Source organism: Chiloscyllium plagiosum, unplaced genomic scaffold, assembly GCF_037043375.1.
Source record: "Chiloscyllium plagiosum isolate Xiang-an unplaced genomic scaffold, Cpla_swu_hap1 HiC_scaffold_47, whole genome shotgun sequence".
Classification (NCBI taxonomy): Eukaryota; Metazoa; Chordata; class Chondrichthyes; order Orectolobiformes; family Hemiscylliidae; genus Chiloscyllium; species Chiloscyllium plagiosum.
This window is the reverse complement of record NW_028270185.1, coordinates 24,248,300-24,536,657: the sequence shown is the minus strand read 5'-3', so window position 1 is coordinate 24,536,657 and position 288,358 is coordinate 24,248,300. Positions and strand designations below refer to the sequence as shown.

General features: G+C 43.2%; 3 protein-coding genes across 8 annotated transcripts; 1 reads left to right on the top strand and 2 right to left on the bottom strand.

The window, feature by feature from the left end:
* Nucleotides 1-51,878: 51,878 nt before the first annotated feature.
* On the bottom strand, nucleotides 51,879-140,863 carry LOC122545856 (NACHT, LRR and PYD domains-containing protein 3-like). Of its 6 annotated transcripts, none has more exons than XM_087984095.1 (12): nucleotides 140,752-140,863; nucleotides 137,903-137,989; nucleotides 132,903-133,069; nucleotides 130,780-130,951; nucleotides 130,611-130,676; nucleotides 127,371-129,108; nucleotides 124,957-125,043; nucleotides 118,098-118,265; nucleotides 115,072-115,158; nucleotides 101,281-101,448; nucleotides 101,050-101,133; nucleotides 51,879-52,016 (listed from the first exon to the last, which is right to left on the bottom strand). In XM_087984095.1, the coding sequence occupies exons 2-12, from the start codon at nucleotides 137,910-137,912 to the stop codon at nucleotides 51,938-51,940; spliced, it is 2,826 nt and encodes a 941-aa protein (XP_087840221.1). In that variant the 5' UTR covers nucleotides 137,913-137,989; nucleotides 140,752-140,863; the 3' UTR covers nucleotides 51,879-51,937. The 6 variants fall into 6 exon arrangements, with proteins under 6 accessions (XP_087840221.1, XP_087840222.1, XP_087840226.1 ...); XM_087984096.1 differs by lacking the exon at nucleotides 140,752-140,863 and adding an exon at nucleotides 140,201-140,234; XM_087984097.1 differs by lacking the exon at nucleotides 51,879-52,016 and adding an exon at nucleotides 71,881-72,108.
* A 401-nt stretch (nucleotides 140,864-141,264) lies between these two features.
* On the top strand, nucleotides 141,265-203,460 carry LOC148136016 (uncharacterized). Its single transcript, XM_087984101.1, has 3 exons — nucleotides 141,265-141,588; nucleotides 196,937-196,989; nucleotides 202,790-203,460. Exons 1-3 carry the CDS (start codon nucleotides 141,265-141,267, stop codon nucleotides 202,866-202,868), a joined length of 456 nt encoding a protein of 151 aa, XP_087840227.1. The 3' UTR covers nucleotides 202,869-203,460.
* Nucleotides 203,461-276,305: 72,845 nt separating this feature from the next.
* Nucleotides 276,306-279,387, bottom strand: LOC148136015 (putative G protein-coupled receptor 139). The gene is made up of 2 exons (XM_087984132.1): nucleotides 279,321-279,387; nucleotides 276,306-277,207 (listed from the first exon to the last, which is right to left on the bottom strand). The coding sequence occupies exons 1-2, from the start codon at nucleotides 279,385-279,387 to the stop codon at nucleotides 276,306-276,308; spliced, it is 969 nt and encodes a 322-aa protein (XP_087840258.1).
* Nucleotides 279,388-288,358: the final 8,971 nt, after the last annotated feature.

Here is a 288,358-nt window from a genome sequence, read left to right as displayed (position 1 = left end):
TTTTTAACTTTGTCCATCCCAGTCCAACACCAGCTCCTCCACATAAACAAATCAACCTCTTCCCTGACAATATACTACAGGACATTGTGTTTTTTTGTATCTATCTGTGTGCATGTCTGTGTGTGTGTGCGTGTTCATGTCTCAGTGTGTGTCTCTATGTTTGTATGTCCCTCATGTCTGAGTCTCTGTGCAATGGCTCTCTGTTGCTTTGGAGGCTGTATCCATTGAAATGGGGTTAAACTCTGCTCTTAATCTCTGTCTATTCTTCTTGTGATTAAAGTGTTATAATGCTGATATGTGTGTGTGTGTGTGAGAGAGAGAGTGTGTTTTTTTTAGATTAGATTTGATTACTTACAGTGTGGAAACAGGCCCTTTGGCCCAACAAGTCCACACCAACCCGCCGAAGCGCAACCCACCCATACCCACTCCCCTACATTTACCCCTTCACCTAACACTACGGGCAATTTAGCATGGCCAATTCACCTGACCTGCACATCTTTGGACTGTGGGAGGAAACCGGAGCACCTGGAGGAAACCCATGCAGACACAGGGAGAATGTGCAAACTCCACACAGTCAGTCGCCTGAAGCGGGAATAGAACCCGGGTCTCTGGCGCAGTGAGGCAGCAGTGCTAACCACTGTACCACCTATTAGGTGTGTGAGCACCTCTGCCTGCAATGGAACACAGTTTGTTCTGGAGGGAAGTTTGAATGAATGAATGAGTTAAAAAGTCTTAAGTTAAAAATCATACAACACTAGGTTATAGTCCAACAGGTTTAATTGGAAGTACACTAGCTTTCGGAGTGCCGCTCCTTCATCAGGTGGTTGTGGACAAGGGATGAGTGATAAATGTGGGAGCAGGGCTGGGGGAAGGTAGCTGAGAATGTGGTAGTTAGATAAAGGTGGGGGGGATGGTGATAGGTTAGAGAGTAAGGGGGAGCAGACAGATGGGAAGGGAGATGGACAGGTAGGACTGGTTATGAGGGTGGTGCTGAGTTGGATGGTTGGAACTAGGACAAGGTGGAGAGAGGGGGCAAGAGCAAACTGGTGAAATTCTCATTGATACCGTATGATTGGAAGGTCCCAAGGTGGAAATGAGGCCTTCTTCCTCCAGGCGTCAGGTGGCTAGGATTTAGCTGTGGACAAGGCCCAGGACTTGCATGTTCTTGGCGGAGTGGGAAATGTGTCTCTGGTGGTGGGGTCTATTTGTAGGAGGTGGAAATAGCAGAGGATAGTACGATGTATCCGGAGATTAATGGGGTGGAAGGTGAGGACCTGGGGCCTCTATCCTAATTGTGGTTGAAGGGGTTGGGTTCAAGGTTAGATGTATGGGGAAGTGGAGGAGATGCACTTGAGCCCCCCACCTGATGGAGCTGAACTGACAAGTAGGAAGCAGGAATAGGAAAGAGATGACTTGGCCCACGGCTGTGAGGTGAGGCAGAGCTACTCCCTGTGGAGGCAAGGAGGAGGAATCAGCAGGCACCACCTCAATGAATGAAACGTTTTTTTCAAAAAGAGAAATGTCCCACTGGATCCTCTATTGTCTTTCATCATCCCGTGACAAGGTAACACGCAGACCCTGAAATGCCAGCATGAATTACTTCAATGCTATAATAGAGAAAATGTCTAAGTATTAGGAACCACAAAAGGATGAAAAAATTTTACATGATTGCCCATAGTGTCCAAAGATGTGCAGGCTAGGTGGGTTAGCAATGGGAAATGCAGGGTTACAGGGATAGGCTACGGGCTTGACCTACACAGGACACTGTTCGGAGGGATGGTGCAAATCTGATGGACCAAATGGCCTGGCCTGTATCTGAATTACAGAGATTCTATGATGTCAGTTAGCTGGATGGCTGCTTTGTGATGCAGAGCGATACTAGCAACGGCGGTTAAATTACCCATACCATCTGAGGTCACCCTAACGATCTCGCTTCTCAACCTTGTGGTGGTCTGCAATAACAGAATGATCCTCCAGGACAATGGTGACTTTACTCTCACAACATTTAGAGGTATTTGGACAAGCACTTAAAATGTGAGTGCAAATGGCTATGAATGAAATGCAGGCAAATGGAGAGAGTACATTCTGGTGTTTGTTGAGCTGAAGGACATATTTCTATGTTGTATGTGTCAGTGACTCTGTGACTCAAGGAGCAAGTTGCTGTGGCACCTATAATCTGAAATCAGCCCTGTGAGCCATCCCAACAAAAGATTCTGCTTGAAATATTGATGCTTGTTTCTGCCCTCCAGTGCAGCTGTTAGACATGATGAATATTTCCAGGATTGCTGCTTTAGGCTTCAGTGTAAAACAGTCATTAGATCATTGTTAAGGCCCAATGCGCATCTCTGGTCACAACTTTCCTACTCTCTTTCCTATTAGGTGTGATCTTTTCTTCCTTGTGTTATCTAAGCAGCAGGTGTATCCTTTCCAAGCTATTTCACACTGGTGACTTCTATCCCAGAGTCTCTTGGTTATTCTCTCCACCTGGATGAAAGATAAAAAGAGACACATTTGATTTGATTTATTATTGCCACATGTTCCGAGATACAGTGAAAAAAGTATTATTTTGTGTGTGCTATACATGCAAATCATACCTTACATAAGTACATCACGGTAATAGGTCATAAAGCAAAATATACTGTTACACGCAGAAAGTGCAGAGAAATTTTCGCTTGTACTTCACTCATTTTTTATACCTGCCTTTGAAAACATTGAATGGATGGTTAAGCCTGAGATCTCTTATTTATTTCACTTTGGTTATGAGCGTCTGGTGAAGCTTTTACTCTGTATCTGTGGAATTTTGGAAGTGAGAGGATGACCACAAGGCAACTGCTAAGATAGGAACGGAACACGATGCTTTCAGAAAGATATATTCTTTTTACATTGCTGAGCGGTGGAAGGGAGGAAGGAGGAGTTGGAACACAATATAAACATGTAATAGCTGGCTAATGCTATTTCCACAGTAGAAAGAGGGAACATTTATAACGATTGTTGGTGGAGCTCTGTGGCCAGAAGTTAAAGTAAATTCGTTTTTCCTGAATTAGTTAAAAAGGTTGCCAACCTGTTGTTATCAGTAGTTTAGATTAGATTACTTACAGTGTGGAAACAGGCCCTTCGGCCCAACAAGTCCACACCGACCCGCCGAAGCGTAACCCACCCAGACCCATTCTCCTACATTTACCCCTTTACCTAACACTACGGGCAATTTAGCATGGCCAATTCACCTAACCCCTGCACATTTTTGGATTGTGGGAGGAAACCGGAGCACCCAGAGGAAACCCACGCAGACACGGGGAGAATGTGCAAACTCCACACAGAGAGTCGCCTGAGGCGGGAATTGAACCCGGGTCTCTGGCGCTGTGAAGCAGCAGTGCTAACCACTGTGCTACCGTGCCGCCCATAGTTGTCCCATTTGATGCGTAGATTTCCTCACCAGGTAGGAGGGGTCAGTGACTAGTGTTCTCTCAGTTCTCTAATCTTGTTGGGAAGTGGTTGCTGCTGAATAGTGGGCAGGTGGCTGTTGCTTACATTGATTTGTCCGGCTTCAACACCGATATGCAACGTTTTTTACCTTTATTGTTTTAATTTAATATCTTCTGCAACATGCTAACAATCTGTACATTGTTTCTCATGGTCTCTCTAAATTATTGTTTTCATACTTGAAATATGTGAAGGAACTGAAAAAGCACAAAGCTATATTTCAACATTTCATTGATAAAATAATATCTGCAAACCTGAATGTACATCATGATTCATCCTGTTACACAGAATAACAAAATAATTTTTTAATCTGTCTCTGCAGAATATAGTTAAAAATCACACAACACCGGGTTATAGTGCAACAGGTTTATTTGCAAGCACTAGTTTTTGAAGTGCTGCTTCTTCACCAGAGCTTCGAAAGCTAGTGCTTCCAAATAAATCTATTAGACAATAACCTGTTGTTGTGCAAATTTTAACTTGTCTGCCCCAGTTCAACATTGGCACCTTCAAATCATGTCTGCAGAATATGTTTTCTTTACATTCCTAATTTTTGGTATTCCCATTTTGATTGTGTGTATGTGCACATACCCATGTGTGCGTGTCTCTGTGTGTGTGCCCATATGTGTGCATGTGCACAGTAGGACTGCTCTGCTGTGTCCCAAGTGGGAGCTGAAGGATAAAACTCCAGCCATAGGTTTTAAATACTGGGGCATGCATTGCCGCCTATTCTCTGTTAGTTTCTTTATGAAATAGTTGATTAAATTGATATAAATGGAAATTTCACTTAGTTTTTGATCTGCTCTCTGATCTTGGACTGAGTTAGTGCATAAGTCAAGGTGCAGTAACATAAATTGAGCATTTATCCAACTCAGTGAAATATATAGACAATATTCATGTATCCGCTTCCACCAATGTTATAACATAAGAAATCTTTAACATACACTAACCACAGGAGTATGAAGCTGCCTGATAAAGTGAAATGTAAGATTATCAATTTCCTTCTACTCTCTATCTCTAGGACACTGTGATTCTCTCCTTAGCTCTGACACCTGAGTCCTTGATGAACTTGACTAGCCACAAAAATGTATCTCACTCTCAGAGCATTCAGCAACAGAATTAAACAAATGGGAGCAATGGATGTAAAACCTTACTAAACCTCTCCAATCCCACCCATTCCAGCTCAGTGTAATAGTTTGCCTTGATATAACAATCCCATGGTACATTGTCATTATCTTTCCGAGGTTCATAAATACAGTAGAAAGAGACACTTTTTAAACAGAGCAGAGAACAGATTGTTACCAGTACTACAGATACAGATCTCAGTACAATATTTTATTTTCAATTTCTGGCAACAAATGGTCACAAATCAATGAAAGGAGAAAGTAACAATGAGCCAAATGGAACAGTTTCTAACTGAACAAATCATGACAACGTTGATGCTATACACAGGAGTGATGTTAGGAAAGATTGTGGGAAATAATAAAACACAATTTGGTTCAGTATGACATCCCTGATAAGGACTAGTAGATCTGATATAGTCGTGGCCAAAAGATAGCAAGTAGTGCAGGTGGAAAGGCCACATTTTCCCTGGTACAAAATTACAATTGTCACCAGACTAACTACAAGGAAAAGAAGGGTTTATTTTGAAAAAAGAAAGGAAATTAGAGAATAAAATATTTTTCACCCACGAATTAAACATGAAGAGCACTATTCTCATTTCAACTTTGTGTTCAGCAGAGTTTAAGGAATGTCCATTTTGTCTTTAAATTAGCTGCAACATGTATAGATCATACAACTGCTCCCAGGAAACCAGTGGAGAATTCAAACACTTTAGTGAGATTGGAAATCTATGAATCAGTCCATTTTAAGATTAAACTGTGTCATTAGGATTTCCTTATTCAACCCTAAAGAAAACATCCAGGAACATCCCTGATTACCAGTTAATGCATCCCTCCCAATTCAGCAGAGAATCATTTGTAGTTGGACAGTACAATAACTGTTTGACACAAGTTTTTCCAAAGTGTTAGTTTGGAAACATCAGTGTGGTGACAAAATATAGGAAGAGTAAAAGTATTGCATTAACTGTAAATTAATATTCATTACAACATCACCAAATGACTGATTGGTACACTTAAATGTGTAAATAATCAGGATCAAAAATCAGGTAGAACAATTTCTATGGTATTCAATCACATAATGGATAGAAAAATCTCGAAGAACAGAAAATAATAGCATGCAATTAACCAATATTGTGAAGGCTAGATAATTCCTGACCAGACTTATTTCATTCTTTGAATACGTGTTGGTGAGATTAGTATGATCCATGAAAAACACTTATCTCCCAAATTTCTATGTTCAATTACAATGAAGACTGATAGATAAATCCAAACTAAGTGTAATTAATAGACAAACAGCAGCTAGGATGTCAAGTTAGCATCAAAAACAGAACACCAGCAACTGAGGTGACAGAGACTGCAGATGCTGTAAATCTGAAAAAAAACACAGGGCTTGGTGAATGTCTGGCAGCATCTGTGAGGAGAGAATTAAGTCCAGTCTGACTGTTCTTGGGGAACTGATGGGAATCTGCTCAGATTGGCAGAAGATGGGTAGTGATATTCCATAAGGATAAAGATTTGTTTTGCTGGTCCTTCAGCACTGAGAAAAGCACTTGGTATCTGGAAGCTGAAGGAATATTTCAAAATGAGCTAGAAGTTCAAAAGGAAGAACAACTTTAAGAGGAAGAAGGGAACAATAAAATTCACAAAGTCATTAATGACAAGAATGAAAACAATGAGGAAAGATTGAGCAGTAGGCTGTTCAATGAAGAATTAATTTGATGGTGGCTACTTGTAAGTTGTGATATTTTACCTAGAGCAAGCTTTTCCCATGTGTTCCTTGAAAAACATTCATCTAAATTGTTAATGGAGTAAAGGGGAGACAATCACAAATCATTTGCAGTGAACTTGCTTTTTTAGTGGCAAACAGTTCATCTTAGCTCTCCTGCATGGTGTGTTTCCTGTATTATGAACATACATTGTACCTGCTCCACAATTATGAGTCTTTCTCCTCAAAGTGACAGCCTTTGATGATATCAAAATTGGAGAGTGACAGAACTTGGTTTGAAAATGGCTCATGTGGAACAGTGTGGATGATAAAACTCAGCATTTGTACTTCAAAGAACCTTAGCAACATTTTTGTATCAACATCAAAGCTAACAGCTTATTCAATATAACTGTACTCAATGTAAAAACATAATACATCATTGTCGTGAAGAATTCACGTTTGTCATAGTCGTCTTAGTTTGTTTAAATGTTGGACTGAGTTGGTATCTGTTTCCATTTGCTCACTTCAAGATCAGAGAGAGGTTGAGATGTTTTGCTTTATCCAAACAAACACCTTTCCTTGAAGATAAATTTCTTACTGTTGACAATCTACTCGATTGCTAAAACACAATCGAATAGAGACAGATTTCAGCAAAACTTGAATGATTTCAGAACAGAAGCAACTGCAGACCATGGTTTACTCAGTTCACTTTGTTATGGACCAGGCCAGACCAGACCCCCTCCAAACATTTCAAGAAGGTAGCCCAGACATTAACATTTCAGTTGTTCTAAGCAGGTGTAGGGTGGATATTCCAGAGTGATGCAGCTGGCCCAACCACTCAGTTTTAAACAAAGCAGTTTATTTAGACATGAACAAAAGAAAATTGAATTTATAATAACATATAACCAATTGTTCAGGGCGAAAGTGGGTACTGCAGATACTGGAGATTAGAGTCAATATTAGAGTAGTGCTGGAAAAGCACAGCAGGTCAGGCAGCATCTGAGGTACAGGAATGCGGATGAAGCCTTTGCCCAAAACATCGAATTTCCTGCTCCTCGGATCTGCCTGACCTGTTGTGCTGTTCCAGCACTACTCTAATCTTAACTACTTGAACACCCAAATGACTGTATCGCAACTTAATGATGCTGTTCCAAATAATTGCAATATCCCCATAAACATCCCATTGGTTAAACATAAGGTAAAATCAAACATTGGTTCTTAGAGCAAAGATGTCAGAGAGAGAGAGAATCAGCACGGAACTATTTCTTTGGGTCCCCAGCAGCTTCTCTGGATTCCCAGCTAAACATTGACAAGCAGAAACAGACAAAACAGTTTGCTAAAACAGTTTGCTAAAACCAAACCAAACCCTGAACTGGGAGAACTGGCCACTTCCCTTTCATTGTGCAAGTGTTTGACAAAACCGTTAAAGATTTTTTTCAAGTAGATGTTTCCAGACATATTGGAACCTCTGGCTTTACAATCCCTCTGAAAAAAAAACCAAGGACAAGCAAAACGTACAAAAGGAGCTGCATCGTCACTCCTCCCCCATTTAAAAATGAACTAAAATATCCAAACATGGCATCATTTCAAAACCCTTTAATCTCCCAAATGTTATGCTGCCTTCCAGGTGCATGGGTCAGGGATGTCTCAGATCAGCTGAGAACATTCTGAAGGGGTAGGGTGAAGAGCCAGTTGTCATGGTTCATATCGGCACCAACAATATAGGTAAAACAAAAGTGGGATGAGGTCCTAAAAGCAAAGGTTAGGGAGTTAGGCAAGTTAAAAAGTTAAACCTCAGAGGTACTAATCACAGGATTGTTACCAGTGCTATGTGGTAGTCAGAGAAGACCTGAAAGAATAGACAGGATAAATGTGTGGCTTGAGAGATGGTGCTGGAGGGAGGGTTTCAGATTTTTGGGACACTGGGACTGGTTCTGGGGGAGGCGTGACTAATATTAAAATTGGGCGGTCTACACCTGGGCTGGACTGGAACAGATGTCCTTGAGTGTGCATTTGGTAATGCTGTTGAGGAGGGCTTAAACAATATAGCAGGAGATGGGAAACAAGTGAGGAGGTTAGTGGACAGTAAGAATGTAGTAACTAAAGCCTGTAAGGAACTATTAATGAAATCAGCGTGACCAAGAGGAAAAGTAGACAGGGAGCAGATGATGAATTCAAAGGGACTGGTGGTCTGAGATGCATTTGTTTTAATATGAGAAGAGTAGTAGGTAAGGCAGATGAAGTTAGGACTTGGCTTTGTACCTGGGAGTACGATGTTATTGCTATTACTGACACTCGGTCAAGAGAAGGGTATGATTGGCAACTAAATATCCCAGGATTTCAATGCTTCTGGTGGCATAGAGAGGGAGGTAAAAGGGGTGGAAGAGTTGCATTCCTGGTCGAAACAGATACCATAGCTGAAGGAGGGCACTATGGAGGACTCGAGCAGTGAGGCAATATGGACAGAGCTCAGAATGAGCCCAGCAGGTGGTTGAAGTTTCAATAAGGCATTATTTTGAGAACAGTGATTACAATTTCATAAGCTTTATAACACTCATGGATAAAGACAAGAGTGGTCTTAAAGGAAGAGTGCTAAAGTGGGGGAAAGCCAACTCCTGTATACCAACATTTGGCAGGAGCTGGGGAATGTAGATTGGGAGCAGCTGTTTGCAGGTAAATCCACGTTTGATTTGTGAGAGGCTTTGAATGAGAGTTGATTAGAGTGCAGGAGAGTTATGTTTCTGTGAAAACGAGGGATATGAATGGCAAGATTAGGGAATCATGGATGATAGGTGAAATTGTGAGACCGGCTAAGTGGAAGAAAGGATGCATACATAAGGTCTGGGCGACTGAATACAGACAAGGGATTGGATATATTCCCATTTGGAAGCAAATTGGCTTATCCGTGATAGGCAACATGGTTTTGTGCAGGAAAGGTCATGTCTTACCAATTTAATAGGATTCTTTGAGAAAGTGACAAAGTTGATCGATGTCATTTGCAGGGACTTCAGTAATGCATTTGATAGGGTTCCCCATGGTGGGTTGATGGAGAAAGTTGGCATCCAGGGTGTACTAGATAGATGGATAGAGAACTGACAGGTAAACAGGAGAGAGAGAGGAGTAGAGGAAGGCAGTTTCTCGAAATGGAGAACTGTGACCAGTTTTGTTCCATGGGGATCCGTGTTGGGACCACTGTTGGTTGTGATATAAATAAATGACTTGGAGGAAGGTATCAGTTGCTTGATTAGCAAGTTTGCAGATGACACTAAGAGTAGTAGATACTGAAGGGGATTGTCAGAGAATACAGGATAATATAGATAGTTGAGATTAGCATAGGACTGGAAAAGCACAGCAGGTCAGGGAGCATCGAAGGAGCAGGAAAATTGACATTTCAGGCCAAAGCCCCTTCATCAGGAATGAGTCTCGGAACCTCAGGGGTGGAAAGATAAATGGGAGGGGGGTGTGGCTGGGGAGACGTTAGCTGAGATTACAATAGATGGATGGAGGTGGGATGAAGGTGATAGGTTGGAGAGAAGGGTGGAGGGGATAAGTGGGAAGGTAGATTGGCAGGTAGGACAGGTCATGAGGATGATGTTGAGCTGGAAGGTTGGAACTGGGGGTAAGGTCGGGGTAGGGGAAATGAGGAAACTGGTGAGGTCCTCATTGATGCCCTGGGCTTGAATGATTTCCAGGCAGAAGATGAGGCATTCTTCCTCTAAGTGTCGAGTGGTAAGGGATTGGCGATGGAGGAGGCCCAGGATCTGCATGTCCTTGGCAGAGTGGGAGTAGGAGTTGAAATGTTCGGCCACAGGGCGGTGGGGTTGATTGGTGTGTGTGTTCTGGAGATGTTTTCTGAAGCTCTGTGATTAGGCGATCTCACCAGTGTAGAGGTGACCACATCAGGAGTAACGGATACAGTAAATGATGTGTGGAAGTCTAGGCGGAGCTTTGCTGGATGTGGAAGGCTCCTTTGGATGGAGATGAAGGGTGAGGTGTGGGCACAGGTTTTGCAATTTCTGTGGTGACAGGGGAAGGTGCTGAGAGGGGACGGTGGGTTGTTGGGGGCGTGCACCTGACCAGATAGTTGCGGACAGAACGGTCTTTACAGAAAGTGAATAGGGGTAGGGAGGGAAATATATCCCTGGTGGTGGGGTCCGTTTGTAGGTGGCAGAAATGTAGGCAGATGATGTGATTTATGTGGAGGATGGTGGGTAGAAGGTGAGGACCAGGGGGTCTGTTCTTATTGCGGTTGGATGGGTGGGGCTCGAGGGCAGAGATGCGGGACATGGATGAGATGCATTGGAAGGCATCTTAAACCACGTGGGTGGGGAAATTGTGGTCTTTAAAGAAGGAGGCCATATGGTGTGTTCTGTGGTGGAACTGGGCCTCCTGGGGACTGATGCAGAGGAGGTGGAGGAGTTGGGAATGGGGATTACATTTTTGCAGGAGGCAGGGTGGGAGGAGGTGTAATCCAGGTAGCTGTAGGAGTTGGTGGGTTTGTAGAAAATGTCATTGTTGATTCGGTCACTGTTAATGGAGATGGAGAGGTCCAGGAATGGGAGAGAGGTGTCAAAGATGGCCCAGGTGAATTTGAGGTTGGGGTGGAATGTATTGGTGAAGTTGATGAATTGTTCAACCTCTTTGTGGGAGCACGAGGTGGCATCAATGCAGTCAGCAAATTAGCGGAGGAAAAGGTGGGGAGTGGTGCCGGTGTAATTGCGGAAGATGGACTGTTCCACGTAGCCAACAAAAAGACAGGCAAAGCTGGGGCCCATGTGGGTCCCCATGGTTACCCCTTTTGTCTGGAGGAAGTGGGACAATTGGAAGGAGAAATTGTTGAGGGTGAGGACCAGTTCAGCCAAACGAATAAGAGTGCTGGTGGGGACAACGGGAGAGGAAAAAATGGAGGGCTTGGAGGCCCTGGTCATGGTGGATGGAAGTGTAGAGGGACTGGATGCCCATGGTGAAGATGAGGCATTGGGAGCCAGGGAAACTGAAATCATGGAGGAGGTGGAGGGCTTGCGAGGTGTTCCGAACATATGTGGGGAGTTCCTGAACTGGGGTGGTAGGACAGTATTGAGGTAGGTGGAGGTGAGTTCGGTGGGGCAGGAGCATGCTGAGATGATGAGTCTGTTGGAGTAGTCAGGCTTATGGAACATGGGTAGGATGTAGAATTGCGTGATGCGCGGTTTCCGAACCATGAGGTTGGAAGCTGTGGGTGGGTGTTCCCCTGAGGTATTTTCCATGTGGGATCAGTTGGTCCCATAGACAGGCACTGATCAGAGAATTGGGCAGAGAAATAGCAGGTGGAGTTCAATTCGAGCAAATGCGAGGTAATGCCTTTTGGAAGATCCAATTCAAGAGCGAACTATACAGTAAATGGAAAAATCCTAAGGAAAATTGATTGGGTGTTCAGGGCCATTGTTTCCTGAAGGTGGCAATGCATGTCAATAGAGTGGTCAACAAGACAGATGGCATCGGACTGGGTATTGAATACATGAGTTTGCAGGCAGGTTATGTTACTGTTATATAAGACACATTTGGAAAACTGTGAACAGTTCTGGTCGTCACATTGACAAAATGATGTGGCTGCTTTGGAGAGGTGCAAATGAGGTTCACCAGAATATTGCCTGGTATGGAGGGTACTAGCTTTGAAGAGAGCTTGAGTACATTAAGATTATGTTCATTAGAAAGACAGAGGTTGAGGAGGGCCCTGATTGAGGTCTACAAAATCATGGGAGGTATAGACAGGGTGAATAGAAAGAGGCTTTTTTCCCAGAGATGGGGGTCTTAATTACTAATGGTCAAAAGTTCAAAGTGAGAATCATAGAGTCATAGAGACGTACAGTACCGAAATGGACTGTTTGGTCCAACCTGTCCATGCCGACCAGATATCCCCACCCAATCCACTCCCACCTGCCAGCACCTGGCCCAGATCCCTCCAAACACTTCTTATTCATATACCCATCCAGATGCCTTTTATATGTTGCAATTGTACTCGCCTCTACCACTTCCTCTGGCAGCTCATTCCATACACATATCACCCTCTGCATGAAAACGTTGTCCCTTAGGGCTCTTTTATATCTTTCCCCTCTCACCCTAAACCTATGCCCTCTAGTTTTACACTCCCCCACCCCAGGGAAAAAGCTTTGTCTATTTATCCTATCCATGCCTCTCATGATTTTGTAAACCTCTATAAGGTCACCTCTCAGCCTCCGACACTCCAGCCCCAGTCTGCTCACCTCTCCCTATCGCTTAAATCCTCCAACCCTGGCAACATTCTTGTAAATCTTTTCTGAACCCTTTCATGTTTCGCAACATCATTCCAAATTATTACACAGTTGAGTACAAGTTTATTACCAATATTACAACAAGTTTTGCACATTTGAACACAAGTGTTGGTTAAAGTAAACTAGTAAAGTTAGCACGTTTACTTAAATGAGTCTGAGATCTTCACAAATGAAGATAAATCTATTATCCAATTGCACATGTTGAGTTACAATTTAACACAAACTTATTTCACAAATAAATATAAATCGATGATACAAAAGAAGATGAATTTATTAAAAATTGCACAGAAGTTTGTTACATATTTGAATGTAAGATTATTAAACGAATAGACTTAATTGCTATTGGTATGATGGAATATCACAATGCTGTTACATTCTTTCATAATTAGTTCACCTGTCAATGCTGGGAAGGAGCTGATGATTTGTTTGAGAGAAGCTCTTAGACATCAGCTTTCAGCTAATACCTGCAGTCATTATTTTCCATTTGGAAATGAAACTGAATAAAATGGCTCAATATTAATTCCATTTCTCTTTTTGTCAATCTGGAATATCAGAAAAAATCAAATGACTTGTCTGTGTTTATTTTGTTAAATTATTATAATTAATGTTAGTGATTATTTCATCTGATTGACTCCCTGGTGGTTTGACTCATAGAACATAGAAGAATACAGCGCAGTACAGGCCCTTCGGCCCTCGATGTTGCGCCGATCCAAGCCCACCTAACCTACACTAGCCCACTATCCTCCATATGCCTCTCCAATGCCCGCTTAAATGCCCATAATGAGGGAGAGTCCACCACTGCTACTGGCAGGGCATTCCATGAACTCACGACTCGCTGAGTACAGAACCTACCCCTAATATCTGTCCTATATCTACCCCCCCCTTAATTTAAAGCTATGCCCCCTCGTTTATAAATATAGATTCTTATCCATTGCACGGTTCAGAGCCAGTCAGAATCTTTCATCTATGACAGAACTCATTCGCTCTCCCAGAAAATGGGGAAAGCAGTCATTCATTCTGCTGGTGAAAGAGATTTATTACCCGATCCTCGCGGCTATTGCTCTTCCTGGTGAGTCATTGTTATCTGTTTGTTTTCAGTCCACATTAACTCCTGTTGATACATCACTTTGGATTTGTAAACTGTTCCCCTGAAGTCAGTATCCCATTATGAATAGTTATCAAAACTATCTCCTGTATACTGGTTCCTCTGGGTTTATCGATAATTTCACTTGAATACTTTTAACAGCTGTTACCAGATATCTCCAAAACTGTTTCAGACAGACACTGGGTGTTATCTTTTTTAAGTTTGCTCATTGATATGGTTTGTTTTTTTATTATTCATTCATAGTATAACAATGTCGCTGGCTAGGCCAGCATTTATCACTCATCCCGAACAGTTAGGAGTCCACCACATTGCTGTGGGTCGGGAGTCAAATGTAGGCCAGCCCAGGTAAGGACGGCGGTTTCCTTCCCTGAAGGACATTTGTGAACCAGATGGGCTTTTCCAACAATCAACAATGGATTCATTTTTATTATTAGACTCTTAATTCCAGATTTTTGTTGAATTCAAATTCCACCATCCGCCGTAGTGGGATTCGAATCCGGGTCCCTGGAACATAATCTGGGTCTCTGGATTAACAGTCCAGTAATAATATCACTAGACCATCACCTCCCCTGTCAGTGGCTGGGCCAGCATTTTATTAAATGTTCCTCGTTTGTCCTGTAGAAGGTGGTAAGGAGCTGCCTTCTTGAACCGTTGTAGATAGACCCAAAATGCTACAAGGGTGGGCATTCTGGGATTTTGATCCAACAACAGTGAAATATTTCCAAATCAGGATGGTGACTGGCTTGGAGGGGAACTTGCAGGTGATAGTATTCTCATGTACCTGCTGGTCTTGTCTTCTTGATATAAGTGGTTGTGGGGAATATTCCATCACACTCCTAACTTGTGTCTTTATAGACAGGTTTAAGACATTCGGGAGCTGAGTTACTCATTGTAGTATTCTTAGCCTCAGACGTTCTCTTCTCCCCATTGTAGTTATATGTTGAGTCCAGTTCAGTTTCTGGTCAATGTTAATCCCCAGTGATTGATAGTGGAGAATTCAGTGCTGGCAATTCTATTGAATATCAAGGGACAATAGTTAAATTGTCTCTGATTGCAGATGATCATTGCCTGGCATTTGTGTGGTGCATACTTTACTTGCGACTTTTCAGGCAATTCTGAAACTTCTGAAACCTCTTTCTCTCCCTCTTACAGCAAACCTGATGACCATTGTCATTCTCTTCCGAAGAAAATGTGACCTTTCCAAGTGTATCTCTGTTTATGTGGTGGCCATGGCAACAACAGACCTACTGGTCATTATTGACAACATAATTGTGTATTGGATTTTCTCTTATCACTTTCCATTTTCATTCCTGTCCCTCACTCCTGTGTGTAAGGTGATCATATATATGTACGCTGTAGCTTTTGATTTGTCTGTTTGGTGCGTGGTCTTCCTCACATTTGACCGATTTGTAGTGATCTGTTGCCAGAATTTTAAAACAAAGTACTGTACTGAAAAAACAGCAATCACAGTTATAACAACGCTCACCGTCTTAATCTTGCCAAAGGAAATACCAATTTTGTTTTCACATGAGCCTCAGCAAATAATTAACCAAGTGCAGTGGGGCTGCCGGTCAAGTGCTGCTTTCTTTTCTTCATCACCAGGTATTGCATTTGTCTGGTTTTACAGTGCCTGGGTCTTTTGGCTTCCTATTACATTGATTGTCTTGTTTAATTCTCTAACCATCAGACGCATTTTCGTGTCCAATAGAATCCGCAGTGAACTTCGCCATCACGGGACTGAGAATGAGAGAGATTCAGAGGTGGAGAATCGAAGGAAATCCATTGTTCTGTTGTTCTCTGTATCATTCAGTTTTATATTGCTTTGGTTTACACATTCTGTGAATTTAGGAGTTACCAGATTGACAGAGACTAATTATTATCATGGTGACAGGACAAGTCCTGCATATATTGCCTCTGAAATTGGATATTTCCTGATATTTTTGAGTTGTGTTCAAAACCCATGTATTTATGCAGTGACCCAGAGAAAATTCAGAGAAGACATGAAAGAACATATAACATAGAACAATACAGCACAGAACAGGCCCTTCGGCCCACGATGTTGTGCCGAACATTTGTCCTAGCTTAAGCACCTATCCATGTATCTATCCAATTGCCGCTTAAAGGCCACCAAAGATTCTGACTCTACCACTCCCACAGGCAGCACATTCCATGCCCCCACCACTCTCTGGGTAAAGAACCCACCCCTGACATCTCCCCTATACCTTCCACCCTTCACCTTAAATTTATGTCCCCTTGTAACACTCTGTTGTACACGGGAAAAAGTTTCTGACTGTCTACTCTATCTATTCCTCTGATCATCTTATAAACCTCTATCAAGTCACCCCTCATCCTTCGCCGTTCCAATGAGAAAAGGCCTAGCACTCTCAACCTATCCTCGTACAACCTATTCTCCATTCCAGGCAACATCCTGGTAAATCTTCTCTGCACCCTCTCCAAAGCTTCCACATCTTTCCTAAAGTGAGGCGACCAGAACTGCACACAATACTCCAAATGTGGCCTAACCAAAGTCCTGTACAGTTGCAACATCACTTCACGACTCTTGAATTCAATCCCTCTGCTAATGAACGCTAATACACCATAGGCCTTCTTACAAGCTCTATCCACCTGAGTGGCAACTTTCAAAGACCTATGAACATAGACCCCAAGATCCCTCTGTTCCTCCACCTCACTAAGAACCCTACCGTTAACCCTGTATTCCGCATTTTTATTTGTCTTTCCAAAATGGACAACCTCACACTTGGCAGGGTTGAACTCCATCTGCCACTCCTCAGCCCAGCTCTGCATCATATCCAAGTCCCTTTGCAGCCGACAAGAGCCCTCCTCACTATCCACAACTCCACCAATCTTCGTATCATCTGCAAATTTACTGACCCACCCTTCGACTCCCTCATCCAAGTCATTAATAAAAATTATGAACAGCAGAGGACCCAGAACTGATCCCTGCGGAACTCCACCTGTAACTGGGCTCCAGGCTGAATATTTACCATCTACCACCACTCTCTGACTTCGACCGGTTAGCCAGTTTTCTATCCAATTGGCCAAATTTCCCTCTATCCCATGCCTCCTGACTTTCCGCATAAGCCTACCATGGGGAACCTTATCAAATGCCTTACTAAAATCCATGTATACTACATCCACTGCTCTACCCTCATCCACATGCTTGGTCACCTCCTTAAAGAATTCAGTAAGACTTGTAAGGCAAGACCTACCCTTCACAAATCCGTGCTGGCTGTCCCTAATCAAGCAGTGCCTTTCCAGATACTCATAAATCGTATCCCTCAGTACCCTTTCCATTACTTTACCTACCACCGAAGTAAGACTAACTGGCCTGTAATTCCTGGGGTTATCCCTATTCCTTTTTTGAACAGGGGCACAACATTCGCCACTCTCCAGTCCCCTGGTACCACCCCCGTTGACAGTGAAGATGAAAAGATCATTGCCAACGGTACTGCAATTTCCTCTCTTGCTTCCCACATAATCCTAGGATATATCCCATCAGGCCCGGGGGACTTGTCTATCCTCAAGTTGTTCAAAATGTCCAACACATCTTCCTTCCTAACATGTATCTCCTCTAGCTTACCAGTCCGTTTCACACTCTCCTCTTCAACAATACGGTTCCTCTCATTCGTAAATACTGAAGAAAAGTACTCATTCAAGACCTCTCCTATCTCTTCCGACTCAATACACAGTCTCCCACTACTGTCCTTGATTGGACCTACCCTCGTTCCCGTTATTCTCATGTTTCTCACATACGCATAAAATGCCTTTGGGTTATCCTTGATCCTATCCGCCAGAGATTTTTCATGCCCTCCCTTGGCTCTCCTAATCCCTTTCTTCAGGTCCCTTCTGGCTATCCTGTATCCCTCCACTGCTCTGTCTGAACCCTGTTTCCTCAACCTTATGTAAGCCTCCTTCTTCCTCTTTACAAGTCATTCAAACTCCCTCGTCAACCAAGGTTCCCTCACACGACCATTTCTTTCCTGCCTGACCGGTACATACATATCAAGGACACGTCGTATCTGTTCCTTGAAAAAGTTCCACATTTCCACGACATCCTTCCCCGACAGCCTATGCTCCCAACTTATGCTCCTCAGATCCTGTCTTACAGCATCGTAATTACCCTTCCCCCAATTGTAAAACCTACCCTGTTGCACGCACCTATCTCTCTCCATAACCAAGGTGAAAGTCACAGAATTGTGGTCACCATCACCAAAATGTTCACCCACTAACAAGCCCATCACCTGTCCCGGTTGATTACCGAGTACCAAATCCAAAATGGCCTCCCCTCTGGTCAGACAATCTACATACTGTGTTAGAAAAGCTTCCTGGACACATTGCACAAACACCGCCCCATCCAATCTACTTGATCTAAAGAGCTTCCAATCAATATTTGGGAAATTGAAATCGCCCATGACTACTACCCTGTGGCTTCTGCACCTTTCTAAAATCTGTTTCCCAATCTGTTTCTCCACATCTCTGCTGCTATTGGGGGGCCTATAGTAAACACCCAACAAGGTGACTGCACCTTTCCTATTTCTGACTTCAGCCCATACTACCTCTAAGGGCAGATCCCCCTCGAACTGCCTTTCTGCAGCTGTTATTACCATTTCTAATTAGCAACGCCATCCCCCCTCCTTTTTTACCACCCTCCCTAATCCTACTGAAACATCTGTAACCAGGAACCTCCAACAACCATTCCTGTCCCTCTTCTATCCACGTTTCCGTGATGGCCACAACATCGTAGTCCCAGGTACCTATCCACGCCTTAAGTTCACCGACCTTATTTCTGATACTCCTTGCGTTGAAGTATACGCACTTGAACCCATCTCTGTTTCCGCAAGTATTCCCTGTCAGTGCTACCTTCTTCACAGCCTCCCCACACACTTGGACATCCTGACAATCAGCTAGCCTACTTGCTGGACTACAAGTCCGGATCCCATCCCCCTGCCAAATTAGTTTAAACGCCCCCGAAGATAGCTAGCAAACCTACCCCCCAGGATATTGGTGCCCTTCTGGTTCAGGTGCAACCCGTCCTGCTTGTACAGGTCCCACATTCCCCAGAATGCAGTCCAATTGTCCAAATACCTGAAGCCCTCCCTCCTACACCATCCTTGCAGCCACGTGTTCAACTGCACTCTCTCCCTATTTCTTGCCTCACTGTCACGTGGCACTGGCAACAACCCAGAGATGACGACTCTGTCTGTCCTAGCTTTCAGCTTCCAGCCTAATTCCCTGAGCTCTTGAATGACCTCCCCACCTCTCTTCCTACCTATGTCGTTGGTGCCAACGTGCACCACGACTTCTGGCTGCACACCCTCCCCCTTAAGGATTCTGAAGACACGGTCCGAGACGTCACGGACCCTGGCACCCGGGAGGCAACAAACCATCCGAGAGTCTCGCCCATGCCCACAGAATCGCCTGTCCGTCCCTCTAACTAGAGAGTCTCCTATAACTAGCGCTCTCCTCCACTCCCCCTTTCCCTTCTGAGTCTCAGAGCCAGACCTCACGCCACAGACCCGGTCACTGCAACTTACCCCTGCTAGGCTGTCCCCCCCACCAGTATCCAAAGCGGTATACCTATTGTTTAGGGGAATGTCTACAGGGGATCCCTGCACTGCCTGCTTCCTCCCCTTCTCACCTCTAACTGTTACCCAGCTACCTCTGTTCTCTGGTGTAACTATGTCCCTGTAGCTTCTATCTATCACCTTCTCAGCCTCTCGAATAATCCTCAGTTCATCCAACTCCAGTTCCAGCTCCCTAACTCCGTTCTGTGAGGAGCAGAATCTGACTGCATTTCCTGCACATTCTATTTCCAGGCTCCTTGCCTGTCCAAGTCCTTCTGTAGCACTCCCGCTTCTTCAACACTACCTTTGCTAGCAAACTAGTAACAGTTCCCTCAGTTCCTTCATCCAGGTTGAATAAATAATTGGGACAATGCCCCCTTCGTCTGAACTGATATCCTAAGTGGGACGGATTCTGGAGTTGAAACTTCATTATGTGGAATCCTTTGTGAGATTTTTATCCTTTTATTCCAACTGAGCTTCGAAGCAGCCTCCATGGAGATTTTAACATATATTTTCTCACCAGCTTTTTTCTCAGCAGAGAGCGGCGCGAGCTGGGCAGAAGTGAGGTTGGAGTGGAGAGCTGGTCGGGAAGGTAAGTGATTGATATTTGAGTGGGTGTGCTCTGGTCAGACTACATTTGGAATATTGTGAGCAGTTTTGGACGTTATGTTGAAGGAAGTATGTGGAGGAGGCTTCACTTTTGGAGGGAGGAGGAGAACCTCTTCAAGGAAGTATGTGCTGGTCATGGAGGGAGTCCAGAGATGGTTGACAAGTAGGATCCTGGGATGAAGAGTTTGTCATATAGGGAGTGGTTGAAGACTCTGAGTCTGCACTCGATGGAGTTTATAAAGATGAGGTGTAGTTTAATTGAAACTTGCAGAACACTGAGAGGTCTGGATAAAGTGAAAATGGAGAAGATGTTTCCACTAGCTGGGGTGACTAGGAGCTGATGGCACAGCATCAAAGTGAAGGTAAAAAATGTTTTAAAATTGAGAGAAGGAGGAATTCCATCAACCAGAGGGTGGCGAATCTGTGGAAACCATTGCCTCAGAGGGCTGTGGAGGCCAGGTCATTGAGTGTATGGAAGACAGAGTTAGACAAGTTCATGATTAGTAAGTGGTTCAAGGGTTACAGAGACAAGGCAAGAGAATAAGATTGAGACACTTAGCAACCTTGATCAAACAGCAGAGCAGGCATTGGGTTGAATAGCCCAATTCAGCTCAAATATCTTATGGTCTATCCCCAAACCATGAACAATTAAAATTACCTCACTGATATGAAGAATCTGCATAAACTTACATATTGTCCCAAAGATAAAAAGATGATTGGACAAGGATTGGAAGTGAAATCGATTTTCATCACTTGGAAAAATGTGTTTCCATTGGTCAAAAAAGGAAACATCGGAGAACAGAATTATAATCCTTTAATTGATAAAGAAGTTCAAAGTGAAACAGATTTTATTATGAATATCATTGGTAAGAATGAATAGAAAAACAAGGAAATAGGTTTATAATACTCGATAATTAATAAAGGATCTTGAAAGAACTTGCTTTTTGTTTTTAATGTTAGTTGTTATGAGCTGGACAGACCTATCTGGAAAGGAAAGGTTGATGATTTTATGTCGCATGTATATTCTGATGAGTGGTCTGTGGGTCATTGATTAGGAAAGGTATTTGGGAATGACCAGGATTTATTTAAACTGACTGTTTGTTCATTAATTAGGGCTAGGGGTTTATCAATTTAAAATTTAAAACATATTAGGAATGGCCCAGTTTGTTAAAAGGTACAATTGATTTATTATTGAAGGGCCTGAGAAGCTATCCATTTTGAAAACCATTGGGAATGGCCAGGGTTTATTTTGATGGATCTTGTTTTATTGATGAGGACCCGCCTTTTTTTAGTTTAAAAAGGACATGAGGGGCAACTTTTTTTTTTACACACAGAGTGGTTCATGTATGGAATGAACTTCCAGAGGAAGTTTTGTATACAGGTACAATTACACAGTTTAAGAAACATTTGGTTCAGTTCATGAATAGGAAAGCTTTGGAGGAATATGTGCCAACAGCAGGTGGAGGGCTAGTTTACTTTGGGACCATGGTAGGCATGGATGAAGGGTCGGTTTCCAGGCTGTATGACTCTATGATTCTAAAATTTTGGAAATTGCCCTGCTGTCCTACTCCCACCATCCCCTTCCCCATCTCACATCCTCACATTCCCCAACCCCATCCACGACTTGCCTCCATCCTCCTTTACAAAGTGAAACTGCAAACCTACCATCCATTTCTGGAGAGGATTCTGCTTCCAGAGCTACTGCCGGGAGTTTCCGTTCCCCACAAATACTGCAGCATCTGCTCAATCTATCCAACAGTTCCTCTTTATAACTGTTTTCTTTAGCTCTTTTTCTATTGTAGGCTTCAAGTTTTCTTTCTGTGAAACATCCAGGGTTGCCCTCAGATTTTCTTGCTGTTAGTGTTATTGCTTTTATTCAAACAATGAGAAATGAGACAGAAATGCTGTGTTCAGCCTATTAAAAGGCAACGCGGGCAAGGTAGTCTTTTACTACATCTCAATTTTCCTTTTACTACATCTCAATTTTCCTGTTCCGCTGCAAAGTTTCCAACAATGGAACAACAGAAAATATAATCAAGAACTATTGCTTGAACTGCACATCAGCTTGTTTCTATACGCGATCAGTATGGAGCGAAGGTGGTACAGTGGTGACCATAGCGGTCTTCCAAGCAGTTGACCTGGGTTTGATTCTAGACCATTGGAAACTGCTATTTTAAAATCAGTAAACCATAAAAAAGCAAACAATAAATAAAGACTTGCGTTTCCACAGCATCTTTCATGAGCACAGAAAGCGTCAGCCTGGAAAATGTGTTCAAAACTCTGGAGTCAAACCAAGATCTTCAAGATGACAATGTGCCCACAAAGATTAATGTGTCAGATCTACGCAAGGTTCCAATAAACTGGAGTCACGACATTTTTCATTTAATTTCAAACTAAATGTTTCCATATTTCATTCATTTCTGGAGAGGATTCTGCTCCCAGAGCTACTGCCGGGAATTTCCGTTCCCCACAAATACTGCAGCATCTGCTCAATCTATCCAACAGTTCCTCTTTATAACTGTTTTCTTCAGCTCTTTTTCTATTGTAGGCTTCAAGTTTAGTTTTTTTGTGAAATACCCCAAAGTAACAAGTAAAATATAAATGGGAAGTTCATAAGTATCCAAGCACTTATTTTTCAATCTAAATGTGTTCCAAATGTGGAGATGGCAGACAGAATCTTATTCATGAATCCTGACAGACTCTGAGCGTTCCTGTGGGTTGGTTGCAGTTCCCACGTGGAGCCAGGAGGAATCACTAACCTGCGGAACAGCGAATGTCTGGATCAGAAAGATGGGGACAACAGGCAACAATTACTCCCTCGTGTTGGACAGTGTGGGGGTGAAATAATAAGGGTGGACCAGCTGCTATTACATTTCCAGGGGTGGGAAAATGACTGGATAAAACTCTGAGAGACAATAGAAATGACTACATAGAGAGCGAAAGTTTAATCCACGATAGTCAGTATAGATTTATTCAGGGAAGATTATGTCTGATGAACTTCTGAATTTCTTTGAAGGAACACGAATGGTTGATGGAGGCAATGTTTCTGATGATGATCAAATTGATTATAGGAAGAATGCAGCCTATGCTCAGCTGAAATAATTCAGTACCTCAAGGTTCAGAAATAAAACAGAAATGGCTAGAGATTCTTAGCAGTCTGGCACCATTTGTGGGGAGAGCAGATTTAACATTTCAGGTTCCCTGAGTTTACACCTGACGAAGTTCCGCAGTCCTTTGATTTATCCTCAGGCTTCAGTATTGGTCACCCACTTTCCCTGCTATACATCACTGATCTGGAGTTGGATGTAGGATATTGAATTTATAGATGACAAAACATTAGTCGTTGGTAGTGGGAAAGTTATCTTTACACGGCATGGACATCAAAATCAGCTAGTCAGCTGAACAAAACAGCTACCAAATTCAATCCAAGTGGGAGAAAGTTGAGATTGTGCAAGTGATCAGTGGTTTCAGGTCTATGATTCTTACTATGGACTGGATAACATGTCGCCACAGAAAGATCTTAGCTGATCTTCATCTTAGAGCATTAAGCGCCATGATTTAGTGAGCTGTCTAAACTTCTGTACTCTCTCCCTAAACCGCTTCAATTATCCAAATTCCTGCCTGATTTCAGAAGCTTCTACACATCTGCCTTTATGGCTGAGTTAATCTCACCTGACCTGATATCGCCTTCTTTGGGTTAACGTTCGCTCTATTTGAAACAAAGAACTGTCAATGCTGGAGATCTGAAAGAAAATCATAATTACCGGCGAAACTCAGCTGGTCTGGCAGCATCTGTGGGGTGAAAGCAGAGTGAACGTTTTGAATCCAGTGACTCTTCTTCCAAACTGAGGAGTCCTATTGCTGATGCTGCCAGACCTGCTGAGCTCCACCAATAATTTCCGTTTACTTGTTGTTTATTTCAGCCCTATTCAATTGGTCATGATTAGAGATGGGTCTTTTTTGGAAATCACAAACAGATGTCAGGCCGAGCGCTGGCCGTAGAATGGTGAGCATAGCTGCCTTCCAAACCGTTGACCCAGGTTCCATTCCCAGCCAGCGCAATGCTGCTATTGTTAAACTGATTCTTAAGTGACAAAACCTCCAAGTTGAAATTAATCAGATCCATCTCTCGAGGTTTTCCAATCGTTTCCAAATTAAAGGGGTAGAGTAGCCGAAAGCGAGGACTGCAGATGCTGACAATTAGAGGAGAATGTGGTGTTGGAAAAGCACAACAGATCGGGCAGTATCGGAGGAGCAGGAAAATCGACGTTTCGGGCAAAAGCCCTTCATTAGGAATGGGTAGGGTGGGGATAGCTGCTTATTACATTTTCAGAGCTGGGTAAAATTTATGAGATCCAGTAAATGGTTATTTCAAGTCTGATTGATCAATCCAGCAGAGTCAATGTGGATTTGGAAGTGAAGATCGCATCTGATTAACCTGGCAGTTTTCCTTTGAAGGAGTCAGATTGACCGATGGGGGGAGACTTTGTGACGAAGATCGGGTGGATGATAGGAATAGTGCTGCATATGCTTGTCTGGAAAACTCAGATGGGAGAGCATTAGACTGAAGGGGTCACCTGCCTTCTTGGTGGAGTAGGCAGTGCGTCAGTCTCACAATCTGAAGGTGTCAAATGGTATGGCTTCTTACCATTTTGTAATCTGTCTCCAATTCCCTGCCCCTATCTGCCCCAAAGGGAAGTGACAGGTTAGTCTCATCATGAGGCAAACTGAAAGGTCCTGAGGGACTCGTCTTTGCGTGGTTGGAAATATGGTTTCAAAAAGTTTGCTTGAAAAATATATTAAAAAAGCAAAAATTGGTGAAGAAGCTCAGCACGTCTGGCACCATTTGTGGGGAGAAATCAGAGTTAATGTTTCGAGTTCAGTGTTGGAGGATCTGAGCTACAGGGAGAGCTGAACAGGCTGGTGCTGTTTTCCCTGGAGCATTGGAGGCTGAGAGGTGACCTTATAGAGGTTTACAAAATTATGAGGGGCATGGATAGGATAAATAGACAAAGTCTTTTCCCTGGGGTCAAAGAGTGCAGAACTAGAGGGCATAGGTTTAGGGTGAGAGGGGAAAGATATAAAAGAGACCTAAGGGGCAACTTTTTCACACAGAGGGTGTTACGTGCATGGAATGAGCTGCCAGAGGAAGTGGTGGAGGCTGGTACAATTGCAACATTTAAGAGGTATTTAGATGGGTATATGAAAAGGAAGAGTTTGGAGGGATATGGGCCGGGTGCTGGCAGATAGGACTAGATTGGGTAGGGATATCTGGTCGGCATGGACGTGTTGGACCGAAGGGTCTGTTTCCATGCTATACATCTCTATGACTCTATGACTCTAACTGAAGAGTTCTGATGCTGATGTTTTTGTCCTGCTCTACCTTGGCAACAGTTGTTGTTTCTCTTTCAGGTCCTTTGAATGTGTCATGGAATTGACCTAGTTAGATTCGTTGGGGATTGCACAGGGTGTTTTGCTGAGCAATTGTGGTATAGCGGTGAGTATAGCTGCCTTCCAATACTTGGTCCGGTCTGATTCCTGACCATTGTAAGCTTTCAATTTTAAATCGATCACCAGAAATAAAATCAAGAGGATATGAGGCTGATCTCAAGAGGGCTCATTCTACAAAAAAATCATTCAAATTGTTCCTTAACTTCCACAATGATGCTGATCTGAAAATTCCCGTGTGAAACCGATTAAGTAATCCTCAGATTTTCTGAATTCCTGAAATCTTCCCCTCTGTTACTGACCATTTTGTATTTGAACATTGATTCCTGCGCAGAGATCCTGATCACACTAGGAATCTCCAATAATCACAGCAGCTGCTGCAAATGCTCAGCAAGTCCGGCAGCTTCTGTAGATATGAGGAGGAGGATTAACATCTCAGCTCTATAAAAAGTAAGTATAAACCAAGTCTCCAAACGCTCAAGAGCTCTTGGCTTCCCATTCTGACATAACTTTGCTATATTTCATCCCTTTCAAACTCGCTCTCGTTTTTTTGTGGTGAAATACTGCTCAATTTCGAATAACTGGACATGTCCACAAATTGCGAGCAATGCTCTTTACCACATAAAATCGTTTGTTTTATTATTCAATTGACAGGTCTACCAATCTGTGTGTGGAGAATACGGGCAGAATCTGTTTATTCATATGATGTGCTTCAGTAACACTGACAGACTCCGAACATTTTTGCAGAATACAAACCGAAAGAATTGCGAATGCTGTAAATCAGAAATTGCTGTAAAAGCTGAGCAGGTCTGACAGCATCTGTTGAGAGTAATCGGAGTTAACACCTGGAGGCGAGTGACCCTCCCTCAGAATGTATGTCTGTGAGGATTTCTTCGGGTTGGTTGCAGTTCCCAATTGAGGACAGTAATCTGCCGAACAATGGATCATGATGTGAAGGTGCCGGTGTTGGACTGGAGTGTACACAGTTAAAAATCTCACAACACCAGGGTATAGACCAACAGGTGTATTTGGAGGTACAAGCTTTTGGAGCGCTGCTACTGCTACCTGAGGAAGGATCAGTGCTCTGAAAGCTTGTACCTCCAAATAAATCTGTTGGACTATTGAATTGAATTTGAATTGAATGTGTTGTCACGTGTACCGAGGCTCTGTCTTGCGAGCAATACAGTCAGATTACATAGGTAAATAGGATAGATAAATAATAGGTAAACAGTGATAAAAAACCAAAGCACAGGTACAGGTGAATGCTAAGAGTCCATTCAGTATTCTAACAACAGTAGAGTAAAAACTGTTTTGAAACCGGCTGGTGCATGTGTTCAGGCTTCTGTACCTTCTCCCTGATGGTAGAGGCTGTAGAAAAACATTGCCAGGGTAGGATGAATCATTGAGAATGCTGGCGGCCTATCCTTGACAGCGGGCCTGGTAGATGGATTCTACAGATAGGAAGCAAGCTTTTGCGATTGCCCAGGCTGAGTTCACCACTCTCTGTAACCGTCTCCGATCTTCAGTGGTACAGTTGTCATACTAGGTAGTGATACATCCAGACAGAATGCTCTTGATGGCACACCTATAAAAGTTAGCAAGGATATTCACCATCATGCCAAACTTTCTCAGCTGCCTGAGGAAGGAGAGACGTTGTTGGTCCTTTGTAACCGGTGCCTCCACATGAACACTGCAAGAAAGCTTTGTGTTGATGACCACTCCCAGGAACTTGACACTCTCCAAACGTTCCACCTCTGTGCTGTTAATGTGTAGGGAAGCATGAGCAACATCTCACAGAAAACCAATAATGAGTTCCTTGGTTTTGCTGGCATTGAGAGCTGGGTTGTTCTCAGTGCACCATTTTTCCAGGTCTTCTACTTCCCGTCTGTAGTCTGTTTCATTGCCATCTGCGATTCAACTGACTATAGTGGTGTCATTAGTGAAATTGTAAATGGCATTATTCTGGTATTTGGTGACGCAAACGCGATTGGTGTTGTGCGATTTTTAATGTTGGCCCTGGATCAGGGATTCAGTGACAGTAGACGATAATTGTACCCCTCGTGTTGGATGGTGTGATGGAGAAATAATACGGGTGAGGACCGACTGCTATTACATTTCCACAGGACATTTTAAATGATCATTTCGAGGGTTACTGATTAATTCAGGAGAGTCAACGCGGATTTCTAAGTGAAGGTTGTGTCTGCTCAACTTGACAGATTTTTTTTGAAGGTACAATATTGATCGACAGAGGGAGAATATGGGATGTAGATCAAATAGATGATAGGAATAGTGCTGCATATGCTTGTCTGGAGAAATATTCAGTTGGGAAATCATTTTGGCAAAGTGTTCATTGAGCTTTACTGACACAAATAGCAAACAATGTATAGCTTCTTTTTCTGCTGTAATCGGTCTCCAATTCTCTGGCTAAACTTTTAAAGAAGTCATGTGGATGGCGTCAGGCAGGGAGCTACTACCATGAGCTTCTCAACATGTGAATACAGTGCCATATACCAGACTCAATCAGCAGTAATTGCAAACTGAGAAATACACAGCCCCATCCCAGTGGTTCCAACAGAGTGAGCCCTGCCTTGGTACACATTATCCATCCTTATTAACTCATCACCGACAGTTTTTACTGAAGAGGTCTGGTAAATTTGTATCACGTTTCACAGGAACAGCAGGAGGCCATTCAGCCCCTTCAGCCTGTTCCACCCCCTTAATGAGATCACGGCTGATCTGTGGCCTCACTCCATTTGTCCGACTTGACCCCATTACTCCGAAACCCCTAGATTAATAAAAAAAAAGCCTATGCCAGATAAAAATTTAACAATTCAATTGGTACAGGCTGCCGTTTGAGGAACAGAATCCCAAACCCTACCAACTCTTCCCGTCTCCAAGTTCTCTTTCTTTCCTCAGTCCCCGGGCATCCTCGTGCATTTGGAGCATGTCCCTGCGACAAAATAAAACGGTGTGGTCCTCGCTGTCGCGGTGGTCAGCCATCCCTCTTCCTTCGCCAGCAGCAGCTCCCCGCCATCACACAATATCCTCCAGTGTAAATAAAAACCTTTGGAGCTAAGTGGGGGTTGGGGGGGTGTATAAAATAAAATCGGTAACGGTCACCCAGCCTCCCCTTACTGGCAAGATGTCTCACTTGGGCGAAGGGGAGAGGCGCAAGCTCTATCTCTGAAATGAACTTCCCCATTCCATCAATCACCTGAGGATATTACACCAGAGCTCCATTCCCTGTAAACCAGTTTAAGATACGCTGAAGTATCTGGAATCCTGTGGAAAACTTTCATCCTTAGACTGAAAGTAAACGACGCCTGCTTGTATCTCTCAACATCTATTACTCTTTCCCATTTACTCCATTGCCAATCTTTGCATCATCTGCAACATCAGGTGATGTGTCTTGCATAATGGAGTTAGACACAGAGTATAGTTCTCACTACAGTATTCGCATTAATGCCTCGTGGGACAGCTACAGCACGGGGAGCTCTCTAGATGATGTCAAAATCAAATATGTAAAGTCAGGCATCATTCAAGCAGAGATGCAGAGTTACACTCAGCCTTACTGTCTCCATCACACACACCCCCAAACACAGATACATACGTACACAAACAAAGACACAGTCCTGAACTCTCGACTGTGGTATAACAGTCACTTCTGTTGTGGGCAAAGTCTTAGAGAGAATTGTAAGGGATAGGATTTATGCACATCTGGATAGGAATAATGTGATCAAGGATAGTCAGCATGGTTTTGTGAAGGGCAGGTCGTGCCTCACAAACCTTATTGAATTCTTTGAAAAGGTGACGAAGGAGGTTGATGAGGGGAAAGCGGTAGATGTGGTATATATGGATTTTAGTAAGGCGTTTGATAAGGTTCCCCATGGTAGGCTACTGCAGAAAATACGGAGATATGGCATTGAGGGTGAGTTGGAGGTTTGGATTAGGAATTGGCTGGATGGAAGAAGACAGAGGGTAGTAGTTGATGGCAAAGTTTCTTCATGGAGTGCCGTCACTAGCGGTGTTCCACAAGGATCTGTTTTGTGACCATTGCTGTTTGTGATTTTTATAAATGACCTGGAAGAGGGGTTAGAAGGTTGGGTGAGCAAGTTTGCGGATGATACGAAAGTCGGAGGAGTTGTTGACAGTGAGGAAGGATGTGGCAGGTTACAGCAGGATATAGAGAAGCTGCAGAGCTGGGCAGAAAGGTGGCAAATGGAATTCAATGTAGCTAAGTGTGAGGTGATTCACTTTGGGAAGAATAACAAAAAGATGGGGTACTGGGCTAATGGTCGGATACTTGGTAGTGTGGATGAGCAGAGGGATCTTGGTGTCCATGTTCACAGATCTCTGAAAGTTGCCACCCAGGTAAATAGTGCGGTGAGGAAGGCATATGGCGTACTGGCTTTTATTGGTAGAGGAATTGAGTTCCGGAGTCCTGAGGTCATGATGCAGTTGTATAAGACTCTGGTGCGGCCGCATCTGGAATATTGTGTGCAGTTTTGGTCGCCATACTATAGGAAGGATGTGGAGGCACTGGAACGGGTGCAGAGGTGGTTTACCAGGATGTTGCCTGGTATGGAAGGAAGATCGTATGAGGAAAGACTGAGACACTTGGGGCTGTTTTCATTAGAGAAAAGAAGGTTTAGGGGTGACTTGATTGAGGTGTACAAGATGATTAGGGGGTTAGATAAGGTTGACAGTGTGAACCTTTTCCCGCGTATGGAGTCGGGTATTACAAGGGGGCATAGCTTTAAATTAAGGGGGGGTAGATATAGGACTGAAGTTAGGGGTAGGTTCTTCACTCAGCGAGTTGTAAGTTCATGGAATGCCCTGCCAGTAGCAGTGGTGGACTCTCCCTCTTTATGGGCATTTAAGCGGGCATTGGATAGGTATATGGAGGATAGTGGGTTAGTATAGGTTAGGTGGGCTTGGATCGGCGCAACATCGAGGGCCAAAGGGCCTGTACTGCGCTGTATTGTTCTATGTTCTATGTTCATCAAATTTAGGCAATGCTTGAATATATTCAAACACATACCCATCACCCCTTTGTCTACCATGGGTTTGCTAATCCTCACTCTCTTCCTCCGTAAGTTTACTTTCAGCCTTCATCTCCACCCTTTTAAACTGACTTTTGCATCTGAGTGCCAATTTATAATGTTCAAACTCCCTCTCTGTCTTCCTTCCCTCTCTCCTTTTTTCTCTCTTCTCTCCCTTCCTCTATCTTTTCCTTTTTGTTCTGAGAGGTCCTTACGTTCCTTTTCTGTGTCATCTGCTTTTGAACGTATTTCAAACAGTTCTTTATTCTTGGTTTTTTTAGCCTCTATCTGAAGCTGCAAGATTTTCAATTATATTTTAACCATCTCCAAAGATTCTGATAACTCCAGCTTGCCTGCCAATTCCAGCAGCTTTTCCTTGTTCACCTTTTGTAAAGTCCCTAAAGTCACTTTCCCCAGCCCCAGAAAACTCTTAGTGACCCAAAGACTCGTAACTTCACCAAGCATTGTTTAAACCAACCAAACTCAATACCTGAAACAAAAAACACCAACACTGCCACTCGCTGCTTTTTAGTCCAGCAACCCGAATCTCAAATTGGAACGAGAGAATAAACCCCACAAAGAGCCCCAATCTGTGATGGACCATGCCAGACCCCCTCAAATCATTTCAAGAATGCAGAATGGACACTAACTTTTCTCGTTGTTTTAATCAGGTGTAAAGTAGATGCTCCAGGGGTGCTGCAGCTACCCCAACCACTCAGGTTTAAACAGAACAGAATTTATTTACAGGCTACTCAATTGACCAGGAAGGAAGGAGAACAAAGTTTAGAATAAATTAACCTATCTGAAAACCCAGTTGACTCTATCTAAACTTATGATGCTGTTTCCAAATATTTGGAACATTCCCATAGACACTTCCTTGGCAAACAAAGGCAAAATTAAACACAGGTTCTTACAGGAGAGAGATTGTAGGGTGAGACAGAATAAGCACGGAGCTGTTTCTTTGACAAGCACTTTCAAACAGACTACTTGTTCAGAGCAAAGCAAACCAAAACCCTGAACTGGAGGAACTGGCCACTCCCCTTCATTGTACAACTGTTTAAAAAAACACTTCGAAGCTTTACCCAGGTAGATATTTCCAGACATATTGGAATCCCTGCCTTTACAAACTCTCTGAAAAAAAAATGACAGAATAACCTTGTTAAAGGAGTAGCATTGTCACAGTGGGGATGGAGTGCAGATCGTTTAACATACAGAAAAATGAAAGTTGGGATTAAAGGCTCTTTCTCAGGTTAAAAGACATATCTCCTGGAGTACAACAAATATCAGTCCTATGGCATCAGTTATTCACAAACTTTACTGATGGCTTGAAGGAGGAAATTATGTGCAGTAAATATCCGAGTTTCTGGATGACACAAAGATAAGTGGAAGAGCATGCTGAAATAAGGATATAAGTAATCTGAAAGGGGATTTTGGTGAGGTCAGTAAGTGGGTAAATAATCGGCATCTGAGTTCAGTTCAAGAAAGTTTGAGGTCATGCTCTTTGGAACTGAGAACCAATGATATGTAATTGTTTATATAGAGAACATGCTGGTGCAGCAAGACATTAGTTGGTTCGTTAGGCTGATTCCTGGGGTGAAAGTGTTGACATATGAGTTTTAAAAATGGTTAGGCATTTATTCATGTCAGTTGACATGAATGAGGGGTGATATTACTGAAACTTACAAGATACGGAGTGGGGCTTGACAAAGTGTTTGTTGAGTATGTGGCTCCGCTCCTGGGCAGAACCTCAAACTAAGGGACATAGATATAGAATAAGGAATGTTGATTTAAAACTGAGATCCAAAGATATTTCTTGTCTCAGAAGGCAGTGATTGTCTGGAATTCGCTAACCCAGAGGGCTATGGAGGTTAGATCGCTGAAAGTATTTACAGATGAGATGGATGGTTTTTTGACGTATCAGTGAGTTGAGGAATACAAGGAGTTGGCAGGTAAGTGGGACTGAGTCCTGGAGCAGACCAGCCATGTTCTTATTAAATCAAGAACATAAGACTGACGGTCACGAGTGGTACATTCGATACTTTGCCTCTACGCCACAAGATAATAAGATCGTGGCTCACTTTATTGTGATCTCAGCTGCAATTCTCTGTCAGTTCGCCATTTATCCCGATTCACCTGTCTGTCGAAAATCATACTGAGTCAGCCTCGATAGAATTTAAAGATCCCGCCATCATAATCTTCTCAGCTAGTGATTTCCCACTTGAATAAACTCCCACTTTGTGAATTTCTCCTCATCCTTTTTTCTGACCGAGGTTTGAGGAGTCATTGTTTCCTTTTCTAGTTCCACTCCTCTTCTGGTCACAACAAACATTAAATGTAACCAGGTTGGTGAGATGGCCAACGATATAGGTCTCAGACTGGGTGAGGTTCAGTGTTTGAAATAAGTCAGGCAGATTTCTTCAGTCAGCTATGAATAACTGGCAAATCAGCATGGTGGCCCAATGGTTCTCACAGCATCAAGTTCAATTCCAGCCTCGGGCAACTGTCTGTGTGGAGTTTGCACGTTCTCCCCGTGTCTGTTTGGGTTTCCTCCTAGTGCTGTAGTTGCTTCCCACAGTCCAAAGGTTTGCAGGGAAAGGGTGTATTAGCCATACCAAACTGCCTAAAGTATCTAAGTGCATTATCCACTGGAAATGCAGGGTTACAGGAACAGCTCAGTGTGGATTCGATGGCCAAATTCATGTTTAAACACTGTGGGAATTCTATGAGAGTGACAACAAGTTTAAACTAAACAAACACAAAACAAGCATCAACCTGATTCACTCTCCTCAATATCACCTCTCATCCCAAGGGTAACCTGTTAAACACCAATAATATAAGATTTTTATCCCAACAACAAGTGAAGTGAAACATCTGTGAACTGTTTCCAACGCAATCGCATCCTTTCTCAGGTAAGGGTAGAAAACAAATCACACACAGATGAGTTATTTTCTTTTATCAGAGTGTTGTGAGACTTTGGAACTCTCTCCCTTCGGGAGCATTTTAGACAGAGACATTGAATATTTTTGAGGCAGGACGGTTAGATTCATGAATGAGAAACAGAATCAAGGATTACCGGGGAGTGGGCAGGTATGTGCAGTGTTGGGGAGATTTTAAAACTGATACAAAATGACATGGCAGATATCTAGAACCACCAGATATGCAATGCAAATTGAAATGCAATGTTGATAAAACTTTGAAATTCTAACAGTGATAGAATAGAGTTTCAAAGGACAATGGGGCTGCTCTTTCATTAGAGAGAGACCACTCATGGTGGTTCAAAAAGAGGCTCAACACGCCTTTAGCGAGGGGTGAGGTAAAGAAATCGGGCTCTTCATGCGAATCTCTGTCAGTGTGGGGAACTGAACCTGCACTATTGGCCTCCCGCTGCATTACAAACCAGCCGTTCAGCCAACTGAGTGGGAAACTCTGTAGCCTGTATCGATAAGAATAGTCAAAGACACAGGACAATAGAAACTTTGATAACGAGGAAGAAGCTCCAAGTCAGATAACGGTCACGAGTACAGCTGAGGACAAGAAAATTCTCTGCTAGAAATCGTATTTTATAATGAGATAAGTGTTTAGATGTCTTTCGCTGAACACAGTAAGGTGAGACAACTGAAATAATCAGAATTACTAATTGTGATTGGATATTGACAACTGTAAAATATGTATATATTTTTGATTGGTCTGTGTAAACTGTGCTTACAATTACATAAAAGTATCAATCTGATAGAATATCCTGGGGTTTTCTACACAATATTTAGACAGGCCAAGAAGGGGCAAGGCCACATTGGATTTGATACTGGGCAATGAAACGGGCCACGTGTTGGTTTTGAAGGTGGTGGTTGATAGTGACCACAATTCGGTTATGTTTACTTTAGTGATAGAAAGTGATAGTGGAGGAAAGACAATTATGGTGCGATTAGAAAAAAATTAGGATGCATATGATGGGGAAGAACACTGCAGGGGGTGTGCACAATTGACACAGCTACTGCGTGTCCTTGATAAGTATGTACCTATCAGGCAGGGAGGGAGTGGGAGCTGTGGTTTACTAAGGAAGTTCAATCTCTTGTCACGAGGAAGAAGAAGGTTCATGTTAGAATGAGATGTGATGCGTCAGTAAGGGCGCTGAAGAGTTATAAGTCAGCCAGGAAAGACCAAATGTGAGAGCTAAGGATAGCCAGGAGGGTACATGAGAAGTTGTTGGCAGATCGGATCAAGGAAAACCCGAAGGCTTTCTATTGGTATATCAGGAATAAAAGACAGACTAGAGTAAGATTAGGGCCAATCAAGGATAGTAGTGGGAAGTTGTGCGTTGAGTCAGAGGAGATAGGGGAAATGTAAATGAATACTTTTTGTCAGTATTCACGCTAGAAAAAGACAATGTTGTGGAAGAGACTACTGAGACACAGACTACTAAACTAGACGGGATTGTGGTTCACAAGAAGGAGGTGTTAGCAATTCTGGAAAGTGTAAAAATATATATAATCCCTGGGCTGGATAGGAGGCGATTTAGCAGTTTGGATCAGAAATTGGTGAGCTGAAAGATGAAAAAAGGTGGTGGTTGATAGGAAATATTCATACCTGGAGTTCAGTTACTAGTGGTGTACCACAAAGATCTGTTTTGGGTCCACTGTTGATTTGTCATTTTTATAAATGACCTGAATGAGGGCATAGAAGGTTGAGTTAGTAAATTTGCGAATGCCACTAAGGTCAGTAGAGTTGTGGATAGGGAGGAAGGATGTTGCAGGTTACAGAGGGACATAGATAAGTTTCAGAGCTGGGCTGAGAGGTGGCAAATGGAGTTTAATGCGGAAAAGTGTGAGGCGATTCACATTGGAAAGAGTAACAGGAATGCAGAGTACCGGGCTAATGGTAAGACTCTTGGTAGTGTAGATGAGCAGAGAGATCTTGGTGTCTACGTGCATAGATCCCTGACAGTTGCCACCTAGGTTGATCGGGTTGTTAAGAAGGCATATGGTGTGTTAGCTTTTATTGGTAGATGGATTGAGTTTCGGAACCATGAGGTGATGCTGCAGCTGTACAAAACACTGGTGTGGCGGCACTTGGAGTATTGCATACAGTTCCAGTCATTGCATTACCAGAAGGATGTGGAAGCCTTGGAAAGGGTTCAGAGGAGATTTACCAGGATGATGCCTGGTATGGAGGGAAGGTCTTATGAGGAAAGGCTGAGGGACTTGAAGAAGGTTGAGAGGTGACTTAATTAAGACATATAAGAGGGTTAGATAGGGTGGACAGTAAGAGCCCTTTTCCTTGGATGGCGATGGCTATCACAAGGGAACATAGCTTTAAATTGAGGGCTGAATGACTGAAAGTTTCTGTAACATGTAGTGCAGGACACCATCAGATCAGCCCCAAATTAATGAATGCTGGAGCAGGTTTTAAGGGCTTCATGAAGGATTAGAATCATGAGTTATTTGTGAAGAAAACAACCTTTCGCTTTCCCCTTATGTGTTACACACTGGGTGACTGACATTTTCCTGAACCTGGGAATTGCTTGGCACATTGACTGGAACATTGATCTCATCCAGAAAATTCTAGAAGTGGCATTCTCCAGAACATTCTGTAACTGTGTGGGGGCATTGCAAGACAAGACGGAAAGAGACAGAGAGAGAGAGAGAGAAGGAAGATGCTGCATGCAGTAGCAAGAGTGGTGGAGCATGAGCCTTGTTTAGGGGCAGATCCTAGAACAGAGTGTGAGGGAGCAGAGAGAATACGGTGACACTTATTCTGCAGAGCGGGGATGGTTATTGGTGCTTGCCCTCTAGTGCTGGGCTTTTCTTCTGATTGCAGATACTGCACTGAGCTGGATGATGAGCTCAGACAATGCTCAGTGGGTCTGGTGGAGTGGTCTCCTCTGGGAAAAGAATGGTCCTCCTCTGTACTAGCCCATGCACCAGGATCTTCATGCTCCTGTTGACAAACTGTGATACAAATGCCCCATCTGTCATGCCTGGCGTGAACCATGCAGGACAGCTCCAAACTGTGCAAGCTCAACCTTGTGCCTATCGGCTTTTTAAAGATGGTACCAACGCCAAGAATCTTGGAATATGCAGGGACATCCAGGTGATGGCGTGCACCTTCAGTCATGATGAATGGAAGAAGTAGTTAATGCGGTGAGTTCGGTATGAAAGCACCAGAGAGTTAGCTCAACCTCATGCAGATGATCCATCTGTCACCCTCAATGATGCTGAGACAAATTATTGTTAGATTCAGCCAAATATGTTGAAGACTCTGCTAACCCCATTCCTAGTTTCAAAGCTGCAGAATAAATGTTCATTGAAAACGCTAGATCATCTAGATTTACCCAAAAATCCCATTCACCCATCATGCCTGGAAATACTGGCTCATGTTGCAAGATGCTATTCAACTGATTTCATTTCAGCATTCTGAACCCTGTAAACCCTGGCTCTCAATCTCTTTCCCTCCGTCTGTATCCCAAACCCTTCCCGTTTGTGGGTTGTCAAACTGATCCCCCAACATCTCTCTATGGTAGTGATTTTCCCACCCACAACACCCCTTGTCATGGCAAAATAGAGATGTGGAGCTGTCAATGGATGGGAGCTGCACATCTTGTCACTTCCAGCATGGTCTGCAAGTTGGCCCACGCTGGGCAGAGGTCTGATATAGTGTTACCGAGCAATGCACTGGGATGGTGTACACAACTCTACATGCTGAGAAGATAACTGTTTCAGGTTTACAGATCAGTTCACTGCTGTTCCCTGCACAGTTCCACATGCTGGACAGACATGTCACCCAGGTTTACAGATCAATACGTTGCAGTGGTCCGCACAGATCCCCATGCCGGATAGATACATTGTCTGTGTTTATAGAAAAATGCAATTTTGGGCTCTGGACAGATTGCTGGGTTTTATTGAGCAGTGGCCTAACCTGTTCTTCAATGTGTTTCCGTGTTGAATAGATATTGCATTGGGTGTAGAGATGGCCTAATGGTACTATCACTGGGCTATTCATCTAAATGTCCAGGGAATGCTCTGGGGACCTGAGCATATACAATCCTGCAGTGATCTGGCACTATTCTCACATATAACAAAGAAAGAATAAGATGACTGAAAGATTTATGGTCCATCCGCCACCAACTGGAAGAATTCCACCTGGACCAAGTAAATGTTCCCTTTTATTGTGATTTGAAAAGTGTTGTAAGAAATGGTTTAACTGAATCTGTTTATTCAGTGATTGTGATTAATATCAGCCTCCATGGATTCTAATTCTCCAAGGGGAGAATTTCTATGTTTTATTGATAGCTGGGCTCCGTTCAATGTGTAATCCCATAAAATGAGAAGGAGCATCACCTACAGCACTAAGAGGGATCAGCAGCACCTAAGAGAGGGGAAGGAGAGGTCAGAATCTGAGAACATTTGACTTGAATGTTCCAATAATGGATCAGAATCTGAGAACATTATACTAGAATGTTCCAACGACGGATCAGAATCTGAGAGCATTCGACTGGAATGTTCCAACAATGCATCAGAATCTGAGAACAAGAGACTGGACTGTTCAAACATTGGATCAGAATCTGAGAACATTAGAATGGAATGCTACAACAATGGGTAGGGGTTTATCATTGTATGTTTGGTATCTTTTTACAGCAGATTCATTGTCATTACCATCGCGAGTCTATTATGCACTTCTGATTATTCAATATTTTTATTACCTGATCCTGGCTATCATTGGGGTCCCTGGTAAGTGTCACTATCCAGTTACTATTTCTGTAAACCATATATGACTGTATTACCATTCGTTTAATTTACTTTACACCCACTGCCGCTGTTATTGTTCCTGCTGAAACTCTGTTTCTAGATATTAACTGTACAAACTACTACTAACAGTAGCAGAGCGATCCTTCATTCACTCTCTCTGTCTTTGCTTGTGGCAGTGTCACTTATGTTGACCTACCCAGTTTCAGCCGTGAACTAAGATTCATTGCATCTCTGGCCGAAATATTTAGATATTGGGAGTATGGAGGTCATTGTCTCCTGTTGTGGTTTCAAACTCCATTTCCTTCCTCTGCCTCCATGCCATCCTTGAACAATATTTGATACTGGAACAGTCTAATCATACCTGTCATGATACCTTTGGCCATGTGCTGATTCCTAACTCCATACCTTGAATATTCTTAATTTTAACCAGTGACACCTTCAGAATACAGCGCACTGGCTCATCCCATCAGCTATTCGAATCTTGAGCTATGAAACAGAATCTCAATGATGCCAGTAATTTGCTGCTGACGCTGCCAGCTTCAAATCTGAAATAAAATCTTGGTTGAGCCTCCACAGCTCGCACTGAACTCACATCAATATCCCATCTGTTCACCATTCCTGTGTTCTCTGAACTACATCGTTTCTGTGCCTGCTAATGCCTTTATTTTAATATTTTCAAGCAAGTCATCACTTCTGTTCATGAAGTGTCACTCAGTCTCTCTCTGTCGATGACTAAATTCCTGCCAGTTGTTCATATTTAAACTAATTTACTTATTTCCTCCCGGCATGTTCCAGGACAACCAATGATTTGTACATGTACCATCAACCCCCAAACCCCAACCCCCACCACACACACAACACAAAACCCCTTGCCTGTAATGGTGATAAATTTGTGTAAAGACAAATACAAATTGTGGGAGCCCACAGCATGGGCTGCAAACTTCCCTGCACTAGCAGTGATCTGGTGCAAGTATAGTGCCAATACACTGGCAAAGGTTCGCAATGCTACCCATGGTTGGCAGATAGGCCAGTTTACTGAACAATACATAAACATGGTCTGCAGAGCTCTCCATGCTGGGCTGTAATCTTGTCCTAGTCTGGGCTGATTCTGTGTAGCACATTAAGAATTGGATGAAACTATCCATGCCAGCTGATCTATCAATGTCTTTATACAGTGTTCTAATTCTTGTGATTTGTTCCCTCCAAGCTTTCAGTCCTCCAGTCAGCCCATCTCCCCTATATTTTTCTCCATGTTCCAAAGCATGTTGCCAGCTAATTAAGCAACTGTTTCTATCTTTAATGTGATTCTTGCTGTCCTTGTGTTTGCTTTGGTTTTTAGTTCCCTAATGTATCAAGTGCTGGCAATATGAAGCTCAGAAACAATGAAGTGGTGTGCGTCGGGTTGTTCATTTCCTGGTATTTCCATGGGATGTTTCATGTTTGACAAGGAGTTTTAGCAGCTTTGAGACATGTTTTTGGAGCTTGGACTGTGTGCGTCCTCTGAACGCCTGTGTTTGTCCCTCTTAACTGCTCATGCAAAGAGTAACATGAGGAATCCCTTCGAGTATTGTAGTAAAGACTAGGCAAATAATTTGCAGTTGAGGGGCTTCTGACTGACTCCTTTATTGAAATGTTAGTGGAGGTGCTGGGGATGGTTTGCTGGCAGTGGTGCTGTGAAGTGCCTCAGACATTCAGGGACACCTGAGGATCTGCTGACCCAACTCTGGATGGAGCATGGAGACTGCAATTACAGCATTTGGGCCTGCAACATGAACAATGAAAGGACCAGAGGCTGCAGAGAGGGGAAACTCTGAAACCACGGAGTGTGTGTGTGTGGGGAGAGAGATCTATTTTATCCACCCTGGGTTTTCCAAGAACTGTTTCCCAAGCTGCACTTAACCCAGGAGCAGAGTGTGAGGGGAACCTGATTGAACAAGGAGCTGCTCACAGAGCAGTGTCACCTCCTTCAACATGACCTGCAGCTTCACACAAGGGGGAGGACGGTGCTGTCAGTGGCCGTTTGGATCACAGTTTCATTCAGCTTCTCTGATCTAGATCTTTTCAGGCAGGGATGGGTGACACATCCATCATATCCCCTTATGTCAACATCAATGTCACCATTTGGCGATGGAGGTGGTGGTGGATGAAATGAATGCTTCTTCCCTCAGCTAGGAGCTACCAGCTGTATCATTGTTTTCTCAGGATAGCGGGATTTCCAATCGCATAGATAGATCATGGTTAACTATAATACAATACAATTCAATTCAGTTCAAATCAGTACAATTCCGATTCTGCTGCTGATATGGTCTACGGCATCACATCAATGTCAGGAATTCTCTAATCCAGAAAGTTTGGACAGTTGGATCATTGAAAGTATTTGAAGAAGATTTTTGACTTGGAAATGAATTGAGGGCGACAAATAATTGGTTATGGAAGAGGGGTGAGAGTTAAAGTCTTAGAGTCATAACGTGTGGAAACAGATCCTTCACCCCATGCCAAACAAATTTCTTAAAATGAACTTGTCCGATGTGCCCACATTTAATCCATATCCCTCTAACCTCTTCCGATTCACGTACTTGTCCAAATGTCTTTAAAATTTGTAATTGTACTCACTTCTACTATTTCCTTTGACAGTTTGTTCCATTTACACAACACACTCTGTGTGAAAGAGCGGCCCCTCAAGTCGTTTTGAAATCTTTCCCCTCTCACCTTAATCCCCTGGACTCTCGTGTTGGACTCATGTAGCCTGGGGAAAAGAGCTTGGCTATCCGTCTCATCCATGTCCCTCATGATTTTATAAACCTCTATAAAGTCACCCATTAGCCCATATTGCAACAGGGAAAGATGTCCTGACCTATTCTTATAATTCAAGGCCTTAAGTCTCATTCAGTAACATCAAGGGACAAAAAGTTGAACCCCTTTGATAGTTAAATGAAAACACCTACCCCAGTCTGCTATGGTGGTTACAATAACTGAATCAGAAAACCCAGAAACTCCCCCTTATAATCTGTTGAAAATGTGGTTAAATGAAATGAATCCTTGGTACTCACTGTACAAGTAACAAGTAACAATGTATTTATTTAACTTTAACAGTGAACAAATTAACAGGTTTCCGAATAAACCGACCAATTCCTCCTAACTACTAACTAATCCCTTACAGAACTAAATTCTCCTAGTATCCTGCTTCAATAAATACAAGTCAGACTTATATAAATCCAAGCAATAAGAAAATAAATTGAAACTTAGTTTCTAAAAGACCACACATAACCTATCTTTTTTTCCCATCTCTTATGAACACCTCTTTCTGCCGACTTCAGGTGTCAGGAATATTATCTAAGTTTGCTTTGTGCCTTTGTGAACAGATGGTGTTTTTATTCCCCTCGAGCATGGAGATTTCTGTGAGAGCTAGACATTTTTCCTTAGATGGCGGGTGTGCTCTCTCTGCAGATGGCAGTTAGCTCTCTCCCAATTTTCAAAATGCCCACCTCCTTTTTATCCTTAATGATCTATTCTCGATAGTTAGCACTGCTGCCTCACAGTGTCAGGGACCCTGGTTCAATTCCAGCCTCGGGCGACTGTCTGTGTGGAGTTTGCACACTCTTCCTGAGTCTGTGTGTTTCCTTCAGGTGCTCCGGTTTCCACCCACAGTCCGAAGATGTGCAGGTCAGGTGAATTGGCCATGCTAAATTTCCCATAGTGTTAGGTGCATTAGTCAAAGGGAAATGGGTCTGAGTATGTTACTCTTTAGACGGTCGGTACGGACTTGTTGGGCCAAATGGTCTGTTTCTACTCTGTAGGGAATCTAATCTAATCTAATCTAATCCAATCTAATCAGATTGGTTCCAGGTAGAAAAAACTATCCGGTTTAAATGTGACAAAATATACAGTACCTCACAGCTTGGTTTAAATTAATTGGCTAAAACAAGCTAGTTGCCAAAACAACAAAACAAGCCAAAGGTTTTCCAGTTACACAGCCAATTGGTACATTTCCAGTTTAGAACTGGCTGCATATCTGCAACTGCTGGCAGACGCATAATTATTTTACACATCTCCAAGCTTTGAAAATCGCATAATCTTTTAAGGTAACCACACACTCTTCCCACATGTCATTTTTTTATGAGCAAATCATATCTTCCTGCTTTATACTTCATAAGTACTCTATGCAATTTAGTGACAATTTTCAATATTTTTGCACCATTTCCAGCTTAATAACATCCTTCCCAAAGTGGGGCAACCAGAATTGTACACAGTAGTACAAATGTCACATTAACGTTGTCTTGTATAACCATAACACGATGACTCAATGCCACTACTCAATGCTCTGGCCGATAAAGGGAAGCATGCCAAATATCTTCTTCACTTCCCTGCCTACTTGCCACTCTACTTTCAGGGAACTATGGACCTGTAATTCTGGATCTTACTGTTTGACAACAATCTCCAGTTCCCCATCAATAACGGTGTAAATCCTGCCCTGATTTGCCTAACAAAATGCAACACCTCACTTTATCTGTATTAAAGTCCATCTGCCATTCCTTGGCCCAATGGCACAGTTGGTCAAGATCTCTTTGCACTCTCTGGTAACCTTCTTCACTGTCAGTTATTTAACTAATTTTGGTGTCATCTGACTATCCATATTTTCCATATTCTCATCCAAATCAGTGATATGAATAGCAAGCAACAGTGGCCCGAACACTGGTCCTTGTGGCACACCACTGGTCACAGGCCTCCAGTTGGAACAACTACCGTCTCCCATCACCCTCTGTCTCACACCATCAAGGCAATTTTGTATCCAATTGATTCGATCTTCCTGATCCCACGTGATCGACCCTCACTAACCAGTGTACCAGCAAAACCTTTTTGAAGGCCTGCTAAAGTCCATGAAGAGTGGTTGATGTTGTCTCCCTTTACTAACAAACCTTGCCCCTCAATCAACCTGTGCTTAATACCATCAAATTTGGCCTTGTCACAATTTAAAACTTTAAAATGTGGATCGGACCTAACCTTTTCCATAACTATTTCAGAACTAACAGCATTATGGTCACTGGTCCCAAAGTGCTCGTCCACTAACACCTCAGTCACTTGCCCTGCCTTATTTCCCAAGTGGACACAAAGTTGAGGCCAAGATCAGATCAGCAGTGAAGTGCAAGGCAGGCTTGAGGGTCCAAATGACTCCTCTTTTGTCTTATGTTCCCATGCTATTTTTTTCTTCTGGGGAGTTGTGTGATTGAATGCTGCAGTCCGAGAGACCAGAGAATTTTGTGAGCCATCTCTGGCGTAGTATGGGCCCAGTAGTCACATTGAATCTGGGTCTGTAACATGATCAACAAATGAAACAGAAGTTTGTAAAGAGAGACAAGAAGGCTATTCCATAGCCTGGATTTCCACAAACATTTTCCAATATTATTATTATTATTATTCCTCATTTTGACCAGTCAGGAAACAGTCTGATATCATTATATATCTTATTCTTGGAACTAGATTTAGTCTCCCATGCAGCAGGAAACATCTATCATGCATGCTCCAAATATAGTCTCCTCAAAATCTTATGTGGTTTAATCAGAGCATCTCTCATTCTCAGACAAAATCTATTAATCCTTCATAATCCTTTATGTTAGGAACAAGTAATGTGAAAGTCTCAAAAAAAATTGTATCTTTCATTTTTCAATAGAGGGGATCAAAACTGTACACCATATATCAGGTGTGGTCTCAGTAGTACCCTATATAGATGTAGCGAAATGTTCCTATGCCTGATAACTCTGCAAAACAAAACACCATTCCACACACTGTCCTAATGACTTGCTGCAGATTCAGACTAATGTTACGTGAACACTGTGTCAGGACACCTAAATCCCTTCTGAACCAGAGTTCTGCAATCTCTTTCCATGTTACTTTATCATTCTGTCAAAGCAAAACTTTGCAGATCCCACATTATACTGTTTCTGATGGTGGTTTGCTCACTAACCTTCCCTGAATTTATCCCATTGACAACTTAGTGAATGACTATCTTGGTGGATGAGCTAAATGAGCTCCAATCAATTCGGTCCTGTCTTCCAAAGCATTGACATAGACTTTAGTCATTAATAACATTACATTGATCCTAGAGGCGCTCCACTGCTTACAGCTTTACAACCCATAAATAAATATCAAACTCTACTCTGTATTTCCTGTTAGCTAATCAGGGCTCCCTTGTTTCTGTGCGGCAATTTAAAATAGTTGGAGGGTCTCGTCCTATGCTGTATAATTATACAAAATGCAGAATGACTTAATTCTATTCTTATGTAATTCCTTAGATGCGCAAAATGGTTTCCTCACATCTCATTGTATTAATGCTGAAGGGCTAAATTGGGTCTTCCTCTACTCCTGTGATAGCACTGAGGGGTTGAGTGAGAGAACAACACATGGGTTGCGAGCATCAGTTGGCCATTTGGCCCTCAAATCTTCTGCACCAAACAGAATGATCATTGTTGATTTGATTGTGGTTTTCCTCTTTGTTCTAAATAATCATTGAGTCCGTTGGTCATCAAAGATCAATCGAGCTCAGCCTTGAATACCTTTAGTAACCCAGCCATCACTATTCACTGGGCATGCAGACACTACAGATAGTACATCCTGAAGGAGAAAGGGACATCCTTTTCTCAGTGCGAGAGCCCTTTATTTTTAAAGTACGTTAAACTGACACTAAATCCAGGTCTCATCTGAGACACAAGTACATGCCAATTAGGAAGAGATATAGCCCATTCAGCCCCTCAAACCTGTCCCATGTTACCATTGTTCCTCCAATGAAAGTTTCGGCAAACTTACACTACACTTGATTCCCAGACATATTTCAAGATACATTAGCACCATAAGAACGTAAAGCAATTGGATCAGAATTTGGCTATCAGGACCACCAAATCTGCTCTACTGTTCAATCATGGCTGATGTTTCTCAATATCAATCTCCTGCCTTCTCCCCCTAACATTTGATCCCCTTACAAATCAACAACTTCTGAAACTCTGTCCTAAAGATACTACTGTCTCTGTGTACTGGCTGTATATATGTGTGTGCTGGTATCCATGTGTTTATGGCTGCGTGTGTGTGTATCTATGTTGGTCTGGGTATTTGTTTGTGTGGCTCTGTGTGTATGCATTTATGGTTGTATGTGTGTCTGTAACTGAGTTTGCTTTGTGTTTCCCTGTGTTTGTCTCTGTGTGTCTCTGTGTGCATGTGCATTTATCTCTCTGCGTGTTATATGTTTTAGTGCATCAATGTGTGGATCTCTGTTTCTGCATCACCGTGCAATTAGGTATCTGTTGTTTTGGACTGAATCCATTGAAATGGGGATCAATTTGTCTGTCCCTTTTGCATTTGAAGTAATGCAATGCAACACTCTGCTGGCCACCCAACATCACTGGAAAAGCAGCAGAATTTACTTATATCAAAGTCAGAAGTGACAACCTCTTCACTTGATGAAGGAACAGAACTCTGAAAGCTTGTGAATTCAAATAAACCTGTTGGAATATAATTCGGTGTCCTGTGACTTCTGAATTTGCCCATCTCGGTCCGCTTCAGGTTTGTTTTATGAGAAGACATCAAAGACCATGAATCTCTCACATTTCACAAATGTTTCATTATTCAAAGAATGGCTTTGGATACTTAGAGCAGTTTTCTCTGATTTCTTGCAATGTTGTCCCTGATATATTCGCAGAAGGACATGAACATGTCCATTGCTCATCTGCATACCGCCACTGAGTTTGATTCAGATATTTTGAATCCATTCTTAGTATGATTTGGAAGAGTACATAAAAAATTCTAACTCAGAGAAAGTACAACTAAATTCATCGCAAACTCTTCCAAAATGCTTCACCAGAAAACTAGCTCAGCCTCATTCAGATGATCCCTCTGTCACATTCAATGAAAATACCACTGAGACAAATTATTGTTAGATTCAGTTCAATGAATCGAACATTGTACCGATCCTACTCCCAATTACAAAGCTGTAGAACAAATGCTCATTCAAAAAAACTCCATTACCTGAACTCATCTTATTTACTCATCATTCTTGGAAATACCAGCCCATGTTGCAGGATGCTATTGAAATGTCTTAATTTCAGCATTCTGAAATCTATTAATGCATTCTTCCAAGACATTGTTTCTCTATTTTCCCAGACCCTCCTATTTGTTAGTATTAATTCCCCCAATATCTCCCTTTGGCAGTGATTTTCACACCCACAGCACCCCTTGTCATGTCACAATGAAGATACAAAGGTATAAATGGATGGGAGCCGCACATCCTGTCACTTACAGAATGGTCTGCATGTTTCCTCACGCTGGGTAGTCTAACACAAGTGTTAGCGAACAATGCACTGGGGTGGTGGACATAGCACTACATCTTGGACAAATACTGAGTCCATATTTTTAGATCGATGCACAATATTCCACTCTAGACAGATTGCGCAGTATACTAACCTGGTCTGCACAGTGCTCCATGCTGAATAGATACCGCAACTGGGTTTGTGATATTGGGCTGGTTCTGTGAGGTGAATTGAGAACGTGATATAATTGACCATTTCAACTGATCTGGCAATGCAGTTATTTTATGTCCTCATTTTTTGTGATTGGATCTTCAAACTCTCACTCCATGAATGCAGCTTGTGACCATGCACAGTGCATCAAGTTGGTGAATGCCCACTGTCCTGGCAGCAGCCACACCCTTCAGAAGCACTCAGCCATTACGATTGTCTCCAGGTCTCCACGAGAAAGAAAGAATTACATCACAGATAAACACCCTCCCTCTCACCACTCCCCACTGCCAACCAAACACACCAAAATATGCAATATGTACTGAGAGCAATGGGACCACTGGGAACATCGGTGAGCAGACCATCAGGGAGATGGAGCAATACTTCCGATGTCCGAACGGGTCAGAGTGAACCCTCCAATACACACTGTGTCACTAAGTCCCGTAACCTCGCTCCATTTATGTAAAACACAGCCTTTTATTCTTCCTGAAAAATTCACAGGGTTCAGTTACCCACATTATATTCTGTCTGATAAACTGTTGTCCATTGCTTATCAATTGATAGATTCTCTAAATCCTCTTGATAACTTCATTTCCTGCCTATCTTAGCATTATTGACAAATTTAGTTTGTTCCATTCATCTCCATCATGAAGTTTGCAAGTAGTTGAGGACGCAGCACCTGTCACTGCAGTCGTTATTTTCTGTTAAACTGATAAAGGCTAATTTATCCCTAATGTATTCCTGCTTCCGGCTCAATAGCAAGTGCTCTCCATGATTCTTCCGCCGCCTTCGCCTCCGTGCCTTCTTTTTCAATCAAGACCCTCACCCACCCTCTGACGACCCCTTCTCCCACCTCCAACACACCCCGTCCACCTGGACACCCCGTGCTGGCCTCCTACCTGCCCTCGACCTCTTTATTGCAAACTGCCGCCGCGATATTAACCGCTACCTGAACTCCCACACCCCTCCCACCCACTCCAACCTCTCACCCTCGGAACGCACAGCCCTCCACTCCCTCCGTTCCAACCCCAACCTCACCATCAAACCAGCTGACAAGGGAGGCGCAGTAGTAGTTTGGCGCACCGACCTCTACACCGCTGAGGCCAAACGCCAGCTCGCAGATACCTCCTCCTACTGCCCCCTTGACCATGACCCCACCCCCCACCACCAAACCATCATCTCCCAGACCATCCATAACCTCATCACCTCAGGGGACCTCCCATCCACCGCCTCCAACCTCATAGTACCACAACCCCGAACCGCCCGTTTCTACCTCCTGCCCAAAATCCACAAACCTGACTGCCCCGGACGACCCATCGTCTCAGCCTGCTCCTGCCCCACCGAACTCGTCTCCGCATACCTTGACTCCGTCCTGTCCCCATTAGTCCAAGAACTCCCCACCTACGTCCGTGACACCACCCACGCCCTCCACCTCCTCCAGGATTTCCGCTTCCCCGGTCCCCAACGCCTCATCTTCACCATGGACATCCAGTCCCTGTACACCTCCATCCCCCATCACGAAGGACTCAAAGCACTCCGCTTCTTCCTTTCCCGCCGTACCACCCAGTACCCTTCCACCGACACCCTCCTTCGACTGACTGAACTGGTCCTCACCCTGAACAACTTTTCTTTCCAATCCTCCCACTTTCTCCAAACAAAAGGAGTAGCCATGGGCACCCGCATGGGCCCCAGCTATGCCTGCCTCTTCGTAGGGTATGTGGAACAATCCATCTTCCGCAACTACACTGGCCCCACCCCCCATCTTTTCCTCCGCTACATTGATGACTGTATCGGCGCTACCTCGTGCTCCCACGAGGAGGTTGAACAGTTCATCCACTACACTAACACCTTCCACCCCGACCTCAAATTCACCTGGACAGTCTCGGACTCCTCCCTCCCCTTCCTAGACCTTTCTGTTTCTATCTCAGACGACCGAATCAACACGGACATCTACTACAAACCGACCGACTCCCACAGCTACCTGGACTACACCTCCTCCCACCCCGCCCCCTGTAAAAACGCCATCCCATTCTCCCAATTCCTTCGTCTCCGCCGCATCTGCTCCCAGGAGGACCAGTTCAAAATACGCACAACACAGACGGCCTCCTTCTTCAAGGACCGCAATTTCCCCCCCGACGTGATCGACGATGCCCTCCACCGCATCTCCTCCACTTCCCGCTCCTCCGCCCTTGAGCCCCGCCCCTCCAACCGCCACCAGGACAGAACCCCACTGGTCCTCACCTACCACCCCACCAATCTCCATGTACAGCGCATCATCCGCCGTCACTTCCGTCACCTCCAAACGGACCCCACCACCAAGGATATATTTCCCTCCCCTCCTCTATCAGCTTTCCGTAGAGACCACTCCCTCCGCGACTCCCTTGTCAGATCCATACCCCCCACCAACCCAACCTCCACTCCCGGCACCTTCCCTTGCAACCGCAGGAGGTGCAACACTTGCGCCCACACCTCCCCCCTCACTTCTCTCCAAGGCCCCAAAGGAAACTTCCATATCCGCCACAGATTCACCTGCACCTCCACCCACATTATCTACTGCATCCGCTGCAGCCGGTGTCGCCTCCTCTATATTGGGGAGACAGGCCGCCTACTTGCGGAGCGATTCAGAGAGCACCTCTGGGCCACCCGGACGAACCAACCCAATCACCCTGTAGCACAGCATTTCAACTCCCCCTCCCACTCCACCGAGGATATGCAGGTCATTGGACTCATCCACTGACAAACCACAACAACGCGACGGTCGGAGGAGGAGCGTCTTATCTTCCGACTGGGAACCCTCCAACCACAGGGGATGAACTTGGACTTCACCAGTTTCTTCATCCCCCCTCCCCCCACCTTGTCTCAGCCGAATCCCTCCAGCCCGGCACCGCCTTCCTGACCTGCAGTCTTCTTCTTGACCTCTCCGCCTCCACCCTACTCCGACCTATCACCTTCACCTTGACCTCTTTCCACCTATCACATTTCCAACGCCCCTCCTCCAAGTCCCTCCTCCCTACCTTTTATCTTCTCCTGCTGAACACTCTCTGCTCATTCCTGAAGAAGGGCATGTGCCCGAAACGTCGAATTTTCTGTTCCCTAGATGCTGCCTGACCTGCTGTACTGTTCCAGCAATAAAGTTTCAACTTTGATCTCCAGCGTCTGCAGACCTCACTTTCTCCTCTCCATGTAGCAGCTTTGCAAGGCTGAATGTTCCCTTCTATTTCCTGTGTAACAGACATGAGAGCTTAAAAGATCTGCTCCAAATGCTGAGTAACTGCTCGAATGGCTGAATGGCCTCATACTGTTCCTGTTTTAAAATTCTTGATGAGCTGAATAGTCTGCTTCAATACAGGTGCAGTTTCGAATGGTGCTGAACATTCTGGAATCATCAGTGAACAGCCCCGTTTTGACTTTATGATGGAGGGAAGGCTATTGATGCAGCAGCTTCTGATAGTTGCAGCATCAATAGCCTCATGGATTCCCAGTTTCCATTTACTCTGTCCTTTAGAAGTATGTTCTACTTCACAGGATGTAGTTCCACTTAACGCAGGGGATGGTATCTTCAATATGAGGCTGAGACTATCTCCACCAGGACTGTGTGCTGGGTACTCCTACAGATACTGTTCGGGACAGATATATTTGTGACAAGTAGTTTGGCGAGAACGTTGTCCTCTTGTTGGTTCACTCATCACTTCCCACAGTCTGGCTTCTGTGTATTTGATGTCTCGCCCTGCTCAGTCAGTGATGGACCTGTGGAGACCCACTTGGTGATGGACATTGAAGTATCACACCCAGAGTATGTTCTGTGTCCTCATCACCCTCAGAGCTTCCTCTGATTTGTTTTCAACATCGAGGGGAATTGAGCTACCACTGGGAGGTGGTGTGAAGGGCAGTAATGTTTATCATCAGGTGATTTCCTTGTCAATATTTCTTGGTTTCCAGGGTAACTCCTTTCCTGACTGTATTCCCTGGTGGGTCTGTCCTGCTGGTGGGACAGGATATACCCAGGGATTGTGATGGGGCTTCCTGAAATATCATCCATCAGGTCTGCTTCTGTGAGTGTAACGATGTCAGACTGTTTCCTGACCAGTCACAATACAGATTAACAGTAACAATGGAGTAGGGAATAATGGTTCGAAAAGCTGAATGAAAGGCAGTCTATCTGAATGGGTGTTATATTCTCAAAAAAGATTGAGGAACTCATTGCATACTTTGAGGGAAATGGATACCATTAAATGGCATTAGAGAACTAGCTACTGGGTGACCGATACTGCAAACCGAACATCCAGGACATTTCATGTTTAGGAATGTTAAGCAAAACTGAAAAGTATATGGGGGGGGGGGGGGGGGGAATCTCTAACTATGGGAGTGCATCTGTATGATCGTAAAAGTGGACCTTACATCAAATGATCAAGGTATTGCCTTGTTCATTTTGTTTGTAAGGTGCTGGGTGAGTCAAGTTTAGGGAGAGATTTTCACCATGAGGCTGAGTGGGTCTCACCAAGCTTAATGAACAGAAGGGTCTTTGTAATGTTGTTCTTAATGAGTCTGTCACATTCTATAATCAACATTTTCTGAAACACTCTTCAACTGATATAATTTGTGCACAGCCGGCTATCAGTTAATTGAACAAAAGATAAGATCTCAAGGGAAGAAGTCCTGTACCAGGGAGAAGGAGATAATGTTTCAAACTCCCCTCAGAGAATTAAAGGTGTAATACATTTTCCCTGCGTTTACATTTCTTCATGACAGAGAACGGGCCACAGTTTAACGAAAAGACAGAAATTTCCAACCTCTGTTCGTCTTCAAGGAACTGAGTGAGATTCCTTCAGCACGCTACGCTTTTACCTTCCATATTGGGAACTGTAAAATGACATGTGTCTGCTCTCTAGTGATGGAGTGTGTGGGAATGTTCAGGAAACCATGTTCTTATGGATGTGTGTCTGTGTGTTTGGGCAGGGAATCTTTCTTGTATTTTATGTCACATTTTTGTAAGTAATTCAGAATTTACCAATTATTTCAATAAATTTCTGAATACGGTGACTCACTTGAATCAAACTGGTAAATTTGCCTCCAGGCTGATGTTTAATTTGTTTGTTTTCCTTCTTCGCAGTTAACGTTGTGACAATTTTCATTCTGCTTTATAAAGATTGTGGATTGTCTCCGTGTGTCAAATGTTACCTGGGAGCCATGGCAGTGGCTGATCTACTGGTCATCATCCTCGATCTGATATTGAGAGACATTCCCATTGTTTATCAAGAACAGTTTTATTTCCTGCAGTTCATCCCCCTGTGTAATATCCATGCCGTCCTGCTTTATGCATCCACTGACTGTTCTGTCTGGTTCACCGTCACTTTCACCTTTGATCGATTTGTAGCCATTTGTTGCCAGAAGCTGAAAAGTAAATATTGCAGTGAGAAAACGACAGCTGTGGTTCTGGGAACAGTGACTGTGCTGAGCTGTTTAAAGAACATTTTCTGGTATTTTATGCTCACACCTTGGTACCAGCTCGGGTATGACCCCTGGTTTTGTATTGGAACGGACGGCGTTTATTACTCTCATGTCTGGGTCTCAATCGAGTTCCTCCACTACATTCTAAACCCGGCTCTCCCATTTCTCCTGATTGTGCTGCTCAATGTTTTCACCGTCAGACGCATTTTAGTGACCAGCAGAGCCCGCAGGAGACTCCGGGCTCACACCAATCGGGATGTTCAGTGTGACACAGAAATGAGAAATCGAAAAAAATCCATAATTTTACTGTTTGTGATCTCGGCCAATTTCATCGTGTTATGGTCAACGCTAATGGTGTATTTTACCTGGTATCGGATGGCCTGGATTGGGTATCAATTTGTGTATCTACATTATTTTGTGATGGAATTGGGCTTCATGCTGCAGCTCCTCAGTTGCTGCACAAACAACGCGATTTATGCTGTGACTCAGACTAAGTTCAGACAGCAGCTGAAGAATGTGCTGAAATACCCCATTACCCGAATTCATCAATCAATCAAATTCATTTATTAATCAATCCTTCCAGGATTTTCTCATTTCAGTTCAATGTTTCAGCAATGAAGCACCATGTTGCTATGGTAACAGATCGAGGATAGTGCTAGTTTATTCAAACTTACCGTACAAGGGGTTACAGGGAGATTTTTCAAAGGTTCTCTCAACTCAGAGGACAGTGAGAATAGGCACTATTCCACTGACTGTATCTATAACTTCAATTTGTAAATAATAAACATTTATATTAAACAGTCCTAAGCAGCGGAGTGAACTACATTGTTGTGTGTCTTTGCGTTGAAGAAGTTGAGCTGCAGAAAAACAAACTCGGCCCCCAAAACCTGGTCCTTAACGGGGGAAGGGATTGGGGCTGAGCTCAAGTGTTGGGTTTCAGATGCTCTGTTCTTACTTTCAGCTCTGGGTGACCCATTCCGACCTGACTTCAGTAGAATTCATCTCTCTTCCTTGTTCCCTTTCCCTCCACATCGCCATCCCACACTCGCACTCACAAACCATTGTTAAGGAATAGTGTGGGGATAGGTTCACGGATCATTACTAGGGGAACAAAATGGGGATGGGTTCAGGATCCATTGCTAGGGGAACAGAGTCATGAGGGGTTCCCAGGCTATTGCTAAGTGAACAGAGTGGGGATCGGCTCATAGGCTCTTGCTAGGGGAGCAGACAGGTGATGGGTTAACAGGCTTTTGCTCAGAGATAAGAATATGGTTGAATTCGCAGGCCATTGCTAGGGGAACAAAGAGGGCATCCGTTCACAGGCCATTGTGAAGGCACCTGTGTAGTGATGAGTACACAGGTCATTTCTAGGGGAATAGTGTGAGAGTGGGTTCACAGGCTGCATCTAGAACAACAGAATATGGATGGGTTCTCATACTGTTGTAAATGGGGACGAATTCAGAGGCCACTGCTACAAGAACAGAGTGGGGATGGGTTCACAGGCGGTTGCTAGGTGAACAAAATGAGGATGGAATAACAGTCCGTTGCTGGGATAATAGATTCCTTAGCCTTTGTTGCTGGGGTACAGAGTTGGCTTGGGTTCATAGGCCATTGCTAAGAGTAAAAAAGGGATATGGGATCACAGGCTGTTCCTAGAAAAACAAAATGGGGATGGGTTCACAGGTCATTGCTAGGGGTACAGTCAAGGTGGTCTCACAGGCTATTGCTGCGAGTACAAAATGGGGATGGGTTCACAGGGAATTCCTACAGAAGCAGATTCAGGACAAGTTCAGAGGCTGTTGCTATGGGAACAGAGTGAAGATAGGTTCATGGGCTCTTGCAAGGGGAATAGAGTAGAAATGGGTTCAATACTCATCATATACTTAATGCTGTGTTCAAAAAAGGAAAGCATACCAAACACCTTCTTCACTATCCTATCTACTTTTAAGGAGCTATGAACCTGCACTCCAAGGTCTGTTTGCTCAGCAACACTCCCTAGGACCTTACCATTAAGTGTATAAGTCCTGCTCTGATTTGCCTTTCCAAAGTTCAGCACCTCACATAGATCTAAATTAAACTCCATCTGCCACTCCTCACTCATTGGCCTATCTGACCAAGATCTCATTGCTGTCTGAGGTAACCTTCTTCGCTGTCCAGTACATCTTCAATTTTGGTTTCATCTGCAACTTATTAACTATACCTCTTATGCACACATACAAATAATTTATATAAATGAAGAAAAATAGTGGACCCAGCACCCACACATGTTCACAGGCATCCAGTTTGAAAACTAATGCTCCACCACCCTTTGTTTTCTACCTTTGAACCAGTTCTGTATCCAAATGGCAAGTTCTCCCTGTATTCCATGAGATCTAACCTTGCTAACCAGTCTACCATGAGGAACCTTGTCAAATGCCTTACTGAAGTCCATAGAGGTCATGTGCACTGCACTGCCCTCATCAATCCTCTTTGTTACTTTTTCAAAAAAATCCAATCAAGTTGGTGAGACATGATTTCCCATGCACTAAGCCATGTTAACTATCCCTAATGAGTCCTTGCCCTTCCAAATCCATGTACATCCCGTCCCTCAGGATTCCCTCCAACTTGTCAATCACTGATGCAAGGGTCCATAGATCCCTGGCTTTTCTTTACCACCTTTCTTAAAAAGTGGCACCACAGCAGCCAACCTCCAATATTTTGGAACCTCATCTGTGACTTTCAATAATACAAATATCTCAGCAAGGTGTCCAGCAATCACTTCCCTCACTTCCCACAGAGTTCTATTGTACACCTGATCAGGCCCTGGGGATTTACCCACTTTTATGCGTTTTAACATATCCAGCACCTCCACTTCTGTAATATGGGCATTTTTCAAGATGTCACCACCTATTTCCCCATATCCTATATCTTCCATTTCTTACTCTACAGTAAACACTGATGTTAAATATTCATTTATTATCTCCCCAATCTCCTGCAGTTCCACACATAGGCTGCTTTGCTGGTCTTTAAAGGGTCCTTTCTCTCCCGAGTTATCCTTTTGTCCTTAATGTATTTATAAAATCCCTTTCAATTCTCCTTAACCCTATTTGCCAAAGATATCCCAGGTCCCCTTTTTTGCTCTCTTGATTTCCCTCTTAAGTGTACTCCTATTGCCTTTATACTCTTGTAAGGACTAACTCGATCTCTGCTGTCTCTACGTATTTTCGTCTTTTTCTGAACCAAAACCGCAACTTCAGCACGCTCAAGAAAATCCTCATGATCAATAGCCCAGGCTGAGGACAGAATTGCAATACTAGGTGGATATGCTGGCACTGAAGTGAAAATTGATTAAAATTTTCATCGAGATAATGACAGAATTATGTGTGATATTTCATCGATAGCCACTTAGGCAACTGTGGACTGAAGGTAACAGGCCCACTCTGGACCTGTTCAAGCTCTGTGTCCTGGGCTCACTCTCTTCCGCCCTGGGCCTGTTGAAGCTCTGTGGCTTGGGCCCACTCTCCTCCGCCCTGGGTCTGATCGAATTCTGCGCCCTGGGCCCACTCTCCTCCACCCTGGGCCCACACGAGGTCTGTATGCTGGACTTTCACCATTGCCGATGACATTCAAGGTCAGGACAAGGTAAGTGAGCTAAAAGAAAGAGAGTAAAGAAAGAAAAAGAGAATCTGTCAGAGCAGATGAGCTCCAGCCCAGGAGCCCTTTTCCAACATGATCTTAGATTGGAAAGCAGAGACAGCAGGATGGTGAGGTGTGTGTGCGAATTCTCCTTGTCCCTGCGTCGAATCTGTTTTGCAAAACGAAATTGATTGGATTAAAGTGAACTCATGTTGAACAGGGAGTGAGATGTGACTGTTTCTCGGAAGGTATTATAGATATGCTCACGGGACACCCCTGCGTAGAAACCTTGTGTCTGTGCACAACGAACTTTATTGTGCCTCAGCCAAGTACATCGAGGATTGGAAACTGACATGTTAAGTTTTACTTGGGATGTCGGGCGAATATTTTACTGATGCTTTTTCATGTCAACAAAATGTTTCAATGAAAAGAAAAGGAAGTATTTGTTTTGTATGGCCCATTTCATAAGTTGAGGGTAATGCAAAAACACGTCTGAAATATGGCAACATCGTTACCAAATGGTTGAAGCTTGTTTCCCTTTGATCAATGCAAGCAGATTGTAACCATGATAAATGTGAGGTGATGCACTTTGGAAGGAGGAAAAAGACAAGGGAGTTCTCAATGAATGATAGGAGACCAGTAATCTCAGAGGAACAGAGGGATTTTGGAGTGTTTGTCCACAGATCCCGGAAGGTGGCAGGACAGGTTAATGGCGTGACATAAGAAAGTGTACAGGGCTCTTGCTTTTATCAGTCGAGGTATAGATTATAAGAACAGGAAGGTCTGTTGGAGGGAGTGCAGAGGAGATTCACCAAGAAGTAGCCTGGAATGGAGCATTTCAGCAATGAAGATAGGCTGGATAAACTTGAGCTGTTTGCTTTGAACAGAGAAGGACCTGAAGGAGGTGTATAAGATTATGAAGCCCATGGGCAGGGTGGGTACAAAATGGGTCCTAGTCGAAGTGTCAATTATGAAGAGGGTATCATTTTAAAGTGAAAATTGGGTGATTTAGAGGGGAGTTGAGGAGAAGCTTTTTCACCCAGAGAGTTCTGGGGTCTGGAATGCATTGTCTGGGAAGAGAGTTCCAGGCAAGATGGCAGGTTTGGGGGGGGGGGGGGGGGGGGGGGGTTGGCGGGGAGCCCGAGGCTCGTCCACTCCATCTTCTTTTCGGAGACTGCTTTGATACAGTGGGCCCAGGGTAGAGTTTGAGTCTAGTGCCCGATTTGGGACTTTGCAGACCTGGTGGAGGATGATCTCATATACCTCATATCTACCTTCCTGCCCTTACCCTTTAATGCTTGATTCCCCAACTGACCAAGAATATATATCAGCCTTAAATGTACACAAGGACTCTGTCCCACTGCTCTCTGTGACAAGGAGTACTAAAGACTCACAACCCTTTGAGAGAGGAAATTCCTCCTCATCTCTGTCATACATTGGTTCCCCTTCTAAGATTATGCCCTCTTGTCCAAGACTCTCCAATGAAGGGAAACGTTCTCTCAAAATAGCCCAGACTGCCTGATTATTCTAATTGAGTCATAACAAACTTGTGCTTAATATATTTACTGAGAAGTCCCTTTAAAGATGTTATGCTCTATTGTTGTTGATGTGTTGTCTGTAATTATTTCTTCATTTGTTTATTAATGTGTAATGGACCAGGCCAGACCCCTAAAAACATTTCACAAAAGTAGCTCAGACCCTAACTTTGCGCATTGTTTTAAGCAGGTGTATAGTGGATATTCCAGGAGTGATGCAGCTGGTCAAACCACTTAGTTTTAACAAAACAGAATTTATTTGCAAGATTACCGAATGAAACACAAACTAAAGAGTTCAGAATACAGAATAACTTTATGTATCTGAAACCCTATAGATTAACCCAATTTATTTTGCAGTTCCAAATACTTGCACAAATCCCCATAAATACGCCTTGGCAGAAAAGGTAAAATCCAATACAGGGTCTTTCAGGAGGGATGTCAGAGAGAGGGAGAATCAGCATGGACCTGCTTCGTTGGATTCAGCAGCTTCATAACTGACTGCCTGCTCAAGCCAAATTAAACCAGAGGAAAGCTGAGCTGGGAGAACTGGCCACTCCCCTCTCATTGTACAAGTGTTTTCTTTAAACCTGAATGCCTTTTGCCTGAGGCAGTATCTGTTAGCTGTAATCAAATTTGCCCTAAAACCCACCCAAGCCAGACCTTTCTGAATTGCTGCTTTTACGACGTCTCTGAAAAAGAAGCCAAGGAAAACATTACATTGTTAAAGGAGCAACATCATCACACCTTCCCCCTTAAAAAAAGAACCAGCAATATTTAAAGATGGCTTCATTTTAAAACCCCTTAATCTTAAATTGTTAGTACACTACAACCCACATATACATTACGTTGGTAATAATCATGCAATCATACACTACTGCATTCTATTTCAGTCTGTTTTACTCCCACTACCGAACGCCTCCATTTCTCATTCAAGTCTTGATAATATGTCGGCAATCACATTTTCTCGTTTTGCCACCTGCACAATTTTCAAATTGAATTGTGACAACAAACTCCGTCTAAACAGTTTGGCATTTTTGACCTTAAATTTCTTCGTAAATTTCAATGGGTGCATGTGATTGTCTCAGATACCTTACTAGCAACATAAACATTGAAATGTTGCAATGCCAACACCAAGCTCAAACTCTCCTTCGCAACTGTCTAATCTTTCTGCTGATGAATGCTCAATTTCCTGGAGAAATACCCAATGGGTGTTTCAATCCTTTTGTCCTCTTGCTGTAATAGCACAATCCCAACACAAAGATAACTTGCATCGATAGTCACCTTGGATGGCTTTACGTAATCAGGTGTGGCTACTACTGAGCCAGTGTCTCGTACAGCTTTCACGCTGTCAAATGCCTTTCAACAATCCACTGTCCAATGAAACTTCTTGCCTTTCTTTAGCAATTCAGCGAGTGAAGTAGCCACACTGCTAAAATGTGGTACGAGTTTTCAATGAAATACACTCAATCCCAGGAATCGTAGTACAGGTCTCATCATCATTGGTATGGGAAACTCCCCAATTACCTTTGTTTTTGCATTCCACGGGACCATTTGTCCATGTCCAATAACATGGCTCAGACAGTTGTCTTGGGCTTTGACAAATTCACTCTTAGCCAAGTTTATCACCAAGCCTACCGAAGCCGATCAAACAAGTCTGATAAATGTTGCAAATACTCCTTCCACGTGTGACTAAAAATCACCAGGTCTTCTATATATATGAGACAATTGGGTAATCCGGGATAGAACCTTATTGGTTAATCTTTGAAATGAGCTGGTGTTTTTTTTTATTCCAAACAGCATGATTTTAAGCTGATACAGTCCATTCAGCATTACAGATGCTGAAATTGTCTTCTGTCTTTCAGACAATGGTACCTACCAGTATCCTCTGAGCATGTCCAACTGAGAAATATAAGTTGCTTTGACCCACCATTTCAACACAGCCTTCCAAATGCAGAATCAGATATGCATCTGCCTTTGTAACTGCACTGACCTTGTGACAGTCCACACATAACCACTGGGTAACATCTGGTTTTGGCACCATTACTACGGGTGAGATCCAGCCACTGTAACTCGCTTTTATTCTGCTGTCTTAGAGCAGGCGTTCAATCTTTTTTTTTGTATCTGTACCAACTTTACAGGGTTATGCCTAGAAGGATGTTGCTTAATCGGAACAGAATCTCAAAGATCTACATCATAAATAATTAGATTAGTACTTCCCAGCTCAATCCCACTTATGTCCTCATGTCACAGTAATATCTCTTTCAGTTCATTTTGATTTTCCTCTGGAAGGTAACTGAGTAATTTATCCCAATTTTTAACTACTCCCCCACTGTCCAATTTAATTTGAAGTATGTCCAATTCAGAATCTCTGAACTTTGTTCTTCACTTTGTGTTGTAACCAATAATACAGTCGCCTTTGGCTTTCCTTCACTGTCAAAATAACTTTTGAGCATATTCACATGATACACTCTGTGAAATTTCTTTCTGTCTGGAGTCTTTGGAGAAAATGAGGACTGCAGATGCTGGAGACCAGAGTCAAAAATTGTGGTGCTGGAAAAGCACAGCCGGTCAGGCAGCATCTGAGGAGCAGGAGAGTCAACGTTTTGAGCATAAGCTTTTCGTCAGGAAAAAGGTTATGCTCAAAATTTCAGCTGCCCTACTTCTCGGATGCTGACTAGCTGTGCTTTTCTAGCACCACACTTTTTGACACTGTCTGGAGTCCTTACCAAATAGTTCGACTAACTCAATTCTCTTTAGACGTGATAAGATCCACTAAACTTTACTTTTAAAGATGCATCTATCACCATATCCCCGATAGCAAAATTGTGAGTTTTTGATTTCATGTCTGTTTCTGTTTCATTGAATACTATGATACATTTAATGTTGTCTAGCCAAATCCTGGCTCTCTTTATTCATTGCTAAAAATCTGACACATAGTCAAAATATGTAGTCTCTGAATTATGACTTACCATTTCTTCCTTAATAAATGTTAGCAGTCATCTCACTTCATGCTCGAAAAATAATTTTGATGGTTGATTCATTTAATGCATCTCCAATGGCAAAAGGTACAAACAGAATTCCCTTATCCTAATCATTTGGATAGTGGCTTTTCAACCACAGTAGGCAGCACTCCTACCTGTGAACCAGCTATATTGTTAGCAAGGACACATTGTGTTCCTGGAGCTGAGAGTTTGTCCAGGAGACCTACCACGACTTCTCCTCTCTTCACTGGACACTCTAACCTCACTCTACGTAATTGAGTGCTTCCTGTCTCACTGTGAATTCCTGTTACTAGTACATTTTCTGACAATAGTCCTTCAGAAGCACATATCTCCTCATCTTTCAACATCAAAGATTGAGAGGGTCCTATATCTCAATATCGTAACCTATTTACCTGCTACTCCTTGCGTATACAAAATAAACTTTACCTTTGCAGATATATGATTTAAGATGATCTAGAACTTCCTCCTTAACCAATCTCAAATCAACTTGTACAGTCTGATGCAGTTTTCGAGCCTTCACTTCGTTTTCCATCATCACTCCAACAAAATTCACTGGCGTATCCAATTTCCCTACCTCTGGCATCTCAGTGCTTTTTCTATCCCACCATCACTGTGACTTCATATGGTCTACTTTATTGAAATGCAAGCACCAGAGCTATTTAACTCCTCTTTCCCCATCAAGGGTTTCCTTTTTAAAATGTAGTAAGTTATCCTTATGATCTTCACGCAGATGTACCTTTCTCTGATCATGTGAGGATTTCTCATTTCCCCAATTTCTATCCCTCACGGATTGAAACCGATTTTGGAAGCCAAAAGTTGATTTCTGGACTGACCCACAATCATTAGCCATTTCAGCTGCTAATCTTGCCGTTTTAACTCTTTGCTATTCCACATGAATTCTCACTCCTTCAGGCAGTGAATTTTTGAACCCATCCAAAATAATCGTTTCTCTAAGAGTGTCACAGGTTTGCACTTTTTGAAATGCCCTTATCTATCTATCAAAATTGCTTCATTTGATCCTATCAAACGGTGGTACAGTGGTTAGCACTGCTGCCTCACAGCATCAGTAGACCCAGGTTCAATTCCCGCCTCAGGCAACTGTCTGTGTGGAGTTTGCACGTTCTCCCTGTGTCTGTGTGGGTTTGCTCTGGTTTCCTCCCACAATCCAAAAATGTGTAGGTTAGGTGAATTGGCCATGCTAAATTGTCTGTAGTGTTAGGTGTAGGGGAATGGGTCTGGGTCAGTGTGGACTTGTTGGGCTGGAGGGCCTGTTTCCACACTGTAAGTAATTTAATCTAATGTAGGTTTGACCAGGGTCCTTCCTTAGGTTTCCTGAAACATTTTCAGAAGGCTTCTGGCACCAGCTCGTATGCATTTAAGATAGCTTTCTTCACCTCCTCTGATAATGAGGTGAATAACTCACTATCTGTACTGACAAGTGTTTTTTTTGGATCAACAAAACCCACATGGTCACCGGCCACCACATTTGTTTCGCCACCTTTCCAAATGAGATGGAATCATTTCTCATCAAATTTAGGCAGTCTTGAATATATAGTCTCACTGTCATTTGGCTACCATAGGTTTGCTCATCCTCACTCTCTCCCTCATTTACCTTCACTTCAGCCTTCATCTATATCCTTTTAGGGTGACTTTCCTGTCTATGTACCAATCTCTGGAGTTCAAACTCTTTGTTTTTCTTCCTTTCCTCTCTCTTCTTTTCTTTCTTTCCTCTCTCTTTTTCTCTTTTTTGCACCTGTCTTTATTCTGTTCTGAATCATAATTCAAACCGTTTCATTTCTGTTGCCCTTTCCTTGTCTTTTGCCACTAACTCAAGCTGCTTCATTTTCAATTGTACTTTCGTCATCTCTAAAGATTCTGATGGCGTTCCCAGCAAATTTAAATGTTGGGCTATTGTTGTAATTATCTCTCTCATTCTCACAGAAGGAGGCAGTTCCAACCCCAGCTTGTCTGCTAATTCCAGCAGCTTTTCCTTATTCAGCTTTTCCAAGGCCCTCAAAATCACTTCTTCCACCCCCATAAAACTCTTAGTGACTGAAAGAGTCATTGCTATCCCAACCACTGTTTAAACCAACCGAATTCAACATCCAGATCAAAAGATACTAACACCTACCACTCGCTGCTTTCGAGTCCAGCAACCCTAATCTTAATTTGGAACAATAGAACAAATCCTGCATGGACCCCTGTTATGGACCCCTCAAAACATTCAAGAAAGTATCCCGAACTCTAACTTTGCTTGTTGTTTTAAACAGATGTAGAGGGGATATTCCAGGAGGAATGCAGCTGGCCCAACCATTCAGTCTTAAACGAGACAGAATTTATTTGCAGGATTACTAAATAAAACACAAACAAGAGAGAAGAGAATACAGAATAATTTAACCTGTCTGAAAACCCAACCGATTATCCCAAATTAATGATGCTGTTCCAAATAATTGCAACAATTCCCATGAACACACTTTGGCATAAAAGGAAAAAACAAACACTGGTTCTTACAAAAATGATGTCAGAGAGAGGGAGGACCTGCTTATTTGAGTCCAGCAACTTCACAATTCTGCTTGCTGAAACCAAGCAATAGAAAAGCCGAGCTTGAAGAACTGGCCATTCCCCTTTCATTGTACGAGAGTTTTGTTTTAAACTTGAAAGCCTTTTGCCTGAGGCAGCATGTGTTAGTTATAATTAAAGCCCATCCAAGCCAGAACTTTCAAATTAGAATTGTACAGTGTGGAAACAGGCCATTTGGCCCAACACATCCATACCGACACTCCAAACAGGATCTCACCCAAACCCATTCCCCTACATTTCCACACACTACTGCATCTAACCTACACATTCCTGAACGCTACGGGCAATTTAGCATGGCCAATTCACCTAACCTGTACATCTTTGAGTTGTGGGAGGAAACCAGAGCACCCAGATTAAACCCATGCAGACACGTTGAGAATGTGCAAATGTCACACAGTCACCCAAGGATGGAATCAAACCCGGGTCCCTGACGCTGTGAGGCAGCAGTGCTAACCATTGAGCTACCGTGCTACCCTGTAGTTGCTGTTTATATGGCTTCTCTAAGAGGAAAAAAGGCCAGGACAGCATAACCTTGTTAAAGGAGCAGTATTGTGACAATGTTAATCTGAAGCGATGGAGCATTTCCAAACAAGATGGAATCCATGCTTTTTTTTTTACATGGTTGCTGCATTGTGCTGATCTTCATATTAACGTATGGTATATGCACATTTTCAAATCTTGAAACCGACACTCAAGTCTTGGTTCAGAGATTGGGATAGTCAACGTTTTTCATGGATGGGCCTTGCTGGAGCAGAATAGCTTGTTATTTAATATTCTGCTGTGTAGGTGTCATATGTGACTCAGTCAGGGAAATTTTCCCCGAGGAATTAGCAACATCCCAAAAAGTCCAGCCAATAATCTGTGACCTCTTATGATGCAGTGGTAGTGTCCCTGCCTCTGAGTCAGGAAGCTTGGTTTCAAGTCCCACCTGTGCCAGAGTTATATCATAGAGTCATAGAGATGTACAGCATGGAAACAGACCCTTTGGTCCAACCCATCCATGCCGAACAGATATCCCAACCCAATCTAGTCCCACCTGCCAGCACCTCTCCCATATCCCTCCAAACCCTTCCTATTCATATACCCATCCAAATGCCTCTTAAATGTTGCAATTGTACCAGCCTCCACCACATCCTCTAGCAGCTCATTCCATACACGTGCCACCCTCTGCGTGAAAAAGTTGCTCCTTAGGTCTCTATTATATCTTTCTCCACTCACCCTAAACCTATGCCCTCTAGTTCTGGACTCCCCGACCCCAGGGAAAAGACTTTGTCTATTTATCCTATCCATGCCCCTCATAATTTTGTAAACCTCTATAAGGTCACGCCTCAGCCTCTGACGCTCCAGGAAAAACATCCCCAGCCTGTTCAGCCTCTCCCTGTAGCTCAGATCCTCCAACCCTGACAACATCCTTGTAAATCTTTTCTGAATCCTTTCAAGTTTCACAGCATCTTTCCGATAGAAAGAAGACCAGAATTGCATGCAATATTCCAACAGTGGCCTAACCAATGTCCTGTACAGCCGCAACATGACCTCCCAACTCCTTTACTCAATACTCTGACCAATAAATGAAAGCAAACCAAACGCATTCTTCTCTATCCTATCTACCTGCGATGAGCTATGGACCTAGTCTCTGTGTTCAGCAACACTCCCTGGGACCTTACCATTAAGTGTATAAATCCTGCTAAGATATGCTTATCCAAAATGCAGCACCTCGCATTTATCTTTTTAAATTCCATCTGTAACTTCTCAGCCCATTGGTCCATCTGGTCCAGATCCTGTTGTAATCTGGGGTAACCCTCTTCGCTGTCCACTACACCTCCAATTTTGGTGTCATCTGCAAACTTACTAACTATACCTCTTATGCTCGCATCCAAATCATTTATGTAAATGAAAAAAAAGTAGAGGGCCCAGCACCAATCCTTGTGGCACTGCACTGGTCACAGGCCTCCAGTCTGAAAAACAACCCTCCACCACCACCCTCTGTCTTCTACCTTTGAGCCAGTTCTGAATCCAAATGGCTAGTTCTCCCTGTATTCCATGAGATCTAACCTTGCTAATCAGTCTCCCATAGGGGACCTTATCGAATGCCTTACTGAAGTCCATATAGATCGCATCTACTGCTCTGCCCTCATCAATCGTCTTTGTTACTTCTTCAAAAAACTCAGTCAAGTTTCTGAGACATGATTTCCCATGCACAAAGCCATGTTCACTATCCCGAATCAGTCCTTGCCTTTCCAAATACATGTGCATCCCTCAGGATTCCCTCCAACAACTTGCCCATCATCAAGGTCAGGCTCACCGGTCTATAGTTCCCTGGCTTGTCTTTACCGCCCTTCTTAAACAGTGGCACCACGTTTGCCAACCTCCAGTCTTCCAGCACTTCACCTGTGACTATCGATGATACAAATCAGCAAGCAGCCCAGCAATCACTTCTCTAGCTTCCCACAGAGTTCTCGGCTACACCTGATCAGGTCCTGGGGATTTATCCACCTTTAACCGTTTCAAGACATCCAGCACTTCCTCGTCTGTAATCTGGACATTTTGCAAGATGTCACCATCTATTTCTTCCATACAGTCTATATCTTCCATATCCTTTTCCATAGTAAATACTGATGCAAAATATTCATTTAGTCTCTCCCCCATTTTCTGTGGCTCCACACAAAGGCTGCCTTGCTGATCTTTGAGGCGTCCTATTCTCTCCCTAGTTACCCTTTTGTCCTTAATATATTTGTAAAACCCCTTTGGATTCTCCTTAATTCTATTTGCCAAAGCTATCTCATGTCCCCGTTTTGCCCTCCTGATTTCCCTCTTAAGTATACTCCTACTTTCTTTATACTCTTCTAAGGATTTACTCGATCTATCCTGTCTGTACCTGACATATGCTTCCTTCTTTTTCTTAACCAAACCCTCAATTTCTTTAGTCATCCAGCATTCCCTATACCTACCAGCCTTCCCTTTCACCCTGACAGGAATATGCTTTCTCTGGATTCTTGTTATCTCATTTCTGAAGGCTTCCCATTTTCCAGCCGTCCCTTTACCTGCAAACATCTGCCTCCAATCAGCTTTTTAAAGTTCTTGCCTAATACCGTCAAAAGTGGCCTTTCTCCAATTTAGAACTTTAACTTTTAGATCTGGTCTATCCTTTTCCATCACTATTTTAAAACTAATAGAATTATGGTCGCTGGCCCCAAAGTGTTCCCCACTGACACTTCAGTCACCTGCCCTGCCTTATTTCCCAAGAGTAGGTCAAGTTTTGCACCTTCTCTAGTAGGTACATCCACATACTGAATCAGAAAATTGTCTTGTACACACTTAAGAAATTCCTCTCCATCTAAACCTTTTCCACTATGGCAGTCCCAGTCGATGTTTGGAAAGTTAAAAATCCCCTACCATAACTACCCTATTATTCTCACAGATAGATGAGATCTCCTGACAAGTCTGTTTCTCAATTTCCCTCTGACTATTGAGGGGTCTATAATACAATCTCAATAAGGTGATCATCCCTTTCTTATTTCTCAGTTCCACCCAAATAACTTCCCTGGATGTATTTCCGGGAATATCCTACTTGGGACGGCTGTAATGCTATCCCTTATCAAAAATGCCACTCCCCCTCCTGTTTTGCCTCCCTTTCTATCCTTCCTGTAGCATTTACATCCTGGAACATTCAGCTGCCAGTCCTGCCCTTCCCTGAGCCATGTTTCTGTAATTGCTATGATATCCCAGTCCCATGTTCCAAACAATGCCCTGAGTTCATCTGCCTTCCCTGTTAGGCCCCTTGCATTGAAATAAATGCAATTTAATTTATTTGTCCTACCTTGTCCCTGCCTGCCCTGACTGTTTGACTCACTTCTGTTCTCAGCTGTACACGTCTCAAATCGATCTCTTTCCTCACTATCTTCCTGGGTCACACCCCTCCCCCTCACCCCCCCCCACCACCTTACTAGTTTAAATCCTCCCAAGCAGTTCTAGCAAATTTCCCTGCCAGTATATTAGTCCCCTTCCAATTTAGGTGCAATCCGTCCTTCTTGTGTAGGTCACTTCTACCCCAAAAGAGGGTCCAAAAGACCCCAAATTGATCCAAAAATGTGAATCCTTCGCCCATACATCAGCTACTGAGCCATGCATTCATCTGCTCTATTCTCCTATTCCTGCCCTCACTAGCTCGTAATGGCTGATTAGATAATATCTATAATACACACCTAGCCTTTGCAAGAGCAATAGAAATATGTTCTCATTTAGTATGTGAGGTAGATACACAAGATTCCATGGGATTGTACGATGAACTAGTGCATTTGGTAATTGGGTCATTGTTTATTCCTCAGCCAGTACTGTGAAAACTAACAAGCTTGTTGTTTACTTTATTGTTCCTTGTTTGGGTTCTTTCCTTTCATTGTTTGGAGAAATCATGTATGTTGGATCATTCTCAAGGGCAATGAGGGATAAGCAATCATTGCTCGACACCAACATTCCATTTATTCTGAATTATCACTGCAGTTGTCAATGAGTCATTTGGTTTTATTGGCTCAGAAAGTAAAGTTTAGCAGCAGAAAGTGGGATAAATAAACAATGGATTTGTTTGGTGCACACTTAAAACATGAGAATTACACTGCTTTAAGAGATTAATAGCTTAAAATGTACGATCATGAACCTACATGTGGGTTTGCTCAGCTTCAATGCTGCCTGTATGACCTACAGAGAATTGCATTCTGGGAAGATATGTGGTTTGGATTTTAGAATTATCATAAAATCCTTCAGTGAATTCCTATTTACTTGATGAAATTGGAGAAGTTTTAAGCGAGGTTAATTAGAATTAGAATTAGATTTTATTGTCACGTGTACTTAAGTACCGAAATACATGAGGCCACTGAAAAGTGTACTACATCGCCATTCCCGGAGCCATCTTAAGTGCAAAGTTACCCAGCCATAAAATCTTAGGTATACGTATAAAAATAAAGAAAAAATGTAAACGTTAAATAGCACAGTCCCTCTTAGCAGAAAGTAGAATGATAAAGAAATACAGCTAGAAGTTCAACAGTCGTTGTTAAGCGCTGACCAATCTGTTAAAGGCTAGCTTGTCATGCTGATGGATGGAGCTTTAAACTAATTTCTGGTTTAATTTGATCGGAGGGTTTGCAGGGTGAGATTGGTTGCAGCTTGGAGCTAACCGTTACAGAAGCTAAAGAACAGGTTTCAGCCAATACAAGTCACCTCCTTAGAGACTTCAGGACTCAGGGCAGGATCAGTCCCTGAAAGGAAGTTAAGTGCAACTGAGAGTGGACGGGGGGAGGGGGAGGAAAATCCCTGACCAGAATTTGTTTGGTGCAGCTGTAAAGTATGGAGCGTAGAGAAAATCAGGAGCATCTCTCTGATCTGACTATGATAAAACATGGCAGTAATGAGATGTCTCGGGACAGTGTCAAGGGTCTGTCAGAACTTGGTCTTGGAAGACAAGATTGAACTTCCCAGGATGAATCCGAGAGGAGCTTTGAATGATTTTTCAACGATAGATCTTCAAAGTGAAGGACTGGGCTATTTTGCCATGTAGCCGTCTGACTTCATCTTGGATAGTTGAAATGCTCTACTATCAGTATTGTAACGACCAATTCTCAGATTTGCCACATATTTCCAATTCTGTCTCCTTCGTGAATGTTTGATGGCCTGCAGTGCACTCCCATTGTATGATGGACACTATTTTGTTCTGTTTTTCAGCCCATATGTCCTGATTTGATGATAATTTTCCCAGAGTCTCCTCTCAGTTATTTCCAGAGTCAATTTTGCAAATTAATATTGTGCAACTGCTTTGCTGTCTATTTTCAAGCCTTGGATTACTTTGCCTTCCAAGCATGCTTGCAAATTTTCTGCCTTCCACTTCCAGCTTTTATTCTCTCCCTTCTGAACCTACCATTAGTTTTCCATCTCTCTCTGATGAACATAGAGTCATAGAGATGTACAGCATGGAAACAGACCCTTTGGTCCAACCTGTTCATGCTGACCAGATATCCCAACGCAATCTAGTCCCACCTGCCAGCACCCCGTCCATATCCCTCTAAACCTTCCTATTCATATACCCATCCAAATGCCTCTTAAATGTTGCAATTGTACCAGTCTCCACCACATCCTCTGGCAGCTCATTCCATACACGTGCCACCCTCTGTGTGAAAACGTTACCCCTTAGGTCTCTTTTATATCTTTCCCCTCTCACCCTAAACCTATGCCCTCTCGTTCTGGACTCCCCGTTCCCAGGGAAAAGACTTTGTCTATTTATCCTATCCATACCCCTCATAATTTTGTAAACCTCAGCCTCCGATGATCCAGGGAAAACAGCCCCAAGCTGTTCAGCCTCTCCCTGTAGCTCAAATCCTCCAACCCTGGCAACATGCTTGTAAATCTTTTCTGAACTCTTTCACGTTTCACAGCATCTTTCCGATAGGAAGGAGACCAGAAGTGCACGCAATATTCCAACAGTGGCCTAACCAATGCCCTGTACAGCCGCAACATGACCTCCCAACTCCTGTACTCAATACTCTGACCAATAAAGGAAAGCATACCAAACGCCTTCTTCACTGTCCTATCTACCTGCGACTCCACCTTCAAGGAGTTATGAACCTGCACTCCAAGGTCTCTTTGTTCAGCACACTCCCTACGGCTACAAGAGCAGATCATAGGCTAGGAATACTACATTGTGTAACTCTCTTCCTAACTCCCCCTACCCCCCCCCCCCCCCCACCCAAATGTCTATCCACCATCTACAAGGCACAAGTTAAGAGTGTGATGGAATACTCCCTACTTGTCTGGATGAGTGCAGCCCCAACAACACTGAAGAAGCTTGACATTATCCAGGACAAAGCAAACTGCTGGATTCGCACCACACCCACAGGAATCTATTCCCTCCACCACTGACGCTTACTGGCAGCAGTGTATACAATCTACAAGATGCACTGCAGAAATTAAGCCGGATTCTTAGACAGCACTTCCTAAATCCGCAACCACTCCATCTGGAAGGACAAAGGGACACATGGGAACCCCACCACATTCAAATTCCCTTCTAAGCCACTCAACATCCTGAGTTGGATAAATGTTACCGTTCCTTCACTGTTGGTGGGTCAAAATCCTGGAATTTCTGAGCTAATGAAATTGTGGGTCAACCCACAGCAGGTGAACTGCAGCAGTTCAAGAAGGCAGCTCACCATCACCTTCTCAAGGGCAACTTGGGACAGACAACAAATGCTGGCCAGCCAGCGACATCCACATCCCACAAATGATGTTATTTTATGAAGTTGGTTCAATCCCTTCACAGTATCACTCATAACATCCCCAGTGAGGATTTTACTCCCACCACTCTTCAGATGCAATCGTTTGATTTGTACAGGCATCACCACATTGCCTCAGAAATCTAAAGTTGTCTCTCCTATACCAATTCGCTGGCCATATAATTATCAGCTCGATCTTCTTATTTCTGTACTCACCAGCATATGGCTCCAAACGTAATTTGAATATTACTACTTTTTGAGGTTCTAGTTTTCAGTTTCTCTTCCCGAATCTAAACCCTGCCTTCAAAATGACCTCAATTTTTCTAGTTTGTACCAAAGATTTTGCACCTTGATACCTTTGTTTCTAAGATGGTGCCAGGAATGATTTCTTTGTAATACATATGATAATAAAATCTCATTCATTAATTTAAATTATTTTTAGTGAAAGACAATGTTGGTTTCAGTTGAGTGAAATCTACCTTGCCTGTTTGAACATTGGCATTTATTGATGGAATAGAGCATAAAAGTATTTCCGTAACCATACAAGGTTTTAATGAGAGTCCATCTGGAGTATTAAGTATAGTTTTGGCATCCTTACTTTAGGAAGGATTCAGTGTTTTGGTTGCCATTCAGACAACCTTGTCAAGATTGATTACAGGGACTTGTCTAACGAAGAGAGATTGAGCAGTTTAGGCTAATACCCTCTGGTCTTTGAAAGAAGGAGAGGAGATCTAATTGAGGTCTTCAAAGGGGTTTGTCAAAATAGACATGGAAAGGATATTTCCTCATGTAGGACAATCTAGAAGAATTCATAATTTTAAGATAAGGGGCAGCAGATTCAAAACAGAGAGGTGGGTAAATTTGAAACACAAACTGAAATTGTTGGGAAAGCTCAGAAGGTCTGGCAGCATCTGAACTCTGAGGATGAGTCACCTGACCAGAAATCTTAACTCTGATATCTCTTCATAAATGCTGCCAGATATGCTGTTCCTTGACAGAAATTTCTATTTCCGTTTCTGATTTACAGCATCTACTGTTCTTTTGTATTTTATTTAAGAGGAAAAATTCATTCTCTCAAAGGGGGTGAATCTGTGGAACTTTCAAACCCAGCGTGTTTTTCTTTCATTTTCATGCAGAGGGTGAGGCTGAGGGTGTCACTAACTAGGCAGCATTTGTTGCCCATTCCAATTGCACAAAGGGCAGTTAAGAATCAACTACATTGCTGTGGGTCTGAGGTCACATGTCAGCCACATCAAGTGGGGATGGCAGTTTCCTTCCCTAAAGGATATTAGTGAATCAGATAGGTTTTCAAAACAATCAACAATAGATTCATGGTCATCATCAGACAAATTTGTACTCTTAGAGTGTCCAAAACTGAAACTGATAACATTTGTAATTCATGGGACACGTGGTTAGTAAGATATGTGCACTGCGAACTTAGACATGATCTCATTGAATCAATACATCATGTAGCCAAACCTCGATTTCATTTTTTTTATCCTCTTTGAACGTTACACACCATGATATCATAGTGTAAATAGACAGTCAGGCAATACTATGTATCACCACATTTATTGCAGGAGGTCATGGAGACAATTGCACAAATTCTCGAGAAGCTGACAGAAAAGGAGATGAAATGGTTTTGGCAGTTATTGGCAGAACATCACATACCAACTGGCAAACTCAAGAATGCCAATGCTTTGAGACTGGTGCAGCTGCTTAGAAATTCTTTGAAGACAAAATGAAAGCTTGAAATGTGGTTTTGAATAGTCTGAAAACCATTCCTTGAATGGATCTAGTGAAAATGCTGAAACTGAAAGAGATCACTTCTATTTTCCTTCTTTGCAAATTCAATTGGCGTTTTCATTGCACTCAGAAGATTTGAGTGCTTTGAGCCAAATATTTGCTTTGGAATTGGAGACCGTACAGGATAATAGGTTGTTGTGTGCCAAGTTAACACAGCAGAATATTGTGAACTCTTGTTTCTTGTTGTCACGATGGTGCGTGAGTCAACTCCACCTTTTACAGGTTTTCCATTTTTTCACATTCTCTGCGAACATAGAAACACTCTGAGCTGACCCTTAAACCTAACATTTCCACCTGTTTTCTGGAGGAGACAAGTCAATCTTTTCAGCGACAAAAGTTTTCTGAATTCCAGTCCTACATAGATGAGCAATTCTTTCTGTGGAATTTCTACAGTCAGGGGGTGGTAAATCTGTGAAACGGATTGAAGCAGAAGACTGTGGAGGCCATGTCATTGAGTATCTTTAAGGCAGAGATAGATAGTAAGGTTATGGTGAAAAAGAATGGGATTGAGAAGCATATCAGCCATGATCGAATGGTGGGTCAAATGCCTAATTCTATTCTTGTGTCTTATGGTCTTACAATCTTGAATCCTTTGATCTATACTCCTTAGTAACTGAAAAGGAATTCTATACAGTCAAACCACTTGAAATTTCATGGAAATCTAGTGAATAAACAATGTCCAGGAAAGAGGTCACTTATTTACTACAAGAAGCAAAAACCCTTAGTGACTGAAATCAGTTTGATGAAGCAGGTTAACATTGCCTCGGAATTAAATTTCTCCTTCCAGTAAAGCAAACGAGAAAAGCATGACAAATATAAAGACAAGTTGATCCTTCTTAAACGTGATCTATCATTCGGTATGGTCAAGACTGAAGTTGTCTGACAACTTGACATAGATTCTAATTTCCCAAAGTACCAGAAATTTGTTGGTAATAGATAAAATTAAATAGCATCAAGACAATCTGACATGCACAAATCCAAAGCTGCACAATGCACAGAGTGAAGTAATGTTTCCTCATCATGGTCATAAATGATTCAATGTTTATCCTACAGTTTAAACTCCCCACTATCCCACCAACCTTTATTAGATTCTAAAATTAGAGGAAACAACTATTCTATGCTTACCCTGTCAAGCCCTTTCCAAATTTTTCCATGTCAATAAAGTCGGCTGTCATTTTCAAAGGTTCAGAATGTCAGTGGAACAGCACTCACCGTTGGACAGCCACTTCAGTTTGATTTCCTACCAGCTCTGCTCTGTTCCAAACTTTACAGCAGATTTTCTGAGCCCCACCTTGTTATGAATGTGAAGTAAAGTGTCCATTGGAAGTGTTGGAAGGACTAGAGTACAACATGAGGAAGACAAGTCATGCCATTTTTACTCATGGAAGTAGCCGTCATAGATTGAGTTTCTAATGTCTTTGAATGGGTCAGTGGGTGTGTGGAAGAATGAGCTGATGGTGGCAGTGTGGGGAGGTAGGTAATGTAAGTGGGTGACGATGCAGACTGAGTGAACTGAAGAGTATCAGGCAGGTGTGGGGAATCAGCTGGAAGGTGGGTGGTGGGAATGGTAATTCAGAGGCAGGCTCAGGGATGCGGTGGTTAGCTCAGTTGGCTGGATGGCTAGTTTGTTACTCACAGTGATGTTAATAGCCAAGGTTCAGTTCCTGCACTGGCTGAGGTCACAGTGAAGGTCCATCCTTCTGAACCCCTCAGCCCCACCTGAAGTATGGAGACGCTCATGTTAAACTACCGGCAGTCAAAGAACATTGCAATACAGGCCCACATGTTTCCACTGACCATGAAGCCATTCTAAACTAATCCCATCTGCCTGCATGTGGTCCATATCACTCCCCATTCATGTATCTGTGCAAGTGGTCTTAAAATTTGCTAACATCTCTGTTTCTGCTACCTCCTCTGACAATGTGCTCCAGGACCTACCACCCTCAGCATAAAGACCTTTCCCCCTCTCATCTTAAACTATGTCCTCTAGTATTGGACATTTCCACCATGGGAAAAATACTGACTATCTATGCCTTTTGTAATTCGGTTTGGTCATCGAACTCGTTTGTCCAACTTTTTTTTAGATTAGATTACTTACAGTGTGGAAACAGGCCCTTCAGCCCAACAAGTCCACACCGACCCGCCAAAGCGTATACCACCCAGACCGATACTCCTACATTTACCCTTTCACCTAATACTACGGAAAATTTAGCATAGCCAATTCACCTAACCTGCACATTTTGGGATTGTGGGAGGAAACCAGAGCACCTGGAGGAAACCCACGCAGACACGGGGAGAATGTGCAAACTCCACACAGTCAGTCGCCTGAGTCGGGAATTGAACCCGGGTCTCTGGTGCTGTGAGGCAGCAGTGCTAACCACTGTGCCACCGTGCCGCCCTTCTCCTTATAGCTAAAACATTTCAATCCAGGCTACATCCTAATTAAGTTCTTTGCATCCTCTCCAAATGATTTGGAGATCAGAACTGCACCCAAAACTACAAATGTTGCCAAATGTGGTTATTCATATAGGTTGATAAAAGTTGAGGTCACAGCACTGATGCCCTGTGGCAAGCCTTCAGTACACCTTGCTAACCAGAAAATGACCAGTTTATGACTGCTCTATATTTCCTGATCAATTTTATTTCCAAAATGCTACCTCTTACCCATGATTATTTTTCTCAATTATCAATTTATTGACACCTTCATTAAATGTCTTCTTATTATCTAAGTACAGAACTTCTACGAGGTCCACTTTATCCACTACATGTGTTGATTTCTCAATGAACCTCAATAAATTCATCCCACGTGATTTCTCCTGCACAAATCCATGTTGAGTTGTTTAATTTTCCTTATTTTTGAATGTCGTATTATAATTTGCTGAATAATTCTTTCTACCCTTTGGTGATATCACCCCTGTGGTGACTAGAAAAAATGTTGCTGCATCTTTTTGTCCCCAGTTTGAAAATTCCTCACTACTGTTGGAGCAAGATGACTAAATAAATCGCTCGACACCAGGAGTCCACTTCCACCATCAAAGAGTTTATTGATGTCGCACTGCTGGTTTGAAATCTCGGGAGCATCTTCAATGGACAAATGAAAACGGTGGCACAGTTGTTCAGGCATTAGCGCTACTGCCTCACAGAACCAGAGACCTAGGTTTGATTCCACCCTCAGGCTGTTATCAGTCTGATATTTGCACGTTCTCCCTGTGTCTGCGTGGGATTCCTCCGAATGCTCTGGCTTCTTCCCACAGTCCAAAAATGTTTAAGTGAGGTGGATTGGCCATGCTAAATTGCACATAGTACCCAGAGATGTTTTGTTAGGTGGATTCGCCATGGGAAATGCAAGATTACTCTTAATTATTTCCAATGGAATTGTCCATTGTGATCTTTGAGGCATTCTTCTCTTCATTATTAGCTACATCTTCATTTTTCTGGATCTTCTGCAAAACGCTTGATCTTACCCCTTAAATTCATATCCAAATTATTCATTGATAACATCAAAGTAAGGAACCTAGAACCAATCATCAAATCTCCATTCAAACTCCATAAACATTCAACCATATTAGTCAAACAAGATCTTGCCTTATGAAATCTGTTTGTTCTGTCTCTTCCATACCTCAGAGATTTGTGTTTCGAACTCTTTGCCTGTTTGGAGGATCAATTAAAAAAAAATCTTCCAGTATGTGAGTGTTTCACTGGCAAAGGCTTATCCCTAATTGCTCTGGAGAACGTGGAGATGTTCTATCTTTTTTCACTGCTGCCGTTCATGTGGTGGATTTGCACCCAGAATGCTATTACAGAGTTTCAGTAATACCTGTACCTCTGCAGGGCATTTGATGGAAATGGGAAACAATTGGTGGACTGGGCCAATACTGAAGAATGAGTAACGCTCCATGTGGACTTTGCTTATGAATATGATCCAGAATTATTATAACCAAACAATGAAGGAAACTTAAATGCGAACGTCACTAAACTCAAGTAAGTAAGAAATAATGTGTTGATTGATGGACAGCAACTTAATGTTTGAAGGAAGTGACTGCAGAACTAAAACATGCATTGGCTGTACTTTTCAAAGTTCAGAAAAATGCTCAGCACTTTAGAAAACCAGAAATATATCTCCTTGTGACAAGAAATGAGGGAGATTGGATAGACCATGAAAGGAGCCCAATAAAGCTCCAAAGAGATTCTAATGCAATGACTATGAGATGATTGTCTGAGAGTTGAGCCTTCTGATTGTTAGATTACTCTACATCTGAAACCATTAAAACAAAGGTTGGAGTCTGAGAGTTTTGGTGGATTCAGAAAAAAATACTTGCAGAGTAATCCAGGAAACGTTAGAGTATGCAAGTGTGCCAAACATCCTCAACCAATATTCAAAACCTGGTCTTCCCCATCCGTCCTTGTCCTTCTCCTTCCCCTCCTCTTCCATCCTCACCCCTTCCCTTCCTTCCCCCTCCCTTTCCCCCTTCCCTTCCCATCTACCCTCCAACTCTCCCCATTCCCACCTCAACCCTTCCCCTCTACCCTCCAACTCTCCCCATCCTCTCCTCATCCCTTCTCCTCTACCCTCCAAATCTCTTCCAATCACCGCTTCATCCCTTCCCCTCTACCCTCCAACTCTCCCAATCCCCTACTCATCCCTTCCCCATTACCCACCAACTCTCCCCATCCCTTCCTCATCCCTTCCTCTCTACCCTCCAACTCTCCCCATCCTCTACTCATCCCTTCCCCTCTACCCTCCAACTCTCCCCATCCCCTACTCATCTCTTCCCCTCTACCCTCCAACTCTCCCCACCCCTTCCTCATCCCTTCACCTACCCTCCAACTCTCCCCTTCCCCTTTCTCAACCCTTTCCCTGTATTCTCCACCTCTTCCACTCAACACTTGTCCATTCTCCCTCTCTTTCTATCTCCCCTTCCTACCTACTCCTCCCATCCATTCTCCCCTCTTCCTCCTCTTACACTCCGCCCATCCCTCTGCCACCTCAAGAACAACTCAGGAACACCCTGCCACCTCACCCAGTTGACAAGGTTTTCTCTCACTCACCCACCTGCCATGCTCCCCTGTTACCTTCTCTAACTGCTTACACACCTAACTTACACACTTACCTTCACTCAGTGGCCTGTCAATGAGGCTTTGTCTCCTTTGAACAGTGTTTACTCACTGTCACATGGGAGCGAATGCCGTATAAATGCTGACTGTCTTCGACAGAGATGCTTCCTTCAAGGATTGCTGTACATCAACTTTGAAGAAGGGTTAATTTTACTGCTCCTCAAATACTGCCTGAACTGCCGGGCTTTTCCAGAACCACTCTAATCGATTTTACTGCTCCTTGGATGCTACCTGAACTGCTGTGCTTTTCCAGCACCACTCTAATTTAGACTCCTTCATTAAAAGTCAGCCCATGAAATGGAATGAATGTAAGTCATCATTGACAGTGTAGATCATGGGCATTTCCTCCCCATGGCAGATGGCTCTCAGAGTGTATTAGTTTAAGCTCAGACAGAACTGGTTTAGAGGGGATCTAAGGATTTGTTTCAGCCAGAAGATGGCAGAAATATGGAATATGGTGCCTGAGAGGATGGTGGAGGAAGATACTCTCGCAACCTTGAAGAAGCATCACAACAGATGTCAGGGCAGAAAAGGTTATAGACCAAGTGCCGGAAAATGTTTGGTGTTTAGCATCGACATGGTGGGCCGAAGAGCCTCTTTCGATGTTGTATGGTCCTACGACTGTAAGCAACCTCTTGTCTGATCTGGGTGGGACTTTAAGCAAAATGGGACGACAAGCATCAATTACTTTAATCCTTACACACTCCCGAGGCTTTGAATAAAAATGCATGGACCACTGCCCCACTTTCTGAGGATGAAAAGTTTTTCTTCAGTGAAAATAAATCCAAAGGCTACAGTCATGATGGAAAGGTACGATATCCTCCTGTGAGTATCCCAAAAGATGGATTTAAAAATCCTATTGTTACTCAATGACTGTTTAATGATAAATTTTGATTAACATAGATTGAGGCAATGGTACAAATTCAGAATGTTTGCACGGTCGAAAAAATATGTGACATGACAGTTGAAAGCTGTTTTGAAGTGTCTACAATTTCTGAACCTTTTTGGATCAAGCTTTCTGCCACTGTCCCAAACTCATTCAAATCCATCTGTTGGAGTATCTCTGTTTGACATCGTCCTGAAGTTGTTTGCTGCATATTGGAATTTATTTCTTTTCATTACTTTTTTTTCAAAACATCTATTTCACATGGAAGCGGTTCTAAAGTTTAGAAAATCTCATTTTCCTTGATCTGAGTATTTAATAAGATTTAATAAGTAGAAATTGGAAATCTTGGGCCCGTAGGAATTCCATTCCCTGCATGAGCTCTATGCTGCCCAACAATTCAACTCTTAAACAAAGTCACCACAGACCCAGAGGAGTGTTCACTCATTAAACCGAAACAACTCATGGCGATTTAAACAGGTCATCATGTCTCAGGTGAGGGCTGAGATTGAGAAAGTGCAACTTTCATGATGAGCAGGCTTCCAATTTGAACCCATACTGTTCAGTCTTCATCAAAAACGAGCCAGCCAGTTGAGCTAACCAGCTGCTTACCTTGCCTAATAGATTGTTCAAATAGAACATAGAACATAGAAGAATACAGCGCAGTACAGGCCCTTCGGCCCTTGATGTTGCGCCGATCCAAGCCCACCTAACCTACACTAGCCCACTATCCTCCATATGCCTATCCAATGCCCGCTTAAATGCCCATAATGAGGGAGAGTCCACCACTGCTACTGGCAGGGCATTCCATGAACTCACGACTCGCTGAGTAAAGAACCTACCCCTAACATCTGTCCTATACCTACCCCCCCCTTAATTTAAAGCTATGCCCCCTTGTAATAGCTGACTCCATACGTGGAAAAAGATTCTCACTGTCGACCCTATCTAAACCCCTAGTCATCTTGTACACCTCTATCAAGTCACCCCTAAACCTTCTTTTCTCCAATGAAAACAACCCCAAGTGCCTCAGCCTTTCCTCATACGATCTTCCTACCATACCAGGCAACATCCTGGTAAACCTCCTCTGCACCCGTTCCAGTGCATCCACATCCTTCCTATAGTATGGCGACCAAAACTGCACACAATACTCCAGATGCGTCCGCACCAGAGACTTATACAACTGCAACATGACCTCACTACTCCGAAACTCAATTCCTCTACCAATAAAAGCCAGTACGCCATATGCCTTCTTCACCGCACTATTTACCTGGGTGGCAACTTTCAAAGATCTGTGTACATGGACACCAAGATCCCTCTGCTCATCCACACTACCAAGTATCCGACCATTAGCCCAGTACCCCATCTTTTTATTACTCTTACCAAAGTGAATCACCTCACACTTAGCTACATTGAACTCCATTTGCCACCTTTCTGCCCAGTTCTGCAGCTTATCTATATCCCGTTGTAACCTGCCACATCCTTCCTCACTGTCTACAACTCCTCCGACTTTCGTATCATCCGCAAACTTGCTCACCCAACCTTTTAACCCCTCCTCCAGGTCATTTATAAAAATGACAAACAGCAATGGTCCCAAAACAGATCCTTGCGGAACACCGCTAGTGACGGCACTCCAAGATGAACCTTTGCCATCAACTACTACCCTCTGTCTTCTTCCAGCCAGCCAACTCCAAATCCAAACCTCCAAATCACCCTCAATGCCATACCTCCGTATTTTTTGCAGTAGTCTACCATGGGGAACCTTATCAAATGCCTTACTAAAATCCATATACACCACATCTACCGCTTTCCCCTCGTCCACCTCCTTAGTCACCTTCTCAAAGAATTCAACAATGTTTGTGAGGCACAACCTGCCCTTCACAAAACCATGCTGACTATCCTTGATCACATTATTCCTATCCAGATGTTCATAAATCCTATCCCTTACAATTCTCTCTAAGATTTTGCCCACAACAGAAGTGAGACTCACCGGCCTATAGTTACTAGGGTTATCCCTACTCCCCTTCTTGAACAAGGGAGCCTCCAATCTTCTGGCACTACTCCTGTAAACAACGAGGACATAAAAATCAAGGCCAATGGCTCTGCAATCTCCTCCCTTGCTTCCCAGAGAATCCTAGGATAAATGCCATCAGGCCCAGGGGACTTATCTATTTTCACCCTTTCCAGAATTTCCAACACCTCTTCTCTACATACTCAAAGCCATCCATTCTACTTAATTTTGACTCAGTATTCACATTGACAACAATGTCCTGTTCCTGATTGAATACTGACGAAAAGTATTCATTCAGTATCTCCCCAATCTCTTCAGCCTCCACACACAACTTCCCACTACTATCGTCGACTGGACCTATTCCTACCCTAGTCATTCTTTTATTCCTGACATACCCATAGAAAGCCTTAGGATTTTCCCTAATCCTACCAACTAAGGACGTTTCATGTCCCCTCCTTGCTGCTCTTGGCTCTCTCTTCAGGTCCTTCCTGGCTACCTTATAACTCTTAATCGCCCCAATTGGACCTTCACGCCTCATCTTTACATAGGCTGCCCTCTTCCATTTAACAAGGGATTCCAATTCCTTATTAAACCACGACTCCCTCACACGACCCTTTCCTCCCTGCCTGACGGGTACATACTTATCAAGGACACACAATAGTTGCTCCTTGAACAAGCTCCACATATAAATTACGCCCTTGCCTTGAAGCTTACTTTTCCAAGCCACACATCCTAAGTCATGCCTCACCACATCATAATTTTCCTGCCCCCAGCTATAACTCTTGCCCTGACGTGCACACTTATCCCTCTCCATCACTAGAGTAAAAGTCACCGAATTGTGGTCACTGTCCCCAAAGTGCTCACCTACCTCTAATTCTAACACCTGACCTGGTTCGTTACCCAGAACCAAATCCAGTATGGCCTCACCTCTTGTTGGCCTATCTACATATTGTGTCAGGAAACCCTCCTCCACACATTGGTAAAACACTGACCCATCTAACGAACTTGAGCTATAGCTTTCCCAATCAATATCAGGAAAGTTAAAGTCCCCCATAACAACCACCCTATTACTTTCACTCTTCTCTTGAATCATCCTCGCAATCCTTTCTTCTACATTTCTAGGACTATTAGGAGGCCTGTAAAAAACTCCTAACAGGGTGAACTCACCTTTCCTATTTCTAACCTCAGCCCAAACTACCTCAGATGGCGAGTCTTCATCCATCGTCCTTTCCACCGCTGTAATACTATCTTTGACAAGCAATGCCACACCTCCCCCTCTTTTACCCCCACCTCTGACCCTACTAAAACATTTAAACCCTGGTACCTGCAACAGCCAATCCTGTCCCTGTTCTACCCATGTCTCCGTAATAGCCACAACATCGAAGTCCCAGGTACCAACCCACGCTGCCACGCTGAACTCCATCTGCCATCTCTCAGCCCATCTCTGCATCCTGTCAATGTCCCTCTGCAGCCTACAACAGCCCTCTATACTGTCAACGACATCTCCAACCTTTGTATCATCTGCAAACTTGCTGACCCATCCTTCAATCCCCTCATCCAAGTCATTAATGAAAATTGCAAACAGTAGAGGCCCAAGGACAGAGCCCTGTGGAACACCACTCACCACAGACTTCCAGGCAGAATATTTTCCTTCTACTACCTCTCGCTGTCTTCTGTTGGCCAGCCAATTCTGTATCCAGACAGCTAAGTTCCCCTGTATCCCAGTCCTCCTGACCTTCTGAATCAAATGCCTTGCTGAAGTCCATATATACCACATCCACAGCTCAACCCTCAACTTTTCTAGTCACATCCTCAAATAACTCAATAAGGTTTGTGAGGCATGACCTGCCCCTCACAAAGCCGTATTGATTGCATTTAATCAAGCCATGCTTTTCCAGATGGTCATAAATCCTATCCCTCAGAATCCTTTCTAACACCTTGCAGACGACAGACGTGAGACTTACTGTTCTGTAATTGCCGGGGATTTCCCTATTTCCTTTCTTAAAGAGAGGAATTACATTTGCCTCTCTCCAGTCCTCAGGTACGACTCCAGTGGAGAGCGAGGATGCAAAGATCATTGCAAGTGGCGAAGCAATTGCATTTCTCGGTTCCCAAAGCAGCCGAGGACAAATCTGGTCCGGATCTGGTGACTTGTCAATCTTAATGTTTGACAATATTTTCAGCACATCAGCTTCCTCTATCTCTATCCATTCCAGCATGCACACCTACTCTTCAAAGGTTTCATTCACTACAAAGTTCGTTTCTTACGTAAAGACAGAAGAAAAAAACTCATTTAGGGCTTCCCCTACCTCCTCAGACTCCACACACAAATTCCCTATGCTATCCCTGATCGGCCCTACTCTTTCTTTGACCATTCTCTTATTCCTCACATAAGTGTAAACTGCCTTTGTGTTCTCCCTAATCCGTTCTGCCAAGCCTTTGTCATGCCCCCTCTGGCTCTCCTCAGACCATTTTAAGCTCCTTCCTCGCCTGCCTGTAATCCTGTAATCCTGTAAAGCTGAGCTTGACCCTAGCTTCCTCCACCTTATGTAAGCTACCTTTTTCCTTTTGATGAGAAGCTGCAACGCTCTCGTCATCCAAGGTTCCTTTAGCTTACCACTTCTTGCCTGTCTCAGAGGGGCATATTTATTCATCACTTGCAACAACAGTTCCTTAAACAGTCTCCACATGTCTATAGTGCCTTTACCATGGAACAATTGCTCCCAATCCATGCTTCCTAACTCATGTCTAATCGCATCATAGTTTCCTCTTCCCCCAATTAAATATCCTCCCATTTTGCCTAATCCTCTCCTTCTCCATAGTTATGTAGAATGTGAGGCAGTTGTGGTCACTATCACCAAAATGTTCTCCCACCACAAGATCTGATACCTGTCCCGGCTCGTTTCCGAGCACCAAGTCTAGAATGGCCTCTCCCCTCGTCGGCCTGTCAACGTACTGAGTTAGGAAACCCTCCTCAACACACCTTACAAAAACAGCTCCATTCAAATCTTCTGCTCGAAGGAGATTCCAATCAATATTGGGAAAGTTAAAGTCACCCATTACAACAACCCTACGACATCCACACTTTTCCAAAATCTGCCGACCTATGCTTTTTTCCATTTCCCTGCTGCTATTGGGGGGCCTGTAGTAAACCCCTAACGAGGTGACTGCTCCCTTGCTGTTCCTAATTTCCACCCATACTGACTCGGTAGGCAGATCTTCCTCGACAATGGAAGCTTCTGTAGCTGTGATACACTCTCTGATTAGTAGTGCTACACCCCCTCCTCTTTTCCCCCCTTCCCGATCCTTTTTAAATGCTTCAATCCCTGGAACATCCAGCAACCATTCCTGCCCCGAGAAACCCATGTCTCTGTTATGGCCACAACATCATAGCACCAGGAACTGATCCATGCTAAGTTGATCACTTTTATTCCTGACACTCCTTGCGTTAAAGCAAACACACTTTAACTGATCCCTTGGTTTCTTCCAAGGAAAATTCTTCCCACTAGCTGGTCTACCTCTTGATATTGCCTCATCAGCATCAACTCTCACCTCCGGTATACAGCTCAGGTTCCCATCCCCCGCCATACTATTTTAAACCCTCTCGAACTACTCAAGCAAACCTTCCACCTAGGACATTGGTCCCCTTCCAGTTCAGATGCAACCCGTCCTTCTTGTACAGGTCCTACCTTCCCCAGAAGGCATCCCAATTATCTACATGTCTGAAGCCCTCCCTCCTACACCAGCTGCACAGCCACGTGTTAAGTTATGTCCACTCCCTGTTCCTCACCTCGCTATCTCGTGGCACCGGTAGTAAACTAGAGAACACTACTCTGTTCGTCCTGCTTTGCAGCTTCCATCCAACTCCCTGAAATCACTTTTTATATCCTCGATCCTTTTCCTGGCTATATCATTAGCGCCAATATGTAACACGATTTCTGACTGTTCGCACTCCCCTTTTAGAACCTTATACACCCGATCGGACCCTGGCAACAGGCAGGCAACATACCTTCCAGGAATCCCGATCATGACCACAAAATCTCCTGTTGATTCCCCTAACTATCGAGTCCCCTACCACGAGTACTTTTCTATTCTGCCCCCTTCCCTTCTTTGCCAGAGTGTCAGGCTCAGTGCCAGAGAACTGACTGTTATGGCTTTCCTCTTGTAGGTCATTCCCCCCAGCAGTATCCAAGACTAGCTTAAATTAAGACTACAATACAATTGAAGGGTTTCAGTGTGGTTTACTTGTAGAATTACCGATACTGGAATTGAAAACAGATATCCAGTTGTTTTGGTGGTTTTAATATAGAACGACAGATATCCGGGGTGGTAGGTGCGGGTGGGGTGGTGTGAGGGGTGTTTGGGAGATGAGTTACAGACAGGAATCTAATCATGAGGAGCGGATGATTTATATATCAAACAAGCAGATAGGACAGGGAAGATAACGGGGAGAGAAAATAACTACCATAGACCAACTCAGAAATAACCATTTATGTGGAGGTTTCCAAGTGCTCTGAAAGATGGGGCAGAACCAGGTCAACACACAGTGACCAACAGTCAGGAAGGGGCTGAAAGATATTTGGATTTCTAAATGGCATCAGATGAAGACAGTCTTAGATTTTAAACACTGAATCAGCAGAGATAGATTGGAAAGTAAATTGGAATGAGCACAATTTACAGGAAATTAACCTGCTCATTCAACCAACATTTAGGACAAATGATGCGTTAGCAGACCTTACTAGGAATTGGAATTGGTTAGTAAGGGAAAGGTTGAGGAGAAAGTGAGGTCTGCAGATGTTGGAGATCAGAGCTGGAAATGTGTTGCTGGAAAAGCGCAGCAGGTCAGGCAGCATCCAGGGAACAGGAGAATCGATGTTTCGGGCATAAGCCCTTCTTCAGGAAAGTTTGTCCAGCAGGCTAAGATAAAAGGTAGGGAGGAGGGACTTGGGGAAGGGGCGTCGGAAATGTGATAGGTGGAAAGAGGTCAAGGTGAGGGTGATAGGTCAGACTGGGGTGGGGGCGGAGAGATCGGGAAGAAGATTGCAGGTTAGGAAGGCGGTGCTGAATTCGATGGATTTGACTGAGACAGGGTGGGGGGAGGGGAAATGAGGAAACTGGTGAAATCCGAGTTCATCCCTTGTGGTTGGAGGGTTCCTAGGTGGAAGATGAGGCGTTCTTCCTCCAACCGTCGTTTTGTTGTGGTCTGACGATGGAGGAGTCCAAAGACCTGCATATCCTTGGTGGAGTGCGAGGGGGAATTGAAATGTTGAGCTACAGGGTGGTTGGGTTGGTTGGTCCGGGTGTCCCAGAGGTGTTCTCTGAAATGCTCCGCAAGTAGCCGGCCTGTCTCCCCAATATAGAGGAGGCCACATCGGGTGCAGAGGATGCAATAGATGATGTGTGTGGAGGTGCAGGTGAATCTGTGGTGGATATGGAAGTTTCCTTTGGGGCCTTGGAGGGAGGTGAGGGGGGAGGTGTGGGCGCAAGTCTTGCACCTCCTGCGGTTGCAGGGGAAGGTGCCGGGAGTGGAGGTTGGGTTGGTGGGGGGTGTGGATCTGACGAGGGAGTCACGGAGGGAGTGGTCTTTACGGAATGCTGATAGGGGAGGGGAGGGAAATATATCCTTGGTGGTGGGGTCCGTTTGGAGGTAGCGGAAATGATGGCGGATGATGCGCTGTACATGGAGATTGGTGGGGTGGTAGGTGAGGACCAGTGGGGTTCTGTCCTGGTGGCGGTTGGAGGGGCGGGGCTCAAGGGCGGAGGAGCGGGAAGTGGAAGAGATATGGTGGAGGGCATCGTCGACCACGTTGGGGGGGAAATTGCGGTCCTTGAAGAAGGAGGCCATCTGGGTTGTGCGTTTTTGGAACTGGTTCTCCTGGGAGCAGATGCAGCGGAGTCAAAGGAATTGGGAGAATGGGATGGTGTTTTTACAGGGGGCAGGATGGGAGGAGGTGTAGTCCAGGTAGCTGTGGGAGTCGGTCGGTTTGTAGTAGATGTCCGTGTTGATTCGGTCGCCTGAGATAGAAATAGAAAGGTCGAGGAAGGGGAGGGAGGAATCTGAGACTGTCCAGGTGAATTTGAGGTCGGGGTGGAAGGTGTTGGTGAAGTGGATGAACTGTTCAACCTCCTCGTGGGAGCACGAGGCGGCGCCGATACAGTCATCGATGTAGCGGAGGAAAAGGTGGGGGGTGGGGCCAGTGTAGTTGCGGAAGATGGATTGTTCCACATATCCTACGAAGAGGCAGGCATAGCTGGGGCCCATGCGGGTGCCCATGGCTACTCCTTTTGTTTGGAGGAAGTGGGAGGATTGGAAAGAGAAGTTGTTCAGGGTGAGGACAAGTTCAGTCAGTCGAAGGAGGGTGTCAGTGGAAGGGTACTGGTCGGTACGGCGGGAAAGAAAGAAGCGGAGGGCTTTGAGTCCTTCGTGATGGGGGATGGAGGTGTACAGGGACTGGATGTCCATGGTGAAAATAAGGCGTTGGGGACCGGGGAAGCGAAAATCATGGAGCAGGTGGAGGGCATGGGTGGTGTCCCGAACGTAGGTGGGGAGTTCTTGGACTAAGGGGGACAGGACGGTGTCAAGGTATGCGGAGATGAGTTTGGTGGGGCAGGAGCAGGCGGAGACAATGGGTCGGCCGGGGCAGTCAGGTTTGTGGATTTTGGGCAGGAGATAGGAGCAGGAGGTGCGGGGTTGTGGGACTATGAGGTTGGAGGCGGTGGATGGGAGATCCCCCGAGGTGATGAGGATGGTCTGGGAGATGATGGTTTGGTGGTGGCGGGTGGGGTCATGGTCAAGGGGGCAGTAGGCGGAGGTATCTGCGAGCTGGCGTTTGGCCTCAGCGGTGTAGAGGTCGGTGCGCCAGTAAGGGAAAGGTGTCAGATTATTGTAGGGCTGCACTGAAAAATTAAAATTGGCCTGGAACCAATTGCCTCTTGCTGAAAATAATCCCAAATTGGAATGATCCTTTACATGTTGAAGACATTAACTACACTACCTGAGTCACTTCTCACACTTGCCTACATTGAACTATACCCCCCTCTATTTTTTCCCATTCTTTTTACAATTTCACTACCATACTGGTTACAATGCTGCCTATCTGCCAACAGACACATAAAGTTCTATTCAAGAGCTTTGTTTATTTGCAGATGCATTAAATTATTTTAATTTTAGACCACACAGTGAACATGTCAGTGTGGGATTTGATAAACACATGATCTTGGGATAATGCACACATGAGTCAAAATCTGCGACAAATTCTGGACAAGGCTACAAAGCTTCAGTGGCCGAGCTGAAATTTCAGTTTCTGTGTATTTGAATCATTCATTGTCTCAGGCATTTCCTTAGGTTCTGAAACAGGTTCTGGAATTTGCACTTAAATCACTTGCAGAGAGTTGTCTCCATTTCAACCTCTGCAAAGAGAATTCACATTTCTTTGGACGCATTAATGTCAGACTGAAAACATGCTGCTGACATTGACAGTGTTGCAGCCTCAAACTGAAACTTGGCAATGTGTAAGGGTGCAAAGATTAACCAGCAGCTTTCTGTGTTCCTACTCCCAATTTAACATTTGACTATTTCGTTTATCTTGCTCTCAGTCTAACATCCAACAAGCGTCACTTCACATCTCACATTATTTCAGCTCTCTTGCCTATTCACCAAACTCCCATATCTAAATTGTCACAATGTAAAACTTCAGGCCAGGTATAGAATGGAGTCAAATGCAGAATGAAAGCTTTCCTCTACACTGCGGCTTTTCAAATTCCCACGCCACGTTCAGTGTGGGGTTACATATAATTCGAACATCGCCTCTGTACCCGTCAAACATGTTCAGGGTAAATACATCACTGGACTAGATGCAAAGTATATACTTTCTCAATCCAAGAGTCTTGGAGTACAGATCTGTCTACATTAACCCAATTGAACATTCCTGGGACAGGTAGAGCACAGGTTATGCAGTATTGTAGATGATATAAATAATAACATAAAATGACAACAGGATATTGGTAGACTGGGGTAAATGAGAAAAACTGCGTCAAATGGAGCTGAGTACAAGCAAGTGTGTGGTTATCAAGTTGGACGACAAAGAGGGAGGAGAAAGTAGGTTTACAAGAATGACACCTGGATTTCAGGAATTACTCAATTAAGGTCTGCTTTCTTGAAAATTTAGATGGTTAAGGGGTGACCTGATTGAAGTCTTCAAGATGTTAGCAGGAAAAGACAGGATTTTTAAAGATAAATCATTTCCACTGGCTGGAAATTCTCAAACAAGAGGGATAAGGGTGTGAGAATTAGGGCCAGACAATTCTGGAGAAACATTAGGAAGCACTTTGGCACACAAAGAATGGAAGAGGCATGGAACTCTCCTGCACACATGGAGACAGATGCTGGATCAGTTATTCAGTTTAAATCTGAGACAGATACATTTTTGTTCAGCAAAGGTATTAAGGGATATGAGCCAAAGGAAGGAACGTGTAGTTAGGCCACAGATCAGCCATGATCCCATTGATGGATTGAACAGATTGGAGGGGCTGAATGTCCTGTTCCCGTTCCTATGTTCCAAGGTAAAGCTTTCTCTAAAATGTCCCCATCATGCATTCCCAGGACAGAGACAGCACAGGGTAAGATGCAGAGTAAAGCACCTTCTGTATTGTCCCCATCAGGACAGGGACAGCACAGGGTAAGATGCAGAGCAAGCTCCTTCTGCACTGTCCCCATCATATACTCCCAGGAGAGGTACAGCGCTGCGTATGATACAGAGTAAATCCCCATCGATGATGTACCAATCAAACATTTGAAGGACAAGTGTATTCGGAGAAGAGATGCAGATTTAAATTCATTCTCAACTGTCCCAATCTGACACCACACCCACCAAGATAAACAAACATAGAAAGACAAGTCCCTGGACTCTTAACTCTGACAGCACAGGGTCAAAATATCACCAGTTCAACATTCTCAACAGGAAGTGAACTATTCCACAAACTTATGTTCTTTGTTTGACTCTCTCTGTTCTGTTCTGATTCCTGATTAGATTCCTGCTACTTAACAGTCACATGAACAGGCGTCCTAATCCCATAGTGTAATGTCCTGCTCCCAATCAAAGCAATTGATTCCAATATGGAGTGTCTCTCAGTGTCAGAGAGAGCTGAGTCTTGAGTCTGAGTTGTGTGTTTGTTCTGTGTTAATCTGACATCCAAGGATTGTTTAATGCAGATTTAATATTAGCAAATCCCACTATTCTTTTGTCACTCCATGTCACTGAGTGACTGTTTGCGTGTACATCATTGAGTGATGTACGTGTGTGCGGCTACATCTCTGAGTGATGTGTGTATGTGTGTACACGTGCGCGCACCACCTGGGCCCTTTATCATTGCAGCAACTGCTCCTTTATTCTAGTACTTATTTATTTATTATAAAATATTGTCCAGCTCCTTGTACACAAATCACAGAAAACAAATGTGATAGTGTCACCAAATATTAGGTGGACACCTGACGGGCTGCCAGTTATTACCAGAGGATGGCACAAGGGAATTGAGGAAGTCTTACTGTGATTATACAGGAAACATGGACACCATGAAATAACTTAAAATGGCTAATGGATGAATATGGCAATTTACAGATATTTTGGGAGAGGAAAGAGAAGGGACAGAGAGCGACAGAAGGATATTTGGGTTTCTAACAGGCATCAGGTCAGGTCAGATTTGATTTGAAATTGAAACTTTTCTTGGAAAAATGGGTTGGGAGGTAAATTGTGAAGAGGATGTAAGGGGTATTCAAATTGAATAACATAGGGATGGCAAATGAGTGGGTAAAATTTTGTCTGATACAGTATAAAGTGGAGAGTGTGATGTTTGTCTGGAAGAATCGATAAAGAGCCTTTAATTTAACTGGGGAGATGTTATAGGACTCTGAAGTACAGAGGGATCTAAGTGTCTTGGAACAAGACTCACATTGATTTAGACCACATGGCAGCAAGTGATAAGGAAGGCAAAGGGATTTTTACTTTCATTCATTCACAGGATGTGAGCATTACTGACTGGGCAAGTATTTACCCCCATTCCTATCAGCCCTTGAAGCTGATTGTTTTGAGCTGCCTTATCAAACCACTGCACTCCATACAACTATTTTTTTTGGAGAAACAGAATGTAGCAGAAATTAAACTACAGTTTTCTCAGTTCCCATTCTCAATTTAATATTCAATCAGTTAGTTTATACTGAGTTAGAGATTTGAATCTTATTGTTGTTCTCAGCGAGTTTATACACAGCATAACACAATGGGGAGTGAGTTACAGAGTACAATCTAATCGAGGGGATGAATTTGTAGAACAGGTGGAGGATGGGTTTAGATACAGAATGAAGCTCACTCTACACTGCAGCTTTTCAAACCCTCAGGCAATATTCAGTGTGAAGCTAGATGTTGACTAAATCACTCCCTCACCCATACTGTCCCTATCAAACACACACAGGACAGTTACATCACTGGGCTAGATGCAGAGTACGTGTCCCTCTGCACATTCTCCACCTCAAACTTCCAGGACCGGGGAAAAATGGGGCTAGAAACAAAATAAAGATCTATCCATATCAAGCACTCCAAGGCCAGGGGGCAGTTCTGGGTTAGATTAAAGAGTAAAGTTCCATCTACAATCTCTCATATGGACACACATGCACTGCTATGCACTCACTTTCAGTCATGCACACAGGCACACTTCTAGAGAATTACAAACTCACCATCTCACAGAAAAGTGCAATCTTACACATGTCTATCACAAATTTGAGCACAATCTCTCATTCAAACAAACTCAACCACAACCTCTCACTCCCTCAAAGTCACATTTACTCCTTCACTCATAAATATTCACAAACCCACGTATCTAAGGATTCAGGAGATTTGTTTAATTGCAAATTAATTTAAAAAAATTAGATATCACAAAATTAGAAGCCAAATACATCAGTATGGCACTTGGTGAATTCCTGTTTTCTGGATAAAACATGCCTGACTCCAGGTTAAAACTCTGCGACAGATTCTGAATGAGGTCTCACACCTACAATTCAGTTAAAAATCACACAACACCAGGTTATAGTCCAACAGGTTTATTTGGAAGTACGAGCTGTCAGAGTGCTGGTTCTTCATCCTATTCTCCACAACCACCTGATGAAGTAGCAGCACTCTGAAAGCTAGTGCTTCCAATTAAATCTGTTGGACTATAACTTGGTATTGTGTGATTTTTAACTTTTTATATCCCAGTCCAACACCTGCATCTCCAAATCATGGGTACAATTGAGTAGCAGACCTAACATTACCTCTTGTATATTCCTATGATATTTTCCTGCTTTAAGTTTGGAAAAATAGACATTGCTTATACTTTTAATTATCTCGGAGCACTGACTTTAAACAGATTCAGGAAATTTCATCTTCTTCAATTAAAATGTGTGTATTCTTTGTAACAGATTTTTCCACTGCCTGCTTCTGCAAAACAAATTAACATTTTACAATGCAGCAATGTACAAATGGAAAAAGCTTTTGACACATTTGCCTCTCTCCTGTGCTGACTGAATTCAAGACCCAAACTTCTCTGTTCCTGTACCCAGTTTAATGCTGTACCATTTAGTTTATGTTGTCCCTCCTCAGTCAAACATCTAAAAAGCAATGTCTCACTTCTCGCTGTATTTCACCTGGAGGACATTGAGAGATGATAACATATACACCGTGAGGTGTGTTTTAATCTGCAAAGCTGGAACATTGCTTCTGAAAGTGTCAGCTTGCCAGCCGTTTTAAATTTGTTCATGGCAGCCATTTCATGTTAGCACAGCAATGACATTGACTTTATAAATACGGAAAGGTAAGAAAAAGTGGGGACTTAGGCATTCATGTGTAAGTAAGTGCAACACAAATTCACAGACTGATAGATGGCCAGTAAGGGTTCAATGGCAAAGGAGTGAAATTACACAAACCAGGGTCTTATCCTTAGAATTTAGGAAGATCGGGGAGATGAAAGTTTGTGGGTCAAAGTCAGCAACTGCTGGGTTAGGCAGAAAATATTCTTGTTGCTTCTGGAGTCTAGAACAGTAGACTGGAATCCTTTTGAAACTCTCGAGCCAGGGTAAGATATTGATTGAATCACCCCTGACACTGTCCCCATCAACCCTTCGCAGACGAGGAACAGCATGGGGTTAGATACAGAGTTAAGATCCGCCTTCATGGTGCCTATCAGTAGGGCAGGGATAATATGGCGTCAGATACAAAACAAAGCTTCCTCTATACGACCAGAAAATGACTGTCTTCCATCTGCTGTTGTATTGCCTTATTTGTGTCACAGAGTGATGTCTGAAACATCACCAGGACAGACTCATCCTGTATATATGTTACTGGCTCTGTATCTCTCTGTTTCTGAAATTGCTTCCCCATTCCCTTAAGTTATAAAAAAAGTACTGAATAAATGTCCATCCTTCAGTTTCAATTAGGACATTATATGGTCTATGACACTTTCAGAAGCAATGTTCCAGCTTTGCAGATTAAAACACACCTCACAGTGTATACGTTATCATCTCTCAATGTCCTCCAGGTGAAATACAGCGAGAAGTGAGACATTGCTTTTTGGATGTTAGACTGAGGAGGGACAACATAAACTAAATGGTACAGCATATGGTCCTTTCTACATTTATATGGTCCATAAATCACACAGAACGTTAACATCCTGGAACCACAAACAATGGGGAAGCCCCATGAAGTATCAACCTGTTTTGCAAGCGATTTACGATCATGGGTAAAATATTTGCTGTGAGTACTTTACTGAGACAACATCAGGAATCCTGTAGATCATTTTCATCCTCAGACCGGCTATTACCAGTTTCTGCAAAGAAAAATCACATTTTCAAAATGCAGGAATAACTGAATGTAAACAACTATTGATGGATAAATGCTGGGTATTGCATTTTCATACAACAAATAAAAGTGGGACTTTTACAAAAAACGGTAGGGCCCTGGGTAGTGAAATCTAGCGCATCATCCTGCTCCATTTTAGCCATCTACAGTCAGACCCCACCAAAAAAAATCCCTTCCCACATCTTTCTACATTATGCAGTCAGCATTCCCTCTGTGAGTCCCTGGTTAGGTCCAAACTCCCCACCAACCCCCTCTCCATACCTGACACATTCCCCTTCTGTAAGAGGTACAAGACCTGTGTCCACTCCTCCCCCCTCACCTCCCCCCTCACCTCCGTCCAAAGATCCCAAAGCATCATTCCATATCTGTCAGACATTTATTGGCATCCGTTTTTCTTGATGTGGTCTCCTCTACATCAGAAAGACTGAGTGCAACCTTGCAGAATGGTTCTGTGAACATCTCTAGTTCATACGTACCAACAACACCTGAAAGTGGCCATCCATTTCAACTCCCCTTCCATTCCCCCGATGAACATATCCATTCTTGGCCTTCTCCACTGCTTACACAATGCCACCCACAAATTGGAGGAGGAACACCTCATCTTCTGTGTCGGGAGCCTAAAACCATATGGCCTCAACATTGAATTCACCAGTTTCACAATCTCCCCACCCTCAACCCCAGATCCAACCATCCAACTCAGCACTGCCCTCTTGACTTGACCTATCTTTCCATTGTCAATCCCACATCTCCACACTTCCCACTGACATATCACAATCATCTCCTACATTCTTCTACCTATCGCCATCCCACCAACCTTTCCTTAGCCCTACATCCACCCACCATTTATTCCTTAGCCCCCTTTCCCCGTCTGAAACATTAAATCGTTTGCTCCTCAGATGCTGCCTGACCTGCTGTGCCTTTTCCAGTTGCACACTTTATCGACTCTGACTCTCCAGCATCTGCAGTCCACGCTATCTCCCCAGGTAAGTGTTATAGAACAGAGGGATCTAGGATTGCAGGTATATAATTCTTGGAAGTTTGTGTCACATATTGGCTCACTTTCATTATTTAATTGTTCGAGTATTGGGGTTTGGAACTCAAGTTGAGGTTGTACAGGATGTTAGTGAGAGAGTGAAAGAGAGAGAATGAGAGAGAGAGTGAGAGAGAAAGAGTGAGTGAGAAACAGAGATGGAGAGAGAGAAGGAAAGATTTTAAAAAGCACTGAGAGGCTTTTTTTGTTTTTACAGACGCTGGTTCACGTGTGGAATGAACTTCCTGCGGAAGTGGTGGATGCAGGTGTAATTACAATATTTAAAAGACATCTGAATAGATATATGAATAGGAAAGGATTGGAGGAATATGGGCCAGGAGAAGGCAGGTGGGACTAATATAGTTTGGGATTACATTCAGCATGGACTTGTTGAAGCAAAGGGTCTGTTTCTATGCTGTACGACTTATGTGCTTCCCCAGTAAATTCACGGATACTTTTCAGGATGAAATTTTCAGGAGAATACTAAACTAACAGAAACATGGAAACCGGCAGCAGAAATAGGCCATTCAGCCCTTCCAGCCTGCTCCCCCATTCAGTATGATCATGGCTGAACCTTCATTTTGCATCATATTCCCACTTTCTCTCATTAATCTGTGATGTTTTTAACTTCTGAAAGCATTATCAATCTTTTTCCTGAATATATTGACTGATTTGACCTCCACAACCTTCTGTGAGAAAAACTTCCACAGCTTGATCACTCTAAGTGAAGAAATCTCTTTTCATCTCCATTCGAAGTTGTCTAGCCCATATCTTGAGACTGTGATGTTTGGTTGGACACTCTCTCACCAGGGAAAACATCCTCCCTGCATCTAGTCTGTCCAGCTGTTGGAATTGGATAGGTTTTGATCAGGTCTCCCCCTCTCATTCTTCTGACTACTGGCCCAGGCAAAACAACATCTCTGCATGGGACAGAGTGTGGTGTATGCATGGAATGAGCTGCCAGAGGAAGTGGTGGAAGCTAGTACAATTACAACATTTAAAAATGCACCTAGATGGATATATAAATAGGAACGGCTTAGAAGGATATGTAGGTAAAAACAATGACTGCAGATGCTGGAAACCAGATTCTGGATTAGTGGTGCTGGAAGAGCACAGCAGTTCAGGCAGCATCCGAGGAGCAGTAAAATCAACGTTTCGGGCAAAAGCCCTTCATCAGGAATACAGGCAGAGAGCCTGGAGGGTGGAGAGATAAGTGAGAGGGGGATGGAGGTGGGGAGAAAGTAGCATAGAGTACAATAGGTGAGTGGGGGAGGGGATGAAGGTGATAGGTCGGGGGGAAGGGGATGGAGTGGATAGGTGGAAAAGAAGATAGGCAGGTAGGACAAGTCAGGACAAGTCATGGGGACAGAGCTGAGCTGGAAGTTTGGAACTGGGGTGAGGTGGGGGTAGGGGAAATGAGGAAACTGTTGAAGTCCACATTGATGCCCTGGGGTTGAAGTGTTCCGAGGCGGAAGATGAGGCGTTCTTCCTCCAGGCGTCTGGTGGTGAGGGAGCGGCGGTGAAGGAGGTCCAGGACCTCCATGTCCTCGGCAGAGTGGGAGGGAGAATTGAAATGTTGGCCACAGGGCGCTGTGGTTGATTGGTGCGGGTGTCCCGGAGATGTTCCCTAAAGAGCTCTGCCAGGAGGCGTCCAGTCTCCCCAGTGTAGAGGAGACCGCATCGGGAGCAACAGCTACAATAAATGATATTGGTGGATGTGCAGGTAAAACTTTGATGGATGTGGAAGGCTCCGTTAGGGTCTTGGATGAAGGTGAGGGAGGAGGTGTGGGCGCAATTTTTGCAATTCCTGCTGTGGCAGGGGAAGGTGCCAGTATGGAAGGGTGTGTTGAAGGGGGGACGTGGACCTGACCAGGTAGTCATGGAGGGAACGGTCTTTGCAGAAGGCAGAAAGGGATGGGGAGGGAAATATATACCTGGTGGTGGGGTAAGTTTGGAGGTGGCGGAAATGTCAGCGGATGATTTGGCTTATGAGAAGGTTGGTGGAGTGGAAGGTAAGCACCAGGGCGTTCTGTCCTTGTTACGGTTGGAGAGGTGGGGTTTGAGTGCGGAGGTGCGGGATGTGGACGAGATGCATTGGAGGGTATCTTTAACCACTTGGGAATGGAAATTGCGATCTCTAAAGAAGGAAGTGTGTTCTGTGGTGTAACTGGTCCTCGGAGGCGGAGGAATTGGGAATACGGGATGGCATTTTTGCAGGAGGTAGGGTGGGAAGAGGTGTAATCCACGTAGCTTTGGGAGTCGGTGGGTTTGTAAAAAATGTCGGTATCAAGTTGGTCGTCATTAATGGAGATGGAGAGGTCCAGGAAGGGGAGGGAGGTGTCAGAGATGGTCCAGGTAAATTTAAGGTCAGTTATGGCATGTGTTGGTGGAGTTGATGAATTGCTCAACCTCCTCGTGACATTACAAGAAGGCGCCAATGCAGTCATCAATGTAGCGGAGGAAGAGGTGGGGAGTGGTGCCGGTGTAATTACGGAAGATCGACTGTTCTACGTAGCCAACAAAGAGACAGGCATAGCTGGGGCCCATACGGGTGCCCATGGCTACCCCTTTGGTCTGGAGGAAGTGGGAGAATTCGAAGGAGAAATTGTTAAGGGTAAGGACCAGTTCGGCCAAACGAATGAGAGTGTCGGTGGAAGGGTACTGTTGGGGACGTCGGGAGAAATAGAGGGCTTGGAGGTCCTGGTCATGGCGGATGGAGGTATAGAGGGATTGGATATCCATGGTGAAGATGAGGCATTGGGGGCCGAGGAAACAGAAGTCTTGGAGGAGGTGGAGGGCGTGGGTGGTGTTTCGAACGTATGTGGGGAGTTCCTGGACTAGGGGGGATAGGACAGTGTCAAGGTAGGTAGAAATGAGTTCAGTGGGGCAGGGGCATGATGAGACAATGGGTCGGCCAGGGTGGTCAGGCTTGTGGATCTTGGGAAGGAGGTAGAACCGGGCAGTGCGGGGTTCCCGGACTATGAGGTTGGAAGCTGTGGGTGGGAGATCTCCTGAGCTCATGAGGTTCTGTGTGGTCTGGGAGATGATGGTTTGGTGATGGGGGTTGGGTCATGGCCAAGGGGGTGGTTGGAAGAGGTGTCCTCAAGTTGGCGTTTGGCTTCAGCGGTGTAGAGGTCAGTGCGCCAGACTACCACTGAGCCCCCTTTATCTGCTGGCTTGATGGTGAGGTCAGGATTGGAGCAGAGGATTGGAGGGCTGCGCGTTGTGAGGGTGGGAGGTTGGAGTGGAGGAGGGAGGTAGACAGGTTGAGGCGGTTAATGTCCTGGCGGCAGTTGGAAATGAAGAGGTCGAGGGCGGGTAATAGGCCAGCGTGGTGCCCAGGTGGATGGAGTGTGTTGGAGGTGGGCGAAGGGGTCCTTGGAAAGTGTCCTGATTGTGAAAGTAAGCTCGGAGGCGGAGGCGGCGGAAGAATTGTTTGATGTCACGGCATGTATTAAATTTATTGATGCGTGGACGGAGGGGGATGAAGGTGCGTCCTTTGCTGAGGACTGATCATTTCTCCCCAGTGAGGGGAAGGTCGGGAGGGACGGTGAAAACTCGGCAGGGCTGGGAGCTGGGATCTGGTGTGGGTGTGGAGCTGGAAGTGGGTCGGAGCCTGTAACAGGAGTGGGTGTGATGATGGGGGGGAATGGGGGTGGAGTCATGAGCAGGGGTAGTTTTCCCCTCAGGGTTCTGGGGGGCGGAGATGGTGACAGTGGGATCTGTGGAGGGCCATGTCAGCAGAATGCAGGTGAGTGGCGTTGGTGTGGGCAGAAGTGGTGGCAAACAGGGCAGTGGCGGGGGCAGAAGTCACTGAGCGTGTGACATCAGCAATGATGTGAGGGGCAGAAGTGATGTCAAGTGTGGTGCATGAGGAATTGTGAGGGGCGGAAGTGGCTGTGGGAGTGGCCTCAAGTGCTGGCAAATGAATCTAGATTAATTTAGGATATTTGGTTGGCTTGACAGAGTTGGGTTAAAGAGTCGATTTCTGTGCTATACAGGTCTATGGCTATGAATGTATGGCTTGCACACAAACATACTTAGTCATGGACCCTCAATTTGTCAGTCACTGACAGTCTCACATAACTACACAACTAGTCAGAAAGCATCCGAGGAGCAGGAGAATGACGTTTTGAGTATACACTCTTCCAGAGTTTCTGATGAAGAGCTTATGCTTGAAACGTCGACTTTCCTGTTACTCAGATGCTGGCTCTCCGGCTGTGCTTTTCCAACACCCAAATGTTTGGACTGATCTCCAGCACCTGCAATCTTCTCTTTCTCGCTGATGTTACAACACCCCCACACATGTGGAACCATACATACTCATCAGCAGACTGTAAATCGTACACACACCTTAAGAGCACTCTTTAACTCAAATATACTCAATAACATACTCACTTACACTGAGACACACACACACACATCTGTAGAGTGGATTGTTTAGTTGTACATTTTGTTATTTTCACAAAATCTGAATTTATGATGGGACAATGTGTGGTATTCGATAAACTCCCACCCTCTGCATGAAAATAGTCAGATTACAAATTAAAAATCTAAGATTCTGAGGAAGGCCTCACATTTTCTAAATGCCCATCCCTGAGTTACTTTGTGGGTTTTCAGTGTCAGGGTGTGATCTTGGTAAAATAAAGGCTAGGCCTCTCCTCCCAAGGGCATTGGGTGACGATTTTGCTCAGTATGACAAACAGAAAGCTCTCATCTCTCCATGTCTAATTCACTAGAATTCTGTGCTTCATATTAATCGTCCATTATATGTAGGAAGTCTTGCTGTGAATGTTTTAATGAGACAAACTCTGGAATTCCGTGGACCACTTTCATCCTCAGACCAATTGGAAACAGCTTCTGCCTGTATCCTACTAAAGTTTGGAACAATTCTCTTCCCTGTTAACTCCATTGTCAATTTGTATATCATCTTCAAATTCTGAATATATGTCCCGCTAAATGGAGTCTGATAGAGAGTAAAGCTTCGTCCAGTGCCCGCACCAAAGACTCCCAGGACAGTGACCAAACAGGGACCTCTCTTGGTGATGTCAGAAACCAGGTCATCACTAATAGAATGCAAGGTGGAGAGTCAGAAACTGAATAACTAACCCACTGCTCTGTCCACTGACTCTTCAGCTCTCAGTGAGAGCACAGCAGGTCAGGCAGCATCCATGACCTGCTGCGCTTTTCCAGCAACACATTTTCAGCTCTGATCTCCAGCATCTGCAGTCCTCACTTTCTCCTAGCTCTCAGTGAGATCCAAGTAATGATCCAGTTCACTCTTGAATGCTTCAATTGTACCCACCTCTACTACAACTCCAAGCAAAGCATTCCACATACAAACCAAGCATTGTTTAAAAAAAAATCTCGACATGTCTGTTACTTTTGCAAATCATTTTTTGCTGATGTTTCCTCATTCCTGATCCTTATTTTCAGGGAACAGTTTCTCCCCGCTACCCACCACCACCCCCCCCCCCCCCCCCCACCCACCCCCCCACCAACCCACCTCCCCAAAATCAGTTCAATTCAGAGCTCTCATGGTTTTGAAATGTTCCATCAGATCTCCAACACAAACAAATCTCAATCTAGCAAATCCATGCTCATAATTTAAGGCTCTGATCCCTGACACAAATGCACGCAATATTCCAAGAAACTGGAGTGATTCAGGATGTGAGCTCACTACCATCTTCACAGGGGCAATAAGAGACAGCCCAGCCAGTGAACCCCACATCCATGAATGATTAAAACTGGGTGCTATCTGACAACTGTCTTGTCAGCTCAGCCTAACTCTCTTCTTTTTGTATTCTATGGCGTATGCTTTAATGAAACTGATGTTGCTGTTGGGCTGTCTCCTTGAATCTTTTATTTAAGTGTTTTCTTATTTATTCGTTTTGTGTGATGTGGGTGTTGCTGGCTGGCCAGCGTTTATTGCTGTCCCTAGTTGCTCTTGGCAACTCTTTTCCCATTTTGTGATTATTGAAATCTGCCAATTACAATGAAACTTGGTCCCTTGTTATACAAGACTGAGGACAGAATGGTCAAACCACATAGCATCGGAGTGTAAAAGAAAGCAGGGAACAACAATGTATTCTAGATCCATCAGGGTCTGAAAGCCCCCCGTTATTTACAGATGTGTGTCGAGTCCACGATTTGAATAGCCAGCAGTCCAGCTGGAGCCTGACAGCTGCTGTGAAAGTAAGCATGTTAGTGTGGGGGTCAGGTGGCAGTTTATTCAGGAGTTAGAGGGCCATAAAAATGGTTGACTGTTTATGGGAGGCTCAAGTTGACTGGTGCTAGGGCTGTGAGGCTGGTGGATGGGGTTTTCGTGCCAGTGGTAGGCTTTCAAAAAAATTGTTATGGTTGGCAGAGAGGGGTATTGGGCATGGATCAAGCCTGGCAGGCGCAGCATTATGTCAGGGCAAGCAGTTGCCAAAAAGACTATATAAATGGTATTAGGTTGGAGTCCTCACTGTCTAACATTTCTTGAGTAACTAATAACAATTCAGAGTGGAACCTTCCATGTTTTCCAGCTTTAGTGGATTCTTTAGGATGGTCCAAATAATGGGTTTTCAATTTCCCAGTCAATTGCCATACAGTCTGTTTTATATCCTGGTTTTCACAAGGTCCTGACATGAAACTCCAGCCTGTGTTGTTCCAACCCAAATCATGGGCCACTGGAATTGCTCCTTTCTGACTGAGGTAATGCAGAAAAGTATTTAGAATTTCAGTGTAATTCACTGGTTGTACAATCCACTGGATTGTGCTGCAACAAAATATTCTCCCTAAGGTTCTCTTTGAGGTAGATATTTGACCCTTTTGAATGATAGAATCTATCCCAGCTGAAGCGATCCTATCCTAAACATATGCAAGTTCACTTCCCAAGCAGAGTTACTGGGCACAGATATCATATAGGAACCCATTGGACTTCACCTCCAAGCCCTGAGTATACATGTCAGTACCCCTGTGCAGCCCAGTGAGCCCCATAATGGCTTCTTTCTGATTGCGTATTTCTTATTGGGGCAACATTGAGATCTGGATATCCTACAGAAGTTGCACTGTGGGGCTGGATCCCTGACTCTCCTGACCCTGTGGCTGGGCCTCTAACCTCAGAATGGGAGATGACCCTCTCTCAGCTTGAGGCTGGAGACCCGGCAACAGCCAATAGGATTTCAACCTTAAGCATGGTCACTTAAAGAGGAGGGGGAAGGAAATTAGATCACATTTGTTCAAACGGTGAGAGCAGTGATGAGAGAAATTGGAATGCTCACATGTATACAAACAGGTTGGGTCTCAGTGACCGTAGCGATTCCAGCTGTCTTGCCCCATTTGAACTGAACTGATTGCGCCATAATCTGAAATATGAAAATTAAATGAGGAGGAAAAGTTAGTGTAAATAACGAGGAAACTGGAGTTTATCTTGCAATAATACAAATCTATAAATATTAATCCCAACATTTAATGAATCCTATTCATTATATTAAAAATCAACAAATACTCACGCAATCTCCTGTAGGCGCTTACAGCTCTGTGTGAGGCGGATGAGAGTGGGCACGGATATGTCCGTGAGGAAGTTTGATGTCAGATCCAAATGTGTCAATGATTGGTTTGTACTGAGAGCAGAGGCAAGATCCTCGGTACAAGAGTCAGTGATACCATTATTCTGCAGTCTTGGGGAGGTGGGTGAGGGAATCAGAGGAAAAAGAGGAATGAGGGTAAATACACAACATTCTTCAGGACAATAATAATGTACAATGTGAAGTTCAAGACTTCACTGAGAAGAAAAGTTGTTTGATCCTGTAAAATTAAATGTCCAAGTGCTGCATGCTTTCATCAGAACTGGAAAAAGTAGCAAATGAAAGGGTTTTATAGCAAAGTAAGTGGAGGGGAATGGGAGGGAATCAAAGAACAAAATATAGTGCAGGAGTAATTAAATAAAAGGATAGGGGTGCAAAACAGAACCTCTGCATCCTCACATTCTTCTCCCAACTTGTTAGGAAGGATAATGGGATAAGTGCAGTGAAGCAGGAGTGGTGTTGGTGCTGATGTTGAAGATAAGGGTCATGATATTACTGGAAGCTATGAAATCCTGGGAACAGGACTGGAATCAGGAGGTGTGGCCATATGGATAGGGCAGGCAGACACATGAATGCAATATTATCAGAGACGGACATTTAACAGCTGACAGGCAGGGGAGAGTCATCCATTCAGTGTGAGCAGAGGACCCCCCAGTTCAGGCAATGATGGGGCCATTTTTTAAAGGCAGTCAGCAGCACTTTCAAACAGCAGTCCTGGAGGGAGCAGCCAGTGATCACTGGTTACTAGCAAAGAGCTGAAATGGCAACAGCTAGATCTGGGTGACTTTCAGATTCATTGAAGCTCCTCCAGGCTGCAACAGTCCCTATTGTATCAAGACTGGAGGAGAAGATCAACAAGTCAATGCAGGCAGGTTCAGACAGATTGCTGAGAAGGTGAGCAAGCATGGGGCATTTGGTTGCAGTAACAAAAAAGATCAATAACCGGATGTCTTCTGGAAAGGCTACAAGGTTAAACTGTAGGCTTATCATGTGACCAAGGGCAAAAGTGAAAGTAGTAGAAAGAGAGATCCCCATCCAGTTGTTGGCCAAGCCTCCACAGCAGCATTGCAATTCCATAAGCTTGGAGACCTCAGGAGGAGTGATTAAGGAGGGTCTAACGTGCATTGACAGGGTATAGCAGCAGCTGCTGGCAGCATCTGGGAGGAGTTGGGGGGCGGTGGTTTCCTACAGGCACTCCCAGTGAGCCAGCCGATTCTCATCTCCTGAATATGACACCAGTATCCATGTCGAAGGCTGTCCTGTGGTCAGCATCCTCCAGGCTTCAGGCAACTAGAGGAGAGTCACATTATCAAACTTCATGGAGGAAAGCGATCAGCACCTTGCTGATCACTTCAACTGACAGCGCTGAGGCACAACCTTTAAAAGTTCACCTTGAAACCCTTAGATTTAACAGAAAAGCATAGTCATGTGAAATGTCACCTTGCTGCATTAGGCATTTTCAATTAATTCTGAGAGAAGTTAGGTGACAACAAAACCCTTTCATTTTCCATACCTCTGGATCACTGGCTCCTATATACCGTGAGCTGAGAAGAAAAGCACCAAACAATAATCAAAGCATTTCTAAGTTACTGTGTTTCATACAGTGATGGGTCCAAGAGATAGTCAAGACATTCAAACAGTATCAGGGCTAGCAAAAGGTGGAAAACATTATATTGAAGGGATGAGAGAGTCAGCCTCAGTTCACTGTGCCTCAGTTGAAATTACTGAATCTCGAGTCTTCCTCGCACACATCATGGTGGCTCGGTGGTTAGCACTGCTGCCTCACAACGCCAGGGACCAGGTTCAATGCAAACCTCAGGGGATTATGTGTGGAATTTGTACACTGCCTTTGTGGGTTTCCTCTAGGTGCTTCAGTTTCCTCCGAAGAAGTGCAGATTAGTTGAATTGGCCATGCTAAATTGACCATAGGTGTTCAGGGATGTGAAGGTTCGGTACATTACTCAGGTAAATATAAGGTAGCTAAATAGGTGTACGTCGGTTACTTTTCAGAGGGTCAGTGTGGACTTGTTGGGCCGAAGGGCCTGTTTCCACACTAGGCGTTCTATAATTTGGCATCGCCTTGTCTGTGATTCCTGGGACTCTTCATTGCATAGTGGCTCTGGCTCTGGATTGTTCAAGGTGTCAGAACTGAGGGATTTCCTCATTGTTCAAAGCCTTCTGCCACTGGAGCTTCTGCTCACACAGAACACAGCACACCACCAAGACACAAGAATTTTGGTGGGTGTCTCTCTCATCTGCTTGTGTTCGACATAGAGGCATTGGCCCGAGTATACTTCAGTCAGTACAGGTGGCTTTTGTTTATGCTTGTGTGTCTCGAGCAAAGCCAGCCTTTGTTATCCAGCCTCAAGGTCCTGGAGAATGTATTTGTGAGATACATTTGACTTGCTGCTGACCATCTAGTGTAAGTGCATCCACAATACTGATCTGAAGGTCATGCTAGGATGTTGATCCAGTGTCCGCAAAAGGGACAATGATATGATTCCATGTCAGGATGGTGTGGAGCTTGGAGGGAATTTGCAGGTGATGCCACCTTTACATATGTTTGCTGACTTTGTTCTTCCAGGGTGGAAAGGTTTTTCCAGATATCAATGCCCCAAGTGGAAGAAAAGGAAAAGTGTTCATAAGCTACAGTAGTTCATCTTATGTACAGGTCACACAGCTAATACAGTGCATTGGTGATGGTGTGAGTGGATTCCCTTGTTCCTTTGTTGATGTGGAGCTGCATGTGTTATTGGAACAGCACTGATTCAATCAAGTGGGTAGCATTCCAACATCCTCCTGTCTTCAGACCTGTAAATGAGATACATGCTTTGGACTACTAATTCAGTGGCAATGCTACTAAACTGTTGTTATGTCCTGTCATCCAGTACCAAGCCTTGATGCCAAAGTGACAGCCTGAAAAGGTCAAGCACACAGGATTGCCACAATATGTAGGTATCGTGGGAGCTTGCAGTCATGAGGGATTTGTTTGTAGCAGTCACAAATCTGTTCCTATTTGAGAATGACAGTCCTTCTTGATGTAATCTGCTGTATGCTGCGTGGAAGCTTTGTTGGATGAATACATACATGCAGTCAACGACTGACAGCAAAGTCCACAGGTCCTGATAACATGTAGACAACAGGAATGAAAACTTCGGCTCCAAAACTTGCCACATCCTCATCAAGCTCTTCCAGTGCAGCTACAACATTGGCCTTTACCCCACCTGTGGAAAACTGCCGAGGCATGTCCTGTATGTAAAAAACAACACAGGCCCAAGTCAGTGAATTATCATCATATCAGTCAAATCTCAATCAGTAAAGTGATGGAAGGTGTCATCACTAGTACTGGCACCTTCTTAGTAATACCCAGTTTCAGTTCCACCAGAAACGCTCAGCTCCTCACCTCATAAGAGCCTTAGGTCAAACATGGAGAGAAGAGCTCAATTCCAGAGGTGAGGAGAGAGTGAAAGCCTTCACCATCAAGGCCACATTTGACTGAGTGGCATCGAGGACCCCGAACGATACTGAAATCATTGGCAAGCTCTGCTGATTGGAGTCATATCAAACACACAAGATGGTTGCAGTTTCTGGAGGTCAGTCGTCTCAGCTCTAGGACATCTCTGCAAGGCTCCCTCAGCACAGGATCTGTGGTCCAATCATCTTCAGCTGCTTCATCATTGACCTTCCCTCCATCACAAGATCATTCACTGAAAATTGCACAATGTTCAACACCATTCAGTACTCCTCATATACTGTAGTGGTCCAAGTCCAAGTGCAGCAAAGCCTGGACAATAACCAGGATTGGCCTAACGAAAGGCAAGTAATATTCACACCAGACAGATAAAGTCCAAGCAATGACCATCCCCCATAAAAAACTAAATAACCATTCCCCCCTGATATTCTATGGTGTCACCCTCTATCACATCCTGGGCGTTGCTTTGACTAGAAATTCAAGAGGGCTCACCATGTAAATACAGAGGTTATAAGAGCGAGTAACACTACTTCAAGAAACTCACCTCTTTGACCCAAAGATTTCCCACCATCCACAATGTAGAAGTAGAGAGTGTGGTGGAATACTCTCCACTTGCCTGGATAGGTGAGCTTCAATAAAAGAAAATCAACACCATCAAGGAAAAAGTAACCCACTTGAATAGCATGACATCCACAAACACGCACTCCCTCAACTACAAATGGGAACACTGTGTACTATTGACAAAATATACTGCAGAAATTTGCCAGTGATACTTAGACAGTGCCATCCAAATCCATGACCACTTCCACCAGCAGGACTAGGGCAGCAGATACTTGGGAACACCATTCCCTGCAAGTTCCTCTCCAAGCCACTCACCATCCTGACTTGGAAATATATCAGTATTCCTGCAGTGTCGCTGAGTCGATATCCTGGAATTCCCTCCCTCACAGCATTGTGGGTCTACCTATTGCAGTGGTTCAAGGCAACAGCTCTCCATCTCCTTCAAGGGCAACAAGGGACTGGCAGTAAATGTGGTCCAGCCAGCAACACCCACATCCCACACAAGGAAAAAAAAAACCTGTGGTAATCTAATGAAGGCCATGAGGCCTGCAGTGTAACTGACTGTATTGGTGCCGAAGCACACGTATTGGCCGGTAGTCTTAAAGATCCACAGGCTGCACCATACTACAGACATCTCCAGAAGATGCTTGGATTTAACTAGAGGTTCAGAGTTTCAGTGCCAGTGACTGAACATTTGTGTTGAAAGGCAATTAGGTTAGCAACCCAGCAGTAGTTTTAAAAATAAAGCCAACAGGCTTTGAATTTAGTCAACCATTTTAAATCAGGTTCTTAGGTACGAAAAACCTTTTATGCTTTGGAACTAGCTAAATGGATATTGAAGCAGAATAGTTCAAAGCAGGGGGATAGGGACGGGCAGTCTACCAATGTGGGTTGGGCAGGGTAGGTACCTCATAACGACAGGAATGGAGCACAGGATAGTATCAACCTAACTAGAGCCCAAAAGCCTCCCTTTGTTACTCTGACTAACATTTTAGGAATAGGTAAGCCCACCAGTATGATTTTGCTTAGAATGGATCCTACAGGGCTGAAAATGGGAATTGCAAACTGTATTCAGACATACAATGACATCCTCCTCTTCTCATCAATTCAGCAATGGAACCTATTGACCCTTGGAAACCACACGAGTGAAGGAATGTTCCATAAATGGTGGTGCCCTGTCTTGATCACCCAATGTACCCCGTACAACAGCACCTAACATTATGTGCAGACACAGCATCTACTGATGGCTATGACCCTTGGGATATAGATTATCCAGGGATTAATCATTTTAATTGTTATTTTGTGCCTGTGATATCTCATCTTCTGTCTCCTGACATGTACTGCCACCACACTACTGAAGATGATGACTGTGGAGGAGCTATGGACCAAGGAGGTGGCCCTTCTACACACCGACTAGGGAAAAGACAATTAGTGGAACGATGAAAGGAAAGGATCATGGATGCAATGTCGTGGAAAGATGACCACCTTTAGACTTTGGTTTAGATTCATGGACTCCCTAAGCAGCTGCATTAACATGGATAACCTAGTTGGGACAATTCCAATGTATTGAAGCTGGGATCAATCACTCACTCAGGCATCTTCTCATCAAAACTGTCTGGGATAGCTGCTGCTCAAGGCTCTCTTTTTACTGGATTTGGAGTAGCTCTGTTCAAAAATACCATTGTGTCCTACTTAAAGGCTAGAACAACTGTCATGTTTATCTCCTTTTCAGCCATGTTGTGTTAAAACAAGCTGTTTAATTCACTTTTCCCTTGTGACCATTTTGAGTAAGCAGACATGGGCCATTTTGGTATATGCAAGTTCGGGCCATCCTTCCAAATCCCTCCTGTGGCCTAGGGCCATTATTAATAAACAGGCCAAATCAAACAGCTTGTTTTAACACAACATGGCTGAAAAGGAGATAAACATGACAGTTGTTCTAGCCTTTAAGTAGGACACAATGGTATTTTTGAACAGAGCTACTCCAAATCCAGTAAAAAGAGAGCCTTGAGCAGCAGCTATCCCAGACAGTTTTGATGAGAAGATGCCTGAGTGAGTGATTGATCCCAGCTTCAATACATTGGTAATTGTCCCAACTAGGTTATCCATGTTAATGCAGCTGCTTAGGGAGTTAAAGTTCATAGATTCATCATCATAGGCCATTTGGCCTAACAAGTCCACATCGACTGTCCAAACAGTATCCAAGCCAGACTCGCCCTCCTACCCTCTCCCTGGAATCCTGCATTTCCCATGGCTAACCCATCTAACCTACATATCCCTGGACACTATGGGAAATTTAGCATGGCCAAACCACCTAATTTGCACATCCTTGGATTGTGGGAGGAAACCGGAGCACCTGATGGAAACTTGTGCAGACACAGGGAGAACGTGCAAACTCCACACAGACAGTTGCCCGGACTGGAATTGAACTTGGGACCCTAGCACTGTGAAGCAGCAGTGCTAACTACTGCTCTACCAGACTGCCCATAAGTTATTTTATCGTAAATATTTGTTTCTTTGAAATTAGTTTCTTGCAATATTAAGCAATAGATTCTCATTAAAGAGTCTGAGAATCATAGAGGTACTTTTTAACATAAAAATAGATATAACCAAAGCATAACACAAAGATGAGGGAAAAGGCATTTTTGCTTTATGTGGAAGTTAATTAGCTTTAGGAAACACCTTCTCTTACACCGTAAACAAAATAGATTGTTCACAGCACAGTAATCACAAAGTGCAAACAGTAGAATCAACCGTATAAATTTACAATTTAAATTCATAGCACAAATAATATTAAAAATTTTATAGCAAATAGTTAAAATTAAATACCTTTTATATTTTTACATATAGTTAGGACAGCGTAAAATATAAGAAGACTAATTGAACAGAGTATAATAAATAACATAATTCAACCTGTCCTTAGAGGTAAGTATGCCTGAGATAGACACAAAGGAGTACAGCAAGTAACTTTGGAATGTGAATGTATAGGATGCATAGGAAGATCCCAATGCTTAGAGATTATAGTGTTGAGCAAACACTAATCTATGAGATCATGGGAATCTGGGGCTGTCCAAAGGAATATCCATTATTGATTGGGTGTCTCATAGGATTGGGTATAAGAACTAAGAAGGAAGGACCGAGTGACCACGTTGTAGGTGATCATTGCAACACAATTGTATACAAATACTGCTTTTTACTGTTAAATTACCATGTGTCATTAATATCTTTTGATCTGAGCCAATGATTAACGGAAAAAGTGCCTTCTCATGTCGAAACCAGATTTGGAGAAGGTTTTTTGGCCCTCTTCCTGCTTGAAGCAATGTCTTCCATTTGCCTGAATCCTGGATGTTTCCTGAGTCTTTGTCTCTAGTCAGGGCTTACATTCCTACACATCCAGAGTACTCTGTATGGTTTTCTATCTTGTATTTAAGAAAGGAAATGTCAGTATGCAGGCAGTTCATGAGAGGTTCACAGGGCCTACTTGTGCGATGAAGGTGTTGACTTATCAAGAATGATGCAACTGATTGGGCTTTTGTTTTATTTTAAAAGAATGGTGAAGGTCTTATTGAAATATACAAGATTTTGGGGGTGGGGATGGAGCTTGACAAAGCAGATATTGAGATATTGGGGGCATCTCAATCTGGGGGACATTTAAAGCTGAAATTGAAAAGGGAGTTTTTTTTTCCCCAAGACAATAGTGAATGTTTAAAATTCTCCACCCGAGAAACTTATGGAGGCTAAATCGCTAAAAGTATTTAAAGAGGAAGTAGGTAGACTTTTGAAATATTGGGCAGTTAAGGGCTATGTGGAACATGCACAAAAGAGGTCTCGAGTCCTGGGAAAAAACAGCCCTAAGGTTATGGATGGCGGGACAGTCGAGGGGCAAAGTGCACTACTTCTGTTCTATTTAAGTTTCATAAATATTGTAAGTTGCTGGGAATCAAACAAAGGTTTCATAGCATCAGCCACCTGCAGATCTAAGTGACACTAATGTGAATGAATAGGACATTACAAAGAGCACTAACTAAAGCCAAACACAAGACACAGCTTTGCTGCCACAATACTCCGAGCAAATTGATCAACTTCATATGAAGTTATGACAGTAGGGCGAAGAGATTTCTGGGGATGTTGTCGCAAAAAGCAAAGAACAAGGATCCACAAGACAAGGAGTTAAGTGATTTTTGACAATGCTGTGCAATTAGCTGCACAGATAGAGACATGAGGTTCAGGATGAGCCATTATAAGTGCCAAATCAGGGAGGACACTCAAAGCGCCTCCATTATGACAGAGAATTTGTCTTTATGCCAAACTGTTACTGCCGTATGCAGCCAGTGTCACCAAATCGGTTACCTGTCACAATAGCTGCTAATTGCAAGAGTGACCTTGTACTTGGATTCTATTATCAGTTGTGTACTTGCATGCTAAGACCATAAGACAATAGGAGCAGAACTCAGGCCATTCAGCCCATTGAGTCTGTTCCTTTTTTTTCCCTGAAATGAGGAACAGACAGATATTATAAGTCATGGATGACCAAGCCATTGCTTTTTTGGTGTCGGTGTGAAGGTGTCCCAAACAAGTGAACAAGCAGCACAGAAGGCATGTTGGGACAATGAGCTCATTCATTGGGGTGGGTGAGAGCGAGTATGGGAAGATGCAGGCGGTTGTGAGAATGGTTGAGCATGAGCCTTAGTGGGACGTGGATACAGTAGCAGAGGCAGAGAGTGAGATATCGCAGAGAAAATAGTTGGACTCACAGATGGAGAAGAGATTTATTTCCTAAGGTATTCTATGCTCTCAGATAAGTGAGACTGCTTCAAACTGGGTGGCAATTTCACTCCCAGGTCAGTAAAGCTGGGAAATGTTCTGGCAAAAGTGGACTGGTTGCAGCTTCTTAAAAGAATGTCTGTGACAAATCAGAGGCAAGATAGACATGTCCCCACAAAGTAAAAAGTTGTGCTGCTAAGTCTAGAGACTGGTGGTAATCCAGAGGCAAACAGGGTCAAATTAGGAAGAAAATTAAAGTTTATGATAATCTCAAAAAAGACAAATACCTTAGGAAGCTTCAAGGAGCATGGAAATGTAATGATTAGAACCAAGTGGATCTTATCAATAATGAGATCTTTTATTGGGATGGGTAACCTGCATCAGCCTCCTACACCAGTAGGAGGCTGAGAAGTTTGTTAATTGAGACATATAAGATAATCAAAGGGTTAGATAGGATGGACAGCGAGAGTCTTTTTCCTCGGATGGTGATGGCTAGCACGAGGGGGAGTAACTTCAAATTGAGGGGTGATAGATATAAGACAGATGTCAGAAGTAGTTTCTTTACTCTAAGTAGTAGAGGCATGGAACACACTGACTGCAACAGTTGTGGACTCACCAACTTTACAGGCATTTAAATAGTCATTGGATAAGCATATGGATGAGAATGGAATAGTGTAGGATAGATCGGCTTCAGATTGCACCACCCTGTGAAACCTACATCAAGGGCTGAAGGGCCTGTACTGAGCTGTTATGTCCTATGTTCTGTGTGTTTCTCAACCCCATTCTCCCAAAAACCCTTGATTCCCCCCTTACAATCAAGAACTCATTGCCATCATAAACATACTCAGTGACCTGGCCTTCACAGCCTTCCGTGGCAGTGAATTCCATAGATTCACCACTCTCTGGTTGAAGAAGTGTCTCCTATCTTTGTTTGAAAGTAAAGTCATCCCTTTACTCTCAAGTTCTGCCCAGTCTCTCCTACCAATGGAAACATCTTCCCAATATCCACTCTGTCCAGGCCAATTAAATCACCCCCCCCCCCCCCCCCCATCCTACTAAACTTCATTGAGGATAGATCCAGAGTCCTCAAAAGTTCCTCATATGTTAGGTTATTCATGCCTGAGATCATTCGCGTGAAACTCTTCTGAACACGTTCCAGGGCCAATATATCCTTCCTGAGATATGGGGCTAAAACTGCAAATAATACACCAGAGCCTTACAGACCCTCAGAAGTATATTCAAGTTCTCTTAAAATAAAACACTGTAACGCATGTGTTTTCCTAACTGTCTCAACCTGCAGGTTTATCTTGAGAGAATTCTGGACTAGAACTCCCAAGTCTCATTGCACTTAGGCTTCTGAATTTTCTCTCCATTTAGAAAGTACTCTATGTTTCTATTCTTCCTTCCAAAGTGCATGACCTCGCACTTTCCCACTTTGCACTCCATCTGCAACTTCTTTGCCCAAACTCCTAGCCTGTCCAAATCCTTCAGCATCCTCCCCACATGCTCAATGCTACCTCCCTTCCACCTATCTTTGTATCATCTGCAAACATAGCCAGAATACCCCCAGTTCCTTCATCTAGATCATTAAATGAACAAAGTGAAAATTTGTGGTCCCCACAATGAGTGTTGTGGAACACTACTTCTCACCTTGACTAGGATGTTTTCTTCCCCCATGTTCTGCTTTCTATGAGATAGCCAAGCTTCCACTCATGTTAGCAACTTGTTTCAAACACCATGGGTTCTTTTCTTACTCTATTGCCTCCTGTGCAGCACCTTCTGGACGTCCAGTTATATAACATCCATTAGTTATCCTTAATCTAACCTGTTCGTTACTTCCTCAAAGTATTCGAGCAGCTTTGCCAGGCATAACCTCTTTGATTATACCATGCTGACTCCACCCTATTTTACCATACATTTCCAAGTATAGAGAAATCTCATCCTTCACAATGGACGCCGGGATCTTACATACGGTCGAGGTTAGACTAATTAGTCAGTAATGTTCCATCTTACCTTAAGCATTTACCTGCTTCATCTCATTGACCCTTTGCCAATTAGCTCGTGACTCAGGTAGTAGTCCAGACATCATCAGCTTTTCAGTTTAGCTCCTAGTTAGTCATACTCCATTAGCAGAACCTTTGCCCAAGTTTTATCTATGTCATTGGTACCTGCATGGACCACAACCACTGGATCCTACCCCTTCCACTCCAAGTTCCCTTGTAGCCCAGATGTGAGATCCCAAACCCAAGCACCAGGGAAACACCACAACTTTTGGCATTCTTGATCCTGTTCACAGAGAACAGTCTCTATTTCTCTAACTATGCAATCCCAATTACAACAACGTTTGTCTACTCTCCCTGCGTTCCTCTCCCACATTGCTTACACAACATATGGACTCATCCTCAAGCCTTCTGGTATTTTATCCCCTTTTTGTTTTGCGTCATCTGGATTTTGTTATGTCACCTTCCTTCCCTTCTATTATTCACATTTCACTTTGCTTTGCCCTTCCTCTCCACACTCATTGTCAAAGTATACTTTCATTTATTTATTCATGGGACTGGGTGTTGTCGCTGGCCAGCATTTATTGCTTATTCCTAATTGCCTTTGAGAAGGTGGTGGAGAGCTGCTTTCTTGAACCACTGCAGTCCACGTGCCGTAGGTTGTTTGAGATAATATGCACTGCTGCCATGGAGTGTTTGTGGTGGTGGGAGTGGATAGTTGTGGATGATTTGACAATTAAACAGGCTGTTTTGTCTTGGATGCTGTGAAGCCTGAGTGTTGCTGGTGTCACACCCATCCAGGAAAGTGTATTTCACTGCATTCCTGACTTGTGCCTTGTAGATGGTGGACAGGCTTTGGGGAGGCAGGTGGTGAGTTACTCTCCATATGATTCCTCCCCTCTGGCCTGTTCTTGTAGACATTGTGCTTATGTGGCAAATCCAGTTGAGTGTCTGGCCAACTGGTAACCCTAAGAGTATTGACAGTGGGGCATCCAGTGATGGTAACTCATTGAATATCACAGGTTAGTGGTTAGATTGTCTCTTATTGAAGATAGTCATTGTCTTGCATTTGTGTAGTGCAATTGTTAAATGCTTAAAATCGGTTACATATTCGAGCATTTACCAGTTCTGAATAAAGGTCACTGCACAAAAACAGAATCTTAAAGAGCCCTGAAAAATGTGGACCACAGCAAAAAACCTGGAAGAGTCACATAAGAACGTTAGCCAGGCCTATTTTAACATTTGCTTAGTGGAACTTCCTCAGTGTCGAGAAGAGATTCTCACTAAGGAGTGATAAAATGCTGAATACGTAAAGGAGATTATTCCTTGTTGTCAGCCTCATTAAGTGTATCAATGTGACACAGCTGTGATCCATTCACAATCTGCTTGTTCACTTTAAAGCTGCATCTCAGGTACACCAGAGATTATCACTGCAATCCTGCCACAAAGAGGCTTTGTGCTCAGTGATAGGCACCAGGCTGATAGATTGGACTAGATTACCTCTTAGGCTCAAACTCATTACGTGCTATTCAGCTGCTCAGTGCATCCCTGCTTAGCCTTGCCCAGCCAAATATACCAAGCTTACACTCTTGCTTATTGCTCCGTTGTATAGCAAATAAATTTATGCTAGCAGTGCACAGTCAAGGGAGAATCCAGGACAGCTTCTGATACCAATCCAGGAGCTGGGACACGATCAGTCAGCCGCTTGGGGTGGTCAGAGTTCAGATCCGATCCACTTAAGGGGTGAGGAGCTGAATATCAGGCAGCCTTGAGTCTGTCTGTCTTATTCTGGGTGATTTTCTGCTGAAATTAGAGAAGGAACTGGAATGGGTGGCACAGTTATTGGGGGAAAATGTGGTGTGGCCTGCTGAGTAGACAGCACAGAGGCCATGCAAGGTTAATGATGTGGGGGATTGGCTGAGGAAAAGTGAGTGATGGAGGATGGTGCATGCAATAGTGAGTTTCAGAATGGGTGTGAGGTACATGCAGGAGCAGAGACAGAGTGAGTAAGAGTTAACAGAGAGTTGTTATTGACTGTGGTGGATCAGAGAAAATTATTGTTCTTCCTCCTACAGTGAAGGGATTTCCTCCAGATGACTGAGACCACGCTGGTCCAGGTGGCTTCCTCAGACCAGGCTGGCAGGGTCTGGTATTGTGGCCAACTGTCAGTTGTAGAGGATGGCTGCTCTTCTGCACAACCCCATTCAGCAGATCTTCAGTCACCTAAGTTTAAAACAGGGTGCCAAATTCCCCTATAGCTGCTATGTTTGGGGAAATGTCATATTTACAAAGGGTAGTTCTGGACTGACATTTCTTGTCTGGCTACGCATTTCCCTTTTAAAGGTGAACCAGAGACGTTGGGCTATTCTACGATAAGCCGGCTGTTGCAGGTGATGAAATTGAGCGAGCAACAGACGAGAGGGGAACTCTCTGGGCAGGCTGGGTAGTTAACGAGGCAAGATTGGAAATGACAGCACACGAAAACATCACAATGTCTCTTAGACAGAAACCCTATATGAAACATGACAAAATTGACACTGAACCAAAGTTTGAAAGATTTGGCCTGTTAACTCTTTTCACAGTTGATCATTAATCAAAAATTAAAACGCCAGGTTTTACAAAAAAAAGGCCATAAAGTAATTCATTTCAGCTTTCCCTTGTCAGCAACTGTAATTTGATGCAGCTGTATTAACATATTGCATCATTAGATCTCAATATGAGATGTCCATACAATAAATGTAATATTGTCTTTTTTGCATCCTGGCCCATGTCCGTTTTCACAACCAATACTTGATATTAATATTATTACAGATACCTATAATCTGTAATATTATAGATAACACTTCCTGATGGTGATGATGATAATAAACAATGTCAGCCATCCAGTTAGTGTGAACAGTCTCTCACTCTGGTACTTACCCCAGTCTCTCTATTTTACAGTCTGGATTCATCAGAGTCTCACACAGAAATCTCACTCCGGAATCTCCCAGATAATTATCATTCAGGCTAAACAGAATGAAAAACTGTATTAATATGGACTGAACTTCCACCAGCAGGCAGAAAAACTGAGCTGGTTTTGATTTTCTGTTCATATGCAATTATTTTTTTTTGTTTTTTCTGTAGTTTTTGATTACTGACTGAAATTGGAAAAGGACAGTGTTAAAATTAAAAATTGTAAAGAGATTGCAGCATTAAAAAGCAAGTGACCATTGTAACTGGCATTTCTACGGCTGCTTTGTGCAATCAGTGAGGAAGACAGGCTGGCAGCACAGGATGTATACAAAATGAGATTTGGCCTGCAACAGGTAGCTGCTTGGTTTGTGCAGTTGTGACCAGCTGTGGATGATAAAGGTCACCTGTCAGCCAACAAATGTGTGAATGGCTCCTGGGGAACTGAACAGCTTGTGGATGTGAACGATACAGCCAGAAATGATCAACCATCTTGAAGAGGCGGTGGTAGTAGACAATATTTGAAGCTTGAGAAAAGCCAGCTTATTCTTTGTCACCATTTGCTGTAATGTGTTACTTTTAAATCAATAACTCAGAGATTTTGTAATTTGTCAATTAGTCATTCAGTGCCTTCTGTAAGGAAGTGGAACCTCGAGAAGAGTGATGGAAGAACAGCAAGTCCTGGCAGTAAGAACGTGATCTCCATGATCTCAGTGACCTCAATGGAAAGGGGCTATTTTATGGTGTTCCTAATGTTTTTTTCTTCCCTCTATCCATAACCCCACTTTTTAAAATTTGGTTTGTATGTACATATGTTTGTGTGTATAGTCAGAGTTTCATCACACTGTTAGCGTTTTAATTAATAAAGTTATGCATCAACTGTTCATTGTTACTCAAAAGTTGTATTTCGTGTGAGAATCATCTATATCGCTTGCAAAGTAAACTCATACCCCACAAAGCACCTTCAACTCTAATCCTCTAGCAGAGATGCTATTAGCTTACTGCAAACATTCTGAGGAAGGGTCACCAGACTGATTTCTCTTCACAGATGCTGCCAGACCTGCTGAGCTCTTTAGCAACTTCTGTTTTGTTACTGCAAGAATTCATTGGCCATTGAATGACTGGACTCAAATTCAAATTAATCAATACTAATATCTTACATTTTTAAAGTAATTCATTATTTTAACTTATTTTTTCCTCTTTTTCTCTTCCTGCTTCCTTGTGTTGCATATGCATCTGTTGTGATTTATTGCGCAGCCCCACCCCCTTCCCATTTATCTCTCCACCCCAGAGGCTCCCAGCCTCATTCCTGATGAAAGGCTCCGGTCCAAAATGTCGAATTTCCTGCTCCTCGGATGCTGCCTGACCTGCTGTGCTTTTCCAGCAATTCCCTCTCAACTCTGATCCCCAGCATCTGCAGACCTCACTGACTCCTTCTATTCCCCAGTCACCTACTTGTATACAGTCACCTCCAGCTTTCTGTGCTGGAGCAAGCTACTGCGGATGTTGGAATCTGCACTGAAAACAAACATGTTGGCGATCACAGTGGGTCAGGCAGCATCCATGGAGAAAAAGCACGGTAACGGTTTGAGTCTAGATGACTCTTCATCAGAGCTATTTGTATTAATCTGAGAGTTTTTCAGTGTCGTTTAAAAAGTGAGCATCATGAACATAGATTTTGGGGAAGACAGGCTTATATAAAAAAGGAAAATAAACTAAAACTGTCTTTGTTACAGACAGAATAGAACAGCAAAATTAATTTAACTCTCTCTTTCTGTTCATATTACTAACAATTTTCAATGATCAGATTTAATCTCCAGAAGCTCACGACTGACCCTGCCAAGTTTTGGAATGTTCCTATATCTGGAAATATATGAGACTGGCACCATTTTCCATGAATTAAATGATAAAGTGGCAATTCATTGTACTTTATAATTGCATGTCATTTCAATCTTCATATTATTTCAGGGTGAGTATCATAATGAAATCATATTAATTGCTGTTATAAAATTCATTCCTCTGAATTTTATAACAGCAAGAAATGTTATTTTCTGTCATTACATTGTTGAAATATTGTTGTTCTCTTGGTTTGCAGGGAAGGGGAGTTTCCCATTTCATTCACCATTCAACAGGTGCATTCAACACCATTTACTGCTGGTGCAGTTTTTGATATATTTCAAGAGAATTTCTAGGAGTCCCCCAACTCCCAACAAATGCTTACATATGGGAGTGGATTGTTAGAAAATCCTGTTGCTCAACAGTGAGAATTTTATCAGAGTATTAGCAAGATCCTATCAATGTGCTGGACAATTAGCGATTTGGAGTTTTTACAGCAGTAAGTTGATTTTAACTAAATTGTGATCCATATAAATAATAAGAAAAAAAAATCAACTTATGTAATTGTCTAATTTAAAATGCTTCCCTTTCGTTGTAAGGAACCAGTGTTTTATTTCTCATGATACTTCAATCGTCTTTCCTTGTGATCTGCGCAGTTTAAAGTTGATTAGATTACTTACAGTGTGGAAACAGGCCCTTCGGCCCAACACGTCCACACCGACCCTCCGAAGAGCAACCCACTCAGACCCATTCCCCTACATCTAACACTATGGGCAATTTAGCATGGCCAATTCACCTAACCAGCACATTTTTGGACTGTTCGAGGAAACCGGAGCAAACGAGGAGAATGTTTAAACTCCATACAGACAGTTGCCTGAGGTAGGAATTGACCCGGGTCTCTGGCACTGTGAGGCAGCAATGCTAACCACTATGCCACCGTGCCACCCACAACTGATGTTATAATTGCTAGTATTATTAAGATAATTTTTCACCGCATTGGTGTTTAAAATACTAGGAATATCTATATTCAAGTCTTGCAAATAAATACATATTTTTCTTTTCATCTAACTGGAGTTAATATTTCAATAATACTTATTTAAAATGTAATGAATCCCATTCATACTTTATTTTTTCTATTAAAAATTATTGTAAATACTCACTCGATCTCCTGTAGACTCTTACAGGTCCGAATGAGATGGAGGAGAGATGAGACAGATCGGTCTGTGAAGGAGTTTCCCCCCAGATTTAAATGCATCAATGACTGGTTTGTACTGACAGTAGAGGCTAGTTCCTTGGCACAGGAATCTGTGAGTTTGTTAAGAGCCAATCTAGGGATTATTGACAGTAAAATAAGAAATGTGGGTAAATATACAGCGCTCTTGATGACAACAATAATGTACAGTATGAAGTCCTCAAAATTTAATTCAGATCAAAAGTTATATTGATCCTGTGAAATTAATGTTTGAGTGCTGTGTACTTTCATTAGAACTGGAAAAAGCTGCAAATGAAAGGGTTTCATAACAAAGACAGGGGAGGGAAATGGGAGGGAATGAAAGAACAAAATGCAGTGCAGAAATAATTAAATAAAATGATAGGGGTGCAAAGCAGAACCTCTGCATCATTATGTTCTTATTAGGAAGGATAATGAGTTAAGACCAGTGGAGCAGGAGTGGCATTAGTGCTGGTGTTGAAGATAAGGGTCATGATATAACTGGAAGCTGTGAAATTTGTCTGGAATGAGGAAGTGTGGCCGTGTGTGTAGGGTAGGAATAGAGTCATGAATACAATATTATCAGAGTTGGACAATTAACAGCTGGCAGGCAGGGGAGAGTCATCCATTCAGTATGAGCAAAGAATGTCCTGGTTCAGGCAATCATGGGGCCATTTTTAAAGGCAGTCAGCAGTACTTTAAAACAACAGTTCTCGAAGGAGCCTCCGGGGATCACGAGTTACTAACAAAGAGCTCAAATGGCAACAGCGAGATCCGGGTGGCTCCTGGATTCATTCATACTCCCTCAGGCTGCAGCAGTCCCTGTTCTATCAAAACTGGAGGAGAAAATCAAGGCAATCAAGGCAGGTTCAGATAGAGACTGTTGAGAAGGTGAGAAAGCATAGGGCATCCAGTTGCAATGACAAAAAAAATCACTGAACTGATGTCGTCAGGAAAAGGTTACAAGGAGAAACTGAAGGTCTGGCATGCGACCAATGACAAAAGTAAAATTGGTAGAAAAAACATCTCTGTCCAGTCATTAGCAATACCTCAGCAGCAGCATTGCACCTCCATCAGCTCAGAGTCCTCAGCATGGGTAGGGAGGGTCCAGTTTACCCTGACTGGGTATAACAGCAGCTGCCTACAGCATCTGGGTGGGGGTGCGTCACACAGGCACTTCTAATGAGCCAGCAGGTTCCGTGTGGAAGCCACTCAGATTGTAGGTATCCTCCAGGCTATAGGCAGCTGGAGGAGAGGCAGATTTATCAAAATCTATGGAGGAAAGATATGCGCATTTTGTCACCACCTCAGCTGATATTGCAGAGGTAGAATATCAGTGTACATGCAAGCATTTGTTTAAAATCTTCCTCCTGAAGCCCTTAGATTTCATCTGACTGTACATTGTTATTGGATGTCATCTTCCTCTGTAGATATTTTCAATTAATTCTGAGAGAGTACATGACAAAAAAAACTTTCAATTTTCCACATCTCTGTGTCTTTAAGAGTTCACTGGCTCTTGTAAACAGTGAAATGAGAAGGAAAGCACTAAATGATACCAAAACATTTCTAGTTTCTGTGCTTCATATCACGAGAGGTCCAAGAGATAGTAAAGACATTGAAAGAACAGCACCATTGCTAACAAAGATGGACAATATATTGCATTGATGTGAGAGTCACCTTCAGTTGAAATTACTGAATCTTGTGTCTCCCTTGCACACATCTGACATTGTGGTCCATGAGACTCTTCATTGTGTAGTCTCTGGTTAAGATTGATTCCGGCTCCTGACTGTTTAAGAAGCAATAGAACTCATTGTTCAAAACTTTTCCCACTGTAGCTTCAGGTTACACAGAGCATAGCACAACAACAGGAAATAGGATGTCTGGGTGTCTCTCTCCTCTGCACGTGTTCCACATAGATGCACATTGGCCCAAGTGTCCTTCAGTCAGTACAAATTGCTTTTATTTATTTGTTTTTGCGTATCTGGCAAAGACAGTATTGGTTGCCCATCCACTTGTCTTTGTACACGAATTTGTGATCTATTCTTGGCTTGCTGCTGTCCATCTGGTGTAGATACATCACCAAAGCAGTTCAGTAGGTGGTGCTAGGATGCTGATACAGTGACAGCAAAGAGATAGAGATGTTGTTCGAAGTCAGGATGGTGTCTTGGAGGGAACTTACAGACAGTGCTGACTTCACACGTTTGCTGTCTTTGTTCTTGTACAAAGTTAAAAATCACACAACACCAGGTTATAGTCCAACAGGTTTAATTGGAAGCACACTAGCTTTCGGAGCGACGCTCCTTCATCAGGTGATTCAGAGCGTCGCTCCGAAAGCTAGTGTGCTTCCAATTAAACCTGTTGGACTATAACCTGGTGTTGTGTGATTTTTAACTTTGTACACCCCAGTCCAACACCGGCATCTCCGAATTATATTTGTTCTTGTAGCGTGTAAAGACTTTGTGATATCGATGTCCCAATTGTAAGAAGTGTTCATGAGTTACAACAGTGCATCTTCCATACAGTTTATACAGCTAGGACAGTGCATTGGTGATGGAGTGAGTGGATTCCTTTCATCCCTGGATGATGTCAAGCTGCAAGTGTTGTTGGACCAGCACTGATCCAGACAAGTGAGCAGCATTCTGTCATCCACCGGTCTTAAGCATTGTAAATTATGGTCATGCTTTGGACTACTAGTTCAGTGACAGTTCTGTTAAACTATCATCTCCTGTCATCCAGTACTGAGCCTGATGGCAAAGAGATAGCCTGAATAACTCAAGCACCCAGGATTGCCACAATGTGTAGGTTTTGTGGGGGCTTCCATCGTCATGAGGGAGTCTTGTGGCAGCCACAGATCTGTTGGATTTTGAGAGTGAAAGTCCTTCCTGCAGATGAGGCTGCTGTATGTTCTGTTGAAGCTTTGTCACATGGATACATGCAGGCAGCCAATGACAGACAGCAAAGGCTATGGGCCCTGACAACATGACGACAACAGTACTGAAGGCTTATACTCCAGAAACACCATCACCAAGCTCTTCCAGTGCAGCCACAGCATTAGCCACCCATCCCCACTTCCATGTGGAAAACTGTCCAAGCATGTCCTGTATATTAAAGGTAGGACAAGTCCAACTCGGTGAATTATCATCCCATCAATCTACTCTCAATCAGTAGTATAGTGATGGAAGGTGTCATCAAGTGAGAGTACGGACCTACTCAGTGACACCCACTCAGTGCACAATGTTCAGCACCATTTGTAACTCGTCAAATACTGAAGCAGACATTGTCCAAAATGCAGCAAGATAGACAGGCAGGAGGCTGGAAGAACACAGGAAGTCAGGCAGCATCAGGAAGTGGAGAAGTGAATGTTTCATGAATAGAGCAGACAATATCCAGGATTGGACTAACAAATGGCAAGTAACATTCACATCAGACAAATACCAGGCAATGTCTATCCCCAATAAAAGACAAAATAACCACTCCTCCTTGACATTCAATGGTGTCATCCTCATTCAACAACCTGGGGATTGCCATTGACCAAAAAATTAACAGGTTCAACATTTAAATATAGTGGCTACAACAACAGGTTACAGGCTAGGTTGTATGACTGCAAGTAACTTACCTCCTAACTCCCAAAGTCTTTCCATCATCTACAAGAAATAAGTCAAGCTGGCATGCTTCCCAATTGCCTGGATGGGTGCAGCTGCAACTACACATGAAACTTAACCTCCAAGCAGCCTGTTTGAATGGGATCACATCCACAAACATGTACTCCCTCACTCACTAACGCATCATAACAGCAGTGGGTACTATTGACAGCATATACTGCAGAAATTTGCGAAAGATATTTAGACAGAGCCTTCAGAATCCATGACCATTTCCATCTAGAAGGATAGGGAAGCAGGTACTTTGGAACACCACAACCTCCAAATTCTTCTCCAAGACATTCATTATCCTAACTTGGAAAAGTATCACCATTCCTGCAGTGTCACTGGGTCAAAGTCCTGGAACTCCCTCATGAAGGGCATTGTGGATCTACCAACAGGATGGACTGCAGCAGTTCAAGGCAGCAGCTCAACAACACCTTCTCAAGGGCAACTAGGCATGGCCAATAAACTGTGGACATAAAAAACCTTCACAACAAGTTAGAATATTGGGTACAGATTATTACTCTAGATATGCTGTCATACTCAACAGGCTAGCAGACAGTAGCTATACCTCTGGTTTTCTACATGACTGTATGATAGTGTGGAGTTGAGGGAACGGGTGGACATAAGAGACAGACAGATCTAGAGCATGAGACAGCAATTAGAAAATTCGAAATAAACTGCTAGAGGACTACTCGAGGCTATGGCAATAATGATTAAAGCATATCGGAAGGGAACAGATTTCATCCAGTTCTGCAACTGACAGGCAGATGTGACACAAAGCAACAGTTCGAACAGGCCGTAAGCAACAAGAGTCAGTAGCATCAATTGAGTTTGAGGAAGCGGAAACTGTAAATTTAGAGTAGGATATTCTTTATTTACGCGGGAATGTGGAAGAGAGGGAAGGATTAAAAACAATGGCAACAACAAGGAATTGCAAAAATGCACAGATGTGTCTGATGAAGAGAGGAAAGGTGGCAGCACCATGTTGCATTCAGCTTAACATCCTCATACCACAGAAATATACTGGATGGGAGGGAAGCCATGTTGAGGAGGAAGGACAGATTCTTGTAGTGGCACGGAATAGGAAGAGATATAGCAAAACACTATTGATCCATTTTCTGTGCGCAGTATGACCTGGGAACACCAATCAAGGACCCCATGTTGTACCAGCTCTGATCAACAGAGACATGGGAGCATGGGAGCTATCCAGATATATTTCTCAGGAGGCCCCCGTTGAGCCAGGTAAATATTTATTGTTTGGGCATTACTGACCTATTTGCAATGTGGATGAAGCCTCTTTCTCACAAAACTGTTTACTCACAACTATCGCTCAGGTAATGGTTGAAGAGTTAATCCCCTCGATGGGGAATATGATTACAGATGAAGTGAGATCACGATGAAGTTTTGAGGATTAAGGAGTGATTAAAAGGTTACAAGTAATGAAGAACACCCACAGAACTTTGATCTTTATTGCTGGGGAGAGGGAGTTTAAATTAGGGAAGTTTTACAACAACTATGTAGGATGTTGGTGAGGTTGCAGCCAGAGTACTGTGTACAGTTTTGTATCCTATATTTAGGAAAATAGATATCAGAATTGGATGCAGTTCAAAAGAGTTCATTCGGTAGACTTGTGGAATATTGGTACGCAGAAGTGAGAACTGCAGATGCTGAAAACCAGAGCTTAGATCAGAGTGGTGCTGGAAAAGCACATCAGGTCAGGCAGCATCAGAGGAGCAGGAAAATCAATGTTTCGGGGTCCTCAGATGCTGCCTGATCTGCGGTGCTTGGGGGAATCTCAGACTAGGAAATTTATTTAAAACTGAAATACAAGGAACTTATTCTCCCAGAGAAATATCGGGGAATTAAGCGCTATGAGGAACGAACACAAAAGATGCCTTGAATCCTCATTTCCCGTCCACCTACCCTACCCCAGTTCCAACCTTCCAGCTCAGCACTGCCCTCATGACCTGTCCCACCAGTCAATGTTCCTTTCCATCTATCCACTCCACCCTCCTCTCTGGCCGATCACCTTTACCCCAACCGCTATCCAGCTATTGCACTCTCAGCTATCTTCTCCCCAGCCCCACCCTCCTCTAATTTATCGTTCTAGTCCTGAGGCTCCCAGCCTCACTCCTGATGAAGGGCTCTGGCCCGAAATGTCAATTTTCCTGCTCCTCAGGTACTACTTGACCTGCTGTGCTTTTCCAGCAACACAGATTCTGGATTAGAGTGGTGCTGGAAAAGCACAGCAGTGCAGGCAGTATTCGAGGAGCAGGAAAATCGACGTTTTGGGCAAAAGCCCTTAATCAGGAATAGATTTTCCTGCTCCTCGGATACTGCCTGAACTGTTGTGCTTTTCCAGCACCACTTTAATCCAGAATCTGGTTTCCAGCATCTGCAGTCATTGTTTTTACCTTTTTCCAGCAACAAACGCAACCCTCATTTGCACAACCCCATTCAGCAGATCTTCCATCACCTATCTATAAAGGCGGGAGCCAAATTCCCCTTAGGTGCTCTGTCTGGGACAAACGTCAGGATTTGCAAAGGGCAGATCTGAACTGACACTGCTTGTCTGGCTGCGCAATTACATTTTAAAGATGCACCAGGGATGCTAGTCCATTCTATGATATGTGGGCAGTGGCAGCGGGTGAAATCAGACTGGCAACAGGCAAGATGAGCATTTAGGGCAGACTAAATAATTAATGAGGCAAGACTGGAATGACAGCACAAGAAAACGCACAAGGTCTCAGAGACAGCAACCAGTTATGACACATGTTCAAACTGATACTGAGGCAGAAGGAAGTAAGATTCAACCTGTTGACTCTCTTCACAGTTGATCATTAACCAAAAATTAAAAAGTCAGCTTTTATAGACAAGCCATAAAATAATTTAATTCAGCATTTCCTTTGCTTTCAACTGTAATTTCATGCACATGCAGATGCAATGATATATTACAGCAATAGATCTCAATATCAGTGTTCCCATTACCACCAACAAATGCAATATTGTCTTTTTTGCATCCTGGCTCATGCCCATTTTAATACTATTACAAATACATATGGTATGTAACATTATAGGTAATACTGTTCCTGATGATGGTGATGATGATAATAAACAATGTCAGCCATCCAGTTAGTGTGACAAATCTCTCACTCTGGTACTTACTCCAGTCTCTCTATTTTACAGTCCCGATTCTTCAGAGCCTCATACAATAATCTCACTCCAGAATCTCCCAGATTATTATCACCCAGTCTAAATATAGAGATAGTGAAAATGCGTTAATAGAAATGAATTTTCATCAAGAAGCTGAAAAACAGGAGTGAGTGTTCGTTTTCTGTTAAGCATACAAGTATTATCTTTTGCTTTTTCTGTATTTTTGATTATGGACTGACATAGAAAACAATTACAAGAAAAAGTTGTGGAAGAGATTGTAGCACCAAAAGTAAGTCACTACTACTCACTGAAAGTGGCATTCACACTGCTGCTTTGTTCAATCAGTGAGGAAGACTGGCTGGCACCACAGAAAGTGTACAAAATGCAGTTCAGCCTGCAACAAGTTGCTGATTGGTTTGTGGAGTTGTGACCAGCTGTGGATGACAACGGCCAGCTGTGGGCCCGCAAATGTGCAAATGGCTCCTGGAGAGCTGAACAGTTTGTGGACGTAAGCAACCCTGCAGAAGTTTTCAAAACTCTTGAAGAGGATGTAATGTGTCTCTGTAGTAGAAAATACTTAACGCCTGAGAAGTAGCAGTTTATTTTTCATCAACATGTGCTGCAAGGTATCAATTTTAAACAATAACTCAGAGACCTTACAATTTGTGCATCAATCATTTAGTGCCTCCTTCATAGAAAGTGAACCTAGAGAAGAATGACTGAAGAATAGCAAGTCTTGGCAAAAGATCATCTCAGTGACCTCAATAGACAGGAATGATTGTACTACATGGCTTTTCCCTCCATCCATAACTCCTTTGTTTAATTATTCTGTCTGTGTTTTTGTGTAAAGGGGGAGTTTTATAACAATGTTAGAGTTTCAATTAGTAACGTTATACGTCAACTGCTCATAATTTTTCAAAAGTTTTATTTCTAGTGAGAAGCCTTTATATCACCTGAAAAGTAAACTAGTACCCAACATAAAATAATTTTATTGCTGCACCTTCAACTGTAATCCACCAGCAGAATTGCTACTAGCTAACTGCAGACATTTATTGGACATCAAATTATTGGGCTCGAATTCACATGAATTAATGCCAATACCTTATTTCCTCAAGTAACTCATATTTTTAACTGTTTTGCCTCCATTTCTCTTCCTGTTTTCTTATGCCTGTATACAAGTGTGTGTGTGCTTACAAATGCATTTGTTGTGCTCTACCACCAGTTGCCAGCTTGTATAAAGTCAGTTTTTTATCTTAATTCTTGAGCACTTTTGAGAGTCGTTTAAGAATTAAAATTCACAAACATGGAGTTTGGGGGAAATAGCCCAGCTAATTACAAAAGAAAAATGCATAAGAAAATATACTAAAACCCCCTTTATTAAAGACAGAAGAGAACAGCAAAAATAATTCAACTCTCTCTTTTTGTTCACGTTAGTATCATTCCTCAATAATAATTAATCTCCAGAAGCTCAGTGACTGGCCCTGCCAAGTTTTGGAAAATTCCTCTCATTTTGGATGTTCCTTGGAAGTCTTGGAATTTATGACAATCTCACAATTTTCCACGAATTAAATACGGCTGGTACGATATAACTGCACATCATTTTGAACTTCGAACTGCTTTGTCATGAGTAATATCATGAAACCATATTAAATGCTGCTAAAAATCCATTCCACTTATGCAAGCAAGAAATTTTATTTCCTGTTACTGCATTGTTGAAATATTGCTATTCTCTTGGTTCATAGAGATGGAGTGATTTCCTAATTTATTCCCCATTCAGCAGGCTGCATATTTACTGCAGGTGCCGCTATTGTTATATTTCAAGGGAATTTCTAGGAGTCTCCAAGTCCCAGCAGATGCTCACGTATGGGAGTGGGTTGTTACACAATCCTGTTGTTTAACATTGAGAATTTTATCAGAGCCTTCCTAATCTGTAAGATCCTATCAATGTCCTATCTTAGACAATGAATAATTTGGAATCATTAAAACAGCAAGTTTCTTATTTTACTGAACTGTAATCACCATGAATAATTAACTTCAAAAAGCCATCTTATATAATTATCACAATTTAAAATACTTTCCCCTGCTTGTAAAGAACCAGAGTATTATTTCTGATGACACTTTGAGTGTCTTCCCTTGTGATCTGAGCAGCTTAAAACTGATGTTCTAATTTATTAGCATTGATTTTAGAACTTACTTTTCATAGCATTGGTGTTTAAAATCCTGAGAATATCTAATTCAATTTTGTAACTAAATAAATACTACATTTGTCCTTTTCATTTTTATTTTTCACCTCAGCCTTTTACTCTCATCTTCAAGTTTTTTCTGACTCTGCCTCTTTTGTTTGGACTGAAAAATGTGCTTTCTTTGTTTACTTTGTAACATAATAAGTGGTTTATCAACAATGAAAGTACTAAACAAACAGTTACCTCAAGATGTGGCATTTGTGCAGAAGGGGTACTAGCCGCTGGAGTCCTTCGCACTGAATATAGCATTTCCGTAGTGTGAGCGCTTTTATTGAATCACAGAACCCAATAACATGCGAGAGGACTGCACAGTCAATAGGGGTGAGTCGTAATTCATCAAAGTTAAGTATTTTCACAGATCCCATTATGGCCTGTGCCAGTGCGTTGTTCTGAGACTCAAATAGACAATGCAACATCATCAAAAGGCTTCTTTTCCCAACGTGAGCCATTCCACTTCCAGTCAATCTGACAAGAGTTTTCTTCATCCACTCAATCACTTCGCAGGTTGTTTGATGATGCAATGGACCCAGAATATTCTCCAGGGGACGAGCTGACTGTGGGGAGGAGAGACCAGCAACAAAACGGAGAAATATTTCAAATCTCCCATCATTGTTGCTGTATACTTCACGGAGGAGGTTTTGGATGCTCTTGGGATTTGTGATCAGGAATTGTGCGAGTGCAGCTACAAACTCTTGGATGGTGAGATGGGAGAATGTGTAAAACACATTGCGGACAGAATCATCTCTCTCCAAAAGTTCCATCATGAATCCAGACAGGAACTGGGAGGGTTTCAGATTGTACTGGATCAAGTCTCCAATCCGAAACACAATCTTCTTCTCAGAGACTCCTGTGAAGGCCATTTCACCAAACTTCAGTAACACATCACGCGGATCTTCAATCTCTCGGCCATGGTTTTTCAGAATGTTGTAAATATAGTAGGAATAGAGTTGGGTAATGGTCTTGGGCACTTGCTGCTGTTTCTTATCTTTTGTTGTGAAAAAGGGACCAAGTGACATACCAAGGATCCAGCAGTACGAAGGGTTGTAGCACATGGTGTACAGGATCTCATTCTTCTCCACGTGTTTTAAAACAGCTGCTGCCACCATCTGATCCTCAAAAAACCTGCTGAAATATTCCTTCCGCTCATCACCAACAAATCCCAGGATTTCAGCCCAGACACTGATCTCAGCCTTTTCCAATAAATGCAATGCAGTGGGGCGGCTGGTCACTAACACTGAACATCCTGGGAGCAATTTGTGCTGGATTAATCCATATACAATGTCAGATACTTCACAACAGCATTCAGGATCCATGCACATCAGCGGAGGTTCTGTATTTCTCTGACTTTCAGAAAAATCAATACTGTCCTTGAATTCATCTAAACCATCAAGTATAAATAGCAAACCCTCGGGGTTTGTCCAGACCTCTCCAAGAACACTCCCAAAGTAAGGATACTGATCCATTATCAGTTTCCTCAGACTTATTCTACAGTTAATAGCGTTCAAATCCCGGAATTTAAAACTGAAAACAAATTGAAATTCTGGGTATATTTTCTCAGTGGCCCAGTCATAAACAATCTTTTGTACCATTGTTGTTTTTCCAATCCCTGGGACTCCGCTCATTACTGCTGAACTCCCAGATTTAGATTTTCTGTGAGAAAAGCTGCTATAGAACAATTGATCTGTTCGGATCTTTTCCAGTTCATGACGGAGATGTTTCTCTCTCCACTCCTCATGGTCTCGGCCTCTTGCTAGCAGTTCGTGTTCAACAAATGTCCATTCTCGAACAGTAGAAATGACTGTTAGCTCAGCATATCGATCAATCAGTTGGAAAATCTTTTCCTTCTCCTTTATTAGAATAGTGCTCACTTTCAGTGTCTTCGTCTGGACACAGAGTGTCTCCTTGTGTTTCTGCTGAATAACTTCAATTCGAACAGATGGAAAGTGCTTCTCAGTGTCAGTTATATTCACATTGAAAGAAAAACAAAAAGGTCTCAATTTGTTTTCACTAGACAGTGAAATGTTGCATTTAGTGCACAGATTCAATCGTGACTTGTGTAAAAATTAAGCCTCAGTTCATGAAAACGTCACTTGAAAATGAAGGATGGTTGAGAAAAAATTCCAATTCTTTTTGTTTTGATAATTACTGAACAGAGAGGTTACTAAAAAGTCATCGCTTTCTTCTCATTATTAGATTTAAAAAGAATTACGCCACACTACAGTAATGCTTTAGTGTCCACATTACAAACATGAAAGCGATATGGTTCAAAACTTTTTAACAGAAGTGATATGTTATTTTTTATCAAGGAAGATTGAATATGACAGAAGAGGTAAGAGCAAGGTTAACATAATACAGGTATTTCAAACCATAAATAATATTGAATGATGGAATTGATGGAGAATAGAGGTAAGTGGAGAAATTTATTTGGAAATGAAGGCGGTCACGAATCAACCCAGGTCATCATACAGGTGAAACATCTTTACCCCAGAGAGATTTAAAATGTGGACGTTACCATGAAAGGTATTGGTCAGATGAATACATAGAAGAACGCTAGCTAAAAAAGCAGAAGGGTTACAGGAATACATGTGAGAGAGGGTATACGAAGAACATTTGAGCCAAATGGCCAACTTCCATGATATAAACCTAATGGTATTATCGCTAGACTATAAATGCATAAACTCAGCTAATATTCTGGGATGAAAGTGGGTATTGCACATGCTGGAGATTAGAGTCAAGATCCGAGGAGCTGCCTGACCTGCTATGATTTTCCAGCACTACTCTAATATTCTGGGGCACTGGGTTCAAATCCCATTACGGCAGATGGTGGAATTTGAATTCAATAAATAACCTGGAATTAAGAAACTAATGACCACCATGAACCCACTATCAATTGTTGAAAAGAAAAGTAATCTAGTTCACTAATATTCTTAGGGGAAGGAAATTGGTCATTTTTAAACTTGTCTGGTCTGCATGTAACTGCAGACAGATAGAAAAGTGGTTGTCTCTTAACTACCCTCTGGACAAACAGGGATGGGGAATAGAGGCTTTCCTGGCTACAGATACCCATATCCCGTAAGTGAATTAAAACAAGTTGTTATTTATAAATCCTACCAGTTGTGTGCATGGTATCGGGATCCTCTGTCTAAAGGTCATACATAACATTTATTAGCAGGTTCATTAGATGAAATAATGTAAGTCCCACACATTCACAGCATATAGGAGAAACTGTATGAATCCTAACTTGAATCTATGTAAATCAATTGAGATTTGAAGGATGATCCAACAAACTAGAATTGTGTTTCCCAGCTTTTGAACTTTAGATGATCAGATTATGAAACTCCAAATAAATGGCAAAGGTCAAACATTCTGTATTACATTCTGAACTGAAATAAAATGGTTTAAGATTTTCATATTGTCAAATACCTTTCAGGTGATTGGGCATTTCAGATAAACTTCCGACCTTATCCATGTAATGAATTGGATCAGAACCTGTTCAGATTATTTAGATATCATTAGTTCACGTCTGTGCAATACCACAGTAAAATATGAAATGCTCCCGTCTGAAATTAAACAACGCAAAAGTTTACTATACCATTTTTCTGCACCTCTTTCAGTATTTTATCCAACTTTGGTAATCCATGGCGCATTTTTACAAAGGATTCCCACATCACCCTTTGGGCCTGAGAGCCTTTTTCCATCACCAGCTTTAGGAGAAGTTTGGAACTATCTGCCCGGTTTCTCTTCTTTGCGAGCTCAGTGATTTCCTGTAAAGAATACTCATTAATAGATTGAGTTGTGGAGTGAAAGAGAATGAGAAGGAAAGGATCTCCTCGGTAAAGGAGTTGTTTTGAGGCTGGAAAGCAGTCACTGCACCATATCCCGGTCCACCATGAATATGGATGAGTATTCTGTAAACGTCCTCCGGAAAGATGGAATCCGGAATAGGACATTTCACCCTCAAGCACAGTCTATTAATCAATTATGTTTTCAGGACAGCATGCAAATACTGTGCCAGCTACTGATCCATTCTGGTCAGAAGCGAATCAGTGAAGAACAGAAATGGCCCATTCAGCCCCTTGAGCCTAATCTGTTCATCATTCAAAATTATGGTTCTGGATCAGTGGTGCTGGAAGAGCACAGCAATTCAGGCAGCATCCGAGGAGCTTCGAAATCGACGTTTCGGGCAAATTACCTCATTCAAAATTATGGCTCAGGTCAATGACCTTCTTTTCTAGAAAACACTTCACTTGTTGGCCTCATACCTTGCGTAAAGGCACATGATCGTTATTTAGGAGGACCATTATTTCAGCTCCAGACCATCACTGTAACAGTTTCTCAGCTCTGTGTCTTGTGACCAACTGTGTTCAATGATGTGCAGCAAGCCGTGAATGACAGCCAGGATTGGGTTGACCAGTAGGAAGTAATGATCAAGGCACAGAATCGTCAAATGATCACTTTCTGCAATAATGGACAACGTTACCACCTTCCTTTCTCATTCAATAGCGTGACCATCTCAGATTTACCTGAGCCTGATTCAAACTCAGCCACCACTCATCAGGTGAGCATATGGAGATAAAAGGAAGTGCACAGACTCAGAGGAACAGTGATTTCTAGTGGTACCAGATTTTAAAATTGCTAAGATGATGTCTATCCGAATCTGTATATTCTTGTGCTCTCATTTGTAGAACCCAATGTCATTCTCCCTTTGCCATCTGACTCATGATGAAAGTGAAGATTTGTGGCTGGTCCTATCTCTGCATATGTACACCCTTGTGGGAAATAAGATGAATTTGATTGTTCAGTCAGTTCAGATGTAAAAACTGAATTGAGCCTGTTTCTTTATTTTAAACTGTGAGCAATGCCTTTATAAAACAGTTACTTTGAAAAATCACTGATTATCTTGAAAGAGATAAGATTAAGCCATGCAGCCTTAAGGAAGTCTGACAGAAATTCAACTGAAACTTTTGAAACCAATTAATTTAAACTATATAGCATGAATCAGTAAAGTTTGGTTAAAATAAACAAAGAAATCAGTATAGGCAGAAGAATTAGATACAAACAATAAATATGGGCAGATCTGTGGGTGGCATGGTTAGCACTGCTGCCTCACAGGACCTGAGTTCGATTCCAGCCTCGGGCGACTGTCTGTGTGGAGTTTGCACATTCTCCCCATGTCTGTGTGGGTTTCCACCAGGTGTTGCTGTTTCCTCCCACAATCCAAAGATGTGCAGGTGAATTGTCCATGCTAAATTGCCCATAGTGTTCAGGGACGTGTGGGTTAGATGTGTTAGTTAGGGATGAATATAAAAAAAAGGATAGGGGAATGGGTCTGTGTGGGTTAATCTTTGGAGAGTCAATGTGGACTTGTTGGACCAAAGGGCCTATTTGCACATTGTAGGTATTCTAATTCTATCCTATTTCTGTTGTAAAATGTTGAAGAGTGTTTTATAACTGTGAAAACTAACTTTCCTTATCTTATGTGTAACAGACTTAGGAGAATCAAGTGACTTCTTATCTGAGGTTCTGGAAGCACTGAACTGTTGGTGTTTTTTCTCATTCCGTGTCTGGATTTGTTGTTGATGAACTGATGACTGTGATTCATTAATAATGCCAATACTACTGCAACATGAGGCTATCAGCATTTCCTTTGCTGTATTTCTGTAAATCTTGAGATTTACATATATTTGGGACCCAGTCTTTGTCCCTTCCACTTACTAAATGTTCTTTTCCACTGAAAATCTTCTTGTATGTTAATAATGAGCTGACACCATCCGCCCCTTCTTCAATCGCCTGTTCAAGTCTGTCCTGGTAGAACTTTGTCAACCGGAATAACTGGTAACGTTTACACTCTGTCAAGAACTCAATGATTGTGGAGTCTGGATCTGTGAGCACAAATATAAATAAAATACATTATAATCTTTCTGATCAGTTGGCTTTAATTCCTCTTATACTGAGTATACGTGTAACCACATTATTGAGCACAGTCTTCAAACCTGTACAATCTGCCTTTCCCTATTCTTCAAAATTGACTATATCTGTCAAACGTGACTTACCTTCATCTTACCTATGATAGCCACCTCTGATCACCCCACCCATTATTAAATGACCTTGAAATATACATTCCAGAGTTTACTTACAAAGAATCCTCTTTGACCAACTCAGTCATCCTTCAAAACCCATCAAGAAATGGGTCTCCTTGTATCGAGTCCACACAACTTAAACAAAAAACCTCCCATTTCATTCAGAAAGATTGACTTTGTTAAAATATCTATCATAGATCACATGATTTACAACCTGAACACAAGTTCCAACGGCATGGAGACATACCCAGACAGGTCACCCTTATGGAATTTCTCCCCTGTCATTGTATGGAGTCAGTGAAAGTGTTGAAGCAAAAAAGGGCAGATTTCTGGTCATGAGACTAACTCAGTAGCAGCCAAATATCTCAAAATGCATTATGCTTATAGAGATGGTGAAAGCAACTTTCCATTTCCAAGTATATGGTCAATGGATTTGACCAGATGGGGCAGAAACTCCTTCGCTGACAAGAAGAGCTTACAATGCAAACACCACCACTCTGTCTCCAACCTACACACTCCACACCCCACCCCAAACCATTATCTTGGTCGCTGTTAAAGCGATAGGTGGATGCAGGCGGAGGATCATAGTGATAGGTTGTTGGGGAAGGTGGAGCCGATAGGTGAGAAGGGAGACAAACAGGTCAAAAGGGCAGTACTGAGTTGGAGGGTTGGATCTGGGATGAGGTGGGGTCAGGGGTAATTTGGAAGCTAGTGAAGTCGATGTTGTGCTGTGTGGTTGGAAGGCCCTAAGTGGAAGATGTGGTGTTCTTCCTCCAGTTGTCAGGTTACTTTGATTTGGCGGTGCAGGAGGCCCAGGACTTGCATGCCCTTGGGAGAGTGGGAGGGGGAGTTGAAGTGTTCGGCCACGGGGTGTCAGAGTTGTTTGGTACGTGTGTCACAGAGATATTCTGTGAAATAGTCCATGAGTTGGCGTCCTGTCGCCCAGATGTAGAGGAGACTACATCGAGAGCAATGGGCACAGTAGATGTGATGTGTAGATATGGAGGAAAATCTCTGACTTGAATGGAGCTGAGGAGGGAGGTGTGGGCAAACATTTTACACCTCTTGCGGTAGCAAGGGAAGGTGGACAGTGGGTTGGTGGGAGGGTGGCATGGATCTAACAAGGGAGTCACAGAGGGAATGATCTCTCCTGAATGCAGATGGGGTCGGTAGGGAAATATATCTCTGACAGTGGGGGAATGGTTGCAGGTGGTGGAATTGGTAGAGAATAATGCGCTGTTTCCAGAGATTAGTGGGGTTGAAGGTGAGGAGCAGGAGCGTTCTATCCTTGTTGCATTTGGGAGGGCGGGTTTAAAGGGTAGAGGTGTGGGAAGTGGAGAAGATGTGCTAGCGGGCATTGTTGATGACGTGGGAGGGAAGATTGTGTTCCTGGAAATAGGAGGCCATATATGATGTCCGGGAGTGAAATTGCTCGTCCTGGAAGTAGAAAAAGTGCAGTAAGAGGAATTGGGAACAAAGGATAGCATTTTTACAGGAGTGGGGGTTGGTGTGGGGTTTGGGAGGATGTGTAGTCAAGGTCGATGTGAGTGTTGGTGGATTTTAAATAGATGTCCGTGTTAAATTGGTTGCGGGAGGTAGAGATGGAGAGGTCAACTAAGGGAAATGAGGTGTCACACATAGTCCTTGTGAAATTAAGCTCAGGGTGGAGGGTGTTTGTGAAGTTGATGAACTGTTCAACCTCCTCGTGGGAACAAACATGAGGTTGTGCTGATGCTGTCATCAATGTAGCGGAGGAACAGATGAGGGGTGGTGCCAGAGTAACAGCAGAAGTAACACATGCTTGATGAAGAGGCAGGCATAGCGGGTGCCCGTGGCTGTTTTTTTGGTCTGAAGCAAATGGGAAGATTCGAAGGAGAAATTGTTGAGGGTGAGGACCATTTCCACCAATCAAATGAGTATGTTGTTAGAGGGATGCTGGTTGTGTCAGTAGGAAAGGAAGAAACAGAGAGCTTGGAGGCCTTAGCCATGGTGGATGGACATGTAAAGGGATTGGATGCCCATGGTGAGTCATGGAGGAGATGGAGATGCTGTCCCGAACATAGGCAGGGAGCTCCTGGACAAAGGGGGACAGGATGGTGTTCAGATGTGAGGAGATAGGTTTGGTGGGGCAGGAGCAGGCAGAGGCAATGGGCTGACTGGGGCAGTCAGGTTTGTAGATTTTGGGTACGAGGTAGAACCATGAGTTTAGGGGTTCTGGACGGGAGATTTCAGGAGGTTGTGGAAAGCCTGGGAGATGATCGTTTACTGATGGGAGGTGAGGTCGTGGTCGAGGGGAGAGTAGGAGGAGGTGTCCATGAATTGGCTTCGGAGATCAGAGGGCAATTAGAGATGGGCAATAAATGCCAATGATGCCAACACCCCATGAAAGATTTTTTTAAAATCACAGGCTTCCTTTTCCTTCTCTCTGAACCTATTTCAATTACCCAAGAACATGAACACTTTCCTCCTGTTCAAGGCCTTAACCACAGCTGCCTCACATTCGTCTCCTCAAACAGACCAGTGCAAAATGATGCAGAAATCAGAAACACTGAAGCCTTGTCTAATAATTCTTGTGTTTAATTAGAACATTCCTTCTATAAGCACAATGTTCTTCCCTTTGGTACTAGACAGGTGATTTACCCTTCATGACCTTTTCACAACTCATGTCCTTCGAAGAGTTCTTCTAATCTCCTGGTTATGGAATTGCCAATGATTATCTTTTCCCGAAAAATTTGTCCCCACACAGAGGACAAATCTTACTGATTCTTACTGATTCCCCACACGGAGTAGCCTCCTTGGTGTGTCATTGTTGTTCAGGAAGACCCTGCTCTGAGTCACTACCTCTATCCACCTGCCAGTCTCAATACCAAATTGGACAGTTTCAGCACTCAGGAATTCCCTCCACCTGTGACTGTAACAGGTCTCAACATATCACTATCACAGTGTTATACAGTGCAGAAAAGATGAATTGAGTCAACACCGACATAACAGCCATTAAAGTTGCCCTGATCCCAACTTCTCGCACCTGCCACATATCCTTGAATTTTATAATATTTCAAGCGGTCATGCAAATATTTTTTAAGCTTGTAAGGTTTCCGGCATCTACTGCCTTCCCAGGAAGTGCATTCCAAATTCCCATCACCTCTAAGTGAAAAGGTTTCTTCACCAAAGCTCCTCTGAATCTCTTGCCTCTTAACCTAAAACCTTGTCACTTGAACCCTCAACCAAGGAAAGCAGTTACTCTCTATTCACTCTCTCTATACCCCTCACAATCTTATACACTTCGATCATGTTCCTCCTCAGTCTTCGCTGCTGTAAGGAAAACAAGCCAATCTTATCTAGCTTAATTGCTCCATCTCAGGCAACATCATGGGGGTGAATCTCACTGCAATGCCATCACATCCTTCCTCTCCTCCATCTATAGCCTAACCAACATTCTGTACAGCAGCATCGTTACCTCCTTGCTCTTACATTCTCTGCTACAGCTGATGAAAGTTAGTGTCCCATCATCCTTTTTAACTATCCTGTTCAAATGCCTGTTTTCAAGGATCTGTAAATAATTATTCCAAGATCGCTCTGTTCCTCTAAGCTACCCAGGGTCCTGCCATTGATTGAACACTCCCTCATCCTTTCTTCTAAACAGCATCACCTCACACTTACCAGTTTAAATACCATCTGTCACTGCTCTGCCCATCTGACCAATCTGTCTGTATCTTCTTGTAACCTACAACCATCTTCTTCACAATTAACCACCCTACCAATCTTGGTATTGTCTGCAAATTTGCTTAACATTTCCCAACATTTTTATCTCAATCATTTATGTAAATAATAAACAATAAGTATCCCAGTACTGATCATTGTGGTACACTACAGGGCACTGGCCCCCAATCACTCAAACAGCCTTCTACCATTACCCTTTCTGTCCTGTTACTAAGCTGGTTTCTGATCCATCTCACTAAGTTTCCCTCAATTTCATGCGCTTTAACCTTCTCACTCTCCCATGTAGGACAGTGTAATAAGCTTTGCTGAAATCCATATAAATTACATCAACCAAAGTTCCCTCATCCACACACTTGATCACATTTTCCAACAAAATCAAAGAAATTTGTTGACCTCCTTCTGGCAAAACCAAGCTGACTGCCAAATTAATGTAGCCCCTTCCAAGTGGATATTAATTCTCTCCAATAACTTGCTGCCAGTGACATGAGTCTCAACGGTCTGTCATCTCTTGGTTCATCTCTTCCACCCTTCGTGAAAAGTGAACCCACATTAGCTGTCCTCCAGTTTTCTGGCACTTCCCCCATAGCCAGAGATGAATAAAGAATTTGTGTCAGAGCCTGCCTCATGTCTCACAGCAACTCATCCAGGCAAGGAGATTTGTCTGTTTTTAACCCAACAGAGCCTCTAATACCTCGCCATTTCCTATATCAATCTGTGCAAATTCCTCACAGTCCCTTCTGAACTCCATCCACATGTTCTCCTCTTCCAGAGTGAAGAACAAAGGGATTTACTCAGTTCTTTCTTTCTACACAATCTATCTTATTCCCCCATTCTATGTGAGCTGCAGGTTCTTGCGTGGGTCCAGGGGCTCATTTCAAGACAAAAATGATGTGTCACAGCACCTTGTGAACCTACCTGTGTCCATTCTAATACTTGGTGAGATGTTAGATCTTCTTCCCTGTTTAATTCTTCAGCAATGCTGGTGACAGGTATTCCCAGATTCTATAATAGATATATATTAATAAGAGCGGTAAACAGACAGTATTGCATTGTCTTGTTAAACAGGATAGCATTCCCTCCTTTCCCCTATCAGTAAATCATTGAAACTCATGATGAATTCTCCAGATCAGATTTTGTTCTGTTTTAATTCACAGGATGTGGGCATCATTGACTAGATGTAGATTTGCTCGCTGAGCTGGGAAGTTCATTTTCAGACATTTCATCACCCTACTAGGTACCATCTTCAGTGGGTCTCAGGCGAAGTAGTATGCATGATTCCTGCTTTCTAATTATATGGTTGGGTGCCTTTGGGTTGGTGATGTTATTTCCTGTGGTGATGTTTTTTTCCTGTGGTGATGTCATTTCCTGTTCTTTTTCTCAGGATGTGGTAGTTGGGGTCTACCATCCCTTGAGAAAAAGAACAGGAAATGACATCACCACAGGAAATAACATTACCACAGGAAATGACATCACCAAACCAAAGAAACCCAAACATATAAATAGAAAGCAGGAATCATATACACTGCTTCACCTGAGGCCCACTGATGATGTTACCTGGCAGGGTGATGAAATGTCTGGAAATGAACCTCCCAACTCAGCCAGCAAACCTACATCCAGAACATCAACCTGAGCTACAAATCTTCTCAAAACTCGCTAATTGTTGACTAGACCAGCAATTATTGTCCATCCTTAATTACTCACAAGGCAGTTAAGAGTCAACCACTGTGGGTCTAGAGTTATGTGTAGACCAGACCAGGTAAAGATGATAGCTCCCTTCCCGAAAGGACATCAGTGTAGCAGGTAGGTCTTTCTGATAAATGATAATGTCTCATGGTCACCATGAGATTCTTAATTTCAGATTTTTCTTGAATTCAAATACCATGATCTGCAATTGTGGAATTCAAACCCAGATACCCAGAACTTTATCTGGCATCTCTGGCTTAAGAGTCTAGTGATAATGCACTTGGCCATCTGCCATATTGACAGCTGCCTCGTGAAATCCTGTCAGTCCCACTGATCTCCACAACCCAGTTCTAGATGAGCTCCCGTCAACCTGGTCTCAATACTGCGACCCTTCATTGGCATATAGTGCAAAGTAAAACCAGACTTATTCCTGACACAGAATATTCTGCAGGAAATTGCAGAGGCATTGAAATATGGGGGATTGCTAACTGGTTCAGAAGTGGCTGAACGCATTGTTCAGTTACATGAAATAATTATTACAGAGTAATTAAAAACAAAAATTAGACAGATCACCAGACATCAACCTGGGCACTGGAAATGACAATGACAATGAGCCTCCCTGTCAACCCTGCACAATCCTCTTCAATCAAATCTAGGAACCGGCAAGTTGAGACAAAACCCTGTCTTCACTCTGGGAACAGCCGTCATCGTGCTGTGTGGCTCTACTACCATGCTAAGTAGGTTGGACACAAAACAGATTCAGCAAATGAAACCTGACAACCAAAAAGTCTGATGGCCGTGAGCATAGAAGAACTGCACTGAGCTATAATCTATAATGTCATGAAGTGGCAGATCTCTCAGCGCTCAGCTATGAGACCAACACTCATGCAATTAAAAGATCAGAAGAGCAGGTCAGGAGAAAACAAGGTGCAGTAAACTCTTTCTCAAGGCTACCCTTGCCAATTTGATTAACAAGCCCCCACTTTGTCCTGGGTATTATTATATTATAACCGATTATTACTACATTTTTCTTCCCATCCATACAGGGAGCAAGGACCTCAAACCTGTTACACAAGCTCAAGGGCTGGGACTGTTTCAGCAGGACCTGCTGGATTGCTCTACCTGCCTCATTCGTAGTCATGCCCCCTCATCCTTGACCACTGACAGAATTCCAGGTAGTTAATCTAAGGGCTATGACTGAGAACACAGCAGCCAGGTAACTCTACCCCTTCCTGACGTGTTGCAGTATCTGAAGCTCAGGGTCCAGCTCAGCAACTCTGAGCCAGAGCTCCTCAAGCATCCAACACTTGCTGCAGATGTAGTCATTTCGAACCACAATGGGGTCCACCAGTTACCACATCATGCAGATACAACACATCCCCTAGTTCTGCATCTTTATTTTATTGAAGTGGTTTTCAATATTTTTAAATTGTTACTGGTTTTTAGTTTTATTATCTGTAAACTATTTCTTCTATTTACATTAAATCTGAAAGTAACTTAGAGTAGATTTTCAATATAGAAACTACTTACCAACCAATGAATATATGGTTTTCCAGTGATGGCACATTTCTTTCTTGTGAGCTCTTCTCCAGACTGTCCCCTCCCCCTGCTCCAGTGTGTGAACTTGCTGGGTCTCCTTCTCTATACTGTTAATGTTGCTTGCTAACTCTTCTAATTTCTTAATCGTAAAGGTAAAGGTCGTTCTGATATAAGGTGTGTTTTGTCAATGCAAATTCGCTGCATTACAATTGATGAATTCTGAACGATGTTGAGATACAGCAAACTTTCTACTGAACAGGTGTAGTGATTTTTTATAACACGGGGATGCAGAGGAACGCAACTGTTGCCTTATAGAAGAAAGACCCGTACTGCCAATAGCTTAACTTCAGTCTCCTCTTATTCACTGACTTTTACTTCTCCCTCAATAAATCCCTCAATAATTTGTCAGCTCTTGGGCCTTGGCCCGATTTGGGAAAGTTGTTCAGAAAATAAGACAGCAGAGTGAAAACAAAACTCCCTCCCACACTTACCAAACTGCACTCTGTTGGATTCACAGAAGTCCCTTTCTAAATATTACCTACCTCAGTTGTTTTGGAAGCCATCTTTTTTAAATTCACTCATGAGACCTGAGCTTCGCTGGCTGGGCCAGCACTTAATGCCCATCCTATTCGCCCTTGAGAAGGTGGTGGTGAGCTGCCTTCTAAACCGCTGCAGTTCGGTTTTAAACAGATTAAATCTTAGCCCCAATTAACTGACTGTTCAAGCTTCAGCAGCCCCACCCACCACAAAGGTTGTTTATACTTTCCTCAGCCTTTCAACAGTCTTAACTGCCTACTGTTTACAAGTAAACCCTGCTAAACAGTTGATATTAGGGAAGAACATGCAGCAATTAATTCTTGAATCAAAGGAAAGAGATAAACTCAAAATGCCGCACTTATCAATCTGTCACTCTCCACTCTGCTGGCTGTACTCATTATCACTGTTACCTGCAATCCCTGTTATCAGGACGTCATTAATTAGAATATGCCTTTGCAAAGGAAGTCTGGAGAAAGAAGCAGTGGTTTATATTGATTTTCGTCCCAAGCAGCTCCGTTATGCAGGAGTCTGTGCTCTGCTCTCTGTTTACTGAGGTGCACACCGAGAGGAATATTGACTGTGTCTGGATGACCATCAATGCAGTGAACAACACTCTTTGGTCTGCCCGAACCTTGTTGGTCTTCCAGAGCAAGGAGTTGACCCTGACCGAGTATTGCAGACTGGAACATTCCAAGTTCCAGGAATACGTGCGGAGGGATGCATTGAAGCTCTGGCCAACTACTGCCAAGGTGTCGTGGGGAGATCTTCCTTCCAAAGTTCAATGCTGCTCTGTTCAGTTAATGGACCCTCCCAGTCTCTCAAATACTTGTAGATTTAGTCGGGTAAGAAATGCCTTTGGTTTGTTTGTTGGATAAAGTCAAACTCCAATGTTTGTTTGATTCTTTTTAAAGATATTTTTAAGATATTAAAATATATTTTACGTTATTTTTGTGAATTTAGTATAATTTTGAAATTTAAAAAGTCATGTCTGGCAGCACATTAGTAAATCTGGTCAGTCTGCTTTCTGGCAAGCATAAACAAAAAAAGCCAGGAAATACATTGAACTCTCCTTCCAAATGACACCACCCTATAGTGTATTCATGGTTAGAGATCTATAAACCTTTCATACAAATGAATTTATACCGTTGTTATTTCTCGACTTTACTCAACCTGATTCGATATCTTGATCCTTGGCGTGAAACACCTCATTCTCTTCTACAAATGTGATCTAGCTTTGTGGACATATCTGTGTCTATTCACTCTCCAAAGTAAGCTATGCTGTTGTAAACTCTGGCTGCATGCACACACAGAGGATAGTTCGGTTTATTGATTTATTTCACAACCTCCAGACTTACCTGTTGCTACACCCTCTAGTTCAAAGTCTTTGTACCTTTCCTGATGATCAGGCCTCTCGATGCTGCCCTGCCCCATCTGGCTTTATTCAATCATTCAATTCCTCAGGGCGACGAGGGAGATTAAAGACCATTAACACAATGAAATAACTTATATTAAAAGCCGATTTGAAGCACATAATATTTTCGTTCACAAGTGAGGTGGGGGCTCAGCAGACAGGATTGAGGCGGGGTATTTCGATGCGAAGGACAGAAGTGTGTGGTGGGGGTGTGTGGGTGATAAGAGCTGAAGCGTGCAGTGGAGGGTGTGTTGGAGGTAGAATGGGCAGAAATGTGCAGTGGGAGGGTGTGGGGTGGGAACGGCAGAAGTGTGCATTGGGGGTGTGGGTGCGAAGAGCAGAAGCGTGCAGTGGGAAGGTGTGGGGGTGGGAAGGTAGAAGCATGCAGTGGGGTGGTATGGGAGTGGGTAGGGCTGAAGTATGTAGTTGGGGGTGGGAAGGGCAGAAGCGTGCAGTGGAGGGGTGTGGGGATGGGAAGCGCAGAAGTGCAATGGGGGAGGGTGTTTGTGGGAAGGGCAGAAACGTGCAGTGGGGGTGGGAAGGGCAGGACCATGAGGTGGGGTTGTGTGGGGTTGGGAAAGGCAGAAGTGGGCAGTGAGGGTGCGTGTGGGTAGAAGGGCAGAAGTGCGTGGTGGGAGTATGGGGGTGGGAAGGGCATGAAGGTGAGGTGGGGGTGTGTGCGGGTGAGAAGGGCAGGAGCATGCGGGGGGGGGGTGTGGGGTTGGTAAGGACAGAAGCGTACAGTGGGAAGTGTGGGTGAGAAGGGCAGAAGTTTGCAGTTGGGGAGTGTGGGGGTGGGAAGACAGAAGCGTGCAGTGGGGGTGGGAAGGGCAGAAGTGTGCAGTTGGGGAGTATGGGGGTGAGAAGGGTAGAATGTGCAGTGGGGGTATGTGTGGGGGTGGGAAGGACAGAAGCGTGCATTGGGGGATGTGTAGGTGGGAAGGGCAAAATCATGCAGTGGGAGGGTGTGGGTGGGAAGTGCAGAAGCGTGTATTGCGGGAGTGTCGGGGTGAGAAGGGCAGGAGCGTGCAGTGGGGGAGTGTGTGGGTGGGAAAGGCTGAAGCGTGTGGTGGGGGTGTGTAGGTTGGAAGGGCAGGAGCATGCAGTGGGGCTCTGAGGGGTGGGAAGGGCAGGAGCATGCAGTGGGGGAGTGTGGGGGTGGGATTGGCAGGCGCATGCTGTGTGGGTGTGTTGGGTAAAGCGAGGAGGAAATGCACTTGTAGCGGGTGTCAGCACTCCATTTCATGCTCTCGTATCAAATCTAGTCTTCTCTTTTTTTCACCTGGATCTCGAATTCACTCACACTGGGGCCACTGCTAGCCTAAGATTTTTTTTAACTTGGAGGTCATTAATTAATCATGTCACTTACTCAACACCCAATTTAAGCCATTTGCTCATCAAATTTAAATAGATAAAAATCTGAAAGGAAGATGGAAAGTGCCAGAAAAAGACTACAGGTCTGGCAGCATCTGTGGAGAGACAGAAGCAGAGTGTATGCTTTAACTCTTCAGAACTGACAGGTGATGGAAATTGTTATTTATACTTTTGTCAAAGGCAGATGAGGGGCAAGGAGAATAGATGGTGTGGACGCCCGGTCTGAAAGAGAAAGGGGTTGCTAATTTCGGAGAAAGAAAACAGAGATGTAAAATACGGAGTAAATTAAGGCAATGAAGGATGAAAATGACACCTCACACCTGAGGATTTCCTTACTGGTTGATTACAAATGACAAAACAGTGCAGATGGAGGCCATTGACTGATTGATTGATTATTGCTAGATCCACTGAAGGGGTGGCGATGGCCTAGTGGTGTTATTGCTAGACTGTTAATCCAGCAAACCAAAAAATGTTCTGTGGGCCTTGGTTCAAATCCCACCACAACAGGTGGTGTAATTTGAACTCTGCAAAATCTGGGATTAAGTGTTGTATCATAACCATAAATCCATTGCAGATTGTTTGGGGAAAAAAAAAACATTTGGTTCACTTATGTCCTTTGGAGAAGGAAACTGCCATAAATACCTGGTCTGGCCCATATGTGACTCCAGACCCACAGCTGTGTGGTTGACTCTTAACTGCCCTTTGGACAATTAGGGATGGGCAATAAATGCTGGTCCGGCCAGTGCTATCCTTAGCTCATAAATGAATTTAAGAAAAGGATGATGAAAAGCTTTGTTTACGAGCAGTACAGGCAGATGATTGCAAGCAAGGATGTACAGATCAGAAAGATTAAGTCAAATTGGATATTCTGTGTGCCCCTCCATAGTCCATGTTCAAGTACAACTTCCAGAATTTGAAAGCACACAGCCTCAGAGAGGCTGCTCATCCGAGAGCAGCGTGCAGCTCACAGGGAACAATAAGACCAAGCCCACTGGTGCCTCCCCTTTCTGCTGTATATTTTCGACATCCTGATGCCTTCTGGACAAATGCCATTCTTGATTAACAATGCCTCCCTTCCACTTTGCCACAAATCCGTCAACATCCAGGATCCAAACTTCACCAACCTGCTTTCAGGTCCCCATCATGGTTTTCAGAACATGTTCATTTACCTCGATGTCTGCTGCCAATTCGGTTAATTTGTTAGCACACTGCTATATATATTCAAATATAAAGCCTTTACTTTTGCCTTTTTGTTATTATGATCACAATTAATCTTCAGTGTTTATTTCTGTATCCCTTCCAATGTCTGACCCTAATTTTCCATATTACTATTTTTCTCGGTAAAAAGCGAAAGAACTGCAGATGCTGTAACCAGAAGCAGAAACAGAAATTTCTGTTTTTATTATTTTTCTTTCATCTTCTTTCTCAAACATTTTCCACATCTGAATCCTTTCTCCACGGTATTTAACAGAAACTCTCTCTACTTCCCAAGTGATATTGTTCACAAGAACATTGGCCCCAGTGTGGCTCAGATGTACCACATACTATGCCAAGTTTCCAGTGTCTCCGGTGCCAGTGCCCACAAACTTTTCCCAACCAGGCAAAAAACCATGTGTCATCTCTATTGTTTATATACCCTGTACCAATTTATATGTAGCTCATGTTAACAAGAGTCAATCCAGAGTCCCCTCTCACCCAATATTCAGATGTGCACTCAGTGTCCTGACTTCTACGAATCTACATGGTTGTATTAAAAAAAGCTGAAATGGACATGGAGGAACAAGATTCAACCAGTTAGCAAATTAGTTACTTGGCTGTCACAGCAGAGTGTGTTCACCGCAGTGTCTAGGATGGAAGAAAAAAAATACAAACTGAATCTATTTATGCAGAACTTTCCAGTTGCTGCTAATCACAGACTGCATTAGGTTTTAAGGACAAAAATTAATAATAAAAGTAACACTATCTCATAAGCAAGTTTTTCCAATACATATTGCATTAACTTAACAATGTGGAAAGTTCCTGATTCCTCTTTCCTGATGAAGGGCTTTTGCCCGAAATGTCGACTTTCCTGTTCCTCAGATGCTGCCTGACCTGCTGTGCTTTTCCAGCACCACTCCAATCCTGATTTTAATCTCCAGCATCTGCAGTACCCACTTTCGCCTTGTCAATGTGGAAAATTGCCAGCTACGTCCAGTCCACAAAAGCAGCACAAATCCAACTTGGCCAAATGCAATAAATCCTCGGTTTCTGCAAAATCAAAAATTGCTATCTGCGCCAAAGTATAAATAACAACAAAAAACACAATTTCAGTCAAAAATTGCATAGCCATGATAATTTTAATCATTTCAACCTATTTTTAAGAGCTTTGCAATTGCAAAATTAATCATTCACAGGGATTCTTAGGAATAATACCCTCACAGATATGGAGAAATGACTGTACTGCAATATTTATCAATTCTCAACCATCAGTAAAACAAGGAAATGTATTATCAACAGTGCTATCAGCAGCACTTGCTGAACAACAACATTCTCTCAGTTTGGCTCTCAGTTTGTCACAACTCAACTCCTGCCTCATTATAGGCTTTGTTCATTTAGGAACAAAAGAGCTGAACTCCATAGGTGAGCTGAGATGGAATGCACCTGATATCTGAGTGTGGTATCAGAAGCCCCAACAAAATTAGAGTTCACGGAAATTGGTGTCTCGGGTGGATGAGTGAGGGTTACTGCCTACTGTTTGGTGTCTTTTTTGGAAGTCAGTGTGCTCTGCTCAGACATAACTGTGCAGGAAGTCCTCTGGCTAGCACCCTAGAGTTGATCATATCCAGCTACTTCATCAATGACCTTCCCTCTGTCAGAAGGGCAGAGGTAGACATGTTTGTTTATAGCTGAACATGGTTCAGCGCCATTCACAATTTCTCACATACCGAAGCAATGCTTGTCCAAATATAACAAATCCGGGTTACACTCTCGAATGGCAAGAAATATTTGAGCCACACAAGTGCCAGGAAATGACCCGCTGCAACAGGACGAGAGGTGAATGTTTCAATGGCATTGCCATCACTGAATCACCCACGATCCACGTCATGGAGTTTACCATTGACCTGAAACTAAACAGGACCAACCATACAAACACTGGCTACAAGGTCGGCTTAGAGGCAAGGAACCTTACCTTGAGTAACTCATCTCCTGACTCCTAATTTGTCCTCTATCCACAAACCACACATTACAACAGTGAAAGAATATTTCTCATTTTCTTGGATGAGTACAGATCCAACAATAACCAAGAGTCTTGACTCTATCTTCGACTTACTTGACTGGCACCAAATCCACAAACTTTCATCCCTCACTCTACTTGATTTCAACGCATTTACCATCCTTCAACCAGAAACATTCAAAAAATGCACCATTTTGTTCTTTCATTCAAGTTCCATTTCTAAACCAAACCAAAAGTCTGCCACATGTTGCAGACAGTTTTGGCAATTATATTTTATGTGGAACCATATCAAATGACTCTTGTAAAATTCCAACTATATTTGGCAGACATGGGATTCTTAAATAAATATACGCTGACTCATTCTGACCTTTCTGGTAGGTTTTCTTGCATTCAGTCATTCAGTCTACTAGCAGATTCTCGTGATTTACTCACAGTTCATTTTGTGTTGACAGGTCTTTAAATATTTGTACTCTCTACCTCACAAATTTTAACTGATGGATGGAGGAGTGTTTTCTCAGTCTAACAATATGGATCAAGGAAACAAACATTAGAAGGATTCTCACTAACAGTTCTGACTTCTTGATTTCTCTTTGTTTTAGCACAGTGTGATGGCAGCCATCAGCCAGGCTTTTGAAATTCATCTCACTTTTTTTAATCCGTTACCATTATCAATGATATAAATGCAGTCAATTCCACCTTTGGTTTATTTTTAGCTTCCTTTCAGACACTAGTACTTAATCTTCTTTGTCATCCAGGAGATTTGTTCAAAATTATTCATCAATAAATTTGCTCTTGTATTGTTAGCCTTTCAGGAATAAGGTTCTGGAAGACATTCACCACAGCATTAAACAGTATTAAGTGAGCACTCTGTATTCGACTTAATTGCGGATATATGTGAACAAATCAATGTAAGTGCCAGGCCATCTTATGAAGGTACAAGGTACGGAGTCCTGGGCTTGATAGTCGAGACACAGAATAGAAAAGGAAAGATGTTGTGGCCTTATGAAGCATTGGTTCACCATGCGCAAGTTATTATGCTCTTGGCACTACCGTGAGGAAAGTATGGAACAGCTTCCAAGAGTGTATGGAAACAATGTACCAAAATGGTATCTGGGAACAATGGTTTCAGTTATGTAATAAGATTTAAGAAGCTGGATTAGTTTTATTTAGTTTACCGAGGTTGATAGGAGGTTTTAAAGAGGGGTTCAAAATCCACAGGATAAACAGAAAGAAGCTAGTGATGTTTCTTTAATGATTGAGAAATATTTGCTATAAGGAGAGACAACTTTGGATTGTTTTCACTAGAGGGTTGAAGGCTGAGGTTCAACCTGATAGAGGCATGGATAGGGTGGATAGTTGGTGCTTTATCCCAGATTAGAAATGTCAAATACTACATGACCAAGGTTTAAGGTGAGGTGGGTAAAGTTTAAAGAAGAGGTCAAAAGTAAATATTTTACACAGAGGGTGGTAGGTGCCTGGAGCGCACTGCCAGGGGAGATGAAAGAAGTTAATATGATAGTAAAGGTTAAGAAGCATTTAGACAAATATCAGGCAATGAATAGGGGGAAATGGACATTTGCAGGCAGATGGGATTAGTTTAGAATGGATTCATGGATGGCACGGACACGGTGGTCTGAAGGGCCTGTTCCGATGCTGTACTGTTCTATGTTCATTGCATCCAATTTCACTGAGATATTCCAAATGAATTGTAGGTACTTGATAAGTATTCAGAGCTAGAGGGAAAGAATGGGTCGTGACAGCCGAAAGATTGCTTTGCGGAGATTAACAAAGATGCAACCCCACCCCCACCCCGCCCCATCCCCGCCAGAAGGACTGTACCCATTCTACGAGTTCATTAAACAACTATAAAAAAAGCTGAAGCAGTTCTGACGGTCACAAGACCCGAAATGTTAACTTTCTATTCACAGATGCTGAGCTTTTCCAGCAGCCTCTGTTTTTGTTTGTAAAAAAAGCGATGTTGGGCTTGGTTTTTCTCTATTTAATAGCGAGAACAGTGGTAGGTATATTCTAGGTCCTAACACTTTCCTGACCAAGGGCTTTTGCCCGAAATGTCGATTTTCCTGCTCCTTGGATGCTGCCTGACCTGCTGTGCTTTTCCAGTACCACTCTAACCTGGACTCTGATTTCCAGCATCTGCAGTCCTCCCTTTTCCCTACTATACTGAAGTTCATAATTCCATTTCAAGAAAGTCAATAAATTAATATAATGCATCATGCATGTTAAGAACACACCCAGGGTAAAGTTCAGTTGCACATTAGAGTCATAAAGAAGACCTTCAGCATGATCAGTATAACCCTTATCTGCCCTGTTCTCTTATGTCAGGATGAATCTGAAATACACAGTGTTTCATTTATACCGAATTGTTTTGATAATTTACTGAGCAGCTCAGAGTAAATTACCACCTCTGTGAGTGGTGAAAGTAGTGACCATTCCTGAGTCGGTCCAAGATTTTGTCCATTTCAGATATCCCCGACAGCTGGATGTCATTCTGCATCTTGTTTTCATTATCCACAATCTAACCTTAGTTACCTCTCAAAGCCTGGATACATTGATGGGTTCGCAGACCAAAGGAAAAGCCGCGCTGAGTTCTCTGATGATTACCAGTTTTCTTTTCACTCTAAGTCATATACCTATGTAAATGTATACCCGGCTTGAGCAGATATCTTATGATCGTATGATAGGTTTGTTCGATAATATGAAATGAGTGTTGGACAGGTCGACACAGACTAGGTGGATTGTACCTGTATTAATCTTGGTTTTCAAGCTTTTAATTCATCACATATTATGTTTCAATTGGCAAAAGAGCAACAAATTGATTGGATTTATATAGAAACAATAAGAGTTTTTCTCAGAGGGTCATGGTCTTTGGAACTGCTATCCCGAAAATGTGTAGGATGCAGACACCTTTAATAGTTCTAAGGCAGACGCAGGCAGTTTGCCATGGAGAAGGTTGAAAAGTTTTCAGGAATAGGAGCGAATGGGATTTCAGATGAAAATCCGATCATCCAAGATCTTTTTGAATGGCTGAGCAATCTTGAGGAACTGAATGACCCCTTCCTGTTCTTCATTCCAGAATATGTTTCAATGTTGGTAAATTCCAGGACTATATCCTTTAGTTCTTAAGCAACAGTCTGAACTCTGATTAGAATGCTTACATGCATTCATTTCAGACTGTACAGTACAAATTAAATGTTTGCAAATGAAAGCAATACTTATATAACAAGTACCTGGCTGAGCAGGAATCCTGGCTGCAGTGTGCTTTTGTTCTGCTTTCATTTGAGGTGAAATTACTGAATGTGCAAAGAAGAGAAAATACTCCTTCCTCAATCTTTTATATCAAGTTGTGTTCATTTAGTTTGAGCCTGTGATTTATTATTTGTTGAAGTGCAGGTGGTGCATGTGGGTGAGGATGCGCAAACATCATCTGCATAATAATGTTCTATGTTATGGTTCTGTTCGCCGAACTGGAAGTTTTTGTTGCAAACGTTTCGTCCCCTGGTTAGGCGACATCATCAGTGCTTGCGAGCCTCCTGCGAAGCGCTTCTTTGATGTTTCCTCCGGTGTTTATAGTGGTCTGTCCCTGCCGCTTCCGGTTGTCTGTTTCAGCTGTCCGCTGTAGTGGTTGGTATATTGGGTCCAGGTCGATGTGTCAGTTTTGTTAAATTATCTCCACACTTGCTGTTCATTTTAGACAATAAACAATAGACAATAGACAATAGGTGCAGGAGTAGGCCATTCAGCCCTTCGAGCCTGCACCGCCATTCAATATAATCATGGCTGATCATTCCTAATCAGTATCCTGTTCCTGCCTTATCTCCATAATCCTTGATTCCACTCTCTTTGAGAGCTCTATCCAACTCTTTCTTAAATGAATCCAGACAGTGGGCCTCCACTGCCCTCTGGGGCAGAGCATTCCACACAGCCACCACTCTCTGGGTGAAGAAGTTTCTCCTGAGCTCTGAACTAAATGGTCTACCCCGTATTTTTAAGCTGTGTCCTCTGGTTCGGCATTCACCCATCAGTGGAAATATGTTTCCTACTGCCAGAGTGTCCAATCCTTTCATAATCTTATACGTCTCAATCAGATCCCCTCTCAGCTTCGAAACTCAAGGGTATACAAGCCCAGTCGCTTCAGTCTTTCAATGTAAGGTAATCCTGCCATTCCAGGAATTTACCTCGTGAACCTACGCTGCACTCCCTCAATAGCCAGAATGTCTTTTCTCAAATTTGGAGACCAGAACTGCACACAGTACTCCAGGTGTGGTCTCATCAAGGCCCTGTACAGCTGCAGAAGCACCTCTTTGCTTCTATACTCAATTCCTCTTGTTATGATGGCCCGCATGCTATTAGCCTTCTTCATTACCTGCTGTACCTGCATGTTTGCCTTCATTGACTGGTGTACAAGAACACCCAGATCTCTGTACTGCCCCTTTACATAAATTGATTCCATTGAGGTAGTAGTCTGCCTTCCTGTTCTTGCCACCAAAGTGGATAACCATACATTTAACCACATTAAACTGCATCTGCCATGCATCTGCCCACTCACTTAACTTATCCAGGTCATCCTGTAATCTCCTAACATCCTCATCACATTTCACCCTGCCACCCAGCTTTGTATCTTCAGCAAATTTGCTAATGTTATTGCTGATACCATCTTCTATATCATTAACATATATTGTAAAAAGCTGCAGTCCCAGCACGGATCCCTGCGGTACCCCACTGGTCACTGCCTGCCATTCCGAAATGGAGCCGTTTATCACTACCCTTTGTTTCCTATTAGCCAACCAATTTTCAATCCAATCTAGTACTTTGCCCCCAATACCATGCGTCCTAATTTTACTCACTAACCTCCTGTGTGGGACTTTATCAAAAGCTTTCTGAAAGTCCAGGTACACTACAGCTACTGGATCTCCCTCGTCCAACTTCAGAGTTACATCCTCAAAAAATTCAAGAAAATTAGTCAAGTATGATTTCCCCTTCATAAATCCATGCTGACTCTGTCCAAATTAAAAAGCTAAGTATCCCATACAATACATTACACAACACACATGCACACGCACACACATGCGCGCACACACACATTCACACGCGCGTGCACACACACACGCACGCAAACTTGACAGAAAGCCTGTGTCTTGCTGTTTTAATTGCATATTAATTATCTAGAAATGAATTTAGGAGGTTTGATTTGCAAGTTTATAGATGACACAAACATTGGTGGTGTGGTAAATAGTGAGGCAAAAAGATGTCTCAGTCTACAGGATGATATAGATGGGTAGCTCAGACACAGCATTGGCAATGGGAATTTAATCCTGTAAAATGTGAGCTAATGTGTTTTGACAAGGAGTACACAATAAATGGTAGGACTCTAGGAAACACAGAGGATCAAAGGAACTTTGGAGTTCATCTCCACAGAAACTTGGAGGCAGCAGGAGAGCGGATAAAGTGTTTGAAAAAGCTTTTGGGATACTGCTCTGAGGAAGGGTCATCAGACCTGAAATGTTAACTCTGATTTATCTTTATAGATGCTGCCGACATGCTGAGCTTTTCCTGAAACTTCTATTTTTGTGTGTGCATGCGCACGTGTGCATGTGCGCGTGTGTGTGCATGCGCAGTGTGCGCGTGTGTGCATGTGCATGTGTGTTGTGTAGTGTATTGTATGGGATACTTAGCTTTTTAATGTGGACAGGGAGGTTATGTTGTAACTGTATCAGAAATCATTTAGCCACAGCTATTGTACCAATTGTGTTGGGTTCTGGTCACCAAACCTTGGAACGATGTAATTTGAATGAATGAATGAATTAATTAATAATTTATTGTCAGTGTATTTTTCCTTATTGCAATGACAAGTACTAATTGTCACCACACTCCAGTACTGAATGTATAAGAAGATATAATTAAGACAGAGTTCATTTGTTCCTTCCTCATAGCTCTGTGAGTTTTGTATAGGATCTGGACCCACCAATGCAACAGCTGCCTCCCTGCCACTGACAGGAGCCCTGCTACAGACCCACCACGTCATCTGTTCTGTGTTCCCAACACTGCCCCCACAGCCACCACCGCCAGGTGTCCCGCTCAAGACCCAACACGCTTCCACTGCTACAACAATCACCAGGAATCCAGCCCAAACCCACAAAGCCTCTGTCACTGGCTCACTGCCAGGAATCCAGCCCCACGCCCACAACATCACCAGTGCCAGGAGTCTTGCCCCACACCCACAACATCGCTAGTGCCCGGAGTCCTGCCCCAGGCCCACAACATTGCCAGTGCAAATAGATCTGTCCCAGGTCCACAATATTGCCGGTACCTGGATTCCTGCCTCGGGCCTATCCTGTCAGCACTGTTGCAGCCACCACCTCACCACTGCCAGGTGTTTAACATGAGCCCACAATCACTGTAGCTACTGTCAGGAATCCTCACTTGGGGCCCAACTAAACCATTACTTCCAGGAGCCCCAAACCAGACCTACCACTCTGCTGTAGCCACTGACTGGTGCCCCCTACACCAGACGTCCCCGGACTGGGTTCACCACACTGCTGCTGCCAGGAGTACCTCTCTGGGCCTACCATACTACCATTACTGCAGCCACCACAAACACCGACACCAGGACTCCTGGTCTAGGCCAACGTCACCGCCATCACCACTGAAAAGAAGTGAAGATGAAGATGAAAATGAAGACAACGGAGCAAATAAGACAGTGAAGAAGAAAGAAAGACAAGATTGGCCTGGTGATCAGAAGTGGATGGGCTCAGGAGCCCAAACATTGCTTACCTTGCCACCACCACCATCCAAAAAACAAATCTCACAAGGGGAGATTCACTAGGACTGGAGTGTTTCACCTCTGAAGGGAGAGTAGAGAGGCTGGGATTGTTTTTATTAGAGCAGAGAAACTGAGGGGGACCTGATTGAGGTGCACAAAATTACGAGGCATATAGTTACGGTAGACTGAAAGAAGATTTTCCCCTTCCAGTTTGAGTCAATAACCAGGATAGCCATGGTGTGGAGTGCCATTGTTGGACTGGGGTACACAAGGTCCGAATCATACAACACTAGGTTATAGTCCAACAGATTTATTTGGAATCACAAGCTTTTGGAACACTGCTCCTTCATCATCCTCCTTCACCTGATGATGAAGCTGTGCTCTGAAAGAACAATTTTGAATAAACCTGTTGGACTTTAACCTAGTGTTGTGTGACTTTTGACAATAACCAGAAGGCGTAGATTTAAGGCGAGGGGAAGGAGGTTAAGAGAAGTGAGAAAAATGTTTTTCATTCAGAGGTTAGTAAGAATCTGAAGTTTACTGCCTGTAAGTGTACTAGAGGTAGAAATCCTTGTAACATTTATTGCGTACTGAGATGTGCACTTACAACACCAAGGCATAAGATCTCTATGACACTTTCAAACTTAATTTCAAACTGAATCGGCCTCCCTGTACACTGGGCTTCCACACTTTCCCATCTTCTGTACTTCCTCCCCTTTTCCCTCCTCTGGACACCCACCACTTCCCCCCCACCTCCTCTGGACTCCCCTAAACCAACTTCACCATTTCTCAGAAACGGAGTTCTAATCTAAACCCTTTGCTCCACTTTCCTCTCCCTCCCAAGCCGGTGCTCATCCACTCCATCCTTTTCCTTCTTCCCTCTCTCTTTCGGCGTTTTTTTTTAAACCTCCATCCTAGGGCTGTACCAGTGATATCCAAGATGAACTCAACTCCTGGCCTCAGTGCGGACCTCAACTCCTGGACTCGAGGTGAGGCCTGGCGTTATCTGCCTTGGCAAGACTGTTATTCTGGACTCTTATTTCTCTAATTTATTGCAGTACTTTTTATTTCTGTATTTTTCTTACTATTTTTCCATGTGAATTTGCACTTAAGAATCTGTACCTGGGTATCTTTACACCTAAGATGGCATTGAAACTAGCAGGTATTTATCTGGTTACTGGGTATGACCTGGTTGGTCAATGGGAAGAATGAATCTGGTTGGCAGCAGGTAGCAGTGGAAGGGAGGGGGCGGAGCTGGAAAGGGAGTCAGGGAAAGAGAAGGAGGTTATTTGAAATTGGAGAACTTTGTGTTGTGGGCTGCCCAAACAGAAGATGAGGTGGTGTTCCTCCAATTTGCAGTTTGGTATGTTGTGGCAATGGAGAATGAAGAAGCCAATATCCAGGAGAGTGCACACCCTGGAAAGTCCACTTACACCAGGCTTGGTACAATTAAATTGCTCAGCAACATCCAAATCAAAACCAATCAAAATAAATGAGGAAGGGTCACCAGATGCGAAATGTTAACTTTGACATCTCTTCACAGATGCATCCATACCTGCTTAGCTTTTCTGACAACATCTGGTTTTGTTTCAGTCAAAATAAATATCAGGTTAAATGGTCACCCAGTTCTAATGGAGGTCAATACCAGCCCAGCCATTTCAGTGATTGCAGAATCAGTCTTGAACAAAATTCCTTCTGGACTCCAGCCGTTAAGATTGTACAAGACCTCGGCTAGGTTGAGAACCTACAGAGGGTTGAAACTTTATTGCTGGAACAGCACAGCAAGTCAGGCAGCATCCAGGGAACAGGAGATTTGACGTTTCGGGCACAGGCCCTTCTTCAGGAATGAGCGGAGAGTGTTCAGCAGGAGAAGATAAAAGGTAGGGAGGAGGGACTTGGAGGAGGGGCGTTGGAAATGTGATAGGTGGAAAGAGGTCAAGGTGAGGGTGATAGGTCGGAGTAGGATGGAGGCGGAGAGGTCAAGAAGAAGACTGCAGGTCAGGAAGGCGGTGCCGGGCTGGAGGGATCCGGCTGAGACAAGGTGGGGGGAGGGGGGATGAAGAAACTGGTGAAGTCCAAGTTCATCCCCTGCGGTTGGAGGGTTCCCAGTCGGAAGATAAGACGCTCCTCCTCCGACCGTCGGGTTGTTGTGGTTTGGCGGTGGATGAGTCCAATGACCTGCATATCCTCGGTGGAGTGGGAGGGGGAGTTGAAATGCTGTGCTACAGGTTGGTTGGGTTGGTTCGTCCGGGTGGCCCAGAGGTGCTCTCTGAATCGCTCCGCAAGTAGGCGGCCTGTCTCCCCAATATAGAGGAGGCCACACCGGCTGCAGCAGATGCAGTAGATGATGTGGGTGGAGGTGCAGGTGAATCTGTGGCGGATATGGAAGTTTCCTTTGGGGCCTTGGAGAGAAGTGAGGGGGGAGGTGTGGGCGCAAGTGTTGCACCTCCTGCGGTTGCAAGGGAAGGTGCCGGGAGTGGAGGTTGGGTCGGTGGGGGGTGTGGATCTGACAAGGGAGTCGCGGAGGGAGTGGTCTCTACGGAAAGCTGATAGGGGAGGGGAGGGAAATATATCCTTGGTGCTGGGGCAAGGATATATTTCCCTCCCCTCCCCTATCAGCTTTCCGTAGAGACCACTCCCTCCGCGACTCCCTTGTCAGATCCACACCCCCCACCGACCCAACCTCCACTCCCGGCACCTTCCCTTGCAACCGCAGGAGGTGCAACACTTGCGCCCACACCTCCCCCCTCACTTCTCTCCAAGGCCCCAAAGGAAACTTCCATATCCGCCACAGATTCACCTGCACCTCCACCCACATCATCTACTGCATCCGCTGCAGCCGGTGTGGCCTCCTCTATATTGGGGAGACAGGCCGCCTACTTGCGGAGCGATTCAGAGAGCACCTCTGGGCCACCCGGACGAACCAACCCAACCAACCTGTAGCACAGCATTTCAACTCCCCCTCCCACTCCACCGAGGATATGCAGGTCATTGGACTCATCCACCGCCAAACCACAACAACCCGACGGTCGGAGGAGGAGCGTCTTATCTTCCGACTGGGAACCCTCCAACCGCAGGGGATGAACTTGGACTTCACCAGTTTCTTCATCCCCCCTCCCCCCACCTTGTCTCAGCCGGATCCCTCCAGCCCGGCACCGCCTTCCTGACCTGCAGTCTTCTTCTTGACCTCTCCGCCTCCATCCTACTCCGACCTATCACCCTCACCTTGACCTCTTTCCACCTATCACATTTCCAATGCCCCTCCTCCAATTCCCTCCTCCCTACCTTTTATCTTCTCCTGCTGAACACTCTCCGCTCATTCCTGAAGAAGGGCCTGTGCCCGAAACGTCAAATCTCCTGTTCCCTGGATGCTGCCTGACCTGCTGTGCTGTTCCAGCAATAAAGTTTCAACTTTGATCTCCAGCATCTGCAGACCTCACTTTCTCCTCGAAGATTTCAACCTACAGAGGGTAACTTACAGCTTCAGGGTACAACTTCAGTTCCAGTCTCATTTGAAAAGCAGCTTGTTCAGTTACCACTGGTTGTAGAGAAAGACTCAGACCCAACCTTGATGGAATGGAATTGGTTAAGATTCACTGGGATTGGCTCAGCTTCTTTTGGTTAGAAAATGGCTGCTTGAGTGAAGTCCTAATTAAATACCCAGAAGTTCTTTTTTTTTCGGAATGTCTAGGAACTATCAAAGGTGCCAAGGTGATTGACCAGAAAGTCCCACACAGTGCCATTTGCCTTACGGGCAAATGTAGAAGCCAAAATCAAAGTCAGTCCAATTTGCAGAATGGGCAGCACAAATTGTGAAGCCTGAATAGTCCATTTGCCTTTGTGAGGATTCTAAACAAATGGTAAACCATTCCTTGCAACCGGATAAATATCCATGATTTAATGTTTCGGTTCCAGTGGCCCTTCCATCATCACGTCGGTTGCTACCACGAACAACCCATTGTCAGCTCATAATGGTCCCCATTAGCAGCACCTGATTCTCCCAGGCTGACCATTACCTATTCCTTTTTCAGTCCAACTGCTCTCTCTCTCTCTAGATTCCATCTCTGTCTGTCAATTAAACCTTGCCCCTAACCATGCACCCACCTTCAGCACATATATCAAACTTGTCCTAGCTATTATCAGCTCTGAAGAAGGATCACTGGATATATAGTTAGGAAGAAGAAGGAGGTTTTGTCTGAAACAGAACAGTCCAGGTATTGACACACAATTGACAATAGCCATCAGGAAAGCAGCTCACAATCACCTTCTCAATGTCAACTAGAAATTAGGTGTAAGTGTCAGCCCAGCCAGTGATGAGCACATCTCATGGTTTAATACACATTGCTGTTACCAGCTGTAACTATATGTTTGTATAAACACTGCTTATTCAACTGTTAGAAGATCAAAATTATATTCTGTTCTAATTCATGAGTTAACAGGAACTGCAACGCGATGACGTTGGAAGCTCTCCATGTTCTATCAGTATTGATCCAAAATGGATCAGTCATTCTTTCCCAGCCTCCAGTGCTTGAACATTTGTGCTTGAAAAATGGAGCATGGTCAGAATAACGGTAACCCTCACTGAAACAATAGTCAGTTCTATCATCAGCACTGAGGCGTCTGTCGTCCAGGAAGATCTATGTTATCCTGGTGCAACTGTAGGGAAGGATAAGCACCTGGAGGACACAATCTGATACAATGTGTGTGTCCTCGTTTGCATTAGGATTGACAGAGCAGTGAGCGTGGGGGGTACCAATAATGTCAGAGTAATAGAGTCATTTCTAATGTTAATTAAGAACCCTCAAGGATTTTGCAAATTACAATAGGTCTGAGGCAGTACAACTCTCTGAAGGACATTGCCTTCTCAACTGCCCACTTGGTGTTATCACTGATAATACAGAAACATGTTCAGTGGTACGGTACCGACCCATAAAAGGGCAAAGTTGCCATAGTCCTTCCAGATATTGGGTTGCTTCCTCATTAGAGAGAGACAACGGATAGTTTTTTTTTAACCGAAGGGTCATCACACCTCAGGCGAGGGGAGTAATTGAGCAGGAGAGTCTTTCATTCTCTCAGTTGATGCAGGAATCTCACTGTCAGTTCCATACAGTTTTATTTCAAACAAGTTGATTTTTGTTTGCAAACCAGATTCTACACAGGGACAAGAGATTTCACAGCAGATGCCCATACCACACCGACCACCACCCCCTCCCTAGCTGCCAAAGTAGGTTGCAATGAAATTTCACACCTAATTCTGTTATTATCAAGATGCAAACTTTAATGGATTGCACTTTAATGCCTGTATATCCACCTACTCTTAGCCTGAAGTATTGATCATGAGGATTTTCTTGAGCATGTTGGATGTAGTAGGTATGTTCATGGGTCACAATATTGCATATATTCAGGAAATCCAACAGATTGAATCCTGATAGATTTTCTAAATTAAAGATCAGCTGATGCATGAAGTGTATTTATTTTCAAAATGTTCAAATATTACTTTGATAAGGTTTTAAAAGGAACATTTGAAGCAGGCTCGTATGAGTCAAAAACCATGGATAATTGAATCTTGGGAAAATGGCCTGTCACTATGTTGTACATTCAAAAAAAGCCAACGCCTTTTCAGCAGGGCAAATGTGAGGAATTAAATTGCATACAAATTTCCAAAATTCAGCAGATGAAAATTAAAAGTCTGTTCCAAAATGGGGCCAGCAGAGCTGCTTATTGAAAAGGGTGGTGAGAAAGCAGAGTTAATGCTGACAGTCCAGTGACATTTCTTCAGAAGGAGATAAAGCATGCAAAACATTTTGAGTTCAGTTTTGAAGAAGGATCACTGGACTAAGACCGTTAAGTCAGCAGGTCTGGCAACAAATGTAGAGAGAATATAAAGAGAATTCTCCAGCAACTTTTTGCTTCATCTATCCAACATGCACAATTCTTTGTTTTATATTATTGGAAATAGTGACTATCCACTTTATAATCTACTGTTTGCAACAACTAACTTATCCAGACAGGGTCATAATGCAAACTTTTAGCACCAAATGCTAATGAGGGATTCCCTTGGGCATTGGAAACTGTCTCATAGGAACACAAAGGGACCTTTTCCCCTTTCAGGCATGCCACATGACTTACTGTCTGTCTGGCCGGTTGCATTAGCCTTTGAGTAAGTCAGTTACTCAACACAGGGGCAAAGGAAGTCATGTACATGTGGACATGAGAAACTTATTTAATCCTTTCTCTCTGTCATATCGTGGTTAACTATTTGAGCATTTTACATTGGAGAAGTGCAGAGCATTCAGGTCCTTGATAATTAAATAAAAAACCCAATAACTGCAGACGCTGTAAATCTGAAACGAAAACAGAAACTGCTGGAAAAGCTCACCAGGTCTGGCAGCATCTGTGAAGAGAAATCAGAATTAACATTTTGGGTCCAGTGACCATAAACCAAACTTTGGTCTGAAGAATTCTGGTGGTATATACATCTGATGCGGCAATTCTGTCCTTGACCCAGAGTATTAATCTCTGAAAATCCAGAGAGCAACTTGATAGAATGTCAACGTGACACATAATCGTGGTGTTCTGCAGTTCAGCTTTTACAGAGCTGCAATTTTCATTAATGGCTTCTGTGAGAAACAAAAGCTCACTCACTTTAATAATTTCAGTCCGAGACAAATATCTGAATCCGCCATTTATTTATACACCTATAGGTGGGTGCTTTGTCTCATTACCAGGTAAGGTAATGACAAAATGCACACCAAATCCAACAAACTCTCGAAATTTATACAGTTTGAATCCCCATATTTTTCCTTATTCCATTGTCTGTTCCCTGCTTCGCTTACGTCACTCATTTCCTTAAGACTGATCACAAAACTTCTGTTTATCCTGTTTTGTCCGTGACAAACTCTTATCTCTGACTCCCATAAGGGTGTTTGACGTCAGTCTATTATAGATTATTGATTAGGCATATCTTTTCTTCTATCAGCATCTATTTCCATCCAGAGGCCACTTTGACCTCTTTGATTAGGGTTTGTTCCTGTGTCCCCGTGTAAGGGGGAAACAGATGCTTTCCTGTTTGCCCATATATCCACCATTGTTCTGTATTCACGTCTCATGCTTTCTTTTTGCTGAATATGTATTTTCTCATTCCTATTCTGTATCAGAATTTATACTTGCAGAAATAACATTAATTCATTTATATCCCACAATTTACCCTTTTTCTTTTCATTACAATCTGTTATCTTCTGCATTTTTGTCTCTTTCTTTTTTAAACATTGTTCCCAAAATTCGCAAGCATCATTTCAGAGATTTCATCCATCTTAGTCTCACTCATCTCCTTATTATTTAGTTGATAAAGTTCCTCTGTCAAATGTCCCCTCAGGGGCATTCGTTTCATCAAGGCTGTTTCAATCAGCCTCTGGGTGAGCCCTCGTATACAGTGTATGACACAACAGCCAATGGCCACCAATACCCCGACTACTACTATCAGGGAAGTAAGGATGGAAACCACCACCCCCTTTCTCTGCTAAAATCATATCAAGGGCTATTCTGTTTTCCCATGCCATCCTACTTGTCGCATCAAGCTGTTCTGATATTCCTTTAACCGCCTCTCTTGTATAATTTATAAATCGCTGTTGATTATAAAAAAATATAATTTATCCAATCTACATTTTTATTAATTGTTACCCACCAAAAGAGAGCTGACTCAAAGCCTGCTGCAATCTGGTTACGAGCTTTGAATTCAGGTACTCCCCTAGGGACTCCTACCGAATCAAGATAAATCCTGTCATCAAAAGAAGTATCTAACAGTAATCTCTTACCCCTTCCCTTTTTCCCTACTATCTTTTCCTTCTCAAATGCCAAGGTAAATGGAATTGCCAATTGTACAATTGCGCATATCCCTTTCCAATCCGGAGGTAGGGTGGGTCTCAATATTTTTCCTCCACAGTACCACCACAGATCCGCTCGGGGAACCTTTAATGCTGAGTAGTTCCCTCCCTTGTCCGTTTCGGTAACATTCTTAATCTCTGTACATAATTTCAGCTCCCCCAAATGTCTCGACCGACTCGTACCTCGCCTGTGCACACATGACGTGTGATTTCCAACTGTGGCGGAAAATGTGGGGGGAACTTTTGCATCTTTCTCCTCCAAGGGAGGGAACATCAGAGATAGGGAGGTACAATTCCTATCATTCCATGCAGTCTCATCCTGGTACAGGGCTATCATACATTTCATGCCCTTCCTGTCTCGCTTCCACCCGAGCGGAAAGGGAACCACCTGGGCCACTGGCCTAACGGAGGCACATGCATAGCAATTGCTTTTGTTCAGACTTTTTACAGTATACTTTACCCATTCAACCCAGGCATTTGCATCCCCTTACCCAGTCTCTATCTCGGTGGTCTGTTTCAAATCCTTTACCTCTATAATTTTTACTACTGTAGGATCATTGGGAGGGGTGAAAGGTTGTATCTCATTACCCAGTAATTCTACCCATTTTTCCCTGTCCTATGCTAATTCGAAAACAACAGCCCACAAACTCCTTCCTATTTGCTTTCATTTCAATCCCAAATGATTCATTTAATTGTACCTCATAAGTGCCACCTCCCAAAACTGCTTCGTGCCATGTGGTTTTTCTTATCGTTAAATATATGGGGTTACACTTTTTATCGGGACAATCGGTGCTGGTCGAAAGGGGGCCCGGTGTATTGTGACAAGACCATTATACCAGGTACCATCCCCGAGGCCATCCCCATAGGACTTAAGATGTATCTCTGAGTTGCGATATTGTCTCTGATTAGCTACATTCCCACAATTTACTAAGCTACATATATCAGTGTCTATTACTTGTGGATTATCAGACTCAGGAACCATTAATAATACATATGAAAATGATATGTGACAAAATCCTAATACCAAGAGGGCTAGCATCATAACTCTAAGCATTCCCAGTATTCTGATCATTATGCTAAAACACAAAAAGGCTTAATATACAATTTTACAGAAATAATCCCGCGCCCACATCGCCACTGTATAGTCAATTACTCAAAGTCTCTTTAGTCTGAGTTTCAGCGGGTCTTGCGTTGATTCGGCTGTCCAGACTGGTTCCTCAACTGGAGGGTCCACTGGCCCTTTGATCCGAATGTAGTGAGTCCAGCCTTTCTCCACCGTCCTTATTGCCGTTTCGGTAGTCAAAAGAGCCTGGTACGGCCCTTCCCAGTCTGGCTGCAGCTTAGTCTCTGTCCATGATTCTGTTAAGACTCAATCTCCTGGCTGGATGGGATGAACAGCAAATTCAAGGGGCGGAGTCTGTGCCAATAGACCCTGTTTTCTGAGGAAAGATAAAGAGGAGGACAAGCCCAGTATATACTTCTTTAAAAAGAAATCTTTAGTTTCGGGAATTGGCAATTCTCCCTGTGTTCCCAGATAAGGTAATTCAAATAAGATTTCATAGGGGGATCGTCCCAAATCTTTCCTCCGCCAAGGGACAAGCCCAAAAGGCATCCTTTAAATCTATCACACAAACCATTTGTGATCATGAGGGATCTTACTTAATAACGTGTAGGGGTTTGGCACCACTGGGTGCCTGACCTGTACTATTCGATTTAATGTTCTCAAATCCTGCACCAATCGATAAGTTCCATCAGATTTCCGCACTGGTAGAATTGGGGTATTATAAGGAGACATACATGGCTCCAACAAACCATCTCTAATCAGTCCCTCAATTACTGGCTGCAGTCCCCGTTTACCTTCTATGGAAATAAGATATTGTCGCTCACAGACAACGTCCCCTTTCCGTTTTAAATTTATTAAAAGGGGAGGGATCTGTAGTTTTCCACGATTCCCTTCTCTAGCCCATACTATAGGGTCTATCTCTCTCTCTCTGCATCCTCTGTCAATATTGCCAGTTGTACAACTAATTCTTTTTCCTGAATTTCAATCTCCAGTCCTAAAAGGATAATTAGGTCTCTCCCCAGTAAGTTACTTCCTATATCAGGGATATACAGCAGTTCCCCTGTAACCCTACCTTTAGGACCTTCTATCATCATAGGTTCAAATACTGGAACAGTAAATCCTTCCCCTTTCACCCCCGAAACAGTAATTGACCATGTAAACATTTCTACTTTCTTTGGTTTAAAATTCGGCGATGACCGTGCTGCCCCGTATCTACTAGGGAGATTACCTCCTCCCTACACGGTCCCACCTTCAAGTTTATCAAGGGTTCCTGGTGGGCCCCTGAGGGCAGGAACCCCTGACACCCCTATTCTTCATCATAATTCATAAGCGGAATTGCCTTTTCTTCCCTTTGTAGATCAGGATACTCCCGCTTAAAATGCCCTATCTTTCCACAATAATAGCATCCTGCCTGTAGCGACTTCCATCTCTGCCCCTGTCGCTCAAACCCTCTATCAAATGCTCCCCCTTGTCCTCTCCCTCTTTACAAACACTTTCTGTGCCTCTCTCAACAATTCATCTAATGGTTTTTCACTCCATCCTTCTATCTTCTGTATCTTTCTCTGTATGTCTGGCCATGCTCTTGTCACAAAATGTACTTTCAAAAGACTCTGTGCCACTGGGTCCTCAGGGTTCATTCCAGAGTAGTTCCGCATTGAGTCCCTTAATCTTTGCAAGAAAGCTGAGGGAGTCTCATCTTTCTCCTGTCTAATTTCAAAGGCTTTAATCAAATTCTGTGACTTCGGAACTGCCTCCCTTATTCCTTTTAGAATCAGGTCTTTCAATTCCCTCATTTCTTCTCTATTAGATTAGATTAGATTAGATTACTTACAGTGTGGAAACAGGCCCTTCGGCCCAACAAGTCCACACCGACCCGCCGAAGCGCACCCACCCAGACCCATTCCTCTACATTTACCCCTGCACCTAACACTACAGGCAATTTAGCGTGGCCAATTCATCTAACCTGCACATTTTTGCACTGTGGGAGGAAACCGGAGCACCCGGAGGAAACCCACGCAGACACGGGGAGAATGTGCAAACTCCACACAGTCAGTCGCCTGAGGCGGGAATTGAACCCGGGTCTCTGGCGCTGTGAGGCAGCAGTGCTAACCACTGTGCCACCGTGCCGCCCTGGGTTTTGGTTTTGGTTTTCCCACTGGGGGTCTCTGAGGGGAAACTTCACCTCTCCCTGTCCAGCATCCCCATCTCCAATCGGGTGTTCCCTGTCCCATATTTTAATGGCAGTTCCTCGTACAAGTCCCCTTTCCTCCCCAGTAAATAATATATTCAAAATAGACATTAATTCAGCCCAGGTATACAGACTGGGCCCCAAAAATTGATCAATTTGTTCAGACAACCCCACCGGATCCTCAACCAGGACCTCCATTTCCTTTTTAAATGTTCTGACCTCCCCACTGGTGAGGGGGGCACTTACAAACCCAATCTCTTTGTCCCCTATGGGTACCTCGCAAAGGGGATAAGTCGTTACGTTTTTCCCCTTTTTCTTTTTTTAAAGAAATATTGCAATATTTCTAGCTCCCCATAACTTCAAACACCAATTCATCAATTCATGCTTGACTAACCTTCAAATATTTATATATATTTACATTCATTTCTTCAGTATTTAATAGTTAAAATGCAAAATGCATACAGTTCCCAATTTTGCAATTCACTGTAATTACCCAGTTTTAGTCCTTTAATTTAGATCCAGAATTAGTTTTCTTAAATAGTCCTGACCAATCATTGCTCAATTACAATACTATAGGTCGTAAAATAATCTGAGCTTGCCTTAAAAGAATTTGTCGACTCAAGTTTTTTTAAAAAACTTCTAATGCATGAACAATGGCTGAATCCAAGGTCACAGATATTAACCATAGAATTTTGCTTTTACTACAATCTAATGTTGAACTGAAACTTCAACTGTCCTCCATAAATCGTTGTTATGTAAAGATAAAAGAGATTAGTTAGAAACTGATAGTAAGGCAGTCATGATCTGTAAAAAGAACAGGAGTTATCATTCTTTTTTTTTCTTCATAATCTCGATAGAATCCTTAACCTTAAAAGAAATTATGTTAAGTTTCCATAACAAAATCAGATTCAAAACAGTCCTGGAACACAAGCTCCAGGGAATAAAACACAAACATTCAATCACCAACAAACAAATGTTCACTCAAACCAAATCACAAAGGGTTAAACTTCCTACCAGCTGTACAGCTCTTTTCATTCTCTCTCTCTCTCTCTCACTCTCTCTCTCTCTTGCACATTGACATATAAACTCAGATATTCACAAACCCAGTCTTCGTCCGATCTGTACTTTGGCCAGAAGACAGCGGGACGAAGAATGGATTCCTTAGTCCATACAAAGCAACAATATTTAATCATCTTTCTCCCTTGTACAAGTATTATTTTGCCAATTTCCACAACATCCTGCCCAAAGGACTTTCCGGAGGAATGTTGTAAGGGACCCCGCCTCCATTTCCATTGCCTTTTCCTTACTTTGTTTCCCCGGAGGCTTTTTTCTTACCCAAAGCGCAAGCCATATTGAGTTCCTTCGTTAGTCCCTTATTAACTACTAAAACTCAATCCCGGTCACCAAGGCAATACTTAAAAGTTAATTTTCTTACCTTGGTCTGTGCACAGAGTTGCCTGGCCCCTTTTGTATCGAGCTCCTATCACTGTCTGATTCAGATGTCTCTCTTATAGGATTCACATCAGTCACCCAAGGGAGCAGACCAAACCGGGACACGAGACCGTTCCTCAATGGGGAACGGGACGCGTCTTCCCAGTGTCCAAGGCCAGCCACTCCCCCCGGTGATGGAAGAAAATCCCGGACGAGCCCCCAATTGTGAGAAACAAAAGCTCACTCACTTTAATAATTTCAGTCCGAGACAAATATCTGAATCCGCCATTTATTTATACACCTATAGGTGGGTGCTTTGTCTCAATACCAGGTAAGGTAATGACAAAATGCACACTAAATCCAACAAACTCTCGAAATTTATACAGTTTGAATCCCCATATTTTTCCTTATTCCATTGTCTGTTCCCTGCTTCGCTTACGTCACTCATTTCCTTAAGACTGATCACAAAACTTCTGTTTATCCTGTTTTGTCCGTGACAAACTCTTATCTCTGACTCCCATAAGGGTGTTTGACGTCAGTCTATTATAGATTATTGATTAGGCATATCTTTTCTTCTATCAGCATCTATTTCCATCCAGAGGCCACTTTGACCTCTTTGATTAGGGTTTGTTCCTGTGTCCCCGTGTAAGGGGGAAACAGATGCTTTCCTGTTTGCCCATATATCCACCATTGTTCTGTATTCACGTCTCATGCTTTCTTTTTGCTGAATATGTATTTTCTCATTCCTATTCTGTATCAGAATTTATACTTGCAGAAATAACATTAATTCATTTATATCCCACAGCTTCCTCAAATCCAAAAGTGTTCTGAGGCACATCTTTCCTTTACATGAAGAACATAAGAACTAGGAGCAAGAGTCGGTCGTCTGGCCCTTTGAGCCTGCTCTACCACTCAATGAGATCTTTTCATGCCCTCAGCTCCACTTACCCGTCCTCTCACCATAATCTTTAATTCATTTAGTGTTCAAAGTCAGTGGGACAGCAATGACAGGAGTTTCTGAGAGTAATTCAGGAAGACACAGCAGAGATTTATTCTGAAGAAAAAGAAGCATGCTTCAGGGAATATGAGACAACCACGGCTTACTAATGAAGTCAGGGATTGCTTAAAAGGAAAAGAGAAAGCATATGATGTGACGAAGGGCAGTGGGAACCAAAGCATCAGGAAGCTTACAAAGACCAACAGAGGGCAACAAAAAAGAAATAAGGAAGGAGAAGATTAATATGAGGGTAAGCTAGCCAGTGATGTAAAGGAAGATTACAAGAATTTCTTTAGATATATAAAGGGCAAAAGAGAGGGCAAAATAGCACTGGAGAGATAATTGTGGGGAACAAAGATATAGCTGAGGAACTGAATAAATATTTTGCATCAGTTTTCACGATGGAAAACACGAATAATACCCCAAAATTAAAGAGAGTGAGGGGGCGAGCTGAGTTTGGTGTTCATCACCAAGGAGAAGGGGTTAGAAAAACTGAATGCTCTGAAGGTGGATAAGTCATCTATACCAGATGGACTACACCGCAGAGTTCAAAGGGAGATAGCTGAAGAGAAAATGGAGGCAATAATTGTGATCTTTCAGGAATCACTAGAATCAGGGAAGCCTCCATAGGACTTGAAAATCGTTCATGTGACACCCCTGTTTAAAAAGGGAGTAAGGCAAAAGACGGGAAATTGCAAGCCGATTATCCTAACCTCCGACGTAGGCAAGTTACTGGAATCCGTTGTGAAGGATGAGATTTCTGAATACTTGGAAGTGCATAGTAAAATAGTGCAAAGTCAGCAGGGGACATGCCTGACAAATCTGCTAGAATTTTTTGAGTAGGTAATGAGCATGTTAGACCAACGAGAACCAATGGATGTGATCCACCTGCATTTCAAGAAGGCCTTTGACAAAGTGCCGCACAGGAGGCTACTAAATAAGGTAAGGGGTCATGGTGTTAGAGGGAAGGCGCTAGCAAGGATAGGAGCTTGACTGTCTAGCAGAAAGCAGAGTGAGGAGAAAGGGTCTTTCTCAAACGATGATGGCAGCCAGTGACAAGCAGAGTTCTGCAAGGCTCAGATTTGGGCCCACAACGTTTTACTTTATACATTAACGATTTAGATGAAGGAACCGAGGGCATTCTGGCTAAGTTTACAAATGATACAAAGATAAGTAGAAGGACAGGTAGCATTGAGAAGACAAGGAGGCTGCAGAAGGATTTAGACAGGTTAGGAAACTGGGCAAAGGAGTGGCAGATGGAGCACAACGTGGGAAAGGGTGAGGTCATACACATTAGTAGGAAGAATGGAGGAATGGGCTATTTTTGAACTAGGGAGATAATTTCAAAGTGAGGAGTGCAAAGAGACTTAGGAGTCCTAGTCAAGTATTCTCTCAATGTAAGCTTGCAGGTTGGGTCAGTAATTAGGAAGGCAAAAGTAATGAAGGCATTTGTTTTGAGAGGACTTGAGTATAAAAGCTGGAATGTACTTCTGAGGCTCTCTTGGGCTCTGGTCAGACCACATTTGGAGCACTGTGTGCAGTTTTGAGCCCCATATCTCGGGAAGGATGTATGGCCCTGGATTGTGTTCAGAGGAGATTCACAAGAATGGTTCCAGGAATGAAACGCTTAACATGGTGGGCGGCACGGTGGCACAGTGGTTAGCACTGCTACCTCACAGCGCCAGAGACCCAGGTTCAATTCCTGCCTCAGGCGACTGACTGTGTGGAGTTTGCACGTTCTCCCCGTGTCTGCGTGGGTTTCCTCCGGGTGCTCCGGTTTCCTCCCACAGTCCAAAAGATGTGCAGGTCAGGTGAATTGGCCGTGCTAAATTGCCCGTAGTGTTAGGTAAGGGGTAAATGTAGGAGTATGGGTGCGTTACGCTTCGGCAGGTCGGTGTGGACTTGTTGGGCCGAAGGGCCTGTTTCCACACTGTAAGTAATCTAATCTAATCTAAATCTAATCTAAACATGTGAGGAACATTTGAGGACTCTGGGTTTATACTCGATTGAGTTTACAAGGATGAGGAGGTAACGAATTGAAATTTACAGAATACTGGATGGGCTGGACAGAGTATATTTGGAAAATGTTTCCATTATTCGGAGAGACGAGGACTCAAACGAACAGCCTTAGAGTAAATGAAAGAACTTTTAGAATGGAGGTAAGGAGAAACTTCTTCAGCCAGAGAGTGGTGAATTTATGGAATTCATTGCCACTGAAGACTGTGGAGGCCTGGCCATTGAGCATATTTAAGACAGATAGGTTCTTGATCATCAAGGGCATCAAGATTACAGGGAAAAAGTGGAATAATAGGGTTGAGAAACTTATCACCCACGATTGAATGGTTTAGCAGACTCGATGGGCTGAATGGCCTAACTTCTGCTCCAAACAGAATACTGAGACCTCCTTACAAATTTGTTTCTCAATTCTCCACTGACTATTGGGGGTTTAAATTATAATCCCAATAAGGTGATCATTCCTTTCTTATTTCTGAGTTCCACACAAATAAATTCCATGACTGTATTCCAGGAGTATCCTACCTAAGTACTACTGTAGTGTAATCCTTCCTCAAAATCATTACTCTCCCTCCTCTCTTGCCCCCTTCTATCCTTCCTATACCCTGAAACATGAACCTGCCAGTCCTGTCCCTCCCTTAGTCACATCTCTGTAATTGCTATGATATCCCAGTCCCATGTTCCCAACCATGCCCTGCGTTCGTCCAAATTACCTGTTAGGTTTCTTGCATTTAAATGAATGTAGTTCAGTTCATCAGTCCTACCTCGTGATCTGCTTTGTTCCTGCCTGTACTGACTGTTTGACTTACTCCTTTTCCCAACTGTATCAGTTTCAGCCTGCTTTCTTTCCTCACCATCTCCCTCGGTTTCCGTCCCCACTTCCAACCCTCCCACCCTCATTTATTGGTTTAAATCCTCCTGAGCACCGGCAGCAAATCTACCTGCCAGCATATCAGCCCCCTTTGAATTAGGTGCAATTTGTCCTTCTGCTCCAGGTCACTTCTACCCCCGAAGAGATTCCAATAATCCAAAGATGTGAATCCTTATCCCCTGCACCAGTTCCTCAGCCATACATTCATCTGCTCTAACCCCCTATACGTACCCTCATTAGTTCGCGGCACTGGGAGTAATCCAGATATTGTAACCCTCATGGACCTCCTTTTTAAATTTCTGTGTAATTTCGTATATTCTCTCCTCAGAATTCCGTCCTTATCTCTTCCTATGCCATTAGTTCTAATGTGTACAACAACCTCCTGCTTGTAACAATCTCCTTTTGAGAATATTCTGTATCATCTTTGAAATATCCTCCATCATGGTTCCAGCGAGGTAATGCTGTCCCATGGTAGGCTACTGCAGAAAATACGGAGATATGGCATTGAGGGTGAGTTGGAGGTTTGGATTAGGAATTGGCTGGATGGAAGAAGACAGAGGGTAGTAGTTGATGGCAAAGTTTCTTCATGGAGTGCCGTCACTAGCGGTGTTCTGCAAGGATCTGTTTTGGGACCATTGCTGTTTGTCATTTTTATAAATGACCTGGAAGAGGGGTTAGAAGGTTGGGTGAGCAAGTTTGCGGATGATACCATCCCATTTGAGTGGGAGCAGCGGCCGAGTAAAGGCGAACCCGGGAGACTACAGCTAAGGTAAAACAGTTTGTTTCAAAATTACTTACCTGTAGCGGGCAGCGGTGTTTTTTATTCTCTCTTCTCAAAAAGAGCGGGAGCAGCAGAGGAAGTGACGGCAAACAGAGGGGCAGCCGGGAAGGAGAACTGTGAGTATAAATACTCACCAACGGTCATTTGAGTGGGAGCAGCGGAAGTGAGGTTGGAGCGCATAGCTGGGCGGGAAGGTAAGTGATTAGTATTTGAGTGGGTGTGTTCTAGACCCCAGGTCCTACTTCCGTAGGGCCTCCCTCCCACCCTCCTCCTTTAACCTAACTTTAAAGTCCACAGGTAAGTGACTCAGTGTTATTGACTCAGTGTTCTTGTTTTTGGAGAAAGTGTACAGTCATGGCAGCGCAGGCGGAGAAATGTTCCTCCTGCAGGATGTTTGAGGTAGGGGTGACCACCGATACTCCTGCCGACTTCGTCTGCAGGAAATGCAGTCAGATCCTGATCCTCACCGAACGAGTTAGGGAACTGGAACTGGAGTTGGATGAACTGAGGATTATTCGAGAGGCTGAGAGGGTGATTGATAGAAGCTACAGGGACATAGTTACGCCGGAGAACAGAGGTAGCTGGGTAACAGTTAGAGGTGGGAAGGGGAAGAAGCAGGCAGTGCAGGGTTCCCCTGTGGTCGTTCCCCTAAAAAATAAATATACAGCTTTGGAAACTGTTGGGGGGGACAGCGTTGCAGGTGTAAGCTGCAGTGAAGGGGTCTGTGGCTCTGAGACTCAGAAGGGAAAGGGGGAGAGGAGGAGAGCGCTAGTTATAGGGGACTCTCTAGTTAGAGGGACGGACAGGCGGTTCTGTGGACATGGGCGAGACTCACGGATGGTTTGTTGCCTCCCGGGTGCTAGGGTCCGAGACGTCTCAGACCGTGTCTTCAGAATCCTTAAGGGGGAGGGTGTGCAGCCAGAAGTCGTGGTGCACATTGGCACCAACGACATAGGTAGGAAGAGGGGTGGGGAGGTCATTCAAGAGCTCAAGGAGTTAGGCTGGAAGCTAAAAGCTAGGACAGACAGAGTCGTCATCTCTGGGTTGTTGCCGGTGCCACGTGACAGTGAGGCAAAGAATAGGGAGAGAGTGCAGTTGAACACGTGGCTGCAAGGCTGGTGTAGGAGGGAGGGCTTCAGATATTTGGACAATTGGACTGCATTCTGGGGAAGGTGGGACCTGTACAAATAGGACGGGTTGCACCTGAACCAGAAGGGCACCAATATCCTGGGGGGTAGGTTTGCTAGCACTCTTCGGGGGGGTTTAAACTAATTTGGCAGGGGGATGGGATCCGGACTTGTAGTCCAGCAAGTAGGTTAGCTGTTTGTCAGGATGCCCAAGACTGTAGGGAGGCTGTGGAGAAGGTAGCACTGACAGGGACTACTTGCGGACACAGAGATGGGCTCAAGTGCGTATACTTCAACGCAAGGAGTATCAGAAATAAGGTGGGTGAACTTAAGGCGTGGATCGGTACCTGGGACTACGATGTTGTGGCCATCACGGAAACGTGGATAGATGTGGGACAGGAATGGCTGTTGGAGGTTCCTGGTTACAGGTGTTTCAGTAAGATTAGGGAGGGTGGGAAAAAAGGAGGGGGGGTGGCATTGCTAATTAGAAATGGTATAACGGCTGCAGAAAGGAAGTTTGAGGGGGATCTGCCTCTGGAGGTAGTATGGGCTGAAGTCAGAAATAGGAAAGGTGCAGTCACCTTGTTGGGTGTTTACTATAGGCCCCCCAATAGCAGCAGAGATGTGGAGAAACAGATTGGGAAACAGATTTTGGAAAGGTGCAGAAGCCACAGGGTCGTAGTCATGGGCGACTTCAACTTCCCAAATATTGATTGGAAGCTCTTTAGATCAAGTAGATTGGATGGGGCGGTGTTTGTGCAGTGTGTCCAGGAAGCTTTTCTAACGCAGTATGTACATTGTCCAACCAGAGGGGAGGCCATATTGGATTTGGTACTCGGTAATGAACCGGGACAAGTGGTGGGCTTGTTAGTGGGTGAACATTTTTGGTGATGGCGACCACAATTCTGTGACTTTCACCTTGGTTATGGAGAGAGATAGGTGCGCACAACAAGGTAGATTTTATAATTGGGGGAAGGGAAATTACGATGCTGTAAGGCAGGATTTGAGGAGCATACGTTGGGAGCATAGGCTGTCAGGGAAGGATGTGGTGGAAATGTGGAACTTTTTCAAAGAGCAGATACGACATGTCCATGATATGTATGTACCTATCAGGCAGGAAAGAAATGGTCGTGTGAGGGAGCCTTGGTTGACGAGAGAGGTTGAATGTCTGGTAAAGAGGAAGAAGGAGGCTTACATAAGGTTGAGGAAACAGGATTCAGACAGAGCAGTGGAGGGATACAGGATAGCCAGAAGGGACCTGAAGAAAGGGATTAGGAGAGCTAAGAGAGGGCATGAAAAATCGTTGGCGGATAGGATCAAGGATAACCCCAAGGCATTTTATGCGTATGTGAGAAACCTGAGAATGACGAGAACGAGGGTAGGTCCGATCAAGGACAGTAGTGGGAGACTGTGTATTGAGTCGGAAGAGATAGGAGAGGTCTTGAACAAGTACTTCTCTTCAGTATTTACGAACGAGAGGGACCGTATTGTAGAAGAGGAGAGTGTGAAATGGACTGGTAAGCTAGAAGAGATACCTGTTAGGAAGGAAGATGTGTTGGACATTTTGAACAACTTGAGGATAGACAAGTCCCCCGGGCCTGACGGGATATATCCTAGGATTATGTGGGAAGCAAGAGAGGAAATTGCAGTACCGTTGGCAATGATCTTCTCGTCTTCACTGGCAACGGGGGTGGTACCAGGGGACTGGAGAGTAGCGAATGTTGTGCCCCTGTTCAAAAAAGGGAATAGGGATAACCCCGGGAATTACAGGCCTGTTAGTCTTACTTCTGTGGTAGGCAAAGTAATGGAAAGGGTACTGAGGGATAGGATTTATGAGTATCTGGAAAGACACTGCTTGATTAGGGACAGCCAGCACGGATTTGTGAAGGGTAGGTCTTGCCTTACAAGTCTTATTGAATTCTTCGAGGAGGTGACCAAGCATGTGGATGAGGGAAGAGCAGTGGATGTAGTGTATATGGATTTTAGTAAGGCATTTGATAAGGTTCCCCATGGTAGGCTTATGCGGAAAGTCAGGAGGCATGGGATAGAGGGAAATTTGGCCAATTGGATAGAAAACTGGCTAACCGGTCGAAGGCAGAGAGTGGTGGTAGATGGTAAATATTCAGCCTGGAGCCCAGTTACAAGTGGAGTTCCGCAGGGATCAGTTCTGGGTCCTCTGCTGTTTGTAATTTTTATTAATGACTTAGATGAGGGAGTCGAAGGGTGGGTCAGTAAATTTGCAGATGATACGAAGATAGGTGGAGTTGTGGACAGTGAGGAGGGCTGTTGTCGGCTGCAGAGGGACTTAGATATGATGCAGAGCTGGGCTGAGGAGTGGCAGATGGAGTTCAACCCTGCCAAGTGTGAGGTTGTCCATTTTGGAAGAACAAATAAGAATGCGGAATACAGGGTTAATGGTAGGGTTCTTAGTCAGGTGGAGGAACAGAGGGATCTTGGGGTCTATGTACATAGATCTTTGAAGGTTGCCACTCAGGTGAATAGAGTTTGTAAGAAGGCCTATGGAGTATTATCGTTCATTAGCAGAGGGATTGAATTCAAGAGTCGTGAAGTGATGTTGCAGCTGTACAGGACTTTGGTTAGGCCACAGTTGGAGTACTGTGTGCAGTTCTGGTCGCCTCACTTTAAGAAAGATGTGGAAGCTTTGGAGAGGGTGCAGAGAAGATTTACCAGGATGTTGCCTGGAATGGAGAGGAAGTCGTACGAGGATAGGTTGAGAGTTCTCGGCCTTTTCTCGTTGGAACGGCGAAGGATGAGGGGTGACTTGATAGAGGTTTATAAGATGATCAGAGGAATAGATAGAGTAGACAGTCAGAAACTTTTTCCCCGGGTACAACAGAGTGTTACAAGGGGACATAAATTTAAGGTGAAGGGTGGAAGGTATAGGGGAGATGTCAGGGGTGGGTTCTTTACCCAGAGAGTGGTGGGGGCATAGAATGCGCTGCCCGTGGGAGTGGTAGAGTCGGAATCATTGGCGACCTTTAAGCGGCATTTGGATAGGTACATGGATGGGTACTTAATCTAGGTTAGAAGTTCGGCACAACATCGTGGGCCGAAGGGCCTGTTCTGTGCTGTATTGTTCTATGTTCTATGTTCTATACGAAAGTCGGAGGAGTTGTTGACAGTGAGGAAGGATGTGGCAGGTTACAGCAGGATATAGAGAAGCTGCAGAGCTGGGCAGAAAGGTGGCAAATGGAATTCAATGTAGCTAAGTGTGAGGTGATTCACTTTGGGAAGAATAACAAAAAGATGGGGTACTGGGCTAATGGTCGGATACTTGGTAGTGTGGATGAGCAGAGGGATCTTGGTGTCCATGTACACAGATCTCTGAAAGTTGCCACCCAGGTAAATAGTGCGGTGAGGAAGGCATATGGCGTACTGGCTTTTATTGGTGGAGGAATTGAGTTCCGGAGTCCTGAGGTCATGATGCAGTTGTATAAGACTCTGGTGCGGCCGCATCTGGAATATTGTGTGCAGTTTTGGTCGCCATACTATCGGAAGGATGTGGAGGCACTGGAACGGGTGCAGAAGAGGTTTACCAGGATGTTGCCTGGTATGGAAGGAAGATCGTATGAGGAAAGACTGAGACACTTGGGGCTGTTTTCATTCGAGAAAAGACGGTTTAGGGGTGACTTGATTGAGGTGTACAAGATGATTAGGGGGTTAGATAGGGTTGACAGTGTGAACCTTTTCCCGCGTATGGAGTCGGGTATTACAAGAGGGCATAGCTTTAAATTAAGGGGGGGTAGATATAGGACTGAAGTTAGGGGTAGGTTCTTCACTCAGCGAGTCGTAAGTTCATGGAATGCCCTGCCAGTAGCAGTGGTGGACTCTCCCTCTTTATGGGCATTTAAGCGGGCATTGGATAGGTATATGGAGGATAGTGGGTTAGTATAGGTTAGGTGGGCTTGGATCGGCGCAACATCGAGGGCCAAAGGGCCTGTACTGCGCTGTATTCTTCTATGTTCTATGTTCTATGTAATGTTAAAGTACAGACTTGAGATGGCCCAGAGAATCCCTTATGGACTCAGACCTGTAAGCCTTTCTCTTGGTTCATCCCAGAGATCGTACTGTTTGAAAGTCTGGAATAAAAAAACCTCTTACAGACAGATTAGTTTCATTTTAGTCATCTCCTTCATTTACCAATTGCATCACTGTTTCAACATAACACTGATATCGATAAGCTAAACTAAGTAGGTTCTCATAAATTAAGAGCGTAGGGTACCAGCTCTTCAAGTGCCCCAGCAGGGTACTCTGATGTACTGATGCAAAGTGGCTTCCTTTATACAAAAGTTTACAAAAACATTGCACGTTCTTAGTTCGACAGATAACAGTGAAAGACAATAATTCATAAGGAAGAAAAGTTAATTTACAGGTATGTGTATGCTTGACTAATCACTCATACATGCCCTAAGCCATTCATCAGGTGTGAAAAACATACCCAGACGAGTTAGGCGCCTGCTAACGAGATAAACTCGTATCATGAAGACGTATCAGTGTGAGCTAATTGGAGAGTTCATAAGGTAACCTTGCACAGCTCACATGTCTCACACAATTGTTTTTCAAAATGGCTTCTTAGCAAGGAGGGCATACTTTTGACCATAAAATGGCTTCCTGACACATTGTACCAGAATCTCTTCAACGTTAGACTTAGAATAACTTTTTTTTTTAACTAGGAGCAGACTCCTGCTTTTTAAGCACTGAATCATTCTCTACCTGAGGGTGAGATGTTCCCATAAGGTTGCATTTAAACTGGTTCATTGGTCTTTGAATTAAACATGCTTTCATTTCAGGTTTGAGATTCAAATTCAAATAAGATATTTCTACTGGCTTCAGCAGCCTCAGCACTAAGATGGTCTCTCTCTCTAGTGTCCTTTTGAACTCTCAATTCAGTGTCTTGTAACCGCAAAGATGTTTATTATCTCTGTGTCTGCCCAGCTTTCAAGAGGTAATAAGAACCCATTCTAATTGAAAGAACCTGACCGTCAATTACAAGGCTTTCCATAGTACTGAGTTTCATTTCAGAGTCAGAATCAAACACTGTCATTAATTTCACAAGGGAATGACCGTGAATGTTATCACTTGGCATCATGTTCACACTGATTCACTGATGCTAAGGCAAATGTTCTTAATTGCCTTAAAGCATCCTGTTATCACTTGGTGAGCACAGATCTTCTGCATTCTTTGAGATCCACCCTTTTTCTGAGCCTTCCTGCTTGTTTATTTTATGGTATTCAGCAAATGTGTTCTATAATTCAGCATTACATTTTAATCTAAATGTGTAAAGACAAATTTTAAGGCTATAGACTTTCACAGCAACACACTATTCTGATTCCTCTTTGCTGGCCACAGAAATGTCTGTCTGTGCCTCTGACTGGAGAGTTCACTATCACAATAGATCGCTTGCACCCTTTTTTACATTACAGCCAGTCTCGCCACCAGAAATCTGGCTGTCAGTGCTGCATTACCCTGAGAGTCCACCATCCCATACCTTTTCCAAAACAGCATACTTGTTTGAGATGTGGATAGCCACAGGAAAAACATACCCAGCTGAGTTAGGCGCCTGTTAGCGAAATAAACTCCTATCATAGAGGTACCAGTCTAATCTAAGTAGCTTGCACAGCTCACATGTCAGATACAATTGTTTTACAAAATGGCTTTTTAGCAAGGAGGGCAAACTTTTGATCATAAAATGGCTTCCTGACACATTGTGCCAGAATATCTTCAATGTTAGGCTTAGAATATCTTTTTGTTTTAGCTAGGAGCAGACTCCTGCTTTGTAAGCACTGAATCATTCTGTACCTGAGGCTGAGATGTTACCGTAAGGTTGCATTTGAACTGATTAATTAGTCTTTGAATTAAACATGCTTTCTTTTCAGGGTTGTGATTAAAATCTGCACTACCTGCCTCCCTCTCCTTTCTTTCCTGGAATTAACCCATCTACCTTACTGTATCTATGGTTTTTCTCCCTGCTTACAGCTGCAATCCATCACACCCCAAGCTCCTGTAAATTCCTCGTTGCCTCTGACTGCTGTTCCAGCTGATCCATGTGATCTGGTAGGATTGGAAACCAAACACATTTCGTGCAGACATAATCATCGGTAACATGGTAATTTTCCCTAATCTTGGACATTGACAGGAAGAGCACATCACTCTTCAAAAGGCCATCTTTGCACTTTAACAATCTACAAACCCAGAAAACAGCAGTCTAACTGCTCCAAAACTCCTGCTCTAGACTAGCTTAGTAGCAATGTTTTTATATATTTTTTAAAGTTTACTCAAGAGACATATCTCAATAACAACATATAATCAAAAGAAAAACAACTCTACTCACTATTGTAGGTTTACAAAAGAAAACCAGTGATCTTATACTTTAAAAAGCTACTTAGCTGCTCCCCTGCTGTGAGCTCACACAGGCTTCTCCAAGGTCAGCTATAAACTTTGCTCTTTGTTTTATTTTCTTAGAATGAATTCCGATGTCTAGAGGTCCATGAAAACAGATAGCAAAGGCAGCAGCTGTGCAAGTTAATGCTGGGTCAGGCAGCAGTGTAGGTTTCTTTCTCCATTTGCATCACTTCAAACTTGGTCACTGTCCTTTATCTGTTTTCCTTCAGGGGTGGCACAGTGGCTCAGTGGTTAGCACTGTTGCTTCACGCGCCAGGGACCTGGATTCAATTCCCAACTCGGGTTACTGTCTGTGTGGATTTGAACATTCTCTTTGTGTCTGTGTGGGTTGTCTCCGGGTGCTCCGGTTTCCTCCCACAATTCAAAGAAATGCAGGTTACGTGAATTGGCCATGCTAAATTGCCCATAATGTTCAGGGATGTGTAGGGTTAGGTGCATTAGTCAGGGGTAAATGTAGAGGAGTAGGGGAATGAGTCTGGGTGGCTTACTCTTCAGAGGGTTGGTGTGGAAATGCTGGGCTGAAGGGCCTGTTTATACACTGTCGGGATTCGATGATTCTAAAGTACCATTGTTTTGATCTTTTATCCACAATGTTCCAAAACATTGCAATAGCTTATCAAACATTAATTACTGCTCCGAGAATTCGAGGAAATCAGCGCCAACACCGAAATTACCTCAAAAAAGAGAAGCCACGTTTTTTTCCCAGAGAGAGTAAGATTGTGAGAGAGAAAATGTAGAAAGTGTAAGAGAGTGAGAGACAAAGACAAAGAGAGAGACACAGACAGAAAAAAGAGGAAACATCAGACAGATACAAACAGGAGTTAAGGAAAGACATGGTGAGATTAGAGAGGTGATATTCAACAGTCTGGGCTGATCACACCTCTCTCGATGATCTCTCACACTCCCTCTCTCACATTAGGGACAGACCATGTTTTTGGGTTTGCTTTAGCAGAGCTAGTTCAGGGAGTGATGGTGAGGTTAAAGAATTCTAACTGCGAATTAAAGTCAAGTACAACCTACATTACACGCAAGGAACTATTGACCAGTGAGCCTGACATCTGTGGTGGGTAAATTGTGGGAGGGGATTCCGACAGGCAGGATTTATGCACATTTGAAAAGACAGAGATTGATTCAGGATAGTCAATATTGTTTTGTGCAAAGGAAATCATGTCACTAACTTGATTGAGTTTTTTGAAGAAATCAAGTAGAAGATTTACAAAGGAAGAGCGGTCTACATTGTCTATATGGAGTTCAGCAAAATTCTGGATGCAGGTTTGCTAGCTGAGCTGGAAGGTTCATTTCCAGACGTTTCGTCACCCGACTAGGTATCATCTTCAGTGGGCCTCCGGGCGAAGCACTGATCATGATTCCTGCTTTCTATTTATACATTTGGGTTTATTTGGGTTGGTGATGTCATTTCCTGTTATTTTTCTCAAGAGATGGTACATGGGGTCAGACTCGATGTGTTTGTTGATAGAGTTCTGGTTGGAATGCCATGCTTCTAGGAATTTTCATGCATGTCTCTGTTTGGCTTGTCCTAGGATATATGTGTTGGCCCAGTTGAAGTGGTGTCCCTCCTTATCTGTACGTAAGGATACTAGTGAGAGAGGGTCATGTCATTTTGTGGCTGGTAGATGTTTATGTATCCTGGCAGCTAGTTTTCTGCCTGTTTGTCCAATGTAGTTTTTGTTACAGTTCTTGCACGGTATTTTGTAAATGATATTAGTTTGGCTTTTTGTCTGTATACAGTCTTTCAAGTTCATTAGCTGCTGTTTTGGTGTTGGTGGGTTTGTGGGCTACCATGATATCAAGGGGCTGAGTAGTCTGGCAGTCATTTTGAGATATCTTTGATGTAGGGGAGAGTGGCTAGGGTTTCTGGACACATTTTATCATCTTGTTTGGGTTTGCTGCTGAGACATCAGCAATGAACACAGAGGCAACACACCAATCGTGAGTCTCTCATTCTCACAGAAACTCCCATCTGTCCCCCTGACTATGGAGTCCCTAATGACTAATGCTCTGCTCCACTTCCTTCTGAACAACAGTGACAGACTCTGTGCTAGAGACCTGTGCCCCATGGCTTACCCATGGTAAGTCGAAACACCCAACAGTAATCAAAATGGTATAATTGTTATTGAGGGGAAACGGCCACAGAGGATCCCTGCACTGTCTGCCTGTTCTCTTTCCATCCCCTGATTGTAACCCATCCACCTTTTTCCTGTACCTGAGGTGTGGCTACCTTCCTGTAACTCCTCTCAATAAACCCCTAGGAATCCAGAATGATCCAAAGTTCATCCAGCCCCAACTCCCATTCCCTAACATGATTTCCGAGGAGCTGGAATTGGGTGCACTTTCCGTAGATGAAGTCAGCAGGGGCACTAATGGAGACCTTTGCCTCCCACATTCTACAGGAGGAACATTCAACTGCCCCGACACACATTCCCACTGTTCTGAATCTCCAAAGGGACAATTGAAAAATAAAAGTAGTAACCTTACCAAATCGGTGTACATATTTTATTTTGCTTCGAGGAGGAGGATGGGTGGGAGACACTACTTAAGGACAGTTTCGGGTAAAGCAACGGCCCAAATATATAGAGATGGAAATGTGTTGCTGGAAAAGCGCAGCAGGTCAGGCAGCATCTAGGGAACAGGAGAATCGACGTTTCGGGCATTAGCCCTTCTTCAGGAATGAGGAAAGTTGGTCCAGCAGGCTAAGATAAAAGATAGGGAGGAGGGACTTGGGGGAGGGGCGTCGGAAATGTGATAGGTGGAAAGAGGTCAAGGTGAGGGTGATAGGTCAGACTGGGGTGGGGGCGGAGGGGTCGGGAAGAAGATTGCAGGTTAGGAAGGTGGTGCTGAATTTGATGGATTTGACTGAGACAGGCTGGGGGGAGGGGAAATGAGGAAACTGGTGAAATCCGAGTTCATCCCTTGTGGTTGGAGGGTTCCTAGCTGGAAGATGAGGCGTTCTTCCTCCAACCGTTGTTTCGCTGTGGTCTGACTACAGCGAAAATCCATCAAAATTAGCCTGCTAGACCAACTTTCCTCATTCCTGAAGAAGGGCTAATGCCCGAAACGTCGATTCTCCTGTTCCCTAGATGCTGCCTGACCTGCTGCGCTTTTCCAGCAACACATTTCCATCTCTGATCTCCAGCATCTGCAGACCTCACTTTCGGCCCAAATATATAATCTCACTTACTCAGGCATTCTGTGATTGCTCTTGTTCAGTGTGAACTCCACCTGTTCATGAGGTAAGCTTTCTATTGGATTTATTTAATGTCCCAGCAGCCCCCGGTTCTCACTCTCACCGCACCCGCTGCAAAAATGGAGGCCACAGATTCACAAGGTAAGCTTTTATACGACACAGATTGCTTCAGTGCCTGAGGAATCGTGAATGGTGCTGAATATTGTGCAATCATTGGCGAACATCCCCATTTCTCACCTTATGGTGGAGAAAAGGTCATTGATGAAGCAGCTGAAGGTGGTTGGGTCTAGGAACTCCTGCAGAGATAGCCTGGAGCTTAGTTGACTGACCTCCAACAAGCAGGACCATTTTCCTATGTGTTAGGCATGTCTCTGACCACAGGGTAGTTTTCACCTTGATACTCATTGATTCCAGTTTTGCTCGGGCTCCCTGATGCTACACTCGGTTGAAAGCAGCCTTGATGTCACCTTCGGAATTAAGTTCTTTTGTCCATTTTTGAACCAAAGCTGTAATGAGCTCAGGAGCTCAATGGCTCTGGCAGAACCCAAACAAAATATCACTGCTTATTGCTAAGCAGATGCTGCTTGATAACACGGTTGATGACAAATGTGTTCAATTCTGATCTCCCTGCTACAGAAAAGATGTTGCATGACTTGTAAGTGTTCAGACAATATTAATGAGGAATTTGCTATGGTTGGACTGTTTGAGCTATAGGAAAAGACTGAATAGGCTGGGCTCATTTTCCCAGTATCAGAAGCTGGGTGTGACTGTATGAGGTTTATAAGATCATGAGGCACACGGATGGGGTGAATAGTGAAGGTCTTCATCTAAAACTAGAGGACATAAGGGGCAACCTTTTCACACAAAGGGTGGTGCAAGTTTGGAATGAAATGTCAGAGCAAGTGGTGGAGTTGGTGCAATCACAATATTTAAAAAAGTGTCTGGAAAGGTACATAAACAGGATAGTATGACAGGGATAAGTGCCAAATGATGGCATATGGGACTTGATTAATGTAAGATATCTGATTGGCATAGATGAGTCATACTGAAGAGGCTATTTACATTCTGTACAACTATATCGCTACATAAACATACTTGAAAAGACCTTTATCATGCCAAATTAAATAGTTATTGTTGATCCATCGCAGGTGATGTCAGGTCAGATGACAGTAACTTATGCATTAGGGAGATTTTGAGGAGCATTTTAAGTAGGAGAAGGAGTTACTTAATCGGAAGGATTTAGAGATGGAGTCCAGAAGTAGAGACAGCTCAGTAACACAGGACTGTTCCCAACTGTCAAACGTACTTTTGTTTCTGGCATTCTTACCTATCATTTCAATTGACTTAATTCAATGAAATCGATAATTTTGTCTACCATTTCAACACCTGGCAATATTTATATCACAGCAGAAGATGGAATGATTTCAGATCGAGTTTAGAACTCAAGAGTCACACCAATCCAAGCAAGCAAAGATTTCAATGGATGACCATTGAACATTTTGAAGAGATGGATGAGAATTCAAAATCAAGAATTTGGAGGACAATATGACTGTGTTGGTTATTACGTTAACTGCATTGATGAGGAGTTAGGATTTGTTGGGAAAGCAAACCAGGATAAAGAAAGAAATCTGGGTAGAGCAAATTTGTGGAGTTTATAATCTGTTCGCAGACCAATATTGGCGCTGGATATGAGGGTCCCAAGATCACAATGGAATGAATGACTGAGTTGCCAATTATGAGCTGAGGCAGGGATGGATGTAGGAGCCATTTCACAGATGAAAGCAATGACTCTTGGGCATGAGTTTGAATTGCTTTCAGGCTCCATTATGAAGCCACAAGCAAGCAGAGTTCATCCAGAGGAAGTTCTCATTGAGCCTAATGGAATCACTGAGAGCCACAAAACATTTCCATTAAAGTACTGAAGATGTTGGCTCATCTGCCATATCCGACCCCATTCCCGAGCATGGGATCTCATCTGTCACTGCGCTCTCTGATTTGAGCTTGTATTCTCCCCATCAACGCAGCAGCTGCTTCCTGGAAAGAAATGAATGACAAAAGGAAGTGATATCAGCATCAGGCCGGGGGAACTGAATGAAAACACACAGTATTGCTGAAAATACACTTATAATCAAAAGACACAGATTTCTTTCACAGTATATTATTTAATCTTTATAATAGGAAACTTCTTGCATTTTTAAATTCTGTCCAGAAGTGTGCAGCAGAGAATTCCATGAGCAGAAGTGGACATGAGCCTATCATTGCTATTCTCACATTGGCATGCAGTGAATGCTGATACTTTCCATCAGATCTTTTCTTTTGGTATCGAATCACTGTCTGAGAAGTGATTATTTGGAATGAATTTCTTTTTTCAGGCATATCTAATTTCTCTCTTGGTTATGTTTTTTTGTTCCAGCACTTTACATTGCACTTGCAGTCATTTTCTTATTGCTCCTTATGATCATTCCTTGCCCATTCGAAAAGGAGTGTTATCATGTTGCCAATCCTACTCCTCTTTTTGGTCCCTTTCTCACGTGGACTCTTTGTTCCATTATCTGCTGCGTCTAATGTTGGCTCTCAGTTATTTCATTCAGCAATTGAATTATTTTTATCACTGGATATTTCATGGCATACTTTAACTGGTCTCTGAATGCTTTCTGCGTCATCACATAAATACATACATTTGTGCAACAACTTAGGCTCCGCAACATAAATGCAAATTGTTCAAAGAGATAATAAGCGTCCCAATTCAAGGAAAAACCAGCATTAAATGCATATGTAACATACACAGACCAGAGAAGGATAAAACTGGTGGATATAGCAAAGAGCAAAAACACAGAATTGCATCTGTTGTCTACCTCTGGTTCGTTATCTGCTTTCCTTTGACCCCTCAGTTCCTTATCCTCTTAATGGCCTCAAGGATATGTCTGACAGTCAGAATGTTAATAAAAAGAATAAAAGTGAATGGGAACAATGGTGTTAAAAATATTCAAAATATTTAAAACTTGCACAACGAAGGTCATTATAATAACTGTAGCTGGAATATCAGTACCATGGAACATTGTTGATGATTGTTAGAGGTTTATATCGAAAGTAGTTGGGAATGTTCTTTAAAGAAAAGAAAATGCACATTGTTGCTAGAACTCTCGTTGCAGCTTTTTATGTGCAATATGTAGTTTTAATCTGATGAAAACAAATAGCGACAAATCGATCAAAAGAAAAAGCGACAGTGAACCAGACAGAACAAACAGTTGCTATGAAGTTCAGGACAAAGGTAACACGACAAACAGGAACATAGAACATAGAACATAGAACATAGAAGAATACAGCGCAGTACAGGCCCTTGGGCCCTCGATGTTGCGCCGATCCAAGCCCACCTAAACTACACTAACCCACTATCCTCCATATACCTATCCAATGCCCTCTTAAATGCCCATAAAGAGGGAGAGTCCACCACTGTTACTGGCAGGGCATTCCATGAACTAACGACTCGCTGAGTGAAGAACCTACCCCTAACATCAGTCCTATATCTACCCCCCCTTAATTTAAAGCTATGCCCCCTTGTAATACCCGACTCAATACGCGGGAAAAGGTTCATACTGTCGACCCTATCTAACCCCCTAATCATCTTGTACACCTCAATCAAGTCACCCCTAAACCTTCTTTTCTCTAGTGAAAACAGCCCCAAGTGCCTCAGTCTTTCCTCATACGATTTTCCTTCCATACCAGGCAACATCCTGGTAAACCTCCTCTGCACCCGTTCCAATGCCTCCACATCCTTCCTATAGTATGGCGACCAAAACTGCACACAATATTCCAGATGCGGCCGTACCAGAGTCTTATACAACTGCATCATGACCTCAGGACTCCGGAACTCAATTCCTCTACCAATAAAAGCCAGTACGCCATATGCCTTCCTCACCGCACTATTTACCTGGGTGGCAACTTTCAGAGATCTGTGTACATGGACACCAAGATCCCTCTGCTCATCCACACAACCAAGTATCCGACCATTAGCCCAGTACCCCATCTTTTTGTTATTCTTCCCAAAGTGAATCACCTCGCACTTAGCTACATTGAATTCCATCTGCCACCTTTCTGCCCAGCTCTGCAGCTTCTCTATATCCTGCTGTAACCTGCCACATGCTTCCTCACTGTCAACAACTCCTCCGACTTTCGTGTCATCCGCAAACTTGCTCACCCAACCTTCTAACCCCTCTTCCAGGTCATTTATAAAAATGACAAACAGCAATGGTCCCAAAAGAGATCCTTGCGGAACACCGCTAGTGACGGCACTCCATGAAGAAACTTTGCCATCAACTACTACCCTCTGTCTTCTTCCATCCAGCCAATTCCTAATCCAAACCTCCAACTCACCCTCAATGCCATATCTCCGTATTTTCTGCAGTAGCCTACCATGGGGAACCTTATCAAACGCCTTACTAAAATCCATATATACCACATCTACCGCTTTCCCCTCATCAACCTCCTTCGTCACCTTTTCAAAGAATTCAATAAGGTTTGTGAGGCACGACTTGCCCTTCACAAAACCATGCTGACTATCCTTGATCACATTATTCCTATCTAGATGTGCATAAATCCTATCCCTTACAATTCTCTCTAAGACTTTGCCCACAACAGAAGTGAGACTCACCGGCCTATAGTTACTAGGGCTATCCCTACTCCCCTTTTTGAACAAGGGAACCACATTTGCTATCCTCCAGTCTTCTGGGACTACTCCTGTAGACAAAGAGGACATAAAAATCAAGGCCAATGGCTCTGCAATCTCCTCCCTTGCTTCCCAGAGAATCCTAGGATAAATGCCATCAGGCCCAGGGGACTTATCTATTTTCACCTTTTCCAGGATTTCCAACACCTCTTCTCTACATACCTCAAAGCCATCCATTCTACTTATTTGTGCCTCAGTATTCTCATCGACAACAATGCCCTGTTCCTGAGTGAATACTGAAGAAAAGTATTCATTCAGTGTCTCCCCAATCTCTTCCGCCTCCACACGCAACTTCCCCCTACTATCCTTGACTGGACCTATTCCTACCCTAGTCATTCTTTTATTCCTAACATACCTATAGAAAGCCTTAGGGTTTTCGCTAATCCTATCTACTAAGGACCTTTCATGTCCCCTCCTTGCTGCTTTTAGCTCTCTCTTCAGGTCCTTCCTGGCTACCCTATAACTCTCAATCGCCCCAATTGAACCTTCACGTCTCATCTTGAGATAGGCCGCCCTCTTCCATTTAACAAGGGATTCCAATTCCTTATTAAACCACGGCTCCCTCGCACGACCCTTTCCTACCTGCCTGACAGGTACATAATTATCAAGGACACTCAATAGTTGCCCCTTGAACAAGTTCCACATATCATTTACACTCTTGCCTTGGATTCTACTTTTCCAAGCCACACATCCTAAGTCATGCCTCACCGCATCATAATTTCCCTTACCCCAGCTATAATTCTTGCCCTGTAGTACACACTTATCCCTCTCCATCACGAGTGTAAAAATCACCGAATTATGGTCACTATCCCCAAAGTGCTCACCTACCTCTAATTCTAACACCTGGCCTGGTTCGTTACCCAGAACCAAATCCAGTATGGCCTCACCTCTTGTTGGCCTGTCTACATATTGTGTCAGGAAACTCTCCTGCACACATTGAACAAACACTGACCCATCTAACGAACTTGAGCTATAGCTTTCCCAATCAATATCAGGAAAGTTAAAGTCCCCCATAACAACCACCCTATTACTGTCACTCATCTCCTGAATCACCTTCCCAATCCTTTCTTCAATGATTCTAGGACTATTAGGAGGCCTGTAAAAGACTCCTAACAGGGTGACCTCACCTTTCCTATTCCTAACCTCAGCCCAAACTACCTCAGATGGCAAGTCCTCATCCATCGTCCTTTCCACCGCTGTAATACTATCTTTGACAAGCAATGCCACACCTCCCCCTCTTTTACCCCCACCTCTAAACCTACTAAAACATTTAAATCCCGGAACCTGCAACAGCCAATCCTGTCCCTGTTCTAGCCATGTCTCCGTAATAGCCACAACATCGAAGTCCCAGGTACCAACCAACGCTGCAAGTTCACCTACCTTATTTCGTATACTTCTTGCATTGAAGTATACACACTTCAAGCCACTTCCCTGTTTACAGGCACCCTCCTTGGAAATTGATGCCATGTTCCTCACCTCCCTACACTCCAGGCCCTGCACCCTGAAGCTACAATCTGGGCTCCCATGCCCCTGCCGAGTTAGTTTAAACTCCCCCCCCAAGAGCACTAGCAAACCTCCCCCCAAGGATACTGGTTCCCCTCTGGTTCAGGTGTAGACCATCCTGTTTATAGAGGTCCCACCGTCCCCAGAAAGAACCCCAGTTATCCAAAAACTGGAACCCCTCCCTCCTGCACCATCCCTGAAGCCACACATTTAATTGTTCTCTCTCCCTATTCCTCGAATCTCTATCACGTGGCACGGGTAACAAACCAGAGACAACAACTCTGTTTGTTCTAACTCCAAGCTTCCAACCTAGCTCCCTGAAAGCCTGTCTAACATCCTCAGCACTCCTCCTACCTATGTCGTTGGTGCCAATGTGGACCACGACTTCGGGTTGCTCCCCCTCCCCCTCCAGGACCCGGAAAACACGATCAGAGACATCACGTACCCTTGCACCTGGGAGGCAACATACCAAACGTGAGTCTCTCTCGTTCCCACAAAACCGCCTATCTGTGCCACGAACTATCGAGTCCCCAATTACTACTGCTCTGCTCTTCTTCACCCTTCCCTTCTGAGTAACGGGGACAGGCTCCGTGCCAGAGACCTGAGCCCCGTTACTTACCCCTGGTCCAAGAAACAATGTCCAAGAAACATGGTGGATAATAATAGTAGCGAAAGTTACTAATTATGACTTCAAAAATGATGAACTGTAGATCGGACACTGCCATGGCTACCAGATAGCGAGTGCTGCATTTCGAAAGACCACACTTGTTCTGAGACAAGAATATAATAACCACTAGACTAACTGTTAGGGATAGAAGTGAAACAAGAGAGACTTGAAGTTATTGATCAAATATTCTCTGAGTGAGTACAGACTGTAAGGATTGGTTTACACAAAGATAATTGCTGTTCCATGCAACATCAAGATAAAGAAATATAGCCACAACATCAAAGCCTCTCAAAATGAATCAACTGCACTTTCAAAAGAGATAGGGAAGAACATTTACAACAAAAAAAATTAGAAAGGATTCCACATATAAGGAAATATTAGAGACTTTGGGTTTATTTCTTCTTGCAGAGAAAATTAAGAGGTGTCCTTACTGAGGAAGTCAAAATTATGAACAATTTTGACAGGGTAAAGAATGATATTTTAATCATTGGTGTGTCAATAAATAGGGATTGCCAGCAAGAGAGATGGGATTAAGATTAGGAGAAAGTTCTTTACTGAGAGAGTTGTTAGGATTTGGAATGTCCTGCCTGGGAGAGTGATGGAAGTGGATTGTATCGGAGCTTTCAAAAAGGAGCTGATATGTTTTTGAAAGTGATGAAAGTTGAGTCCTGCAGCGATTCGGATGAATAGTAGGACAAGCAGGGGAGCTCATTCGGGGGCCAGATGGGTAAAATGGCCTCCTACAATTCAATGATTCTTTACCATGAGCAGCGGATCAATCCCAGACACATGGTCATGTACTGGAGATTTTATTGGGATCAGCAGTGGCTGATTTCATCTGCTATGAGGTGACTCGGAATGGCTGGAGATTCCCTTTACACCACCATCCACACAAAGACCCCTGATTAGTAAAATAAAGAATGAGTGACACCTCATGCAGATATTTACTGCTAAATTTCTGCATTCAGATTTGGAGTCTCCACAGCTCAGATTCCCTCCAGAATTGTACATCTGCACTGTAGAAACTAAAAGGATGGGCATTGAAACGCTCCACACTGTCCAGAAATGGATGGCCTCCACAATATGAAGAAACAAATCTGAAGAGACATTGTTTTCATCCCTCAGAATATCCTGACAATCTGAACTACAAGTATTCAGTAGTGAAGCCAACCGCCATACCCCAGATTGGATACCCACCACAATTAGAAGAACTTCAATATTTGATATGGCCTTCTCTGCCCCACAGCCACCCCTCCCCCACCTCCCCACACATGTCCAAGAAAGTACATCATAGCCCTAATTCAAATAAAATCTCAATCCGTGCAGCATTGGTTATCAAAACTTCCACTTCAGAAATAACACTCTATGTCTGAGATTAAGCAAAGTTTTCTGCCTGATGTTCAGGTTCATGCACCGAAGCTCTTCTGTTAGATCTCGCCTTGTGAATAGCGACCCCCCTCCCAGATGTGGTGACCTTAACGGGGCTAGGAACCACCATGTTTTAAGCTGCATTGTGCATGGAAATCACAAAGATGTGGACCACAGCTTGTTCCAGGAAACCACATTGTATCATTGCTTGGTATCAGGATCTCTTTTCATGGGTTCAGTCCAATCCTGAAGATTAGGGGAAACATTGATCGAATGGGCTTATCAAGAGCCTGAATTTGATACTGACCACATCAACAACTGGAATGAACACTGGGTCATATTTTCTCAAAACAAAGACAAAAAAGAATTCAGAACCTTAATTTCAGAATCATAGAATGATTGCATCATAGAGGACAGAGGTGGCCCATAGATCCACTGAGTTTGTAAAATTATGCAAAACGCTACAACAAGTCTCACTTCCCAACATTTAGGGCATATTCTTGAATTTTTATAAGATTTCAGTGCTAGTCCAAGTGCTTCTTTAAGGTTTTGAGGATTCCCAACTCAGTTACTGTTATGATGGTGTCACTTCACGAAGTTAATTCTGTCCATGTTTAGTTTTTTTGAAGAGAGAGATCATAAAGGCAGACGTTCTGAAGAGATTTAGTTTAACAATAGAAGGGGAACAGCCAGTTCTCTCAGTTCAGATTCTTTCTAGTTTTAACTTAACTGTAGCAGTCACAAAATGTATGTATGCAGGAGAGTGGCATGCTTCAGTGTGGAGCCACAGGAGGTGGCGGAGATTGAAATAATTATTTTGCATCAGTGTTTGCTGTGGAAAAGGACATGGAAGATATAGAATGTTGGGAAATAGATGGTGGCATCTTGAAACATGTCCATATCACAGAGAGGAGTTGCTAGATGTCTTGAAACATATAATAGTAGATAAATACCCCAAACTTGATCAGGTGTACCCTAGAATTCTGTGGGAAGCTAAAGAAGTGATTGCTGAGTCCCTTGCTGAGATATTTGTATCATTGATAGTCACAGGTGAGGTGCCGGAAGACTGGAAGTTGGCTAAAACGGTGCCACGATTTAAGAAAGGTGGAAAGGAAAAGCCAGGGAACTATAGACTGGTGAGTCTGACATCGGTGGTGGGCAAGTTGTTGGATGGAATCCTCAGGGGCAGGATTTACATGTATTTGGAAAGGCAAGGACTGATTAGGGATAGTCAACATGTCTTTGTGCATGGGAGGTCATGTCTCACGAACTTGATTGAGTTTTTTGAAGAAGTAACAAAGAGGATTGACGAGGGCAGAGCAGTAGACATAACCAAATAGACTTCAGTAAGGCTTTCAACAAGGTTCCTCATAGGAGATTGGTTAGCAAGGTTAGATCTCATGGAATACAGGGAAAACTGGCCATGTGGATACAGAACTGGCTCGAAGATGGAAGACAGAGAATGGTGGTGGAGGGCTGCTTCTCAGACTGGAGGTCTGTGACCAGTGGTGTACCAAAAGGATCGATGCTGGGTCCACTGCTTTTTGTCATTTATATGAATGATTTGGATGTGAACATGGGGAAATAGTAAATAAGTTTGCAGGTTGCACCAAAATTAGAGAAGTGTTGGACGGTGAAGAAGGTTACCTCAGATTACAACAAGATCTTGGTCAGATGGGCCAAAGGGCTGAGGAGTGGCAGATGAAGTTTAATTTAGATAAATGTGAGATGCTACATTTTGGATATCTGTTACTCCTTCCAAAGTGACTCACCTCACATTTTTTCACATTAAACTCCCCAAATGCCTTCTCTCAACCCATCTCTGCAGTTTATCTATGTCCCTCTGTAACCTGCAACATTTTTCCACACTGTCCACAACTCCACTGACCTTAGTGTCATCTGCAAATTTACTAACCCATCCTTCTACGCCCTCATCCAGATCATTTATAAAAATGGCAAACAGCAGTGACCTCAAAACAGATTCTTTCAGTACCCCACTAACAACTGAACCCCAGGGTGAACATTTCCCATCAACCGCCATTCTCTGTCTTCTTACAGTTAGCCAATTTATGATCCAAACCGCTTAATCACTCCCAAACCCTTGCCTCTGTATTTTCAGCAATAGCCTACCATGGGGAACCTTGTCAAACACATTACTGAAATCCGTACACACCACATTGATCAATCTACCCTCATCCGTGCACCTTGTCACAATCTCAAAGAACTCAATAAGATTTGTGAGGCATGATCTACACTTCGCATAACCGTGTTGGTTATCCCTAATCAAATCATTACTTTCTAGATGATTAAAAACCCTATCTCCTACAATCCTTACCAACAGCCAAAATAAGGCTCACTAGTCTATAATTACCAGGGTTGTCTCTATTCCCTTTATGGAACAAAGGGACAACATTTGCTATCCTCCAGTCTTCTAGCACTATTCCTGTAAAGAATGGCGACATAAAGATCAAAGCCAAACGCCCTGCATTCTCCTCCATAGCTTCCCAGAGAATCCTAAAATAAATCCCATCTAGCCCAGGGGACTTATGTATTTTCACAATTTCCAGCATTCCTAATACTTCCTAGTTATGAACCTCAATACCATCTAGTCTAAGAGCCGGTATCTCAATATTCTCCTCAAAAACATTGTCCTTTTCCTGTGTGAATACTTGCGAAAATTATTAACTTAGAGCCTCTCTTACCTCATCAGAATCCACGCACAAATTCCCACTGTGGTCTTTGACAGGCCTTAGGCTTACACTAGTCATTCTTTTATTCCTGACATACAAATAGAAAGCTTTAGGGTTTTCCTTGATCCTTCCTACCAAAGACTTCTCATGTTCCCAACTGGCTCTTCTTCGCTCTCACTTTCAGTCCTTCTTGGCTAAAGTGTAACACTCAAGTGCCCTAACTGAACCTTCATATCTCATCTTTACATAAGGCTTCTTCTTCCCCTCGACAAGAGTTTCGAATTCTTTCGTAAACCACAGTTGCCTCGCTTGACCACTTCCTTTCTGCCTGACAGGTACCTAGTTATCAAGGACACGCAGTAGCTGTCCCTTGAATAAGCTCCACATTTCAGTTGTGGTCATCCCTTCAGTTTCCTTTCCGGTTCTATGCATTCTAAGTCTTGCCAATAATTGCCTTTGCCCCAGTTGTAACTCTTGCTCTGTGGTGTATACCTGTCACTTTCCATCGCTAAAGTAAACATAACCAAACTGTGGTCACTATCACCTAAGTGCTCACCCACCTCCAAATCTAACACCTCTTTGGGTTTATTACCCCATACCAAATCCAATGTGGCATCACCTCTTGTTAGTCGATCTACATACTGTGTCAGGAAACCCTCCTGCACACATTGGACAAAAACTGACCCATATAAGGTTCTTGAACAATAGCATTTTGAAACAATATTTGGAAAGTTAAAATTCCCCATAACAACTACCCCGTTACTTTCACTCCTATCCAGAATCATCTTTGCCATCCTTTCATTAACAGGGCGATTGAGTTTAAGAGTCGTGAGATCTTGCTGCAGCTCTATAAAACTTTGGTTAGACTGCACTTGGAATACTGCATCCAGTTCTGGTCGCCCTATTATAGGAAAGATGTGGATGCTTTGGAGAGGGTTCAGAGGAGGTTTACCAGAATGCTGCCTGGACTGGAGGGCTTGTCTTATGAAGAGAGGTTGACTGAGCTCGCACTTTTTTCATTGGAAAAAAGGAGGAGGAGAGGGGACCTAATTGAGGTATACAAGATAATGAGAGGCATAGATAGAGTCGATAGCCAGAGACTATTTCTCAGGGCAGAAATGGCTAACACGAGGGATCATAGTTTTAAGCTGGCTGGAAGAAAGTATAGAGAGGATGTCAGATGCGGGTTCTTTACACAGAGTTGTGAGTGCATGGAATGCATTGCCAGCAGCAGTTGTGGAAGCAAGGTCATTGGGGACATTTAAGAGACTGCTGGACATGCATATGGTCACAGAAATTTGAGGGCGCATACATGAGGATCAATGGTCGGCACAACATCGTGGGCTGAAGGGCCTGTTCTGTGCTGTACTGTTCTACTGTTCTATGTTCTATCTCTGGAAGTTTTCAGAGGCCTTTGGAAAACACCCAATAGGGTGACCTCTCCTTCCCTGTGTCTAACTTCAGCCGATATTACCTCAGCAGACGAGTCCTCATTACGTGTCCTTTTTGCCACCGTAATACTATTCTGGACTAAAAATGTCACACCTCCCCTTCTTTTACCATCTTTTCTGTTCGTACTGAAATATGTAAATCCCGGAACCTGCAACAAACAATCCTGTCCCTGCTCTATCCATGTCTCCAAAATGGCCACAACATCGAAGTACCAGGTACTAACCCATGTTGCAAGTTCACCCACGTTATTCTGGATGCTCCTGTTGTTGAAGTAGGTACTTTTCAAACCATCTTTATGCCTGCCGCTACACTCCTGCGACCTGATCACACTACTCTCAACCCCCTGGACACTGGAGCTCCAATTTGTGTTCCCACTCCCCTGCTGAATTAGTCGAAATCCTCCCAAAGAGCATTAACAAACTCCCCCCCCCCCCCCACACACACACACCAAACACCCGGTTTTGGTTACCCCTCTGGTTCAGGTGTAGACCATCCCGTTTGTAGAGATCCAACCTAACAATTATTCAGGTAATTGAATCCCTCCCTCCCGCACCATCCCTGAAGCCACATGTTTATCTCCTCTCTCTCCCTATTCCTCACTTTGCTCGCACATGGCATGGGTAACAAACCAGAGATAACAACTCTGTTTGTTCTTGCTCCAAGCTTTGATGCTAGCTTTTTGAATTTCTGCCTTACATTCCCTTCCCCTTTCCTTCACATATCGTTGGTGCCTCTGTGACCATGACTTGGAGCTCCCCCCCCCCCCCCCCCCCCCCCCCCATTAAGGATCCCAAGAACATGATCCGAGACATCACGAACTCTGGCACTTGGGAGGCAACACGCCAATCATGAGTCTCTCTCGTTCCCACAGAACCTTCTGTCTTTCCCCCTAAATATGGAGTCCCTGATGACTAATGCTATGCTCCTCTTCCCCCTTCCCTCTGAGCAACAGGGACAGACTCTGTGCAAGAGAATTGTGCTCCATGGCTTACCCATGGTAAGTTGAAACCCCCAACAGTAATCAAAATGGTATAATTATTATTGAGGGGAAACAGCCACAGGAGATTCCTGTGTCTGCCTGTTCCCTTTCCATCCCCTGACTGTAACTCATCTGCCATTTTCCTGTATCTGAGGTGTGACTACTTCCCTGTAACTCCTATGAATAACCCCCTCAATCTTCCAAAAGATCCGAAGTTCATCCAGCTCCAGCTCCCGCCCTAACACAGTTTCTGAGGAGCTGGAGTTGGATGTACTTCCCATAGATGAAGTCAGCAGGGACACTCTTGGTGAGCATTGCCTCCCACATGCTACAGGAGGAACACTCATCTGCCCTAACCTCTATTTCCACTGTTCTGAATTCCCAAAGAGACTACTGAAAATAAAACTAGTAACCTTACCAAATCGGTGCACATAACATTTTTTTTGGTTCGAGGAGGAGGGTGTGTGTGAAACACTGCATAAGTATTGTTTCGGGTAAAGCAACCACCCAAATACATAATCTCACTTACTCAGCCATCCCGTGATCTCTCCTGTACAGTGTACAGTCCGCCTGTTCATGACGTAAGCTTTTTATAGGATTTATTTAATGTCCCAGCAGTCCCCGGTTCTCACTCTCACCGCACGTGCTGCAAAAATGGAGGCTGCAGATTCATAATGTAAGCTTTTTATACGACACGGACTGCTTCAGTGTCTGAGGAGTCGTGAATGGTGCTAAACATTGTACAACCAAATCGAACATGCTCATTTCTCACCCTATGATGTGGGAAGGTCATTGATGAAGCAGCTGAAGGTGGTTGGGTATAGAAACTCCTGCAGAGATAGACTGGATTGATTGACCTCCAACAAGCACGACCATTTTTCCAATGTGTCAGGCATGACACTGACCACCGGGGAGCCCCCGATACCCATTGATTCCAGTTTTGCTCGGGCTCCTTGATTCTGCACTCGGTCGAAAGCAGCCTTGGTGTCACCTCCGGAATTGCATTCTTTTGTCCGTGTTTGAACCAAGGCTGTACTGAGTTCAGGTGCTCAATGGCTCTGGCGGAACCCAAACAGAATGTCACTGCTTATTGCTAAACAGATGCTGCTTGATAGCACAGTTGATGACAAATTTCAATTCTGATTTCCCTGCTACAGAAAAGATCTTGTGTGACTTGAAAGTATTCAGAAAATTATTGATGAGGAATTTGCTAAAATTGGATGGCTTGAGCCATAGGGAAAGTCTGACGAGGCTGGGCTGATTTTCCCGGAAGTGTCAGAAGCTGAATTGTGACTGTATGGAAGTTTATAAGATCATGAGGTGCATGGATTGGGTGAATAGTGAAGGGTTGGGGAGTCTATAACTAGAGGACATAAGTTTAAGTTGAGGGGGAAAGTATTTAAAAGGGAACAAAGGGGCAAATTTCCGCACAGATTGTGGTGCGAGTTTGGAATGAAATGCCAGAGCAAATGGTGGGGTTGTTGCAATTACCATACTTAAGAAGAACCAGAAAGGACAGTTTTAAAGGGATAAATGCAAATGCTGGCATATGGGACTAGATTAATATAAGATATCTGATTGGCATGGATGAGTCCCATTGAAGGGGCTATTTCCATTCTGTACAACTCTATCACTGCACAAACACACTTTAAAAAAACCTTTATCAAGCCAAATTAAATCGAGTTAATGTTGATCAATCGCAGGTGATATTATGTAAGATGACAATAACTTATGCATTAGGGAGATTTTAAGGAGCATTTTAAACAGGAGAAGGAGCTCTTTATTCGGAAGGATTTAGAGATGGATTCCAGAACTTGAGACAGTTCAGTAACACAGTATTCTTCCCAACTGTCAAACTTACTTCTGTTTCTGGAATTCTTACCTACCATTTAATTTGACTTAATTCAATGAAATCGATAATTTTGTCTATCATTTCACCAGCTAGTAACAACTATAGCATAGCAGAACATCTAATACTTTCAGATTGAGATTATAACACAAGAGTCACACCAATCTGATTTTTTTTTTTCTCGGTTTTTTTAGCGGCAGCAGCAACTCGAAGGGAGAGAGCTGGCACCAGGTGCCTGCCCGGCGCGGTGAGTCATTGATTTGTGCTTTTAAATTTGAAGTCAGAAAGCAGAGGTTTCTGGGAAAGGAGGAATTTCTTATTTTTATTTCCGTCCTGCTAGATAAGTCAGTGTATTCTCAACCCGAGACCCTATCTTTGTAGGGCCTCCCATGCAACCACCTCCTCTAACCTTAAAGACCAGGGACATATCAGCTAAGCATCTCTTTTTTACTTTGTGACTAGGGGACTAGCAGGAATGGCAGTGCAGGGAGAGCCATTAGTGTCCCATCCAAGTACATCTGCAGGATGTGTACCCAACTCTCGCTCCTCCAAGACCTTGTTAGGGAACTGGAGCGGGAGCTGGATGAACATCAGATCATTCAGGAGGCAGAGGCTGTGATAGATAGAAGTTACAGGGTAGTAGTTACTCCGAGTGAAGAAGAAAGCTAGGTGACTGTTCGAAAGGGGAAAAAAAAGTCAGTGGAGGGATCCCCTGTGGTCGTTCCCCTGAAAAACATGTATACCGTTTTGGATACTGTTGAGGGGGACGACTTACCGGCCAAGCAATGTGGCCCAGGACTCTGGCAAAGAGCCAGTCCCTATTGCACAGAAGGGAAGGAGGGAAAGGAGGAGAGTGTTAGTCATTGGGACTCAATAGTTAGAGGCTCAGATAGAAGGTTTGTTGGGAACGAACGAGACTCGTGGTTGGTGTGTTGCCTCCCAGGTGCCAGGGTCCGTGATGTCTCGGATTGTATCTCTGGGGTCCTGAAGGGAGACAGTGACCAACCTCAAGTCATTGTCCATGTAGGTACCGGCGACAGAGGTAAAAAGAGGGCTAGGAATGTAAGGCAGGATTTCAGGGAGCTAGAGTGGAAGCTGAGAACTACAACAAACAGAGTTGTTATCTCTGGTTTATTACCCTTGCCACGTGATAGCGAGGCAAGGTATACGGAGAGATATCAGCAGAACACATGGCTGCAAGGATGGTGCATGAGGGAGGGTTTCAGGTTTTTGGATAATTGGGGCTCATTCTGGGGAATGTGGGACTTGTACAAACAGGACGGTCTTCACTTGAACCAGAGGGGTACAAATATTCTGGGTGGGAAATTTGCTGGTGCTGTTCGGGTGGGTTTAAACTAGCTCAGCTGGTGGATGGGAACCGGAGGTGTTGTTGCAATGCACAGGAGGATGAGAGTAGGAAGGACAGGGACAGGATTTCAGGGTCACAGGAATCTTCTGGCAGACAGCAAACTGGCAATTGGAGTTTAATGTGGACAAGTGTGAGGTGATATGCTTTGAACGGAGTAGTCGAAATGCAAAGTACTTGGCTAATGATAAGATTCTTGGGAGTGCAGATGAGCAGTGAGTTCTCGGTGTCCATGTACACAGATCCCTGAAAGTTGCCACCCAGATTGACAGCATTGTTAAGAAGGCATACAGTGTTTTGGCCTTTATTAATAGAGGGATAGAGTTCCTGGACCAGGAGGTTATGTACAAAGCTCTGGTACGGCCACACCTGGAGTATTGTGTACAGTTCTGGTCACCGCATTATAAGAAGGACGTAGAAGCTTTGGAAAGGGTGCAGAGAAGATTTACTAGGATGTTGCCTGGTATGGAAGGAATGTCTTACGAGGAAAGGCTGAGGCTGTTCTCATGACAGAGAAGAAGGTTGAGAGGTAACTTAATAGAGACATACAAGATCATCAGAGGGTTAGATAGGGTTGACAGGGAGAGCCTTTTTCCAAGTATTTTGACAGCAAACACGAGGGGACACAACTTTAAAGTGAGGGGAGATAGGTATAAAACAGATGTCAGAGGTAGTTTCTTTACTCAGAGTAGTAAGGATATGGAATGCTTTGTCTGCAGCGGTAATAGATTCGCCAAGTTTAAGTGCATTTAAGTTGTCATTGGCAGGCATATGGACGTACATGGAATAGTGTAGGTGGGATGGGCTTCAGATTAGTATAACAGGGTGGCGCAATATCGAGGGTCAAAGGGCCTGTAGATTAGATTTAGATTGGATTACATTACAGTGTGGAAACAGGCTCTTCGGCCCAACAAGTCCACACCGACTCGCCGAAGCGCAACCCACCCATACCCCTACCCCTACATTTACATTTACCCCTTACCTAACACTACAGGCATTTAGTATGGCCAATTCACCTGACCTGCACATCTTTGGACTGTGGGAGGAAACCGGAGCACCCGGAGGAAACCCACGCAGACATGGGGAGAACATGCAAACTCCACACAGTCAGTCGCCTGAGGCGGGAATTGAACCCGGGTCTCTGGCGCTGTGAGGCAGCAATGCTAACCACTGTGCCACCGTGCCGCCCAAGGTGTAGTACTCTACGTTCTAACTTGCCCAACACTGATATCAGGCTCAATGGTCTATAGTTTCCAAGCTCTTTCTGACCACCTTTCGTATATAGTGGCACCACGCCAGCTAACCTCCAGTCTTCTGGCACCTCACCCGTGACTACGGATAATTCAAATATCTCAGCAAGATGCCCAGCAACCACTTTCCTCGTTTCCTGATCAGTTCCTGTGGATTTATCCAACTTTATGTGTTTTATGACATCCAGCATCTCCTCCTCTGTAATATGGACTTTTTAAAAGATATCAAAGTCTATTTTCCCACATTCTATATGTTCCATGTTCTTCTCCACAGTAAACACTGATGCAACATCTCCCCCATCGCCTGAGGGTGCACACAAAGGCTGCTTTTCTGATCTTTGAAGGGCCCTATTCTTTCCCTGGTTACTCTTTTTTTCCTTGATGTATTTATAGAATCCCTTTGGATTCTCCCTAACCCTATTTGTCAGAGCTATGTCATGTCCCCGTTTTGCCCTCCTGATTTCCCTTTTAGGTATTTTTGGGAATCTGAATCACAAGGACAGAACCTCAGAGTAAGGGGCAGAGTTTGGCACAGAGATGAGCAGACAGCACTTCATTCTACGCCAGTGAGTCTTTAATATTGTCAATCCCTGATGATACTAATCTGATTCCATTTCAGATTAGTATAGCCAGTTTGCCAGTGCCTCAGGGAATCAGGGGACATAAAGAGTGGACAGGAAATTGGATTTGAAATCTAAAGTCATCCATGATTGAATTGACTGCCAGAAGACGGAAAAGTTTGAATAGACTGTTTAGTGTACTCCTGCTAAATTCCCTGAACTCTTAGATTTTTTCTGGTCGAATTCCAAATCCCTTTAGATTTGGTTCCATGAAACTATTTGTCATTAAATATCTGCAGCTAACAGCCTGGTACAAACCATCCCATTCTTTCTTCTGCGTCACCTTATTTGAATTTCTCAGAAATTGATATTTTTCTAACTTTCTTCTGTTCTGCCAAAGAGCCCCACCCTTTATCACATGGGTTCACATCTCCCCTGGTTACTCCTTACCACACCTTTCCCTTCTCTCTATAGATGCTGCCTGGTCTTGTCAGCTGTCTCAGCATGGTCTGTGTTAATTCAGAGGGAATGGCAACTATTGTCCCTATGAATTTGAGGGGATACATTCTCCAATCTGCCCACTTGCTACTCCGTTTCATCATACAATAAAGATGTACCGCTTAGTTCAAATTCCGTAACACTAAGAACAGCAACGTATTAAAATTGAACCATCTTAAACCAAATGAAATTACTCAGAAAATGTCATGTTGCAATGGAATCAGTAAAGGGCAGGAATTCAATCCACACTCCCCCAATGTTGCTATTTGTGATGCTGCTGAACGACCAATATACAGATATCACTGAATGCAGAAAAAACTACTCTCCATGCATTTCATTCAGAATAATGTAAATAATAACGAATTTAAGCAAATGTTGCAGGTAGGGAGTCATCATGTTATAGAGTTTTTACAGCACTGAAATGAGGCTGTTTGGCCCCTCATGCACACATCAGTCTGAACATCAGGACTCCCTCTCCAATTACCCAGTACCCTGTCTGATTTATGACTGTGTAGAGTTTAAGTTTATTCTCACTGTGTCTTCGTGAGTTTCGTCTGGTTGCTCCGTTATCCTCACACAGTCCAAAGATGTGCAGGTTAGGTGCCTAGGCCATACTAAATTACCCATAATATTCAGGGATGTGTAGGTAAAATGGATCATACATGGGAAAAGCAGGATTAGAGTGTGTGTGTGTGTGTGGGTGGGGGGGGGGGGGGGGGGGGGGAGTTGGGTTGAGGCGGGATGCTGTTCGGAGGATCCGTGTGGACTTGTTGGGCCGAATTAAGTTTCCACATCGATTCTATGCTGCTTCAACTCTGCCTCTGAGGTAGACTATCACCTGACCCAGTATTCCCTTTAGTGGTTAATCGAGTTATTAGAGCCAGAGAGATGTACAGCACGGAAACAGAACTTCGGTCCAACTCGTCCATGCCTACCAGACATCCGAAGTTAATTTGCCAACCGTTGGCCAATGTCTTTTTAAATCCTCCCGATCCATTTACCTATCCAGTTGCCTTTAAATGTTGTAATTGTATCAGCCTGCACCACTTCCTCTGGCAGCTCATTCCATACACACACTACCCTCTGCATGAAAAGTTGCCCCTAAATTCCCTCTTAAATCTTTTCCCTCTCCTCTCAAACCTATAACCTCTAGTTCTGGATTCCCCAACTCCAGGAAAAACAACTTGTCTATTCACCCTATTAATGCCCTTCACGATTTTATAAACTTCTAAAGTCACCCCACAGTCCCAAACTATTCAGCCTCTCCATCTGGCTCAAACCCTCCAACCCTGGCAACATCCTGGTAAATCTTTTCTGAAACTATTCAAGTTTTACAGTATCCTTCTGACAGGGAGACTGGAATTGCACACAATACTCAAAACGTGGCCTAACCAATGTCCTGTACAGCTGCAACATGTCTTTGCAACTCCTATTCTCAATGCATCATCAGGTATATTTGAAGAAAAGAACTGTCCATTCTGGAGATTTCAAAAATAACACAGAAATTGTTGGTGAAACTCAGCAGGTCTGGTATCTGTAGGGAGAAACCAGAGTCAAACTTCTGGGTGTAATGATTCTTTTTCAGAACTGAAGATTTCTGATGCTAATGATGACTAGCCTGCTGAGTTTCGGCAGAAATTCGTGTTTTTGTTTTAGTCCCGTTCAATTAATCATGATCACAGTCTTTTTAAATGCGTTTGAGAATTGTGAGCCATTCAGTCGCACAGCGATGGTGGTGTAGTGGTAAGCATAGTTCCCTTCCAAGCAGTTAACCTGCGTTTGACTCCCAGACATCACAGGGTTGTGCTTTCAAAGCCATTTTGCACAGAAGAACTTGAAGATAAGGTGAACTGGCATTGTCATCTTACTTTCTCTGAAACTACATGGATGTTTTATTATTTGATAAAACAAACCATCCAGATTGCTCCTCGCTTGTCGTGACGATGGTTTCTGTGAATTGCAGCGTGGAAGTGGGCAACAAAACTGAGCATCTCGGAAGATCTCCCCTCTGCAGCTTCCCATTTCTTACTTAAATGTTAATTGCAGCACAGCAATTTTTTGATCGAAAATTGAGACACTACTCCTGTTGGGAACCTGAAATAATCACACAAGCTGCTGGAAACATTGAACAGTTCCAACAGCGTCTATTGAGAAGGGGAGGGAGTATTAATGTGTCAGGTCTATTCAAGGTTAAAATAAACTCATGCCTCAAATCAGAGGTCCTGAGTTTTACCTTTTTACATAAATTAACACGTTCTTTATTCCAACCCTTTCACACTAATGCTCTTTCTTTGTGAAATTCTGCTCAGTTTTGAACAAAACGTATCTAACCAATATTCTTTATTTTGTATAACCGGTTGTTTTATTTCTCAGGGCAAAAGTGAGGACTGCAGATGCTGAAAACCAGAGTTTAGATCTGCGTGGTGCTGGAAAAGCACAGCAGGTCAGGTAGCATCCGAGGAGCACGAAACGTCGATTTTCCTGTTTTATTTCTCAATTGTGTGCACCAATCTGAATGTTTAGTGTACATACAGAGTTTGTTTGGTCATGAGAGTTGGAGGCAACAGACAATAATTATTCCCACTTTTGTTGGACCATGTGAGGGAGAAATAATAAGGTTGGGGGCCGACTGCTTTTACAGTTTTAAGGGTGGGAAAGGGATGGTAAAACGTCTGAGAGTTAGTAGAAATGGCCATATGGACAGTGTCTATGGTAAAAATGAATATATAACCACAAATTAATACATGTTGGAATGTTACATAAGTGCAAGGTCTGGATTGCGTGCTCGAGTCTGCCGTGACCGACTGCTGCCTGTCAGTGATAAAAGGTGAAGAAAAGATGACCACGGCACAATGTGAGGGTCTGCAGCAATCCAGAGGACAATTGTAGCAGAGTCTGATTAGTTAATGTAGGCTCAGTGCAATTGGTTATGCCACTATAGCGGGGATAGAGCCTGGCTTTTCGAACAACATAACTTTAGAGTACTCTCACTGTTCGGGGGCTTTCAGGGTTGGTTGCTCTGATGGCTACAGCTTTTGCTTGCAAATAAAGACTTATTATCTTGAGGAATTCTCTGCGTCTCCTGGTCATTCCTAAAAGGTGCTATCAACCATAACATGCCTAATCAATCCAGGAAAGTCAGAATGCATTCATTAAGAATCCCACTAATTTAAATACAAACCCTCTGGGCAAAGTGAGAGGGGAAAATACAAATAAAATCAGTAACGGCCGCCCGGCCCCACTTACACAGATCTTTGAAGGTTGCCACCCAGGTAAATAGTGCGGTGAAGAAGGCATATGGCGTACTGGCTTTTATTGGTAGAGGAATTGAGTTCCAGAGTCCTGAGATCATGTTGCAGTTGTATAAGACTCTGGTGCGGCCGCACCTGGAGTATTGTGTGCAGTTTTGGTCGCATACTATAGGAAGGATGTGGAGTCACTGGAACGGGTGCAGAGGAGGTTTACATACCATGTTGCCTGGTATGGTAGGAAGATCGTATGAGGAAAGGCTGAGGCACTTGGGGTTGTTTTCATTGGAGAAAAGAAGGTTTAAGGGTGACTTGATAGAGGTGTACAAGATGATTAGGGGTTTAGATAGGGTTGACCGTGAGAACCTTTTTCCACGTATGGAGTCAGCTATTACGAGGGGGCAAAGCTTTAAATTAAGGGATGGTAGGTATAGGACAGATGTTAGGGGTAGATTCTTTACTCAGCGAGTCGTGAGTTCATGGAATGCACTGCCAGTAGCAGTGGTGGACTCTCCCTCTTTATGGGCATTTAAGCGGACATTGGATAGGCATATGGAGGATAGTGGGCTAGTGTAGGTTAGGTGGGCTTGGATCGGCGCAACATCGAGGGCCAAAGGGCCTGTACTGCTCTGTATTCTTCTATGTTCGATGTTACCTGCAAGATGACATGCTCAGGGAAATGGGTGGGGCCAAAGTGGAATCTCTCCTCTCCCCACTCCACCCCACCCGCCCCCAATGACCATCATCATTACTTTCGGAAACAGGACTTCGTCGACACAGACCGCTTTCCCTCCATCCACCAATATCCATCATCATTACCTTCAGGAATGATAGTTTGTTGACACGATCCGCTCTCCCACCGACACTTTTCCCTTCTGGGTGGGACTGCCGCCCGCCGCACGCGCGAGATGACGGTTAACGGCCGCCTCGTGCCCCAAGTGACCGTTGGCAACTGCTTCAGAAATAAAGCTCTTTAAGCAGAAACAACCCTTTCAGGAGAGAAAACAAAAACACAAAAGGTCCAACTCCTGGTGTCTAATATTTATCATATTCACCATCATTACCTTCAGGAAATAGGACTTTAGTGACGTAGTCCTCTCTCCCTTCATTCCGCCAATAACCATCACCATTTCGTTCGGAAAAGGGACTTTGTTCACCCAGCCCGCTCTCCCTCCGACAGTTTTATCTTCAGGCCCCGCCCCCCCCCCCCCCCCCCCCCCCCGCCGCGTGCGAGCTGGCGGTTAACGGCCGCCACGTGCCCCAAGAGACCGAGCAGCTACTTCAGAAGAAAAACTCTTTGAAGAGAAACAATCCTTTCAGGAGAGAGAATCAAAAGCACAAAAGGGCCGACTCTGGTGTCGCCAAACAAAATAATATGTTTCAAAACGAAAAATACTCCCTCCCAAAGGCACAGCGGTGAAAGTGATGAAGAAATTGTGTGTGGCTGCATTAAGCTCAAAGCGCGATCTTCCGAATGACGGCCGCCACCGGACCAAAAACGATGTCTCTGCTTTATCTCTCTCTGGGCAGATACTGCCAGACCTGAAGCACAAAAACGGGTACTCGGGGAGAGTAAGTCCTCGTTCAGGATTTTCGTACAATTCAGTTGCCAGGCGGAACACAATGTGTTAAAGTGTGCGTGGTTATGCACTGGAATTAGGAGAGAGGGGGAGACGGTTTTCTAAATGGGGAACGGCTTCAGAAATCTGAAGCACAAAGGGACTTGTTAGTCCGTGTTCAGGATTGTCTTTATGTTAAAATGCAGCTTCAGTTGGCAGTTAGGAATGAAAATATAATGTTAGGGTTTGTTTGAGAATTTTAGAATAGAAGAACAGAATGCACTGCTCAGGCTGTTTAAGGCATTTAGAATATTGTGAGCAGTTTTGGGTCCAATACCGAAGGATTTTTTTTATTTCATAAGTGTACTTTATTCATAAAAATTCATAATACATCCAAAGTTAATAAAGAATTTTAATGCAGTACAATAGCATATGAAGAAAACAAAACAAACATTGGAGTTGGACTCTGTCCAGTAAACACTCTACCCTGGAAGTAGCTGCAAGGTGAGTAGAGACTGTCAACATCTCCTTTTGGAATGTTTTTTTGCAAAGGAAGTCTGGGGCAAGATGCAGTGTGTCTGCTAAGGTGTGTTCCCAGCAGTTGTGTGATGCAGGACTCTGTGCTCTACTGTGTTCCCCAGGACGCACTCCAAGACAAACATTGATTGCGCCTGGAGGACCATCAATTCAGTAAAAGAGGCTCTTTGGTTTGCCCGAAACTGGTTAGTCTTCCAGAACAAGGAGGTGCCCTTGATTACATGTTGCAGACTAACACGTCTTAAGATCCAGGACTACTTGCTGAAGAACACACTAAAGCTTGGAATAGCTGCTACAAAGGCTCTGTGGGGCAAGACCACTGTCTGACATCTGCCTTCTGAAGATAAATGGAAGTAATTTCAGTTATCGAATCCACGTTAAATGCCTGTAAATATAATTGTATGTGTAAGAGATGTCTTTGGTTCATTGTGATATGAAGGTGCCAGGGTTGGACTCGGGTGAACAAAGTTAGAAGTCGCACAACAGTAGGTTATCGTCCAACAGGTTGATTTGAAACCACAAGCTTTCTGGGTGCTGCTCCTTCACTGACTGCAATCCATTTATTATTTCTCCCCTTGGAACAGTACATCAGCAATTACGTTAAGTTTTCAAGCAAGATGTACAATCTTTACATGAAATGGTTGCCGCAAACGACTCCATTCGATTAGCCTTGCTTCCTTCATTTGAAACTTCTCAATGAAGATTGATAGATCTTGATAAGTGTAACTTTGCATTTCATTGATTCTTGTCAGATGTTGACTTCAAAGTATTGAAAAGCCAACAGCAATCCCACAGCCTCTTCTTCTCCGGGAGAGTATTTTTCCTATGACTGATATTGTTTCTAAGAGAAGTACCCTATGGGTACCCTATTCATTGTACTGGAACAAGACAGCACACAACTCCAAGTTACCAGCATCAAATGCCATTTTGAAAAGTCTGGACAAATCAGGGATGGCCAACACTAGTTCATTCATTCAAATTGCTTTCATCCTTATAAAGGCTGCCTCGCCTTCTGCTAACCAGACTACATTTTTTTCCTAGTTTTCTTCACAGATTTGTTAAAGGTGTTCCAACACGGGGTGAACCCTCTGCCAATTTAAACCTGTAATACAAAAAACAATTTACTCAGTGCGGTAATCTGCGAAAATTTGAGAGGCCACGAACCAGTTCCCGTAAAACGTAATAACTTTATTTATGAAAGTATAACAGAAAACAATTAACTAATAACCATTTGTTACAATATCCTATTGTTACTTTCCCTTTTATAATACTAGTCCAATAAAGCTTCTGATTAAGATTTACCAAAATTCAAACTTCTAAACCAGGCAGCTGTCGAGTCTTCCATTTGTATCTTCCTCTGTAGATTTTACTCTTCTTAGAATTTCTCTTTCACAGGTGGTTGATAGATAAATGTACCTTTAAGTGACCTATTCTGTGGGCAGTCTGCATTTATTGGTGGCTTGGCAGTTCTTTCTCAACTGTTCACGCTTTCCAGGATTTATATCCCCAAGCATCAGATTGTGTCATCGGCGTTTAATATTGTCAAATGTTAGATTCAAACTTGATTGGAGTTTGATTTTTTTGTGTGTAAAATTTAAACTGATTGGCTAAATTCGCATTCGTTTTTGTCTCCAAACGACTACTCTAGCTTTTGGACCAAAAGGTTTCATTGAATCTTGTTCAGAACACTTGGTGCTGTCAGATACTTTCTTAAAGATACCGTACACTTTTACACCTTCATAACAAAGGCACAGCTCTTCAGTTGAAATTATGCACTCATTTCCAGTAAACTCTCACATTCCAAAAAATCTACGGATTTCTCATTTAGTTTTTTGAATGAGGAATTTTATTAGTGGCTTCACTTTTGCTGTCCTTGACAATATCTGTGTCTGAATGTTTCTGCCTGTGTGTGTTTGTTTCTGTATGTACGTGTCTGTGTGCCTGCAAGTATGTGTGTGTTCGTGTTTTTCTGTGTCAATCTGTGTGGGTTTCTATCTCTGTATCTGTGGGTGTGTCTGTGCATCTGTATGAATGACATATGTGGTATATGTGTGTGTATTCATGTATATCAGTGTATGTATTACAGTACTTTTTTGATTACGTGTATCTGTGTCTGTCTTTGTACTTATCTATGTGCTTGTGTCCAGTGTGTGTTCATGTTACTGCAGGAATCTATGTTTACCTGTATCTCAGCAATGGGGTCTCTGTTGTTTTCGGGGTGAAGCCATTAAAATGGGATCAAACACCTCTCTCTCTGTCTGTCCCACTTGTATTAAAGGTCATACAATGTTGATGCTAATGTTGACGTGTGTGTGTGTGTGTGTATCCATCCTTGCCTGCAATGGGACTCACTTTGTCCTGACATAATTTTGAAAAAATGAATTAAAATATGGTGAATCAAAGGCTCGAGTTTCTCTCTTTCTCTCTGTCTGCCCATCTTGTGTTGAAAGTGATACAATGCCACCCTCTAGTGAACTCTCCACACCACTGCACAAGAATCAGATTTATTTTTGGAGAAAACATTTAAGTCTGTGAATCCATCATATTGCACGTTTGTTTTGTTCTTCAAATAATACCTTTGGAGATGCAGAGCAGTTTTACTGGATGACTTATGGTACTGTCCTTGAAATATGAGGAGAAGGAGATGAACATGTCCGGTGCTGGTCTCACTGCTACCATTTTTGAATTCTTTCTCACTTAGAATTTGTGATAGTACATCAGAAAACATTGTAAGCAACAGAAAGTGTAATAGAATTCACGCTGTCTCCTCACAAATTGATTCACTTAGAGTTGCCTGGATATAATTGCACTGGAAACACTCTGATTATTGTGAATAATGTCAGGAATACTACTCAAAGATAAATTATTTCCACTTTGCAGGGGGAGCACAACATATCTCCACATGAGCATCTTCACCGTGGAATCTCAGTCCAATTGCAGACCTTTCCACACTGCAATTTTGTGCATTTGTATGTATACCTCTGTGTGCGTCTGTGTTCCTGTGTGTGCATCTGTGCATGTGTTTGTGTCATGTTGATGGTGCTGTCAGTTTGGATGGTGCTGTAAGCTGTTTTCCTCCCTCTCTACCACTTGACTGAATCCTTGAGGTTTTTCAGCCTCCACACCTGTCTGATGCTGAAAAATCAGGAGCCAGATTTGTTTTTCGGTGGATGGGTCCTGATTAATGTCATATAATGCCTGCCACACTTTTTTGCATCAAAACTGCTGATAGTTGGCTGCTTTTGCCATTAGTATGGGGTCTGTTGAATTGTTACTGAGGTGTGAGATAATGTGTTTAATGGTCAAGCATTTTCTGAAGAATTATTCTATGAAATTGTATCAGAATCCTCTGAAGGATTTGATTTTGATGGAGATGAATAAATTGTTTCAAGCTGATAGGAATTACCCAGTAGGAAATTCCATTTGGAATTACCCAGTAGGAAATTCCACTTTCCCGGACAATTCCTTTTGATTATGCAATGATGAGGAATCTGCAGGTTCGCAGTTCGACTCTCCTCCTGCACTGGGATAAAGATTCTTATCAGGATGCCATCGAATACTCCCCACTTGCCTGGGTGGGTATTGCTCCAACAAACACTCAAGAAGCTTGACACCATCCAGGACAAAATAGCACGCTTGACTGGCACCACATCCACAAATATTCACTCCTGCCTCCACCGACGCTCAGAAGAGCAGTGAATGGCATCTACAAGATGCAATGCAGAAATTTACCACCTTGCACACCACCTTCCAAACCCACAACTTCAACCTGGAAGGAGAATGTCAGCAGATACATGAGAACACCAGCACCTCCAAGTTTACCTTTAAGCTACTCATCATCCTGACTTGGAAATATGTCACCGCTCCTTCAGTGTTGCTGCATCAAAATCCAATAACTCCTTCCCTAACAACGTTGTGTATGAAGCACAGCACATGGACTGCAGTGATTCAAGAAGGAAGCAGATCACCGCCTCCTCAAAGGACAACTAGGGACAGGGAGTAAATGCTGACCCAGTCTGTGATGTCCAATTTGCACAAATTAATGAAACAAAAATCATTCAAACAATAAGTCCCTCCCGTGTGCTTCACTGAGGAGTTTTTTTTATTTATAACACAAGGAATTCGTGTAAACAGGTACTTTGCTATGTTACTAAACTTTGCTCTGAACCGAGACAATGTTGCTGCATAAATAAATGTGTTTGTGCAACAACTTAGATTCCGCAGCATGTAACCAACTTTACTGAGGTGAAGTTGAAAAGGTGGGTATTCGTCAATATTCATTCCTTGAATGACATAGTATAAGAAATCCACAACATTGATTAACCACAGGAGGATGAAGCTCCCCATATGGAGAAGAGCAAAATCACAGACTTCCTTCTGCTCTCCATCTCTGGGTCTCTGCGGTTTTCTCCTTTGCTCTCACCCTTCAGCCTCTTTCGTTTTTGACTGGTCACTAAAATGTATCTAACTGTCAGAGTATTGAGCAACAGAATTAAAACAAATGGCAGTAAAGGGGTTAGAACCGTATCAAGCCAATCTAATCCCACCCACCAAGTCTCAGTATAGTAACTTGATTTTATTTTACAGTAGAATGACACATTGTTGATTATCATCCAAGGTTCATATTGAAGATAGAAAGGGATGTTTTTCAGACAGAACAGGATGCAGGTTGTTGCTAGAACCACTGTCGCAGTTTTCTCAGTGCAATATTTTGTTCTCAGCTTCTGACAACAAATGGTCACAAATCGGTCAAAGGAGAAAGTGACGGTGAACCAGACAGAGCAGTCCCTGGCTGCACGAAACAGACCCCCAATAACACTACACACAGGGGTGATGTCCAGAAAAGACCGTGAGTAATAAAAATAGGGAATTCTCCTCAGTATAACATCAGTGAAAATAACCATCAGATCAGCAGCTGCCATAACCACCAGGTAACGAGTCGTGCAAGAGGAAACACCACACTTATGCTGGGAAAGAATACAAATTGCCAGCAAATTAACTGTGGAAGACAAATCGGAAAAGAAATAGCGAATTACTAAACAGAAACTTCCCCACCTGTTCCAGAGAGCAACAATTAGATTTTACCACCAATGACCTGCCCGCTGTGGCTGTGGAATTTTTTTGGATTGAGTGAGTTTGACCCCCAATAACACTACACACAGGGGTGATGTCCAGAAAAGACCGTGAGTAATAAAAATAGGGAATTCTCCTCAGTATAACATCAGTGAAAATAACCATCAGATCGGCAGCTGCCATAACCACCAGGTAACGAGTCGTGCAAGAGGAAACACCACACTTACGCTGGGAAAGAATACAAATTGCCAGCAAATTAACTGTGGAAGACAAATCGGAAAAGAAATAGCGAATTACTAAACAGAAACTCCCCCACCTGTTCCAGAGAGCAACAATTAGATTTTACCACCAATGACCTGCCCGCTGTGGCTGTGGAATTTTTTTGGATTGAGTGAGTTTGAATTTTAAGACTATACTCCCGCATATTCAGTCCAAAGATTATGGAGTGAGGATAGGGTCTGAGTTCACAGTCCTCCTTCGGGAGCAGAAAGAAATCTTTGATTGTGTTTGATTACAAGATAACTATTTGTATAGCTGTAAAAGATTCTTAAAGATATCAGCTCCAATTCTGCCGGGGGCAGAACCCCATTAGAAACCTTGCTCCTAACATAGTCATAGGATTGGAGATTGGACTGTCAATAAAATAAATTCTCCCCTTTCCCTTGGGTCAGGTTATCCCTACTCTTGGCATTGGACAATATCCTGATTGGAGCCACAACAGGACCAAAAAACAGGTCATCAGAAGTTATATAAGATTTCAACCAAGCTACTCCATTTGCCTCACCCTTACAGAGAGTGCAAGGCTCCCTTAGTGACAATGTGTGAGTTTTGGAATTAATGTGATATTCACACTGTAATTCTACACATCTGCACATGCGACGCACAGGGATCAGGAGGGCAATCTGTCAATAACTGAATTTCCTGACCAGAGGCAATGACAAGGAGAGAATTTCCAAAAAGGATGACAGATTAAACTTTACAAATCAAAGGAGGTGTATTATCCTCAAATTCTTTGCTTAACAAAGAACAAAATTGTCTCAGATTTAAAATTAAGAACTCATCCAGTATCTGCTGCTGCGTGTGGAAGAGATTTCCAAACCTCTACCATCCTTTTTACGTAGAAGTGCTACCTAACATCTCTCCTGAATGCACTAGAACCTTTCCTCAGATTATAATTAGTGGTAAGTTTGTCTTTCCCTATTAATATCTTTGGGACTTTGGTTAGATTAGCCCTTAATCTTCTAAATTTTAGCAAAAACAGGCCTCATTTATATAACAAAAACAGAAATTTCTCAGCAGCACTGACAGCATATGTGGGAGAGAAAGCAGAGTAAACATTTCAGGTCTACTCTTTCAGAACTAACTTACACAATCTCTTCTATCTTCAAACTGTATGAAACCGGAACAGACGGCAGAACACATATCAGAAAATGCTGCAGCTCCAGGGAAGTTGGGAGTCTCTGTCAGAGGGGAATTGTACTGAGAATTCAGCCCAGTGAATTGTTATCATTGTTCCGGTTTTTGGATAAGGCTTACCAGTCAGTGACCTGGAGATATTGTTCGAAAGGTAAAACCAGAGAGCAGATCAGCAGCAGATTAAAACAAGTTCAATTGTCATAATTCCATACCAGGGATGCCGGTAAAAGCAAGGATGGTGTAGAACGCCTTCTGCACCTGATCAATTGGAAGATGCATTTTTCCGGGTGAGGTAATCCGTCCTTCAGGCAGCTGACAAGCTTCTTGTTTGAAACTGAGCTGATGCATTCCTGAGACCTTTCCTTATACTGTGTGGAAACTCCTTAGGGAGATATAGATTACAGCATTGCTGAGTTTTGTTTTTAAGAGTTGTCCTCTTTAAATAATAACATTGCACTCACTGATTGAAATGTAGTTCTTCTCACACACTGATGTGTGCATTGCTGCCGAGGTCAACAGTTATTTCCCATCCCTCATTTCACAGGGTCTGGAGTCGCATGAAGGTCCAAGTGAGGAGAATATACTGCATTTCCTGAGGGAAGGGGGCTCAGTGAACAAGATAGGCTCCCACCAATGGATACATCACTGACTTCACTCTTATTGTCACTCTATCCTTCTCGAGTGGCAACTAAGGACGGGAAATAAATACTGACCAGCCAATGATGCCCACATCTCGTAAATGTATAGGAATAAAGTGATTACCCTGGGAGTTTGATTTACCTTATACCCCTTGGGTGTGTGTCCAGGCATTATTCATTGTGAGTACACCTATCTGTTGGGATATCTACTTTTTGGAGCTGGCAATAATAACCAGCGATATTCTGAGATATTTTACGGTCAGGTGCAGTTAGGAACACGGCTTGATCAGACAGGAGCCGAATCAATTGATGATAAGCTTTGGGCAAGTGATGGATTTACTTCAGAGAGTCCCTGTCAACATCCCCCTGTTTTTTCTCAGCATATGGGAAGGTGTCTTGGGAACACATTCAAAGCTTTTGTATATAATTCTAATATTTTCAACTTCTAAGTTCTCACCTCAACTTTGTCACTCGGGATAATTGGGATCCCTAGCAGCCAGTGCCTCTCTGCAAGTGTCCTTGCAGCTGTCATTAACCCAGACCTTGGTGAGCTGCTGCAACTGTCAGTGAGAGGTGTTGGTGTGGGTCTTCTCCTGGAACAAATAGTCACGCTGTTTGTCACTAGTCTGCGATAGGCCTTTCCCTTGGCTAGCCCGCCTTAGGTCCTCCCTCAGCTGTTCCATCATCCCATGTGTTGCATGGAAGAGGAGTCTGTCTGGTCTCCATCCTGTATTGCTGCCCCTTCCTTTGCTCCTCCAGTTTGGAGGGGTTGCTAGAAGAAGTCTAGACCATGCTGATTTTCTGGATGACTGCTGTGCCATTTACTCCCTTTGCAGAGGAAACATGCCTCGTTAGAGGAGACATTGGAGTGGTCAAATCCCATAAATGTGTCTCTCCCTCTTTCTGACTCATAGGAGATAAGGGTTCAGATCCAGTTTCTCATCGCTGAGAGAGGTGTTGGTCATGTCCCGGAAAATCCAGACAAATTTGACCCTGAGTCTTTGGGAAAAGTAGATGGAGTGTTTCCCTTGTTGTTCTACAGTTGTGTAGCACCTCTGTGGGGTCTGCCTTATCCTTCCCTACAGCAGCGAAGACCACTGTCTACATCTCATCAAGGGACCCCTCACTAGCTGTTGTGCCTTGGGAATGGCTGAATGGCCGATTGGACTAAGACACATGGTGATTAACTTTCTTTGTTCCTCAGCATCTAATCCATGAATAACTGGCTGTCGGTGGATTTCATCCAAAAATGTATCTGAGTCTGAGGCGGAATCAAATGTCCATCTGGGTGTTGTGTACGTTGTGTGACCAACAGCTGTTTGATTTTGTGTAACCACAGGATATAAGGGCTCTGGTTTTGGCTTTAGATTAGAGGAGGAGTGAAAGATGGGTGAACGGCAGCGGGGGTTCCCATCAATATCGGGGGGGGTGGGGGGGTTGTGTGTGTGTCAGTGTGGGGCCTCTCGTTATCTCCCTGGAGAGGAAGGTCCCTGAAGGCACACATAGGAACAACTTTTTCACGTAGAGGGTGGTACATGTATCGAATGAGCTGCCAGAGGAAGTTGTGGAGGCCAGTACAATTACAACATTTAAAAGGCATCTGAGTGGTAATATAAATAGGAAGGGTTTGTTGGGATATGAGTCAGGTGCTGGTAGTTGGGAATAGATTGGGTTGGGATATCTGGTTGGCATGGGCAAGTTGGATCAAAGGGTCTGTTTCAGTGCAGTATTTCTCTGTGACTCTATGACTCATTATCCCATGCTCGGCAGTGACCCAGTTCCCTAAGAATTGTGTTTGGTCCTTGTACTTCTTTCGAGGGTCTGATATGCATATCAGATGCGCACAGCTGTTTGGAGCTCCCTAAACTGTCCTCCTAGTATGCCAATGTGTACTTATGTTTCCTCCCAGTCCCCAATGGCCCTCTTCTCACTAGAATGGATGCCATCCAGTTGTTTCTGGAACTTTTCCATGTGGATGAGGGTTTCCTGCAGCATTCTGTCCTGTTCTTTATGTTGGAGCTCTAGCTCTGTCATAGTCTGGAGGTTTTCCTGGAGTGAGTGGATCTCACCTGCCTTACCCCAGGTCGGGGGTCCTCCAGGCTACAGGTAGCAAAAATCAGCGAGGTGAGCTTTCCAGCTTCCTCCCCCAGGAATCAAACCAAGGTCCCTGCGCTGTGAGGCAGCAGTGCTAACCACTGAGCGAGCGTGCCACCCCAAATGTGTGTGTGTGTGTGTGTTTTGCACACATTAATGAATGATATGTCTGTTTGTGTATATCATTGAGTGACATATGTTTATGTCTGTACCTCACTGAGTGATATGTGTATTTATCAGAGTGATGTGTGCTTGTATGTGTTGTGTGTATATCACGAAGTGGTGTGTGTCTATGCATACATCACTGACGTGTGTGTATGCTTACATCATTGAAGTGTGCGTTTGTGTGCATGTACATCACTGAGTGAAGTTTGTGTATGTACATCACTGAGTGACGTGTGTGTACATCAGAGTGATTTGTGGTTTTAGTTGTGTATATATACATAAATCTGAATGATGTGTGTACTTATACATTACTGATTGTGGTGCATGGGCACCACTGAGTGAAGTTTGTGTGTGTACGTAAGTCTGAGTGGTGTGTTTGTGTGTACATGTACATCACTGAGTGACATGTGTGTACATCACAGTGATGTGTGTTTGTATGTATGCCTGTGTGTATGTACCTAAGTCTGAATGACGTGGCATGTACATCATTGAGTGATGTGTGTACACATCACTGAGTGACGTGTTTGTGTGCATGTACATCACAAGCGACATGTATATACACCACTTCTCACCCATTGCCAATAAAATGCAATACTCCTTGTACTCCAACACTGTCACCACTTGAAGAATTGCAGAAGTTTCAAGATACAGCATCTTCATGAATGCAAATTCCTACATCCAGCACTGACATACTCCCACACTCAACATGCAGTTCAGCAAACTTGCTTCTTCTACTTTGTCCTTGCTTTTAAATCATTTTGTGCATATGTCCCCTTGACCTCCAGCTATGCAAGTCATATTTGTACCCTCCAGTATCTATGACTTGTAAGACTGTCAAATCTCCTCATTTTGTCAAGGGAATTCCTTGAAACAATCCTAAGAGCATTCTGCAATCCCATTAAATTATAAGGGAGGATACCCTTACTTTGGTCTGTGTAGTAGCATACTGCTACTGTTAAATGAGGCATTTTATTCTTCACTTTCTCACAGATTCAAAGCAAACTGGGTCTTCCTAGAATCATAGAATCTCTACAATATGGAAACAGGCCCTTCGGCCAAACAGTCCACACTGACCCTCCAAAGAGAAACCCAGCCAGACCCATTCCCCTACCCTATATTTACCTCCACTAATGCACCTAACCTATACATCCTTGAACACAATGGACAATTTAGCATGGTCAATTCACCTGACCTACACATCTTTGAGTTGTGGTAGAATACCAGATCACCCAGAGGAAACCCACACAGACACAGACAGAATGTGAAAACTCCACACAGACAGTCGCCTGAGTTTGTAATCAAACCTGGGTCTCTGGCACTGTGTGACAGCATTGCTAACCACTGATTCACTGTGCTACCAATCACCATGCCAAATCACTGTGCCTCAAATTACTTTGCTTTCTCTCCTTTAGTACTGCTTAAAACTGACCTCATTACCATTCTTTCAATCATTTGCCACAAATTTGCTTTTGTGACTCAATCTCATGTTTATTTTGCAATTCAAAGCATTTTCAAGAATTTTACCTTATTAACAAAACTACAGGCTGAAGTCTCTTGTGGCAAAGTGATGAGTTCTCCTCCCTCTCGACCAGATATTTTACCTGCTCTAGATGTGTGTCATAAGATCTCAGAACATGTTAATTTAAAAACCTATGTATAAAAGTATCTTGGATGTGTTTAGATGCTGCTCCTTTAACAACATTATACTGTCTTTGTTTTTTTTTTCTCAGGGGTTCGTAAAAACACAGGTTCTGAAAAGTCTGGGCTCGGGTTTTAGGGTGAATTTGATTATAGCTAACAGATATAAGCCTCAGGCATAAGGCTTTCAAAAAAAAAACACTTGCACAATGAAAGGGGAATGGTCAGGTCTTCCAGCTCAGCTTTACTCTGATTTGATCTGGTGTTTGGCTGTCTGGCTATTCACTGAAAGCAGACTGGCAATTGAAAAAGCTGCTGGACCTAAAGAAACAGGTCCACGCTGATCCTTCGCTCTCTCTCTGACATCCCTCCTGTAAGACTCTGTGTTTGATTTTTATTTTATTTTCTGTTTACGGGGATTGTTGCAAGTATTGGACCAGCATCATTAAGCTGTGATAATTTGTTAGGTTTTCAGATAAATTATTCAGTATTCTGTACTCTTTTGTTTGGGGTTCATTCCGTAAATCATACCAATAGATTCTATTTTGTTTAAAACTATGTGGTTTGACCAGCATCACTCCTGAAAGATCTGCATTAAAACAAATAACAAAGTAAGCGTATGGGCTACTTTCTGCAATATTTTGAGGGGATCAGGCCTGGCCCATACCAGATTGGTTAGCCTACATACCCCTGATCAATATGGGCAATTTAGCATGTCCAATTTATCTGGCCTGCACATCTTTGGACTGAGGGAGGAAACTGGAGCACCTGGAAGAAACCTATGCAGACATGGGGAGAATATTCAAACACCACACAGTTACTCAAGCCATGAACTGAACCCCTGTCCTAGACGTGGTGAGGCAGAAATGCTAACCACTGAGCCACCATGGTATAGGTGACTTGGTGATTTTTAGTCACACATGGAAGGAAAATTTGCACCATTTACCAGACTTGTTTGATCGACTTCAGAAGGCAGGTTGGTGATACACCTAGCTAAAAGTGCATTTGCCAAAGCCCAAGTCACCTTCCTGAGCCATGTCATTGGACATGGACAAATGGTCCAATGAGAAGCAAAAACAAAGGTAATTGGACAGTTTCCGATGCCATCGCCAAAAAGAGCAGTATAGAAATCCCCCTCTATCTGTGGGGGAAACGTTCTGAGTCTACCAAACCTGCAGATGACAGCAAACCCTGTATGCAATTCATTTTCCGTTTGCACACATACCTATGCTAATGTCTAACTGAGAAATTGCGTACAATTAGACATTATCAACACAAAAGCATAATAAAATACATAATACAGTACCTTATTATACCAGTGCTTGGGTTTGTGACGTATGGGTTTGTGACGTATGAGTTTAACCCTAAGGGACCGTGTAATAATGAAATTTATCTTGTACACACACAGTACAAATGCTGTACATTTTTACATTATATTTTTACATTCACCCTTTATTGTATTTCTTAAAAAAACACAGGAGAAAGTGAGGACTGCAGAAGCTGGAGATCAAAGCTGAAAATGTGTTGCTGGAAAAGCGCAGCAGGTCAGGCAGCAGGTCAGGTTGCGTGATTCTCCTGCTCCTTGGATGCTGCCTGACCTGCTGCGCTTTTCCAGCAACACATTTTCAGCTTAAAAAAAACACAGCCTTACATTTTTGCAAAGTCAAAAATCACACGTCAACAGGTTATAGTCCAACAGGTTTATTTGGAAGCACTGGCTTTCGAAGCGCTGCTTCTTCATCAGATGGTTGTGAAGCAGGACAATAAGACACAGAATTATGGTCCAGCTTTACAACCAGTTGATGAAGAAGTGGCGCTTCAAAAGCTAGTGCTTCCAAATGCAGTAAACCTGTTGGACTATAACCTGGTGTTGCGTGATTTTTAACTCTGTCTTCCGCATTCCAACACAGGCTCCTCCAAATCATTACATTTTTACGTTTAGCTTTAAGTGCATTCCTTAAAAAAAATCTTAGCCTATTGTCGGTACTCACCAGCTTCTCCATTCTTTGTTATTGCTGCAATGATATGATGATGTGAAGATGATACAGAAGGAGGATCATCTGCTTCAGGAGAAACTGCAGACAACGTTCATGGCTTGGTAATGTCAGGAGTGGACGATGTTGATGGCTGGGTAATGTCAGGACCAGACGATGTTGATGGTTTTTCATTGTCAATAGTAGACATGGTATGTTTTTCAAGCTTTTGGAAAAAATATCATGATAAGATGTTGGTGTTTCTTTTCAGCTCATCAACCATTAGCTGGAGAGGTTATAATGCTTCAGTGATCGTACAGATTACTTTAATACTGTGTTCCACCATTGGATCATAATCCAGGACTTTTTCCTTTAAAGGCTGCGCAAACTGAAAAACTGCCAAATTTTTCCAGTGTCCAATAGCTGGTTCTGTTTCAGTTTCTTCTTCCACATCTTCGTCTTCCTCTGTTGATTACTTGAGGAGAAAGTGAGGTCTGCAGATGTTGGAGATCAGAGCTGAAAATGTGTTGCTGGAAAAGCGGAGCAGGTTGTGAAGCAGGACAATAAGACACAGAATTATGGTCCTGAAGAAGGCCTTATGCCCGAAACGTCGATTCTCCTGTTCCCTGGATGCTTCCTGACCTGCTGCGCTTTTCCAGCAACACATTTTCAGCTCTGTTGATTACTTGACAAGTTTTTCTAACTGAGAGAAAGTGAGGACTGCAGGTGCTGGAGAGTAGAGTCAAGAGTGCGGCGCTGGAAAGGCACACCAGGTTAGGCAGCACCCGAGGAGCAGGAAAATCAATGTTTCGGGTAAAAACCCTTCATCAGGAATTCTACTAATCATCAGAAGTTCTTCTAATTCCTCATTTGTCAACACTCCTTGATGTTCTTCGATATGTTCTTCCACTTCGCCATTATTCATATTAAGGAATCCTTTTCTACCAACTTATTTTGCTATGTGAATGATATTTCTCCACCCCAGAGCTCCCAACCTCATTTCTGATGAAGGGCTTTTTCCTGAAATGTTGATTTACAAGCTCCTCTGATGCTGCCTGGCCTACTGGGCTTTCCCAGCACCATACTCCCGACTTTCCATTGATGCCCGTTCTGAACACTGCTGTTCAGCTGTCCATCCGAATATCCAAGTCCAAATGTCCCTGACCACTGAAATGTTCCCCGTCTGGGTGTGAACAACCCTGCCTGGTGATTGTTGTGCAATGTCCATTCATCCATTGTTGTACCTTCTGCTTCGTCTCACCAATGTATCATGTGTCAGGGCATCATGCCAGCAGCGTATGAGATAGACAATGTTGGCTGAGTCACATGAGTACCTGCCGCGTGCACATTGGGTGCTGTCCCCACAGATAATGGTGGTATCCATGTCGTCACTCTGATACATCTTGCATTGGTTCACATGCACGGTTGTGCTATGTTGTGATTGATCTTGTCCTGAAATCCGGGCAGATTGCTGTGAACAATTGTCTGTTTAAGGTTTGGTGGTTGTTTAAAGGCGAGAAGTGGAGGCGTGGGGAAGGTATTGGCGAGATGCTCACCATCATTGATAATGTGTTGCAGGCTGTGAAGAACATGGCGTAGTTTTTCGTCTCTGGGGAAGTACCGGGCAACAAAGGGCACTCTATCGTTTGCAAACGTGTCTGTCTCCTGAAGAGGTCATTACAGTTTCTTGCCATGGCACGTTCGACCTGGCATTCGATGAGTTGAACATGGTACCCTGTTCGTATAAGGGCATCCTTGAGCACCTTCAGGTGTCCGTCACCTTCCTCCGTATCTGAACAGATCCTGTGTATGTGTAATGCTTGTCCATAGGGGATGGTTGTTTTAATATGTTTAGGGTGGAAGCTCAAGAAGGGTAGCATCGTGAGATTATCTGTGGCTGTGCAATGGAGTGATGTACTGAGGTGCCCACCCTTGATGAAGATGCATGTGTCCAAGAATGAAACAGATGCTAAAGAATAGTCCATGGTAAGTCTGATGGTGGGATGCAACCCATTGATATCACTGTGTAGTTTTGTTTCTCTCTGTGACTCTTCGGCATGGGTCCAGCAGAAGAAAATGTTGCCAATATAACTGGTGTATAGTGTGCAGCTGAGAAAGTTTATAGCCTTAAGTTTTGTCCTTAAACATTTAGACTAAAATGTAAATTTTAATTATAGAATACATTTGCTGCATACTAGAAATTGGTATGGCAGAAAAGATAAGATAAATAAGAACATTTGCCTTAACCTCAACGAAGCTGCATGAACAAGACACTAAGTGATAACATTTACTGTTGTTCCTTTGTAAAATTAAGAAGCAATGTTTAATTCTGACCACTGAACGAAACTCAGCAGCAATTAACTTCTCTTCCAAATTATTGTCCTTCGCTATTATCTTTCTAGTTCAGAACATGCAGTGCTTTTGTTAACTTTTTGTGTTTCTGACAATGCAGCCTTTGTAAAGTGGTGTGTAAAGACAGTTTGTGATAGTACAATGGAGTAGCTGGCCAAGGCTCTTGAAAGAAGAGCAATTTCTACTCTCGTGGATTAATAGAATACTGATAGCTTGACTTTAAGGTACCAGTGTTATGGTATTAGTAAATGAAGGGCATGATTAATGTAAGAGATTTTGTTTTATTCCAGACCACTGAAAAGTACGATTTCCTGGATGAACCAAAAGAGAAACTTACAGGTTTAGTTCATAAGAAATTCCCTGTGCCATCTCAAATCTGTACTTTTAACAATTTGATGCTGCGAGCAGAGTTCCAACAAGGGATACGTTTGAGTGAAACTGGAAAAGAAGGAGCTTCACTTAAGGGTCAGACTCAAGACCAATGGGCGCACAAGGTAAGGTTATACATTGATTCTCTCAGCCTGCACCTTTGGGATGCTTCCCCCATTTCACTGTCACAGTGCGCTGACAGAACCCTAAATCAGATCATTTAAATAGGTACTAAAAACAGAAACTGTCAGGGTTTTAGAATGTCAAGAATGTTTTGCAGAAATAATTAGTCTTGTTGTTCATTATCAGGTTGTTATCTTCTAAAATGTTCGCGTGTGTGCGAGAGAGAGAGTGAGCGAGAGACACATACTGACAGAGATTCATCCCTGCAGCTTGCAGAAAGTTTATCCCTTTGACATTGAGTTTGGATGCACATTTGCATGTTGGTGAGCGAATTTTTGTGTTTTATTTTGATGTTTTGTGTTTTGTGGGGTTGGAGCCCCTGTAGTAATTGTGGTTGGAGCCCCTGTAGATCGGTAGTTTGTGAAGGTTTAAAGTAAGTACGATAAATATAGATAAGATGAAGGACAAATGTCCCCTAACAGAAATAATATGTCTGTACCTTAATTATGAGAAACAGTTAAGGGAAATATCAGTTGCAGCTGCTCAACAGAATAAGGATTGGCCTCGAGGGCGAACACATGATTTCAATCTACTCATTAAAATTAAACAAGGGATTTTTGGAAAAAATGAAATGGAAGTAAGCAGAAAGAATCCATTTCAGTGTGGGAAAACATAGCTAGGGAAAAATGGGTAAAGTCCATACAACCATCATGGAGTCAAATTGTATTAAATGGGGAATTAGTCCATTAACTGGGGAGCGGTCTGAAATAAATTGGACATAACTAAAATGCAAATGTGAAGCACATGATTTAGAAGCAGAATTTGAGCTGGCTAGGGAGAACATAATAAAAAGGACAAAGATGGTTACTTATACCCCACCCTCTCCTCTCCCAAATATCCATTACTAAAGAATCCTGATCCATCTGCAGATGAGAAATGGGACAACGATTCGGAGGAGGAAATACTTTACGCCTCCCGTCCTGTGAGTTGACCTCCTCCAGTTACCCCATTAAAACTCGCCCACAGTACGGCCAAGGTAAGCATGCTTTATAAAACAAAAAGTCGCCTGAACTCCCCTCCCTACTCTGATGACAAACGTGCCAAGGCCCATGCCCTTCCCCCAACTGTTCAGATAAATAATGATTCTTCTTACCAAGAAACCATAGCCCCCTGCACTCAGAGTCAATTAATATTAAAACGTGGAGGGAACACTGAAGGGACTCCTTTGATTTCCACTGCACTGAAAATAAATCCCAAAGACATTGCAATTCTTCAATCAAAGTTTCGGAATCTTAATATCATTCCTTGCACTGACACTGATGAGAGAGGGCCAAAGTCAAATTTCCTGAATAAAAGAGTTCCTATACCACAGGCCCTGAATCCGGGACAAACCCAATTTGTGGATCTTTATCAACCATGGAAACTTCATGACCTCTCAAGCATTATCAATAAGGCTTCAGATTATGGAAAGAATCCTGAGGGATTTGTTAATTACATTAATAGAACTAGGCGCCCTTTAAAATGTGCTGAGTTCTTAGAAATTTTACAATGTAATAATCATACCCAGCTTGTAGTCCGGCACCAGGCTGAACCTAACAATCAGATTGGATTATTACCTTTTCTGCCAAGCAGTTCATCGTGCAGTTGATGTGGGTAAAGTCTTGGGTGAAGGGGCTGAGGAGTTCCTTACCCATTTTGAGGAATTCTACAGCACTTACTCTGGTGATGCTAACTACCCACAGAGGCGATCACGCCAGTTTAATGCCCTATGTATAACTGTCTTATCTGATCAGGTACAGGGTGCTATTTAATCCCACAGCATCCACTGGCAAGATGCCAAGGTTGCACAATTCAACTGAGAGGTTTGTTACTTCTGGGAATTAAAGGATCCCAACAGTAAGGCTACCATTGACAAGATCAAGACAGAACTTGCCCAGACTACATGGGCTAAACCTAAACCCTGGGTTCAAAGTAAACCTTTCTGTCTACAAGGTCAGTCAGGCTATCAAATGGAATCCTCATACTGTCATCCAGTATGGAAGGACATTAGGACTGGTACTGTGTATTCACAATATCCCAGTGGACCTTGGGGTCCTCTTATGTATACTCCCCAACAATCCATGCTGCCCCTTACTCCCTATACATCCTCTCACGACTCTTCTCTGACTTCCCTATTCCCTCAGCGTCCCCCAAAATTCACACATTTGTTTCCATTGTAATCAAACTGGATATTGATGCAAGGACTGCACTTTCCCAAAGCAGCCCTCCATTAATCACCGGAGTAGAAGCAGCTGGCAATCCCCTGTCGCTGTCCCCAGGGACCTCAGCAGAATGCCCCTTTTATGGCACAAAGACCTTTTCCATCCTCGACACCTGTGCGACAGCTGTTCTCGCCCAGCAACATGGCTCCTCATGGCGCCCTGTTGCATTTTATTCTACTAAGCTTGACCCTGTTGCTCAGGGTATGCCTTCCTGCACCCATATTCTCCCCACCATCCATACTATGGTAGTGGCTGCCTCTAATATAACTTCACATCAAAATGTAGAAATCTGTACCTCGCATTCTGTGGTATCGTTGCTCACCTCTAAATGTACTCCAGTCTGAAAAACAAGCCTCCACCACCACCCTCTGTCTTCTACCTTTATGTCTGCTAAGAAAGCAGCTTTTGAACAAAAAGGGAGACTCTTATATTTCCTCTGCTGACACCCTGTCTATGCCTGACTGAGAGCAAATATGGACCCATCAGGTGGACGCCTCTGATGAGGAACGACAATGACGGATGAACTATGGTTAGTATTTAAATTGTTAAAATAAGCTTTGGGTTATGCCAGTGGGACAGACATGTCTGCCTGACTCACCTTTGCCTATTCTAATTGATTATGTTCATACACACACGCATGTAGGTTAGGAGGGAATGGTGGACAGAATTCTCCAAATTTGGTGGAATCCCCACCTGCAAGAAAAAGCAAAACAAGCAGCTGCAAATTGTCTAATTTGTCAAAACCATAATCCCAGGAAAGGAGTAAGGTGTCCACCAGGTAAAACTCCCTTGCCAAGTGCACCTTTTGATACTATGCAATTAGATTTTATAGAGTTACCTAGATGTCATCGTTATTAGTATTGCTTAGTGATAATCAATGCATGTAGTAAATGGATTGAAGCTTATCCCTGTACTGACTGCATAGTCACAACTACTTGTAAAATTCTACCGAGGGTAATCATACCCAGATTTGGAAAACCAATAATAGTTTCTTCTGATAATGGTTTCTTCTGTGCGGAGCTAAACAAGGCACTATGTAAAAGTTTGAATATGAATAAAAAGTTCCATTGTGCCAACCATCCCCAAACTGCAGTAATTGTAGAAAGAGCCAATGGTACCTTTAAAGGTCCGCTGAGCAACTTAGCAGGAAATACAGGCCTTAATTGGCTGCAAGTATTCCCAATTGCCCTTTTTAATATGAGAACTATGACACGGAAAAGATAGGATTCTTGGCATCTGAACTGAGAGATGGAACGCCTCTGAGGACTCCCTGGTCTGCACCATTAACTGCCCAACACTCTGTTGATGTGCATGTCATGACCTTAATAAGATTGACAGGTTGCACCTGAATTGGAATGGAATGGAACCAATATACTGATGAGGAGATTTTCTAGAGCCATCCATGATGATGTAATCGAGTAAGGGGGTTGGGTTGAGGCATAAAGAGAGAGTGAGAAAAGGGATCAGACATAGGCTGGTACAATTGAGAAAAGGAAAAAAAGTCAAATAGTCAAGGCAGGCATGAGCAAAGCTGAGAACAAAGTAGCATTGGCAAATTAAACTATTTATTTCAATGCTAGATGCCTGACAGGTAAGGCTGATGAACTCAGGCATGTTTGGGAAAATGGGACTGAAGTACCATAGCAATTACAGAGACGTGGCTCAGGAATGGACAGGACTGGCAGCATAATGTTTCAGGGCATAGATGCGATCGAAAGGATAGAAAGGGCAGGGACAACATCATGCCTGTACTAAGGAAGGTCATTCTGGGTAGTGAAGTTATTTAGCTGGAACTGAGAAATCAGAAAGATATAACTTTGTTGGGATTGCACTATCGTCCTCACAATTGTCCGCAGGAAATTGAGAAGCAAATTTGTAAAGAGATCTCAGCTATCTGTCAAAATAATAGGGTGGTAATTATCGGGATTAACTTTCCAAACATAAACTGGGACTGCCATACAATTAAGTGCTTGAATGAAGAGATATTCTTAAGCGTGCACAAGAAACTTTTTTCTGATTCAGTTTGGGGATGTACCTATATGAGAAGGAATCGAAAATGTGGCGCTGGAAAAGCACAGCAGGTCAGGTAGCATCTCGGGAGCATGACAGTAGATGTTTCAGTCATAAGCCCTTCATCAGGAATTATGGGGTCGGAGAGAGAAAAGGGCTAAGAGATAAATAGCAGTATAGGAATGAGGTAACTGGGAAGGCAATAGGCAGTTTCAGGTGGGAGATGATAGGTAGATGCATGTGGGTACTAGAGAAGGAGCTAAACATGATCTTCTCGTTGGGAAATAAAGCATACAAGTGACTGAGATATCAATCGGGGAGCACTTTGGAGCAAGTGATCATAATTCCAGTAGTTCTAAAATTGGAGAAAGGCCAATTTTGATAGTTTTTGGCAAGAGTTTTCAAAAGTTAATTGGGGACAGATATTCACAGGTAAAGGGATGGCTGAGAATTGGGAAGTCTTCAACAATGACATAACAAGAGTATGTTCCTGTCAGTGTGAAGAGCAAGATATCGGCAATGCTGGGTGACGAGAGAAATTGAGGTTCTGGTCAAGGAAAAGAAGGAAGCCTACGTCAGGTACAGACAGCAGGGTTCGAGTGAATCCCTAGAGGATGAAAAGGCAATAGGAATATACTGAAGAGGGCAAAAACAGGACATGAAATAGCTTTGGCAAATGTAGTTAAGGAAAATCCAAAGTGTTTCTACAAATACATTAAGGATAAAGGGGTAACACGGGAGAGAATACCGTTCCTTTAAAGATCAGCAGGGCTGCTGTGGAACCGGAGCAGATGGCTGACATACGAAATGAATGTTTTACATCAATGTTTTCTGTTGAGAAGGATATGGAAGCTAGAGAATTTAGGGAAATATAAGCCATACCTTGAAATGTGTCCATATTACAGAAGAGGAGGTGCTGGATGTCTTAAAGGTGGATAAACCCCCAGGACTTGATCAGGTGTACCTGAGAACTTTGTGGGAAGTGATTGCAAGGCCCCTTGCTAAGATATGTATATCATCAAGAACTACAGTGGTGGTGTTAGATTACTGAAGTTTGGCTAATGTGGTGTCGTTTTTCAAGAACGGTATTTGGAAAAGCCAGGAAACTATAGAATAGTCAGCCTCATGTCAGCATGGGTAAGTTGTTGAAGGGAATCCTGAGGGATGGGATTTACATGTATTTGGAAAGGCAATGTTTAATTAGGGAAAGGCAACATGGTTTTGTGCATGGGAAATCGTGTCTCACTAACTTGATTGAGTTTTTTGAAGAAGTTACAAGAAAGATTGAGGCAGAGAGATGTACGTTGTCTATATGGATTTCAGTAAGGCGTTTGGCAAGGTTCTGTATGGGAGACTGGTCAGCAAGCTTTGATCACGAGCCATTTGGATACAAGATTGGATCAAGGGTAGGAGACAGAGGCTTTTGGTGAAGTGTTGCAATTCCGCTAGCAGGACTGTGACCAGCGATGTGCGACAAAGATTGGTGCTGTGTCCATTGATTTTTGTCATTTATATCAATGATTTGGATGTGAATTGTCGAGATATGTTTGGTAAGTTTGCAGATAACACCAAAACTCGTGGAGTGGACAGCAAAGAAAGTTACATCACAGTATAATGGGACCTTGATCAGATGAGCTGATGGTAAAGTCCTGAAGAATGTTGCTGAAAAAAGAGACATTAGAGTGCGCTTTCATAGTTCCTTGAAAGTAGAGTTGCAAATAGACAAGATAGTAAAGAAGGCATTTAGTATGTTTCCTTTATTGTTCAGTGTTTTGAGTATAGGAGTTGGAAAGACATGTTGCTACTATACAAGACATTGTTAAGCCTACTTTTGGAATATTGTGTTCAGTTATGGTCTCCGAGCTATACAAAAAATGTTGCTAAACTTAAGAATTTCCAAAAGATTATTAAGGATGTTACTAGGGTTGGAGGTTTTGCACTGTCGGGAGAGACTGAATAGGCTGGGAATTTTTTCCCTGGAGTAAAGATAGGTTGATTAGTCAAAGTATTTCCCTGACTAAGGGAGTCAAAAGCTGGAGGGATAAGTTTTCGGTGAGAGTGAAACAATTTAAGAGGGACCTAAGAGGCAATATTTTCATGCAGTGGGTAGTACGTGTATGGAATGAGCTGCCAGACGAAATTGTGGAACCTGGTACAATTGCAACATTTAAAATGCATCTGGATGTGTATGTGGATATGCAGGATCTAGAGAGATATGGCAAATGCGACTAGATTAATTTAAGTTATCTGCTTGGACCGAACAGCTCTGTTTCCTTGTGTAAATTCTATGATTCTATAAACATAGTTATAAGACTTTTACTATGGCCAACTAAGTAGAGTTGATGTTGACTCACCAAAGTTGATGTTAGGTCAGATGACAATAACTTAGTCAGCAAGAGAAGCACCTTCAATAGGAGATTGACCTGGGCAATCGGAAGGACTTAGAAAGGAATCTGGAAACGCAGACAGGTCAGTGACCCAGGCGATTGTTCCTAATCATCAGACATATTATTGTTTCTGGCATTATTACCTGCCATTTCATATTTGATTTCTTTCTATATAATCTGTAATTTATTTTACCGTCATGTCTGCTGGTAGCATTTTGAAATAACTACACAGAGACTGTATCCTATCACGAAGTCATCCTTTATTTATATGTGGTCTGTACATGGATTCTGACTAGCCGCTCTGAGCCAGTCTCTAGAATCACTAGACTCTGTAAATCTCCTGTTTATTTTTGTCTGCCTGGGCTCCCAGATTGGCCCGGGTTAACAGCCCCAATGAAGAATCTCATAGTCAATGAGATTCATATAGCCCTCGTTCCAACCACTACACATTTACATCACAGTAGAACATCTAACAACTTCATGGAGATTTTAAAAAAAAAACAAGATTTATACCAGTCCAAGAAAGCAAAGAAATCAATGGATGGCTTTGGAACATTTTGAATAGACAAACAAGAACTTGAAATGCAAACTTAGGAGGACAACCTGCCTGTGTCGGTCACTGCAGTCAGTAGATGATCAGATGATTTCTTGGAAAAGCAAACCAGGAGGGTGGAAGAAATTAAAACGAAGCAAATGTAAGGAGTTTATACTCTGGTATCAGGCCCATATGGCACTGGATACAAGGGTCCAAGGGTAACAATGGAATGAATGACTGTTTCACCAATGATGACTGAGGCAGGGATGGATTTAGGAGTTGTTTTGCAGTTGGAAACAATATTTCTTGGTGATGATGTGGAAATGTTTTGAATTGGTCACAGGCTCCATTATGAAGCCACAAACAAGTAGGGTTCATCCAGTATCAGAAACAGAAGGTGCTGGGAAAGGTCAGCAGGTCTGTCAGGATTTGTGAAGAGAAATCAGAGATTCTGAACTGAAACGTTAACAGATTATTCTTCACAAATACTATCAGATCTGCTGAGCTTTCCCAGCAACTTCTGTTTTTGTTTCTGATTTACAGCATCCTGTTTTCATCCCGAGTCAGTTCCCAATGAGCTCGATGGATTCAGTGAGAGCATCAACGCTCTTTTCCATGCAAGTACTGAGGATGTTGGCTCATCTACCTTGTCCGACAACTTGCCCAAGTGTTGGATCCCACATCCACCAAACCCACTGGTTGGAACTTGGATTCCCCATCAACACACATTTGTGGAAAGAACAAGCAAAGAAAGGTGGTGATATCGGCCACCAGGGCAGGGTGAAATGAAAGGAACCAAAATATTGGTGAAAATACATTTATAATCAAAAGAGAGATGTTTTACAGTATATTATTTAATATTTATAATAGCAAATTTCTCATTTTTAAAATTTTTTGTCCAGATGTGTGGATCAGAGAATTCCATGAGGAAGAATGCACAGGAGCCCGATGTTGCTGTTCCCACTCTGGCCTGCAGGGAAACGATTATCCTTTCCGACTGGTCTTTCTTTTTTGTACCTGTATTAATCATTGTGAAGTGATTACTTCAGATTAATATACATTCTCATGCATGTCTAATTTGTTTTGTGGTTATGCTTTTGTTGTTCAGCTTTCTACTAACTGTTGCTCATTGCTAACAGCGTCTGAAACTACTTTGCTCTCCACTCTCTTTCAGTGAGCTCCTCAGGTGGTGTCATTCCTTGCCCATGAAAAAATGAGTGTTACCATGTTAAAAATTATACAACACCAGGTTATAGTCCAACAGCTTTATTTGGAACCGCTAGGTTTTGGAGCATTGCTCCATCATCAGGTAGCTACGGAGCAGGACCATATGACATGTAATTTATAACAAAAGATCCCAGAACTTTTTTTAAATCACCTCCTTGAGATAACTTAAGGTTTTATAACAAAAGGTGACATCTCAGCTCAGACAATGCATTAATGGTATGAGGTTATGGTCCGTCTGTATCCCAAACTTGAGTCATACTGGTTCTGTTCCAAAGTGGAATTTACAAAGTATTGATTGCCTGCAGGTTGTGTATTTTTTGAGCAAAACAGAATATATCTGCAAATATAATTCTGTGAATACAAACACGCCCCATAGATTTATATGTGTGTGCAAGTGCATGAGGGAGAATGAGTGTCTGCGTGCATGTGAGAGAATGTGTGTTTGCATGTGTGCAAGCTTGGAAAATATGTGTGTGTGGCTGTGATGGGAGTGTGAGTCTGTGAGAGGGTGTGTGCATGGATGTAAGTGTAAGGGAGTGTATGTTTGTGGGTATGAGAGAGGGTCTGCATGCGTGTGTGGATATATGTGTGCACGTGTTTGTGAGTGTTTAGTGCAGGGGGTCACCTGTAGGGTGACATTAACCCAAGGTTCCAATTGAGGCCATGCCCATGAGTACCAAACTTGGCTATCAGCCTCTGCTCGGCCACTCTCCATTGTTCCCACGAGGACCAGTTCCACCACAGAACACACCAGATGGCCTCCTTCTTAAAATACTGCAATTTTCCCTCCCACATGGTTTATGATGCCTTCCAGCGCATCTCTTCCACTTTCTGCACCTCCACCCTGAAAACCCACTCCTCCAACTGCAACAAGGACAGCACGCCTGATCCTCACCTTTCACCCCACCAATCTCCGTATACATTGCATCATCCTCCACCATTTCTGCCATCTACAAACGGGCCCTACCACCAGAGATATACTTCCCTCCTGACTCCTACCTGCTTTCCTGAAAGACTGTTGCCCCCTCAACTACCTCGCCAGGTCCACATCCCCCACGACACCAACCATCCACTCCTGGCACCTTCCCCTGCCACCGCAGAAATTGCAAAGCTTCACCCACATCTATTCCCCCCCCCCACCTCCATCCAAGGCCCCAAAGCAACCTTCCACATCCATCAAAGTTTCACCTCCACTTCCAGACATGTCACTTACTGTAGCCATTGCTCCTGATGCGGTCACCTCTACATTGGGGAGGCAGGATGCCTACTCACAGAGCACTCCAGATAACATCTCCGGGACACCCGCACCAACCAACCGCACCGCCCCGTGGCTGAACACTTCAACAAACCCTCCCATTCTGCCGACGACATGCAGGTCCTGGGCCGCCTCCATCACCACTCTCTTACCACCTGGCGCCTGGAGGAAGAATGCCACATCTTCCACCTCAGAACCCTCCAACCATGTGGCATCAATGCGGATTTCACGAGTTTCCTCATTTCTCCTCCACCAGACCTTACCCCAGTTTCAACCTTCCAGCTCAGCACCACCCTCATGTCCTGTCCCACCTGTCCATCTCCTTTCCCACCGATCCTCTCCATGTATTCATTATACTCTCAGCTACCTTCCCCCCAGCTCCACCCCCTCCCATTTATTTCTGCATCCCAAGGCTCCCAGCCTCACTCCTGATGAAGAGCTTTTGCCTGAAATGCTGATTTACCTGCTCCTCTGATGCTGCCTGGTCTGCTGTGCTTTTCCAGCACCACACTCCCGCCTTTCGATGCCTGTCCTGAACACTGCCTTGAAGGCTGCTCACCCGAAGATCCAAGGCCGAATGTCCCTGACCACTGAAATGTTCTCCGTCTGGGTGTGAACACCCCGCGTGGTGATTGTTGAGCAATGTCCATTCATCCATTGTTGTAGCATCTGTTTCATCTCACCAATGCATCGTGCCTCAGGGCATCCTTGACAGCAGTGTATGAGATAGACAATGTTGGCTAAGTCACATGAGTACCTTCCGCGTACAAGGTGGGTGGTGTCCCCACAGGTAATGGTGTTATCATGTTGTCACTCTGACACATCTTGCAGTGGTTCTCATGACACGGTTGTGCGATGTTGTGATTGATCTTGTCCTGAAAGCCGGGCTGTTTGCTGTGAACAATTGTCTGTTTAAGGTTTGGTGGTTGTTTAAAGGCGAGAAGTGGAGGCGTGGGGAAGGTATAGGCGAGATGCTTATCATCATTGATAATGTGTTGCAGGCTGTGAAGAACATGGCATAGTTTTTTGGCTCTGGGGAAGTACTGGGAAAAAAAAAGGGCACTCTATCGTTTGAAACCATGTCTGTCTCCTGAGGAGGTCATTACAGTTTCTTGCCATGGCACGTCCAACCTGGCATTCGATGAGTTAAGTATCGTACCCTGTTCTTATAAGGGCATCCTTGAGCCGTCATGTTTCTCCACATCTGAAGAGATCCTGTGTATGTGTAATGCTTGCCCATAGGGGATGGTTGTTTTAATATGTTTAGGGTGGAAGTTGGAGAGGTGTAGCATAATGAGGTTATCTGTGGCTATGCAGTAGATTGAGGTATTGAGGTGCCCACCCTTGATTAAGATGCATGTGTCCAAGAATGAAACCGATGCTAAAGAATAGTCCATGGTAAGTCTGATGGTGAGATGTAACCCGTTGATATTACTGTGTAGTTTTTTTTCTCTCTGTGACTCATCGCCAGAGGAAGAAAATGTTGTCAATATATCTGGTGTATGGTGTTGGATGGAGGTCCTGCACAGCTGAGAAAGTTTATAGCCTTAAATTTTGTCCTTAAACATTTAGACTAAAATGCAATTTTAAATTATAGAATACATTTGATACATAGTAGAAATTGGTATGGCAGGAAAGCTAAGATAAGTAAGAACATTTGCCTTCACATCAAAGAAGCTGTATGAACAAGACACTGAGTGATAACATTCACGGTTGTTTCTTTGTGAAATTAATAAACAATGTTTAATATGGACCATGGAACGAAACTCAGTATCAATTGTCTTCTGTCCCGAATTATTGTCCTTCGCTATTATCTGTCTAGTTCAGAACATGCAGTGCTTTCATTAACTTTTTGTGTTTCTGACAATGCAGCCTTTATAAAGTGGTGTATAAAGATAGTTTGTGATAGTACAACAGAGTATCTGGCCAAGGCTATTGAAAGAAGAGCGATTTGTACTCTCCTGAATTAATAGAATCCTGTTAGCTTGACTTATAGGTAACAGCATTATGCTGTAACACTGATGCTATTAGTAAATGAAGGGCATGATTAAAATTAAACTAAACTGTCTGTAAGAGTTTTTTTTTATTCCAGACCACCAAAGAGTACGATCTCCTGGATGAACCATAAGAGAGGCTTACAGGTTGAGTTCGTAAGGTATTCCTGGGCCATCTGTACTTTAACAATTTGGAGCTGCAAGCAGGGTTCCAACAAGGGATACGTTTGAGTGAAACTGGAAAAGAGGAGCTTCATTTAAGGGTCAGACTCGAGAACAATGGGCACACAAGGTAAGGTTATACCTTGATTGCTCTCAGTCTGCATCTTTGTGATGCCTCCCCCATTTCACTTTCACAGTGCCCTGACAGAAGCCTAAATTAGATTGTTTAAATAGATGCTAAAATCACAAACTGTCAGGGTTTTAGAATGTCAAGCATGGTTTGCAGAAATAATTAGTCTTGTTGTTCATTAACGGGTTGTTACCTTCTAAAATGTTCACGTGTGTGTTCGAGAGAGAGAGAGAGTTAGCGAGCGTGACATACTGACAGAGATTCATCCCTGCAGCTTGCATCGCTGCAGTTTATCCCTTTGAGATTCAGTTTGGATGCACATTCACTTGTTGGTGAGCGAATGTTTGTGTTTTATTTTGATGCTTTGTGTTTTGTGGGGTTGGAGCCCCTGTAGTAATTGGGATTGGAGCCCCTGCCAATCAGTAGTTTGTGAAGGTTTAAAATAAGTTGGATAAATAAGGATATGACCGTAGATAAGGTGAAGGACAAATGTCCCCTAACAGAAATAATAAGTCTGTCTCCTAATGATGAGAAACAATTAAGGGAAATATCAGCCACAGCTGCTCAACAGAATAAGGATTGGCTTCTAGGGGGAACACTTGATTTCAATCTACTCATTAAAATTAAACAAGGGATTTGGGAAAAAAGAGATGGAAGCAAGCAGAAAGAAGTCATTTCAGTGTGGAAAAACGTAACGAGGGAAAAATGGGAAAAGTCCACACAATCATCATGGAGACAAAACTGTATTAAATGGGGATTCAGTCCATTAACTGGGGAAGAATCTGAACTAAATTGGACAGAACTAAAATGCAAATGTGAAGCACATGATTTGGAAGCAGAACTGGAGTTGGCTAGGGAGAAAATAGTAAAAAGGACAAAGATGGTTCCTTATACCCCACCCTCTCCTCTCCCAAATATCCATTACTAAACAATCCTGATCCATCTGCAGATGAGAAATGGGACACTGATTTGGAGGTAGAAATATTTCACGCTTCCTGTCCTGTGAACCAATCTCCTCTGGTGCCCCCATCAAAACTCACCCACAGTACGGCCAAGGCAAGCATGCTTCATAAAACAAAAAATCGCCTGAACTCCCCTCCCTACTCAGATGACAAATGTGCCAAGGATCTTGCCCTTCCCCCAACTGTTCAGCTAAATAATGATTCAGCTTACCAAGAACCCATAGCCCACCGCACTCGGAGTCAATTAATATTAAAATGGGGAGGGAACACTGAAGGAACTCCTTTGATTTCCACTGACCCATACTAATAAATCCCAAAGACATTGCAATTCTTCAATCAAAGTTTCGGGATCTTAATATTAGTTCTTGCACTGACCCTGACGAGGGAAGGCCAAAGCGAAATTTCCCAAATCGAAAAATTCCTATACCATAGGCCCTGAATCAAGGACAAACACAATTTGTGGATCTTGAACTCTCATGCATTATCAATAAGGCTCCAGATTATGGAAATAATTCTGAGGGATTTGTTAATTACATTAATAGGACTAGGAGCCCTGAAAAATAGGCTGAGTTCTTAGAAATTTTACAATGTAATAATTATACCCAGCTTGTAGTCTGGCCAAACCTAACCATCAGTTTGGATTATTACCTGTCTCTGCCAAGCAGTGCATCGTGCAGTTGATGTGGATAAAGTCTTGAGCAAAGGGGCTGAGGAGTTCCTTACTCATTTTGAGGAATGCTGTAGCGCTTAGTCTGGGGACGCTAACTACCCACAGGGGCGATCATGCTAGTTTAATGCCCTATGTATAACTGTCTTATCTGATCAGGTACAGAAAGCTATTAAATCCCACAACATCCACTGGCAAGATGTCGAGGTTGCACAATTCAACTGAGAGGATTGTTATTTCTGGGAACTAAAGGATCCCAACAGTAAGGCTACCATTGCCAAGACCAAGACAGAACTTGCCCAGACTACATGGACTAAACCTAAACCCAGGATTCAAAATAAATCTTTCTGTCTGCAAGGTCAGTCAGGCTATCAAATGGACCCCTCATACTGTTATCCAGTATGGAAGGACGTTAGGAATGGTTCCGTGTATTCACAACATCCAAATGGACCTTGGGGTCCTCCTACATACATTCTCCAACAACTATGATGCCCCTTACTCCCTATACATCCTCTCACTACTCTGCACTGACTGCCACATTTCCCAGAGTCCCCCAACAATCACTTGTTTCTTTCCATTGTAATCAACCTTGACATTGGTCCAAGAACTGCCCTTTCGCAATGCAGCTCTCCGTTGATCACCGGAGTGGAAGCAGCTGGTCCCTCCAAAGGGACCTCAACAGGATGCCCCTTCTATGGCGGGAAGAACTTTTCCATCCTCGACACCTGTGTGACAGCTGTTCTCACCCAGCAACTTGGCTCAGCTTGGTGCCCTATTGCATTTTATTCTACTAAGCTTGATCCTGTTGTTCAGGGTATGCCTTCCTAAACCCAGATTCTCCCCACCATCCACACTAATGTGCTGGCTCTAATATCACTTCACATCAAAATGTAGAAATCTGTACCTCGCATTCTGTGGTGTCCTTGCTCACCTCTAAATGTACTCCAGTCTGAAAAACAACCCAACCCCCACCACCACCACCACCCTCTGTCTTCTACCTTTGCGACTGCTAAGAAAGCAGCTTTTGCCCAAAAAGACATGGTTACTCAAATGACGAATAGGTAACCAATGGGAGACTCTTATGTTTCCTCTGCTGACACCATGACTATGCCTGACCGAGAGCGGACGCCTTTGATGAGGAAAGACAAAGATGGGTGAACCATGGTTATTATTAAAATTGTTAAAATAAGCTTTGAGTTATGCCAGTGGGACAGACATGTCTGCCAGACTCACGTTTGGCTATTCTAGTTGATTGTATTCATAAAAACATGCACGTAGGTTAGGAGGGAATGGTGGACAATGGTGGACCAAACTTGGTGGAATCCCCACCTGCAAGAAAAAGCAAAACAAGCAGCTGCAAATTGTCTAATTTGTCAAACACATAATCCAGGAAAGAAGTAAGGTGTCCACCAGATAAAACTCCCTTGCCAAGTGCACCTTTTGATACTATGCAGTTAGATTTTATAGAATTACCAAGATGTTATGATTATAAATATTGCTGAATGATAATCAATGCATTTCATAAATGGATTGAAGCTTATCCCTGTACTGACCGCGCAACCACAACTACTTGTACAATTGTACTGAGGGAAATCATACCCAGATTTGGAATACCAGTAATGGTCACTTCTGATAATGGCCCCCACCTCTGTGCGGAGTTAAACAAGGCAGTATGTAAGAGCTTGAATATGAACCAAACATTCCATTGTGCCAACCATCCCTGAGCAATGGAAATTGCAGAAAGAGCCAATGCTGCAAGTACTCTCAATTGCTCTTTTTAATATGAGAACCATGACTCAGAAAAAGACGGGATTCTTGGCATCTGAACTGATAGATGGAATGCCTCTGAGGATTCCCTGGTCTGCACCATTAACTGCCCAACATTCTGTTGATCTGCATGTCATGACAGAAGAGAAGCAAAGATACCTGATAAAGCGAACCAAAGCATTGCAGTCTTATCATCAACAGGTCAAAGAAGCCTATCGAGTATCCGGGAAGGAAGAAGAAAGAGCTCCAATGTTTAAATACTATGTACTATTGGTAGACTTTAATCATGAAAAATTGGGCCCCTGCTGGAATGGTCCTCATCAAGTTCTTTTGACAACTCAAACTGCATTACAGGTGGAAGGATGTTCAACATGGTCTACAAAGGTCATTGCAATCTTTTATCTCCCTCACAGTATTAATGTTAGTACTGATACAGGCATCTAATGAAAACCCAACCCAAGTGCATGCACCCAGATGTAACCAACCCATTTGTGATATGTCAGACCGGCCAAAACTCCAATGTGACTGTATAAGTGAAACTTGTACTAATATCATTGGAAGTTGTGAATGCAGCTGCATAGCTGAAACTCAATTAAACTACTCACATTGCATGTCGAAACATCTCTCTTGACCTTATTGTCATCCACACAACACTTCTATCACAGTCATCATAAGATGGCACAACTTTATAATCTCATCTGCTCCGTCAACCGAAAACTGTTCCTTTGAAATGTTTGTCTGTTCCCAACTCAAAATGAACCGCACAGATTGCAGTATTGAGCACATAGTACCAAAATCACCAAACCCTAATTCAGCTATTGCCATGAGACTGACCATCCATACATTTTCGAAGGAATCCACTCACCACTGACCGAAACATCTTCACACGTTTCCTGTTTTCAATACCGACGAAAATCAACAAAACAAGCTGGAAAAATGAAGAAAGTCTAAAAAATATTATGCTCTCCCAATCCTCCTTCTGTTACTAATGGTTTCTTTATTCAAGCTAAACCCCCTGATTCATGTGTTTTCTGTTTACTCTTCCATCATTCTGGTGTACAGTGTGTAAATAAGTTTTACCCACTTCTGCAGTCCCTCATTTGTGATGGAAAAACCCATTTGGAAGAAGAAGCGCGTCGCTGTATGAAGTGCACTAACAAACCTGAAAGACTCAACATTGACATTGTTCTGCTGTTAAAATGGTGCGTTGAAAGTACCCACAATATGAGGCAAGTGAAACAAAAACAGTGTAAAAATATTAACAATGACACTGCTCAGACTCCTACTCTCCAACCGTTAATATACTTGGACAATGGAACATTTGATAGTACCCACTGTTTACAACATTCAGCTTTCGCTCTGAGTGGACTGGTCATTCACTCACAGAAGTGCAACCTTGAAACTCCTTTTCGTCTTCGTTGGCTGTATGAAAACAAAGCCTACCCATATTTACTTAATGACTGGTACGGACGTTGTGCTTTAGTACACATCTTAAACCTTTTACTCTCTACCATGAAGTATCTGAAGTTGTTGATGAATGTAATGCCCACCAACATGTGAATCAGCACAGAAAGAAAAGTAGAAGAAAACAAAACTGGATTTATACAATTGCTTCCATAAACAAACCTGGCATTCCAGGGTGATGGGAGATCATATTGCTGGCTGGAGTATTGAGATGGCCCTAGATCAGATACGTGACCATCGATAAACTTTCCAACTCAACCGTCCATGCTCTGAAGTTGATGAACAAAAAGCTAAAGGAGACCCGGATGATGACACTTCAGAATGATCTATTACTAAATTTCATCCTTGCTAAAGAAGGAGGCACTTGTTCAGTCATTGGCCCGCAACTTTACACCTACATTGATGATTTCTCAAAAGATATTTTGGACGACACAGATGTTACCAACAAAACAGGTCAAGACACAGGGAAGATACCTACCCCACTGTCATCTGATTCATGTGGATGGAGTGTTAATTGCTGACTATAGTCGCTGTACAGATGGATCGTCTGGGACTACTGATAGTCCTTGGTCTCATCCTAGGCACATACATTATCATCCGCTTATGCATGCAATGGACTGTACATTGCATTTTTCGGAAGTCAAAACAGAATCCAGTTAATCGACCCTTGTCTACTCTAGTACCTCCATGCCCAAAATCCCATGCTGAAATCTAGTACCTTTCAGACTCTGCTCCTCTGGATGATGAGTCACCAGAGGAGGCACTTGACTTATTAAGAATACAAATCGAGCAACTGGACTAATAATACTTGTTTAAGTTATATAGTTGTCATGAAAAGACAAAAGGAGGGAATGAGAAAGTTCATAGCCTTAAATGTTGTCCTTAAACATTTAAAATAAGATGTAATTTTGAATTATAGATCATATTTACTGCATATTACAAAATTGAATGGCAGGAAAGATAAGTATAACATTTGCCTTAACATCAGCGAATATGCATGAACAAGACATTGAGTGATAACATTCACGGCTGTTCCTTTGTAAAATTAATCATCAATGTTTAATTCTGACCGTGGAATGAAACTCGGTATTAATTAACTTGTGTTCCAAATTATTGTCCTTCGTTATTATCTGTCTACTTCAGAACATGCAGTGCTTTTGTTAACTTTTGTGTTTGTAACAATACAGCCTTTGTAAAGTGGTGTATAAAGATAGTTTGTTTGTGATAGTAGAGCGATTTCTAATCTCGTGGATTAATAGAATACTGTTAGCTTGACTTATTGGTATCAGTGCTATGCTGTAACAGTGGTGCTGGAAGTTAATGAACGTCATGATTAAAATTAAACTAAGCTGCCTGTAAGAGTTTTTTTTTATTCCAGACCACCAAAGAATGTCATCTCCTGGATGAACCATAAGAGAGGCTCATAGGTTGAGTTCGGAAGGTATTCCCTGGGATGTCTCAAATCTGTACTTTAACACAACAAAAAAATCTTTTTCGAACTTGTGCATGAAAATGTAGGCATATTGGAGTGCAAATATGGTCCCCATGGCTGTTCCATGTGTTCAGATGAAGAACTGTTTGTCAAAGCTGAAAACGTCTGGTCGTGGTTGAAGTGGATGTTTTATAGAATGGTACTCTGAGATTGGCAGTAGTTGGCATTGAGTACTGAGGCTGTTGCCAAGATGTGGGGAATGCTGGTGTAGAGTGCTTAAGCGTCTATTGTGACGAAAAATGTGCTCGGTTTGACTAGCCTATGTTGCTGAGTTTCTGTAAGAAATCTGTAGTGTTGTGACAGAAGCTGGGGGTCCCCTGTACAATAGGATTCAAGATGCCTTCGGCATAGCCAGAGAAATTGTCGCACAGGGTCCCATTGCGTGATATAATGGGACGTCAGCTGTGGTGGATTGTGATTCTTCGGAAGGCAGTAAAAGTCACTTACATAAGAAGTACGTGGGATGAGAGCATGTATGGAACCCTGAAGGACTGGATCAAACGTCTTGATCAATGTTTTCTGGAATGTGTTCAATCCCAGAAGACATTCTGGATTTTGCATATTAATGAACCAAAACCTGCAACCTATTCTAAAAGATGAAAGACTTAATAACAATCAAGGTTTGTTCAATCTATCATTTCAGTGGCATAACATTAAATTCTTTTGCTATAAATTCTGTGCCTTCTGCTCCACAAAATCCTGATGAGGCTGCAGTGCTCCAAAAGATAATGTTGCCAAATAGACCTGTTGGACTATAACCTGGATTTGTGTGATTTTCTTTAAACATTGTCCACCCCAGTCTAACACTGGCACCTCCACATCATGTTATCACATTGCTAATGTTCCTTTTCCTTTCTCTCCATTCCTCACTTGTGCTCTTCATTCCATCATCTGCTGCATTTAATGGTGTCACTCAGTTACATGGATTTAATCACCAACTGAATTATTTTTAAAGCAGGATATTTCACTGAATACTTTAACTGGTATCTGAATTTTTTCTGTGTCACCACATAAAAAAGTATATTTGTGCAGCAACTTGAGTTCCACAGCTATATGCGATTTACACGAACAACTGAAAAGCAGTGAAATACAAGGTACAACTGACAATAAAAAAAAAGTAAAATACACCTGATCAAGAGAAGAATGATGTTCGCAGATATGGCAGAGAGTAAAATCAAAGATTTCTTTCTACTCTCTACCTATGAGTTATTCTCTGTTTTTCTCTGACCTCTCAGTCCAACACGCATGTTCATAGCGTCAAAGGTATGTCTGAAAGTCAGACTGTTGAGAAAGAGAATCAAAGTGAATGGGAGAAGTGGTGTTAAAAAATGTTCAAAATATTTTAAACTTGCCCACTGACGACCTTTAAAATAACTGTACCTTGTGTGACAGTAGCATTGTACATTGCTTCCAGATTTGAATCGAAAATAGTTTGGAATGTTCTTTAAAGAAAATAAAATACAGATTGTTACTAGCATCATTATTGCAGTTTTCTCTGTGCAATACTTAGTTTTCATCTGTTGAAAGCAAAAGGCGACAAATCGCTCAATGGAAAAGGCAACACTGAAGCAGTCAGAAGAATCAACAGTCCAGCTGCTCAGGGCATAGATAACACTACAAACAGGAGTGGTGTACAGGAAACACCATGGAAAATAATAATGTCGAAATTGGCGAAATATGCCATTAACAATAATGAACAGTAGATCAGAAGCTGCCATGGCCACCAAGTAGCATGTGTTGCATGTCGAAAAAACACACTTACCTTGAGCTAAGATTTCAATCACCACCAGAGTAACTGTCAGAAAAAAGGAAAAAAGAAACTTGAAGTTACTCGGCAAACATTCACTGTAACTGAGCCCAGATTGTGAGTGATGGATTCTAGAACAAAGATAATTCTTCTTCCATATTTTATGAAGTTTGAAGTATCTAAACCACAGCAACAAACTCCACTTTAAGTGAATTATTTGCATTTTTCAAAGACGTAGGGAAGAACATGTGCAACAGCTTGAGTACATAACCATGTTTTTGTGACCAATGTTTTATTGGGGTTGTCAGCAGTTGATTTAATCTGCTTTATAGATTGCACCTGAAATGTTGACTTCTCTACTTCCTGATGCTACCTGGCTTACTGTGTTCTTCCTGTCTTCCTGCCTGTCTACTATGGATTCCAGCTGCAGGTTTGCAGATTTATTTTGTCTCTGAATGGATACTCCAGCATGTCTGAGTAACCTAAAGATATCAGCATCAACACAAAAAATGTCTGGGATGAGTAAATCCAAGAATGGGAGACACCGAACATGGGCATTGATTGCAACATTTTTGTATATGGTCTTGGAGTCTCCATAGCTCTGATTACTTTCAGATATGTATATCTATACATTATGAACGACAGAAGGCATTAAGTCACTCCACAGTATACAAGAATGGATGTCCTCCACAATATCATTGAACAAATGATCGGACATTGAGTTCCTCCCTCATTCACTGGATCGAAACGTCTGACAATCTGAACCGTGATGGTGTCCAGGAGTGATCGATTTATTTCTTTATTTATGAACATATGTATTGAAATACAGTAAAAAGCATTGTTTATGAATAGTATGGACAGATCTTAGTAAGCGAGGATGTGCAGCAAAAAAAAACCCAAGACCGAGGTAATCAGGTTACATTGCACAGTGCGTACACTGCAAAATCGACAGTGCAACGTCAACATTAACAACATCAGTATTACTTGAGACAAGAGGGTCCATTCAATAATGTAGTAATGACTGGGAAGAATTTGTTCATGAACCTGCTGATGCATGTGTTTAGGCTTCTGTGGCTTCTGCCTGATGGAAGAGGTTGTAGGAAATAATTGCGGGGTGTGATGGGTCCTTGATGATGTTGGCAGACGTACTGTAGCAGCGAGCCATGTAAATGGAATCCATGGTTGGAAGGTTGGCTTCTGTGATGGCCTGGGCTATGCGCATAACCTTCTTTAGTTTCTTATGGTCCTGTGCAAAAGTGAGGATTCAGATGCTGGAAACCAGAGATTAGATCAGAGTGATGCTGGAAAAGCACAGCAGGTCAGGCAGCATCCGGGGAGCAGGAAAATTGACGTTTCAGGCAAAAGCTTTTGCCCGAAATGCCGATTCTTCTGCTCCTCGAATGCTGCCTGACCTGCTGTACTTTTCCAGAACCACTCTGATGGTCCTGGGAAGAGCAGTTGACATTCCAAACAGTTATGCACCAGACAGTATGCTTTCAATGGTGCATCTGTAGAAGTTGGTGAGGATCCTTATGAACATGCCCAATTTCCCGAGCTGCCTGAGGAAGAATAGGCATTGTTGTGCCTTCTTCAATCAAATCATCATGTCCCAGGTTGGATAGCCACCCAACTAGAAGAGCTTCAACGTATGGCAAAGACCCCTTCCAACCCCCACCTGTCCAAGACTGTACACCATGACCCTAACTCAAATCAATCTGAATCCATGTAGAAATGATCATTGCAACTTTCCAGTTTAAAAATCAGACACTTTATCTAGGATGAAGCAAAATTGCCTGACAGATGTCCAGGCTCACGTATCCAAGCTCCTCTCCGATGTCCTCTCCTTGTGAGTGCAGATTCTACTACCAGATTTGAAATAAATGCTGAGGGTAAGAATCCCCATCGTTTAACAAGCTCTCTCCATGGAAATCACCAGAATTGTACCATAGCTTGTTCCAGGAGACCCGACCTCCCAACTCCTGTACTCAATACTCTGACCAATGAAGGGAATCACACCAAATTCCCCATCTCATTCACTAATATCCTTTAGGGAAGGTAATCTGTCATCATTGCCTGGTGTGGATTCATATGACTCCGGACCCACAGCAATCTGGATGACTCTTTCCAACTCCATGGACAATCATGGAAGGTTGGTAAGTGTTGCCGTAACCAGTGAAACATACATCCCCTCAATGAATTAAAGGAAATGGAGCTCCCTATGCACAGCCAACTGTGTTGATGATGGCTCCCTTTTTAGACCACTCCCTCAGATTGCATATTCTGGACTGAGTCCATTGTCATAAAAATGAAATTTCCCAAAGTTTCCCTTCTGAACCATTTTTGATCAATTTTTGAAGTTAGGAGATCCTGCACTGGAATCAGTTTAGTATCCTGCAGCACAGACAGCCAAGGCAAAATGATCTGTCTCCTGCAGATGTGGGAATGGTTTTTATTTTTGAAAGGATTTATGGAATGTGCAGATAATTGTCAAGACCAATATTCATTGTCCAGATCTACTCGCCTTTAGGATGGGGATGGAGATCTGCCTTTTTTGAACATCTACTTTGCAGTTTAATTCATCAGTCCTACCTCGACCTCTGCTTTATTCCTGCCTGCGCTGATGGTTGACTTAATCCTTTTCCCGACTGTATTAGTCTCAGCCTGCTTTATTTCCTCACCATCTCCCTGAGATCCACAGCTCCCCTACTACCAACCACCCCACCCCTCACTTATTAGTTTAAATCGTCCTGATCACATGCAGCAAATCTCCATGCCAGTACATTTGTCCCCTTCGATTTCAGGTGTAATTCGTCCTTCTTATATAGGTCACTTCTACCCCCAAAGAGATCCCAGTGATCCAAAACTGTGAATCGTTATCCCCTGCACCAGTTCCTCGGCCATGCATTCATCTGCTCTATTTTCCAATACCTATCTTCATTAGCTCGTGTCAGTGGGAATAACCCAGAATTACAACCCTCAAGGATCTTTTTAAACTCCTGTCTAATTTCCAATCTTCTCTCCTCAGAATGTCAAACTTATTTTTTTTCGAATGTCATTAGTTCTAATGTGTACAACAACCTTCTGCTTCTCCCACTCCCCTTTAAGATTATTCTGTATAGTCTCTGAAATATCTTCCATCATGGCTTCAGGGAGGCAACACACTATTCTGATTTCTCTCTGCTGGCCACAGAAACGTCTGTCTGTGCCTCTGACTGGAGACTTCACTATCACAATTGATCGCTTGTACCCTTTGTTACATTACAGCCAGTCTCGCTACCAGAAATCTGGCTGTCAGTGCTTCATTATCGTGAGAGCTCACCACCCTCTAATTTTCCGAAACAGCATACTTGTTTGAGATGTGGATAGCCACAGGAGACCTTTGCACTACCTGCCTCCCTCTCTTAACTTTCCTGGAGTTAACCCACCTTCCTGATTGTATCTATGTTTTTTTCTCCCTGCTTCCAGCTGCCATCCATCACATCCCTAGCTCCTGCAAATTCCTTGTTGCCTCTGACTGCTGGTCAAACTGATCCATGTGATCTGGTAGGATTAGAAACCAAAGACATTTCGTGCAGATATAATCATCAGTGACATGGTCATTCTCTCTAATCTCGGACATTGACAGAAAAACACATCACTCTACTAAAGGCTATCTTTGCACTTTAACATTCTACAGACTCAAAAAACAGCAGTCTGACTGCTCTAAAAATATTGCTCTAGACTAGCTTAGTAACAATGTTGTGAAGTTTAACAGTTCAGTCAAGCGACAGATCTCAACAACAACATATAATCAAAATTTTAAAAAATCTACTCGAAAGAAAACCAGTGAGCGTACACTTTAAGAAGCCACTTATCTGCCCCGACCAACACCCCCCGCCCCCACCCACCCTCATGCTATGAGCTCACACGGGCTTCTCTAAGGCCAGCTGTGAATTTTGATATATGTTTAATTGTTCTGAGAATGAAATCCGATGTCCAGAGGCCCTGAAAACAGACAGCAGATGTACAGGTTAATGCTGGGTCAGACAGCAATGTAGATTTCATTCTCTATTTAAATCATTTCAAATGTGGTCGCTCTCCTTTGTCTTCTTCCTTTTCCTTTGGAGGTGGCATGGTAGCTCAGTGGTGAGCACTGTTGTCTCACAATGCCACTGACCCGGGTTCAATTCGCATTTCAAGTGACTATTTGTGTGGAGTTTTAACATTCTCCCTCTGCCTGTGTGGGCTTTCTCTGGGTGCTCTGGATTCCTCCAAACATGGGCAGATTAGGTGAATTGGCCATACGAAATTGCCCATAGTGTTCAGGTATGTGGAGGTTAGGTGAATTAGTCAGGATAAATGTAGGGGAATGGGTCCGAGTGGCTTATTTTTCAGAGGGTTAGTATACACGTGTTGGGCTGAAAGGGCATGGTTCTAAATACTGTAGGGATTCTAAAATGTCATTGTTTTGATCTGTTTTTCCACGAAGATCCAAAACAATGCAATAGCTGATCAAACAGTAATTACTGCTCCGAGAACTCGAGGAAATCAGCACCAACACCAAAATTACCTCAAAAAAAAGCAGCCGCATGTTTTCCCAGAGAGAGTATGATTGTGAGAGAGAAAATGTAGAATGTAAGAGATTGTGAGCGACAAAGATAAAAAAAAAAGACAGAGAGAAAGAAAAGATGAAACATTAGACAGATACAAACAGGAGTTAAGGAAAGACATGGCGAGATTTGAGAGGTGATATTCATCAATCTGGCTGACTGCACCTCTCTTGATGATCTTTCACAATCCCTGTCTCCCATCTTGGACAGCCCATGTACCTGGGCTTGCTTTAGCAGTCTTGGTTCAGTGAGGGGCAATTCAGAGTCAAATATTACCCACACTTACATGCAGAGTCAGACAGAAACACACAAATATTCACCCTTTGTTTAGTACACACGATAAAAAGGATATTTGCTATCAGAACCTGGCTGAAATACCCACGAAGTCTGTCACTCAAAGACCACCCTTCCAGTCCAAGCTCATCCAGGTCAGCTCTCAAATCACTCTAAGTGGTGCACAAATCTCCCAGAGATGGAGCACAGTCTCTGAGTGAGTAATCTTTATGAGATTGGAGGTGGAGGGAGGTAGAGGTGTGAGAGAAAACAGCAGGCTGCCTTTGTCTACTCCTGTTTTGCATTTGACAGTCTTGGAATGAAAGTGTTTTCAAACTGAATTCCTTTTAAATTTGAGTTTTCATTTTGATCCATGTAAAAATCTCAATAGGCAGTTGTCAGGAATCTATCCTAGGTCATCTGCTTAGAAGGCACCTACACTCACCAGGATACCACCACCACTGCACGCTTTAACGGGATAAAATCCTCAAACTGTGGAGAAGGATATAGAAGCTAGTGAGCTTAGAGAACAGTATAGTGATAGCTTGAAAAAAGTGTCCAAATTACAGAGAGGAAGTGCTGGACATCTTAAGATATACTTTACAAGGGTGGATTAATCTTCAGGGCCTGATCAGGGATATTGAAGAACTTTCCAAGAAGTTAGGAAATTTCTAGGCGCCTTACTGAGATATTTATATTATCAATAACCACGGGTCAGGTACCAGAAGACTTGAGTGTGGCTAATGTTTTGCAATTATTTAAAATGATGGTAAGGAAAATGCAGTGAGTCTGACATCTGTGGTGGGTAAGTTGTGGGAGGGGATTTCTGACAGACAGGATTTACACATATTTGAAAAGACAGGGAATGACTAGGGATAGTCAATATGGTTTGTGCATAGTAAACCATGTCTCACTAACTTGATTTAGTTTCTTGAAGAACTCATAAAAAAGATTTATAAAGAAAGAGTAATTAACATTGTCCGGATTGAGTTCAGCAAAGTGTTCAACATGTTAGATTGGAAAGCTAGGTTAGTTTACGTGGAATAATACAAAAAGAGCTAACCATTTGGATATATCGTTGTTTTGAAGACAGGAGACAGAGGATGGTAGTTGAGGACTTTTGTTCGGACTGGAGGCCTGCGACCAGCAGTGATAAATGGTGGGTCATTGCTTTTGTCTTTTATTAAAATGATTTAGATGTGAATATAGGAGTTATGGTCAGTGAGTTTGCAGATGACACCAAGTAAGTAGTGTATGGATAGTGAAGAAGGTTATTTCATTACAACGGAACCTTGATCAAATGGGCCAAGGAATGGCAGATGGAGTTTAATTTCGATAAGTGTGGGCTTTACATTTTAGCAAGGCAAATCTGGGCAGGTCTTACACCTAATGATAGGATCTTTGGGAGCGTCGATAAACAAAGTGACCTTTGAGTGCAGATTTATCGTTCCTTGAAAATGGAGCTATAGGTGGACAGTGAACCGAAGAAGGCGTTTGGTACGCGTGCCTTTATTATTCAGTACGTTGAATATAGGAGTTGGGATGTAATATTCCAGCTGTGCATGACATTGGTGAAGCCGCTTTTGGAAAACTTTCTTTTCAATTCAGTTTGTGGCATGTGGGCATCGCTGGCTGGCCAGAATTTATTGGCTGTCCCTAGCTGCCCCTTGACAAGGTGTTGATGAGCTGCCTTCTTGAACCACTTCAATCCCACTGCTGTGCATTAACCCATAATGCCATTAAGGAGGGAATTCCAGGATTTTGACACAGCGACAGTCAAGGAAAAGCAATAAATTTCCAAATTAGGCTTGTGAGTGGCTTCATGTTCTCATTATCTGCTGCTCTTGTGGAACTGTTCGTGGGTTTGGAAGATGCTGTCTGAGGATCTTGGCTTAAGTTCTGCAGTGCATCTTGTAGATAGTACACACTGCTGCTACTGGTCACCAGTGGTGGAGGGAGAGGTTGCTTGTGGATGTGGTGCCAGTCAAGGGGCTGCTTTGGTATGGATGGTTTCAAGATTTGTGACTGTTGGAGCTGCACACATCCGGCAAGTGGAAAATATTCCATTACATACCTGACTAGTGCTTTCTTGATGGTGGATACGCTTTTGGGAGTCAGGACGTGATTTGCTCCACTTGCCCTTTCCCTGTTCTTGCAGCCACTGCATTTATGAGATGAGTCCGGTTGAGTTTCTGATCTATGCTAACTCTCAGGCTGTTGGTAGGTGATGACTCAATGTTGGTAACATGACTGAATATCAGGGGATGGTGCTTAGTTTGTCTCTTATTGATGGTGGTCATAGCCTGGCATTTGTGTAGTATGAATGTTACTGGCCACTTGTCAGCCCAAGCCTGGATATTGTCCAGATCTTGTTGAATTTGGACACAGAGAACAATGGAGTGCATACAGGCTCTTCGGGCCTCGATGTTGGGTCGATCTGTGAAATTGATCTGAAGTCACTACTCCATTATCATCTCTACATTTATCCAATGACCATTTTAATGCCCTTAAAGTTAATGATTCTACTACAGTTGTAGACAATGCATTCCACGCCCTTACTACTCTAGCTATGTGCCCTCGTGCTAGCCATCACCATCAAAGAAAAAGGCTCTGATCATCTTGTATGCTTCTGTTAAGTCACCTCTTAATCTTCTCCTCTCTAAATAAAATAGCCTCACTCTTTCCTCATAAGTCCTTCACTCCAAACCAGGCAACATTCTGGTAAATCTCCTCTGCACCCTTTCCAAAGCTTCCACATCGTCCGAACTGTACACAATACTCCAAGTTTGGCCACACCAGATGTAACTGCAACATGACCTCATGGTGTTGGACTCAAGCCCTCTACCAAGGAAACTTTCTTAACAAGGAGAAAGTGAGGTCTGCAGATGCTGGAGATCAAAGTTGAAACTTTATTGCTGGAACAGCACAGCAGGTCAGGCAGCATCCAGGGAACAGGAGATTCGACGTTTCGGGCACAGGCCCTTCTTCAGGAATGAGCAGAGAGTGTTCAGCAGGAGAAGATAAAAGGTAGGGAGGAGGGACTTGGAGGAGGGAAGTTGGAAATGTGATAGGTGGAAAGAGGTCAAGGTGAGGGTGATAGGTCGGAGTAGGATGGAGGCGGAGAGGTCAAGAAGATGACTGCAGGTCAGGAAGGCGGTGCCGGGCTGGAGGGATCCGGCTGAGACAAGGTGGGGGGAGGGGGGATGAAGAAACTGGTGAAGTCCAAGTTCATCCCCTGCGGTTGGAGGGTTCCCAGTCGGAAGATAAGACGCTCCTCCTCCGACCGTCGGGTTGTTGTGGTTTGGCGGTGGATGAGTCCAATGACCTGCATATCCTCGGTGGAGTGGGAGGGGGAGTTGAAATGCTGTGCTACAGGTTGGTTGGGTTGGTTCGTCCGGGTGGCCCAGAGGTGCTCTCTGAATCGCTCCGCAAGTAGGCGGCCTGTCTCCCCAATATAGAGGAGGCCACACCGGCTGCAGCGGATGCAGTAGATGATGTGGGTGGAAGTGCAGGTGAATCTGTGGCGGATATGGAAGTTTCCTTTGGGGCCTTGGAGAGAAGTGAGGGGGGAGGTGTGGGCGCAAGTGTTGCACCTCCTGCGGTTGCAAGGGAAGGTGCCGGGAGTGGAGGTTGGGTCGGTGGGGGGTGTGGATCTGACAAGGGAGTCGCGGAGGGAGTGGTCTCTACGGAAAGCTGATAGGGGAGGGGAGGGAAATATATCCTTGGTGCTGGGGTCTGTTTGGAGGTGGCGGAAGTGACGGCGGATGATGCGCTGTACATGGAGATTGGTGGGGTGGTAGGTGAGGACCAGTGGGGTTCTGTCCTCCAACCGCCACCAGGACAGAACCCCACTGGTCCTCACCTACCACCCCACCAATCTCCATGTACAGCGCATCATCCGCCGTCACTTCCGCCACCTCCAAACAGACCCCAGCACCAAGGATATATTTCCCTCCCCTCCCCTATCAGCTTTCCGTAGAGACCACTCCCTCCGCGACTCCCTTGTCAGATCCACACCCCCCACCGACCCAACCTCCACTCCCGGCACCTTCCCTTGCAACCGCAGGAGGTGCAACACTTGCGCCCACACCTCCCCCCTCACTTCTCTCCAAGGCCCCAAGGGAAACTTCCATATCCGCCACAGATTCACCTGCACCTCCACCCACATCATCTACTGCATCCGCTGCAGCCGGTGTGGCCTCCTCTATATTGGGGAGACAGGCCGCCTACTTGCGGAGCGATTCAGAGAGCACCTCTGGGCCACCCGGACGAACCAACCCAACCAACCTGTGGCACAGCATTTCAACTCCCCCTCCCACTCCACCGAGGATATGCAGGTCATTGGACTCATCCACCGCCAAACCACAACAACCCGACGGTCGGAGGAGGAGCGTCTTATCTTCCGACTGGGAACCCTCCAACCGCAGGGGATGAACTTGGACTTCACCAGTTTCTTCATCCCCCCTCCCCCCACCTTGTCTCAGCCGGATCCCTCCAGCCCGGCACCGCCTTCCTGACCTGCAGTCTTCTTCTTGACCTCTCCGCCTCCATCCTACTCCGACCTATCACCCTCACCTTGACCTCTTTCCACCTATCACATTTCCAACTCCCCTCCTCCAAGTCCCTCCTCCCTACCTTTTATCTTCTCCTGCTGAACACTCTCTGCTCATTCCTGAAGAAGGGCCTGTGCCCGAAACGTCGAATCTCCTGTTCCCTGGATGCTGCCTGACCTGCTGTGCTGTTCCAGCAATAAAGTTTCAACTTTCTTAACAATCCTATCAAACTGGGTGTCAACTTTCAGGGATCTCTGTATATGGACACCGAAATCTTTTTGTTCATCCACTCTACCAAGAATCTTACAATTAGCTCAGTACTCTGTATTTATGTTATTACTTCCAAACTGAATCACCTCACAGTTGTTCACATTAAAGTCCGTTTGTCATCTAAGTCCCCCTGTAATCTACAACATCTTTCCACACTGCGCACAACTCCAGTTGACTTTAGAGTCATCCGCAGATTTACTAATCCATCCGTCTACACCCTCATCCAGGTCATTTATAAAAATAACAAACAGCAGTGGCCTCAAAACAGATCCTTGTAGTACACCACTATCAACTGAACCCCAGGATGAACATTTCACATCAACCACCACTCTCTATCTTCTTACAGCACGCCAATTCCTGATCCAAATCGCTTAATCACCGTCAATCCCATGCCTCCGTATTTTCTGCAACAGCCCAGCATGAGCAACCTTGTCAGACAAATTACTGAAATCCATACACATGACATTAACTACTCTACCCTTATCTACATCCCTTATTACCATCTCAAAGAGCTCAATAAGTTTTGTGAGGCACAATCTATGCTTCACAAAACCCTGTTTGTTATCCCTAATCAAATTATTCCTTTCGAGAATATTATAAAGCCTATCTCCTACAATCCTTTCCCACAGCCAAAGTAAGGCTCACTGGTGTATAATTACCAGGGTCGTCTCCACTCCCCTAATTGAACAAGGGGTCAACGTTTGCTATCTTCCAGTCTTCTTGCATTATTTCTGACAATGAAAACAGGAAGGTCAAAGCCAAAGGCTCTGCAATCTCCTACACAGCTTCCAAAATAATTAGATTACTTACAGTGTGGCAACAGGCCCTTCGGCCCAACAAGTCCACACCGACCCACCAAAGCCCAACCCAACCAGACCTAGTCCCCTACATCTAATTAGCATGGCCAATTCACCTAACCTGCACATTTTTGGACTGTGGGAGGAAACCAGAGCAAACCCACGCAGACACGGGGAGAATGTGCAAACTCCACACAGTCAGTCACTGGGGCAGAAACATTGTCTTTTTCCTCTGCGAATACTGACTAAAATTATTAACCTAACGCGTCCTCTACAGACTCCATGCACAAATTCCCACCGTTGCCTTTGACAGGCCTTAGTCTTACTCTAGTCATTATTTTATTCCTCACATACCTCTGGAAAGCTTTAGGGTTTTCCTTCATCCTAGCTACCAAAGACTTCTCCTGTCCCCTCCTGATTGTTCTTCGTTCTCACTTTAGGTCCTTCTTGGCTAACTTGTAACAGTGAAGTGCTTGAACTGGGCCTTCACATCTCATCTTTGCATAAGCACCCTTCTTTCCCTTGACAAGAAGTTGAACTTCTTTAATAAACCACAGTTGCCTCGCTTGACCACTTCCTCCCTGCCTGACAGGCACAAACTTATCAAGGACACGCAGTAGCTGTTCCTTGAACAAGCTCCACATTTCAGTTGTGCTCATCCCCTCAGTTTCCTTTCCAGTCATATGCATTCAAAGTCTTGCCTAATAATTGCCTTTTCCCCAGTTGAAAATCTTCCCCTGTGATGTATATCTGTCCCTTTCCATCGCTAAAGTAAATATAATCAAATTGTGGTCACTATCACTGAAGTGCTCACCTACCTCCAAATTTAACACCTGGCCGGGTTCATTACCGAATACCAAATACAATATGTCATCGCCTATTGTTGGCCTATCTACATACTATGTCAGGGAATCCTCCTGCACACATTGGACAAAAACTGACCCATCTAAGATTCTCAAATGATAGCATTTTGAAACAATATTCGGAAAGTTGAAGTCCTCCATAACAACAACCCCATTACTTTCACTCGTATCCAGAATCATCTTTGCAATCCTTTACTCTGCATCTCTGGAACCTTTCAGAGGCCTATAGAAAACACCCAACAGGGTGATCTCTCCTTTCCTGTTTCTAACCTCAGCCTATATTACCTCAGTAGAGGAGTCCTCATCAAATGTCCTTTCTGCCACCGTAATACTGTCCCTGTCCAAATATGTCACACCTCCCCCTCTTTACCATCTTCTCTGTTCTTATTGAAACATCTAAGCCAGAACTTGCAACAAACATTTCTGTCCCTGCTCTATCCATGTGTCCAAAATGGCCACATCGAAGTCCCATTTACTAACCCATGCTGCAAGTTCACTCATCTCATTGTGGATGCTCCAACTGTTGAGTGAGAAACACTTCAATACACATTCCTGCCTGCCGCTACACTCTTGCTACCTTGAAACCTTATTTATGACCTCACTATTCTCAACCCCCTGTACACTAGAGCTATAATTCCGGTTCCCTTCCCCCTGCTGAATTAGGTTAAATCCTCCCAAAGGTCATTAAATATCCACCACATCCCACCCCAGACACTGTTACCCCTTTGGTTCAGGTGTAGATCATCCTGTTTGTAGATGTCCTACCTACCCAGAATGAACCCCAATTATTCAGGCATTTGAATGCCTCCCTCCTGCACCATCCCTGTATTCACGTATTCATCTCCTCTCTCTCCCTATTCCTCAACTTGCTCACACATGGCATGGGTAACAAACAAGAGCTAACAACTTTATTTGTTTCAACTCTAAGCTTCCATGCTAGCTTCTTGATTTTCTGCTTTACATCCCCATCCCTTTTGCTACCGATGTCGTTGGTGCCGAAATGGACAAGGACTTGGAGCTGCTCCCCCTCCCCCTTTAGAATCCCAAAAAAAAGATCCAAGACGTCATAAACTCTGGCACTTGGAAGGCAACACACAAACTGTGAGTCTGTCTCGCTACCACAGAAACTCCCATCTGTCCCCCTGACACTGGACGACCCAATGACTAACCCTCTGCCCATCCTTCCCCTTCCCTTCTGAGCAACAGGGACAGAGTCTGTGCCAGCTGCCCTAACATTACACCACCCACATGTACAAGACTGTACACCATAGCACTCATGCAAATAAAATCTGACACCATGTAGCATTGGTCATTGCAACTTTCCAGTTGAGAAATCACACTCTATATCTGAGATTAAGCAAAGCTGTAGCTATTCAGTTAATCGAATTGACTCCTGGAGGCTTAATTTTGGAATTAGAATTAGATTTTATTGTCACATGTATTCGAGTATAGGAATACATCAGGAAAGTGAAAAGTGTACAGAGTCGCCATTCTCTGCCGCCATCTTGGCTTTGAAACCAAGATGTCTCAAAAACTTTAGACTCACTTCCATTAACTTGGCCATTCACCTGTCAGAATCGTTCAGCTCCTAAAGAAATCGCCCACTCATTTGACGAATGAGAAACTAGTATCCAGCGAGGGAAAGAGCTTTAGTATTCGATTCTTGAAAGTGTTGCTCTTCCTTGGTGATTCATGGTTCCGCCCCAGTGCGATGGAAGATAGCAGGAGGAAGCTTTATATTAAAAAAAAGGAGACAGGAAGCAGGAAGCAGTTAGCTTAACATGTCACAGGGAAACTGTTGGAAGATATTATTCAACCAGATACAGCAGGGCACATTGATCAATTCAAGTTAGTTTGGCAGAGTCGACATTGTTTTCAATTTTATTAAACTTCTTTGAGGATGTAATAAGTGCAATTGTTAAAGAGGACTGTCCTGGAGCTTAGTTGTTTTGTAAATAAACAGTCATGGCAGGAAGTAAAGGCTTCAGGTGTAGGGACAGTGAGTACATGGGAGCATAGTGGCTTACTGAAATGGAAAGCAATTGGAAGCAACTGCCCCAATATTCACCATTCTTCTGGGGCTTCAAGTTAATTGTGAAATTACGATTTTTTTTCCCTTTGGCATGACCTGCCCCCTCTTCACAGTGCATGTGCAATCCCTCTGCATATCCATCTGTCATCAGGATGAGGGGTCTGAAGTTTCTCTGCTTCTTCTTCAAAGAAGCCCCCATCCTGCAACACCCACTTTCACTAGGCTGAGCTCAATCGTAACATTTATCTTTAACATATCTCACTTACTCCAATTCAACGATATGCTTCTGGCTACCTGAACACTCCGAGTTATATATGTCTCTCTTTGAGGTATGTGTAATATTCCTTAGTCCAATCCTAATTGGGAGATTAACTCATTCTCCAACATATCGATGATGTGATCGATGCTATTCCTGCTCTTTCTAGAATTGGAAAAAAAAACTACATTAATTTGATTCCAACCTCCATCTTTCCCTCAGGGCCTCCAGCTCCTTTTCTGAGTCTTCCCTTCCTGACCTCTTTGTTTCCAGTTCTGGAGATCGGCTGTACACCAATAACAATCAGACCCACCGATTCCCACAGTTAACTTGAATACGTTTGCTCACATCCTGCTTCCTGTAAGGAGGCCATTCCATTCTCCTCGCCTTCATCTGATCTGCTGATGTCATCTTCCACCCCCATGTATCCAACATGAACTCCTTTGTTCTCAACAGAGCGTACCCCACCTCAACTCGGGTTAACAGGGACCTTCACTGATATACTCAATGGATCAACAAACAGGTAGCAAATATTCAACTGAGGAGTTTAAAAAGGTGACTGCCACACTGCTCATAGTTTACTGCTGATGACCAAATCCTCTGAGGAAAATAGAAGAGCAGGATATCAGACATTTCTGAAGATTAAAACAATACAGTAGGAATAGTTGGTGATTTCATCTCTCAAATATTGACTGGGATATGAACAGAGTGGAAGGCAGAGAAAGCACAAAATGCTTAATCATGTTTAATCAACCTCTTTAGCACACAATAGCACAATGAGGGGGACAGCAATTCTCGATTTAATCTAAAATGAAACTGAGCTCGTGAATGAATTGGCAGAGATGGACCATTTTTGAGCAAGTTACATTAGTACATTTACATTTAGCGTAAATGTTTCACAACACAAAGACAACAAGGGTAAAATTTCATTGTTTGGTTTTGACAAATCTTATGGATCTGAGAGATTATCTGGCAAAGTTGAACTGAATATGGATACTTCAAAAACAAACTGACAAATCAGTGGTAAGATTTCAAAAGTGAGATTCTGGAGTCATGGCCCAACAAAATAAATCATTATACTTCCAGATCGAGAGCCCCAGAGGTGTTCCCAAGCATACAAGACGGGATAGAGCAGTAAAAGAAAGGTTCTGACCATGACAAAAAATCCTAAATATATACAAAGCTCAGTAGGAAATCTCAGTGGATGAAGTTGCATATTTTAAAATTTTCCAAAAGGCCAAGGGAACATCGAGAAATTATTAACAGGTAAGATCAACAAAAAATGTCTTACCAATAGATTAAGAGCAAAAGGTAAATATATTAAAAAAAAGTGTCGTCAAAGAAACTCAAGATGTTTTATGTAAGCCTTTGTACATTTGCACACGAATACACATACACAAATCTTGATCAAAGTTTGTGAGAAGATTTGTACCTCGGATGCTCGTTGTTGTGGATCTGTTTGCCGAGCTGGGAATTTGTGTTGCAGACGTTTCGTCCCCTGTCTAGGTGACATCCTCAGTGCTTGGGAGCCTCCTGTGAAGCGCTTCTGTGATCTTCCCTCCACCATTTGTAGCTACAAATGGCGGAGGAAAGATCACAGAAGCGTTTCACAGGAGACTCCCAAGCATTGAGGATGTCACCTAGACAGGGGACGAAACGTCTGCAACACAAAATCCCAGTTCGGTGAATAGAACCACAACAAATCTTGATACTTATAGGGTCATAGAGTCATGGAGAGAGACAGCATGGAAACAGACCCTTCGGTCCAACTCGTCTGTGCCAATCAGATATTCTAATTTAATCTAGTCTCATTTGCCAGCATTTGGCCCATATCTCTCCAAACCCTTCCTATTCATATGCCCATCCAGATGCCTTTTAAATATTGCATTTGTACCAGCTTCCACCACTTCCTCTGGCAGCTCATTCCTTACGTGCAACCATCCTCTGTGTGAAAAGTTTGCCCCTTAGGTCCCTTTTAAATCTTTCTTCTCTCACCTTAATCTTTTGCCCTGTAGTTCTGGACTCCTCCATCTCAGAGTAAAGACCTTGTCTATTTACCCAAACCATGCCATCCTGATTTTATAAACCTAGATATGTTTATTAATGTATTACTTTAATCTCTGTACATCATGTAACTGTGTTTGTGAATCATTCCATATTGATGAATATAAAATTCCTGTGGTGAAGATTTGTGTAAAAGATTTATCTAAAGGAGTAGTTTATGAATTGGCGTTGCAGTAGAAATTATATTTGATCAAAGACCTGCCTTCGGGGAACATAGGTCAGAGCTTCAACCATGTATTGGAGAACTGTGCCCTATATTTTCTATGACCATGAAGGTCAGACATTTGGAAATAACACCCCATTCAGCTAAGCATATTTCTTCAACCATAATCTTGCAGGGAGAGATAGGGAAAAGACATCGGGTGATGACTTCAATGAGGACAGGGAAACCAATTAAATTGGCCAATACTAGGAATTTCCTAGCATGAAAGTGTTAGCAGGAGAAAAGGACTTTTATGAGTGGGAGCAGCAGCAGAGGTAGAGGCGAAGCAGGAAGGTTACAGTTAAGGTAAAGGAGATTTTTAAAAATTACTTACCGGTAGTGGCCAGAGGTGTTTTCCCTCCACAGAAGGAGCAGGAGCAGCTGCGGGAGTGACGGGGACCAGAGGGACTGCCGGGAAGGAAAGGAGTGAGTATAAGTACTTACCCTTCAACGCCAGTGACCTTTTTGAGTGGGAGCAGCAGCGGAAGTAAGGCGAATCAGGAAGGCTACAGCTAAGGTAAGGGAGATTTTTAAAAATTACTTACAGGTGGTGGCCAGAGGTGTATTCCCTCCACAGAAGGAGCAGGAGCAGCTGCAGAAGTAACGCGGACCAGAGGGGCTGCCGGGAAGGAAAGTAAGTGGTTTGAGTTGATGGAGATGAGGCAATAGCAAGAGGTAGCGCAGCCAGTGGGAAGGAATTTCCTGGGAAAAAAAAACAAGGGATAGGTTAAAGTGTGTTTGTTTTAACGCAAGGAGTATCAGAAGTAAAAGTGATGAGCTTAGAGCATGTATCAGTACCAGGTGATATGTTGTTGTTGCCATAACAGAGACGTGGGTTTTTCAGGGGCAGGAATGGTTGCTGGATGTTCCACGGTTTAGAACATTTAAAAAGAATAGGGAGGGGGGAAAAGAGGAGGGGGTGTAGCACTGCTAATCAGAGAGCTACAGAAATTACCATTGTCGAGGACAGTCTGCCTACTGAGTCAGTATGGGTGGAAATTAGGAAAAGTAAGGGAGCAGTCACCTCATTATGGGGTTTACTATAGGCCACACAATAGTAGCAGGGAGATTGAAGAAAGCATAGGTCAGCAGATTTTGGAAAAGTGTGAATGTAGTAGGGTTGTTGTAATGGGTGACTTTAACTTTCCCAATATTGATTGGAACCTCCTTCGAGCAGATGGTTTGGAAGGTGCTGTTTTTGTAAGGTGTGTTCAGTTGGGTTTCCTAACTCATTACGTTGATAGGCCGACGAGGGGAGAGGCCATTTTGGATTTGGTGCTCGGCAATGAGCCAGGGCAGGTGTCAGACCTTGCAGTGGGAGGGCATTTTTGTGATAGTGAGCACAACTGCCTCACATTCTACATAGCTATGGAGAAGGAGAGAAGCAGGCACAATGGGAGGACATTTAATTGGGGAAAAGGAAACTATGATATTATCAGAGGTGAGTTGGAAGCATGAAATGGGAGCAATTGCTCAATGGAAAGGGCACTGTAGACATGTGGAGACTGTTTAAGGAACAGTTGTTGCGAGTGATGCATAAATGTGTTCCTCTGAGACAGGCAAGAAGGGGTAAGATAAAGGAACCTTGGATGATGAGAGCAGAGGAGATTCTCGTCAAAAGAAAGAAGGCAGCTTATGTAAGGTGGAGGAAGCAAGGGTCTTGCTCAACTTTAGAGGATTACAGGCAGGCATGGAAGGAGCTCAAAATGGTCTGAAGAGAGCCAGGAGGGGGCACGAAAAAGGCTTGGCAGGAAGGATTGGGGAGAATCCAAAGACATTTTACACGTATCTGAGGAATAAGAGAATGATCAAAGAAATAGTAGGGCCGATCAGGGATAGCATTGGGAACTTGGTATAGAGTCTGAGGAGGTAGGGGAAGCCCTAAATGAGCTTTTGCTTCTGTCTTTACTAAAGAAAAGAAACTTGTCGTGAATGAAAGCATTGAGGAGCGGGTAAGCATGCTGGAAAGGATAGAGATTGAGGAAGCTGATGTGCTGAAAGTTTTGACAAACATTAAGGTTGACAAGTCACCAGGGCCAGACCAGATTTGTCCTAGGCTGCTTTGGAAAGTGAGAAATGTGATTGCTTCACCACTTGCGCAGTTCTTTGCATCCTCGCTCTCCACCGGAGTCATACCTGTGGACTGGAGGGAGGCAAATGTAATTCCTCTCTTCAAGAAAGGAAATTGGGAAATCCCCGACAATTACAGACCAGTCAGTCTCACGTATGTCGTCTGCAAGATGTTAGAAAGGATTCTGAGGGATAGGATTTCTGACCATCTGGAAGAGCATGGCTTGATTAAATGCAGTCAGCACGGCTTTATGAGGGGCAGGTCATGCCTCACAAATCTTATTGAGTTCTTTGAGGGTGTTACTAGACAAATTGATGAGGGTCGAGTGGTGGATGTGGTGTATATGGACTTCAGCAAGGCATTTGATAAGGTTCCCCATGGTAGGCTCGTTCAGAAGGTCAGGAGGAATGGGATACAGCGAAATCTAGCTGTCTGGATACAGAATTGGCTGGTCTACAGAAGACAGCGAGTGGTAGTGGAAGGAAAATATTCTGCCTGGGAAGTCAGTGTTGTGTGGTGTTCCACAGGGCTCTGTTCTTGGGCCTCTACTCTTTGCAATTTTTGTAATGACTTGGATGAGGAGATTGAAGGATGGGTTAGCAATGTGCAGACGACACAAAGGTTGGAGGTGTCGTGGACAGTATAGAGGACTGTTGTAGGCTGCAGCGTGACATTGACAGGATGCAGAGATGGGCTGAGAAGTGGCAGATGGAGTTCTACCTGGATAAATGCGAAGTGATGCATTTTGAAAGTTCAAACTTGGAAGTTATGAAAGGATTAAAGACATGATTTTTGGTAGTGTGGAGGAACTGAAGGATCTTGGTGTGCAGGTACATAGATCTCTTAAAATTGCAACCCAAGTAGACAGGGTTATTAAGAAAGCATATGGTGTTTTGGCTTTCTTTAACAGGGGGATTGAGTTTAAGAGCCGTGAGATCTTGTTGCACCTCTATAAAACTTTGACCGCACTTGGAATACAGTGTCCAGTTCTGGTCACCCTCTTATAGGAAACATGTGGATGCTTTGGAGAGGGTTCAGAGGTTGTTCACCAGGATGCTCCCTGGAATGGAGGGCTTATCTTACGAAGAGAGGTTGACTGAGCTCGGACTTTTTTCATTGGGAAAAAGAAGGAAGAGGTGGGACCTAATTGAGATGTATAAGATAATGAAAGGCATAGATAGAGTTGATAGCCAGAGACTTTTTCCCAGGACAGAAATTGTTAACACGAGGGGTCATAGTTTTAAACTGTTTGGCGAAAAGTATAGAGGGGATGTCAGGGGCGGGTTTTTTACGCAGAGAGTTGTGAGAGCATGGAATGCGTTGCCAGCAGCAGGTCATTGCGGATATTTAACAGACTGGTGGACATGCATATGATCACAGAAATTTGAGGGTTCGTGTATTAGGTTTATCTTACATGAGGATCAATGGTCGGCACAACATCGTGGGCTGAAGGGCCTGTTCTATGCTGTATTGTTTTATGTTCTATGTTCTAAGAGATAACTTGGAACGTGACTTGGGGCTGATGCTGGATAGAGGATTTATTGGAGAAATTCAGCTGGTCTTATAACATCTCTCGAGAGAAAAAGTTAACATTTCAATTCCAATGACCCTTCATCAGAAGTAGTTTAAAATGGTGCTCCAAAATCAAGTCCAATGGTCTGTTTGTAGGAAAGATACAAGGGTAAGCAAGAGAGGAGGGGAGTGTTGACTTAAATTCATGTAAACATCACAGCGGTACTTAGAGAGGATATTCCTGAGAGATTATCCAGTGAAACAATATTGGTGAAACTGAGAAAAAAAGACATGATCATTTTGATGAGTTTGTGTAATAGACCCAAACCCCAGCCCTCCCCCAATAGTCAATTGGAAATTGAGGAGAAATTTTGTAGGGAGATAGCAGATAGTTTTAAGAAACATCGAGTTGCAGTAGAAGGCGATTTAAATTTCCAAACATAGAGTGGTAATGGAAAGGCGGAAATTGTTAAGTGCATTCAAGAATCTTCCTCAATCTAATGTAAATGGTCATCCGAGAGAAGTGGCAAAACTCAACTTTCTCCTGGGAAATAAGGCACGGCAAGAGAATGAGGTAAAAGTGAGGGAACACTTATTGTTATCCTATTCATTTTAAAATAGTTATGGAAAATATAGGCTATTCGACAAGTTAGGTTTTGGAGTTGACAGTGGTGTTCATTCACTATCTTAATGTTACTGCCATTAATTGTGATTTGGTGGAGAATTTGTTTCGAAGGTTTCATGAGAGTGAGATTCACTCTGCATCAGGTCTCTGTTATTCTTTGCACGGCTGATGGATTATGTTCATATATTTAATGCTCATCTCCATATTTGTGTTTGTAATTGTATCTTTAATATTTTAATGTACAAATAGATTTCTATGTGTTATATCAATTATAAATGACCTGAGAATCTTTTTTTGTGAATACCTGTTCTAATTAAGTAACTTCTGTCCTTTCTGAACGTGGCTCAAACCTACATGATGTAAAACCAAAAGTGCTGCAAATACTCAGCAGGTCAGACAGCATCCTATAGAGAGGAAAACGAAATGTGCGTTTCTGGTCCCTGACTTTTCATCAGCGGAAATGACTGTTTTTATTTAATGCTCGCCGTATCTGTTTACAGATTTTCAAATTATAAATCTCAACAATGTTTTGTTGAATTTGTTACTGCTGAGTGATTAACACAGTCCTTTTCGTTCTTCGTGTAGATGCGATTTTGAGACTGGGATTTGTTTACAGTCCGACTTGAGAGGAATGGAAATGATTCCTTTCGCTCTTGCTTTGTTTGAGTGTTAGAATGAAAACATGTCACTGGAAGGTGGGATCAGAGTAGGACTGGACACTGTCTCTGTCTGAGCCTGTGGGATTGATGACCCTTCTGAGTCTCTGTATCTCTGTGAGTGATAACATAACGACTGTGTGTGTGAAGGAACTGCCAGCAATATGCCTGTATATCAAGTGGAGGGTAGACAGAAGAGCAGAAGGGAATGTCTGTGATGGGGTGGAGGCCAGGAAACTTAAATGACAGTGTGACAATAATAACCAAAATGGTGCAAGGACCGGGGTGGAGGCAGTTTCTCTAGCCAGTCAAACTGAAGATTGAGGATGGTGGTGGAGACATAGTGCTAATTTCACAGGAAAGATAATCCAGAACCATTGGATAATAGTTCAAATCCCAGCATGGCAGATGGTGAAATGCAAACTGAAAAAAAAATTGCAACAAAAAAGCAACTATGTAACAATTCTGAATTGTCCTAAATACCCATCTAGTTCACAAATATCCCGTAGTAGAAGGATAACAATATTTTCCATTTGGTCTGGGATCCTTGCGGCTCCAGACAAACAGCACTGTGTGACGGTTTCTTAACTGCTCTTCAGGTGATCAGAGATAGACAATGAATGTTGGAATGTATCACTCCCGCCCCATGAACAAATAAAAAAAAATTGTATATACAATAATGCAAGATGTTGTACGACACAATAATACCTGAGCCCATTGCACAGAGACACAGACACGGAGGGACACATAAACTTAGAGAAACAGACTAATACACACATACCCATCCACACACACACACAGAAAGAGAATCTGTAAGCAGTAACAGACACCGTAATCATCTTTAACACAATCTGTGTCAATCAGCTCGTTTCATTTGTAAAATCCGGGAACGTCGATGAGAAAGTGGAACAGACATGTGATGTCCACCAGCCTATTGTATGGGAAGAGGTCAATCAATTTAAAATCTAATAGTGTCAGTTGAATTAAAAGACTCATGTTACTCAACAGATCCGTGTCACTGCTGTTTTTTAAATCATTTTTGTGGGAAATGGGTGTCCCGAGATGATCACTATTTATTGCCCTGTGCTCGTTGCTTTTGAGAAAGTGGTGGTGAGCTGCCTTCTTGAACCAATGCAATCCATCTGCTGTGGAATGATGGAGGGAATGATGGAGGGAATTCCAAAAGTTTGACCCAGTGACAGTGAAGGACTGTGATCTATTTCCAAGTCAGCATGGTGAGTGGTTTGGAGAAGAAATTGAAGGTGGTGGTGCTCCCATATAGCTGCTACACTTCTCCTTCACGATGGAAGTGTTTGTGGGTTTGTAAGGTGCTGTCTGAGGATCTTGGTGAATTTCTGCAGTGCATCTTGTAGATAGTACACACTGCTGCCACTGAATGTCAGAGGTGGAGAAAGTGGATGCTTGTTCATGCAGTGCCAATCAAGTGGTGTGCTTTATCCTGGATTGTGCCAATCTTCTTGAGTGTTGTTTGGGCTGCACTCATCCAGGCAAGTAGCGACTATTATACCACACTCCTGACTTGTGATTTGTAGATGGTGGCAGACTTGAGTAGTCAGCAGTGGAGTTACTTGCTGCTGAATTCCTAGCTTCTGACCAGCTGTTGTGGTCACTCTGTTTATGTCATGAATCCAGTTGAGTTTCTGGTCAATGATAACCCCCAGGATGTTTATAATGGGGGATTCAGTGATGGTAACACCTTTGAATGACAAGGGGTTGTGATTACATTTTTTTCTTATTGGTGATGCTCATAGCCTGGCAGTTGAGTGGCACAAATGTTATTTTCCACTTGTCAGCCTAAACCTGGATATTGTCCAGATTTTGTTGCATTTGGACATGGATTGTTTCAGTGTCTGAGGAATCCTGAATGGTACTGAATATTGGCAAACATCCCCACTTCTGACCTTATGATGGAGGGAAGGTCATTGATGAAGCAGCTGAAGATGGTTGTGCTGATGACACTATCCTGAAGGACTCCTGCAGAGACGTCCTGAAGCTGAAATGATGGATCTCAACAACTGTGACCAATTTCTGACATGTCAGGTATGACTCTAGCTAGCAGAGAGTTTGCCCCTGATACCCATTGATTCCAATTTGCTGGGGATCTTTGATACTACACTTAATAGAATGCAGCTTTGATGTCAAGGGCTGTCACTCGAACCTCCGTTCTGCTATTCAGTTCTTTTGTCCATGTTTGGACCAAAGCTGTAATGAGGTCAGGGGCTGAATGGCCCTGGAGGAAATCAAACTGGGAGTCACTGAGCAGATTATTGCTGAGCAAGTGCTGCTTGATAGCATGAGGACATCTTCTAGCAGTTTACTGATGATTGAGAATCGACTGAGTTGGATTTGTCCTGCTTTTTATTTGCTGGACACGCTTGGGTAATTTTCCACATTGTCGAGTAGATGCCGGTGTTGCAAATGTACTGGAACAGCTTGGCTAGGGAAGCGGCAGGTTCTGGAGCACAAGAGTTTAGTACTATTGCTGGAATGTTGTCTGGGCTCGTATCCAGTGCCTCCAATCATTCCTTGATATCAAATGGAGTGAAGTGACTTGGCTGAAGACTTGTATCTGTAATGCTTGAGGACAAGATGTATCAGAGCTGAAAATGTGTTGCTGGAAAAGCGTAGCAGGTCAGGCAGCATTCAAGAAGCAGGAGAATCGACGTTTCGGGCATGAGCCCTTCTTCAGGAATCAGCATTCCTGAAGAAGGGCTCATGCACGAAACATCGATTCTCCTGCTCCTTGGATGCTGCCTGACCTGCTGCGCTTTTCCAGCAACACATTTTCAGCACTGACCTCCAGCATCTTCAGTCCTCACATTCTCCGAGAAGATGTATCAACCAATCAGCACTTCTGGCTGAAGATTGTTATGAAAACTTCAGCCTTATCCTTTGCACTAATGTGCTGGGTTCTCCCATCATTGAGGATGGTAGTTTTTGTGGAGCCTCCTCCTCCAGTTGTTTAATTGTCTGTTTCCATTCGTGACTAGATTTGGCAGGACTGTAGAATATAGATCTGATCTGTTGGTTTTGGGACACTTAGCTCTGTCTAATACTTACTGCTTATGCTACTTGGTATGCAACAACTTCACCAGGTTCACACCTCATCTTCAGGTATGCCGGGTGCTGCTCCTGCCATGCCCTCCTGCACTTTCCATTGAACCCTCTCACCCTAAACCTATGCCCTCCAGTTCTGGTCTTCCCCACCCCAGGGAAAATTTACCAGTCTATTTACCATATCCATGCCTCTCATGAATTTATCAACCTCTAAAGTCACAGCTCAGCCACCAACGCTCCAGAGAAAGCAGCCCTAGCCTATTCACCTTCTTCCTAAAGCTAAAACCCTCCAACCCTGACAACATTCTTGTAAATCTTTTCTGAACCCTTTCAAGTTTCACAACATCATTCCTATAGCAGGAAACCAGATTTAATTGCAAAAGCGGCCAAACCAATGTCCTGCACAGTTGCAACATGACCTTCCAACTCCTATACTCCATGGCATGACCAATAATGGCATGCATACCAAATGCCTTCTTCACTATCCTATAATCTGTGACTCCACGTTAAAGTAATGATAACCAGCACTCCAAGGTCTCTTTGTTCAACGACACTCCCCAGGAACTTACCATCAAGTGTATATGTCCTGCACCTACTTGCCTTTCCAAAATGCAGCACATCACATATATCTAAATTAAACTCTGCCCATTGGTCCATCTGATCAAAATCTGAAAGCAGACAGGCTGTTGAAAAAGCTGCTGGACCTAAAGAAACAGGTCCACGCTGATCCTTCTCCTCTCTCTGACATCTCTCCTGTAAGACTCTGTGTTTGATTTTTATTTTATTTTATGTTTATGGGGATTGTTGCAAGTATTGGAACAGCATAATTAAGCTGGGATAATTTATTAGGTTTTCAGATAGCTTATTCAGTATTCTGTACTCTTTTGTTTGGGGTTCATTCAGTAAATCATATCAATAAATTCTATTTTATTTGAAACTATGTGGTTTGACCAGCTGCATCACTCCTGAAATATCCGCATTATGTCTGCTTAAAAAAATAACAAAGTAAGCGTATGGGCTACTTTCTTGTACTGTTTTGAGTCGATCAGTTCTGGTCCGTACCAGATTGGTTAATCTACATATCCCTGATCAATATGGGGCAATTTAACATAGCCAATTTACCTGACCTGCACATCTTTGGACTGTGGGAGGAAACTGGACCACCTGGAAGAAAACTACGCAGACATGGGGAGAACATGCAAACACCACACAGTTACCCAAGCTGTGAATTGAATCCCTGTCCCAGGTGCTATGAGGCAGAAATGCTAACTACTGAGCCACCATGGTATAGGTGACCTGGTGATTTTTAGTCACACATGGAAGCACATGACTTGTTTGATCAACTTCAGAAGGCAGGAGGTTATAAACATAGCTAAAAGTGAATTTGCAAAAGCCCAAGTCACCTTCATGTGCTATGTTTCTGGATATGGACAAATTGTCCAACGAGATGCAAAAACTAAGGTAATTGGACAGTTTCTGATGCCATCGCCAGTACAGAAATCACCCACTATCCATGGGGGAAATATTCTGAATCTTATCGCGGATAGCCAAAACTGCAGATAGCATCAAACACTGAATACAATTCATTTTCCGTTTGCACACATACCTATGCTAATGTCTCATTGAGAAATTATGTACAATTATACATTATCAACACAAAAGCATAATAAAATACATCGTACAGTACATTATTATTCCAGTGCTCGGTCTCTGGAATGAATGGTTTGTGACTTATGAGTTTAACTTTAAGGGACCATGTAATAATGAAACTTATGTTATACACACACAGTATAAATACTGTACATTTTTATATTATATTTTTACATTCACCCTTTATTGTATTTCTTAAAAAAATTAGCCTTACATTTTAGCAAAGTTGTAAATCACATGAGAACAGGTTATAGTCCAACAGGTTTATTTGGAAGCACTAGCTTTCGAAGCGCTGCTCCTTCATCAGATAGTTGTGAAGTCGGACAATAAGATGCAGAATTATGGTCCTGCTTCACAACCACTTGATGAAGAAGTGGCGCTTCAAAAGGTAGTGCTTCCAAATGCAGTGAACCTGTTGGACTATAACCTGGTGTTATGTGTGATTTTTAACTTTGTCTTCCCCGGTCCTACACTGGCTCCTCCAAATCATTATATTTCTCCAATTAGCTTTAAGTGTATTTCTTAAAAAAATAACTTAGCCTATTGTTGGTGCTCAGCAACTTCTCCAATCTTTGTTTTTGCTGCGATGATATGATGATGTAAAGATGATACAGAAGGAGGATCATTTGTTTCAGATGCTACTGGCACCTCAAACGGCTGGAGAAGCAGCAGACAATGTTGATGGTTGGGTAATTTCAGAAGCAAACGATGTGGATGGTTTTTCATTGTCAATAGTAGACATGGTTTGTTTTTCAAGCTTTTGGAAAAATATTATGATAAGAAGTTGATGTTTCTTTACAGCTCATCAAACATTAGCTGGAGAGGCTATAATGTTTCAGTGATTGTACAGATTACTTCAATACTGTATTCCATCATAGGATCATAATCCAGGACATTTTTCTTTAAAGTCTGTGCAAACTGAAACACTGCCAAATTTTTCCAATGTCCATATTATTGGTTCTGTTTCAGTTTCTTAATCCAAATCTTCCCCTTCCTCTGTTGATTACTTGATAAGTTCTTCTAATTGGGAGAAAATGAGGCCTGCAGCTGCTGGAGATTAGAGTCAAGAGTGTGGCGCTGGAAAAGCACATCAGAGGAGCAGGAAAATCGATGTTTCGGGCAAAAGCCCTTCATCAGGAATTCTTTGCATCATCAGAAGTTTTTCTAATTCCTCATTTGTCAAGATTCCTCGATGTTCTTCGATATGTTCTTCCACTTCTTCCTTATTCATATCAACGAATCCTTTTACACCAACTTCTCTTACTACGTGAATGTTTTTCTTCACATTTCCATCAATAGCTGGGAAATCTTTAAAATCATTCACGACTTTACTCAATAAGGTTTTCCAACAAGCATTTAAAGTTTCTGGTTTTAATTCATCCATTGCCTCTTTGATAAATGTTATTGCATCAGCAACGGTGAATGATTTCCAGCATTCCATAATGTTTAGGTCATGCCCTGCATCAGTTGCTGCTCGAATATGCCCAAATATATGTGCATCTGGCTTTGACAAATCGGATGATCACTTGGTCCAAAGTCTGAAGCAATGAGGATGTGTTTGGTGGCAAAAACACAACCTAACATTTTCATATGACAAGAGATGCTGGATGGTCAGGCGCAGTGTCCAGTATTAATAAGACTTTCAATGGCAATGCTTCCTGTTCCAAGTATTTTCTTAACTTCGGCGATGAAGCATTAGTGAAACCATTCTGGACAAAGCACAGTTGTCACCCATGCTTTCTTATTGTGTTGCCCGAAGATGGGCAAGATTGTTTTTGCTTTTATTCTTGAGGGTGTGGAGATTTTTTGATTGGTACACCACTCATGGCTTGACCATATGCCCTACAGCATTGCTACATAGTACAAGAGTTAATCTGTCCTTCCAGGCTTTGAACCCTGGTGCCTGTTTGCACTTCTGTGAATGTACGTTCTATTCAGCATCTTATTTCCAAAACAAACCTATTTCATCACAAGTGAAGACTTGTTTTGGATGATAGTGAGGAGGTTAGAAAGCCACAAAAGGTATCAGTTCCATTTTTTACTTATAGTTCATGGCATAATGGAGACTCAAGGGTTAAACATTCTACTGCTAAGTGCACTCACTGCAGTATCAATTGCATGCTTGTCCTCTTACAGATTAAGACAGGACATCACAGTGGAGGGGTGCTGGCTGACTCTCAGAGAACTGAATCCAATGGAGCCACACATGTAGATTCCACTTGCAGCCTCAGGCAAACATATTTGTCCTCCCTGTACAAGACTGATAGCCTTGGCCATAACCCTATTAACTGCACCCTGCTCCCATTATCTTGCTTCCCCTCCTTATTAATATAGATATGTGAATCCCACATTGAGAACAAGCAAAGCCCTTCTGTACTAAGCTCTTCTCATCAACACATGATTATAAAGAATACGATAACCAATCCTTGTAATCCGTGCACTGGTTATCACAGGACATCAACAATCATTGGGTATTGTAATATTATAATTGTCTGTCTTAAACCATGTAACTACAATCGACCATGCGACTTATAGACCTTTTGTATGATTCCTGTCAAAATACTGCCTTTGTGGGTCGAGCAGAAATTCGTGAAGAAGATTAGATTAGATTACATTACATTACAGTGTGGAAACAGGCCCTTCGGCCCAACAAGTCCACACCGACCCGCCGAAGCGCAACCCACCCATGCCCCTACATTTACCCTTTACCTAACACTATGGGCAATTTAGCATGGCCAATTCACCTGACCTGCACATCTTTGGACTGTGGGAGGAAACTGGAGCACCCAGAGGAAACCCACGCAGACACCGGAAGAACGTGCAAACTCCACACAGTCAGTCGCCTGAGGCGGGAATTGAACCCGGGTCTCCGGCACTGTGAGGCAGCAGTGCTAACCACTGTGCCACCGTAATGCCCACTTGTGTCACCACAAGTAGACTTAAGACTACTTTTGAGGACATTGAGAATCTCTCACCAGCTGTCCAATAATAAAGCATCTACCATTTTATAGAAACTGGTATCATGCGGATTTGTGGAACAAAATATGCATCAACAGGAGCCTTCCTTCTCCATCAACTTGTTAAATTCTGCAGGAAACGTGGCACCAGCTTCTTCATTGGCAAATGCAATCTCTCCAGTACTTCTTGTATTTATCCAATTAAGCCTGTTCCTGAATCTGTGCAACCATCCCTTACTTGCTGTAAATGGCTTGGTATCCTTCACTTCAGTGGATTGTTTCTGAAAGTCTTTGGATAGACTTAAAGCCTTTTACTCGAATATGTTACTGTCAATGGGCATATGTTTGCTGTTTATATCTTCAACCCACAAATGTAATGATTTTTCCATCTTAACTAACACCTTATCATACACAGTACACATTACGTTCATAATTTGAGGTGCCACAGCAAAAGTAGAATGAAGTTTTATTTTGTTCTTCATGACCTCACGAATGGAAGATTTATTCTTACCATACATCTTAGCAACCTCAGCATACAATTTTGATTGTTGTTGTACCAAGTTGAGAATTGTCATGTTTTCACTAATGGGAAGCACTTCACAGCTCTGTTAGACTTTGAAGAACATTACAGCGCCGTGGAGGCCCTTTGGCCCTCAATGTTGTACCGACCTGTGGAACCAATCTGAAGCCCTTCTAACCTACACTACTCCATTCTCGACCATTTGCCTATCCAATGACCATGACAATGCTCATAAAGTTGGTGAGTTACCATGAGTGAAGAAACTACCTCTGACATCTGTCCTGTATCTATCACTCCTCTAGTTTAAGCTATGTCCCCGCGTGCTAGCCATCATCATCCAAGGAAAACGGCTTTCACTGTCCACCCTACCTAACCCTCTGATTGTCTTATATATTTCAATTAAGTCACCTCTCAACCTTCTTCTCACTAACAAAAACTGCCTCACATTCCTCAGCCTTTCCAAGTAAGACCTGCTCTCCATACCAGGTAACATCCTAGTAAATCTCCTCTGAAACCTTTCCAAAGCTTCCACATCCTTCCTATTATGCAGTGACAAGAACTGTACACAATACTCCAAGTGCGGCCGCATCACAGTTTTGTACAGCTGCAGCATGATCTCATGGTTCCAAAATTCAGTTCCTATAACAATAAAAGCTAACACACTGTATACCTTCTTAACAATTCTATCAACCAGAGTGGCAACTTTCAGGGATCAATGCATCTCTGCACCGAGATCTCTTTGCTCATCTACACAACCAAGAATCTCACCATGAGCCCAGTACTCTGATTCCTGTTACTCCTTCCAAAGTTAATCACCTCACATTTTTCCATATTAAACTCCATTTGCCAGCTCTGCAGCTTATCTATGTCCCTCTGTAACTTACAACATCATTCGTCACTATCCACAAATCCTCCAATCTTAGTGTCATCCGCAAATGTACTAACCCATCCTTCTATTCCCTCATCCAGGTCATTTGTATAAAGGACAAACAACAGTGGACCCAAAACAGATCCTTGCAGTTCCCCACTCGTGACTGAATTCCAGGATGAATATTTCCCATCTATCACCACTCTCTGTCTTCTTTCTGCTGGCCAATTTCTGATCCAAACTGCTAAATCACCCTCAATCCCATGCCTCTGTATATTGTGCAATAATTCTACTGCGAGAAATCTTATCAAACACCTTACTGAAATCCATACACACCACTTCAACCGCTTTACCCTCATCTACCTGTTTGGTCACCTTCTCAAAGAACTCAATAAGATTTGTGAGGCATGACCTACCCTTCACAAAACCGTGCTGACTGTCCCTAATCAACACATTCCTCTCTGGATGATTATAAGTCCTATCTCTTATAACTTTTTCCTACATTTTATCCACAACTGAAGTAAGGCTTACTGGTCAGTAATTACCAGGGTTGTCTCTACTCTCCTTCTTGAATAAGGGAGCGCCATTTGCTATCCATAGGTCATTTGGCACTATTCCTGCAGACAATGACAACGTAAACATCAAAGCCAAAGACTCGGCAATCTCCTCCCTGGCTTCCCAGAGAATCCATTTGGCCCAAGGGACATTCATATTTTGACACTTTCGAGAACTGATAACACTTCTTCTTATGCACCAATGTTGTTCCAGCCATTCAATGTAAAGATTGTGCGCGTGACAGGACAAGAAAATATGATTTCTGATGCATTGTCAAGACTTGATTGAGAAATTGAGGCATTTGGTAGCAGGAATAAAATAGACTGAAACAAAATGCAGTATGGCATATTTGCATAATTACTGTCAATGTAATGTGTATGTGTGTTGTAGATTACTAACTATATAAGATGAAGGGGCTTTAAAATGAAACCATGATTAGATTTTAGATTACATTAGATTACATTACAGTGTGGAAACAGGCCCTTCAGCCCAACAAGTCCACACCGACCCGCCGAAGCGCAACCCATACCCTTACATTTACCCCTTACCTAGCACTACGGGCAATTTAGCATGGCCAATTCACCCGACCTGCACATCTTTGGACTGTGGGAGGAAACCGGAGCACCCGGAGGAAATCCACGCAGACACGGGGAAAACGTGCAAACTCCACACAGTCAATCGCCTGAACCATGTTTGGATATTGATGTTTCCTTATTTTAAGGGGGTATTTGTGATTATTCTGCTCTTTGAACAATGTTTTGTTGTCCTTGTGTTTTTTTCATTGGTCATAAAAACACAGGTTCCGAAAAGTGTTGACTTGGATGGGTTTTCGGACCAATTTTCTTATAACTAAGAGATAGTGCCTCAGGCAAAAAACTTATAAGTTGAAAAAAAAGTAAATGAAAGGGAGTGGCCACTTTTGGCAGTCTTGCTATTCACTGAAAGCAATCAACCTGTTGGTAAAGCTACTGGACCAAAGAAGCAGGTCTATGTTCATCCTCCTCTCTCTCTGATACCTCTCCTGTAAGACCATTTGTTGGACTTTTCTTTTGTGCTAAGGGTGTTTATGGGGATTGTTGCAAGTATTGGAACCGTATCATTAAGCTAGAAAATGTTCTCGGTTTTCACATGGGTTAAGTAATTTGGTATTCTGTTCTCTTTTGTTTATGGTTCATTCGGTAATCTTGTAAATAAGTCCTGTTTTGTTTAAAATGAACTGGTTTGACCAGCTGCATCCTTCCTGGAATATCCATGTTGCATCGGTGTTAATGTCTCCTCTGAAGTGGTGAGGTGCTTCCATTGTCTTGTCCTAGGAGTAGTGCTCTTGCTGGTGCCTTTCTGTCTGACCTGCACTTTGTGTGGCTTTGGTATTAGTCGGTTGTGAAATTGCCCTTGGGGCTTTGGGATATCTGTGGTGCTCTGTCATTGTTAGTGGGAGCGTGAAGTGTATTCCCTTGTTTTTGTGGGCTGTCTGGTTTGTCTTGTCTACCTGCTTTGTTCCTGCTGAGTCATTCTGGGTGCTTTTGTTACCATTGGCCAATTTTGCTTTTGTGGGCCTATCTTGGGTTGGCTGGGTGGCAAATCTTTTCCCACACTAGCCATCACTCTCTGAGGATAAATGTTCTCACTGTCCACCTTATCTAGCCCTCTGATTATCTTACACATCTCAATTACGTCACCTCTTAACCTTCTTCTCTCGAATGAAAACAGCCTCAAGTCCCTCACCTTTTCCTCACAAAATCTTCTCTCCATACCAGGCAACACTCTGTTAAATCTCCTCTGCACCCTTACCAAAGCTTCCACATCCTATAATGCAGTGATCAAAACTGTATGCAATACTCCAATGGCAGCCGCCCCAGTGTTTTCTACAGTTGCAACATGACCTCATGGCTCAGAAACCTAATCCCTCTACCAATAAAAGCTAACACATCACTTGCCTTATTAACAACCCTATCAACCTGGGTGGCGACTTTCAGGGATCTGTGTATATGGACACCTAGATCTTGCTGCTCATCTGCACTACCAAGGATCTTACCATTAGCCCAGTTTTCTGTATTCCTATTGCTCCTTCCAAAGTGAATCGCCTTACACTTTTCTGCATAAAACTGCATTTGCGACCTGTCAGCCCAGCTCTGGAACCTGTAACATCCTCCAGCACTATCCACAACTCCACCAACCTTAGTGTCATCCTCAAATTTACTAGCCCATCCTTCTATGCCCTCATCCAGGTCATTTATGAAAATGACAAATAGCAGTGCACCCCAATCAGATCCTTGCGTTACACCACTAGTAACTGAATTTCAGGATGAACATTCCCATCAAGCACCACCCTCTGTCTTCTTTCAGCTAGCCAATTTCTGATATAAACCATTAAATCACCCTCAATCCCATGCCTCCATATTTTTTGCAATTCCCTCCCATGGGGAAGCTTATTAAATGCATTACTGAAATCCATATACACCACATCCTTTTGAATTCTTTCTCAGTTAGAATCTATAAGACTGCATCAGAAAACATTGTAAGCTTCAGGAAGTGCAATAAAATTTACCCTGTCTCCTTATGGACCTGTTAAATTGGAAGTGCCTGGATACAACTGCAGTGTGAAATACTCTACTAAATGTGTATAATGTCAGGAATATTTCTCAAAGACAAGTCATTTTGCATTGCAGAGGGTGTACAACATTTCCCTGCATGACCATGTTTCACACTGAGGGATCTCAGTCCAATTGCAAAACTCTCAACACCGGCCTTGTATGTAGGGAATGTGGTGCTGGAAAAGCACAATAGGTCAGGAAGCATCAGAAGAGCCAGAGAATCGATGTTTCGGGCATAAGACCTTCATCAAGAAGGGTTTATGCATAAAACATTGTTTGCCCTGCTCCTTGGATATTGTCTGACCTGCTGTGCTTTTCCAGCACCACACTCTTAACTCTGATCTCCAGGTCCTGCAGTCGCTGTCTGTGTGCATGTGTGTGTGTTTATGGTGCTGTCAGTTTGGATGGTACTGTGAGCTACAGTCCTCCCTCTCTGATTGAATCCTTGAGAATATTCACCCTCTACCACCAGCCTGCATTGGAATGGAGAGGCCAGCAGAGGTTAACATTGTATCCCTTTCTACACAAGGGAACTTCGTTGCATATTTTGACTCATCACCCCATAACAGGAAATTCTGATTAGACTGCAGTGGAGAAGCAACTCATTGGAATTGGGGATTAATACTGACAGGTAGGGAGCCTAGCCATTTTTTTTTATCATAGATAAATCTTATTTATTCGTAATACAAGGAATTCATGTAACATGGTACTTTACTGTTTTACTGATATGAGACAATATTGCAGCATAAATAAATGTTTAATTGGTATATTCTGATAATGTCTTGTAATCAAATGTGAGAATTTCTCACGTAAAAATTGCTCACAGTTGGCTGTTTGAGATATTAGTATGGGGTCTGTTTAATTGTTGCTGAGGAGTGAGACCACATATTTAATAATGGAACATTTTCAAATTAACAGTTCTCGTTAATTTCATCAGAACCCTCTGAAGGATTTGATTTTGATGGAGAATTACAGAGGATTTGAAGCTGATGCCAATTACCCAGTAGGAAATTCCATTTTCCAGGAAAATTCCTTAGGATTGTGTGACAATGGGGGAGCTGCAACTCTCTCCCTGCATTTGAATAAGGACTCTCTATCAAAATGTGATGGAATACGCCCCATTTGCCTGGATAGGTGAAACTTGAACAATACTCAAGAAGTTCAACACCATCCAGGACACCTGCTCATTTGGCACCTTACCCACAAACATTCACTCCCTCTACCACTGAAGCTGAGTAGCAGCAGTGCACACTATCTACAAAATGCACTGTCAAAATTCACCAAAGATCCTTAGACAGGAACTTCCTTACCCAGAAACCATTTCATTGAGAAGGACAAGGGCAGCAAGTTAATGGGAACACATGCTGCTGAAATTCTCCATCAAAGGCACTTATCATTCTGACTTGGAAATATATTACAGATTCTCACTGTGCCAAAATCCTGGAATTACCTCCCTAAGGGCACTGTGGCTCTTCCCACATCACATGGACTGTAGTGCTTCAAGAAGACAGATTACTATCACCTTCTCTTGGGGAAACTAGGCACAGATAATAAATGCTGACCCAGCATATGACACCCATTTCACACGAGTGAATAAAAGAATTATAATTTCATAGTCTGGAAACAATAGGTGCCTCCTCTGTGCTTCACAAAGACGTTTTATTTATTCATCACACAAGGAATTTTTGGGACCAGATATTTTGCTGAGTTACTTAACTTTGCTCTGAAACGAGACAATGTTGCTGCATAAATAAATGTGTTTGTGCAACAACTTAGGATCTGTAGCATAAAGCCAACTCTACTGAAGTGATGTAGAAAAGGTGAGTACTCATCAGGATTGATTCCTTGAATGACATAATACAGGAAATTTATAACATAGATTAACCACAGGAGGATGAAGCTCCCAGATATGGTGAAGAGCAAAATCACAGACTTCTTTCTGCTCTCCATCTCTGGATCTTTGCGCTGCTCCACTTTGCTTTCTCCCTTCAGCCTCTTCCGGATTCGACTGGTCACTAAAATGTGTCTGACTGTCAGAGCGTTGAGCAACAGAATTAAAGCAAATGGCAGTAAAGGGTTCAAAGCTGTATCAAGCCAATCTATTGCCACCCACCAAGTCTCATTATAGTAGCTTGACTTTGTTTCACAATAGAATGGCACATCATTGATTATTATCCAAGGTTCATATTGAAAATAGAAAGGAATGCTTTTCAGACAGGACATGGTGCAGGTTGTTGCTAGAACCACTGTTGCAGTTTTCTTAGTGCAATATTTTGTTCTCAGTTTCTGACAACAAATGGTCACAAATCGGTCAAAGGAGAAAGTGATGGTGAACCAGACAGAGCAGTCCCTGGCAGTCCGTAACAGGACCCCAGTAGCACTACACACAGGAGTGATATCCAGAAAAGACTGTCCATAATAATAATAGGGAAATCTCCAAATTATAATCTCAGTGAAAATAACCAGCAGATCTGCAGCTGCCATAACCACCAGGTAGTGAGTGGTGCAAGGGGAAAGACCGCACTTGCCCCCGGCAAGGATCACAATCGCCAGAAAATTAACTGTGGAAGACAAATAGGAAAAGAAGCGGCGAATTACTGATCAGAAATGCCCCTGCCTTTTCCAGATAGAAACAATAAGAATTTACCACCAAATCTGGCACATTGTGTGAGTAGACTTTTTTCAGGTTGATTATGTTTAAATCGTAAGATTATCACACCCATCTCAGATTGTTCACCAGCATAATCACTGCAGAGATTATGGAGTTTGGACAGGAATTAAGTTCATGGCCATCCTAGGAGAAAATAAGGAAATCAGTGATTTTGCTTGTTGCCAAGTATACTATTTGAATGACTGCAATAGATTCTAAAAGTTCTTAGCTCCAACTCTGCCAGAAGCAGAACCCCATTCTAAACCTTGCTCCCAAATCAGTCATATGACTGGTGACTGGACTGTTGACAAACCTAATTCCACCCTTCTTGGATCAGGTTATCCCCTGCTCTTGGCATTGACCCAAGTACTGATCAGTGCCACAACAGAACCGAGAAACAGGTCATCAGATACTGTGTAAGATTTTAAACAAGACTACTCCATGTGTCTTACAGAATTGCAGCATAACAGAGCATGCAGGGCAGAATTGCAGCATAACAGAGCATGCAGGGCTCCCTTTGTGACAACATATGAATGTTAGGACTGCTGTGATATTTTTACTGTAAATCAACATACCTGTGCATGACAAACGTCTCGATGCACCGAACCAGGATGGCAATCTGTAAAGATTTAAATCTCCTGACGAGAATTGGTGCAGAAGGGAGAGTTTCCAGAAGGGATGGTAGTTAGATTAAACTTTACAACTCAAATTAGGTGCATATTTTTCAATTCCTTTCCTTAACAAAAAAAATCCAAAATTATCTTTGAAACTGACCAACTGACTCAGCATTCGCTGCCATTTGTGGAAGACAGTTCCAAATCTCTCCCATCTTTTGTGTGTCGAGGTGTATCCTAGTAAGTCTTTTGCATGCTCTGAAATTCATTCTCAGACTATGTTTCCTCATTCAAGAAGCCCTAACCAATGGAAATATAAATGCAGGGGTGTACTTCTGAGGCTCTACAACGGTCTAGTCAGACTACATTTGGACTATGGTATGCAGTTTTGGACCACATATCTCAGGAAGGATGTGGTGGCCATGAGCTTCTTCAGACGAGGTTCACAAGAATGGTGCCAGAAATGAAAAGTTAACATATGAGGAACGGTTGAGGACTTTGGGTTTGTATACAATGGAGTTCAGAAAGATGAGCGTGGATCTAATTGAAACATATAGAATACTGCATGGCCTAGACAGAGTGGATGTTGGGAAGATGCTTTCACTGATGGAAGAAACTAGGACACATGGGTACAGCCTTAGAATAAATGGAAGACTTTTTTTAGAACAGAGATAAGGAGAAACATCTTTAGCCAGATACTGGTGAATCTATGTAATTCATTGCCACAGACAGCTGTGGAGGCCAGGTGATTGAGTATATTTAAAACTGAGATAGATATGTTCCTGAATATCAAGTGTTATGGGGAGATCAAGTTTTATGGGGAGAAAGTGGGAGAATGGAGTTAAGAACCTTATAAGCCATGAGTGAATGGCAGAGCAGACTCGATGGACTGAAGAGCCTAATTTCTGCTCCAAAGTCTTATAGTCTTGTGGTCTTATAAACCTCACCTTTTTATGTCTTTTCCTTTTAATACCTTGTAGAACTTCGCTCAGAGCATCCCTTGACATTCAAAATTATTGAGAAAAATGATCTCATTTGTTTAACAAAAACAGAAATTGCTCAGCAACATTGGCAGCATCTATGTGATAAAAAGTACTGTTCATAATTCACGTACGTTGACACATCTTCAGAACTAACTTGTATGATCTATCTTCATGTCTCTAAAACTGTAAGAAACCAGAGCCGATAACAGAACACTGTGATCAAAAAATGCTGCAGGCGCAGTGAAGCTAGGAGTCTCTGCCAGTGGAGAATTGTACCGAGAATGGTACTCCATGAATTGATGTCACTGTTCTAGTGTCTGGATAAGACTGACAATTCAGGGAGCTGGTGACATTATGGTTCTAAAGTTAAAACCAGAGAGTAAATCAGCATCAGATAAAAACAATTACAATTATCATAATGCCATGCCAGGGATTCCAATAAAGGCAAGGACTGTGTAGAACGCCTTCTCCACATGTTGAATTGGTCGATGCATTTTCCGTGCGAGGTAATCTGTCCCTTCAGGTAGCTGACAAGCTTCTTGTTTGAAAGTCTGAGCTGATGAACTCCCAGAGACGCTGCTGTATATTGTGTGGAAGCTCCTTGGGGAGATTGAGGTTGCAGCATTGCTCGCTTTATTGTTGTTTTTCAAATTTCTATACATGAACAAACTAATTGCAACAACGAGTTTAATCCCAATTCTGAAGGAGAGTTGCTGTTCAGTAATGAAATAGCAAAAACACAATCTGGAATCTTCCAAAAATAACACTGTCCACTCAAACACGATGAGCCCCATCCCGACGTCACAAATTTTTTTCAATCGATGGTGCTGAAAATGTGTTGCTGGAAAAGCGCAGCAGGTCAGGCAGCATCCAAGGAGCAGGAGAATCGACATTTCGGGCATGAGCCCTTCTTCAGGAATGAGGAAAGTGTGCCAAGCAGGCTAAGATAAAAGGTACGGAGGACGGACTTGGGGGAGGGGCATTGGGAATGCGATAGGTGGAAGGAGGTTAAGGTGAGGGTGATAGATCAGAGTGGGGGTGGGTGCGGAGAGGTCAGGATGGTGCATCAAGACAGTTTATTCCAACTATGAAAATAGGCCTCAAAGCTGTCCTTTTGTACTCTCGGATAGGAGCTTCCTTCTTTAAAGCAGAACATTTCACTCACTATGAGCTGGAGCAGGGTCATCGAGTCAGACAGCAGAGAAACAGACCCTTCGGCTCAACTCATGCATGCCATCCAGACATCCCAATCTGAGCTTGTCCCATTTACCAGCATTTGGTTCATATCCCTCTAATCTCTTCCTGTTCATGCACCCATCCTGATGCTTTTTAAATATTGTAATTGTACCAGCCTCCTCCTCCTCTGGCGGCTCATTCCATACATGCACCACACTCTACATGAGAAACCTACCATTCAAGGTCCTTTTTAAATCTATCCTCTCTCACCTTAAATTTATGCCCTCTAGTTTTGGACTGCGCCACCCTAGGAAAAAAAGCCTCGACTATTCACCTTATCCATGCCCCTAATGATTTTATAAATCTCTGAAACGCTAATCATCACACTCCTGAACTCCAGGGAAAAAAGCCGCAACCTATTTGGCCTCCCCCTGAAACTCAAACCTTCCAGTCACAGCAACATCCTTGTAAATGTTTTCTGTACCCTCTTAAGTGCAGCACCTAACAACGTCCTTCCCATAGAAGGGCACTCAGAATTAGAACATAGAACATAGAACATAGAAGAATACAGCGCAGTACAGGCCCTTGGGCCCTCGATGTTGCGCCGATCCAAGCCCACCTAAACTACACTAACCCACTATCCTCCATATACCTATCCAATGCCCTCTTAAATGCCCATAAAGAGGGAGAGTCCACCACTGTTACTGGCAGGGCATTCCATGAACTAACGACTCGCTGAGTGAAGAACCTACCCCTAACATCAGTCCTATATCTACCCCCCCTTAATTTAAAGCTATGCCCCCTTGTAATACCCGACTCAATACGCGGGAAAAGGTTCATACTGTCGACCCTATCTAACCCCCTAATCATCTTGTACACCTCAATCAAGTCACCCCTAAACCTTCTTTTCTCTAGTGAAAACAGCCCCAAGTGCCTCAGTCTTTCCTCATACGATTTTCCTTCCATACCAGGCAACATCCTGGTAAACCTCCTCTGCACCCGTTCCAATGCCTCCACATCCTTCCTATAGTATGGCGACCAAAACTGCACACAATATTCCAGATGCGGCCGTACCAGAGTCTTATACAACTGCATCATGACCTCAGGACTCCGGAACTCAATTCCTCTACCAATAAAAGCCAGTACGCCATATGCCTTCCTCACCGCACTATTTACCTGGGTGGCAACTTTCAGAGATCTGTGTACATGGACACCAAGATCCCTCTGCTCATCCACACTACCAAGTATCCGACCATTAGCCCAGTACCCCATCTTTTTGTTATTCTTAATCTAATTGTATGCACTATTCCCAGAGTCATAGAGTCATAGAGATGTACAGCACGAAAACAGACCTTTCGGTCCAACCCGTCCAGGTATCCCAACCCAATCAGGTCCCACATGCCAGCTTCCATCCCATTTCCGTCCAATCCCTTCCTATTCATATAGCCATCCAAATGCCTCTTAAATGTTGCAATTTTACTAGCCTCCACCACTTCCGCTGGCAACTCATTCCATACATGTACCACCCTCTGTGTGACAAAGTTGCCGCTTAGGTCTCTTTTATATCTTTCCCCTCTCACCCTAAACCTATGCCCTCCATTTCTAGACTCCCCGACCCCAGGGAAAAGATTTAGTCTATTTACCCAATCCATGCCCCTCATAATTTTGTAAACCTCTATAAGATCACCCCTCAGCCTCCGGGGCTATAGGGAAAAGAGCACCAGCCTGTTCAGCCTCTCTTTATAGCTCAAATCCTCCAACCCTGACAACATCCTTGTAAATCCATTCTGAACCCTTTCACGTTTCACAACATCTTTCCGATAGGAAGGAGACCAGAATTGCATGCAATATTCCAACAATGGCCTAACCAATGTCCTGTATATCAGCAACATCACCTCCCAACTCCTGTACTCAATACTCTGACCAATAAAGGAAAGCATACCAAACGCCGTCTTCATTATCCTATCTACCTGCGGCTCCACTTTCAAGGAGCTATGAGCCTGCACTCCAATATCTCTTTGTTCAGCAACACTCCCTAGGACCTTACCATTAAGTATATAAGCCCTGCTAAGATTTCCTTTCCCAAAATGCAGCACCTCGCATTTATCTAAATTAAACCCATCTGCCACTTCTCAGCCCATTGGCCCATTTGGTCAAGATCCTGTTGTAATCTGAGGTAATCCACTTCACTGTCAACGACATCTCCAATTTTGGTGTCACCTGCCAACTTAGTAACCAGTGATCTGGCCAAATTCCTGTATAGGTACAACATGAGATTTAAACTCCTAGCACTGTGTACAGTTCTGTTCACCATACTCTAAGAAATATGTAATAGTACTGGAGGCGTGAAGGGGAGAATCACCATAATATTGCTTGGGATTGAATATTTACCTCCAGACAAAGACAGTCTAGGCTGCAGAGACTCGATATAACCAGGGTTGTTTACCTTCAAGCAGAAAGTCTGGGGAGTGAGGGGCACCTGATTGAGTCATTTGAGGGGCATTGATGGGATGAAACATTGTTCCTCATTCCACCAAGCAGACAATATCCAGAGGGCATTGATTCAAGATAATTGGAAGGATGTTAACGAAGATTTAATAAAATACTTTCACCCAGAAGATAAGGGGTATCTGGAACCAAATGAGTGAAAGGATGGTCTTGGCAGAAGCTATCACAGCATCGATGACATATTTCGATGATCACTTGAAGTGTTGTGACATACAATGCTATAGGCCAAGTGCTCGAAATGGGATTGGAGCAGGATGACTAGCATGGAGCAGAGGGACTGAAGAACCTCTTTGCATGCTATAAAACTGCATGACTCTTTATGCAGTCCATTGAGTGTTAAATTGAGAATTGTCCCTCGGAGATTTTAATTTAATCTCGTTATGTTGCTGTTATTGTCTAGGCCAGCTTAGATTTAATCACATTGCAATGGGTCTGGAGTCACATGAAGGCCAGCCCAAGCAAGAATAACAGGTTCCTTCTCTAAAGTGCATTAGTGAGCCAGATGAGACTTCCCCCAATCATCTATTCATATCATAATTAGACTGTTAACTTCAGATACTTTTATTGAATTCAAATTCCACCCTCAGCCACGGTGCGATTTGAACGTCAGTCCACAGAATATTAGCTGAGTTTCTGGATTAATAGTCAAGTGATAACATAACTGAGCTATCAGCTTCTCTTGAAGCATTGCTGAAACAAGAACTTGAACCTCAGTCTCTCATATTAAAAGTTCAATACTCCACCAACTGAGCTATCCAGCTTATCTACTTTTACAAACAAAAACGATTGGAAGAGGATTGATGTCCTGGCGAATTTGAGCACCTCGCTGAGAAATTAGAGGAATCATTGTAACAGATCTGCTTTTATTCCCAGTCCCCCGTGCTGGTGAGTTCAGAAATTGGACAATGTTGTCAGCTGAAGATAGTCCTTTAGATATGGTGAAGGAAGAAAGTGTTTTAGATTTCTCTGACATTTCGATGTGGGGTTGGCGATATTTGCACCACCTGCAGGTCAAACAAACAATGGAATAAACTGAAACCCAGGAAGAAAATTAACCTCAGATGACCAAAGCACAGTAATGCAGGATGAGTGCTTAATAGTTAAGGAAATTCAGTGTTGGAATATCTTGAGTGTGTCCCGACTTGTGTTCTGACTTGCGAATAGACTCCAGAATGGAACCCATTCACAGCAAAGAGACTGCCTGTCCTTTAAGGTTCAATTCCACAACATACGAAAGTCCAGAATAAATTCAATAAATACTCACTATTAAATATTTACTGAGTGAAGGACATTCCTGATATCCCATCTACGGATGGGACTGAAGGTGCTTGAGTGAACAACATTATTGTTGGCAGGTTATAACTTCCATTGTATGTTGTTTCGATACTGTGATTGGTTTGTACACTTGAAGTTTCAGAGATCAATGTATTGAATACCAACAGAGAATTAACTTCAGACCAATTTACAGCAATTAACACACCATTTCAAAGCAACATCAACTAGTGCTAACAAAGATGCAACTTAATGTCGAGAAATGTGAGTCATATTCGTGGGAAAATCGAGATTTTCATGAGTTGTGAAATCTTGCAACATCATATTAAAAAATTAAAAACGACCAGGTGTGAATTTCTGTTTTTAGGCAGCAATTTAGAAACTAATTTGGTAGCATATTAACATCCCCATTCCCTGCCCAGTCTATACTTCCAGGCCCAGTGAGACTTTGTCCCTGAGGGAACGCAGTTTTCTGACTGGATATTATTACATTGCAACATGAATGTACAGAGTGTAATAGGGTTTGCTATATCCCATCATATCATCAGTTGCATCATGTGAATTATGTTTAAAACAGTGGCCGATGGAATATAATGTAGTGAATGTGGCCCAGTGATGGCATTCCCACTCCTAGGCTAGGAGGCTCGGGTTCAAGTCCCATCTGCTCCAGAGTTGCATAGAGTTACCCAGCGCAGAAGCAGATCCTTTGGTTCAAGGTCCATGCTGACCAAATTAACCTAGTCACATTTGGCAAAGATCCCTCTATCTCTTCCTGTTCCTATACCCATCTAAGTGCCTTTTAAATGTTGTAATTGTACCACTTCAATAACTTCCTGTGGCACCTCATTCCATACACGCATCACCCTTTCATGAAAATGTTGCTCTTTTGGTCACTTTTATAACTTTCCCCTCTCACCTTATACCTATGCCTCCCCACCCTGGGAAAAAGACCTTGGCTCTTCAGCTTATCAATGTCCCTCATGATTTTATAAACCTCTATAAGGTCACCCCTCAGGCTCTGACACCAGAGGAAATCGTCCCAGCCTATTCACCCTCTCTCTCTACTCAAACCCTTTAACCCTGACAACATCCTTGTAAATCGTTCAACGTTTTCAAGTTTCACAACATCATTCCGGTAACAGGGAGAACAGAATTGAAAGCAGCTTTTCAAAATGTGACTGAACCAATGTCCTATACAACCACAACATGAACTCCCAACTCCTATATCAATGCACTGACCAATAAAGGTAAAAAAAGGTAAAAAAAGGCTTCTTCACTATCTTATCTACCTATGGCTCTACTTTCAACGAACTATGGACCTGGATTCCAAGGCCCCTTTGTTTGACAACACTCCCCAGGACCTTCCCTTTAAGTGTGTAAAGTCCTGCCCAGATTTGCCTTTCCAAAATGCAACACCGCACATTTATCTAAATTAAACTCCATCTGCCACTCCTCAACCCATCTGATCAAGGTCACATCATTCTCTGAGATACCTTCTTCGCTGTCCACTATGCCTCCAATTTTAGTGTCTACAAACTTATTGACAATACCTCCTACAATCACATCGCAGGTAAATAAAGGGGGTTTGCAGGAGCAGAAGTGCAATGGAAGATATGGGTTTATGCCATCCACCTTGGCAGGACAGGTTGAGAGATCAACTTAGAAAGAATGGTTTCTCCTGGGTCTTGTTCACTGTGACAGAGACTGCAAGAGCATTGAGATGGACAGGTAGGACTATGATCTTTTGCTATAAGTTCTGTGTCCTATGATCCTGTCACGAGGGCAATGCACGGCATCAACATCGACTTCACTAGTTTCCAACTCTCCCCTACCCTCACCTCATTTTAGCTTCAAAACTCCAACCTAGCACGGCCCTCTTGATAACTTATCTGCCCAGCATCCTTCCCACCTATCTGCTCCAGCCTCATCACCAACGTATCACTATTACCTGCCACCTGAATTCACCTAATGCTTTCCAGCTGCCTTCATTCCTACCCCCACCCCCCTTTATCACTCATCCCCCTTCCCCTCCATATTCCAGATGAAGGGCTTATGCCCGAAATGTCAATTATCCTGCTCCTCGGATGCTGCCTGACCTGCTGTGCTTTTCCAGTGCCACGCTTTTCAATTCTGACTCTCCAGAATCTGCAGTCCTCACTGTCTCCTACAATTTGTATTAAAGATAATTATACTCAGGACAGTGTCAAGTACAGCACACACACCAAAACAACAATCTTGCTCTGCTCGACTCTGAATATCACTCACTCACACGCAGTCACAACATGTTCCCCTTCTATGGAGGATTGTACATGTTACAGATGGATGGACAGACACACGAGTCACAGTATGATCTCCCTCTGCTGGGCATGATGTGGAGTTGCTGGATTGGACTGAAGTTGACATAGTTAGTAATCACAAAAGAACAGGTTATAGTCCAATAAGTTTATTTGGAAATACAAGCTTTCAGAGTACTGCTCCTTCATCAGTTAGCTAATGTGACAGGATCATAGGACACAGAACTTATAGCAAAAGATCATAGTGTCATGCAACTGAGATGATATATATTGAACAAACCTAGATTGCTGTTAAGTCTTTAATCTTTTAGAATGGGTTGCAGACTTCAATTCATTAATATGTAAATCCCTGAATTTCATTCAAGTCACATTCCCGACATAACGTAAGGTTTTATAAAAACAGGTGACATCTCAGCTCAGACAATGCATTAAAGGTGTGAGGTTAGATTCTGTATTCCAACCTTGAGTCAGACTGGTTCTATTTCCAAAGTAGGTAATCATAAAATGTCACGTGGATTTACTGCCTACAGATTGTGTGCTTTTTGAACAAAATAGAATATATCTTCAAGTACAATTCTGCAAATGCAAGTTCACCCTCAAGTTTAGAATACAGACAGACTCAAACGTCTGAGCTGATATGTCACCTTTTATGCATTGACCCCCAGGATATCGACATTTGATTTAATCTGACTTTTCCAAGAATCTGCAGCTTGTCACCAACATTGAGAAGCCCTTCGGCAATCACCCTTTTATATGGCAACACACAATACGAGATATTTCAGAAAAGGTTCAGACCTGAAACTCAGATTGTTGCCTTTCAGCATATCGGTAAAATCAATGGTTTTCTGGAAAAGATCAAAGTCATCAAATACTAACAATACTTTTCCTGGCTCTTGAGTTACTCTTCGGAGGGTCTGTGTGGACTGATTGGGCCGAAGGGCCTGTTTCCACACTGTAGGAAATGTAATCTGAAAAAAAAATCCATTATCAGGTTGCTCAAGCACGTTTCCCCCATGTTTGAAGCACGTTTCAAGAAGTTTCCAGTTACAATGAATAAATAAACACTATTTTAAAACATTCCTTTTGCTGTGGTTCTGTTCGCCGAGCTGGAAGTTTTTGTTGCAAACGTTTCGTCCCCTGTCTAGGTGACATCCTCAGTGCTTGGGAGCCTCCTGTGAAGCGCTTCTGTGGTGTTGCCTCCGGCATTTATAGTGACCTGTCCCTGCCGCTTCCAGTTGTCAGTTTCAGCTGTCTGCTGTAGTGGCCGGTATATTGGGTCCAGGTCTATGTGTTTGTTGATGGAGTTTGTGGATGAGTGCCATGCTTCTAGGAATTCCCTGGCTGTTCTTTGTTTCGCTTGCCGTATAATGGTAGTGTTGTCCCAGTCAAATTCATGTTGCTTGTCGTCTGCGTGTGTGGCTACTAGGGGTAGCTGGTCATGTCGTTTCGTGACTAGTTGATGTTCGTGGATGCGGATCGTTAGCTGTCTTCCTGTTTGTCCTATATAATGTTTTGTGCAGTCCTTGCATGGGATTTTGTACACTACATTAGTTTTGCTCATGCTGGGTATCGGGTCCTTCGTTCTGGTGAGTTGTTGTCTGAGAGTGGCGGTTGGTTTGTGTGCTGTTATAAGTCCTAGTGGTCGCAGTAGTCTGGCTGTCATTTTATAGATGTTCTTGATGTATGGTAGTGTGGCTAGTCCTTTGGGTTGCGGCATGTCCTCATTCTGTTGTCTTTCCCTTAGGCATCTGTTGATGAACTTTGAACATTCCTTTTGATTACAAATGCATTTTCAGCAATAGTTTACTTTCCCTTCAGTACCTCCTGCCCTGATGCTGATATCACTCCCTTTCTTTATTCATTTATTTCCTGCTGCTGCTGTGGTAATGGGCCATCCGAGGCCCAATCAGAGGTCTCAGTGACTGACGGGATTCAAAGTACAGAAATGGGGTCAGATGTGACAGATGAACTGACATCCTCAGTGCCTTCATGATCAAGTTTTCTGGCTCTCACTGACCCTATTGAGGTCAATGGGAACTGGCTTTAGAAGAATCCTGTTTGCATTGTGGCTTCATAATGAAGGGTATGATAAATTGAAAAAGATATTCACGCCACCATGAAGAATTGTTTTCTTCTTCAAAACAGCTCCTAAAATCCTGCCCCTGTTCATAATCAGTGAAAAAGTCATTTATTCCATTGTTTCCCTTGTGGATTC

What these genes read in the sequence shown, in the direction of transcription:
- LOC122545856 (XM_087984095.1), bottom strand. An exon ending in TGTAAAATAGAGAGACTGGG is followed by an intron (nt 101,449 to 115,071) that starts GTAAGTACCAGA and finishes CACCTCCCCAAG; the next exon opens with ACTGCAGAATAATGGTATCA. An exon ending in AAGCGCCTACAGGAGATTGC is followed by an intron (nt 101,134 to 101,280) that starts GTGAGTATTTGT and finishes TTCATATTTCAG; the next exon opens with ATTATGGCGCAATCAGTTCA.
- LOC148136016 (XM_087984101.1), top strand. Translation starts at nt 141,265, where the DNA reads ATGCAGGAGTCTGTGCTCTGCTCTCTGTTTACTGAGGTGCACACCGAG. An exon ending in ATACTTGTAGATTTAGTCGG is followed by an intron (nt 141,589 to 196,936) that starts GTAAGAAATGCC and finishes CGGTTTTTTTAG; the next exon opens with CGGCAGCAGCAACTCGAAGG. An exon ending in CCAGGTGCCTGCCCGGCGCG is followed by an intron (nt 196,990 to 202,789) that starts GTGAGTCATTGA and finishes TTTATTTCTCAG; the next exon opens with GGCAAAAGTGAGGACTGCAG.
- LOC148136015 (XM_087984132.1), bottom strand. Translation starts at nt 279,387, where the DNA reads ATGCATCGACCAATTCAACATGTGGAGAAGGCGTTCTACACAGTCCTT. An exon ending in TGCCTTTATTGGAATCCCTG is followed by an intron (nt 277,208 to 279,320) that starts GCATGGCATTAT and finishes TGTCTTCCACAG; the next exon opens with TTAATTTTCTGGCGATTGTG.